Source organism: Neoarius graeffei, chromosome 4 (assembly GCF_027579695.1).
Source record: "Neoarius graeffei isolate fNeoGra1 chromosome 4, fNeoGra1.pri, whole genome shotgun sequence".
Lineage (NCBI taxonomy): Eukaryota > Metazoa > Chordata > Actinopteri > Siluriformes > Ariidae > Neoarius > Neoarius graeffei.
The window spans coordinates 78,741,010-79,024,844 of NC_083572.1; the positions used below are offsets into that span (position 1 = coordinate 78,741,010).

Sequence of the window (283,835 nt, forward strand, 5' to 3'; positions counted from 1 at the left end):
TCAAATCAAGTTTATTTGTACAGCGCTTTTAACAATAAACATTGTCGCAAAGCAGCTTTACAGAATTTGAACGACTTAAAACATGAGCTAATTTTATCCCTAATCTATCCCCAATGAGCAAGCCTGTGGCGACGGTGGCAAGGAAAAACTCCCTCAGACGACATGAGGAAGAAACCTCGAGAGGAACCAGACTCAAAAGGGAACCCATCCTCATTTGGGCAACAACAGACAGCCTGACTATAATATTAACAGTTTTAACAGGTATAACCCTCAACTGTCCTCATGGGGCCGTCCTTCACAGGAGTGGGGCGATAAAACTCCGACCAGACACAGGGCACCAGGATGGATCAAGCAGGTCCGAGGGGCAGAAGAGGCCAGCATCTCAATCCCAGGATCAATATGTAACTCAGAGGGACAGATGGGGGGGCAGGGGGGAGAGAAAGAAAACACGTTGTTAGGTATGCCCTAAAAATGACAAGTATTAAATCTGTGTGGTAGGCTCGCAGAGACGAGAGTCTTTACATCAGGCATGACGCACAATGGCATGTTAATATGGTAAAAAATATATCATGACCTGCTCTGGCTGGATGCTTGATTGGGTGATGGGAGCACACTCCTCAGCAATGATGAGATGCAGATGGGACTGTTAGGCCTGGCCAAGACAATTCAGTTACATTTAACCGGGTCTGGGACATGCGACAGAATGTCTGACGGCCGATTCCCTGCAGGCTACGATAGCCAGTCGAGGTCCCCACCGTCTCCACCAAAAGATTTCCTGTTGACTCCATGTAACTCAGAGGGACAGATTTGGGGGGGGGAGAGAAAGAAAACACAGGTGGTTAGGTATGCCCAATGTCACCTGAATAAGTAGGAACAGTATACATATTGCACCGAGTACAAGCAGGGACTCCGGCAACTAACTATGACAGCATAACTAAAAGGAGAGAGCCAGAAGGTAACACAGGCATGAGGGAGCCCCGGGACATAAAGCAGCCAGCCACTGCACCGTCAACAAACTCGAGTGAGCAAGCGAGTGGGGACTGACAGCATCCATACATCCCAGTTTACCAAAACACTCTATGTCTGAGGACCCTCCAGATCTACTCCTTTACCTCATAAACACCATTAACAAAAGGCTTGACTAAACAGATATGTTTTCAGCCTAGACTTAAATGCTGAGACTGTGTCTGATTCCCGAACATTACTTGGAAGGCTGTTCCATAACAGTGGGGCTTTGTAAGAAAAGGCTCTGCCCCCTGATGTAGCCTTCACTATACGAGGTACCAGCAGATAGCCTGCACCTTTTGATCTAAGTAGGCGTGGCGGGTCATAGAGGAGCAGAAGTTCACTCAGGTACTGTGGTGCGAGACCATTTAGTGCTTTAAAGGTCAATAGTAGTATTTTATAATCAATACGAAATTTGATTGGGAGCCAATGCAGTGTGGATAAGACAGGCGTGATGTGGTCATATTTTCTAGTTCTAGTAAGGACTCTTGCTGCGGCATTTTGAACTAACTGGAGCTTGTTTATGCACTTATTGGAACATCCAGACAGTAAGGCATTACAATAATCCAACCTGGAGGTAACGAAAGCATGGACTAGTTTTTCTGCATCATGCAATGACATTAAATTTCTTATCTTTGCAATATTTCTGAGATGAAAGAAAGCTATCCGGGTGATGTTATCAATGTGAGTTTCGAATGAAAGACTGGGGTCAATAATCACTCCGAGGTCTTTTACTGCTGCACGTGAAGAAACAGAAAGGCCATCCAGAGTTACTGTGTAATCAGAAAACTTACTTCTAGCTGTATGTGGTCCTAGTACAAGTACTTCAGTCTTGTCAGAGTTAAGCAGAAGGAAATTTATAAGCATCCAGTGTCTAATGTCCTTAACACATTCCTCAATTTTATTAAGCTGGTGTCTCTCATCAGGTTTTGCAGAAACATACAACTGTGTGTCATCAGCATAACAGTGGAAACTAATACAATGTTTACGAATAATATCGCCCAGAGGTAACATATATAGAGAAAAAAGCAGTGGACCCAAGACAGAACCTTGTGGAACACCAAACTTTACCTCGGTACGTCTAGAAATATCACCATTTATATCGACATACTGATAACGATCAGTTAGATAAGACCTGAGCCAGGAGAGGGCCATTCCCTTAACTCCCACAACATTTTCTAGTCTATCCAGAAGAATGGAATGATCAATGGTATCAAATGCTGCACTAAGGTCAAGCAACACAAGTAGCGAGACACAGCCCTGATCAGACGCCAACAGTAGGTCGTTTACTACTTTAACCAGTGCTGTCTCTGTGCTATGATGAGGTCTAAATCCTGACTGATACATTTCATGGATGTTATTCCTATGTAAATATGAGCATAACTGCTGTGCCACAGCTTTTTCAAGGATCTTGGAGATAAAGGGGAGGTTTGATATTGGCCGATAATTGGACAGCTGACAGGGATCAAGGTCAGGTTTTTTAATCAGGGGTTTGATAACTGCTAGTTTAAAGGATTTGGGTACATAGCCAATCGTAAGAGAAGAATTTATTATTTTTAGAAGCAGTTCAATTACTCCAGGCATTATCTGTTTGAATAGACGTGTCGGTAAGGGATCTAGTACACAAGTTGAGGCTTTTGATGTAGAGATTAATGAGAGTAATTCAGTTTCTTTTAGGGGAGTAAAACATTCTAACTGATGATCTGATACAGTTATATTGTTAACTACAAGGTCACTTTCATTGTCTAACCTTAAATTAGTAGTTTGAATTTTTTGTCGGATATTCTCAATTTTGTCATTAAAAAAATTAATGAAGTCGTTGCTACTACATACTGCAGGTGTGCATGTGTTGATAGTGGACTTATTCCTGGTTAATTCTGCTACAGTATTAAATAGGAATCTAGGATTATTTTTGTTATCTTCTATTAGGGAGGAGAGATATGTTGATCTCGCAGCACTAAGAGCTTTTTTATACTTCAGGAAGCTCTCCTTCCACGCCAATTTGAACACTACCAATTTTGTTTGACGCCATTTACGTTCCAATTTTCGAGTGGTCTGTTTTAATGTGCGAGTGTCATCATTATACCAGGGTGCTAATTTTTTGTCTCTGACCATTTTCCTTTTTAGAGGAGCTACATTATCTAAAGTATGGCGGAATGTTGACTCTAAGCATTCAGTTGCCTGATCGAGTTCTGCAGGGGCTGACAGTGACCCAATCAAAGTTGACAGCTCTGGGAGATCATTTATAAAGCTCTGTGCAGTAGTTGACGTGAAAGTACGTTTAATACAGTAGCGTGGTGAGGTGCATATATTATTACTCAGACATATTTTGAATGAGATGAGACAATGATCTGAGATAACTTCAGACTGTGGAAGTATGACTATATTGTCTACGTTTAATCTGAATGTTAGTATTAGATCAAGGGTGTGACCACCATTATGGGTCGGTCCTATGACATTCTGCTTAATCCCGACTGAATCTAAGATGGACACAAACGCTGTTTTTAAAGGGTCTTCTGGGTTATCAAAGTGAATATTAAAATCTCCGACAACTAAAGCTTTGTCTAAGGAAATAACCAGATCTGAGATAAAATCTGCAAATTCAGAAAGAAACTCAGAATATGGCCCCGGGGGCCTGTAAATAATAAGCAATGGAATTAACTGGGTAGACTTATTTTTCGAGGCTACATACATTATATGAGTATGAAGAACTTCAAATGTATTAAATTTATAACCAGATTTGTGTGTTACACCTAGATAATCGTTATAAATAACCGCGGCGCCTCCTCCTCTGCCAGTTAGACGAGGCTGGTGTATATAACTGTATCCAGGAGGACTCGCTTCATTTAATGCTATATATTCATTTGGCTTAATCCATGTTTCTGTTAAACACAGTACATTAAACTCCTGATCAGTAATGAGTTCATTAACCATTAGCGCTTTAGATGTAAGAGATCTAATATTTAATAGCCCCACCTTTAGATCAAAGGTGCTGGCAGCAGCTGTACAGTCAGTCTGATCTAATTTTATATTGATTAGGTTACTGGAACAAACTCTCTGAAAATTTCTACCTTTTTGTTGAGCTCGGGGAACAGACACAGTCTCGATGTAGTGGGCCCTGAGTGACGACTCTGTGCAGCTAGCAGACAGTCGGTTTAGCCTGTTCGTCTGCTCCCTGGCCTTGGCTCTGGATTGTCAGAAATTAACTAGGCCTGTTCTGAGACTATGACCTATGCTGCAGGAAATGAGAGCAGCACCTTCCCGAGTGGGATGGATACCGTCCCGCCCTAACAGGCCAGCAGTGCCCTCAAAATTAGCCCAATTATCTATAAAGCCCACACTGTTTTCAGAGCACCACCTGGACAGCCAGCAGTTCAGCGACCATAACCTGCTGTAAGCTACATCGCCACGCCGCATTGGGATGGGGCCAGAGCATACTACAGCATCGGACATCGCCTTCGCTAATTTAAACACCTCTACAAAGTTACTCTTAGTAACCTCAGACTGACGAAGGCGTATATCATTAGCTCCTGCATGGATAACTATCTTTGAGAACCTGTGCTTGCCTAGGACCCTAAGATTACCTGCTATGTCCGGCGCCCTGGCTCCCGGTATACACCTGACTAAAGCTGCTGGTGCCCCTAAAGGCTGAGCTAATTTCACGTGCCGTATGATAGAGTCCCCTATAACCAGAGCTCTTTCAGGTTTCTCAGTGGGTGCATCACTAAGGAGAGCAAACCTGTTCGATACGTGACGCGGAGAGGAGTGGTGCTCCCGTGGGCGAGCCTCAGCGGTAGCTTTGGCTCTACGCTTATGCCGCCGAGCCGTCACCCATTCGCCCCGCTGTAAGGGCTCTAATGCCGGAGTTGGGGGATTGCTAACTCCACCTAGGGCTCCTGGTTCAACCTTAGCCTGCAGCTGGGGAGAGTGCCCACCCTCTGGAAGACATCATGTATCGTTCCAGTTCCCAAAAAATCGGCCCAGCGAGCTGAACGACTTCCGACCGGTGGCACTCACTTCACATCTGATGAAGACGTTGGAGCAGCTCTTCCTCAGCCTCCTCAGACCCCAGGTACAACATGTCCAGGACTGTCTGCAGTTTGCGTACCGGGCAGGTGTCAGTGCGGAAGACGCCATCCTCTACCTGCTACACCGAGCCCACTCGCATCTGGATAAGGGAAATGGCACAGTAAGGATCCTCGTCTTGAACTTCTCAAGTGCCTTCATCACCATCCAGCCCCTTTTGCTTCAGGACAAACTGAACAGGATGCGAGTGGACCCCTGCCTGGTCACCTGGATCTCCAGCTACCTCACTGACAGGCCGCAGTACGTCAGGCTGAAGGACATCATGTCTGACACTGTGATTAGCAGCACCGGAGCACCCCAGCGCACGGTGCTGGCCCCTCTTCTCTTCACCCTGTACACCGCGGACTTCTGCTACAACTCAGAGCTGTGTCACATCCAGAAGTTTGCCGATGACACAGCCATCGTTGGGAGTATCAGTAACGACAGAGAGGAGGAGTATAGGAGCCTGGTGAGAGACTTTGCTGTGTGGTGCAACAGGAGCCATCTGCAGCTCAACACCTCGAAGACCAAGGAGCTGGTCATTGACTTTGGGAGGTCCAGACCAAGGTCACGACCAGTTCTGATCGAGGGAGTCGAGGTGGAGGTTGTGGATTCCTACAAGTACCTCGGGCTGTGGCTGGACAGCAAGCTGGACTGGACTTGCAACACCAAACACTTATACAGGAAGGGACAGAGCAGGCTATACTTCCTTAGGAGGCTGCGATCCTTTAACATCTGCAGGAAACTCCTGTGGATGTTCTATCAGTCTGTGGTCACCAGTGTCCTGTTTTACACTGTGGTGTGCTGGGGGGGCAGCACATCCAAGGAGGACACATCCAGGCTGGACAAACTGATCAGGCGGGCCGGCTCTGTGGTTGGCATGAAGCTGGACTCACTGGTGACGGTGGCAGAGAAGAGGTCTATGGACAAACTATTGAACATCATGGACGATGCCAGTCACCCTCTGCACACTGCCATCAGCAACCAGAGGAGCCTGTTCAGTGACAGAATGCTCCTTCCTGAGTGCAGGACGAACAGATTTAAAAATTCCTTTGTCCCTCATGCCATCGGACTGTACAAATCCTCTCTGGGGGGGAGGAGGGGTAACAGGAGGACAGAGGACGGGAAGGAACAGTAGCCTAGCCTAACAATAAGCAATACCGGACAATGTGCAATATAAAGTGCAATATTTCTCCTACCGCCACCCCCCTTCTCCCCACCTTTTTTTTCTTCCCCCTCCCGTTCCTCTCTTCCCCATATCTTATTCTTTTTATATATTTGTAAATGTAAATAGTTAATTTATTTTAATTTATCTAGAAGTTTTCTCTATTTCTTTTCTCTGTTTATCTGTAATGATGCTGCTGGAATCTTAATTTCCCTGAGGGAACCCACCCAAAGGGATCAATAAAGTTTTATCTAATCTAATCTAATCTAATCTAATCTAATCTAATCTAATCTAATCTTAATGAACAGTTTATTTTCTAGCAGGTGTTGGAGGACCTGCCGGACTTGACCCCGATGTTCCTCCAGGGAGCGAGAGAAAATCAAGATGTCATCTAGGTATATGAAGACAAAGGTGTTAAGGAAGTCCCTTAAGACATCGTTAACTAGCACCTGGAATACCGTGGGCACATTGGTCAGGCCAAAAGGGACTACAAGGTACTCATAGTGGCCTGTGGTGGTGTTGAAGGCTGTCTTCCACTCGTCCCCTTCCCTGATCCTAACTAGGTGATAGGCATTGTGTAAGTCCAGTTTAGTAAACACCTTAGCTCCCTGGAGTAGTTCGAAGGCTGTGGTCATGAGCGGTAGTGGGTAGCGGTTCTTGACCGTGATGGCATTGAGACCTCAATAGTCAATGCAGGGACGAAGTGACTTGTCCTTCTTTTCAACAAAGAAGAACCCTGCCCCTGATGGAGAGGAGGAAGGGCAGATGATCCCAGCTCCCAGTGACTCCATGATGTATTTCTCCATGGCCTGTCATTCGGCAGGTGAGAGAGAGTAGAGACGTCCCTTGGGTGGCACCGTCCCAGGCAGGAGGTCGATCCCGCAATCGTAAGGCCTGTGAGGAGGGAGGGACACTGCTTGGGTTTTACTGAAAACTGGCTTGAGGTCCAGATATTCCGGAGGCACGTGAGACAGGTCGGGAAACTCACTGGCTGAAGGCTGTGGTGGTTTGGTGGGAGGCAGAGCAGAGTTCAGGCAGGAGGCCAGGCAGGAAGGACTCCAGCCTAAGATGGTGTGATCAGTCCAGTTTAAGTGGGAGTTGTGCTGCATCAACCAGGGTAGTCCAAGAATAATGGGAATGTGAGGGTTGTTCATGACATGAAGTTGTATTGTTTCGGAGTGATTGCCTGAAATCCTTAGGGTGAGAGGGGTGGTGAGTTGAGTGATGGTAGTCAAGCCAGTGCCATTGAGTGTCAGGACGTTGAGAGGGACCTTGAGGACAAGTAACGGGATTCCGAGATCCTTGGCGGTGGCAGAGCAGATCAGGTTCCTGTCTGCCCCTGAGTCGATGAGTGCCTGAAGATGGTGATGCCGGTTGGTGTGCATGATAATGGGGAGCAACGGTTGGTCAGCAGGGGACTGGTTCCAAGCATTGCTCACCAGGGCCCCTTGATTCACTGGTGGGCTCATCCTTTTTAGCAGGCAGGCTAGGCAGACGTGTCCTTGCTGACCGCAGTAGAAGCAGGCCCCTGTGTTCTGCCGGCGCAGTCGTTCCTTCGCTGACACCCGTACCTGATCTACCTGCATGGGTTCGATGGACGAGGCAGGAGGTGGAGAGGAGTTGAAGCTGAGGCAGCTCTTCTCTCTCCTCCATTGTTGGACCTGAGCGTCGATACGATTGGCAAGGTCCATGAGAGTGGCGAGGTCCAACAGCAGTTCCTGAGATACCATTTCATCCTTGATGATGTCAGACAAGCCATGTAGGAATGCGTCGACCTGGGCACTCTCTTTCCAGTCACATGATGCTGCCAACATCTGGAACGCGATGGCATAGTCCAAGGTAGATCAGGGCCCCTGCTGCAGCTCCATGAGCTCCCTAGCCGCTTCCTGACCGGACAGAGAGCAGTCAAATGTTTGCCTCATTTCCTCAGAGAACTCCTTGAAGCTGGAACAAAAGGACACGTTGGCGTGCCAGACTGCTGTTCCCCATTCCCTGGCCTTGCCGGTAAGGAGCGTGATGACATAAGCTACCCGGGAGCATTCTGTGGAGAAAGCCATAGGTTGTAGCTCCAAAATCAGTAAACACTGAGACAGAAAAGATCTGCAGGTACCTGGTTCCCTGCTGTAGGGCTGAGGCAAAGGAAGTCTCGGTCCGTGGCGAGCGGCGGTGGTGGGAGGTGAAGAAGGAGGCAGCTGGGCAGGGGTAGGCATGGCTTAGGAGTGCTGGAGTTGTGTGGCTAGAAGGTTGAGTAAGTTGGACAGAGTGGCCAGGTTCTGGGTGATCTGCTTGAGTTCCTGTTGGTGGGTCCTGAGGAGGGCTCCTTGCTGCTGCACAGCCGTTCTCAGATGGTTCAGTTCCGCTGGATCCATGTTGGCCAGAACGTACTGTTAAGGGAGGTGAGATGTGGTGAGTAGGATCCAAGAGCAGAACACAGACCAGTAAATCCAATAAATAAAAAGATTTAATAGGAGTAAAAATAAACCAAAAATAATCCAGAAAAAACTTGGGACAAAAAATGAGGCAGGCAAGGACAAAAAACCTCAAGCATAAAAAATTGTCCAGACAAAAAACTTGAGACAAAAACGTAGCACAACAAACATGAAAAAAGACAAAAAGTTAGAGCAAAAACTGTGACAAGAAACAAGCAGGCTAGAGAGCAAAAAAACATGAAGGTATAAAGGGCACAGAAACAGCGAGAAAAACTGATGAGACATTCTGGCAAGGTCCCTTCTTCTTCTTCTTCTTCTTCTTCTTCTGTCGATTTATTGGCGGTTAACAATCAATGTGTATTACCGCCATCTACCGGGCTGAGGTGTGATCTCAAGGCATATTAATCGTTGAGATTAAAATGAATATACAGAATGTCCATATTTTATACGGATTTGATTCAATAAACGTAGTATACGGGCATACAAATAAGTTATACGGATTCTTTTTTTTTTTTTTTAAACTTCAATATTTATTTAGAGCTATATGTGTGTGTGTCTCTGTGTGGATATGCAGCTGTGGGTGTGTGTGGGTGTGAAACCTTGGATCAATCATGTCATAATGTTCTGTATACATTTCATATCAACAGATGTTCTAAAAGATATCAACATTTACGCACAGCCTTAGGTCAGAGATAGCACAGTTCTGATATAATATTCCAAAAGATATCAATATTACGTCTTGAGCAATGTGTCTAGCTTAGACAGAAGGTCACTTCTTGAATGCCAGAGACAGAAGAATGTCTTCTTGTTCATTTTAAACAAAACAGAGGGTCACATACTAAATCCTTTACAATTATTAAGAATAAATTCTTACAGTTATTTATCCTTACAAAGAAATAAAACCTTACAATCCCCTCTTTGATACTAGTATCACTAGGATCACACCCTGGTATTCTGATCATTATGCTTGAGTTAATCCTTGCTCTTCTTGACGTGTATTGGTGCTCAGAGGGTGGGCATGCCCTATCAGCCCTCGTCCCACCTCACCGGAGCTTAGAGAAACTCGAAACCTCTTAATTTGTCCCAAATTACAATCAATTCCCACGATGATAAAAGAGCGCATAACATTTACACTTTGTGTTTTTGTCAAACACTGGAGCTTTGTATTCATTCTGAAGGTTTGTTGTTATTAATATTGAATAAAAAGTAACTGGGATATATCATTGTTAAAGGTCCCATGGCATGAAATTTTCACTTTCTGAGGTTTTTTAACGTTAAAATGAGTTCCTCTGACCTTCTTAAGTCACCCCAGTGGCTAGAAATTTCATAATGTGTAAACCAAACTATGCCCAACATTTGAGAATGGCGCGTCAAAACGGCGCGTTGATAAACTCTTCCCTTGCCTATGTCAGCAAGGGAGATGATCCCCACGCCCCCCCCTCTGGATTCCCACCCACTGTATGGATTGCCCGCCCAGCTCAAAAGTTGCCACCAAACATGGAAGTTGCGCTGTACATGGATGTGACAACACAGAAAGGAGTCTGTTTTTACTGCCGACGGGAAAGCCCCTGAAGACGCAGTGGCTTAATTTTATTTACTCCAATAATACGCCGTCGAGTCTACCTAAGACGGTGTGTGTATGTCGGAAGCATTTTCCTGATGAATGTTTCCACAACTTGGGACAGTACAGGGCAAGTTTTGCACATCAACTGTCACTGAAGCCTGGGTCCGTACCAAGCATCCCTGCCGCATCAGCCACAAACACCGAACAAGTAAGTGTATAACTGTTAAGTCGTTTTGCCGTGTTTTAAAATCGGTGCCACGTTAGCCTTGCAATGGCTACATTAGCTGTGCAACTAACCGCTTCCTGCAGTTAGCCAGGTACTCTGCGCTACAAAACCAAAAAGCATGCAGCATGCTCTGTTAAACTGAGTTTAGTCTGGAAATTGACTGTAACTTATGAGCTTATGTTTTGCCGTGTTTTAAAATCGGTGCCACATTAGCCTTGCAATGGCTACATTAGCTGTGCAGCTAACCGCTTCCTGCAGTTAGCCAGGTACTCTGCGCTACAAAACCAAAAAGCATGCAGCATGCTCTGTTATAATAGCCAATCAAAACAGTTTTTACAAAGACACCCACATTCTTTTTTTTAAGTCACTCGTTCATTTTATTTGTTTGTTTGTTCAGTAAAAACCCAAACATTTGTTGAATTTATTTTATTTCCTCGCGTCGCACCTTAATGACGTCAGCGCGTGGTATTTTTCCCTTCGCGGTTTGTTCCTTCTCTCTCGCCATAGTAAGACACCCACATCCGCTTGCTCTGACCCACTGGAGGTAGCATCACAGTGCTGTTAGCCAATCAGAGGTAACACGTTTACATGTCATGAATATTAATGATAAGACCCGCCCCCACCCTCTACCCTTCCCCGCCTCCTGCTTCTCATTAGCAAAACGACGCACTGGGAAAAGCGCTGAAATGGGGCTTTCTCCCAGGAGGCTATATCTACGTGCCGAGGGTTCATTTCGAGAAAGGCTGCGGATATAACATCCGGAAACCTCCACGAGCCCGTTTAAAGCATCAACAAACCACCATGCCATGGGACCTTTAATTATCATTCAAATTTTAGGTAAATTATTTTAATTTGCATCTTATAAGGATTTTATAAGGGAAATAAGGATTTTGGAAGTTGGTTATACAGATAAATCAAAACTGAGCCGGCCATATTGTCTAGAATTTGTGTAGAATGCTAAACCACAGCAATTCATCCAATCCTGTGGGTTTTTCTCGGGGTCTGGGTACCTTAACTCAATTTCCCCTCCCATTGGTGACACGAAAGGACAGTCTCGAGATTAATTGTTAGGATAAACAAATCTTCCCGTGAAACCCTTCATGAGGATAAACAAATCTTCCCATGAAACCATTCACGAGGATGAACAAATCTTCCCATGGAACCATTCACGAGGATAAACAAATCTTCCCATGGAACCCTTCACGAGGATAAACAAATCTTCCCGTGAAACCCTTCACGAGGATAAACAAATCTTCCCGTGAAACCCTTCACGAGGATAAACAAATCTTCCCGTGAAACCCTTCACGAGGATAAACAAATCTTCCCGTGAAACCCTTCACGAGGATAAACAAATCTTCCCGTGAAACCCTTCACGAGGATAAACAAATCTTCCCGTGAAACCCTTCACGAGGATAAACAAATCTTCCTGTGAAACCCTTCACGAGGATAAACAAATCTTCCCGTGAAACCATTCATGAGGATAAACAAATCTTCCCGTGAAACCATTCACGAGGATAAACAAATCTTCCCGTGGAACCATTCACGAGGATAAACAAATCTTCCCATGGAACCATTCACGAGGATAAACAAATCTTCCCGTGAAACCATTCACGAGGATAAACAAATCTTCCCGTGAAACCATTCACGAGGATAAACAAATCTTCCCGTGAAATCATTCACGAGGATAAACAAATCTTTCCGTGAAACCATTCACGAGGATAAACAAATCTTCCCATGAAACCATTCACGAAGATAAACAAATCTTCCCATGAAACCATTCATGAGGATAAACAAATCTTCCCATAGAACCATTCATGAGGATAAACAAATCTTCCCATGAAACTATTCATGAGGATAAACAAATCTTCCTGTGAAACCCTTCACGAGGATAAACAAATAAACAAGTCATTGCAGACTGATTATTAAAAAAACTAAATTCTATTTGCTAGTTGAGTGTCCTTTAAATACTGTGTTAGAGCTGTTACTGCTGATTGTGTGAATGGCTGACTTAAGTTATCTATAGTTACAGATTTTCTTAATGTTCTCCCCATCTTCTCTCTTTCACTGGAATACTGTGTACAGTGTATAAGAACATGCTCAACCTTTTCTACTTCTCCACAGTATGCACAGGCCCCAGAATGATGTTTCCCTATTGTATGCAACCCACTATTTAGACTTGTGTGTCCTATCCTCAGCCTCGTCAACCAAACCTCCTCCTGTCGTTTCAGTTCACCACCCCTTCTAAACACCACCTCCTTTTGTAAATTATATAAATGCCTTCCTTTCTCCTCTGTATTCCATCTCTCCTGCCACATTTTGTTGATGTTGTCTTTAATTATTACTTTAATTTCTGCCTTGCTTAATGGGACTTCTAACTCAACCTCATTTGCCTTGATGGCCTCTTTGGCCATTTTATCCACTCTCTCATTACCCTCAACCCCCTTATGAGCTGGACTGCATGTGAACTGAATAGAAGTTTTATGTTGATTTTTTTTTAAAGATTTTTTTTGGGCTTTTTGCATCTTTATTGGATAGGACAGTGTAGAGACAGGAAATGAGCAGGAGAGAGAGAGACGGGGAGGGATCGGGAAATGACCTCGGGCCAGAATCGAACCCGGGTCCCTGGATTTATGGTATGGCGCCTTATCCACCTGAGCTACGACACCCCCAAGTTTTATGTTGATTTATCTTAAATACGAGATGGTTAATTTCATCTAAGAGATCTTGTCGGCAAGTAGATTTTCCACTCTGGATGCTATTTAAGGAAGACATAGAATCTGAGCAAATAACTGTTTTACTAGGCTTCACCTCCTCCACCCACTGCAGGGCCAGGCAAGGTCCCTGTCTGAGAATGGCCTTTTTATAGATAGTTTTCACTGATGTCATGGCATTCCGGGGAACGCCCCCCAGCTGCCATCTTGGAGGGCAAACAAAACGGACCATCGCCACTACCGGCTACGTTATCTCAGACGAATTTATGAAGTTGTATAGTCAGTTTTCTAAAATAAAGATCAATGTCGGCAAAATCAAGCAAACAGAAGTATATAGATACATTAGACGACATCTCACGACAATGGTATGCAGCCAGACTGGCCTTGATTGGGGGAATTGACCCCTACGAAGTGGACAAAGATGCATTTTCAAGTGACTCTGCAGGGCTGCCAAAGCCTGAAACTGCCAAAGCCTGCTCCAAAGCCTGAAACTGACTTCATCAAACTTTAAAGGCTGTCTGATATATACAACTTTATATATTCACAGCGTGCCTTTTGGCGGATGCCGCCTGAATCGCGCAGATCCGATTTTTTTTTAGGGGGTGCGTTGGGAGTGTCTGATTATAATTTCAAAGTAAATTCTGTATTAAAATGACTAAATAAGCAAATCCGTTACAGTCCATGAAACAGGAAGTATAAGGATGTGAAAAACACAGTTTAAATCAGGAAGCTGCACACATTTGCGCAGTCCTGCACACCGCTCGGGCTGCACAAATGTGCGCAGCTTCCCGATTTAAACTGTTTTATTCTCATCCTTATACTTCCTGTTTCATGGACTGTAATGGATTTGCTTATTTAGTAATTTTAATACAGAATTTACTTTGAAATTATAATCAGACACTCCAACACCCCCCCTAAAAAAAAACAAAACGGATCTGCGCGATTCAGGCGGCATCCGCCAAAAGGCGCGCTGTTTGCATCCCAAACACAAATCAAATCATACAGAATAAGACCTAAAATTAAGATATTTTTAAAAAATATTTTTCAAAAATGACCCTTGCGTGAGTGAAGTGACAAGTTTCAAATAGAAACGTGACAAACGAGCGATATTAAGTGTACATTACAATGTAAACGTATATTCAGAGGTTCCAGTTAGGCATTCTCCAGAGATTGTTTACACGATATTTTGGTTTCCAAAAACAAACTTAAACACAATTGATTGTTTATTTAAACAACTTACCACTTATAAAATGATCGGAAAAGACTTTGCTGTGTTTGGAAGGCTGATAATCCTTGCGGTTGATTCTCGCAAGCCATAGATTTCTCCTTTGTATGCTGAGTTTGTTTGTTTGCTCGCCTTCGTGCTCCCATACAGTGGGAATTCCATAAAATTTTTTCCTCGAAAGGAAGACTGGCAAATGGCTTCGCCAAAATTAAATCAACAATGCTTGGCATCCGTGCGCAGCTTTCTTGCTAGCTGACTAGCCCCCTCAAGTTCAAGTTCAGTCACTCAAATAAACGACATTTCTGGAACCAAGATAGCAAACTTGACAACACTATATTTACACTTTATTTACAATGAAAATATATGTACAAACTAAAAAAGCTGGTAGAAACCGTATGTAATGAAAGAAATCGAAATGTAAGCTGATCTCTTACAATACACCACAGCACTTGCAAATCCGCATGGGACTGAACTGAGATTCACCGCTGCCTGTTGAAACGAGCTGTCAATCAAAGAAAATATCCGGCCGCTTTCACCAATCACCAGTCTCCTCGCGGAAACTGCCATGTCCCTCCCACTGTGAGGCTGGGAGTCCGTGGGCGGGCATTTTCGCAGTATTTGTCCAATAACCGTCTTGCATTTTGATATTGAAAAGCGCAGAGCTCCCAAATGCCATTGAAGTCCACTGAGGCTGGGCTGCATCGCGCTGTCACGAGGGGGAAAAACTCACGCACACATTAAAGTTATAAGGGAATGATTTCGCACTGTAGTGGGTTGAGCACATATATTTCTATGATTCTGGATCTGAAATAGCAATGTTATAAGGTCGGCTATAACATAAGCCTAGCGCAATTCATCCTACACGATGTTCGTCATTTTTAGAGGAGGCTGAGCCTCCCTCGTTGTCTTAGAGCAATCGCCCGTGCTTTCTATTACTGTGGTGTTTCTCTTATTTTGACTTCATTTGTGCATTCTGGATTTTGCCTATTGATCTGACTTTGATAACCTGTTTGTGTGTTGCCTGACCTTTTGCTACACTTTGAAATTGAGCTTGATTTATGCTTTGGATCTGTTTGCCAATTTGCTGAATAAACTCTTTTAGGCATTTACATCAATCTGTCGCCTACATTTCTCACACATTATGTATGAATCATTGTTAAATCTTGAGAACACTTGAAGCTTGACTTCAGCTTGTCTGTTTTGCATCAGCTGTGATTTCTATATTGTTTTTAAGAGTGTAATGTCTTTAAAACACACTTAAATTAAGCGAGAACACAACTGACTGGCATTTCAGCTGAGTGAGAGAAATGTCTCATTGAAAGATTTTTGACAAGTATTTTGAAGGCCAAAATGAAAACATAAGGAGTTAAAAGTATATTTTCAGTCTTGAAAATGTCCTTGAGTAAAAGAACAAGTATTCGGTTTCAATAAAACTTGAGCAGAGCAAGAATTTCTGTCCCTGGTCACATGTATCCAAATTTATTCTATCCACATTCACTGGACGTGAACAATCGCGCGCTCTGATTGGCTACTCTACTTCTAAGTTATCAGCTCATATACCATGAGTAGAGAAAAAGAAAAAGGCAGAGCGTGTTGCTGAACCAACCGAGGATGAAATAAAAACACTACTCAAAAACAAAACCCCCAAAAATAAAAAAGCAACAAATTATGGAGTGAAAGTATTTGATGGTAAGAACATATCTTTTTTTATTTTTCAATAATTATATCATTTTTCACAAATTGCTACTGTCATTTCGCCAGTTTGTTTACATTCTAAGCGAAATTATTTTGTTGGACGTTTTGTATAAAGTTTTTATTTATCGAATTTGCAAAACATACAAATAAAAATACTCGGTTTCTCAAAATCCAGTGAATGTGGATAGAATAAAACAATTATTCCACTCAATCTCATCGTACATGGCTTATAGCCAACTCGGTGCTATGCGCCTCGTCAGCTATCAGCTCATGTACGACTCAATTTCGTGGAATAACTGTTAAATAGCCAAATCCTTTAAGTTGAGTTGAATGAAGCTGTTTGATTGTTCATAGCCATCACCAAGATTTCATGTTAAAAGTGTGGAAATTATCTTAATTCCACAGGGCTGTGAGGATCACACAAGAGCTGCATGGGTACAAATGATAGGCTCAATACCAAACCCCCCTTACCCCCTAAACCCCAGATAATAGGAGGTGTACCACAGGAGGTCCTGGACGCCCCTCCAAGCAGTACTAACAAGACAAGTGGTACACAATACAGGCCAACTCCTAAACCTCGCCTACGCAAACCTGGTTCCCTCAATAACACCCTGAACCAAGTTGGAGACAATGATCAAGCCTCTTTGTATAACACGGACAGTGCTGCCTCAAGTATGTCACATTTTTATTTGCCAATTTCATTATCAAAGATTGATCCATGTCCTTTCATTTTGCCGAAGTGTGTTTGCCTGACTGTCAGTAATATCAGCTGAAGTATGATTTTCTCATCTAAAGTTTGTTGACGGATGGGAATTGATATTGATTTTATTGTATTTAAAGTGCATAATTTTATATACATACAGTACCTGTCAACAGCTTGGACACAATTACTCAGTCATAGTAACATGTAGGTGAGTCCAAACCTTTGACTGGTCCTGTATATGATTTCTTCTCATAGATGGATCCAGTGAGAACCACTCTGTACCTTCAGCCTGCCCATCCTGCTGTCCTTGTGAATGTCATTATGCCAGCAAGAACGGACCAAAGAAAACCCAACAGCATGAGGACAGTTATATCATTAGCTCACAGATTAAAGGCGATGAGGAACCCAGAAGAGTCCCTCCAGATGTTCCTCTACTGGCAAGACCTCTTCCCAAAGAACCATGGCAGATGTTCATAATGAATGGTGAGGCTTCATACACACTTCAGTGTTAATCCATAAGAGGTCTGTATAATGAGCTGTGCTATGTTATGTTCAGAGTAAAGTGTCTTTTGTAAAATGCAGATACTTTCTGAAGGATCTATTGCATGATACATTTGAGCAGTTAATATCCACCTTTACTCCGTGGCATGTATAATAATGCTGAGCAGGCCTAGTTGACCTTGATTTTGGGTTAAGGTTCATTACTGTGGAGAAACTTCAGTCACAAAGATTGCTCACCTGGTTCTTGTTGACTATCTGCATAAAGATATCAGGAAAGGACATCAGTAAATAGGGCTGGAAGTTACGGTCAAAAGCACATATTCAGTCAGGCTGCAAATTCCAGTGATATTCTGTGTTTTTCACAGTAGATGGAACTACAGATGATGGTAATAATGAAGGCATTTATGTTGAACCTGACCTGCCAAACCATGATGACACAACACCTAAAAGTGAGTCATTGAATTAAGTAACTCATTATTTAATTATTTTTATTCAAATAATTTTATTGTAATTCTTAAATTAAAATGATATATTTAACAGTTATTCCACGAAATCAAGTCGTATGTGAGATGATAGCTGATGAGGCGCATAGCACTGAGTTAGCTATAAGCAATGTATGACGAGATTGAGTGGAATAACTGTTTTATTCTATCCACATTCACTGGATTTTGAGAAACAGAGCATTTTTATTTTTAGCAAATTCAATAAATAAAAACTTTGTGCAAAACGTCCCACAAAATCATTTCCTCTTAGAATGTAAATAACTGGCGAAATGACAGTAGCAATTTGTGAAAAATGCTATAATAATAGTTCTTGAAAAAAAAAAGATACATTCTTACCATGAAATACTTTCATTCCATATTTTGTTGGGGTTTTTTTGTATTTTGGGGGGTTTTGTTTTTGAGTAGAGTTTTTATTTTGTCCTCGTGTTGGTTCATCGACAAGCTTCGCCATTTTGATTTTCTTCTTCTTTAGGGTTTTTTTTTGGCGGTTGGCAAACCAACTTAAAGGTGCATTACTGCCACCGACTGGACTGGAGTGTGGAGCAGGAGATTTTTTTTGGGGGGGGGGGGGGGCATGACCAAAACTATGTTCTTTTAGCTGTTTCTGTTTCTTTTGAATACTTGATACAAAGTGATATATCTGACTTGATGTGCTCTGCCATTTTGTTTTCATCTATTCACCATATATGAGCTGATAGCTTAGTAGTAGAGTAGCCAATCAGAGCGCACAATTGCTCATATCCAGTGAATGTGGATAGAATAAATAATATTATATTATGATAATTGGACTTACAGTATTACTAAAATAATTGTTTTATGGTTTAATGTATAGATTCTTTACATAATATATCATATTTAAAATGAACAACAAACCTCCAACCAATCAACAAAAAAGTAGTATGAGCTTCAAGATATATATATATATATATATATATATATATATATATATATATATATATATATTGTGTGTGTATCTCCTCTAGCCACTTTATCCTGTTCTACAGGGTCGCAGGCAAGCTGGAGCCTATCCCAGCTGACTACGGGTGAAAGGCGGGGTACACCCTGGACAAGTCGCCAGGTCATCACAGGGCTGACACATAGACACAGACAACCATTCACACTCACATTCACACCTACGGTCAATTTAGAGTCACCAGTTAAACTAACCTGCATGTCTTTGGACTGTGGGGGAAACCGGAGCACCCGGAGGAAACCCACGCGGACACGGGGAGAACATGCAAACTCTACACAGAAAGGCCCTCGCCGGCCACGGGGCTCGAACCTGGACCTTCTTGCTGTGAGGCGACAGCGCTAACCACTACACCACCGTGCCACCCACACACACATACACACACTGGCCACTTTAATAGGACCTTGTTCTTGATTCTAAGATTCCTGTTCTTGGCTGCAGGAGTGGAACCCAATGTGGTCTTCTGCTGTTGCATGCTGCAGTGCTTTTCTGCTCACCACGGTTGTAAAGAGTAATTATACGAGTTAATATTTCCTTCCTGTCAGCTTGAACCAACCTGTCCATTTTCCTCTGACCTCTCTTATCAACAAGATGTTTCCAGATGTTTTGTTTTCTGCACCATTCTGTGTAAACTCTAGAGACTGCTGTGTGTGAAAACCCCAGGAGATCAGCAGTTTCTGAAATACTCAAACCAGTCCATCTGGCACCAACAGCCATGCCACAGTGAAAGTCACAGAGATCACAATTTTTCCCGTTCTGATGTTTGAAGTGAACATTAACTGAAGCTCTTGATTTGTATCTGCATGATTTTATGCATTGTGCTGCTGTCAAGGGTTGGCTAATTAGATAACTGATTACATGTATAGTGTAGGTTAGCTCCCTCTGCTGAGTCTTTGTTTTTCTCTATCCTCAGCATGCTCAGTGGTGGTTAAGGCACTAATGTCTGCAACTAAAACAGGCCCTATAAAATATTCTCTTCTATCTCTACTAACAGGGACTGGAACTGAGCCAAATGGTGTTGCACTGAAGGTCCCTTCCCAAAAGCCCATTCCTACAACAAGGATGTGCAGTAAAGAAATGATAGCCGCTCAGAAGCAGTCTAAACATCAGGACAACAAGCATTTTTTCTTGAGTTTCAGGAATAAGGTATGCCATATATTTTTGTGTGAAACCAAAGGAAAACCCAAAACAATGAAGAACATGTTGGTCCAAATGATGTTCTCTGAAGAGGTGAATGTCTCTCAACCCTAATGGTGTTTATTTCCATTTCAGAAGAAACACCAAGCAGATAAAACAAAACAAAAAGAATCACCAGTTTCAGTCAAACCTCCAGTTCCAGCTATCAGCTGTTTACGCAGTCAGTCCTTCCAGATCTCTGCAAAATGCCCTGAACAGTCAAGTGCTGCTAAGAGGACATCTTCAAACTTGAAGGTTAAGAGAACAAGAAGCTCTTCAAATAAAGTAACTAAAGAGAAGCATAACCATTCCTGGAAGATGCTGCAGGAGAGCTTATGGCAGGAACGCAATGTTGTGAAAACAAGTGGAATCGTGAGCAAATTGGCCAAGGACGAGATTATCCTTCAGGAGGTATTACAATCATGGCAGAAGAGTTGACAAAAATATAAATACTCTTAACATCATCATCATCATCCAGCTCTTCGTAATGTGATCTCTTTGTGTTTGTATCTCTCTCTTTCTGTGTGTGTGTGTGTGTGTGTGTGTGTGTGTGTGTGTGTGTGTGTGTGTGTGTGTGTGTGTCTTTCTCACTGTCCTCATGTTAGAGTATTTATGAAGTGGCAACTTCTGAACAGTCCTATCTTGAACGGCTTACTGTTGTTGTGAATCATTTCATGGACTCTCCAGAACTAAATTCAGCTATTGGTCCCAGAGACCAAAAATCACTCTTTTCCAGCATCCACAAAATGAGAGAGCTCAGCCAGAAGTGAGTCATCACTTCAGAAAACACACAGAGAGAAATAATAACCCAGTATTAATGACTAGGATGTTTATGACTATGTATATGATTGGATCTTATTGTAGGTTCCTGGAATCAATGGTTCAGAATTTGGGCTCCAGTTTGTTTTGTGAAGTTCTCTGTAATGTTGTCCATCATTACGCCAGTAGATCGTTCAGTGTTTATGTGGATTACATCCGCAACATGCCATCCCAGAAGCACACACTCATCAACCTGAGGTAGAAAAGATTATTTAATAATCATAAAATACACATGATCTGATAAGTTTGACTGCCATCTGTCCTGTGGAATCAGGATTGCAAGCAGGAAGTGCATTAGTGCAGCTGGAGGCTTGATGATACCAAATTAGCTGCTGGTTTTGCAAGAGTGACCTTGTGATTAAGGGTCTGTGCTCTCAGTCTCTCATAGACACACACATAGTGCTTGTGACTTAACCTCAAGTGACCCCACCCTGCCTAAATCAAAGGCTTATGATGAATACTCTACCGATACAAAAAAAGCACGAATTACAACTTACGCTACTTTCATGCTACTGTAGTTGTTAGTGTATTTTTGGGTTCTTCTTGTCAGGAAGGAGAGCCCTCGCTTTGTGGAGATCTTAAACAAGCTTGAGGAGGATCCATGTTGCAATCGGCTGCCTCTTGACTCGTTCCTCTCACTGCCTTTTCAGAGGATCTCCCACCTCAAGGTCTTAATGGAGGTGAGAGAGGAGAACCAAATGTGCAGAAATAAAACGGAACTCAATGAACATGATGTTGTATCATGCTTCTGTCTGAAAATGTTTCCCGTTGCAGACAGTCCTAAAGAGGACACCCTCAAAGTCAGATGTTCAAGCCTCTGCAGAAGCAGCCCTATCAGACATTTCTGAGGTAAATATAGTGGTGTCTTGTAAGTGATGTAATTCTTTCTGAAGAGTACAAAGCTTTGTGTAGCCTTGAAAATGTGCCACTGAGCATTTGAAGGGCTTAATAAGTTCATGTGAATGTATCCACATATGTTATATGGACACGAGTGTTTTACTGGGAAATACAAGACTTGTATTTTTCATACAAACTACATCCAGGACATTGAGTGATATATTTGTCTAGATGTCACTCGTGAGGATATCGATGAATTGTTTTGATAAATTTGGGTACTGTTTGTATGTGAATGTGTCAATATAATAAAAGAAAATCACATATTGGCTTGAAGATCTGAAGTTTATATTCTCGTGTTGAAAAACTCATATTTTTCATACAACATACATTGTGGATTTGAGTGACATATTTAAATAATATTGGCTGGCTTTTTTTCATGGTATATCATATTCTATTCAGCTAGCATGATATTGAATAAGTCAAAGATGGGTTCAATATCATGCTAACTGAATGGAATATATCTGCTCTACCATGAAAAAAAGCCATTATTATTATTATTATTATTAATTCCGGTGGCACGGTGGTGTAGTGGTTAGCGCTGTCACCTCACAGCAAGAAGGTCCGGGTTCAAGCCCCATGGCCGGCGAGGGCCTTTCTGTGCGGAGTTTGCATGTTCTCCCTGTGTCCGCGTGGGTTTCCTCCGGGTGCTCCGGTTTCTCCCACAGTCCAAAGACATGCAGGTTAGGTTAACTGGTGACTCTAAATTGACCGTAGGTGTGAATGTGAGTGTGAATGGTTGTCTGTGTCTATGTGTCAGCCCTGTGATGACCTGGCGACTTGTCCAGGGTGTACCCCGCCTTTCGCCCGTAGTCAGCTGGGATAGGCTCCAGCTTGCCTGCGACCCTGTCGAACAGGATAAAGCGGCTAGAGATAATGAGATGAGATGAGGTCAAGATCAAATAAGACATTTCCATTCAAATAAAACATTTGCACTCATGAAGCCTCGATACAATGGGATTTATCATGGACTTAAATACATTCAGAGATACCAGATTTTGGAGTTTGAGCTCTGACTGCAAATTATTCCATGTAGTTGGAGCAGAAAACCTAAAAGCTCTTCCCCATTTCTGTTCTAACCCTAGGAACAGTAAAATGTAAAAAGTCCAGAGAACGGAGACTGTAGGCTCTATTATTCAGGATTATAAGAGATGATAAATAAGATGGAATCATCTCAAGGATAGCCTTGTAGATAAAGACATACCAATGGCCAATTGGCGTGCATATAAAGATGGCCAATTTACTTTAGTGTATAAGACACAGTGATAGAGCTCCACAGTTTATGATAAACCTCAGAGCGCCATGATACACACTATCCAGCACGTGGAGGCATTGAGCGGAGGCATTCATATATAACACATATATAACTTCTACCTTGCTGATGCCACAATATGCTTAGATATGGTCAGATAAATGGTCGGTTATGGTCATTTTGAGCCCATGATACATTTGGCTCAATTCTTCAACTTATCAGTTTGGAACTGTGTGTGAGGGGGAAAAAACTTGGCAAAACAAAAGCAGAGGTGGGTAGAGGAGCCAAAAAACCTTAACCAAGCACAAGGAACAAAGGGAAACAAGACGTTTACACATGTTTTGTTTCTCCTTGCTCCTTGCAAAGCATTGTGTTGTGTTTTCTCATTTCTGCCTGCCTTGTTTTATGCATTTTATCCTGCCAACACTGACTTATTGTTTTGTTCTTATTTTTTGTCTTCTGGACTACCTCCATTGCCACATGTCCCTGTTTATAACAGCCACCTGTTTCCTTGTTTTCTCTTGGACAGTTAGTGATATGTAAAGAGTTTCATATGTCCTACTGCAACTTGAGTTGTAACTCCATGTTTATAACTGAAATTTGGTATGACGTATTATTTGTTTCTGTAGGTGCTGGAGGTATGCAATAGGGAACTGGGTAAGATGAAACAGATTGAGGAGCTTGTCAACATTGCCAACAAAGCAGAATTTGAGTGCAAGGTGACCCGAATGTTAAAATTTTCATTTCTGTCAAAGGAATCATTTTGTTTCCTTTCAATTTCAGTGAATTTGAAACAAATAAAGGTTTAATTTCCATTCCTACAGGTGAAAGTAGTTTCAACTCAGTCTCCCTCTCTGTTTCCCTCCCATTATCAAAAAGAAGTATACTTCAAGTTCATTTTGTTAAGTATACTTAAAGGAACAGTCCACCGTATTTCCATAATGAAATATGCTCTTATCTGAATTGAGACGAGCTGCTCCGTACCTATCCGAGCTTTGCGCGACCTCCCAGTCAGTCAGACGCAGTCAGACGCGCTGTCACTCCTGTTAGCAATGTAGCTAGGCTCAGTATGGCCAATGGTATTTTTGGGGGCTGTAGTTAGATGTGACCAAACTCTTCCGCGTTTTTCCTGTTTACATAGGTTTATATGACCAGTGATATGAAACAAGTTCAGTTACACAAATTGAAACGTAGTGATTTTCTATGTTATGGAAAGTCCGCACTATAATGACAGGCGTACTAACACCTTCTGCGCGCTTCGGCAGCGCATTGATACAGAGCTCAGATATCAATGCGCTGCCGAAGCGCGCAGAAGGTGTTAGTACGCCTGTCATTATAGTGCAGACTTTCCATAGCATAGAAAATCACTACGTTTCAATTTGTGTAACTGAACTTGTTTCATGTCACTGGTCATATAAACCTATGTAAACAGGAAAAACGCGGAAGAGTTTGGTCGCATCTAACTACAGCCCCAAAAAATACCGTTGGCCATACTGAGCCTAGCTACATTGCTAACAGGAGTGACAGCGCGTCTGACTGCGTCTGACTGACTGGGAGGTCGCGCAAAGCTCGGAGAGGTACGGAGCAGCTCGTCTCAATTCAGATAAGAGCATATTTCATTATGGAAATACGGTGGACTGTTCCTTTAAGTAAAGTATATTTCCTTAAGTATACTTTTGAATATTGATATCAATGTACTTACAGTATACTTGTAAGTAAACTAATCTAATACTTCTTGAGACTAAATTGGCCCACTTTTAGTTTATAAAAAGTATACTTTAAGTCTAAGAGAAGTAAACTCAGAGTATACAACTAGTATTTTTTTTATTTTGTACTGCAAGTGTACTGCAAGTAAACTTTTATACTAATAGTTTACTAGTTCTGTACTTGTAGTCCACTCTTTAGTTTACAAAAGCATACTTCATAGTATACTGGAGATATACTATGAGTTTACTTGTTTAATAATTCTAGTCCATTTTTTAGTTTACTTAAGTATACTTTGTAGTATACTGGAAATATACTATTGGTTTACTCGTTACACACTTCTAGTCCACTTTTTAGTTTATAAAAGTATACTTTATAGCATATTGTAAATATACTATTAGTTACTGGTTATATACATCTAGTCCACTTTTTAGTTTTGAAGTATACTGCAATTACCCTTCTAGGTATACGATTAGTTTTCTAGCCCTAACCCTTACCTCATGCACACTACCGGTAGACAACTTAAGTATTTTGTACCTTAAAGCAGATACGCAGAACCTTTATTTTAAAATAAATTTCTGAGTGGATAGTATTTCCATCCTTGGCTCTTGTATGCTGCATAAATGGGAATAAAAAATATATATTTTTGAGAGTTAAAATCGACTGCAAAGTTGGCATTCGAGCTGCCCCGCTGAGCCAGCCAGCCCTGAGTGCGTGACGTCACAGCGGGAACTGGTTTTAAGGCCGAGGCCTTTGACAGCTATAGACCAAAGTCATATAAATAAAAATTTATGGTGAAAGTAAGAAATACTGTTACCGACTTGCTCAACTAAGACTGATTTGATTTCATTGATTGTGGGTTGACTCTCATTAAAACAGGATAGGTGTTATAACTTATGCAGCATACATGTACATGCATGCATTTTCACTGATAAAACGTAAAAGGCTAATTAAATAATCAGATGAACTGAGACAATCTCATTCTGAAGCAAATTAAGTAATCTTATACCGGTAACTTAAACACACAATACAAGCTACATGTATTAATCTAAATGCAGGTAAACAATGTGTTTTTGTATCCAAATGAGAGTCGGCGCTTACCCGTCTGTGTTCTTGCTTCTTGAAGGCTGATCTTGTGGATGATTGTTTTTGAAACAATCTGATTTTCAGTTGTTTGTTCAGTTCTCCATTCATTCGCTTCTTCCACATAAGGGCGAGATGGCAGCGATATCCAGTTTAGAAATCAGACAGCTGGTCCACTCATTCACTTTTCTTTGTACTGTATATTCCGCCATTACTGCTCAGCTCAGACAGTTACTAAAACCTGGGACAGAATGGGATGTCACCGGTTTTAGCAACAACTGCGGGGAGGTCACTGCCTGAGTGATAGGTCCCGTCCCATCCCGTTCCGTCCCGAGTTTTACCAACAACCCTCGGCTCACGCTCCGGGAGGACTGGTGCAACTGAACTCACTTTCCTTTTAAAAAATAAATAAATAAATAAATAAATAAAATACTTTCCTTTTCTTGTAGTTTTATTTAATTGTTGATCCTGCACCCTCTTTCAGTACAGGTTTATGGCCAACGCTCCTCAACAGATCAGAGGTCTCATATGCCCCTTTTCCACCAAAGCAGTTCCAGGGCTGGTTCGGGGCCAGTGCTTAGTTTGGAACCGGGTTTTCTGTTTCCACTGACAAAGAACTGGCTCTGGGGCCAGAAAAACCGGTTCCAGGCTAGCACCAACTCTCTGCTGGGCCAGAGGAAAGAACCGCTTACGTCAGCGGGGGGGTGGAGTTGTTAAGACCAACAATAATAACAAGACCGCGAAAGATCAGCATTTTTAAGCAACGAGAAGCAGCAGCTGTACAAATGCGAAGTCATCCATTATTATTATTGTTGTTGTTGTTGTTGCTGCTGCTGCTGCTTCTTCTGTGTTGTTTTTGCTTCGATATTTGCGCCAAGGTTTATGCAAACGTAGCGACGTACAGTAACTGACGTATACAACGACGTAACTGACGTATACAGCGACGTAATGACGTGGCTTCCCTTAGCACTGCGAGCTATGGAAAAGCAAACTGGTTCTCAGCTGGCTCGCAAGTTGAACGAGTTGTGAACCAGCACCAGCACTGGCCCCGAACCAGCCCTGGAACTGATTTGGTGGAAAAGGGGTAATACGAGTCTTCAGTAAAATGTGCAGAGCAGAGGAGAGACCACTTCACAGGCGCCCAGTGTGTCCGTGAACTTCTCGCAAAACGCGTCCAAATCTTTGCAGTTTGAACATTTTTGGATTATGAATGCAATGTAAATCCACCTTCTGTCATGTTGCTGCACCGACCAAAAACACATCTACGTGGCATGGTGATAAATTAGCTCAGAATGGAGGATCGGAGTTGCAGTCAGCTCTGTGTTTTAGTATAGCGGAAATGGCGATGAGACCGATTAGACTTCCTGCTGTGACGTCATGGACATCAAGGTCATTCACTCAGACCGCTACCTATATGAATCACTTTAATCATAAAAATTACTATATTAGATTTATTGTTAACGCTTAAAACTATTCCTGTGCCATTCTTGAGGTCTCAAGGCATTTATAAACGAAAGTGAGGCCATGGCTCTGCGTATATGCTTTAAGGTACAATGAAATTATAAAAGGTAAGAATTCACAAAATAACAACAGATACTCAGGATTAAGAACATATTCATTTTCTTTAAAAATCAAAATTTAAAGCAACATTGTATTAAATGCCAAAGTATAAAAACATGACAGTGACAACTGAAATTGACATCCAAGTTCTAAAATAAATAAATAAAAAAATATTCCACTCAGGAGAAATTAAAAAAAAAAAAAAAACTTATATGGAATCACAGACATACCTAAGAGTCAACAATACTGAAGCACAACTACAGGGCAAGTATACTTAAATATAAAGTATTAAAATATTTGTGCCTTATTACACTTTTGTTAAGTATATCTTCATCAAAAGTTTAAGTATAAGCTTAATATACTTAGACTTTTCTATATATTTTCAGTATAAGCCAAGTATACTTATGTATAACTTTATTAAGTATATCTCTGATAAGTAAATAAAAAGTAAACTGAAAGCATACACTCTTATTTTTAGTTTAAAAGAAGTATACTAGAAGCACACTTGAATAAACTTCTTTCATGTCTGTATCTTTCTTTCTTTCTTTCTTTCTTTCTTTCTTTCTTTCTTTCTTTCAGGCTTTGCCTCTGGTGTCAGCCTCTCGCTGGTTAATCAGAGATGGTGAAATGACCCAGCTTGCTCTGAACGAGAACATTCTTGGCCAGAAGAAAAACTGCCCTGTCCATTTGATCCTCTTCAATGATTTGCTCCTGGTGACCTCAAAGAAAGGGTGAGAATGACCTCTAACGAAGACATAATCATGTAAACCATGTTCATGAGAGCCACACGTTGCAAAATAAAGAATCTTTTTAATTTAAAGTTGTGCTTGCAAATTTACAATTTTACTTACTATATTCGGTTTCTTCTGGGCTCTGCTAGTCACAGAATGCCTCCTTCATTTATTTCTGTGTCATTTGCATTTTAAAATGCCAATATGTAGGTCAGATAAGTATGCGGTGCATGATCATGTCCACCGGTCCCTCATTGAGGTCACAGAGGGTGCTGAAGTGGAGGAGGATCTGGAAGGGTATGATGTGAGCAGAGTATTTAAACTGGATATTTTGAAGAATCACAGAGGAATCCCATTCCGACTTTTACTACAGGCTTCCACAGTGTGAGTTGATGAGTATAAAATTACTGAAATCAATCAGTCACATTAACTATTTAGGAATTACAGCCATTTCTACATAGTCTCAACATTTTGACAGGCTCAAAACTAATCAGACATTTGACTGATACAGTTTCATGGGGAGGTGTGGCCTGTTTCCTCATTATTTTATGGCAAATTAAAGAGATAAATGGTAGCCAAGTCAAAAACACAATACAGGAGGTCGGCCTATAATTGTCAAACTCTACAACCCAGAGACAGCTTCATGAATTAACATAATTACAGTAATGGCATTGAGCAGACACTGTTATCCAGAGCGACATACAACATACCCAAAGCAGTCTGGGGAGTAGTTGGGGGTTAGGTGCCTTGCTTAGGGCACTTCAGCTATTCCTGCTGGTCCAGGGAATCGAACCAGCGACCTTTTGGTCCCAAAGCTGCTTCTTTAACCATTAGGTCATGATTTCCCACATACAGAATGTTTACCAGAAGAAGCAAACCACTGGCGACACTGAAGAACAGAAAGGCCAGATTAGATGTTGCTAGAAATCTTGCCAAGATTCTTTAACTTGTACCAGAATGATGGAAAGAGAAGAATATGGAGAAAGAAAAGGAAGAGCTCATGATTCAAAGCATGCTACACATCTGTCAAACATTGTAGACATGGGCATGTATGGATGCTAGTGGAACATGGTCACTGGTGTTTATTGATGATGTGACTGCTGAAAGAAGTAGCAGAATGAAATCTGAAGTGTGCGGAGCTATACTTTCTGCTCAGATTCAGTCAAGTGCTGAAAAACCTGATAAAATGACACTTTAGAGTCCAGATGAATAATGACACAAAACGTACCATGAAAGTAACCCAAGAGCTCCTTCAGGCAAGGAAATTAAATGTTCTTAAAGGGCCAAGTCAGTCAACCCATTTGAGCACGCCTTCACTTACTGAAGACAAAACTGAATGCAGAAATACCCACAAACAAGGAGCAACTGAAGACAACTACACTAAAGGCCTGGGAAAGCATCTAAAGGAAGGAAATAGCATTTGGTGATGTCCATGGGTTCCAGACTTCAGGCAGTCAATGGCTCAAAGTATTAAAAATAATGCTTACATTTAACAGTTATTCCACAAAATCGAGTCTTACATGAGCTGATAGCCGGCGATAAAGCACGTAGCGCTAAGTTGACCATCAGCCATGTACGACGAGATTGAGTGGAATAACTGGTTTATTCTATCCACATTCACTGGATTTTGAGAAACGGCATTTTTATTTTTTGCAAATTCGGTAAATAAAAACTTTATACAAAACGTCTGACAAAATCATTTCCACTTAGAATGTAAACAAACAGGCGAAATGACAGGAGCAATTTGTGGAAAATACAATAAGAATAATTCTTGAAAAATAAAGATACGTTCTTAGCATCAAATACTTTTATTCCATATTGTGTTGCTTTTTTGGGGTTTTGTTTTCAAGTAGTTTTTATTTCGTCCTTGGTTGGTTCAGCAACACGTGCCACCATTTTGTTTTTCTCTACTCACGGTATTGAGGTATTTCACCTGATGTCACAGGGTCACGTGACGCCCCGGTGTCCGCTATTTTGGACGGCAAGCTAGCTAATGTCAACAACAGTAGCTAGTATGTTACTGTAGCAATGTTTACGTTCAGTCATTTGGATGACTGTTAAAACCTTTCAGTCTCAAGTTTTTCCTTTACTGGATTTACTAGTTTACTGAGCCAGCGAGCCCCGGAGCGCTAGCTAGCCGGCCAGCCAGCCCCGGAGTGCTAGCTAGCCGGCCAGCCAGCCCCGGAGCACTAGCTAGCCGGCCAGCGAGCCCCGGAGCGCTAGCTAGCCGGCCAGCGAGCCCCGGAGCGCTAGCTAGCCGGCCAGCGAGCCCCGGAGCGCTAGCTAGCCGGCCAGCGAGCCCCGGAGCGCTAGCTAGCTGGCCAGCAAGCCCCGGAGCGCTAGCTAGCTAGCGCCAGCCAGCCCCGGAGCGCGCTCAGTAAACTAGTAAATACAGTAAAGGAAAAATTTATAACGGGCCATGTCTCAACAGACTAAGAAGTTATTTCAATGACATTTAATAACATTTTGTTTATCCTGAGGACCAAAAGTAAATGAAAATGTGAACAAATCTTAGCTGTCAGTGAACAATCCTGGTGGAAGCAGGTAAATGTCATTCTCTAAGGCTGCTAACCTCAATTTTTGCAAATGCTTCTCCCTCTGCTCACCCTGTAAATGCCCTACGTCGCTGGATAGCGAAGGTGTTTTCTGCATCTCGCTCCTTTTTCTTTTATGTTTTTCGTTTGTCGCCTTCCTCGCATTCAAACTGATTCGAGCCGTGCCGTCCAAAATGGCAGCATCACATGACTTGGTCACGTGAGTGAAATACCTCAATATGAGCCGATAGCCTAGTAGTAGAGTAGCCAATCAGAGCGCGCGATTGCTCATGTCCAGTGAATGTGGATAGAATAATTGTTTGTTTGTCCTGTTACTTTTGAGCCTGTGAAAATGGAGTGATGATGTAAAAAATGGCTGTAATTCCTAAATGGTTTGTGCAATATTTTTGTTAAACCCTTTGTTAACTGTGTGTACACTTACTGACCAGGTAATTAGACACACATACACACGCACGTGTGTGTGTGTGTGTGTACACAGTACACTACAGACTATAGCTCTTAGCTCTTCTTTTTTTTCCATGCACAGTTGTCCTCTAGCTATTCATCACTGTCAGTTTCTGTCAACAGCACTATAGTTTGCTTGATATTTTTGGCTGGCAGTGACATTGTGGTGTTAAAATGTCTAGCAAATCTGCTGTACCTAACACACACATGCCAACAAAACACACACCACCATGTCTGTATTAGTGTTGTGCTGGAATGGACCACCGCCCAAATGATATCTGGTTAGCAGTGGTCCTATGGTGGTTCCTTTTCATTCATGAACAGGGTAGAGGGGGCTGACAAATTGCACACAGCAACAAATGGTCTACAGTCAGTAAATGTGTCCCTCCAAATGGTAGGTTTAACACCCAATGAGTGTCCATTACAATGTGGAAAAAATGCTGTTGTGACAGAGCGAATACAGTAAAAGGCTACACTGTCATGAACAATATACTTCCCAGTATATATTTGTAGTACAGGTAGAAATTTAAAAGTCTGTTTGATATGTCAATTTGTTCATCTCCACACTGTTTCTGTTCTCAGAGAAGAGAGAGACAGCTGGATAAAGGTGCTGAGGAGTGAAGAAGGAGTGTATGAAGAGTGGGGTAAGTGTCTGAGGTTCAGAGGAAGGGGTCAGTTTGCAGAACACAAACTTGTGAGTATATCTTGGAGTGGGACAGATGGGTGTTTGTTTTAGTTCATGCTTGATCTCCAGGGGTGAAAAATATCGGAATACTTCATTACTATACTTAAGTATTATTTTGGTGTATTTATACTTTACTTATTGGGAGCAGCCATGGCCTGAAGGTTAGAGAAGCAGCCTTGGGCCCAAAGGGTCGTCCGTTTGATTCCTGGGACCGGTGGGAAAAACGTGAGGGGAGTTGAGTGAATGAACAGCACTTTCCCTTCCCTCTGTATCATGGCTGAAGTGCCCTTGAGCGAAGCACCGAACCCCCAACTGCTCCCCGGACGCTATAGCATAGCTGCCCACTGCTCTGGGTATGTGTGTGCTCATTGCTCACTTGTGTGTGTTCATTGCTTCAAAAGGGTTAAATCCAGAAGAGGAATTTCACTGTGCTTGAGGGTACATGTGACTAATAAAGGTTTCTTCTTCTTAAGCAGAAATACTTATTATACTTTTTACTCCTTAAATTTCTATTTAGACCTTCAAAACACTCATTACAAATCTCAAATATCAATTCAAGTCAGTGACTCTATGTTACACTGTATATAATGAATTACTGTGTCATTTTAGTTGAGCATCAAATCAGTGTAGACAAATCTCAAGAATCTCAATGCCATTGGCGATGACGTTCTCATGCACCAGTAAAAAATGGCCCTACCTCAGTACAATATTTCAAAATGCTTGAGTAAGCAAAGACTTGTATAAAATACATTGTCTTCTTTAACTCCCGAGAAGGCATAAATGTCTTGTGAATGTTGTATAGATAATGTGTCAAAATCTTATTCAAATAAACATGGAAGTATCCAGCAAAAATTGACTTAAAAGTAGACGGCCTTTCGATTTCATAAAATCGGTGAAATTTAGTTCCCTCTGACATTCGGTTGTTGTGATAGATGTTTATTTCTGTAATATCTCACAAAATATGAGGCCATTCTGTGGCTGGGAAGTTATTTAATTTGAGGGGATTCCCGAGCAAATAATGTGCATGAAATCACTTGCTTGTCAAGCAGACAGAGGAAGTCCGTGTGTGCATGCGCAGGTTTACCTTTGACCGTGCACTGACAGTTACATCATTCTGTCGCTAAACGAACAGCTGATCACACCGAGGTGCTCGCTGACCGCCGATATTTATTAGTTTGGTCCTGCGTTTCCTTTCCTTTGCAACATAACGTCTTTTCTTCTCTCTTTCCATTACTGTCGATCTTCCACGTTTCATTCTCACACTCACATCCTCCATTTTTCTCTCTTGTTTCAAATTTCTATCCCGCAATGCCTTGCGTGAACGGGGAAAGCCCACCACATGATGCATGATGTAGTATCTTGTATTGTGTCATAGTGAAGCAAGAAAATATAACAGAGAATTTAGGGCCACATGGCACTAAATTCATTAATTGTTCTATTTTAAAAAAAAAATAAATAAAATAATAATAATAATAAAATTGGAAGTCTATGATTCAAATTCAGTAGCTTTCGGTCCACTAAACAAAAAAATAATTGGGTGTCATGGAAAATTCTTTTTATGACCTACACTTGAAAAATCTGAAAGGCAGTCTACCTTTAAGTTAAAAAAAAGCTGCTATTTGTACTATCGAAAACTGTGAGAAATTACTTTTTTGTTTTAAAGAAACTCCACTGTTTTATTCTGAAAACACAAGTCAGTCTCTTCTTTGCAATATTTAATTTTACTTGAGTACATTTTGCTCAATACTTTGATGTTTATTTGAGTAAGATTTTGACACATTCAATGCAACATTCATTTAACTATAATTTCTCAGTACTTCAATGTTTGTTGAAAAAAAAACCCACATCTGCAAAAAACAGGCTGTGGGCTACAATTTTCAAGTTAACATGTTATCTTTTAATAATGTGCATATTGGATGCACATTTAAGTATTTATTAAGACTGTTTTTAAGGATATGGCAACCTGAGGTGGGGCAGCACGGTGGTGTAGTGGTTAGCGCTGTTGCCTCACAGCAAGAAGGTCCGGGTTCGAGCCCCGTGGCCGGCGAGGGCCTTTCTGTGTGGAGTTTGCATGTTCTCCCCGTGTCCGCGTGGGTTTCCTCCGGGTGCTCCGGTTTCCCCCACAGTCCAAAGACATGCAGGTTAGGTTAACTGGTGACTCTAAATTGACCGTAGGTGTGAATGTGAATGGTTGTCTGTGTCTATGTGTCAGCCCTGTGATGACCTGGCGACTTGTCCAGGGTGTACCATAGTCAGCTGGGATAGGCTCCAGCTTGCCTGCAACCCTGTAGGACAGGATAAGCGGCTATGGATAAATGGATGGGCAACCTGAGGTCATATAAAACACCCTAAACCATTTTTACCTGAAGTTCTGTGTTACTTGGGAAATGCCCACTAGAGGACAGAATTGTGCTTTTAATGCAAATCCAGCTTTTTCTTTTGACTCGCAGGGTTACTGAATTACATAAACAATATCATGTTTGTTTCTCAGATTGTCCTCAGGTGCGATGTATTCAGGCGTATGATGGACAACAACCTGGAGAGCTTAGTCTACAGCCGGAGGACATAGTCAGCATCATCCAGAAAACATCTGATGGTAATTAAGACAGAGTTACTGATAGACGTTATAAAATACAGGCGGCACGGTGGTGTAGTGGTTAGCGCTGTCGCCTCACAGCAAGAAGGTCCGGGTTCGAGCCCCGTGGCCGGCGAGGGCCTTTCTGTGTGGAGTTTGCATGTTCTCCCCGTGTCCGCGTGGGTTTCCTCCGGGTGCTCCGGTTTCCCCCACAGTCCAAAGACATGCAGGTTAGGTTAACTGGTGACTCTAAATTGACCGTAGGTGTGAATGTGAGTGTGAATGGTTGTCTGTGTCTATGTGTCAGCCCTGTGATGACCTGGCGACTTGTCCAGGGTGTACCCCACCTTTCGCCCGTAGTCAGCTGGGATAGGCTCCAGCTTGCCTGCGACCCTGTAGAACAGGATAAAGCAGCTAGAGATAATGAGATGAGATATCAGTGCATACTGTATACATATTGCTCATAATATGTCTTAAGGTAGTCATACACTTATTTTGGGATGATACACTAACACTGTGCGGAGTTTGCATGTTCTCCCCGTGTCCGCGTGGGTTTCCTCCGGGTGCTCCGGTTTCCCCCACAGTCCAAAGACATGCAGGTTAGGTTAACTGGTGACTCTAAATTGACCGTAGGTGTGAATGTGAGTGTGAATGGTTGTCTGTGTCTATGTGTCGGCCCTGTGATGACCTGGTGACTTGTCCAGGGTGTACCCCGCCTTTCGCCCGTAGTCAGCTGGGATAGGCTCCAGCTTGCCTGCGACCCTGTAGAAGGATAAAGCGGCTAGAGATGATGAGATGAGATGAGATGAGACACTATCACTGGGTTCGAACGTGCTGGTCAACCGGGACCATTCTGTGTAGAGTTTGCATGTTCTCCAGTACCTGTGTGGGTTTCCTCCAGGTGCTCTGGTCTCTTCCCACAGTCTAAAGGCGTGGATTAAGTCAACTGGCTACTCTAAATTGTGCAGGTGTGAATGTGAGTGTGAATGGCTGTCTGTCTCTCTGTGTTAACCCCTCGCTAGATTGGCGACCTCTCCAGGGTGTAGCTGCTTCTCACCCAGTGTTAACTGGGATTGGCTCCAGTTCACTCGTGACCCACAACGGATAAATGGTATAGAAAATGAATGAATGAATTTTCCCTAATTAGTGATTTGCCTGACCATGTGACTTATGTCCATTTCCACTGGTTACTTTCATACACAGCTTGCTTTAGAGATGTAAATGAATTACTGGTTGAGATTGGACTCTTTCAGTAAATACTGAGTCAGAGTTATGGTCATTGAAAGGTAGACTGCCTTTCAGATTTTTCAAGTTTAGGTCATAAAAAGAATTTGCCCTGACACCCAATTATTTTTGTTTAGTGGACCGAAAGCTACTGAATTCGAATCACAGACTTCCAATTTTGTTAGTTTTTTAAAATAGAACAATTAATGAATTTAGGGCCATGTGTCCCTAAATTCTCCGCTATTTTTTCCCGCTTCACCATGACCCAATTCAAGATACTACATCATGCATCACATGATGGGCTTTCCCTGTTCACGCAAGGCATTGTGGGATACAAATTTGAAACAGGAGAGAAAAATGGAGGATGTGGGTGTGCGAATGAAACGTGAAAGGCCGACTACAGTAACGGAAAGCGAGAAGAAAAGATGTTATGTTGTGAAGGAAAGGAAACGCAGGACCAAACTAATAAATATCGGCGGTCAGCGAGCACCTCGGTGTGATCAACTGTTCGTTTAGCGACAGAATGATGTAACTGTCAGTGCACAGTCAAAGGTAAACCTGTAGATGGCAGAAATGCAACACTGGATGCCAGCTGCCGTAAAACCCAAAAGAAGAAGAAAAAGAAGGTAAACCTCCGCATGCGCCCATGGACTTCCTCTGTCTGCTTGACTGCGCGAAGTGTGTGATTTCATTTGCTCGGGAATCCCCTCAAACTTCTCAGCCACAGAATGGCCTGGCTTTTTTTTTTTTGGTGAGATATTACAGAAATAAACATCACAATGACCAAATTTCAGAGGGAACTAAATTTCACCGATTTTATGAAATCGAAAGGCCGTCTAGCTTTAAGTTTGTTTATATTTTGAGGAAATTGCATCAATGAAATTTGTTAGAATATATCACAAATATTTCTGTGCATATCTATAACTGAGACAAATCACGAACTAGAGTGATGTAGTAGAGTCTGAGGAATACCCAAATCCAAATCTACACACCATGCTGACAGTGCTACCATTTCTACCTGTGTCTTTCTCCAGTGTTTCTCAGTGTTTTCCGGAGGTATAATGGAACGGTTCATATCTAGTAAATGTGCAAGTGTAAATACAGATAGGATATTTGGAGCAAAAACAAATACAGAGACTGATTAAAATAGTGTAATTGCATTACACTTCTCAGCTGTTTTAAATATCAAATACATCTCATCAGAAGTGCTGAGAAACCCAGTAACATACTCCACTTCTTCTCATGGCAGGTTTAATGGAGGGTCGGAGAGTTCCTAATGGGGAGAGGGGCTGGTTCCCTGCCAAGTGTGTGATTGAGATCCCTAATGAGCACGTGCAGAGACGCAACCTGTGTCAACGCCACCACGTCCTCCAGGCAGCTGCAAGCATGCTAAAACGCCGTAACGTTGGTCAGGATCAGCACACCACTATCTGTTTCAACAAACCTTAATTAGAATATGTATTATGTGCATATTTATTAACCTTATCGAGCCAAGGTCAATGTAGCAACACTTAAAAACTAAAAAGGCACTGGAAACTAACTGTAGGCATGTTTAATATGAGATTTTATATTTTGGCTGTTCAATAAATTAAAATGGAATTTTGAAATTTCTTATGTATATTGTGTAGTCTGTATGATTTCCTTCAAGTTGTGTACTGTGTATTGAGAAACTTGACCTCTGAACATTCATGCATTCATCTTTAGTAAGCACACTATCCTGATCAGAGTCAAGGTGGATTTGGAGCTAATCCCAGGAACACTGCATGACATGGCCTGTCCATCACAGGGCAACATGTACGTGCACACACGCACGCACGCACCCCCCACCCCCAAGGGACAATTTAGCAAAGCCAATTCACCACATGTTTTGGGAGGTGAGAAGAAACTGAAAAACCAGGAAGAAATCTACAGGGACATGGGGAGAATGTGAGATTCCACATAGGCAGTAATCTGAGGATCAAACTTGGAGATCCGGGAGCTGTGAGGCAGCAAAACTAGCTGCTGCAGTACCGTGCTACCCATCATCTGAACTACTTATTTGCAATGAAACAATGAAGCAGCATACTTTAAAGATCTCATCTCATCTCATTATCTCTAGCCGCTTTATCCTGTTCTACAGGGTCGCAGGCAAGCTGGAGCCTATCCCAGCTGACTACGGGCGAAAGGCGGGGTACACCCTGGACAAGTTGCCAGGTCATCACAGGGCTGACACATAGACACAGACAACCATTCACACTCACATTCACACCTACGGTCAATTTAGAGTCACCAGTTAACCTAACCTGCATGTCTTTGGACTGTGGGGGAAACCGGAGCACCCGGAGGAAACCCACGCGGACACGGGGAGAACATGCAAACTCCGCACAGAAAGGCCCTCACCGGCCACGCGGCTCGAACCCGGACCTTCTTGCTGTGAGGCGACAGCGCTAACCACTACACCACCGTGCCGCCTACTTTAAAGATAATAAACAAAAAACTAATGGGCCAGTTTACATACTTAGTGTGAAGATATCTTCTATTCCCTGCTGTCCCCCCATTCAATTGGCATCTAATCTAATAAGTGTGTCGATCTTTATGTGGTAACCTAAAGGCCAGAAAACCCCAAAGGCAAGACAGCTGTCTGTCTGTCTGTCTGTGTGGCAAATAAAAAAAAAAATCAATTAAAGCAGCGACAAAATAGATATTTTGTGTACAAAGTTTGTCTATTTGACAGAATATGAGTAATACAAATACTTCAAATAATGTATGATATCATGGCAAAATATGTGGCAAAATTGTCCTTCAGAAAAGCTGTACACACTGATTAATGAACAAATGGTCAACAAATGGAATCAGACTACAAATTAATCTCTGTAGTGTATTTAATTGATTGATTAATCTTCAGTACCTGCTTATCCTGGAACACTGGAGATAAGAATACATTTAAGATGGGGATGCTATGGCCTCAAGGTTAGCAATGCAGCTTTGGGACCAAAAGGTTGCTGGTTCAATTCCCTGGACCAGCAAGATGGCTGAAGTGGCCTTGAGCAAGGCACCAAATCCCCAACTGCTCTGGGTACGTTGTACGTCGCTCTGGACAAGAGCATCTGCTAAATGCCATTAATGGTACACCAGTTTATCGCAGGGTGACATGCACACACTCAGTCACAGTTAGGGGCCATTTAGCATAGCCAATCCAACTGGCATGTTTTTGTGAGGTGGGAAGAAACTGCAGAACCAACATGGACGCTGGGAAAGCATGCCAGGGTGAGATCTCCACACAGACAATAAGCCAAGCTCAGATCAACTTGCCAACCCTGTAGCTGTGAGGTGCCAATGCTGCCAACATGCTGCTGCCATTATTTGTTTTTGTTGTTTACAAATTTTTGACCCATCTATAAATATTTTAAACCAAACAAAAATGTTTATTACTTATTATATATTTCCTTGTTAGTTTTCCCTAAATCATCATCTTCCAGCTGTTAAATGTTTGTTCCATCCATTTTGGTAGATCACTACAGTGACATGGCCGCTCTGACAGCTTCAGCCATCAAAGGCTACATCCACACGACAACGGCAACGAGATTTTTTTTTTAGCGGGTAAAAAAAATATCGCGTCCACATGGGCAACGGATCAGTAAAATATCAGGTACATATGGCAACGCAACGCTTGCTGAAAATGATGCAATACACATGCCACACCTCTACGTGCGCTGTAAGACGGTCCCATCGGAGACACCAGAACAATAGAAGAAGTAGGACGCATGCACATAAACCCCTTCTTCTACCCGGCGTGAATGAGTGAGTGCTGCTTGTTCTAGTCATGTGGTTGTGACGTCATCGTAAACAAATCCATTCTACTCATCCAGACGACTTCGCAACGGCGCCGTTGCCAGATTTTTCCACTCTGGAAACCGTTCTCAAAAAATATAGTTTTGGGGCACCCAAAACGCCGGTGCCGTGTGGACACCAGGCCGAAACGATAAAAAATTTTATCGGATTCACCTGAATCCGTTGCCGTGTGGACAGGGCCAAAGTCTCTAGGGAACATTACAGTAATGGTTTCCCGTTGCCTTCTCCTGGATTATTATAGAGGTTTTCTCCTCTCAACCATTCACACCTATGGACAATTTTAGTGCCACCAATTAGCCTAACCTGCATGTCTTTGGGAGAAACCAGAGCACCCGGAGGAAACCCATGGGAAGAACATACAAACTCCACACAGAAAGGCCCCTGTCAACCATTGGGCTCGAACCCAGAACCTTCTTGCAGTGAAGCAACAGTGCTAACCACTATGCCACCTAAATGTTTGTTAGTTTTCCCTAAATATAGTCTTCCAACCTTTATACCTGTACTCTGCTGAGCAGTAAAAATTCTATCTAGGTACATTTTTCCATGCTGGTTGGATTTTCTGGTTTATTTGCCAGGGCTGCTCTTTCCCCGAGCTGGTTAATCAGCTCTTCTTGGGGTGTTTCCTGCATACCACCAGGGTGGCACGGTGGTGTAGTGGTTAGCACGGTCGCCTCACAGCAAGAAGGTTCTGGGTTCGAACCCAGCGGCCAGTGAGGGCCTTTCTGTGTGGAGTTTGCATGTTGTCTGCGTGGGTTTCCTCCGGGTGCTCCGGTTTCCCCCACAGTTCAAAGACATGCAGTTAGATTAATATGGGACGGCCTTGGGCTGAGGTGCCCTTGAGCGAGGCACCTAACTCCCAACTGCTCCCTGGGTGCTGTTAGCATGGCTGCCCACTGCTCTGGGTATGTGTGTGTGCTCATTGCTCACGTGTGTGTGTGCGCGCATGTGTGTTCACTGCTTCAGATGGGTTAAATGCAAAGAGGAAATTTCACAAGTGTAAGTATGATGAATAAAGTTGTGCTCTCTCTCTTTCTTCTGCTGGATTATTATAGAGGTTTTCTCCTCTCAACCATTCACACCTATGGACAATTTTAGCGCCACCAATTAGCCTAACCTGCATGTCTTTGGGAGAAACCAGAGCACCCGGAGGAAACCCATGGGAAGAACATGCAAACTCCACACAGAAAGGCCCCTGTCAACCCTTGGGCTCGAACCCAGAACCTTCTTGCTGTGAAGCAACAGTGCTAACCACTATGCCACCTATACGTTTGTTAGTTTTCCCTAAATATAGTCTTCCAACCTTCATACCTGTACTCTGCTGAGCAGTAAGAATTCTATCTAGGTACATTTTTCCATGCTGGTTGGATTTTCTGGTTTATTTGCCAGGGCTGCTCTTTCCCCGAGCTGGTTAATCAGCTCTTCTTGGTGTGTTTCCTGCCTACCACCAGGGTGGCACAGTCGCCTCACAGCAAGAAGGTTCTGGGTTCGAACCCAGCGGCTGGCAAGGGCCTTTCTGTGTGGATTTTGCATGTTCTCCGCATGTCTTCTTGGGTTTCTTCCGGGTGCTCTGGTTTCCCCCACAGTCCAAAGACATGCGGTTAGATTAATATGGGACGGCCTTGGGCTGAGGTGCCCTTGAACGAGGCACCTAACTCCCAACTGCTCCCCGGGCGCTGTTAGCATGGCTGCCCACTGCTCTGGGTATGTGTGTGTGCTCATTGCTCACGTGTGTTCACTGCTTCAGATGGGTTAAATGCAAAGAGGAAATTTCACAAGTGTAAGTGTGATGAATAAAGTTGTGCTCTCTTTCTTTCTTCTGCTGGATTATTATAGAGGTTTTCTCCTCTCAACCATTCACACCTATGGACAATTTTAGCGCCACCAATTTGCCTAACCTGCATGTCTTTGGGAGAAACCAGAGCACCCGGAGGAAACCCATGGGAAGAACATGCAAACTCCACACAGAAAGGCCCCTGTCAACCGTTGGGCTCGAACCCAGAACCTTCTTGCTGTGAAGCAACAGTGCTAACCACTATGCCACCTATACGTTTGTTAGTTTTCCCTAAATATAGTCTTCCAACCTTTATACCTGTACTCTGCTGAGCAGTAAGAATTCTATCTAGGTACATTTTTCCATGCTGGTTGGATTTTCTGGTTTATTTGCCAGGGCTGCTCTTTCCCTGAGCTGGTTAATCAGCTCTTCTTGGGGTGTTTCCTGCTTACCACCAGGGTGGCACGGTCGCCTCACAGCAAGAAGGTTCTGGGTTCGAACCCAGCGGCTGGCAAGGGCCTTTCTGTGCGGATTTTGCATGTTCTCCGCATGTCTTCTTGGGTTTCCTTCAGGTGCTCCGGTTTCCCCCACAGCCAAAGACATGCGGTTAGATTAATATGGGACGGCCTTGGGCTGAGGTGCCCTTGAGCGAGGCACCAAACTCCCAACTGCTCCCCGGGCGCTGTTAGCATGGCTGCCCACTGCTCTGGGTGTGTGTGTGTGTTCACTGCTTCAGATGGGTTAAATGCAGAGAGGAAATTTCACAAGTGATGAATAAAGTTGTGCTTTCTTTCTTTCTGGTGAATACAGAGCTATTTGGGTGTAAGCTGGTATTTTGTCAGCAGGGTGGGGTCATGTTGTCTGTTCCGACTCCAAACTGCGCAGAAATAAACACGTGTGTGTTTGATTAGAACAGCTCAGCGATGGCGCTGATTTACACGTCTCTAAACAAACTAAAAATCACTCAGTGATGGCGAAAAACTTTATGAAACGGCCAACCAATAGAAACCGAAGTATGCCTGACGTTCTCCAATCAGGTAACAGCTCGAGTCCTCCAATCAGGTAACAGCTCGAGTCCTCCAATCAGGACGGTTCAGGATTCGTCCAATCAGATGACGCCTTTGTTTGCGGCTCGCGCCTGGAGCTCTGCTCGCGAGTAATTCCAGTAAAAAAAGAGTTGAGGAAAATAAAACGGCGCACAAATACGAGGTATGAGAGACTTTTTTTAAAAAAAATATATATATACTTTTTAATGGATTATAGTGAATGAATAACCTTAATTTTGAAAAGTTTTCTTTAAAATAACTATCATTTGTTTAAGGTCTTCAGAGACACCTTTTTTCGTTCTTCGGCGCTTTAAAAAGCGTGTTAGTGGGAGCTCGGAGTTTGGTGTTTGTGCTGTAGGTTGCAAAATGTTCAAGACTTTCATAATGGAGGAGGTTTAAATCACTAGAGGTGTCAGAGAGTGTTTTACAGTGACGGCTTGTTTCACTGGTAAAATAATTAGCTTTAAAAAGTCTAGAGGAGGTAGCCATTTCTCTCTCTGTGTGTGTGTGAGTAAATCAGATTTGTGCTCTCAGTAGGTTACTTGGTTACTGAGGCTTTGCTGACTCGAGCTCACTCAACACTAAGTGTAGAAAACTGCAAAATTCAGGGGGAAAAAAGCATTAAAATTCTTTCCTGATCATATACAGCACTCTTGGGCACATAAAAAGAAATGCTGTCCAGCAAAAATGCCTTGAAAAATAATGAAATTTAAGGTTTTCTACATACAGAGCAGTAAACTAATACTGAGTCAATACTTGGGATGATGATCCTTTGCTTAAATAAATACTAAACCAGCGGCTGTAATTAAACACCTTTTCAGATTAACCAATAAAAAACAACTTTACAAAGGTGAGTTTGTTATAACAGTTATTATTGGTTAATTAATCAACCGGAAGTCCCGCCTCACCTTCTGAGCTTGTCGTCTGATGACGCAGCTAATTACCTGAGATGGATTAATTTTTTTTTTTTTTTAAAGCACAGTCAGTAATTTGAGGAAAAACCCGGACATTATCATCGCAGGTGAACATGGTGAAAAGATCATGTACATTTAAAAAAAAAAATCAAATTCACCGATATTTCCTGATCTTTTAAATTTGACAGCCGCCATTTTGTAGCGCGTTTGAGAAGTCACGTGAGGTGTCAATAATAGTGATCACTTTCACAGGTGTCCACCATTATCGACACCCTGTGGAATTGTGGAAACAACTGTTAGGCATCGATCTTTGTGTAATATTGTTGAAGTAGATCAAGTACTTAAAAAAATAATAAAAGTGCTGGTGATTTTTATAATTTTTTTCTGATTGGGCGGCACTGTCGCCTCACAGCAAGAAGGTTCCGGGTTCGAGCCCAGCGGCCGGCGAGGGCCTTTCTGTATGGAGTTTGTATGTTCTCGCGTGGGTTTCCTCCGGGTGCTCCAACAGTCCTAAGGCATGCGGTTAGGTTAATGTGGGGCGGCCTTGGGCTGAAGTGCCCTTGAGCGAGGCACCTAACCCCTGACTGCTCCCTGGGTGCTGTAGTGTGGCTGCCCACTGCTCTGGGTGTGCGCGCATGTGTGTTCACTGCTTCAGATGGGTTAAATGCAGAGGACGAATTTCACTGTGCTTGAAGTGTACATGTGACAAATAAAGGTTTCTTCTTCTAGAACAGAATGGGATGTTTATAGAGTATTTTGGAGATCCGATTGCGATAAATAGAATTAGACCAGAATTGTATTCCTAGCACAGTGTTCTCCATGGGCGCTTTTAAAGTGGCGCACCGCCACGTGATAATTCTGGCCCGCCACCCTTCCCTTGGCCAAAAAAAAAAACAAAACATCAGTATATACCAAATAAATCGTATTCACTTTATTATAATTTTGTAACTACTTAACACGCAGAAGACTATGAAACGAATGCATACGGGGCTACCTGGAGTGGCCACGCGATTGCAATAGAAAAACATCCGCCCAGCTGCATACAGATTGTGAGACAGAGTTGTGCAGATTGAGGTCTATCCCTGCGTTACACCACACCACATTACACTATACTGACATGTAGTAACGCTGGAAGCTACAAGCTGCAGCTAGCCAACAGCTAAATAACTTTTCATGCCTGTTGCGGGCACGTGCGCCAGCTCGTGCTTGGATTGGAGTGCTTTCACCCAATTAACATTGTGTATTGTAAAAAATGCATGCATTTATTGTAATTGGGTGTTTTATTTATGCATGGAAGTTCATTTATTTTGACACACATGGCATGATAATACACAGACAATTGAGCGCCAATGGTGCAAACCCCCCCCCCCGGAAAATTTTTTGAAAATGGATGCTCTCAGGTGCATTTTCAGGGTCTCTGAGAGGTTTTAGATACATGATTATAGGATAGAGTTTAACAGTGCTTCAATGATTTCTGACATAAATAGTATTAATGTATACACATTTGAAATTTCACCTTAAAGTTCAACATGCAAGTTAAACTGTTTTGTTATAGATTACTGAGGTATGAGAGATTGAAAATCTACGGGGATCCCTTAATTATCTATGATCAAGTAGTGTTGTAACAAAAGTGTGCATGAAAATATGAACAGTGGTTTGCTCCATCTTATGCAATCCAATGAAGAGAATCGATCATGACCTCCTGTTGATCACAAAGGGATCTGAACCTCAGAACTGCCACCTTAAAATAAGTTGCTGTATTACTATAACTGTAATGATTTAGAATGTTTCTGATGCAATTACCATAATATATGTATAACTAAGATACACTGAAAAGAAAAGTAAGGCAACTGCATATTATAAAGTTTAAATTTTGGCACTTTATTAAATGGACTAGATTAAAATTAAAACATATATTTAAAAGAAAAGAAAACTTGATTCATACATTTTAAGTTTGCAGAAAGATTGTTACTTATAAACACTCTCACAAAGTGAAGTTGACCAAATGTGTCAAATGCAGCATAATTTTGAATAATAATGATGAGCATATTTGGCAGTGTGATGTCACTGTGAGCCTTTAACAAAAGAATAATCCAGAGCCTTCTTTTGTTAAATGGATCCCAGTGACATCACACTGCCAAAAATGCTTATGATTATTATTTGAAATTATGCTGTATTTGACACATTTGGACAACTTCACTTTGTGAGAGTGTTTATAAGTACATAATCTTTCTGAAAACCCAAACTAATGAATTAAAGTTTTCTACTCCTTTAAAGCGGGTTAATTCTCCTTGGCTTTTGCTTGGCCCAATGTTGGGCAACGCTCTTGTAGTCCATCTCGCTGTCATCCATGCTGATGTGGATCAAATTGTTCAGCGAGTTTTCTCCTAGCTTATTAAAATCAGTCGGCTTTGCCCGTCTGGTGGGGGACAACATCGGCAGCCAATGAGATCGCTTATAATGAATCGGAAACTTCCGGGATGTCTGACGTTTTCTTTCGATATTTTTATTGGACGGTTTGAACACGTGATCTTGACACAGCCAACAGATTAGTTTGTTTACATCATGCCACGCGGACATAGGCCTATTACTTTTACAGAATCAACACAAACATTGGGGGGGAAAGAGCGCTTGTTTAACACAAATATCAATCAGTATGTAAATGGATCTGTTATTTGCTCTCCTATGTATCTCGTTACTTGTGGGTAGGAAATTTAACGTATTGGTATAAATCTAAGCATATCGGGTTTTAACTAAAGCGACTAAGCGTATCGGCAGGCAGAGCAAGCGTATTGGGCCCGACACGCTAAAACACTTTGGGGAAAACCATGATATATATAAATTACATACTTGAAATATTCAGTTTTTCTATTCCACTCAGAAAATATATGTGTATATGTATGTATGTGCAGTTTGTTGTAAATATCTACCACGTATTGCGAGTTCAGTAGACGTTTAATATTTTTAGATGTAAATTTTAAAATCTTAATTTAAAAAAAATCAACCTTTGACCTGGATTTTCATGTGGTTACAATGTCAACTGCCTGACATTTGTTAAACTACAAAACTAGAAATTAATACAAATAACCACCAATAATTAATAAAATGTAACTTATGAAGATATTTAAAGTAGAACAAAAAGATTTTCTTGACTATAGAGCGCACCTGTATATAAGCCGCATCCGCTCTATTTAAAAAAAAAAAATTAAAAAAAAGATATACAAGCCGCACCGGGCTATAAGCCGCAGATATCTATATTGAAAAATTAGATATTTACTGCATGTACAGAACGATTTTGTACTGTAAATGTACATGTATGTACCTGAACAGATTCTTTCCGAACAGTGCCTTTTAACACGGCAGCAACTTTGCTGATTAAAACGGAACAGAACCAAGAGAAAATAACCGGTATTTATTTACCTTCATTTCTCCTGTGTTTGAAACCACAAGTCACTTTAATCATCTTCGCTGGATTTGAAAATAATTACCAGTTATTAATTTGTCGTGCGTGTTCTATCTGCTAAAGATCTGCTAATTCTTCTTTGCATTGATTTTTCGTCTATCTTATTTTTGATTCTACTTCCGGTTAGAGCGCCCCTAGCGGTGGAAGAAAAATCCACAGAATAGCCGCACCTTTGTATAAGCCGCATGGTTCAAAACCCAGGAAAAAAGTAGCGGCTTATAGTCCAGAAAAACATTATCAGTTCATTTGTTTACAAGCATTAGAATTACTTCATTTACGTAAGCACTGACATTTGATATATAAAAGATATTTTGTATTAAATAGAAGTATGTAAAACAAATTGTAAATAACTTTTAACTTGACACCACATACTGATTTTATTATTATTTATTTTTTATTTTTATAAATAATCATCTGGATGTTGATAATTGTGGATCGGTGTCACTCATTTTTTCCCAGTGGAAGTTTGAGTAACTGTTCGTGCACAATTTACGTATTGAAGGTCTTTTCTACTTTTGCAATATCCATAATTGTAGCCGCCGCTCTAGTCTCGGATACAGTGAGTGCAGTTTTATAAGGAAATGCTCAGTAAAACCTACAGCTCATCTTCCAGAACCAGCCACAGTTCTTCTGGACACTTTGACTGTCACACTCGCTTCTTGTTTTTTGCAGGAAAACCCAGTAGCCTTCATTATGGGTTTTGTCTGAAGTGTGTTTTATGCTGCTTTCTTTCCTGAGATACAAACATTATTCTGTAACGTTTAATGTCATGCTGGAAAACTAATCTCCGGAAATCTAAAATGTATATATATATTTTTTTGTACTGACTTGAAGTAGAAGTCATAAAAATCTATAAGACAGTTTGTACTAATAAAACAAACGGGTGCCTAAGACTTTTGGACAGTACTGAATGTTTTTGAGCGTTTAAAAAAACAAACAAAAATAACTATTTGTACTTCTAACGACTTCCTTTTGTTAACTTGGGCGTTGCAGGGCACAGCATGACATCTTAAGTTCAGGTCACTTTCTTGGTTGTTTTTGTTTCCTTATTTGTTTAATTGTAATCGCATGTATGAGTGTTTGAGTTTCTGTGCTCTGAAACGCCCCATGCACTAAAGTGTTGCCGAGAGGCTGTTGGTTCTAATCTGCCTCTTCTAAAGAATACTTAAGATCGTTTCACGTCTGCTTTTTACTGGCATTTATTCAGCCCATGGGTTTCCACTTTTATCAGCTGGTAGCACATATATTGGATGACGTGACTAATGCAGGCTTCAACTACTGGTTATTGAAATGAATTTGCATATTTCCATGTTTACAATATCAGCGATCTTATTGATGCACATGAAACAACCCAAGGCTTAAATCAAATTGTATCCGAACACAATGACCAACCTGATGAAGTGAATGGCTGTATTGTTGGCTTTGGATAATGGATCAAAAACATGTAAGAAAACCAATCCCTTTAAACTTCTGGGTGTAAGGTCACATCAAGTAGAGGTTCGTTTGCCTGCAGGCCCAGTTTTATTGTTTTACTCTAGTCCATAGGGTGTAATGCAGAAGATGTTGTATGAGGTGCTAGAGTTGGATATCACATCAGTGGATACCACAAAAATGTTGTGATTGAAGGCGTTAGGATCAGGATGGATTAAGCTTACAATTCTGCAACGTGATTTTTATTTTTTTTTGCTTCCGTGTTTTGTTGAACTGTTAATGTCAGCAAGTAAGATCCACCCTGATGATTAGTTTATAAATCTTGTTTCTCAAAAAAAGCTGCTGTTCCGTCTGGGTTTCTTAAAGTGTTTGAGACGGGTAACCTACGTGTTTTATAGCTACTTTAATTCTTTCTGCTGGCACACAGGTGGAAATGACGTTTCAACACTCAAAAAATGAGCATGTCCTTGTTTTTTCAGATAAAGAGCTTGTGTATGTAAAGAAGTAATTTTTTGAGTGAATGGCAGGAAAAGCACAGGCTAATGGTACAGTCAGAGTTTGTTTAAGCGGTGGCGCCGTCTCTCTCTGGTGCGTCACTGTGCATGATGGATGACTTTTCAGCAGAGAGTGAGCTGTGTTTCCACGAGGCGATGTCAGGCCTTCTTGAACAGAACAGCTGCACTAATACATCAATCAGTAGGCTGCTATTATGGGATCGGAGTGTACAGCAAAGATGATGTCTAGATGAATGGAAATGTATGAATTCTTCAGGATTTATCGTTCATATCCGTTCTGTGTTTTTGTTCACAGGCAGGGCGTGTGAGTGAGGGAGAAGCCCGGCTGCGCCATCGGCAGCAATGGGTGAGATTGAGGGCACGTATCGGGCGCTGCAGACTCCAGGCACACGTCTGGGCTCTCAGCTCAACCCTGGCATCAGCACACTGGAACCCGGGCAGAGCCTGAACACATCTGGGGCAGGAGGCAAAGGCAAGTGTCTGCAGATCCGTGTTCAGGGTCTGGATGATGCTCAGGAGTTCTACGAGCTTGAGGTGAGTCTCGTTTTCAGATGAAATTTAAGCTGTGTTGATCTTCCTTATGTACAAACGATGCAAGTCAGCCTCCGGAGCACGAATTGCTTCTGGCAGTACTGAAAGTGAATTAAATTAAAAAAAAAAACTTTGAGTTGAGTCTCTGAAAAGTTTGTGCTGCTTAACTAACTGGAAAAACAGTGCAATGTGGTGACGCTGTTGATGGCTTCATCTCAAAATGGATACTGCTATACTAAATTGTACAACAAAATATCATATGTGGCCTACTGCTTTGGCATACCATTGAGTAAAGTAGGCACTTTGGAACATTACCGCAGAGACTACAGCATGCTGGGGCACAATTTACAGCTGTATTTTCCATCAAAAATGCATCTTCATACTAGTAAAATAAGTCTGGGTCTAAGAATGGTATGAAGCTGAAACCCTGTTCAGAGAGGAATTAGTACAGCAACAAAAGAGTGAAACTTTTTTTTTTCTTCCCCTTTTCTTGTTAAATGGTGCTCATTTAAAGGAGATCTGAAGTCATTTTTAAATTTCATTAAAATTAACATGTTATTCAATTATGTTTTCGGTTTTAATCACCTTATATATATCGTGACTCGTACTGGCAACTAATTGCAATTAAATATTTTACTTATTGGCCTATTCGGTTTTTAGCCATGTTGAATTTAGTTCGTTTGGTCCACGGCTGGCGTCGCTCACTCGCGCAATCTTCACGAGACTTGTGCAAGATTTCAAAACGTGACACGTCAGTGCCGCCATTTTGAAAACTGTTTTCCAAATGAAATATTGCACAAAAACGAGTTTAAATGACAATTGCAGTTTACTTTTTTCAAAAACTTTCCTGATTGCTATCAAAACAAACAAAACTTCCGGCTTGATTACGTCAACATTCGAAGGAGGGCGCGCGTCTTTTGACAACGTTGGTCACTTAGATTTCCGCTGTACGTTTTACTTCCGTACTACGATGTCTTGCACAGGTCTCAACGCATCTCGTTTACAGCCACTGCTTTGACATATGGACTGATGTATTACATAGCATATTTCAAACACTCATAACTTGCTATAGCGGTGACGAAATAGCTGTCAGAAATGCATTCCTATATTTAATAAAATGAGAGAGAGAATTTTGATGATAAAAAAAATTTGGGGGCGGCACAGTGCTGTAGTGGTTAGCGCTGTCGCCTCACAGCAAGAAGGTCCGGGTTCGAGCCCCGTGGCCGGCGAGTGCCTTTCTGTGTGGAGTTTGCATGTTCTCCCCGTGTCCGCGTGGGTTTCCTCCGGGTGCTCCGGTTTCCCCCACAGTCCAAAGACATGCAGGTTAGGTTAACTGGTGACTCTAAGGCCAAATCCCATTTCACCCCTTGGACCAACCCCTTGGCCCTTCCCCTCCATTTTGCGTGTTCACGTGAAGGGGTAGGGGTATCCCAATCCCAGTTAACGCGGAGGGGAAGGGGTAGGGCTTCTGTACCCCTCCAAATGGAGATTTTCCAGGAGCTGACTCCGAACGAAGGGGTTTGAGTGATTTCCCACAATGCCATGCGGATTTCAGAAAGATGGCGGTTCCCGCGGCGAAAGATTGTCATAAATGTATTTTCTCCATTATTTACGTGTTTTAAGTTGTTATCCAGAGGAAACACGCCGCTTGATTCGCTTTCGAGCTGAGAATGAGCAGCGATTTCTGAAATCCAAGCTGCTGCTAAAAAGCTTTGGGAGTGAGTATTGTTTTCGGTTGCTTGACTGCGTACGTTTTGTTCTGTTATTCTCGCTTTTATTGTTTACATGAGTGTTCTGACACCTCATTCTGTCGGATGTGGTGCACGAAGCGCCAAAGATATCCCATTCAGTGGTGTTAGTTAACAAATCACACCCTGCCAGCAGAGATCTCTGGCTCTGACTGTAGCGGCTGGTCACAGCCAATGACGCATTTGGTCGCGTTTTGCTAACGTAAACGCTGACGGAGGTACGCGATGACGTATGCGATCGTTGAAGGGCTATCCCAATACGTAAGGGTTGAATTTCAAGCCCTATCCCTTGTAGCTCAGTTTCAAGGGGAAGGGCCGAGGGGAAGGCGGAGGGGTAGGGGTAGAAATTAGAATTGGGATTGGGCCTAAATTGACCGTAGGTGTGAATGTGAGTGTGAATGGTTATCTGTGTCTATGTGTCAGCCCTGTGATGACCTGGCGACTTGTCCAGGGTGTACCCCGCCTTTCGCCCGTAGTCAGCTGGGATAGGCTCCAGCTTGCCTGCGACCCTGTAGAACAGGATAAAGCGGCTAGAGATAATGAGATGAGAAAAAAAATTGCCTTCAGTTCTCCTTTAAGTGCTTCGTAAAGAGGTAGGTGTTCTTGCTTTTTCAAAGACAGACTGTGACTCAGCTTTTAGGACAGTTAGGGGAATTTAATTCCACCACCTAGGTGCCAGGAAGGAGAAACGTCTTGTGGCATCACTTCCTTTTGGATTTATTTATTTAATCTGTTTTAGTAAGTCAGTTGGTCACTTTTTTTTTTTTTTTTCCCCTGCTTTTGTGTGTGCATACTCTTCTCTTGATCCATATGCCAACTTTTCTGGATAAACTTGTTTGCGGTTCATATAAAACACTGTTTCTCGAAGTGTGGTCTGCGAGTTGATGCCGTAAAAGATCACATTTTATCAGTGTTTTCTCAAATCACCTATGTGACTCCAGAAGCAAAGTTATGAGTAGCACAGATGGTTTTTCTATTTTGAATAAAGTCCTATATAAATTCAGATAGTAGCCTGTTATTTGCATTTGTCTGACATTAAGCAAGCCAACAGTTTTGTGACACTGCTGATAGCTCCGTCAGTTTAGGTTACGCTTTTGTTTCGACGTATGGAGGGAATGTGGAGAAACTATGAGTAACCAAAATTAGACTTGGCATTAAACTGTCAAAGATAATGGATGGGTGGCTGAAGACTGGTCAGTCAAAAGAAAAGCACAAGAAACATCCGACACGAGCCCAGACGTTATGATTTTTTGTTTGAGAAAACAAAGCAGTGCAACTGGATTAATGTGGCCCCCAGTATGAGATTAAAACTGTCCAGTTTGGAGCTAGACATTGCTTCACTGATGTATCGGAATAAGCAGCATCATTCTTCCCATTAAGAGGAGGACAGCAGTGAGTTAGCGATACTATTTGTAAAGCTGTCATTTCATTAGTGTGTAATTTGTAATATACTGTTGAAGTAGGCTCGTTGCTTTTTGTTTGGAGTTAGGTGGGCTGCAAATTTAATTTATTTATAATGGATAAAATGGTCCTCGGTCTGAAAAAGTTTGAGAAACACTGATGTAAAAGCAGTGAAATGAGTGCAAGACGGAGAGAATTCATCTTGAGGCAGCTGTGCTGTGTGTGACGTGACAGTTGCTAACTTGCTGCACTCCTCAGATCCCTTCTTTAAGACCACTTCAGTCACGTCCCACTCTGTCTCTGAGCCCTAGCGAGGCTGCTGGCCTGAAGTGACTTTCTGAGCCATGAATCTCTCCAGTGCAGCCTGCTTTAACCTTCCAACTGCGGGAGAACTCCGGAAAACAGCTCTTAAATGTTTCAACATCAGCTCGGGTCGCTCGCCATCATGATGGAGGAAGTTTAGGGCTTCAGGATCAGATTTTAGTTTTTGTGCAGTCTTGGATTTGGCTACATGGCATGAAACCACTAATTCTTTCCCCAAAGTTCAAGCCCCCCAAAAATTGCAGTGGAATAATAATTAGGGCCCGAGCCCTATGGGCGAAGGCCCTATTGTTCTTGTAAGAGTTCACTATTATTCTTCTTCTTCTTCCGTCTTCTTCTTCTTCCGTCTTCTTCTTCTTCTTTATTTTTCTCCGCTGTTGGGCCATTTTCGGGGCGCTTGCCATGGGCGAAAACGCACGAAATTTGGCACCAGTTCCGAGAATTGCCACCGCTACTCAGAACCAGAAGCCCAAACTTGGCCGGGGCTCAGGGCCTCTATAGCGCCCCCTAAGTTGTTGTGATTTTGGCCTCCCGCATTAAGGTGCCTGGGTGACTTGTAGTTTGTAGTAGTGGCATGCCATTTGGTACGCATATGTATCTCACTAAGCCGGACAAAAACGTAATGCCAATGCATTAGCCACGCCCAACAGGAAGTGAGGTAATTTCACTTTTGTGCGAAATGCATGGCCACGAAAACGGCGCAACTCCTCCTAGACCGTTCATAGGAATGTCACCAAAATTGATACACATCATCTACAGACATGGCTGACAAAAGTTACTAAATACGTTTCACGTAGGATGAACCGTTCAGAAGTTATACGTCAATCAATTTTCGATGCAAAATTTTACATGCTTAAAAATTCATAACAAATCTTCTGATTGCTCAAAACTGCTCATACTTCACACGCAAATCACTCATTGGGCTTCTGACATGTTACCCACTTTCTGTGATATTTCGCCACTGGGGGCGCTATTTTTGGGCAAAAATTCCAATCTTCTCTCAAATTTGGTCAAACTTCATGGCCACCCTCTTACTACCTCCCATGTCATGTATACAACGTTTTGGAAATTTTCGTCCATGGGGGGCGCTGTTTTTGGCCGACGCAATTGCTCCAAAACGGGTTTTTGGTAAATAATTCCATAATGCTTTTCCTTCACACCACTACCTTGTGATAGTTCGTTGCTGTTGTAGACACTTATTTTTCCAACTCATCATCGCTCATGTTCAGCATAGCGCCACCTACTGACATGGGAAAAACCAAAAAATTTATTCTTCAAAAATCTATATCTCATCTTCTGTTTACTCAATTGTCATCAAACTTCATACGCAAACTCTTCATAGCTCACCTGACATATACGCCAAATTTTGTGCACTTTCGCCACTGGGGGCGCTATTTTTGGGCAAAAAATCCAATCTTTCCTCAAATTTGGTCAAACTTCACGGCCACCCTCTTCCTGCCTCCCATGTCATTTATACCTCATTTTGGGAATTTTCGTCCATGGGGGGCGCTGTTTTTGGCCGACGCAATTGCTCCAAAACGGGTTTTTGGTAAATAATTCCGTAGTGCTTTTCCTTCACACCACTACCTTGTGAAAGTTCGTTGCTGTTGTTGACACTTATTTTTCCAACTCATAATCGCTCATGTACAGCACAGCGCCACCTACTGACATGGGAAAAAACAAAAAATTTATTCTTCAAAAATCTATATCTCATCTTCTATTTACTCAATTGTCATCAAACTTCATACGCAAACTCTTCATAGCTCACCTGACATATACGCCAAATTTTGTGCACTTTCGCCCCTGGGGGTGCTGGTTATGGCAAAAATGATATTGCAGCTTCTGATTTGTCAAACTTGGCAAGCAAACTCTTTACAAGACCCTTATTGGGGCGCTTGCCATGGTCGACAACGCACGAAATTTGGCTCCTTTTTCTTAGACTGCCACCGCTACTGAGACCCAGAAGCCCAGATCCAGGCCGGCCTCAGGGCCTCTATAGCGCCCCCCAAGCACCGTTCAGTGCGAGACCCTATTGTTGCCATGTGTCCATTTCTGTGGTTTGTCGCCATTGTGGGAGTAATGTCTCTTGCCGAAGAGGCTGTGGAAGGTATTTCGCGGGGACGCATGCCCCCGCCTCCCTTGGCCGCTGGCGCGAGGGCCCGTCGAGGCCGCTTGCGGCTTTAATTACAATTATTATGCTAATAATGGAGCAGCACGGTGGTGTAGTGGTTAGCGCTGTCGCCTTACAGCAAGAAGGTCCGGGTTCGAGCCCCAGGGCCGGCGAGGGCCTTTCTGTGCGGAATTTGCATGTTCTCCCCGTGTCCGCGTGGGTTTCCTCCGGGTGCTCCGGTTTCCCCCCACAGTCCAAAGACATGCAGGTTAGGTTAACTGATGACTCTAAATTGACCGTAGGTGTGAATGTGAGTGGTTGTCTGCGTCTATTGCCGCTTTTCCACTACCAACGCGGCTGAGTTGGGCTGAGCCGTGCGGTGCTGAGTCGGGCTGAGTCGAGCTGAGTGGGGCTGTTGGAGTTGCATTTCGACTACAACCGCGCTGAACCGTGCTGGCTGGAAGTGGGTGGACACATTGGGTGGACACATTGGGTGGAGTTAGCGAAAGTGGGTGGACGTCACGTGATGTCGTTAGGCGGCGCAAACAGTGACATCAGTGAGCTTTTAAGCGGTAGTCTCACAACCCGGATAGTAAACAATAAACATGGAGGACATGGAGTTGTTAGTGTTGCTGGTCTTGGTGCTGTGGCTTGTTGTCACCGACAACGCCAACAGATACTGGCAAGAGCGTATAGATGAGGCGAGGCGCATAAGGCTTCAGAAATTCTCGTAATTCGTAATAATTCTTCCGGGTTTACGGTGTTTACAGATCCCAGCGTGCTCGCGGGGCGTGTGTGGGCATGTGAGGACACTCCTCCTCACCAATCAGTGCACAGGGGAGTGTCTCCTCACGCCCCTAGCCCCACTCGGCTCGGTTTGGCTCGCTTCAGCCCCACTCCAAAACTGTGCGAGTTTTGGGAGCTGAGTAGGGCTGAAGCGAGCTGAGTCGCGCCGCTCTGAGGTAGTCGAAACGCGAGCCGTGTCGGGCTGAAGCGAGCTGAAAAAGGGTAGTGGAAAAGGGCCATATGTGTCAGCCCTGTGATGACCTGGCGACTTGTCCAGGGTGTACCCTGCCTTTCACACGTAGTCAGCTGGGATAGGCTCCAGCTTGCCTGCGACCCTGTAGAACAGGATAAAGCGGCTAGAGATAATGAGATGAGATTCTAATAATGATGGTAAATGTTTATATAGCACTTTCTCCACATGTCACGAAGTGCTTTAGGTTTAACATATAACATTTTTATTGGAAATATAATAAAGGCTATCTCATCTCGTTATCTTTAGCCGCTTTATCCTGTTCTACAGGGTCGCAGGCAAGCTGGAGCCCATTTGTACTTGTGGCCTGTTCCAAATGTTTGTCCCCACTTTGCTGCTGTAACAGCCACCACTCTTCTCGGAAGGTTTTCCTCTAGATTTTGGACTGTGGGGATTTGGACTCCTTCAGCCACAAGATGTTAGGAGAGAAGGACTGGCACAAAGTTTGTGTTCCAGTTCATCCCAAAGGTGTTCAGTGTGAGTGAGGCCAGGGCTTTGTGCATGCCACTTGAGTTCTTGCACGCCAACATTGGCAAACCATGTCTTCATTGACCTCACTTTTTGCACCGTAGCATTAGTCCTGTTCAGACTAAATTTGTTAATCAGGAGGATGTCGGTAATCATTTTGTCACGTCTCTTTCCTGATAAATCTCTTGCATCCAGGCAGCAATAAAATTACGACAGGAGGAATGAGTTTCTAGCTGGTTGCATTTTCTCTGAGCCTGGATGTTTCTCATGTGCTCATGCTTCATTCCCAGCCTGGCATCCAAGTGGTCGAAGAGGTACTGCAATAAAGAAAAGATTCTGGCTCTTTCACGTTGGGGTGAACCAAATTTCCACCAACAGTATGAAAATACAATAAAACAGTAATCACAAAATATATGAGGAAGCCTCCATTTTTGTTTCGTGACTTTGGGAGCGTCATATTTGGCGGAGGGTCATTGATACACATGCTGTGAGACAAAATATGTCACGTAACAGCATGATATCAGCTCCATCTGCATATAAAATTATAGATATGTTTAGGTCCCTTAGGTCCCGTGAAGGGAAATTGTAATGGTGCAGCGTACAGACATATTTGTGTGTTTCCAACTAGGGATCGACCGATATGTTTTTTTCAGGGCCGATACCGATTATTATGGAATTGGGATGCCGATAACCGATATGTGCAACCGATAAATGTAAACATTATAATTCACATGAAATTAAACATAGCACACACTGACAAAGACCTTCATATCCATGAAATGTATGTTTAATTGTAAAATTGAACATGAAATTTTGTGCAGGGAGATGCCAGCAGCATTTGTACAATAAAGTCAAACATTAGTTAGAATAAAATGAGAAATAAAATAAATATTCACCAATAAAAAAATAAAATCACTCCCTACTATATTACAGCTCACCATTTTCAGTGGAAAATAAATGAAAATACACTCTGGATTCTTTTACACTAAGAACTAAGTAAGACTTAACAACTTCAAGTAGTTTTTAAATAACAAACCAAGTGTAGGGAGCTGCCTGCAGCATTTTTAAAAAAAGTAAAATCAAACGTACAGTAAAGTAGGCTCTCACCCCCTATCAGGAGCGGCTGCTCCTTTAAGAGTATATCGCTTTCCGAATCAGAAGTGCTAGCGAGGAGAATCACTTGCGCAAGAATTATAAATACTAGTCACACCTGGCTTGTTTAAATGTTCAAACAGCGCTTTATAAAGTTGCCTTGACCGCCTCTCTGTATGGCTGTCATTCTACTGTTCGAGTAGAACTACTGACACATTCACAACGTTTCCAGACGGGGATTTAAAAATGACTGCAGCCTACGTTATGCTGTTTCAGCGAGACTAGTTGGTTGTAGGCTAATTCAAGTGCTTCCTTCCGTAAGCTAAGTTTGCCTGGCTACACAGATGCAAATGGAAAATTTTAATGAGTAGTAGATGAAGAATGTAAACATATAATGATGGTGTGCTTTTGCAACTTGTGTGTTTGTGACTTAGTGCAGCAAAAGCAGTGTGTCCTTACCTTGATACGGGCGCCTTGAAACAGTTCAGAGTGTTTAGCTGCGTGTGTCGATTGGCTATATCTCTTGTGCCAAACAAATCAGATGTTGTGGTGGGCGGGACCGTGTTCTTGAACTCAGAGAGGCGAGTGCAGGAAAGGACGTGCAGTGACAGTCGCGTTAGGAACGAAATGGCTGCAAAAAGGCATGTTATCGGCATATCGGTGGAAATTATGGCCGATACTGATAACCCTAAAAATGCAGAATATCGGCCCGATATATCGGCCAGGCCGATTATCGGTCAACCCCTATTTCCAACTTTGTGGCTACAGTTTGAGGAGGTCTTGCATATTGTTGAGACGGTCAGGTGTCCACATACTTTGGACTATATAGTGTATGTTTATCCGACCAAGAATTAACGCCGCACCCCCAGATTATTGGGTAACTCTCTGGAGGCCTGCACAAGTAATTTGTGTGTTGCAGTGCCAGTTTGTCACTTTTTCAACATCTGTTTCCAAGTTAGAAGTTGATTTTTAAAGCCTAACATCTGTGCTCTGCAATCCTATTATCCTCCACATGTTATTGACTGGGCTACCAGAAACGGTTCATGGGAGAAAACGTCTTTATTTTCGTTAAATGGCTGATCATTTTATATTCTTCAAATTGTGCTTCAACATAAGCTGCTTGAAATTTTGTCCTTTTAAACATGAATATTCAAGCTGCTTTGATGTCTAAGTGACCTCCTTTATGGATTTCCTGACCTTTTTTATGTCTTATAGTTTCTCCCATTACTTTTCACAGATTTTAAGTGAAGCTCAGGAAAATTAAAAGCCTTTTCCATCCACTTCTGTTATGTGAATTGTCTGTCTGAAGAGATGCATAAAGAGGATGTCCTAGAGTGGTTGGAAAGCACATTCACCACCAAGTTTTTTATATATATATATATATATATATATATATACACTGCCGTTCAAAAGTTTGGGGTCACTTTGAAATGTCCTTATTTTTGAAAGAAAAGCACTGTTCTTTTCAATGAAGATCACTTTAAACTAATCAGAAATCCACTCTATACATTGCTAATGTGGTAAATGACTATTCTAGCTGCAAATGTCTGGTTTTTGGTGCAATATCTCCATAGGTGTATAGAGGCCCATTTCCAGCAACTCTCACTCCAGTGTTCTAATGGTACAATGTGTTTGCTCATTGCCTCAGAAGGCTAATGGATGATTAGAAAACCCTTGTACAATCATGTTAGCACAGCTGAAAACAGTTGAGCTCTTTAGAGAAGCTATAAAACTGACCTTCCTTTGAGCAGATTGAGTTTCTGGAGCATCACATTTGTGGGGTCGATTAAATGCTCAAAATGGCCAGAAAAATGTCTTGACTATATTTTCTATTCCTTTTACAACTTATGGTGGGAAATAAAAGTGTGACTTTTCATGGAAAACACAAAATTGTCTAGGTGACCCCAAACTTTTGAACGGTAGTGTATTTTCTTTTTTCAGAAAACGTTTCCATCTTCACTTTGTCTTTGTAGTGATTAGTGATAGTTTTATCCCCCCTCAAACGAAGTTTGGCGCGGAATATAGAAACGGGTTCCGTCCGGTCACGTTTTCGTTTCTGGGCTATATCTTTAAAAGTACTGAAGATATCTTAATGAAACTTTGTATACATATCAAGCAACATGTGAACTGGTGCCTTTTGCTATTTTGGATTTTTTTGGAAATGAGTATTTTTCAAATTTTTACATTAAAAAACAGATTTTGACTTGGTTTCTCAGAGCAATGTTCGTTTCCAGAGAATATATCCAAAACTCTTCATGATACAGATTTGAAACTTGGTATGCATGTTAACAAGGTGATGTAGATGTGCTTTTTCATACCAAGAAATTTGAGATTTTTATTTATGTTTCCATGGAAACAATTTCAGACTTGGTCTCCTTAGGTTAGTCTTCGGGGTAGGTTTTGTTTCCGGAGCAGAACTTGAAAACTGAGTGGTGCGGTCTTGAAAGTTGGTCTATGTGTTGATTAAGTAATGTACATCTGCCTTTTGATACTAAGAAATGTGAGAAATTTTCATTTTTAGCTCACCTGGACCAAAGGTCTGGTGGGTTTATGCCATGGGCTGCTGAGGTCAGTGTAAAGAGATAGGGTTGGTTTCCTGCAGCAGAACTTGAAAAATGTGACACATAATATCTTGGAACTTGGTATATAGTTGGTCTATAGGGCGGGGGATATAGATAACTCTTACCCTGTCCACACTAGGGATTTTGTACCGATACGAAACTACTTTTGTACCGCAACACCTGTCTACACTAGGTACTGTAGCGGTATAACTGTATCGGTACGAAACCCACAAATGTATGGGTTTCGTACCGGTACTGTAGCGCTTCGCTGTAGTGTGGACAGATGAAGCGGCTCTGCATCGATACAAATATAATGCGCATGCGCAAAGTCACACACCTCAATCGATGTCTTCGCTGAATAAAATAGTGAAGAAGGGAGATTCGTTTTTCTTTCTCAACTGCCTCGTACGTTTTATACGATTCAACTGAATAAATGACCACCAGAAATACAGACTGTACATTGACAACAAAAAGCACACGCACGTTGTTTCATCCACCATATTCTCGGAAGGAAGTTACTCGGTAACCACGGAAATATTTCGCGCACACGCATTTCAACTACCGTGAAAGAAAACCGCAAACATTTCTCGCTAGTGTGGACAGATGCACTAAACTGTACCGGTATACTTTGTATCGATACAGTTATACTACTTTCGTACCAGTATAAGTGTGAACACAGCATCTCTTGTCTTGTTACTGTACATTGTTACCATGCACTTTCAGGTTTTTTGTAGATACAAAATTCTCATGAAGTCATATATGTATAGAAACCACGCAGTTGATACTTATTTCAAAAAGTTATTAGAAAGAAGTGTCGAGTGGAAGTGATGAATGTTTTAAAGGGGAACTGAAGGCAAATTTTTAATTATCGAAATTCTATTTATCTCCATTTTATTAAATATAGGAATGCATTTTTGATAGCTATTTTGGCACCGCTATAGCAAGTTACGAGTGTTTGAAATATGCTACGTAATATATCAGTCCATATGTCAAAACAATGGCTGTAAATGAGATTCGTTGAGACCTGTGCGAGACATCGTAGGACGGAAATAAAACGTACAGCAGAAATCAAAGTGACCAACATCTGCCAACGTTCCCTGTATCCAAAATCGCTCACTCATTCACTACTCCCTATATAAGGAATTACTGTATAGAGGAAAAAATGCTTTTGGACACTAGTCCATCGCGCTGGTATTTACATCATTACTGTTGCACGATTAAAACATGTCAGATCAATCAGCTGGTGGTTTTCCAAATAATAAATACATGCATATGTTTTAGTGATGAATGCATATTATACTGAGTGTATTTCCCACATTAATAAATACAAAGTACCTGCATCTTTCAGTTTTTAAAATTTTTTTTATATTTATTTTTTTAAATTAAGGCTGAATACTTTCTATTTTGCCGCTGCCTTTTTATTAAATCAAATTTGAGACTTTTTAATTTGATTTCTTTCAGCGCGAACAGCACTACAAAATGGTGTCCTCGCTATATAGTGAGTAGGGAGCGATTTCGGATACAGGGGTTGTCAAAAGACGCACGCGCCTAGCCTGGGCCCGCCCATCCTAAGTGTAACGCAACACGAGGGCCTGTTGCGAACTTAGTCTGGCAAGGCAAGCTATCTCCAGCTCTTCCAAGCTCCCGAAAAATCGGGAGCCAATCAACTTTGAGCATCTCCAACGGCCCTGGGTAGAGGCGTGTTCAAGGCAGTGACGTAGTAGAACTGCGACCGGAAGCCATAGATTGTTTACAGAATCTATGCCGGAAGCGCTTCATTCACTAGAAACATTATGAACATGGAGCAGCGGCAAGCCTTTGACACAGCGGTAGATGCTGTATTGAAAGCATTCAATGGGAAGTTCTCATTGAAAACGGAGCAAAGAGCAGCCCTGGAGGTATTTATCTTCTTCCTGTTACTCAAGCAGTTTCCGTCGCGTCACATACGTCAGAGGAAAGAGTGATGTGATTGGTTTAAGCTTCGTCACAGCCTTTTCTGGCTTCGACCAGTAGCAAACTGAGGCATTTCAGGGAGGCGGGTCAACCATGCGCTTTGGGAAACGGTTGGGCTGAATATCTTTGCCAGACCAAATGCTCGCAGAGCTTTGAAGTTGCGTTAGCCAGACTAGCGTGCGCCCTCTTTCGAATGCTGACTTAATCAAGCCGGAAGTTTTGTTTGTTTTGATAGCAATCAGGAAAGTTTGAAAAAAGTCGGCAGTAATTGTCATTTAAACTCGTTTTTGTGCAATATTTCATTTGGAAAACAGTTTTCAAAATGGCAGCACTGACACCTGGCTGACACTTCACATTTCGAAGTCTCGCGCAAGTCTCGTGAAGATCATGCGGATAAGCGACGCCTGCCGTGGACCAAACGAACCACGATAGGCTGATAAATCTCATCTCATTATCTCTAGCCGCTTTATCCTTCTACAGGGTCGCAGGCAAGCTGGAGCCTATCCCAGCTGACTACGGGCGAAAGGCGGGGTACACCCTGGACATGTCGCCAGGTCATCACAGGGCTGACACATAGACACAGACAACCATTCACACTCACATTCACACCTACGGTCAATTTAGAGTCACCAGTTAACCTAACCTGCATGTCTTTGGACTGTGGGGGAAACCGGAGCACCCGGAGGAAACCCACGCGGACACGGGGAGAACATGCAAACTCCACACAGAAAGGCCCTCGCCGGCCACGGGGCTCAAACCCGGACCTTCTTGCTGTGAGGCGACAGCGCTAACCACTACACCACCGTGCCGCCCAGGCTGATAAGTATAATATTTAATTGCAGTTAGTTGCCAATATGAATCACGATATAAGGTTACTAAAATCGGAAATGTAATTGAATAACACGTTAATTAGGAAATAAAGCAAGTTTAAAAATGACTTCAATGCCCCTTTAAAGGGTGGATGTGTTGTGTTGGGCAGGGCATGCCAATGCTCTAACTCTGGCAGTAGCCACTGCTGACCCGGAAAACCACGGCTCTGTTCCCTCCCTCTCTTGGTCAACTGGCTTGTAATTTGCCTCTCTGCCTAAACTTAGCATTTGTAGCTCAAGCCCTGTTTCAGATGTATACTTAGGCCTCAGGTCTGTTCCATGCTGTTTGTCTGGGCAGTAGTTTTCACCAGCTCAGTCATTTCTGTTTGTGGGCTGGAAACAATATCATTTGCTAATTATCAACAGTATTAGTTATTGCAGAAGTAGAATTGTAGAAGGCCGTTATGATGTGTGAATATTTTATGTGCCGAGATCATCCTGACCGATGTTTAGGGCTCTAGATTAAATTTCTGTATTTTGGATGAATTGCACTATTCCCGCAAAGTCCAACAAAGCAAATGATTTTGGTCCAAAAGGGCAGATAAATGTAATTATTATGCGTCTTGCTCTATATTTAAAACCTAATTCATTAACTGTCAAAGAGTCAGCAGTGAAGTGTAGCAGTGGCGTAGTAATACAGTATTTGGTCTGTACTGTATAGTGTATAGCTCAGGGTTCAAGGCCTTGTCCTGCATTGGATTTGAGGTTGCAAGTCGTGATTCCCAGCATTCAAACTGTAAAAGCAAAAGAAAATGCCCCCTCAATTTGAAAGTCATACTTGGCGTAGTCTTCTCAACTACGAGTCATCAAAACAGTGGCAATTCTTACCCTTCAATGAGTGATGTAGTATGCACATCTTGAGATTAATCAATATAAACACACCATTTGTAAAATCTAAAATGATGGCTAATTCAGTTTGAGAAGGAAAATATCCATCACGCATTAGAGTTGGCCAAACATTTAATGTGCTGAGGTGGAAAATGAAATAATTCCAACCACGAATTGCCACCTACAAGTCAAATGCAGCATTACTCTGTGGGCATGTGGGTTTATTCTTCTGGTTTCTCGGTCCTTCCTAGATGTCAAACCCACTTAGAGTGTGAGAATGAGAGTTCATGATATTTTGTTTGCTTTTACACCTGTTCGTGGTTCCTCTGCCGATTTTAAGCCTTTTCCTGAAATGAAACTTTCACGTGAATCCTGTTGCAAAAGTTCATATCAATTAACTTTACATTTGCCGTTAATACCACACGGTCATTTTCTCATTAAAGGGTACCCGCAGTGGAAAATGCACAGGCTCGAAATATTGCACATTTTGCACAAATGCATTTGACTACCCTGTATTGTCCCACTGTGTCACATAAAGCAGTGCTTTCAAATTTTGTTTTTCCACCCACTTAAGTTCCACTTCAGTGTGCAGCCATGTTGCTATTTTGTGGGCGGTGTTAAAGGTCGGCATGATGTAGTATCGTTGATGGGTTTCCTGCATCTTGATCGGCTTGCTGCTTCTGACGCCGCAATGTAGCCGGATGTACAAAAATGGCGGCGTGCAAAGCCTGTGGTTGCAAAAATAATGAATGTAGTGATGGGGGGAGCTTTTTTTTTTTTTTTTCCTGTGTTCCACTGCAGATAACCGAGCAACGTAAATGACTTGCTGAAGAATGGCTACACAACTTGGGAACAGGTTCTACTTTTAGAAACGCTCTGCTTTGGTAGAAATTCTGTTGGCAAGGACCATTTTTGAGCTCGATTTGCTTTGAAAGCAATCTACAGACCAAGCGCATGGGCTACGCTGAGTGCGTTTGATTCCAACCCAATGCTGTGCCGATGATATTCCAACACCGTCCACAGAAAAGGCGTCGAGTCCATACAAGCTGATTAACTACAATAATATAGACATTCAGTGCTATTATTTATATATATATATATATATATATATATATATATATATATATATATATATATATATATATATATATATATATATGCACTTCCTAAAAGCAGAGCTTCCAATGAGTGTAAAGTGTGTTCGCAAATAATCCCACGTTCTTTTTTTAAAAAACAAATTAAAAATAAGTGCTGGATAAAACCCATCTATCTTATGGAAATAAAGATACAAATTTCATTGTCCAGTGGTCAGGTGTTTGAGATGCATATGGTCACAAAAGCCATCAAAAATCAGGTCGATGCATTACCTTAAGTATCTGTTAAGTACGAGGCTGGGCTCTACTATAAATTTACATTCGGCTTCGAACTGTTGCTAGTCTATATTTAGACCATATAAACTATTGTGCCACATGGCATGTCTATACCTGTATTAACACAGGTATACAATATATTACAGGTATTGCTGATCTTGGGGTGTATGCGCGCACGGGTGTATATACACACACGCACATACTGAAATTCTACATTTTAATAGGCTGCTTACTGATTTGTGAATTTTATCCCCCGCTGGCCGAAAGGCCCGAAGGGGGATTAACACTACGTTCACACTGCAGGCTGAAGTGACTCAAATCCGATTTTTTTCGCCCATATGTGACCTGTATCCGATCTTTTATTGACAATATGAACGACACAGATCCGATTTTTTTCAAATCCGACCCAGGCCGTTTGGATATGTGGTCCTAATTCCGATTCCTATCCGCTCTTTTCATATGCGACTTCAGTCTGAAATGCCAGGTCGCATTCATCCGACTTACACGTCATCAACAAGCCACAAACGTCACTATTCTGCGCTGAAGTAGGCGGCGGGTCTCTCAAAAAAAGTTACAACAACATGGCACATGACATCAATGCGACTCCGCACCCACACGTTCCTTTGAACGGAGGTTGCAGTCACTACCCCGCAGAACGCCTGAGCCAAAACCCTTGCCCTCTTCCTTCTCAACCTCCTCCTTAACATCAGGCAATATATTGTGCATGTTCTGGCTCCGTCGCAGCAACAACTGCATCATCGCCAGGTACTCCATGCTGGCTACTGTCATACACAGGAAACTTTAGGTTACTTCCGTAAACACTGGCCATGCTCACTGCGTGTGACGTCGTCGTATCCTGCAATGCGCATGCGGAACACTTTTAGGTCGCTTTTCGTTCATACTGAGGATCACATACAAGTCCCATATATTTGTTAATGTGAACGACCTCACAAAAAAATCGGAGTTGAGCATTAAGCCTTGCAGTGTGAACGTAGTGAAAGTCACGGCGATTGTCTGTCCGTCCCGGGAAGGGTGCTCACCTTCTTCTGAAATCAACTCATCTCTCAATTTTTGGAGGAATTTCACAAAACTTGGCAGGGTTTGTTGTATGTCGGTAGTAGGCATATTGTAATTTTGTTCAATTTGCTCACGTTTTACTAGAGTTACAGCCCTTGATTAACAAAAATTATATTTTGACAATTTCACGAGGGTGTTTTCTGTCTGAAATCAACTCCTAATTTTTGGAGGAATTTCACGAAACTTGGCAAAAGGCATTGTTGTATGTCGGTAGTACGCATAGTTATTTTGTTCAGTTCGGTTGCATTTTACCAGAGTTGTGGCCCTTGGTTAACAACCTTGTATTTTCACAATTTCATGAAGGTGTGCTCGCCTTCTGACATCAACTCCTCTCACAATTATTTGGATGAATTTCTCGAAGCTTGACAGAAGGCCTCATTACATGATGGTAATACGCATATTGCAATTTTAATTTCCTTTGTGAAAATCTTACCAGAGTTTTGACCCTTGATTTAAATAACTTGCACTTTTGACAATTTCATGAGGGTGTACGTTCTTCTGAAATCAACTCCTCTCACATTTTATGGAGGAATTTCACCAAACTTGGCAAAAGGCTTTGTGACAGTTATACGCATATTGAATGTTTAATTTAGGCAAATTTTACCAGAGTTATGCCCTTGATTTATTAACAAACTTGTACTTTAGCAATTTCATCAAGGTGTGCTTGCTTTTTGAAATCAACTTCCTTCACAATTTTTATCCCCCACTGGCCAAAAGGCCCGAAGGGGGATTATGTCGTGGTGATGTCCGTCTGCCCGCCCGCCTGTCCGTCTGTCCGTCCCAGGAAGGGCACTCACCTTCTGAAATCAACTCCTCTCACAATTTTTGGAGGAATTTCACAAAACTTGACAGGACTCTTTGTTATATGTTGGTAATACGCATATTGTAATTTCGTTCAATCCGGTTGCATTTTACCAGAGTTCTGGCAGAGTTGCCAGCGGGGGATATTGTGCTCTCTGAGCACTCTTGTTCATCTGGTTCTGGTCCTCTCACATCAGGCTACCCTGCTACATACTACACACAGGCTATTATGGTCTATATACAGTAGGCCATTTCTAGAGCAGGCTTATGTGCAACGTAAGTTTCCAAACCGGGTTTATCCGTGAAACAGTTTAATGACTGCTTGTATTGTATCGCATAAAAGTTCATGCTCTTTACAATAGACACATTCAGTGTCCGTTTTGCACTTGGCACACTTTCCACGTCGACAGCAGATAGCTGCCAAACCCTTTTTCCTGCCTTTGCACTTGCAACCACTGATCTTCATCATTCGAATCATCTGGTGATTTACCAGATGCAGATGATTCTTTTTCCAAGTTTCAGACAGACATTCAGTTTCTCCGCTGTTTATGCTGACTTGAATTATTATTATTATTATTTTTTTAAATTTGACTGAATCCAGACGAGCGAGTATGTCTACATTGGCTACACTTAACTGGTATCTGGCCATCGATAACTTATCACATCCTGGGCACTGTATTGGTTGCTCATGTGCAAAAGGCTTGACATGCTTTTGGACTTTTCAGCACTTGAAAGCTACTTACTGTATGATAACTAATCAGGTGGCTGCACTTGTGTGCATTATTAAAGTTAGGGCTTGTACTATGGATATTGATCATGTTTAAATGCTGTACTGGTATCCTTCCCTTTAAGGTGCAGAAGTGTGCCCTGCTTGCTGTCCCTGCATGAGTCCTTGTTCACAAATGGCCCTTTTCCACTACCCTTTTTCAGCTCACTTCAGCCCGACACGGCTCGCGTTTCGACTACCTTAGAGCAGCACGACTCAGCTTGCTTCAGCCTTACTTAGCACCCAAAACTCGCACGGTTTTGGAGTGGGGCGGAAGCGAGCCAAAGCGAGCCGAGTGAGGCTGGGGGCGTGAGGAGACACTCCCCTGTGCACTGATTGGTGAGGAGGAGTGTCCTCACACGCCCACACACGCCCCGCGAGCACGCTGGGATCTGTAAACACCGTAAACCCGGAAGAAGAAGAATTACGAATTACGAGAATTTCTGAAGCCTTATGCACCTCGCCTCATCTATACGCTCTTGCCAGTATCTGTTGGCGTTGTCGGTGACAACAAGCCACAGCACCAAGACCAGCAACACTAACGACTCCATGTCCTCCATGTTTATTGTTTACTATCCGGGTTGTGAGACTACAGCTTAAAAGGTCACTGATGTCACTGTTTGCACCGCCTAACGACATCACGTGACGTCCACTCACTTTCGCTAACTCCACCCAATGTGTCCACCCACTTCCAGCCAGCACGGTTCAGCGCGGTTGTAGTCGAAATGCAACTCCAACAGCCCCACTCAGCTCGACTCAGCCCAACTCAGCACAGCATGGCTCAGCCCGGCTCAGCCGCGTTGGTAGTGGAAAAGCGGCAAAAGCTAATAGGAAGTGATGAGGAAGCAGCAAAAACATCGGCTTCTTGTCCTATCTGTGCGAAGGAAGAAACCTGTCAGTTTGTCCATCTAACCTGGATGTTAAAAAGTAGGGTTTTCACTATGATTGTGTTCTTTGTGGGAATCAGATCTGTTAAGGGCAGACAGTAAAGCCATGTTTATATAATTTCAGTTAAAATCCAGAGAACAGGTCTTCTTCATTCCATACTGTCAACACATCTTTGTGCTTGTCTAGCGGACACACTCCTCGATCCTACGTGTGCGTGCTCTGTGGAAATTTGGCCTTGTGAGATGTGTAGTTTTTAGAGATCGGGTAATGATCTACCAAGACCCGAAGAGAGGGAAGCTGAACAAAACAATGGGGATTTTTAAGTCTTTGTTTCTAGAGCGGTAGTGAAAGTCGTGATGGGCAACTGATTGATTTGTCTTCATACATAACTTCTTACAAAGCAACAGCACATGTGGCTGCAGTTTCCAAACTTTCTAAAGCTGTATTTAGTTTTTTGTTTTTTGTGGTTTTTTGTTTGTTTTTCCAGAATGCAGCACACAGAACCCAGAACTTCCTTCAAACAAATTTGTTCAGTGCCAAACGATGGAGGGGGAAAGAAAAGAAATGGAGTTGTAATCTTTAATTATTGTACTTATGACTCATTCATTCATTTGAGCCCAGAGCTTCATTTCTGATTGTTCTTAGTCTGAGTAAAGAGTAAATTTGAATATTATTATTATTATTATTATTATTATTATTATTAACATGCATTACCACTGTATACAATTGACTATAGTTTACTCGCTTAACAAAATGTACTTGGTGTGCAAAGCCACTTAGCACACATTGGATTTAAAATCAGCATTTATTAGAGGAGTGGTGATCATGACACTTCAGTAAGCTTTTAACTTCTTTTAAGAGCTCCTTCAGCTCACATTTTAAATACACGCAGAGCAAAAACAGACAGGAGAGGGACAACTCGCTATCGATCGGCTGTGTCCAGGGCATGAACGCAACACGATTTTATAAAATTATGATCGACATCTTTATGGAACTGTAGAATAAATACCATGGATTGTCTTTCTGTGGGTGACCTCCCCTCACCAGTGATTCGTCAAGGTGGCGCATGGCTGGTAACAGATGGTGTTTGAGTAGACTCAAGTGGCTCTTAAAGGGGAACTGAAGGCTGCTATTATTATTTATTTATTTATTTATTTAAAAGTAAAAATTCTATTTCTCATTTTATAAAATGTAGGAATGCATTTCTGACAGCTATTTTGTCACTGCTATAGCAAGTTGAGTGTTTGAAATATGCTATGTAATATCAGTTCATATGTCAAAGCGATGGCCATAAACAAGATTCGCTGAGACCTGTGCAATACTTTGTAGGACGGAAGTAAAACGTACAGCGGAAATCAAAGCGACCAGCATCTGCCAATGTTGTCAAAAGACGCGCGCGCCCTCTTTCGAATGCTGACGTAATCAAGCCCGGAAGTTTTCCTTGTGTCCGAAATCACTCCCTACTCACTATATAGGGCACTATATAGTGGGGATGCCATTTTGTAGTGCTGTCCAAAACCTTGGTGAGGATTTATGTGGGAAATGCGCTCAGTATATGTATTTATCACAAAAATACATGCATGTATTTATTATTTTGAAAACCCACCAGCCAACTGATGGGACGTGACGTGTTTTAATTGTGCGACAGTAATGACGTAAATACCAGCGTGACGGACTAGTCCTTATCCTGTCGTCTTTCCAACTCCATGTTGGTTTGAAGTCGTATGGAATAATCTCCATGTCACGTGCGTGATGGAGGCAGATGTATGTGTGGAAGTATACAGTTTAATAAAGTGCATAAAATGCATACATATATGGGCGGCACGATGGTGTAGTGGTTAGCGCTGTCGTCTCACAGCAAGAAGGTCCGGGTTCGAGCCCGTGGCCAACGAGGGCCTTTCTGTGCGGAGTTTGCATGTTCTCCCCGTGTCCGCGTGGGTTTCCTCCGGGTGCTCCGGTTTCCCCCACAGTCCAAAGACATGCAGGTTAGGTTAACTGGTGACTCTAAATTGACCGTAGGTGTGAATGTGAGTGTGAATGGTTGTCTGTGTCTATGTGTCAGCCCTGTGATGACCTGGCGACTTGTCCAGGGTGTACCCCGCCTTTCGCCCGTAGTCAGCTGGGATAGGCTCCAGCTTGCCTGCGACCCTGTAGAACAGGATAAAGCGGCTAGAGATAATGAGATGAGACACATACATACATACATACATACATACATACATACATACATACATACATACAGTGCCTTGAAAAAGTATTCATACCCCTTGAACTTTTTCACATTTTTCCACCTTACAACCACGAACTTAAAAGTTTTTTATTGAGATTTTATGTGATAGACCAACACAGAGTAGCACATAATTGTGAAGTGAAAAACGAAAATGATAAATGGTCTTCAAAATTTTAAACAAATAAAAATCTGAAAAATGTGGTGTGCATTAGTATTCAGCCCCCTGTACTCTGATACCTCTAAATACAATCCAGTGCAATCAACTGCCTTCAGAAGTCATCTAATTAGTTAATAGAGTCCTACTGTGTGTAATTTACTCTCAGCATAAATACACTTGTTCTGTGGAGGCCTCAGTGGTTTGTTAGAGAACACTGAAGAACAAACAGCATCATGAAGACCAAATAACTCACCAGACAGGTCAGGGATAAAGTTCTGGAGAAGTTTAAAGCAGGGTTAGGTTATAAAAAAATATCCCAAGCTCTGAACATCTCAAGAAGCACTGTTCAATCCATCATTCAAAAATGGAAAAAGTATGGCACAACTGCAAACCTACCAAGACATGGCCGTCCACCTAAACTGACAGCGAGCAAGGAGAGCGCTGGTCAGAGAAGCAGCCAAGAGGCCCATGATCACTCTGGAGGAGCTGCAGAAATCCACAGCTCAGGTGGGAGAATCTGTGCACAGGACAACTGTAAGTCGTACACTCCACAAATCTGGCCTTTTTGGAAGAATGGCAAGAAGAAAGCCGTTGTTGAAAGACAGGCATAAGAAGTCCCGTTTGCAGTTTGACAGAAGCCATGTAGGGGACACAGCAAACATGTGGAAGAAGGTGCTTTGGTCAGATGAGACCAAAGTTGAACTTTTTGGCCTAAATGCAAAGCGCTATGTGTGGCGGAAAACTAACACTGCTCATCACCCTGCACACACCATCCCCACTGTGAAACATGGTGGTGGCATCATGCTATGGGGATGCTTTTCTTCAGCAGGGACAGGGAAGCTGGTCAGAGTTGATGGGAAGATGGATGGAGCTAAATACAGGGCAATCCTGGAAGAAAACCTGTTGGAGGCTGCAAAAGACTTGAGACTGGGAAGGAGATTCACCTTCCAGCAAGACAATGACCCTAAACATACAGCCAGAGCTACAATGGAATGGTTTAGATCAAAGAATATTCATGTGTTAGAATGGCCCAGTCAAAGTCCAGACCTAAATTCCATTGAGCATCTGTGGCAAGACTTGAAAATTGCTGTTCACAGACGCTCTCCATCCAATCTGGCTGAGCTTGAGCTATTTTGCAAAGAAGAATGGGCAAAAATTTCATTGTCGATGTGCAAAGCTGGTAGAGACATACCACAAAAGACTTGCAGCTGTAATTGCAGCAAAAGGTGGCTTTACAAAGTATTGACGCAGGGCGGCTGAATACTAATGCACATCACATTTTTCAGATTTTTATTTGTTTAAAATTTTGAAGACCATTTATCATTTTCGTTTCACTTCACAATTATGTGCTACTCTGTGTTGGTCTATCACATAAAATCTCAATAAAAAAAACTTAAGTTCGTGGTTGTAAGGTGGAAAAATGTGAAAAAGTTCAAGGGGTATGAATACTTTTTCAAGGCACTGTACGTACATACATACATACATACATACAGGCAAACAATCCAAAACGGCAGGCTAGATCACAAACAAGAATACAGGCAAAAGGGTCAGTTGAGGCACAAACAGTACATCACAGGCTAAGCGAGGACAAGAACGAGAAACAGGCACAAGGATCGTGAAACAGGAAATCAAGGCAACGGGTAGAAAGGCTCGGTAATGCGTACATGCATATTGTAATGCTTCGCAATGCAAATGCATCAGCACAGTCCTTAAATAGACAAACACAGTTCCTTAATTGAGCTCAGGTGCGCCTTGTTCACGGCACGCGTGCTGGAGTCCACTCGGCGTGCCACAGTGCGCAGGACTGACACTTCGTTACTGATGAAGCTGGCAAATCTCGAAATTAATCCAAATTGGAGTGATGTGGTGATCTGGCCGCCGTGTAAACGGTTTTCAAAATGGCGGCGCTGCCACTTCACGTTTGAAGTCTCGCACAAGTCTCGTGAAGATCACGTGGATAAGCGACGCTTGCCGTGGACCATACGAACTACATTCAACATGGCTAAAAACCGAAAAGGCTGATAAGTGTAATATAATATGCCAGTACGAGTCACGATATAAGGTTCATAAAACCGAAAACGTAATTGAATAACATGTTAATTAGGAAATAAAGCAAGTTTAAAAATGACTTCAGTTCCCCTTTAAAATGTGGGTGGGGGGGAGGAATCTCCCTTTGGAGGATGCCCCCTCCCCCAAATATTTAGGGGCAACACTGGAAGGCAAGTCGTAACACCTGTTGCACGCAGAAGCTGTATATTATTAGTCTGGCTAACGCGACTTCAAAGCTCTGCGAGCATTTGGCCTGGCAAAGATATTAAGCCCAACCGTTTCCCAAAGCGCGTGGTTGACCCGCCTCCCTGAAATGCCTGTTTGCTACTGGTCGAAGCCAGAAAAGGCTGTGACGAAGCTTAAACCAATCACATCACTCTTTCCTCTGACGTATGTGACGCGACGGAAACTGCTTGAGTAACAGGGAGAAGATAAATACCTCCAGGGCTGCTCTTTGCTCCGTTTTCAATGAGAACTTCCCGCTGAATGCTTTCAATACAGCATCTACCGCTGTGTCAAAGGCTTGCCGCTGCTCCATGTTCGTAATGTTTCTAGTGAATGAAGCGCTTCCGGCATAGATTCTGTAAACAATCTATGGCTTCCGGTCGCAGTTCTACTACGTCACTGCCTTGAACACGCCTCTACCCAGGGCCGTTGGAGATGCCCAAAGTTGATTGGCTCCCGATTTTTCGGGAGCTTGGAAGAGCTGGAGATAGCTTGCCTGGCCAGACTAAGCTCGCAACAGGCCCTCGTGTTGCGTCACACTTAGGATGGGCGGGCCCAGGCTAGTATATTATAATCCAGCCCATACAGTATGTGTAAGTCTGTGACCTAAATCTCTTTAATTAGCCATAACAATAATGGTGATGGCAGCTTTGTCAGCAGAGTTGACCGGTATCCCTAATCTTCACTGCCATATGTTGTGTTTGAGCCTTACACAAAGGCACCCAGTTGAACTGAACCTTTTGAAATTTGCATGGAATGTTATGCATGCATGTGTCCAGCCGGCTGTGTGCTGTGCTAACCCTAGGGGGGGGGATTTGCGAGGCCAGTGCAGCTCACTCAGGAGGGGGTCAAATTCATGGCGGTGAGAAGAGCCATTACATTAGCGTGGAGAGTTTGTGTGTTTTGGCAGGGGGGCGGGAGCCTCTAATCAAATTAACAATGTGTAGCAGTCTTGCCAAAAAAACTGCAGCAAGTGTGTGTGGATGGAGGGATGGGAGAGAGGGGATGGAGGTAGGGAGAGTGAGGAAGAGAAAGAAAACAATACCTCTGTGTCTCACAAATGACACGACACAGTGGGTTATTAATACACTGCTACTGGTGTGAATGTCCTCCCTGTTTGCATCGGCATTTTTATGTGCAAAGCAGCTGGCAGGAGTTTCAGACAGACAGCTTGGAAGCCAAGCGTTAATCCGAGTCCCAGTTTTCCAACAGCGGGTTTTTTTTTTTTTTTTTATTATAAATGGGAAGATGATTTGCGAGAACACAGCAGATGTTGATTTGTAACGTGAACTGTCAGATGAATCTAATGTGTTTGCTTTGCACACTTGTAATTAAATCTCGGGTTTGGTTCTTTGTGGGTGTCAATGTGAAAATAGATACAAACTGCAGTGTCTGATGCTTGTTCTGGCACAAGAGTTGAAAGTGCTGCATTGTTTCTGTATATTGGGCTGGGGGACCTAATGCAATCTGTCAAGTAAGTAAAGAGCAAATCGGTTTGTTTGAAGCAGTCCCATTAAGAGGGATGGGCTGTGCAGATGATGTATGGCACATATTAGATGTCGGGAGGGGGGGAAAAAGGAAAGGGACCAGACAGCCTCTGTGTTTCAACATTAGTGACGGCTTTTCATCCATCTATTGGTGTTTTTATACGCGCGCGCGCACAAAATATATATATAATAATTTTTTTCGCGGTCCAAATACTGCGCTCTGATTGGCTGGCAAGCGGGTCCGTATCTTATGATACGGACCTCTGGCGACTCGCTCGTTCACAACAACAAACATGGTAGAATTTTTTGTCAACATTTATCTTTTTTAATAAGAGTTATTTATTAGATTATCAAAAATCTTATAAATTTTTGCCAGCATTTCTCAGGAGAATAGCTTTAACTTTACAGCATGGATAGCGATAACGACAGTGTTCACAGCAAAAGCGAGTTTTACTACCCTGAGGAAAAAGAAATAAAAATAAAACATTTCAGGAGAAAGCTAAAAACCTGTAACTTGCTAACACCGAGCAAAAACATGGCTGAATCCTGAATGACTCCTATTTGTATAAATAGGGGACTACATAGGTGGCAAAATGTAGTTTTTTTTCCTGCCATGGAAGTGCACTTGTATACCGAGGAGGAAGCAATTTGCATTACAGCCGTGAATGAGGATTCAAAATGGTGGCTCCGGTCAGTTTTCCCTTTCAGGCGCTCTCGTTTTCTGTTAGAATTTGGTAAAGAAAAATAAATATATTATTTACCAGCTTAAGGTCGCTCCATATCGTGAAATACCGTGACCTCGGCCTTAAATACTGACCTCGGCCCAGAGGGCCTCGGTCACAGGATTTCACAATACGGACCTCCCAGCTGGTAAATAACATTTATTACACACACACACACACACACACACACACACACACACACACACACACACACACAGGGTTAGTCAAAATTATGTTAACAGTAATGGATTATTTTTCTCCTGAATGCGTGGTGTGTTCGGGCTTTAAATGGTACTGTTGCTTGAACAGGTTGAGCTCGTCCTGTAAATCATCTTGCACATATGATGTATGTTTTGTGAATAAATGGTTTCTACCATTTAAGTATTAACATAATTTTGACTAACCCTGTATGTATAAAAACCCCATTTCCAAAAACATTGGAGTACTATGTAAATTAATAATGGTGCATGTTGTTTCATGATGCATTTTAATTTGTTTTTGTAATTCTTGGAAAATAATTAAAATTATGCTTCAATCCTGCATTGTGTTTGCTGTATTCGTGTAATGCCGTGTCCCCTAAACATAGTCCGCTGGTTATTGCGAAATCTGGTTACAACCAGCCTGTGCTTTTCTACTCGTGAATGTGGCTATGAGAAATCTTACAGTTAAAGGGGAGAGGAGTAATTCCTTAACTATATTGGCTGTTGTGAAAATAAGTTGAGGACCTTAATATGTCAAACCCTGACTTCATATTTGGCCACATTTAATGAAGCTGTTCATGTTTACAAATCCCCCTTCCTGTAAATCTGGGATGTTTTCCAAAATGCAATAAACCAGAAATGTTTGATTTTTGTTAATTCATGTTAACCTTTATTTAACTGGCGAAAGTACATAGAAAAGATTTTCAATATTTTTACTGACCAACTTCATTTATATTTACAAAGTTAGAATTACAATTAAGTTAGAATTTGATGCCTGCAAAACACTTCAAAAAACAAAAAAAGGTTGGGACAGAGGCATTATTACCATTTGTATTACATCACCTTTCCTTTTAATAACACTTTTTAATCATATGGGATCTGAGGATACTAACTGTTGCAATTTTTCAATTGGAATTTTTGTCCATTCTTGCTTGATACAAGACTTGAGTTGCTCAACAGTCTGTGGTCTCCGTTGTCTGATTCTCCTCTTCATGATGCACCATACATTCTCAATAAGAGACAGATCTGGACTGGCAGCAGGCCAGTCAAGCACATGCACTCTGTGTCTACAAAGCCACACTGTTGTAGCCTGTGCAGAATGAAGCCTGGCGTTGTCCTGCTGAAATAAGCATGGACTTCCTGGGTAGAGACGTTGCCTTGATGAATATGTGTCTCTAAAATCTCAGAACATCAATGGTTCCTTCACACACACCTCACCCATGCCATGGGCACTGATGCACCCCATACCATCACAGATGCTGGCTTTTGCACCTTTCTCTGATGATAAACTGGATGGCCGAGTTCACCTTTAGCACTGAGAACTCGAGGTCTGGTTTTCCTGGAAACGAGTGAAGTGTGGACTCATCTGACCATAACATACATTTCTACTGTCTTTCGTTCCATCTGAGATGAGTTTGGGCCCAGAGAAATTGGTGGCATTTCTGCATAGAATTGATGAATAGCTTCCTCCTTGCGTAATCCAGTTTTGGGTTGCATTTCTGGATGCAACGGTAGACTGCGTTAAGTGACGATAGTTTTCTGTAGCACTCCCGAGCACGTGTGGCTTTGTCACATTCGCATGATGGTTTCTCAGGCAGTGCTGCCTGAGGCCTCGACGGTCACGCGCATTTAAGTGGTTTCCGACCTTACTCTTTTACGCACTGAGATGTCTCTGAATCTTTTCACAGTATTATGTACTGTTAGCCTAGTAAACTAGACCCACCCGCCTAGCGGCCAAAAATATTTTTGCCTAGCGAATGGGTCTAGCCTCGCACCATATAAACAAACACCCCAGGCATCAAATTGTGCCCGCCAATCACAACGCAAGGTTTTTGTTTGGATTCTTTGGGCGGGCTTTTGCAGGAGTGACGACAAAGCTGCGCAACGCTGGAGAAAGCACAACAGGAAAGATGGCTACAGCTAGTGAACAGCGCGCGTTTGACTCCGCTTTGGAATCAGTTTTAGAAGAATTAGACTTGGAGTTTTCGTTGAAACATGAGCAGGAAGAGGCTCTCCGCTCATTCCTTTTCAAGAAGGACGTTTTCGCTGTTTTGCCGACCGGCTATGGCAAAAGTCTGATCTACCAGCTAGCTCCGCTGGTAGCCAAAAGGATGGGGCTAGTTTGTGCAGTACGAAGAATTAATAAACAGCTTTGAAACATTACTTTTTGATTGTTTCTTATTTTCCCGTTATTTTAAATTTAAGGGAAATTATTTCACCAAACACCACTAAATAAAAACTCTCAAAAACAGTTTAAGCAAACCCTTGAAAAACACTTGGGGAAAAAAAAAAAGTGTATGTGGTACAGACTCCAAACTTGTGGTCATTATCTCCAAACTTCTTAATATCTAGAACCTGTTTATTAATTAATACGCATTTTGAAAAATTATTTAATTTCAAGGTCTCCCCCACTGCTTTCTGTCGCTCTGACTACGTCACAGTCACTGTTGCGCTGATTGGTCAGAGCGTTGGCCTATACGCACAGAGACCATTTGAAAGACAGCGGGTTGTTCCTCCTACCCCCGTCGGAAATGTCTACGGATCGAGGCCAGACTAAATATTCACATTTAGTCTGGCTTGCCAGGTTAATGTACTGTAGATTTTGAAAGACTTAAATCTTGCATTGAGAAATGTCCTTTTTGAATTGACTGACAATTCTCTGGTGAATTTTGGCACGAAGGAGTGAGCCACGACCCATCCTTGCTTTCAAAGGCTGAGCCTTTTGGTGCTGCTCCTTTTATACCCAGTTATGATGCCAATTAACCTGATTATTGTGGAATCTTCCAAAATGGTGTTACTTGAATATCTTCAGTCTTATTTTGCCTCTGTCACAACTTTGTTGTAAGCATCAAATTCTAACTTCATTTATATTTTCAAAATACAATTAAGTTGGTCAATAAAAGTGTTAAATCTTTTCTTTATACTTTTGTCAGTTAAATAAAGGTTGCTGTGAATTAACAAATCATATAAACCTTTTTTTTTTAATTGCATTTTGGAAAATATCCCAACTTCTCTGGAAATGGGGTTTGTATATGAAGAAACAAATTGTAGATTGACTTGTTTCATGATGTACTTCTCAGTCTCCAGTATAATGTTTTCATGTTGGTTCATGCTGGATCGTTGGCGCACCCTGGCTTCAGCCCCCTCCCACGTCTCTCCACAACCGAGGGCATTGCATTATGGGACAGCAGAGAACACTAGGTCCTTTCATGCAGCACTTCATTACAACAGTGTGTTGCTTTCCCTGTCTGCAACTTATCCAGATGAAGAGTGGGCCTTTGGGAAGGGGTGTGTGTGTGTTTTTCAATTCTTTGAAGTTTTTGGATGTTTACTTGAAATTAGGTGATTCCTATAGGACAGTGTGTAAATATCAGGCTTATAGTGTGATGAAGTTGGTTTGATCCCTTGGCCGACCTGGGTAAACGTATTCGTTAATAGTATGGGCGACATGCCGCACACGGACAGGAGCAAGTCTTTGAAGGGGATGAGGCAGGATTGCACTAAATGCAATTCAGAATCGGTGTAGCTGAATAATAATAATAATAATAATAATAATAATAATCCTGATTTTTGGCCTGAACATGGAAGTCAGCTGAACAGCTCAACTTGAATTTTTTTAGTCTTGGAGCTAAAATTTTTAGCTTTAATGATGCAGGAATTCCCACAGACGACAGCAGCCGTGTTTTTAAGGGGTTTATATGTACAACATTACACACCACATCAGAGTAATCTTCACAACATTACACTTCTGTGCACTTTACGTATTTAACATACAACCCTGATTCCAAACAAGTTTGGATGTAACTTAAAAACGTATATAAATGATTTGCAAATCCTTTTTGACCTGTATTCAATTGAGTACAATACAAAGACAAGATGGCGGCACGGTGGCGTAGTGGTTAGCGCTGTCGCCTCACAGCAAGAAGGTCCGGGTTCGAGCCCCGTGGCCGGCGAGGGCCTTTCTGTGCGGAGTTTGCATGTTCTCCCAGTGTCTGCATGGGTTTCCTCCGGGTGCTCCGGTTTCCCCCACAGTCCAAAGACATGCAGGTTAGGTTAACTGGCGACTCTAAATTGACCGTAGGTGTGAATGTGAGTATGAATGGTTGTCTGTGTCTGTGTGTCAGCCCTGTGATGACCTGGCGACTTGTCCAGGGTGTACCCCGCCTTTCGCCCGTAGTCAGCTGGGATAGGCTCCAGCTTGCCTGCGACCCTGTAGAACAGGATAAAGCGGCTAGAGATAATGAGATGAGACAAAGACAAGATAGTTAATGTTCAGACTGAAACTTGTTTTTAGTGAATATACATTTGCAAAGTTGCAGACATCAGAATCAGAGCGAGTGTATATTTACCAAAAACAGTAAAGTTTCAGTTTGAACATTAAGGCCGAATCCCATTTCACCCCTTGGACCAACCCCTTGGCCCTTCCCCTCCATTTTGCGTGTTCACGTGAAGGGGTAGGGGTATCCCAATCCCAGTTAACGCGGAGGGGTAGGGGAAGGGGGAGGGCTTCTGTACCCCTCCAAACGGAGATTTTCCTGGAGCATACTCCGAACGAAGGGGTTTGAGTGATTTCCCACAATGCCATGCGGATTTCAGCGAGATTTAATGCGGATTTCATAAAGATGGCGGTTCCCGCGGCGAAAGATTGTCATAAATGTATTTTCTCCATTATTTACGTGTTTTAAGTTGTTATCCAGAGGAAACACGCCGCTTGATTCGCTTTCGAGCTGAGAATGAGCAGCGATTTCTGAAATCCAAGCTGCTGCTAAAAAGCTTTGGGAGTGAGTATTGTTTTCGGTTGCTTTACTGCGTACGTTTTGTTCTGTTATTCTCGCTTTTATTGTTTACATGAGTGTTCTGACACCTCATTCTGTCGGATGTGGTGCACGAAGCGCCAAAGATATCCCATTCAGTGGTGTTAGTTAACAAATCACACCCTGCTAGCAGAGATCACTGGCTCTGACTGTAGCGGCTGGTCGCAGCCAATGACGCATTTGGTTGCGTTTTGCTAACGTAAACGCTGACGGAGGTACGCGATGACGTATGCGATCGTTGAAGGGCTATCCCAATACGTAAGGGTTGAATTTCAAGCCCTATCCCTTGTAGCTCAGTTTCAAGGGGAAGGGCCAAGGGGGAGGGGGAGGGGTAGAAATTAGAATTGGGATTGGGCCTAAATATCTCGTTTTGGTATTCAATTGAATATAGGTTGAAAAGGATTTGCAAATCATTGTATTGTGATGGTTTTTTTTGTGTGTGTGTTTTACACAGCATCACAACTCTTTTTAGAATCAGGATTGTATTTAATTTCATATCTTTTGGATACCTACTGAACTCGTGGTGTTTTTGGAACACTAAATTATTGTCGGTCTGATCATGTCCGAATTTAAATTAGTGTGTGTATTTAGCCTAGATGTGACACAATGGGCTTTATAAAGTTGTTCCTAACCTGTGAAAATAACCCAGATGCACACTTTTATTTCTACTAGCAAGTAAATGCTAACTCCAGTGCTCCAGAGAGCCTCTTTCTCTGGTTGGCCCCTGCAGGTGTTTTTGATCCAGGGAAAGTGACAGCAGGAAATAAGGCAGATGGAGTTGCTCTGAAATGGTTTTCTGAACCGACACGAGCCTGGGACCTTCCCTGTGTCCAAAATCACTCGCTATGTAGTGGACTATATAGTGAGTTCACCATTTTGTAGTGTTGTCCGAATGTATAGTGAGAATTATTGCACCCTATATAGTGCACTCAAAGTATCTCGTCATGCATCATGAAAAGTAGCGTACAACCGATGGTCACTAACCAAGCAATATATACCGTCATGCATTGCAGTCACGCTAAAAAAAAAAAAAGAGGAAGAAACTCATTATAAACGGACATTTCAGGTACAATTAAAAATAGTAAAAGAATAGAAAAAAGCAAAAAAAAAAGAATAAAACACAAAATACAAGAGTACGTTAGAGTGCAGAGCGAGGAATTAATCAAAAGCCTCAAATTTGATTTAATAAAAGGCAGCGGCAAAGAAAGTATTCAGCCTTGATTTAAAAGAACTGAGAGGTGCAGCAGACACAGTACTTTTGTACTGATTAATGTGTGAAATGCGCTCAGTATAATGTGTATTTATCACAAAAACACATGCATGTATTTATTTTTGAAAACCCACCGGCCGACTGATCTGGCACGTTTTAATTGTGCGACGGTAATAACGGTGCAGCGGAGTAGCGTCAAAGTGTTTTTTCATCTTACTAATGAGCTCACTGTATAGTCCTTGATACAGTAATTCCTTAAGCCTCGGTCACAACCGGCCGTACGTGCTCCTACGGCCGGTCTACGTGCAAAAAACGCAAGAAACGCACGGAGGGGGCGCGCGTGACGTGCTGATTTTCGAGCCGTAGACTGGCCGCAGAGGTTCTTTGTCATGTCAAACAAACTACGGACGCTTGCGTTTTTTTTTTTTTCAGGTTGCAAGACAAACTTACAGCCAACGTGCGTCTTTCTCCATGAACAAAAAAAAAAAACGCAGCGATTTGGGAAACGCCAAAAATCGCACGGCCAAAAAATCGTACGTCCAGTTGTGACCTAGGCTTTAGATGGGGAGTAGTGAACGAGTGAGTGATTTTTGGACACAGGGCTTGTCAGTTGAAAATGAGAGCCACAGGGATTTCCTCATGCTACAGTAAACATTCATTTGTGAGACGTTAGCAAGGCAGGAATGGTAGCCAACTAGCTAAATTAGCTCCCTAGTACCTGGGTGGATTTAATACGGCATTCCACTTTACCTGGGAAGCCGTAACTGACCGCGTCCAAGGTGCATCTTTATTCATATAACCCGCATCACGTACCAACATTCAGCTGTGTGGAATGTCTTAGAACCTTTTCAAGAATTAGTAATAAAATCATGTTACAGTTAATTTATATAGTTCACCGAGGAGATTAATCATTGATTCAAAGCAAACCGATTGTGTATGTTAGGGTTGTGTCTCTCTTCATGCAAAACACAAAGGGGAAAACATTGACACAATGCTCCATCCTCACCACAGATTAATCTTTGTTCTCGGAATTCAGGATGTAATGGAGAAGGGACATCAGGTCCACCCAGTAACATGGCACCAAAATTGTTGTATCAAATTTTTCACTTGTCAACTATTGCTTAGTTGTGTGGGGTTTTTTTTTTTTTTTGGGTGATCAAGTGGCTTCTGAAGTGTGAGCGCAAATGATTGTGCTTCTCTCTCCTGGTTCTGTCTGCACTGTAAGACCTCGGCGCTGAGCTGGACTGAAACTGCAAGTTTATGGATAGCAGCATTTCATCAAGCCACTGAATTTCAACTAAACTTCAGAGCCTAATGTCTCCTCTCAGTAGGTCACATCATGGAGGCTGAGCTCCTCTCACCGTCATGCACTCATTTCTGTACTGGTGTGTGTGAGTTTCCTGGGGAACAGGCTGATTTTGTTTGTTTTTTACATTCTTTGCATGCAGAATGAGCTGAAGGCTGCATTTGTGCGCTGAAGTGTCGGAAGCATTTATAGTCACCGTGACAGCGTGAGAACACGGAGGGGATTTCACACATCACTGCGGGGTTTAACCCCCGCTTTCAACTTTGTTACCTTTTCTTCGTTAAAAAAAGACCTGTGTTTTGGCATCACTGTTTTGGGATGGTGCTAATAGGATCCGTATAATAACTTCTGCATTAGGGATGTGCGATTCAGTGTCTGTGTGGCTGACACAAAATCTTAAATGCTTTGAGCAAAGGTTAACTGATTTTTGTTTGTTTTCATCCAAATTGATGGATGTCAAGATTTTTGGATCCAAAGCATCATTGTTAATGTGTTGAGCTGCTCTGTGACTTGCAGTACTTTTGAAAAATGTGTCCTGCAGGAAACACCTTCACCCTTGTTCTCAAAGATTGGCAGCAGTACTGCACTAGGGGATTAACTAATTGGTAAAATATGGCATTAAAGGAAAACATTTGTTACTCGATTACAGAACTGAAAAAAGTTGATGGACTTTTTGGACCTCCATAAAGAATTGTTTTTGTTTGTGCTGAGGCCATTATTAAAAAATGTTCTGTTTCCGGTCCACCGGCCGGGTGAGTGCCGTTTGTGTGGTTGAATTTTTTTTTTTTAACGCCGGTTTTTTGACATTTTTTCCGGGTTCGTAAATCTAAAATCGAACTTGACATTTACGCATTCCGCGCAGAATATAGAATTGAATCAGCTCTGCGCATGCGCCGTGCGGCACAAAAAAATGGCAGCCACCATGAAGGAAGGAGAGCCGGAGTTTTCAAACATTTGCTGAAGTGTGAAATCACAAAATGGTATTCTAGCGAACAACAAAATAGTAAAGATTCAGAAAAACAAATCATTCAGTGATCATTTTAATAGTGTAATTTCATCCGAACTAGGCCTAACGGTCGATTTAGAACTACAAAAAGTCGGTGTGTCGGACCATCATAAACCTTTACTGGAAAATTCGTTTGATCTTGATCCAGCCGAGACGTTACAAACAGCTTTTGAGTTTTGTTATGCGAAATTCATTACCTACTTTGTTACTGACCCTGACAGATCTGTAGGAGAACCTAATAGATCTATTCAAAATGAGAACGGAACTGAACAAAAAAATGCGTTTACGGAACTAATGCAGGTTGGCTGGACAGAATTAAAAACTGTGTCTGTAGCAAATAAAAAGAACGAATTACACAACAAAATTATAAAAGACATCCAGAGAGAAGGACCTTGTCTATCTAGACATACTGGCCAAACAGAAGGAACAAATGTAGTAATGAACATTACAAACTGCTTGTGGTATTTAGACGGCCGCCAGGACATAATCAAAGAGGCAGTGAAATGCCGAGGACCGTCTGTGGTGACGCCTGTTCCTGCACGGTAGGTTTTATAATAACATTAAAGTTTTTGTACAAGTTTCAGTTGATTAAACTGTCATATTTTATTAAATGTCTGCTTTTGTAATAAAAAAAGAAAAAGCAAACACAGCATTGCGATTTCTTATCCATCCATATATATATTAGTGCTGTCAAAAATGTCGCGTTATTAACGCGTTAACTTGACTCAATTTTAACGGCGATAATTTTTTTTTTTTTTATCGCGAGATTAACGCTCTGTGGCATGATGTAGGTTTTTCATAAGCTTTTGAAACTGCCAGGAACTTGGAACAGAGACTTTGGTTAGAAAACCGATAGCAGCTAGACTGTAATGCCCCGTCCCGCACAGCCAGAGTCCTCTGCCCCCCCAAAGAACCAGTGCGGGCAGGGCGCGCTAGTAGAGATGGGATTTATGGCTCTTTGATGGGATCCGCATCTTTGTGATCCGTTCTTTGAAAAGAGCCGTTCAAAAGACTGGCTCATTTGGCTCTTTTTAAATATTTATTCAGTTTTAAGAAGACAGCGTCTAAAGAAGCCAGATCCCTCTGAACTGTAAACTCAATGCTATCCCAGAAATCCTTCCTGTAATATGCAAATTTGGCTGCCTCTGATTGGACAGCGCAACGCATCAACAGGCAGAAAGTGTAAAAGTACAAAATGTGTTAAGTGAGCTGAAACAGTAAAGATCAGATTCAATGCAATATTTATCAACGAGCAACTTAATAGTGTACTTTATATTATAATCAAGCATGTCAAGCCTACCGTCACTGTGTAACCTATCTCTCTTTAGTTGTAGACTAACTCAAACAGTAGATCATTTCACTCATGGTTCTCTTGCTAACCCCGTGCCGGTGCTCGGCTTAGGTTTCACTTTGCAGTGGCTGTGTCAAGACGTGTTATGCTTTGCAGTAAAAAAAAAAAAAACATTGGTACAAAGCAAGCCCATTCACTTTTTTATGCTGATAAGAGAATTACAATGTTTTTTTATGTGACAAAAATGTGTGATTAAATTGCGATTAATCGCGAGTTAACTATGACAGTCGCGACATTAATCGCGATTAAATATTTTAATCACTTGACAGCACTTTATATATATATATATATATATATATATATATATATATATATATATATATATAAAATCCCTCCCTCCTTACTGAATTTTTTTGCTCACCTGGTGGACAGGAAACGGATTTTTTTTTTTTTTTTTAAGGATGGCCTGATTTATTTATTTTTTTAATAATTATGGATTAGACGCAAACATAATGAGAAATAATTATTAGTTTTTATGAAGGATAAACATCTGGACTCTACTGAATGGTGATGCCATGGCTTTTCCATAATATTGGGCTTAAGCAGAAGTCTTAGTTTGTCTTGTAATTCCATCTTGGCATGACCTCTCTAACTCTAGGTGTGTGCGCATATACACATACATTTTCAAGTTGAGCTTCTGCCATACAGCACAATTACTGGAACAAATTAGGCACGTTTAGAAATAAAGTGAGGACTGCTGCTGGAAACTGACAGCTTGTTCTTGATTGCTCCCCATGAGTTGGATCATAACTTTGGGCAACTCTTGCTTTGGTGTTGTTCAAGCATGCCAAAGCATAACAGATCAGCTCTTTGACCAGGGCCCAGTATCAGCCCCCTGTTGGCTTCTGGCTTAGACCTCAAAGCAATTTGGGGGATGGATCTGGAGGTTGATTCTAAACTAGCCAGAAAGATCCATTTAATATTTCGGTTGAGTAATTATCTGAGATGCTTTCTGGCCTGCTTTAAAAACCGCTGTTCTAAAGGTCATGTACTGGTGCATCTCAAACAATTAGAATATCTTGGAATTTTTATTTATTTTTAAAATTTTTTTGTATTTTAATTTAAAAAGGTGAACTTTTCTGTATTCGTTACATAAGTGAAATTTTAAGCTTTTTTTTTTTTATTTTGATGATTGCTTATAGCTTATGAAAATCAGAAATCCAATATCTTAAATTAGTAGAATATTTCCTAAGCTCAATCAAAAAAGGATTTACAATACAGAAATATCCAACTTCTGTAAAGTATGTTCATTTCTACATTCGATAGTTGGTTGGGGCTCCTTTACTATGAATTACTGCATCAATGTGGTGTGGCATGGAGGCGATCAGCCTGTGAGCACTGCTTAGGTGTTATTGAGGACCAGGTCGCTTTGATAGCAGCCTTCAGCTTGTATTTTTGGGTTGGGTGTTTCTCATCTTCCTTCTGATAATACTCCTCAATTCTCTATGGGGTTCAGGTCAGGTGAGTTGGCTGGCCAATTAAGCACAGTAATTATGGTCAGCAAACCATTTGGTAGCAGTTTTGGCACTGTGGGAAGGTGCTAAGTCCTGCTGGAAAAGGAAAGTAGTGTCTCCATAAAGCCTGTCAGCGGATGGAAGCATGAAGTGCTCTAAAACAGTTCAGATTATCACAGACTGTGGAAACTTCACACTGGACTTCAAACCCCTTGGATTCTGTGCCTTTCCACTATTCCTCTAGACTCTCGAACCTTGATTTCCGAATGAAATACAAAATTTACTTTCATCTGAAAAGAGGACATTGGACCACTGAGCAACAGTCCAGTTCTTTCTCTCCTTAGTCCAGGTAAGGTGCTTCTGACGTTGTCTCTGGTTCAGGAGTGGCTTGATATCAGGAAGGCAACAGTTGTAGCCCCTTTCCTGAAGGCGTCTGTGCTTGGTGGTTCTTGATGTACTGACACCAGCCACAGTCCACGCCTTGTGAAGCTCTCCCAAGTTTTTGAATCATCTTTTCTTGACCGTCCTCTCAAGGCTGCAGTCATCCCTGTTGCTTGTGCACCTTTTCCAGCCAGCTTTTTCAGCAAGGACCTTCTATGGCTTACCCTCCTTGTGGAGGGTGTCGATGATTTGATTGATTTGATTTGATTTTTTTGTCTTCTGGCCCACTGTCAAGTCAGCAGTCTTCCTCATGATCGTGGTTGCGTGTACTGAACTAGACCGAGAGTTGCACAGTATTTTATACTGTTTTACTCCAAACTTGAAATTAAATATTCTAATATTTTGAGATGGGAAGGGTCTTATTTATTTATTTGGCACTGTAGGCCATAATTATCAAAATGAAAATAGAAAAATGCTTGAAACATTTTAGTATACATGTAATGAGTCTAGAATATATAAAATTTTCCCTTTCATAAATAAAGTGTTTATTTCCCATGATATTCTAATTGTTTGAGATTCACTCGTAAGCTTGGAACATTGTTTCAGTGTTAAAAAACTCTTCCTCCTGGCTGCAGCACATTTGAATATATTTGACTCCGTTCCTTTCTGTTTGTCCCTTCCGGAGAAGTGTTTTGCACTTTGATGCAGATAGCCAATTTTATGTGTGTTTGTACGCTGTGTATGTTGATGCTCACTCATTCCATCATCTGTGTTTCAGTAAGACCTAGTTCAAGTACACTTAATCTCCTCTCCATGGTTTCTGGTGACACCTCTTTTACTACGTCTTCTCTGTGTGATCATCTCGCTTCAGGCAACATGTTGGGACTGTTTTATCACTGGTGTACGTGCCAGAAAAGGTTTTACACAAAAGCTGTAAAATAATATTGCCAAATGGCAACATTTCTTGGTATTATGAGGACAAAAACAGTGCTTTGATGTAAAACATTTTGAAAAGTCAGCAAGCCAAGTCAGGATTAAAAAGGGACCGTCTGAGGAACATAGTAAATGTGATGCACCCTGATGTGAAAGTTACTGATACCATACTGAAGTGGCTCATTTGCAAATAATACTGTGTCCTAAAGTGTGGTGTTCCTTTTATACTACAGCAGTTTTCTAATCACATTTTTGAATTATTACTAGATGGCCTGTTGGGCTTTTTAACAGTTCATATTTAATGTTATGGAATGTCTACAAGTTAGTTCCCATTGTCACTTGGGTAATAGCAACTATAAACAGTTGTTACCTGACCATCAGGGTATTATCTTGCAATTGAGAGAAGGGTGTTAGCAGGAGCGCCTGCTCGGGGGGTCCGGGGGCATGTGCCGCTGGGAAGATTTTAAATATTGAAGCAAATTCGGGGCCCTCTGGTACAATCTTGGCATTAAAAAGCAGTTGGGAGAAGCTCTTAAAATAAGGCTTTTTAGGTAGTGAGTTTCTGAAAAAGGAATTGGTCAACTCGAATCATCTCATCTCATTATCTCTGTTTTATCCTGTTCTACAGGGTCGCAGGCAAGCTGGAGCCTATCCCAGCTGACTACGGGCGAAAGGCGGGGTACACCCTAGACAAGTCGCCAGGTCATCACAGGGCTGACACATAGACACAGACAACCATTCACACTCACATTCACACCTACGGTCAATTTAGAGTCACCAGTTAACCTAACCTGCATGTCTTTGGACTGTGGGGGAAACCGGAGCACCCGGAGGAAACCCACGCGGACACGGGGAGAACATGCAAACTCCGCACAGAAAGGCCCTCGCCGGCCACGGGGCTCAAACCCGGACCTTCTTCCTTCTTGCTGTGAGGCGACAGTGCTAACCACTACACCACCGTGCCGCCCCCAACTCAAATCATTTCAAGAAAATTCTTTATTTTATGGCATGTGTAGCCTTTGTGTCTAATTTTGCAATGCTCGGTCCTGATTAGCATGGTGTGGTAAATTGGTAATGACTGTCCCAGCCACAGAAACTAACCTTTACATGTACATTGCCATTGTGTCCTCAGCAACAATATGGTGGGCAGCCAGGACTGACAGCTGAACCTGGCTGTAGTATGAAACAAGGACTGTTTGGTTCCCATGTTGTGCGCTGGCCAATGGGAGCACGCTATCGGTTCTGAGCAGCAAATTGCGTCCCGCTTCAGAAATGAGTGAGGGCAAACATTGTCCTGGAGAAACGCGCACATGGGATGCAGATTTATTGTGGTGTTTGGGGTCCCCACTCGTTCACTGGCGTTTTTGATCTGCCAGTGCAACTAGCATTGCTCGTTTTTGTTTCTTCATATTTTCTCTAATAGAGGCTTTGCACCGTCACCTGACCCCATAGCAGCAGTAACCATGCCGCCATGACAGGGGGTCATGCTTGTAGTGCTTCATTCAGCCAAGTTAGTTATTATTGATCGGTATGTGAGGGTTTTGCTGCATTTTTGGATGTGCAAATCATTTTGAACAAAACAAAGACATCAGATTTTTTTTAATTTACCAAGAGTAATTCATTGGGGGGAAAAAACTAAAGATTTCTAAATGTAGAAGGGGAAAAATGGGGGGGGGGACATTTAAAAAAAAAAAAAGAATTAAAAAAAATAATTTCAGAACTGCAGCAAGGTGCTCATTCTTATCCAGTGAAGGGAACATGAGTAACGCAGCGGCTCGGCACGGCCTAATCTTCACCGAGACTTAGAAAGAGCGTTTACTTTCAGGAATCCTTCGGCGCACATTGTGCCGTGTACTTGGGAGCCAGTCATTGTGGGAAAGACCTGATGCTAGTCATGAAAGTGTTCTGGAATTTCCCGGAATTCCGGATTTTTAGATTTTCCACCGGATTTTTTTCTGCTAATGACCCAGAAATCCGGATATTTGACAATTCTTGAAAATCTCCGGTTTTCCGAATGGAGAAATTTATTTTTCGGATTTTTCGCGTTCCTAGATGCAGCGTAATACTTGGCATTGTCCTTGCATGGGTGCAGTCCTTAAACAGCCCAAACATAGTTCATCGATTAAAGACAGGTATTCTTTGTTAACGGCGCGCATGCCGGAGCTCGTTAGGCGCGCACGCCCAAGGCGCACCTTCAGGTGCACGTGCTAAGGCGCGCAGGACTGACACTGTTCTGCGCAAGCGCGACACAATCGCACTAGAAAGCATGTTCAAGCTGCCAGTGTAGCTGCAGTCTTTTTAGTTGCGAATTACGAGTATTTTCTTGTGTTAATAATTCGCCATGTCAAAACAAGCAAAACTTTCCTCCTTCTTTCGGCGTGAAGAGAGGTAAGCAATTTATTTTTAATATATATATATTTCCCCCCCCCATCAAAGTTGCATTTTGTGGTTTCGAAGCTAAGTTTTCGTGCCGTTTCTAGAACGCAACATCTAGAAAACATGGAAGAAACAGCAATAATGGAAGAGCCGGTTTCTAAGCTGCCTAAAACTAGCAGTGGTAATTATTTTTTGTTACATAATGTACTCAGGCTGCCAGTCAGTGTGTCTCTCTCTCTCACACACACACACACACACACACACACACACACACACACACATGCGCACACCCCTGATTTACATGAGAAATGTGGTATTCATTGGTGTTTAAATTTACAGACAATACAAACTAATGTCAACAATTGGCTTCAACTCGCATAAATCTGAATTGGAAATGTTTAGTTCACTTTAGCTTCTGCAAACGCACAACTCTACTAAAAGATTGATAAACGAGGCTCAACGTCCCCAACATTGAAACCTGAAAGCTTTAGAAACTCTTACAGACCTTTACTTTTTAACAGGACTGTTTTGGGATTTTGCTGAGTTTACCTTCAACTGTCTGATTTTTTTTTTTTTCAAAGTAATGAACTGTGTAGCAGGAAAATCACCGTGTTTTCTAAATGCACTCCTGAAAATTACTCATTAACTAGGGGAATTAAATTTGATATTTTTGACATGTTAATCATTAACGTACATGAAAGAAAAAGGCTTAAAAGTTATAACTTGTTTTAGTGAAAATAAGTACTAGAATGCAGGGTTTTGCGTGTTCGGTTATTAAAATATTTTCAGGGGATGCCCCCCCCATTGCTCCACTTTCATCTCTATGATGCTGATTTGAGAGAAATCGGCATATACATATAAGGACACGGAGGCTTTGTGAAGTATTTATCATGATCACTGTCCCATTTGTTTGTAGCCATGTTTATGACCTTTGCTTTCGGTTTCGTTTTTGTAAATCTCATGCCTGCTCATAAACACACCCCATCTCCCTGCACATAGATCCGTCTACAGCCGCATACCTGTCAGAATACTTCACAAAGTCTCTGTGAAAAGTGTCCTTACATGCACGTGCTGATTGTGCTCAAATCAGCATAAGGTGTTTTCCCCCTAATGTTTGGGTCCAAAGCGCGTGCACACAATGCGCTCCGAAGGATCCTTGGGTGGGAATTTTGAAGCCCATCATTGCAGAAAATTACCTGTCGACTTCTAGTATTGGTCGTCGAAAAGATGGGTCCACGGGTCTCTAGATAAAACAGAGCTGACCATCCTCCTTTGCGAGAAAACTTTGAGTATTACAAAGTACTGATACCCAGGAAATGGAGATTTGTGCCGCCTAATGCGCCATACGGTGCGGGAAGGACTTCAGACTTTTAGATATTCAAGGCTCTTTGCTAAAAAGTTAAATAAACCTGTCCTTAGAGAAAGCTTTTTACCATAGCATGGATTTATACAGCTTCCATTCTTTTAACATTTCCTTCTTAGATTAAATCCCTGTGAATGAGTTGTTACAAATGAAATTAGTCATTTGAATTGTCAGCGCCTTGCTCTTGAAGTAAAATTCATCAACACCTGAACAACCAGGTTTGAGAATTAAACCGCACTGTCGTATAAACAGTCCTGAGTGGTATGCCATTTCCCACTTGCATGACCGCTACCAATCTGGAAGGTTAAAAGGCAACACTAAGGCCTGAATGCTAAGACTGTTGCATCTCACTGGAGCTCTGGAGTTGACTTTTTACATAGCTTACGATACCACAGTTCTGTCTGCCATTTCTCTTCTTACTTAGTGTGGCAAGAGAATGGATTTATGGGATTGCCTTGTCCAAGAAGACTCCATTTGTCCAAGCAAGGTGTTGCAGAATAGCTTTTTCATGTGGGGCACTTTTCTGTGGAGCACAAGATGATGTAACCTGCTGAGGAACCATCTCTCAAAAACATCCAAAGTACTGTGATTCATGCTGAATATTGCAAAGTGTCCTATGGCAGATTCTACCGTAACTGGATCCATTAACCACTTGCCCACAAAATAAGAAATTTTTCTTGTCCTTTTTTCAGTGAGGTAATATTTTCAAGATTGAAAATATGGTATTTGGTCTTCTAAAACAGCACGCCATTTAAAAATATACTGAGTATAGAGGATTTCGGCCTACGTCATTGTTTCCATAGCGACAATATTTATGCCGCCATTTTGACGGTCACAAATATGGCGACTACCGGTAGCGATACACTGTTGATCATGACGAAGTCTCATTGTCGAGTATTTTATCCGGCCTAGATGACGCGAGTAAGAAGCGACATCACCAGAAAATCAATGATGCTGGTGTACGTGATCCGTACACGTTACCAGGCTATCTTTTTCTGGCTTTGCAGCGCGGGTGATCTTCCTGACCTGCAGTCAGGCGTGTGGGGAAATACCAGGGAAAAGACATAAAAGAAAAAGGAGCGAGATGCAGAAAACACCTTCACTATCCAGCGACGTAGGGCATTTACAGGGCGAGCAGAGGGAGAGGTATTTGCAAAAATTGAGGTTAGCAGGCTTAGAGAACGACGTTTACCTGCTTCCACCAGGATTGTTCACTGACGTACGGAAGTACACCAAGCCCTCGTCTTTACCTGACTTCGGCCCACATGATCTGTATACCTATGTCGTTAAACACCAGGCTGGGTAACATGCTTACATCAGCGGGTCGTCCCTGGAGCCGGTGGTCGCCATCTTATTACAGCTAAGGTTTGTTCACATTTTCATTTACTTTCGGTCCTCAGGATAAATAAAATGTTATTAAATGTCATTGAAATAACTTCTTAGTCTGTTGAGACATGGCCCGTTATAAATTTGCTGTTACCAGGCAATGACCAAGAACTGTATTATTAGGGTCGGTGTAGTTGTAGCAGTGCACTAGCAGCTAGCTGTTAGCACTAGCTAATGTCAACAACATAGTAGCTAGTATGTTACTGTAGCAATGTTTACGTTCAGTCATTTGGATGACTGTTAAAACCTTTCAGTCTCAAGTTTTTCCTTTACTGGATTTACTAGTTTACTGAGCTAGCGCGCTAGCTCCCAGCCTGCCCGAGCTAGCGCGCTAGCTCCCAGCCTGCCCGAGCTAGCGCGCTAGCTCCCAGCCTGCCCGAGCTAGCGCGCTAGCTCCCAGCCTGCCCGAGCTAGCGCGCTCGCTCCCAGCCTGCCCGAGCTAGCGCGCTCGCTCCCAGCCTGCCCGAGCGCGCTAGCTCAGTGAACTAGTAAATCCAGTAAAGGAAAAACTTGAGACTGAAAGGTTTTAACAGTCATCCAAATGACTGAACGTAAACATTGCTACAGTAACATACCAGCTACTATGTTGTTGACATTAGCTAGCTTGACCTTCAAAATGGCGGACACCAGGGCGTCACGTGACCCTGTGACGTCACGTCGAAATCCTCTATATCAATAAAAGATTTTTAAAGAATAAAGTTCTATTTCTTTGACTTACCTGACAGACATAACTCCCATTTTAAAAATCCCTTTCATTATCCCTGTTGCTATCGTCAGTGAATTTCTGTCAGATGACCTGACGATAGACTCAGCCATTATGGATCTTTGGTAGTTATCGTGTGGAAGCAGGCTTTATCATTTTTGGGTGTCAACAGATAGATTTGAAATAGATTAACAGCGAAAAAACTATTTCGTTCACGAGAGAAGCCCACAGTTATTTTTAAAAAATGCTATCGTCAGTCAAATGCACCTGACGATAGCAAAATTCGAGCCCTCACCACGCACATGTTGACTGACGCAAAGAGGAAATTCTACTGCGCATGATTTTTGTGACAGCAGACATTTACTTCCGGGCAAGACTTGGAGTTCTGACAGCTAGATTTCATCAAATAAATCAAGGTAAGATTTTCAGTCAGCTATCCTGACGATAGAAATTTTTGACGATAGAAACATTGAGAATATATTTGTGCATTCATATTTAAAATTTTCTGGAGGAAAACTATCGTAAGTTGAGATAAATCAGAGCCACTTGCGACCCTTTCAGCCGACAGGCCATTTCAATGTGTTCTTTCCCCGCGAAAGTGACAGTCGTGTCTGTCGTCACTGTTCTGACAATTATTGTTGATATTTCAATTTTGAAAATAAAATTTATCTTTATTTCAATATTTTATTTTATTATTTGGTTCTAGTGATGAGGTATTTAATATTATTACTAAATTTGTCAGATTAATAATGTAAAAAAAAGTTTTGTTGCTATTGTCATCTAGAGTGTCTGTCAGAATATGATGGGAGACGTTAGTTTGTCTGTCAGATTTTGATGATAGAAACCGATGTGTTTCTATTGTCATTTAGCATGTCTGTCATGTCAGGCTTTTATTAATTAGTTACCAGGACTACTGTCCTAAAATTTACTGTGAATGTCCAAGACCCCAAATGCTACTAGAAAAACTTAATAGAATGATCAAAATAATCAATTCAGCAATTTAAGGAGATGGGACTTAACTGGCCTCTGTTATGGTAGAATCTGCCCTATAACAGATTCAGCACATGGCAAAGTTCTTCTTCTGTGCATGTATGGCATTTAACATCCACGGATCAGCCATAAAATTAATTCATTTGATTGTTACAGTGGCACCTGGCTGGTGCGGGATATATTAAACAGCAAGAGAACGGTCAGTTCACGAAATTGATGTGTTGGAAGCAGGAAAAATGGGCCAGCGCAAGGATCTGAGTGACTTTGACAAAGGCCGAATTGTGATGGCTAGATGACCGGGTCTGAGCATCTCCAAAATGGCACATCTTGGGGGGGTTCCCGGTATGCCGTGGTTAATACCTACCAGAAGTGGTCCAAGGAAGGACGCCCGGTGAACCAGCGACAGGGTCATGGATGTCGAAGGCTCGCCCATATGGTCCAATCCCACAGAAGAGCTACAACAGCGCACACTGCTAAAAAAGTTAATGCTGACACCTTTCTGTTTAAGCTAGCATGGTCCATATGGGCTATTTCAAGGCCATATAATATCGGAGGGGTTTAATTTTTCAGTTGGAGAATTTACTGGAGTGTTTTGAAAACCAAGCATTTAGCAATTAATTTATTAAATAATGTAGAAATAGTTTTTCTGTGCAGTATGGTTTTTCCTTTCAATTTTTATCCCCCGCTGGCTGAAAGGCCCGAAGGGGAATTATGTCATGGCGATATTTGGTGATAATTATGGCGATAATTATGTCATGACGAGTTGATTTCACCTTCTGAAATCAACTCCTCTCACAATTTTTGGAGGAATTTCACAAAACTTGACAAGAGGCATTGTTGTATGTCGGTAGTACACACATTGTAGTTTCGTTAAATTGGGTCACATTTTAGCAGAGTTACAGCCCTTGATTAACAAAATTATCATTTGACAATTTAATGAGTATGTTTTCCTTCTGAAATCCTTTCACAGTTTTTGGAGGAATTTCACGAAACTTGGCAAAAGGCATTATGTCGGTAGTACGCTTATTTATTTATTTATTTATTTATTTTCCCCAATTCGGTTGCATTTTACCAGAGTTGTGGCCCTTGATTCACAACCTTGTACTTTCACAATTTCATGAAGGTGTGCTCGCCTTCTGACATCAACTCCTCTCATAATTTTTGGACGAATTTCTCGAAGCTTGGCAACAGGCCTTGTTATATGATGGTAATACGCATATTGTGATTTTCATTTCGTTTGCGAAAATTTTCCCAGAGTTTTGACCCTTGATTAAATAACTTGCACTTTTGACAATTTCATGAGGGTGTACGTTCATCTGAAATCAACTCCTCTCACAATTTATGGAGCAATTTCACCAAATTTGGCGAAAAGCTTTGTTATATGACAGTTATACACGTATTGAAATTTCGTTTAATTTGGGCAAATTTGACCAGAGTTATGCCCTTGATTATTAACAAACTTGTACTTTGGCAACGTCATCAAGGTGTGCTTGCTTTCTGAAATCAACTTCCCTCGATTTTTATCCCCCGCCGGCCGAAAGGCCGAAGAGGGATTATAGGGGTGTTCACACGGCAACTTTTACTCCGGTGTAGCACCGGGGCTGCCCCGGTAGAGCGTTCACACGGTACAAAGTTATACCGGTGCAGCCCCTGAAAGCTGCTTAAACCGGTGCAAATCTAACCCTGCTCGGGAGGTGGTTTAAGAAATTTACTCCGGAGTAAATGCTAGTTTGCGGGGCAGCACCGATATAAAATGGGACGTCTGAACGCTACAGGGGTAGACTCGCTACGCGTGAGGAGAGCTGATTACATACGGGTATTGCATAATTTGCATCCTGGTATTTTGCGCTTCCAAAATGGCGAATATCAACAACAACAGAACTGCGTGTCTTCCAGTGTTGCCAGATTTGGCAGTTTTAAGTGCATTTTGGCGGATTTGAACATATTTTGGGGTGGAAAACGTCAGCAATATCTGGCAACACTGGTGTCTTCATCCACGTTGTTTTCCCGGCGCTTGGTGATGCCATGACAACCGGGAAAAAAAGTACATTTTCACGCATGCGCATATTTCATTTCCGCATTATTACTATCGGAAATGATAGTAATAATGATAGGAAATGATATCAAAACTTTATTACTATCAAAGGAAATGATAGTAATAAAGTTTTTGCTACTATAACACGGTCGCAGAAACTGCCGTGTGACCGCAAGTGCGGCTGCACCGGTGCTAACACGCTTCTCTCTAGTAAGCAGGGTTGTGACGTGTGAACGCTGCGCAAAATTTACACCGGTGTAAGATATATCGCAACAAAATACATCGGTGCAGCATCGATGCAAATATGTGCCGTGTGAACACCCTATATGTCGTGGCGATGTCCATCCATCCCAGGAAGGGTACTCACCTTCTGAAATCGACTCCTCTCAAAATTTTTGGAGGAATTTCACGAAACTTGACAGGATTCTTTGTTATATGTCGGTAATACGCATATTGTAATTTTGTTCAATTCAGTCGCATTTTACCAGAGTTCTGGCAGAGTTGCCAGCAGGGGATATTGTGCTCTCGGAGCACTCTTGTTTTTATTTATATTTGCTGTAATTGGTATCCCATCATACCACTAACACAAGTATCTGGTGCTAAAGCAGTATTGTATTTTCTGACGAGAACTGTTTCATTGAAAGAATAAGGATGTATTTAAAGGTCCCATGGCATGGTGGTTTGTTGATCCTTTAAACGGGCTCGTGGAGGTTTCCGGATGTTATATCCGCAGCCTTTCTCGAAATGAACCCTCGGCACGTAGATATAGCCTCCTGGGAGAAAGCCCCATTTCAGCGCTTTTCCCAGTGCGTCGTTTTGCTAATGAGAAGCAGGAGGCGGGGAAGGGTAGAGGGTGGGGGCGGGTCTTATCATTAATATTCATGACACGTAAACTTGTTACCTCTGATTGGCTAACAGCACTGTGACGCTACCTCCAGTGGGTCAGAACAAGCGGATGTGGGTGTCTTACTATGGCGAGAGAGAAGGAACAAACTGCGAAGGGAAAAATACCGCGCGTGACGTCATTAAGGTGCAACGTGAAGAAATAAAATAAATTCAACAAATGTTTGGGTTTTTACTGAACAAACAAACAAATAAAATGAACGAGTGTCTTAAAAAAAAAAGAATGTGGGTGTCTTTGTAAAAACTGTTTTGATTGGCTATTATAACAGAGCATGCTGCATGCTTTTTGGTTTTGTAGCGCAGAGTACCTGGCTAACTGCAGGAAGCGGTTAGCTGCACAGCTAATGTAGCCATTGCAAGGCTAACGTGGCACCGATTTTAAAACATGGCAAAACGACTTAACAGTTATACACTTACTTGTTCGGTGTTTGTGGCTGATGCGGCAGGGATGCTTGGTACGGACCCAGGCTTCAGTGACAGTTGGTGTGCAAAACCTGCCCTGTACTGTCCCAAGTTGTGGAAACATTCATCAGGAAAATGCTTCTGACAAACATACACCGTCTTAGGTAGACTCGACGGCGTATTATTGAAGTAAATAAAATTAAGCCACTGCGTCTTCAGGGGCTCTCCCGTCGGCAGTAAAAACAGACTCCTTTCTGTGTCGTCACATCCATGTACAGCGCGACTTCCATGTTTGGTGGCAACTTTTGAGCTGGGCGGGCAATCCAGAGGGGGGGGGGCGTGGGGATCATCTCCCTTGCTGACGTAGGCAAGGGAAGAGCTTGTCAACGCGCCGTTTTGACGCGCCATTCTCAAATGTTGGGCATAGTTTGGTTTACACATTATGAAATTTCTAGCCACTGGGGTGACTTAAGAAGGTCAGAGGAACTCATTTTAACGTTAAAAAACCTCAGAAAATGAAAATTTCATGCCATGGGACCTTTAAAGTAGTGTAGTTTCAGGGCAGATTCCATGAAATGTTGAACTAAACACTTCAGATCATGTTCATGATTCTGTTTGTCTAAATTTATAGCTGAAATCTGATTTGAGCTCTCATCCATGACTCTTTCCATGTTCTTTGTATTAGAGAAATCACAGGGTCTGAATAACTATAATTATATTAAAGCCTTCCTATCTCTTGATTAACCATGTCTGTTAGGGCGTACAGACAGATTGCCTTGTACTGCCCCCCCCCCGTTCTGGCCCCGAGTGCACTTGCCATTACAGTGCAGGTTTACTCACTGCCTATAATTTGTGCTGATCAATAAGGTGAGAGCCAGACCTGTTTATTAATTGAAATGTGCACGCCGTAGCGTTCAAGTTCCCATGCGGTTTGCGAACACCCTGTGCACAAGCCCATCTGAACTGCGTCCGAGCACACCTCTTTTAAGCATTCCAAGTGAACCAGTATGCAACAGTCACACTAGTAAAACAAACCGGACTCTGGGGATCAATTGTGTTCTGGTGTGGTACGGCTCTCCTAGTGTGAGGACACCCTTAGATTTCATTGATCTTGTGAATAGGAATCTGGATCAGACTTGTTGGTGTGTGTTGTACAGTTTGGACATTGCTCAATAGGGGATGTTAGGAGTTACTCCACTGCTTTATCTTCATCAAACAAACTTGACAGGCAGGACGTTCTCTGAGTAAAGCATTTACTCATAACCTGTTTCCTGCAGTAGGTCAGATGTAAGGTGTGTAGAGCGTGAGGGAAGGTGGTAATCTCTCAGCCTGGCTCAGGTGACGTGAACCCATGACCTCTTGGATATTTCACTCGCCCCAAGACAACAGAGAAAACTAAAGTGTAAGCTATTCTTCCATTTTGTGAGAAGGAATCCGTATTCACGGACTGGAGTATGACTTAAAATGCTGTTAAATTTTTAATTGGGGTTTGTGTTTTGAACCACCCGTCGTGCACGTGCACTTTAAATAGTTAATGATCGACAAGCATGGCTTATCATTCACTGCATGAACATGTTCATTTTGGCTACATAGTATTTGGGTGCTGGCTAGTTCGAAGTTAAGATTTGAGGTTCAAATCCAAGCCTTGACTTCACCCTCAACTACTTCTCAGCTGTATGCTGACTAGTTTTAAAGCAGATACGCAGAGCCTTTATTTTTAAATACATTTCTGAGTGGATAATGTCTCCACCCTTGACTCTTGTATGCTGCATAAATGGGAATAAAAATATATATTTTTGAGAGTTAAAATCGACCGCAAAGTTGGCATTCGAGCTGCCCCGCTGAGCCAGCCAGCCCTGAGTGCGTGACGTCACAGCGGAAAGCGGTTTTAAGGCCGAGGCCTTTTACAGCTATAGACCAAAGTCATGTAGTAAGAAATACTGTTACCGACTTGCTCAACTAAGACTGATTTGACTTCACTGATTGTGGGTTGACTCTCATTAAAACAGGATAGGTGTTATAATTTATGCAACATACATTACATGTACATGCATGCATTTTCACTGATAAAGCATAAAAGGCTAATTAAATAATCAGATGAACTGAGACAATCACATTCTGAAGCAAATTAAATAATCTTATACCGGTAACTTAAACACACAATACAAGTTACACGTATTAATCTAAATGCAGGTAAACAACGTTGTTGTGTTTGTGTGTGTGTTTTGTTTGTTTGTTTTAATCCAAATGAGAGTCGGAGCTTACCCGTCTGTGTTCTCGCTTCTTGAAGGCCAATCTTATGGCCGATTTGTTTTGAAACAATCTGACTGAGTTGTTCATTCAGTTCTCCGTTCATTTGCTTCTTCCACGTAAGGGTGAGATGGCAGCGATATCCAGTGGAGAAAATCAGACGACTGCTCCACTCATTCTCCATACTGAGTACTCCGCCATTACTGCTCAGTTCAGGCAATCACTAAACCTGGGACAGAACGGGAGGTCACCGGTTTTAGCAACAACCGCGGGGAGGTCACTGCCCGAGCGATATGTTCTGTCCTGGGTTTTACCAACAACCCTCGGCTCATGCCGGGAGAACTGGTGCAACTAAAACTCACTTTCCTTTAAAAATAAATAAATACTTTTCTTGTAGTTTTATTTAATTGTTGGTACTGCACCCTCTTTCAGTTCAGGCTTCTAGCCAGCGATCCTCAACATAGTCATGAAAGTGTTCCAGAATTTCCCGGAATTCCGGGTTTTTAGATTTTCCACCCGATTTTTTCTGCTAATGACCCGGAAATCCAGATATTTGACAAAACTGTTGAAAATCTCCGGTTTCCCGAATGGAGAAATTTATTTTTCAGATTTTTCGTGTTCCTAGACGCGGCATAATACTTGGCATCGTCCTTGCATGGGCGCAGTCTTTAAACAGCCCAAACATAGTTCATTGATTAAAGACGGGTGTTCTTTGTTAACGGCGCACATGCCGGAGCTCGTTAGGCGCACCTTCAGGAGCATGTGCTAAGGCGCGCAGGACTGACACTGTTCTGTGCAAGCGCAACACAATCGCACTAGAAAGCATGTTCAAGCTACCAGTGTAGCTGCAGTCTTTTTAGTTGCGAATTATGAGTATTTTCTCGTGTTAATGATTCACCATGTCAAAACAAGCGAAACTTTCCTCCTTCTTTCGACGTGAAGAGAGGTTATATATATATAAAAAATATGGGCAGCACGGTGGTGTAGTGGTTAGCGCTGTTGCCTCACAGCAAGAAGGTCCAGGTTCGAGCCCCGTGTGGAGTTTGCATGTTCTCCCCGTGTCCGCGTGGGTTTCCTCCGGGTGCTCCGGTTTCCCTCACAGTCCAAAGACATGCAGGTTAGGTTAACTGGTGACTCTAAATTGAGCGTAGGTGTGAATGTGAGTGTGAATGGTTGTCTGTGTCTATGTGTCAGCCCTGTGATGATCTGGCGACTTGTCCAGGGTGTACCCCGCCTTTCGCCCGTAGTCAGCTGGGATAGGCTCCAGCTTGCCTGCGACCCTGTAGAACAGGATAAAGCGGCTAGAGATAATGAGATGAGATGATGTATAAAATTTTTTTTCCCCCATCAAAGTTGCATTAAACAAACAGCAATAATGGAAGAGCCGGTTTCTAAGCTTCCTAAAACTAGCAGTGGTAATTATTTTTTGTTACATAATGTACTCAGGCTGCCAGTCAGTGTGTCTCTCTCTCACACACACACACACACACACACACACACACACACACACACACACACACACACACACGCGCACACCCCTGATGTACATGAGAAATGTGGTATTCATTGGTGTTTAAATTTACAGACAATACAAACTAATGTAAACAATTGGCTTCAACTCGCATAAATCTGAATTGGAAATGTTTAGTTCACTTTAGCTTCTGCAAACGCACAACTCGACTAAAAGATTGATAAACGAGGCTCAACGTCCCCAACATTGAAACCTGAAAGCTTTAGAAACTCTTACAGACCTTTACTTTTTAACAGGAGTAGTACTGTTTTGGGATTTTGCTGAGTTTACCTTCAACTGTCTGATTTTTTTCAAAGTAATGAACTGTGTAGCAGGAAAATCACCGCGTTTTCTAAATGCACTCCTGAAAATTACTCACGAACTAGGGGAATTAAATTTGATATTTTTGATATGTTAATCATTAATGTACATGAAAGAAAAAGACTTAAGTTATAACTGTTTTAGTGAAAATAAGTACTAAAATGCACTAGAATGCAGGGTTTTGCGTGTTATGTTATTAAAATATTTTCGGGGGACGTTGCAGCACCCCTGCCCCATTTCAGGGTTTTTTCCTTTGCTCCACTTTCATCTCTATCAACAGATCAGAGGTTTCGTGCGAGTCTTCAGTAAAATGTGCAGAGCAGAGGAGAGACCACTTCATAAGCGCCCAATGTGCCCGTGAACTACTCGCAAACGCGTCCAAATCTTTGCAGTTTGAACATTCTTGGGCCATGAATGCAATGCAAATCCACCTTCTGTCGTGTTGTGTTGCACTGGCCAGCAACACATGTACGTGGCATGGCTATAAATTAGCTCAAAATGGAGGATCGAAGTTGCAGTCAGCTCTGTGTTTAGTATAGCGGAAATGGCGATGAGACAGATTAGACTTCCTGTTGTGACGTTACGGACGTCAAGGTCATTCACTCAGACCGCTACCTATATAAATCACTTTAATCATAAAAATGACTATTTTAGATTTACTGTTAACGCTTAAAACTATTCCTGTGCCATTCTTGAGGCCTCAAGGCATTTATAAATGAAAGTGAGGCCATGGCTCTGCGTATATGCTTTAAGTTAATACGCAACCACCAGGGAGCAAACATGAACAGGCTGGTATAGTAAATGTGAAGTCCTGTTTATGAATCGTTAACTTTCCAAGTGTCCAGTTTAGGGGGAATCAAAGACTGAAGAGACACAAACCTAAAACTGGACTAAACCATCTTCCAAATGAATACAGTAATGTTGAATTTTATCAATACACTCAGCTTTCCTAAATGTTGGTAAACACTGAATATTGTTAGTTATATTTCTAGGAAGCGATCTGAAGCTCGTGGCAATTAAGTGAGAATAAATGACATTGGCTTACTCATTCTTGAGTTTACTTTCAGAATAGAAATAATCAAGTGCTTATTCTTGAAATTGGGTTTTTGTTTCATCAAAGCAAAAGGTTACAAAAGTGTGGGCAGTGAAAAGTTTAGAATTTCTGCATTGGTTAGCTCATATCAGAATATCCATGAACGTGGTATTAAGGTGTTGAGTAGTTATCGTAATTTTTCCTTTGGCTTAAGGCAGACCTGGGCATTTTCTGGCCCGCGGGCCGCATCCGGCCCTTTGGTTCATTCTGACCGGCCCGCGTAAGGTTAATTAGAAATTACAAAATAAACGTATTTTCTAATTTTACCTCCTGCATGGACTGAATGTGCATTGCTTTTATTTTGAAGTTGTGTTCAACAAAAACGCAATGCGCGCGACATGAACATGACATGAAATCCCACGAACCCTAATCCCACGATAACTACTTCCGTAATTTGTCCAGACCAACCACAAACTTGTACGTCATCCTTCAAACGGTCCAGCCAATCACATAGTGTGACGTCACCAGCAGGCGCCGGAGCCCGAGCTGATCTGTAGATCTGTAGATTCCTACTTTTTAGTGAATAATCTCATTATTTTTACAAAATATTACATACACAAGTGTCGATATGCCAAATCCCCCCCTTCATGGCCTGCTCTTAAGAATGAACTGTCCTTTTTACAAAAATGTCTGAAATATATAAACAATCCCCATGCAAATATACTGTACACATTCATAGCACAAGTTAACCTTTCATAAACCCCTCGTTTTTTTTTCCATTTTACGTGTGTATATATGTATTTGATAAGTTTTCTTTTTAGATTATATTTTCAGAGGAGGTGTGATTTTTATGTCGTAATATAAAATAATTCTGTTTGTTTGAATTTAATAAAAAAAAAAAAGATCTGATTCCTACACCGAATGGACTGATGATCATCTGTCAGCTGTGCTTCGCATCTCCACCTCAGACATTCAACCTGACTCTGATGCACTCGTTAAAGACCAACAGAGACTAGATTTCTCTCACTGAACAAATAAAAAACTGAAAAACACCAAATGAGGTGATTAGACTACAAATGTGGGCATCATTATTATAATATGATGTATCTTGCTTGATATTTGGAGTAGAAAGACAATATTGTGATGTCTTTATTGTGTTTTGGGGTGAATGTGACTGAAGAAAAATGGTACAAATGTTCGCATTTTGTTAACCATTGTTTTGGGAAATTTGATTGTAGGGATCGACCGATATGTTTTTTTCAGGGCCGATACCGATTATTATGGAATTGGGATGCCGATAACCGATAAATGTAAACATTATAATTCACATGAAATTAAACATAGCACACACTGACACAGACCTTCATATCCATGAAATGTATGTTTAATTGTAAAATTGAACATGAAATTTTGTGCAGGGAGATGCCAGCAGCATTTGTACAATAAAGTCAAACATTAGTTAGAATAAAATGAGAAATAAAATAATGATAAAATAAATATTCACCAATAAAAAAATAAAATCACTCCCTACTATATTACAGCTCACCATTTTCAGTGGAAAATAAATGAAAATACACTCTGGATTCTTTTACACTAAGAACTAAGTAAGACTTACCAACTTCAAGTAGTTTTTAAATAACGAATCAAGTGTAGGGAGCGGCCTGCAGCATTTTTTAAAAAAGTAAAATCAAACAAAGTAGGCTATCACTCCCTATTCTGTAACAACTTAACAAGTAACCATCTACATTCTAATGCTTTTAATGCCCGAGCCTAATATTCCCAATTTAGGAGGATTATATTGTAGTGAAGGAAGCACAGTTGCTCTGCATGTTAAAAGCTCTGGTTAAAAGGAGCGGCTGCTCCTTTAAGAGTCTGTTCAGAGAACGGAAGTCGGAGTGAGGGGGCGGCTGCAGAGAATCACTTGCGCAAGAATTATAAATACTAGTGGAGTGCATTACAGCGCAATGTGAAGTAGCATAAGAACATTTAAGTCAAGAGTTTAATTGATGTATTTCATTCATTACCGTTTATCCAAGCAAGCGTGCATCCACGACACAATTAATTACTGAGCCCACAACAAGCGTCCTGACAAACTCCCTACAGTATTACACAGCCTACTAGCGCCATATCACACCTGGCTTGTTTAAGTGTTCAAATAGCGCTTTATAAAGTTACCTAACATATACAAGTGCAATGCGCTTTTTGAGCATGAGTCACGTCATGAAGTTTACTCATCACCATAACAAATAGCCAGTAGGCTTGCGCTAGCCTACAGAGCACAAACACTACATTTTATTCCGTCTTCCCTTGACCACCTCTCTGTATGGCTGTCATTCTACTGTTCGAGTAGAACTACTGACACATTCACAACGTTTCCGGACGGGGATTTAAAAATGACTGCAGCCTACGTTATGCTGGGGACTGCTTACTATGGACAACATTACATGTAGTTTCAGCGAGACTAGTTGGTTGTAGGCTAATTCAAGTGCTTCCTTCCGTAAGCTAAGTTTGCCTGGCTACACAGATGCAAATGGACAATTTTAACGAGTAGTAGATGAAGAATGTAAACATATAATGATGTGCTTTTGCAACTTGTGTGTTTGTGACTTATTGCGGCAAAAGCAGCGTGTCCTTATTGAAGTGGGATCTGCTTGTGCCCGAGTGCCCATACGGCCGCCTTGAAACAGTTCACAGCGTTTAGCTACGCGTGTTGATTGGCTGTATTCCTTGTGCCGCTTCTGCCCGAGTGCCCGTACGGCCGCCTTGAAACAGTTCACAGCGTTTAGCTACGCGTGTTGATTGGCTGTATCCCTTGTGCCAAACAAATCAGATGTTGTGGTGGGCAGGACCGTGTTCTTGAACTCAGAGAGGCGAGTGCAGGAAAGGATGTGCAGTGACAGTCGCGTTAGGAACGAAATGGCTGCAAAAAGGCATGTTATCGGCATATCGGTGGAAATTATGGCCATTACTGATAACCCTAAAAATGCAGAATATCGGCCCAATATATCGGCCAGGCCGATTATCGGTCAACCCCTATTTGATTGAATAAATAACATTTTTTTGTAAGGCAACCTCGTTTTTTCCATACTCTTACCAGTCTTAGCAGCTTGTAAAAACAATGTTATTTCTTGCTTTATATAAAGAAATACAATTAATATCATGCAGAATTTAGTTCAGCCTTTTGGTCCGGCCCTCCACAAAATTTTCTGTTTCTCATGTGGCCCCATGGAAAAAATAATTGCCCACCCCTGGCTTAAGGTGTTATGAGTGTGGCCAGGTGTGTTTGCACAGTGAGGGCCACTGGCTGTTCAAACGGGTTTTAAGAGTGTGAGAAAGGAAAGCAGTGCCCTAGTCGGAGTGTTAAGACGTGCCTCAACACGGCTTTCCCCTCTTACAGTGTGGAATTCTCCCACTGGCGTGCTCACTCAAACCCAGCTCACATTTCATTCCACACACATCGCTCTGTCGTTAAACTTAGACATACTGGCCCAACACACACTTCCCTTCCAAACCCCTCCCTATGTCAGGTTGGAGCTTGTCTCTACTATTCCCTCAGCTGTGCTTGTTTCATGAACAGCTTTCCTCCTGCATGTGTGTGTTCAAGGAGTTCCCCTGTATTTGCGCACGCACGTGCATACAGTCAGCCAACTTGGTAGTTGGAGTCATCGTCTTTTAATTAATTAATTCAACCGGCTACACTGCAGCAGTATTCTAAATGGAGAGATGCATGACAAATCTCTAGACTTTCAATTCAAGCATGATGGATCTGAAAATGCAAAACTAGTGATTTTATTAGAACAGGTAATGTGGGGGGTGTCCCCCTTCCATAAAGTAGCTGGTCTGAACATGGAGGCAGAGGAATTTGGACACAGTGTGTCATTAGTACACATCCAAAGTGCTTTCTGTATATTATGAAACATTTTAGATTCAGCAATAGATGAGCCATTCATTAACTCTGTTGGGTAGGCCCTGGTCACACTCCAGCTCGCGATGGGTTTGCGAATACTTAGCGATGGAAAATGGTGGCGCTGCTACCTATCGTACAATTCATGGCAATTGTTCTTCGAGCTTCATGAGTTGTTTTGTTGCGTCTCCGCCTCGTGAGTGGCCAAAAACATCGCGGAAAATTTCAGTGCATACATTTTTTTTTTTTTTCCGTTTCCGGTTGAGAGTACATCGTGCGCGTTCTGGCTACCGCTTCTCACCAGAACTTTTTTTTTTTTTCTATTTTCATTTATTTATTTTTTTTTTTTCTGTGTGTTTGTGTAGTTTCATGTTTGTTTGAAGGTTTTGTCCGCTGGTTGTGGTGTAGCTCCGGACCTAGTTTTGGGCGTCGGTTCCCTCCAGGCCTTGGTTCGCTGTGGGTGATGCCTGTGCTCCCAGCTATGGACTGCAGTGAGCTCGTTGCTCATTTTACATCGTGGTTGTCCAGCGCTCTGTGCTTTAATGCTTGGCGTGATGTTCTGAGCGATGTTGCTTGGTGGTGTCGCGGCGGCTGTGCAGGCGGTTTGTACATACCAGTGCTCTGCATGGCGGTGCTTCTGTGCTCGCTTTGTGGATCCATGGCGTGGTGTTTGAGCAGTGTTGCTGACGGCATCACGGCGGCAGTGCTGGAGATGTGGGACTCGTTTTCGTGCGCCTTTTGGTGGGACTGTGGCTGCTACACCATGGGAATTACATCCTGACCCCTACTTGGTGGACTTTTTTTACTTTTTCTATTTATTTATTTATTTATTTATTTATTTATTTTTTCCCCTTGTCTATATTGTAAAGTGTCCTTGGATTTCTTGAAAGGCGCTATATAAATTTTTTATTATTATTATTGAAATTTAGTGGCGATGTTTTTGTCGGCAGACTAAGCGGCAGATGCTCACAGATGGGTTTGGGAATATTTCCCGAAACTTGGGGAACCTTCTTCGAGCCTCTTGAGAGATTCGTCTCGAATCCATGTCCCCGATGCTCACGGGAGCCTCATCAACACAGCGGCTGGCATAGCCTAACCTTCCCCAAGACTTAAAGTGCATTTACTTTCAGGGATCCTTCGGCGCGTGTTGTGTGCGCTTGGGACCCACTCGTGATGGGGAAACACCTGATGCTGATTTGAACGCAATTGGCACACGCGTATAGGCACACTCACTACGTTTACATGCACATAGAGAGAATCGAATTGCTGCCGTTGCTCGACTGAAATCGAAGTTCAAAATGCCATGTATACACCTTAATTCGGCTGAAATTGAACTGAACTTGATTTCTCGGAATCGAGCTACACGACCTAGTTTATGCGATTTCTGCCGAGCTACTTTGTGCATGTATACCCTATCGAGCTAGTTGTCGAGCTACTTCCAGAAGTGACGAGTGACGAGACCACAAGCGGGAAACACAACAGCCTCGGTCGGCATGACAACAGTAGTAGCGAGCAGCAGAAGAGGTCAGGAGGAACAAACGAAGAAGAGAAAATGGCGATGTAGAGCTCTCTGAAGTGTGGGTGGAGCACAGAGGACGGCAGGACAAAGCTTCTGGTACTAATAGGCTTTTTATTGTCAGACTTTTCAGTTTAACAGCCTACTTTTATTCTTGAGAGAGAAACACACACACACACACGCGCGCACTGTGTTCTAGTCCCGGGATGAGCTGTCCCCTCTGCTCTCCCTCTGCCTCCTTAAATAGGGTGCGGTTACTGGGAAGACACACAAACAGGTTAATTACCGTCAGGTGAAGTGATTCTGCCACTCACCTTCCCTGGCTCCGCCCTCCTGTCACAGACCGGCGCTTGACCACGCCCCCACTGCCACAGGCAAGCAGAAACGTGCACTTCTGGAGCAATGAGGAGACAGAGTTCATGCTCATTCAGCTTAAGGAGTTGAATATATTAAAATTCATGGACGGGAGAAAAACGCGCAATGGAGAACACGGAACTGATAACTTTGTTTACACTCTTGAATAGCTCTTCTTCATGACGACAACCGGAAGTGTACCAACACGATGGGGCATGTTGCGCCACCTGTGGCTCGGGTGCACAATGCACCTCACACAATAGCCCGATTTCATTGTGTGCATGTAGGATTGGATTTCTTTGGCACCCTGCTGGGACCAGCAGCTCAATTTGGATGTGCATGTAAACGTAGTCACTGTTTTCAGACACTTTCAGTATTCTGTCAGGTATGCGGCAGTAGATGGATGTCAATGTAGGAAGTGTTTATAAGCAGGGGTGATGCTTACAAAAACACAAATGAAACTGAAAGAGTCATAAACATAATGAGAAACAAGTGACAGTGATGTTTTGCAAAGCCTCTGTCCTTATATGTGCGTGCTGATTGCGCTCAAATCAGCATCAGGTATTTCCCATAATGACTGGGTCCTGTGAGCGAGCGTGGCTGCTCAAGCGCGCAAAGGTGCGACAGTGAAGTGTTCGCCTGCTGTGTGACCATAACTTTTAGCTCGCCTGTGTATCACTGTGCATCGTCACCAAAACGCCTCATTTTCATTGATAACCCATCGCAAAGCATGGCGAGCTGTAGTGTGACGTGGCTGTAAACAGTAGTGGTGTGGTGATGGCCATGTGTGATTTTATATATTGGAAATCAGCGTTGTATTAAGTATGTAGCTAATGCAATACAATGTTTGCACACCAGAGTTGAAATGTAGAGAGCATACCGGTCATACGATGGCTTTCTTTTGTGGAAAGCCAGTACTATTGACTCGAGTCAACCTGATCGTTCCGGACAACAACTAACACACATTATAGGTTATACATTTTACACAATCATGTTATAACCTTTGGAAAGAAAGTAGCTTCCAAATGGTAAGTCTCATGCTGCTGTGATGTATGGTGTTCACGAGAGGCAGCAGAAAATGGGCATTTTAGCCAACTTTGGAGCTCCGTTTCTGGTTAAAGTGATGCCTCAGGCTCTGCTGCTGAGCTCATTATGTTTCAGTTGATTATTTTCAAAGTTGCTAGGTCAGAGACTTTGTTTATTCAGTCAGATTTTTTGGAAAATTCATAAATGTAGTATTTAAAAGATGCAGTGAGCCTGTACATTTTGTTTACAATATTTAAACCTCTGTTCATTCCGGTGTTTGTTTTATACAGACAAAAATGCATGTCTTGGATTGCTTATTATTCAGAAATAAAAATGGAGTCTTGTCATTTTTTCATTCCATTCCAACAATTCCATCTACCAGTGAGAAGCCAGTCAGAGGTTTGTGGGAAACCAGTTTTTTTTTTTTTCAAGTTACAGCCTCAAAGACATGGCAGCCATCCAGACATCGATCAAGAAGTTGGAGACCTGGTTGAGTAGATTGGACAAGTCAGGACTGCCTGGTAAACTCAAGTGCTGGATTTACCAACATGGCATCCTGCCTCAGATCTCATGGCTATTGCTGGTTTATGATGTACCCAACACATCAGTAGAGACAATGGAGAGGAAAGTCGACAGATACCTTTGTTAGGTGGCTAGGCTTACCACATAGGTTGAGTAGTGCAGCCCTATATGCAGGGCTCTACACTAACTTTTTTTTTTTCAGGAGCACACGTGCTCCCAAGTTAAAAATTTTAGGAGCACAGGGAAAAAAATGGGGGCACAAGCACAAGTAGGTTTTCATTTTAAAGATTTATTGCAGCGCAAACCTTAGACACACCAACACATAAAACGCAAAATTCAATTGAGAATGAATGAAATGAACGAATGAATGAACAAACAAATTAATAACGAACAACCGAATGAAATGAACAAACAGTAGCTAAACAGAGAGCAGAGCTCAGCAGAGCTAACAACATCATCAAGGACAGCTCCCACCCTGGCTCTGAGTTCTTTGACTTGCTGCCCTCAGGTGGGCGTTACAGGTGCATCAAAGCAAGGACCAACAGACTCAAAAACAGTTTTTTCCCACAGGCCATAACCACCTTGAACAATTAGCCTTTTTCACATTACGTCACTTGCAGGGGAACTCGTATCCGTTTTCAGCCTTTTGAATGGAAGAAGAGGTATACGGCGGCAACATATGTTAACAAAACTGTGTCATTCACAGATAAGACTGATAATAATATTGTGCATTGTTGTTTATCATTATGTATTGTTGGCGACCATTCCAGTCACCTATCTGCCTTGTTTTGGAAAGGAAGTTTACTGACTTTCTATGGTTGCTACTTGTTAGCCAGCAGATTAGCATGCCACCTCTTCTTCCATTCAAAAGGCTAAAAACGGATGTGAGGTTCTTCTGCAAGTGACGTAATGTGAAAAAGGCTAATTACGGTACATGCACTGACTGATGCCACTTCTGGCAGGTGCAACAGTGCACCAACAAGGACCTAAAAGGACAATATTCTCACACTTACCTGATACAGTGCAATACTTATTACAGTGCAACCTCACAGTGCAACTTTTTAGTTTTTATAGCTTTTGTATATTTTATATTTCTACACTTTTACATCCATACCCAATACAATGCAATAGCAAATACAGTGCAATATCCTGAGTTTTGTAGCTGAACTGAGTTTCTATAACTAATGTGCAATTAACATCTGCAACTCAACACGCCCAGTTGTGTGTATATTCTTTGTTTTTCTGCTGTGTTGTGACATGCACCATTTGTATATACTGTGTGTTATTTGTTTTTCTGCTGTGTTGTATGTTCCCATCTAAATGTTTGCACTGGGGTGTGTGCTTTCCATCTCATTTATATAATTTTCCCGCACCTTCTCCCGTCGTTCTAGCTTTCTTCACTACACTTTCTTCCTCGTCCGTTCTTTTATTCTTGTTTCCACCATCATTGCTTTTAAAAAACGCCGTTATTCTTTGCATAGCGAATATATTTCTCAGCTCGGTCCGAACCAGCTCTGTTATCTCTCAGTTGAATGATCTGATGAATCCCTAAAAAGCACTTTTCCCACCTAACGCCACACCCACAACATACAACCATGGGAAAGAGGGGCAATCACAGAAAGATGTGGCAGAACGGCAAAAAAAATGTTACTCCCCCCCCCGGCTACCATGGGAACCACCGCACGTGTAAGACGGGGCAATGCACGCAACTACAGACAGGGAGCAAGGCGCAGGCAGAACACACACAACACTGAACACACACACAACAAGACAGGCCGTTACTCGTTGCACTATATTAGGTAGGCTATCCAGCGCTGGATTTACATACTTTGCAGTTTAACGTTTGATACATTTTAGAATGTTAAACTCGTCACGTCTGTGCTCAGTACTTTCCTAAATTGTCGGCTGCAAGAAGCCCTCGCACGAATGCGCGTTTTTTTTTTCCGTCGTTCGCGTGCCGAAAAATTCGCTCGCAAATGCGAGTGAAACGTGTGCACTGTAGAGCCCTGCCTATATGGGAATAACGTTCTGCAGCTTCCCTTTAACGACCTTACGGAAGAGTTTGAGGTCTCCTGTACAAGAGGCAATGCAATACAGAGAGACTAATGACTCAAGTCTCAGCAACTGGCATTGAAGTCTGCACAGTCAGGAAATGGAATGCTGCAAAGGAGCTAGAGATGGCAGAAGCAAGGCTGAGGCACAAGGCAGTGGCTGGGGGAGTGGTGATGGGAAGGTCAGGCTTGGGCAGTTTTCCGATGCCTAAATATGATAAGGTCCAGGGCAAGGAGAGGAGAGTTCTGGTCCAGGGAGAAGTGAGGGCAGCTATGTACAAAGTAAGAACAAGCAGGATGGCAGGCATGAGGCAGCAGGGGTCTTGGACCAGATGGTAGAGTGCAATTGAATGAAGGCTCACCTTGGTCTGGCATCTGGTGAGCTGAGCTCCAATGCATAAAATTCTTAATCCAAGCCATATGAGACATCTTGCCTAGCCTGGCAAACCTCCGCTCTTTGGGCAGGACTGGCACACCTTCCTGCCATCTCTGCTCTAGGAGAGGGACACTCTAATATGTGCTGAGCAGCTACCCGAAGGCTCTGGGGAGGGGTGCTATTGCTGACTTCATGACCAGGAGCTGAAGGCAGTTGCCATGAGCAAAACTACAGGAGGCCCAGCTGCCTTCCCAGGAAGCAGATGAGATTCATCAAGGGAGGAGAGCAGCCCAAACCACAACCAAGAGCTTTGGCGGCTCTGCTTTCCACCGCACAGGACTGGTAACTAATGGTTGACCTAGGCAAGCAGCTGAAGTTTCTGGCACTCCATTGTATGCCATGGCTTAATGGTTAGAGAAGCAGCTTTGGGACCAAAAGGTTGCCGGTTTGATTCCCTGGACCAGCAGGAATGGCTGAAGTGCCCTTGAGCAAGGCACCTAACCCCCAACTGCCCCCCAGGCTCCTCTGGGTATGTTGTACTTCACTCTGGATAAGAGTGTCTGCTAAATGCCAGTAATGTAATGTAACGTGCTTCTCTTTGGCTTGCCTCGAATGTAATGTAGTGACCTCATTGTGACCAGATATTGTCATTTTCTCAGAGGCTTCAAAACGGTTAGCGCTGATAGAGCTGGCAGTGCTCTGGGAAGAACACACAAAGGAGGCATTTGAGAGGAAGCATGCCAAGTATCAGGAACTTCTGGAAGAGTGCCAGAAACGGGGTTAGCGAGCACACTGCCACCCAATGGAAGTAGGCTGCAGAGACTTCACTGGCTGCTGTCTTTATAGAATCTACACTCTACTGAGTATGAGTGGGCCATGAAGGAAGATGGCCATCAGGACTGCAACAGAGGCAGAAGAGAGCCTTCAGGTGGCTGTGGATTAAGGGGGGATCCGTGGGCTAATGCTGCTGGATCACAAGTCGGGGCTGGATCAGCCCTGACTGGGTGAGGGTGTATGATGTGAGACCCAAAACACCCAACCAAGTCAGGAAACATCACTGTGTCCCAGCTAGGGATGTTGACTGGTGGTTGACCGAATCACTGTCAACCGGTTAAATTTTTTTTTGGTTGTTGGTTAAAAAAAAAAAATCAATCGTTTTGAAGCTGCCGATTTTGGAGCGGAGAACCTGGAATTCTGTGTTGTAAACGCTTGGGCCATGCCATGCGGTGTAAGGACGACAGCTGACAAATCAGAAACACCCATTCAGTCATGTCCCGCCCTCCCGCCCCAGTTAAAGACAGCTGACAAATCAAACACCCATTCAGTCATGTCCCGCCCCAGTTGAACACAGCTGCCACTCGGCGAAAGAAGTGTATACACAGGCTTTTTAGCTTACAAATTACTATTGTTTTTTTTTTTTTTTTAATTATTATTAGAAGGCACATGGAGTTTAGTCCTGCCTTGGCCAGTGCATTCTGAAAGTATGTTTCGGTCTGTAGCCAATAATGCATGTTATTGCAGATCATATCTCTCCACACAAGCTAAAGGCGCAGACGCCGACTTTTTCACGGCTTTTTCATGGACTGTAACGGCATTTGCTTATGTAGTAATTTTAATACAGAATTTACTCTGATGAAATTATTCAGACACTCCAACGCCCCCCCCCCCCCCCCCCCCCCCCCAAAAAAAATCGGATCTGCACGAGCCGTGAAAAAGGCGCACCGTTTGCATCCCTATTTAAACTCATAGGTTAACCGACTTTAACCGGCTAATGAGGCTCGATGGTCGGCCAAGATTTTTTTATTTTTTTTTTAGTTTTCGCCATCCCTAGTCCCAGCGCATCTGTAGCATCTCTTACCTATCATTAAAACTTTGTTCAAAATAATTCCGTGAATCAAATTGAATTGAATCGAATCGTGAAGCCAATAAAGTGAACTGGAGTATATCGTTACTTTTAGTAAACAAGAACCAATTTTGGACGCCATTTCATTTTTGACTTGCAAAGAAGGAAAATAAATGCAATTTGCTTTTAAATTTTGTATTGGCAATTTTACGATTTAAAAACAGTAGCCCGTTAATTTCTGTTACTGACATGAAATTAGAATGCCCAAATGTGCTGCCAAGTTTATTTAAAAAAAAAAAGCACTATTACAAAGCTGAATACGCTGACTGGACCTGAGCGCTCCATGTCGTCATGGTAACCTTGACGATAACCTGTAACGGGCACACTGCTCAAGATTGTCTACAAATATTGTGAAAGCTCTCTGTTCATGTGGTCGGCTATTTGGCCAATCATTCCAGCACATCATAGATCTTATTATTGCTTATCTATCGCTTACAGAACATTTTTTTTTTTCTTTGTTCATACTTTTTACTAAAACGGGTCGGCAAATATACTTTGGTGGTTAATGTTCCTGAGTGTACTGGGTAAAGACTTGGGTAAAGTCTGTGTGAGGGGAAACACTGAAATTAGGGTGGTATTTCACTTTGATTACTTGGTTGCATAAGAAATACTTGAATAGACAATTCTCAGGCTCCTCACTCATATCAGTGCTGAGGTGGTCAAATTATAAATTCTCAAAACGTTGGCTAACGTTTGGTAAACTTTAATATTTTGGCAAGCTACAGCCCCAAATCAGAAAAATGTGGGACAGTATTGAAATTAAAACTGAAAACAAAGATTGTAAGTCTTTGGCCTATGTTGCACTCAGAACAATGCAACAGCATGTTATTTGATGTTTTACCTCATGGAGTTGTAGTTAATTCTATTAACATGGGAAAGAAAATGAGTATTCAGTGACTAGGGAGGGAATGAATAGTGATGGTCCTTGTGATGGCGACGGCCACCCTCTCCTGATAATTCTGGTATAAAACATCAGGGTCGAACCCATGGGTGCAGATCCCGGGGGGGGGGGGACATGACCCCCCCCCCCCCCCCCCCCAATTTCTGAAAAACATGAATTGTCCCCCCCCCCCCCCCCAACAAAAATCCCCTCAATTATGAAAAATTGTACAAACAAATGTATTTTCAGACAAATGATTCCCTGTGCAGTACTTTTTGAATGATGTGGCGAGCCTCTACGAAGTTGTGATTTATGGTTGCATGGTATGAGTTGCATACGGGCAAAAAAAAAAAATCACTTGTTCCCCCCCCCCAATCCTGACATCGGATCTGCACCCCTGGTCGAACCCTCAACAAGAAGGCAGCAAATTCTGGCAACGAGTCTTTCATTCTGACCTAGCACTGCATGTCATTTCAGTCTGTGGTTTTTTTTTTGCACTTGATGTTTTAACTCTTTACCCCTTAAACTGCATATCACAGGTAAATTCAGGAGCAAGATCAATGTAATTCTCCTATTTTATTTTAAACTTTGGTCAAATATCTGTCACATTTTGTGCAATTTTTTTACCTTGTGCAATACCAGAAAAATTCAGTTGAAATCAAGCCATTTGAGGTGAATTGGTCCACCTCTGAAAAAAACTTGGCATTTGGATTTCCTGGCAAACATTGATTTTCGTGACATCGCGTGCGGGACGCCTCCTTCTGAATCCTACGTCAGCGCTGGTTTGTTTATGAGAAAACGACCTGGTGGTTTTCTGCAAATTTCTTCAACGTTATCACGTAATTATTAAAATGGTTAACAGATGTATCGTAGGAGGGTGTAGCAACACCAATCTTGATGGGATTAGGACTCATCGTTTCCAAAAGACCGGACAATGAGAGAGAAATGGGAGCGCTTGGTCTACACAGGCTGTGCACTGAAACCGTGCAAAGCTCGCGCAGCCTGCTGGCGCTTCCGCAGGTAACGTCACGAATCCGGCTCCAGACTCCCTTGGGATTTTTCCAGACGCGTTTTATTTTTATTATTTTTTTCCTGCTGTAGATAGATGGTCTTGTGCAAAATTACCCTTCTGGGTGAGTGTGTAAAGGGACATACTTTCATATTTAAAAAACAAAAACAAATTGGTCCAGAATATGCACTTTAAAGCAGTTGCTACAGCCACCCTTGTATATGTATATACTGTTCACCCTTTGAACATATTTACAAGAAAAAAAGTCTAAAGACAAGGTTTTGTTCATATCAGTTTTCTCCTTCATTATGTTGAAAAAATCAGGACATAGTATCATACATTTTTGAAAAGAGGGCATGAGACAATACAAAAATCACTCAGTTATGTTTCAACATTCACCAACTCACAGGTAGTGTCTGAAAGGTGAGTAATACCTGTGTGAAAACCAATCTTCACATTTTACATGAATTCATGTCAAATGGTGTACAATAAATGATTACTGCAACTTTCAATCAGAAAGCTTGTTTCGCTCTACGTATGTAGAGGCAAATTCAGAGTCGTCATATGTTGCCATTATGGTGCATACATGCCGGCGTCATAGGTCGTCATTATGGGAATTACACGGGGTCGTCATATGTCGTCCTTAAGGGGTAAAGAGTTAAATGCAGTTCGACTGTGTGCTCTTCTAACAGTATAGTCATGATGCTTGCACTGTGTTGTATTTTGCTCAGCCTCGTCAGTGTTTCCACTTATCTACAAGGTTCCTGATTCAAAAAACATTTGTCATCTGTGAAGCTAATTAAGTTTAGTAAAAAATAGTTTCTACCAGTAGCCAGACTGGGGCTTGGCCAATGAGTGTAGCGCTGTAGGATTGGGAAATGAGTACTGTATTTACAGCATGGAGGTGTATCGCAGTACCACAGTGCACCTTATGTTTAAATAACATAGGGCTGCATAAAAGATTAAAACTTTTGCGAAAGTCAATAGGCCACAGGATGTGGTGGGTGTGTGGGGTTTTTATTTATTTTATTTTTATTTTTTTTAATAAATAAAGTGGACAAGAAAGAAAAAAACAGCCAGCAGTTGTAATGAAGCAGCCCATTAATCCCGCCTGTCCCTTGGGTACCTTTTAAAAAAAAAAAAAAAAGCTCAGACATGCAGTCTGCTTGTCTTGGAATACAAATTTGTCCACTCCAAAATCTTTGGCAACATGAAGTGTAAGCGCTTACACCACTTTTCTTCTCCCCCCACCCCCAAATATTTATGTAGCTATATTTCAGGTTATACACTTGGTAGTGTGAAACCAAGGAACTAGTGGAACTGCCAGTGAGATGGTCATCATGACCAAAAAAAAAAAGTAATGTAAGGACATCCTCTTGGAAATCATCATTTTTTTGGTTTTGCAACAGAAGGTTTATGAATCAGATCATTTCTAGTTGAGAGCGGTGTCTTTGGAGTAATAAACGGTTTGAGATTAGACACTTCCTCTAGCATTGTCACTACCAAAACACGAAGTCACAATGTGGAATTTATCAAGTGTTCAGACACGGCTAAGGTATGCACGTGTGTTTCTCTGAAAGCCAAGTCATAAGACGGTTTGGAATAAACAATTTCAAAGGTTAATTGCCTTCAGACGTGAAACTACAAATTAAATTACTTCTAGAAAATTGTCTGCATGTTAAAAAGTAAAGAATTGGCTACAGAGGCAGCCAGCTTCTTCTCAATAACGCACTCCAAGCCCAGGGTTATCTACAGAGGCTCCTTCAGAAGGAAAACCTCTCTCTTTAAAAATTGAGGTGTGGTCAGCATGGGTATTATTGAAGTTGCTATAGTGTGTCAAGTTATTTAGTCCACTAAATTTTATTTAAATTTTTTTTTTTTAAAAAGCTTGTGTGGTGTCTTCATGAGTATAACAGGCCCTTACCAGGCTTCTTAGATTTATGAAGAAAAGTGGAAGGGACACCTCTCTGGGTAGGTGGAGTGTGTTCGAGATGACAAATACAGGGACCAACTAGACTGCAAACGCAGATTTAACCTGCATGTTAATTACACATTAAAGGAGCTATGTCCAGACAGGAACTACAGTGTCGAAAGGAAGAGGATTAAAGTACAGAGTAGATCCTTATTCATGTGTACCAAACCATGCCTCTGAGGATAAGCAGTCCTGCGGTCCGGATCGTGTTCGACTGTGACCTGGTGTTCCCGTAATAATCTAGACATCCTTAATCATCGACAAGCACATGTTTTGTTTGTGTGTGTGGTTTTTTTTTTTTTTTTTTTTAATTTGCTAAAATTATCTATGAGCCATTCCACCGAATCGGTGCCATTTCTGTCCCTAGAAAATTATATGTATAAGTGCACATAAAATGTACTTTAAAATACATTTCCTTATTACGCAGAATGTCCTGCACATTGATCTGATTTCAAATTTAAGATATATAATTGTAAGGATTAATAAAAACTACCTAAAGCACTGAAAAATAGCATGTTACCTGTCCCCGCACTCTAACTTTAACTATGAAATATTATGATTAAAATCCTTCAGAAAAAGTATTTCTTTTGCACTGTTGTGTGACTCCATATCTAATCCTATTTAAATATATTTTTTTCATAAGAAATCCACAACATCTTCGTTAAAATACACATTTTAGTCGTGTCCCTGGGTTTTCACTCAGTCCTGTTACCCAAACATATTACCCCTTCTGACAAATTTGGAACATTCCATAAATCACATGCTCAACAGGAAGTTACATCAGTTGTGTCTTCTGAAGGCCATGGGAAGACCAAACGTTAGTTCTCTCATTTACTTTTCTGTATATTTGATGATTTTTTTAACTTTGATAAGGTCAATGTCAACATACTGTCCTGTTACTTAAATTATTTCTTAGATGATATTTGTTTATTTTAAAAATACAGATTTTTGGTAAATCGCTAGAATGTACTAAGTGTGGTCATGCTATTAGCGATGACGCCATGTGGCTTAATTCCATGTATTAGCTAATCCTAGGCTAAAAACTCAGTCCTGTTACTTTCAGTCCTGTTACTCATTTAAAGAGTATGCAACCATCTTTGATTTCCAAACCTTGTAAAAAAATAAATAACGTAGCCTGAGGTTGACCAATACACATTTTGAATAGTTAAATGTGTGTTGTTATAATCAGTGTTGAAAAGATATAACCAAGTTTAATTTGGGAGTGGTACAACAAGCAAATGGCACCCATTCAGTGGAATGTCCCCTATAGTTTTACATTTCTTACACAAAAAATATGAAGACTCGTGTTTTAATCCTTTAAAATCTCAGCCCCTCATTCCTCACTCTAAACTTTTTCACTGTAGTTGCTGAATAATTTATAGTAGCTACTCAATGTTTTAAGATGAATAAGTAAATAATACACCGTTAAGACCCTGAGAGGTTAAAGGGTTAAAATAATAAAAACAAACCCTGCCCATGCATTGGTTTTAAAAATACACTCAACATTGCAAACAGATGTCTTGCTGTGTAATTTTCTCAAAGTTGTCAACTGGCATCCAAAACCCAAACTGCAGTGTGTTCTCGCTACATAGCAATTAGTCTTTCATTTTGTGAAAGCAAAGCCTAGAGCATTTCAGAAGCAAATGTTCTGTATTTTTTTTTTCTTTTTCTCCCCCCCTTTTGTTGAAAAATGGAGCTGTTTTATACCCAGTTGCCTGGCTTTGCCTGCTGACTTTCCCAGAGTTTCAGCTCGGGGCAATTAATTTTCACCAGTAATCTGCGCAGCAAACGGTTCATGAAACCTATTCATATTTCTCACTGACCACTAACAACCTCAGACATTTATGCACTCTGTGCCACAGACCCTGTCACTTCCCATAATCCCCTACTCAAACATAGAGACCAGAGGTATTTTGAGTCTCAGGTGTCGACAAGAAGTGTTGATCTACTTGATTTGGGTTTTTTCAGGGTTGAAACTTGGCGGTTGCCAGTGGCAACTAAAAACTGACCAGGGCCACTAAAAGTTAAGGTTTGGTCATCCGAGGGGCGGCTATGATTTTGAGAAATACAAAAAAAATTGCAATAAAAATTTAAATAAAATGTGCCTTTCTTTTCTTTGCTCTCCTTTCCTCAACGCTAAGTTTGTGACCTTCGAGTAGAAGTTTAGTTCTGAAGTGCAAAATTCAAAGCCGTTGATGAGCAATTCCAGCGTTACGGACGTGACACTTGAACTCAAAATGGCAACAAATGACCCAGTGCATGTTTTATTGTCTCCCAGTATTTAAACAGGTGTTGCATATTTTAAAGCTGTACCATACTGGAGAAGTGACAGAACAAGAACAATTCCCATAGTACATCTAGGGCATGCCAGAAAACGCCAATAAAAGATGCGTTATGGATGTGACAGAAAAAGTATCACTTTTCTTGGGTGACTGTACATTTTTATCAAACTCTGTGAAATTGTAAACCTAATGTCGAAATGGAGATATCCATTTGATAGAGGGGTCCAAGGTGAATATTAAAAAATCTTTGTTTAAAATATTTTGTATTTCATGCAGAGTTTCGGAAGGAAAAGTCAGCGTTATGGATGTGACGAAATTCCGTTATGGATGTGACGCGTCTGAAATAGACATGGCATGTGTTTAGAAAATCAGCAATTTAACCACCATAACCCTTTGAAAAACTCTCTAAATATCAGCTAAAACTATCAAAGTTCTTAAATAATATTTAGGATGGCTATTGTTTTGCTGTTTTGTGGATTTTAGCATACATTTCTGTGGCTTGTGGCAATAATATAGAATTGTACATGATCAAAGTTGATTTTAGCTTGGGTTTTACATTATAAGAAAGAAAGACTGACATATTAAGGCGAAGGGAACAATTCTTGTGACAAATTGGTTCAGCTTATTCACATCTGTAAAATACAGGCCTAGGTGATATCTCTGGGAGTGGTTTTGATGTATTACATGTTGCTTTATTTTTGCATGGTGAGGTTGACATTTACATGGAATTGCCCTGATGAGGTTTCAGATCGCGCCACAATATCCACTGCTCTGTCCGAAATCACTCACGACTCACTATATAGCGAGTTCGCCATTTTGTAGTGCTGTCCGAATGTATAGTGAGAATTGTTACACCCTGGATAGTGGACTCGTAGTATCCCACAATGCATCGTGAAAAGTAGTGTATAACCGATGGTCACGAACCAAGCAATATATACAATCATGCATTGCAGTTGTGCATTTTCACAGCTGTAAAAGCTGTTTCATAAGGACCATTACGTATTTTAAATTGAGTATAGTAGTAGTTTTGTTTTTCCTTAACAACGGGCACGAGACAAATTTATAAGCTGTTATAAGTGAAAATGGCAGTAATATTGTAGTGTTGGGGGTGAAGGGACAGAGGAAGAAACACCTTATAAATGGATGTTAAAGGTACAATTATAAATGGTAAGAGAATAGAAAATAAGCCAAACTGGAATAAGAAAGATAAAATACAAGAATAAGTTATAGTGCAGAGCAAAGAATTAATCAAAAGCCTCAAATTTGATTTAATAAAAGGCAGCGGCAAAGAAGAAAGTATTCAGCCTTGATTTAAAAGACCTGAAAGATGCAGCAGACACAGAATACCTTGTATTTATTAATGTGGGAAATGCGCTCAGTATAAGATGGATTTATCACAAAATTACATGCATGTATTTATTATTTTGAAAACCCACCAGCTGACTGATGGGACACATTCTGTGCGACGGTAGTGATGTAAATAACGGCACAGCGGAATAATGTCGAAGTGTATTTTCATTTTATCAATGAGCTCACTATGTAGTCCTCTATATACAATTCCCTTGATAGTGAGAAGGGAGTAGTGAACGACTGAGTGATTTCGGACACAGCACACAACTTTCCCGAACTCCGACCTTTCCCACGATTCATTGTTGCGTCATAGCGGAAGCCAGGATCTTTCTTCCACTCCACTGTGTTGACGTTTGTAGCTAAAGCTAACTGCTAGGAAGGTAAGATCAAAGAAGACTAAGCGATGGTTACATGGTTCTGATTTTCTGACGTGCTCTGGGGATAATACGGTCAAAGTGCCCCATCCGTCGACCCTCACGGAATGGATGGACGACATGAAGTTGTGGCCCGATGTCAGCTGTGTTGACGCTAATTATTTTATTCTTAGTGAGGGTGTTGATGGTGAGGAGCTAAGGAGCTACAAAAGCACGGAGGCGTACAATTATCTACACCGTAATAAAATTGGCAAAATTATGTGTAAAAGAAAAGGTGTGTTTGTTTGCTTAAAGGCTGAGGTTGAGCCTAGCCAGAGCAAAAAAAGGGAAATAAATCCTGCAGTCATGCAGCAGCTATCATCTGGAAGGTAAGTTATGTCAGAGTAGAGCGATTTGTATTATTGTATTGGTTTACTAATAATGTAGCAGTTTATATATTGTAAGTTGCTTTGGACAAAAGCATCTGCCAAATACCATAACCATATTAATCATAAGCACCTAGCTCGAGTCAAATGCCCCTTTTCCACCAAAGCAGTTCCAGGGCTGGTTCGGGGCCAGTGTTTAGTTTGGAACCGGGTTTTCTGTTTCCACTGACAAAGAACTGGCTCTGGGGCCAGAAAAACCAGTTCCAGGCTAGCACCAACTCTCTGCTGGGCCAGAGGAAAGAACCGCTTACGTCAGCGGGGGGGTGGAGTTGTTAATAGGGGTGTGCAAAAATATCGATACGGCGATATATCGCGATACTTTGTCTTCCGATTCAATATCAATACTCAATTTGAATATTGATATTTTTTCAAATAATAAAATCATGTTTCAGACGGGTTGTAAATCCAGTATGACTTCCGCACCTCCGCTCTGCGAGGTGTCGCTGTGCCGCTACCTCACTGCAAGGTACTCTTCGTCTTCTCTTTTTTCCCCCGGCGGTTGCAGTGAGGAAAAAAAACAGGCAAGCATGGCCGTTAACATAAACCTAGAGACGCCACCGAACTTTAAGGCAGATGTTTGGAGGCACTTTGGATTCCAAAGGAAAGGAGAAAAAAAACAGTGAGCCGGACAAAGAGAATGCACTTTGCAAAACCTGTTTCGCTGCGATTAAATTAAGATGCTCCAATTAAGATGCCCACTGCACTTTTCAGTGTGTTTCAGACAGTGTGTTGTTCCTGCAAAATAAGCACAAGTTAAATGTTCTCCGGTATATGTTCTCAAGTTTACAAAGAACAAATTGATATTAGTGTTAGCACTGAAATGTATGTGCAGTCTGCAGTGCAAGTTTTAAGTTTTCATAAAACAATTTGATTCTGCTTGTTAAGCAGCACTGATGTGTCCATGCTGACAGAAAAGTTGAGAATACTAGCACAGAAATGGGAATTTTCTGTATGTTGTAGTGAAGCAACTCTTGGTTTTGCCAGCAGTGGAATAGAGACAAATATATGTTTGGCAGGGCGGCACGGTGGTGTAGTGGTTAGTGCTGTCGCCTCACAGCAAGAAGGTCCTGGGTTCGAGCCCCGGGGCCGGCGAGGGCCTTTCTGTGTGGAGTTTGCATGTTCTCCCCGTGTCCGCGTGGGTTTCCTCCGGGTGCTCCGGTTTCCCCCACAGTCCAAAGACATGCAGGTTAGGTTAACTGGTGACTCTAAATTGACCGTAGGTGTGAATGTGAGTGTGAATGGTTGTCTGTGTCTATGTGTCAGCCCTGTGATGACCTGGCGACTTGTCCAGGGTGTACCCCGCCTTTCGCCCGTAGTCAGCTGGGATAGGCTCCAGCTTGCCTGCGACCCTGTAGAAGGATAAAGCGGCTAGAGATAATGAGATGAGATGAGATATGTCTGGCAAGAGTGTGTAGTTATGTATGTGAAATGTAATTTTACAGTGGTCAATAAATTCTGATTTTCTTCAGTGACACAGATATCGTGATGTGGTTGAAATTTCTTGCAATATATCGATTATCGCAGAATCGCTGTACCGTGATCTTATCGTTATCGTGGGCAAAATATCGCCATCGTATCGTGAGGTATCTGGTGATACCCAGCCCTAGTTGTTAAGACCAACAACAATAACAAGACCGCGAAAGATCGCCATTTTTAAGCGACGAGAAGCAGCAGCTGTACAAACGCGAAGTCATCCATTGTTATTGTTGCTGCTGCTGCTTCTTCCGTGTTGTTTTTGCTTCGATATTCGCACCAAGGTTTATGCAAACGTAGCGACGTAACTGACGTATACAGCGATGTAATGACGTGGCACCGCGAGCTATGGAAAAGCAAACTGGTTCTCAGCTGGCTCGCAAGTTGAACAAGTTGTGAACCAGCACCAGCACTGGCCCCGAACCAGCCCTGGAACTGATTTGGTGGAAAAGGGGTATAATAGAACTCTAGCAGCCTGCTGTACCGTAATGTGTCTTGTATAAGTTCAAGAAGCAAAAGCTCTGTCAGAGAAGCATAGGCTAACCATTTTAATGCAGATGCTGTCAAACTTTGGAAACACTAAACATACCATACTTAAATAATTCCTCATCTATGTCTTTGTCTAAGCTTCTTCAACTTCTTAACTCCCCTGATCTCATCTCATTATCTGTAGCCGCTTTATCCTTCTACAGGGTCGCAGGCAAGCTGGAGCCTATCCCAGCTGACTACGGGCGAAAGGCGGGGTTCACCCTGGACAAGTCGCCAGGTCATCACAGGGCTGACACATAGACACAGACAACCATTCACACTCACATTCACACCTACGGTCAATTTAGAGTCACCAGTTAACCTAACCTGCATGTCTTTGGACTGTGGGGGAAACCGGAGCACCCGGAGGAAACCCACGCGGACACGGGGAGAACATGCAAACTCCACACAGAAAGGCCCTCGCCGGCCACGGGGCTCGAACCCGGACCTTCTTGCTGTGAGGCGACAGCGCTAACCACTACACCACCGTGCCACCCCACTCCCCTGATCACTCCAGATATTGGATGGTATTTGTAGGCGATTTGTTTACACTAGTACTTCAGCACTGGTCACTCTTGGATTCTCTTGGCCGTCGAGGCTCAATGCACTTATTGTTTGTTACTTTGAATAAAAACATCAGCTAAATGACTGTACTGTTTGAATAATGTACAATATCTAAACGACAATTACATAGAATTAATAATGTTGATCAGTCGGTTTCCGGGGGCATAAGTTAAACAGTGTTGGATGGTATTTGTAGGCGATTTGTTTAAACCGGCTCTGTGGTCAGCATGAAGCTGGACTCTCTGGTGACGGTGGCAGAGAAGAGGTCTATGGACAAACTATTGAACATCATGGACGATGCCAGTCACCCTCTGCACACCGTCATCAGCAACCAGAGGAGCCTGTTCAGTGACAGAATGCTCCTTCCCAAGTGCAGGACGAACAGACTCAAAAACTCCTTCGTCCCTCACGCCATCAGACTGTACAACTCCTCTCTGGGGGGAGGAGGGGTAACAGGAGGACAGAAGACGGGAAGGAGCAGTAGCCTAGCCTAACAATAAGCAATACCGGACAATGTACAATATAATGTGCAATATCTCTCCTACCGCCGCCCCCCCTTCTCCCCACTTTTTTTTTTCTCTTTCCCCCCTCCCCTTCCTCTCTTCCCCATATCTTATTCTTTTTATATATTTGTATATGTAAATACTTAATTTATTTTAATTTATCTAGAAGTTTTTTCTATTTCTTTTCTCTGTAATGATGCTGCTGGAATCTTAATTTCCCTGAGGGACCCTCCCAAAGGGATCAATAAAGTTTTATCTAATCTAAAAGTGTTATTCAAGTAAATTATTATTATTATTTTACATTTATTTATTTATTTTTTTCGTGTGTGTGTTCGACTAGAGGAAATTTAAGGGCCACTTTATTTTGGCCTGGGCCACTAAAAAATTCAGGAATACTAGTCCAAGTGGCGACCAAGCACTGAAGTTAATTTTTCGCCCTGTTTGTTTTAACGTCTAGTCTTTGTCTCAATAGGTGTACAGTTGCCACATTGATATGTCCTCTGTTTCGTACTGTAACTGTGGACACCATTGTCATAACCTCTAGATTTCTTTCAGAAAGTAGGCAAAGTACTACGTTAGGGTTAACATGTACATTTGTTGAAATACTACAATATATTACTGTTATAAAAGCCACTTTTACTATATTACACAATCTTAACTTTGAAATTGCCTTATTGTGAAGATCTAATAATGACACTTATTTACGTTTGGCATTATTCACAATGTTGTCTCTCTTTCTGTCGCCCCCTCTTGTTCTCTCTCTCTCTTTTTCTACAGTGTAAAGCAAACGGACAGACCCTTCTTAACGATGTGTATCGCAGGATCAATCTCATTGAGAGCGATTACTTTGGGCTGGAGTTCCAGAATGTGCAGATGAACTGGGTAGGTGGCAGCTTGCTGAACAATGCCCCAGTGTTCATGTTGACCGAGAATGAGTCTCCAAAGCCTTCATGGCTCCAGTTTTATAACACCATGTCTTCTGCCTTTGGGCTTCAGAAGTTTGGTGAGCTCCCTGTTATAAACCTGTCTGACTTTGAATAAAGCGAGTTGATGCATTTTTAAAATAAATCTAAATTCGACAGTGCCAGGAGGCTACAGGAGCTGGTGGGACAACTTGAAGCAAACGTATGAAGGAGTTTTGATCAAAGAAAATGAAAGAGGCAAAAAAAGGTTCCAGGTGGCTTATGATTCTGAAAAGATTGTCCATCATCTGTGAACCCTCATTCATCCACCTAGTAAAAACTGTTCTACGATTACCTAGGTCTAACCTCATCTGATGTATGTAGTGCAGCAGGTGGTGGGATTCAAGCAATTAGTACTAATTGCTTGAATGGGGTACACAAACCGACACCGCGAAGGGCCTCTGCATGCTCTTGCAACAAGGCTTTCGCAGATAGCTTTTCGCAGACAGTTGTAATTTATCGTTGAGCGGGGAGTAATAGGCGTGCGCGATGTTATTCACCGCCACAACGCAAGGGGGCACGAAATCGCTAGGAGTAGTTGGTGGGTGTGGTTAGTGGAGTGTTTATCCTCCGGTTACTTATAATGACTAGTAGGGCTGTAACGATATGCGTATCGTAATCGAAATCGCGATACGCAGAGCCACGATCCGTATCGCGATACAAGAAGGCAGAATCGCGGTACACCCTTTCAAACTTCTCCTCAGCCCAAAAACAGAGGCGCTTCCAAACTTCAATTTATGAATACTTTACTTTTTATTTAAATTACATTTTAAACTTACTTAAATTACTTTTATCTTTTTATATCTATTAGTAAGTCGTTTTGTCGCCGACCTGCGACAATCTTCTGCGAGTCACGCAACGTCCACACTCGCCACTGGCAGAGCATTCGTTTCTTTTAAGCGGTCGCCATTCTGGTTGCGACGCGGGGAGCGAATCTGTAAACAAGCAGCTCATTGGCTGGCTAGGTGTGCCACAAGCCAATCACAATCACTTGACCGGAAAGGCATGCAGTGTTGCCAGATTGGGCAGGTTTCGGTGCTTTTTGGCTGGTTTTGAACATATTTTGGGGTGGAAAACGTTAGCAATATCTGGCAACACTGAAGGCATGTCTGCTTGGGCGGAAGCCTTCTGCGGCAGTTACATTTTGACACGCGAGCAATGTTTCACCATAAAAATTCCGTAATTTCCATCTGTTTTCCGCGATCACAGAAAATCATTGGCCCTATGAGAGTGAGACAGTGAGAGAGCCACCCCTATACCCCCCCAAAAAAAAATCTTAACGGATTTACACGATTTGGAAAAATGACTTTTTCAGAACCGAAAAAAACCAGAGCTTCCGGCTCAACAGTATTATTTTGAGAAATAAAACAATCTTTGGATATACATTTGTTCATTTTTGCATACATATTACTCATTCTCTGCAGTGGTCTGAATTATTTATTAAATAGTTAATGTAAGTAAGTAAATGTTAAGTCAAATTTACTACTTTAAAAAAACATTAAAAAAAAAATCGTGGGCGTATCGAATCGTGGGTCAAAAATCGCGATACGAATCGAATCGTGAGTTGGGTGTATCGTTACAGCCCTAATGACTAGAACTGGAGTCGTATAGATGTACGTACTTGCTTGATCAACTGCTCTTCATGCTGCTCCATCTTCGCTCGTGTTTTTAAAAATGGCGGTCGTGAAAACAAACCAAACCGGGAAAGTAGGGAAGTGGAAGTGCGTGTACAGCGGATGTAGAGTGGACCAATCAGAGCCCTCTTGTCTGCGAGGCTTCTGCGGTGGTCACAATTTTTGGGAGGTGCGCGCAGAGCGTCTGCGAAGGTGGGGGGGCTACGCAGACACTGTCTGCGACGCTATCTGCGAGGACTGGGTTGTCAGCATAAATTGGCCTTAACTGCCAACCAATCAGCTTTCCCACCAAAGGCTGGTTTATACAAAGCCCCATAGACACAATGTGCAGTTAGCTCTTGGCGGGCTGTCTGAGATATGAGAAGGTAATGCATACAAAGTTTACCTATGAACTCCCTCTTTGCATTGTGACGTAAATATGCAGAAGTATAAACCGGGCCTTAATTAGGAGTGACCTTGAGGTGTTTAAAAAAAAAAAGTCTATACCATGTCATTGAGAGTGGTCAGTAACCTAAAGTTCTCATCAGTGGTGGTCCTTTTCCACTGATTCAGGAACAAACAGGCTACAGTCAGTAATTTAGTTGTCTACCTGTAGATTTAACTTTATGGAAGGTGTATGTAAAAATGGACAACTGTGTGTATTGTCGATGTACCACAACCGTTGTAGGTTTAGTAAAATATCATACATTGCAAAATACAGAAATTGGGGTTTATGGTGAAGGTATGAAGTGGTATCTGCTGTCTGGACAAGAACAGATCTCTGTGGAGGAAAGGTGTGGCAATGAGCAGTGCATTCCTGTTGCAATCAGTCCCAGATGTGTGTGATAAAGGAGGAATATCCTGTAGATCAACTAAGGATCTTGTACACCGCAGTACTGCAAACGCTTGAGCACTTTATTATAAAAAGCATGCTTTTGATCGTATAATAGGAGGTATTATCTCTGTAAATGCTTCATGAATATTTAAGATTTCAGTACAAGCACTGATTTTATTTTTTTCTAACGGTGTTCATCAGTCTGAAATGTTTATTTGACCTTGAGGTGGCCATGTGTCATTTCTCTGTCTCGACTTGCACATAAGAACAAACTGTTAAAGGAAGTTTCCGAAACCCCGAAAATTCGGGAGGAAAGAATCTCTAGGAGTGAGGTATGGCAATGCTGAGTGAACAATCCTTTAAAAGGGATGAATATTAAAGCTGTTGCTCTGCTTCTGGCTGTAGGTTTGGTTGGAGCCCACCAAGCTTGTCGTGAAACAAGTGCGACGTAAGTGCACACACCTGACTTTGGGGTTATTTGTAGTGTGTGTTGAGCAAATTTGTGACTTTTTTTTTTTGTCATTGTGTTGTACGTCAGGACCAATGAACACACTCTTTCGATTGTCGGTGAAGTTCTTCCCACCTGACCCTGGCCAGCTTCAGGAGGAATTCACCAGGTGTGTGACAGGTTAAGAGTTAACAGCTGGGTTTTGTTGTTGTAGATATTTGTCTAACCAGAGACTCGAGCTGGAATATCAAGGTTCAACCAAGTAAAAATATTATTTGATTTTATGAAAGTAACAATAATCAAACATTACTTTATTAAAGTAGTTCCTGTTGATTTTCTGGGCCAGTTATAAAGGCAGAAGAAGCTTTTGTACCCTCAGGTTTGTACATAGCGCGTGTGTGTGTGTGTGTGTGTTTCCTGGCACAGGTACCTGTTCTCCCTGCAGATGAAGCGAGATCTGATGGAAGGCCAACTGCACTGCACAGAAAACACAGCAGCCCTCCTGGCCTCTCACCTTGTCCAATGTAGGTCGAATGTTCTCTGTGCACAATGATTGATTTACTCCCATGTATTTCATAATGAGTGGCACGGTGGTGCAGTGCTTAGCACGGTCATCTCACAACAAGAAGATTCTGGGGTCGAACCTCATGGCAGACCTGGGGCCTTTCTGTGTGGAGTTTGCATGTTCTCCCCATGCCTGTGTGGGATTCCTATGGGTGCTCTAATGTCCTCCAACAGTCAAAAGACATGGATTAGGTCAGCTGGCAACTCTCTAAATTGTCCACAGGTGTGAACGCAAGCGGTTGGTGGTTTTTGTCTTAGCCTTGATGTACTCCACCTCTCATCCAGTGTCAGCTGGGATTCCATTCATTCTGGGCTCCATCCATCCATTATCTCTAGCCGCTTATCCTGTTCTACAGGGTCGCAGGCAAGCTGGAGCCTATCCCAGCAGGGTACACCCTGGACAAGTCGCCAGGTCATCACAGGGCTGACACATAGACACACACAACCATTCACACTCACACCTACGGTCAATTTAGAGTCACCAGTTAACCTAACCTGCATGTCTTTGGACTGTGGGGGAAACCGGAGCACCCGGAGGAAACCCACGCGGACACGGGGAGAACATGCAAACTCCACACAGAAAGGCCCTCGCCGGCCACGGGGCTCGAACCCAGGACCTTCTTGCTGTGAGGCGACAGTGCTAACCACTACACCACCGTGCCGCCCTGGATATTGAACAGTTGTTCAAAAAAATTGAGTCGTGCATGAGCTGATGAGGCATGTAGCACCGAGTTGGCTATAAGCCATGTATGATGGAGTAGAATAACTCTTGAATTCTATTCACATTCACTGGATTTTGAGAAATCTTTTTTTTTCCCCCCCATCCCCCAAAATACGATAAATAAAATTTTATACAAAACGTCAGACAAAATCATTTCTGCTTAGAATGTAAACAAGCCGACAAAATGACGGTGACAATTTGTGAAATGCTAATAATAATTCTTGAAAAATAGACATTTCTTACCATCGAATACTTTTCTTCCATATTTTGTTGCTTTTTTTTTTTGTGTATTTTTGGGTCCCCCCCAAGCGGTTGACAAACCAACTGGTGCATTACTGCCACTGACTGGGCTGGAGTGTGGAACAGGAGATAATTGGGAGGGCTGTATTCTTTTAGCTACTTCTGTTTCCTTTAAATACTTGAACAATGTTTGGGGTTTTGTTTTCGAGTTGAGTTATTATTTTGTCCTTGGTTGGTTCAGCAACATGCTTTGTCGTTTTGTTTTTCTCTCCTCACAGTATATGAGCTGATGGCCGAGTAGTAGAGTAGCCAATCAGAGCGTGTGATTGCTCATATCTAGTGAATGTGGATAGAATAATTCACAATATGTTCATGTATGTATAATACGTTTGTTCATTGCTCAGTTTATTTCTTAATACGAATGGCACTTTATTAATTTTGTCCATTTTACACGACCCCTGTTTTGTTTATTTTATTTACTTAATATGTCATGGCTCGACATTTAGGACTGCCCGATTGCCCGGGGCAAGTGAAACATGCGTTCAGGCAAGTGGGATATGTCCCCAGTATGCCAAACCGGGCAAGCTGGAATGAGCATATATTACGAACAAGCACCACAAAAATTAGGCTTTTTGATCTTTTATTTCCGTTCCTAAAAGCGTCCCTCACTACGTATCCGCCATTACGTCTTGGCTGTTTTTAGTCTCTTTCATTTACTGCTTTGCAAGTTATTTTATATACCCCCGCTGTTGTAGTATGGTACGTGTACTGTTTATAGACCCCTTGTGCATGACGTCACGCATCACGTGATAATTACAGCTGGGGTCAGACAGACACCGTCTTTGAGGCAATTAAGGCTTAATCTGTCTTCGATATGGTTAATTTTTGGGCTGTTTTTGCTTGTTCAAACGGAGAAATAGATAAAAGGCATTACCGTCTCCCCACTATGAAGAAAAATGTTAACAAATAGAAGCAAATGCTTCAAGAACAGCGAGGAAATGAGTGGTTAAAGAATACGACGAGAGGAGCTCAGCCTGAAAACTCCAGAGAAATTCACAATTGTATTTAAAATGTATTTTACAAAAACATAGTCGGAAGTGAGAATGGAAGAGTTTGCTTAAGAATCTCGTTTAATTTTTTTCTGCTCGTATTCGAGTCAGGACCTTCATGAAAGTGTGTGTTTGATTTTCTTAAAGGTGAAGCCGTTTCCTTATTCGACAGAGAAAACCCAGATTGGTTTCAAACAACTTGGGCATAAAAAAAACTCAACAAGGAGTGACGTGCAATAAATCCTGAAAGAACAGAGCAGAGAGAGCTGGAGCTTTTCTTTTGTTATCAGAGAAACACAGTCCTGTGCAAAATATTACATACAAACACACAGACAAGTTAGTTATTAATTTATTTTTTTGGTTACATCATCCACCTCCAGGTATATTTAAAAAATAAAAACCTGTGCTGCGTCATGATACTGGCGACACTGGCTGCACTGATTGTTACAGGTTGCCAGGTCTGTATAAAACACCCACAGCCTCCACACTAAATAATTTTAAACTCAACCATTATCCTGTCTGTCATGACGAAGCACGGGTTTGGTTTTTATTTATTTATCTATTTTTCAAGCTAGAGGTGGATGATATTTTTGAAAAAAATTATATATAATATAATATTTTCACAGAGCTGTTCAAAAGTCTTGACACCCTATTTTCTTCGTACAAACTTTTAAATCTCTGTTTTATGATTTCTACATTATTGAGAAATGAACCTACAGTCTGAGAGAGTTCTACACAAACACTGAACTTTACAACAGCTGCATGCATGTGAAATGCAAATAAATCGACTAAGGCAGGAAAAGCTATGATGGATAAAATTGTTATTGTCCGTTACAAGTAAAAAGTAACCAATAACCAAACTTCAACTCAGTGTGTTATCTTTGTTTTATGTTGCAGTTCTCATCTCATCTCATTATCTCTAGCCGCTTTATCCTGTTCTACAGGGTCGCAGGCAAGCTGGAGCCTATCCCAGCTGACTACGGGCGAAAGGCGGGGTACACCCTGGACAAGTCGCCAGGTCATCACAGGGCTGACACATAGACACAGACAACCATTCACACTCACATTCGCAACTACGGTCAATTTAGAGTCTCCAGTTAACCTAACCTGCATGTCTTTGGACTGTGGGGGAAACCGGAGCACCCGGAGGAAACCCACGCGGACACGGGGAGAACATGCAAACTCCACACAGAAAGGCCCTCGCCAGCCACGGGGCTCGAACCCGGACCTTCTTGCTGTGAGGCGACAGCGCTAACCACTACACCACCGTGCTGCCCCAATTCACAACTATTCTATGGTTTTCCTAAAAAAAAAAAGTACCCGCAAAATAGGGGGCAAGTGATAATATTGGGGGCAAGTGGAAATCAACCCCCACTTCCCCCCCAGGGCAAGTGGGTTTAAAAGTTAATGTTGAGCCCTGTATGTATCGATCCCTTAAGAGTAGGGCTGTAACGATCCAGCCAACTCACGATTCGATTCGTATCGCGATTTTTGACCCACGATTCGATACGCCCACGATTTTTTTTTTAAATGTTTTTTTAAAGTAGTAAATTTGACTTTTACTTACTTACATTAACTATTTAATAACAAATAATTCAGACCACTGCAGAGAATGAGTAATATGTATGCAAAAATGAACAAATGTATATCCAAAGATTGTTTTATTTCTCAAAATAATACTGTTGAGCCAGAAGCTCTGTTTTTTTCGGTTCTGAAAAAGTCATTTTTCCAAATCGTGTAAATCCGTTAAGATTTTTTTTGGGGGGGTGGCTCTCTCACTGTCTCACTCTCATAGGGCCAATGATTTTCTGTGATCGCGGAAAACAGATGGAAATTACGGAATTTTTATGGTGAAACATTGCTCGCGTGTCAAAATGTAACAGCCGCAGAAGGCTTCCGCCCAAGCAGACATGCCTTCAGATATTGCTAACGTTTTCCACCCCAAAATATGTTCAAAACCAGCCAAAAAGCACCTAAACCTGCCCAATCCTGGCAACACTGCATGCCTTTCCGGTCAAGTGATTGTGATTGGCTTGTGGCACACCTAGCCAGCCAATGAGCTGCTTGTTTACAGATTCGCTCCCCGCGTCGCAACCAGAATGGCGACCACTTAAAAGAAATGAATGCTCTGCCAGTGGCGAGTGTGGACGTTGCGTGACTCGCAGAAGATTGTCGCAGGTCGGCGAAAAAACGACTTACTAATAGATATAAAAAAATAAAAGTAATTTAAGTAAGTTTAAAATGTAATTTAAATAAAAAGTAAAGTATTCATAAATTGAAGTTTGGAAGCGCCTCTGTTTTTGGGCTGAGGAGAAGTTTGAAAGGGTTTACCGCGATTCTGCCTTCTTGTATCGCGATACGGATCGTGGCTCTGCGTATCGCGATTTCGATTTCAATATGCATATCGTTACAGCCCTACTTAAGAGTGTATTTTAAAACTTTGTTTGCTGTTTGGCTTGATTGTTTTCCACTTGACATAAAGAAATCCTAAACATTTCCTAAGAAGTATGTCAGGGTGGGTTTAGAAAACATTTTATTCATTGGTCAGAAATATGGAGAAAAGTAAGCATCCTTCACCAAGCCTTCATAGCAATGATGGAAACCAAGCATGGAGAACACAGAAATGGTGCTAACTAAATGATGAAATGTCTATATAAATTCTTTCAAACAATTTGTGACTTGTATCCATTTTTTTTCTTGCATCTTGTTTGTAAAACAGCATATTTCTTTGAAGTGTGTTCTCTCGGGCGAGTGTGATGGCTATTGAAACCCCACTGTGTATATAAAGAGGAAAGGTGCCTTGATCTGATTCTGCTAATGCCACTTATTTTATTGCAAAGCAGGAGAGATCTAGCCTGGGCCCGCCCATCCTAAGCGTGACGCAACACGAGGGCCTGTTGCGAACTTAGTCTGGCCAGGCAAGCTATCTACAGCTCTTCCAAGCTCCCGAAAAATCGGGAACCAATCAACTTTGAGCATCTCCAACGGCCCTGGGTAGAGGCATGTTCAAGGCACTGACGTAGTAGAACTGCGACCGGAAGCCATAGATTGTTTACAGAATCTATGCCGGAAGCGCTTCATTCACGAATGCTGTATTGAAAGCATTCAACGGGAAGTTCTCATTGAAAACGGAGCAAAGAGCAGCCCTGGAGGTATTTATTGAAAGGAAGGACGTTTTCGCCTTGCTTCCGACCTGCTTCGGTAAGAGTTTAATATTAGGATGTCTATGGTTTAATCTACCAGTTAGCCGCGTCGCATACGTCCGAGGAAAGAGTGATGTGATTGGTTTAAGCTTCGTCACAGCCTTTTCTGGCTTCGACCAGTAGCAAACTGAGGCATTTCAGGGAGGCGGGTCAACCACGGGCTCTGGGAAACGGTTGGGCTTAATATCTTGGCCAGACCAATAGCTCGTAGAGCTTTGCAGTCGCGTTAGCCAGACTAGGAGAGATCGGACTTTGCATTCGTGATCTTGCAGAAGGCTGCAGATATACAGAGATGTGCATTTTTTTTTTTTTTTTAAATGAAATTGCACTATTTTGTTGGTCAGAATACAGACCTCTAACATAATAGCCTTTAACCTCTTATGTCAGTGGTTTACCAGTAGGTTTATACAGTAAGTAAAGAATAAAACGCTCTGGCGTGTGCTGTTGTAAGAAAATAGTCAATGATTGAATGGTGTGATGCAGGCCATTGTGAAATTAATTTGATTTATTATTTTTTATAAGAGCTCTTCCCAAAGTGGTGTTTTTCTCCTTTTACTGTAGCAGTTTTTCCATCACTGCCAATTTTATATTTATTTTTATTTGTTGTATAAAGGTTTTTTATTTTTCAATTTAATTTTAGTTACATTTATATGTTGTGCAATGTCCGTGAAGTTAGTTAGTTCCCGTTATGGTCTAGTGGCTATAAACAGTCTCTGTTTATGTCTCTCAAAGTTGGGTTTTGTTACTCAGCTCTTCCCGAGAACACGAATTATCTCAATTCTCCAGAACGTCCATGTCAGTGCAGGAATCTGTCTGTCTGAGATATCATCATATCTAGCTTGCCCATTGTGGAACCTAGTTCTCCCCAGAGTTGAATCATTTTGCAGTGTTTAACTGATAACCCAGCTTGGGAATGTTCATTTCATAAACAAGCCTATGTACAAGTATCTGATGAGTGTAGAACTCAGTCATAAACAAGTGCAAGAAAATATGATGCAAGATTTTCTAATAAATCAAATTTTCCATCTGGCACATGTTTCGATCAGTCACTTTGCAAAGGAGATGTGGGCAAAATGCATTTCCTCCTCAGCTACTGCAAAATTTTTACAGAACTCTACTGCTCTAGCAAACCCTGTTGATATTTATATAATTCAGACTCAAAATAAATACCACTTTAAGAAAAAGAAAAAAAAAAAGTCCATGTCCTTCATGTGTGTTTTTTCTTTTGTGTGGCTTTTTTGCAGGACTGCTAGCTGAATGAAATTGACAACTTCAAAACAGCATCTTTCTTTACAGTTGAGGGAAATGTGGTTGCTTTATTTACAACAAACTGGTATTTTTAATGCGTCACTCTGTCGGGTGCTGAAAGAGTGAGAGTAGGAAACCTCAGGACATGGACCTTCGTCTTCTCTCTCTCTCTCGCCCCCCTTTTTTTTTTTTCTTTCCCATTGCAGCATTTTTGATATTTAGATTTGAATCCTGGTAGAATAGTCCCTGTACAAGTGGATGTGCTAATGGGAATATTGTTTGTCAGACAATTCTGTAGATTTTTTTCATCTGTCTTTTGTTCTCTCTCTCTCTCTCTCTCTCTCTCTCTCTCTCTCTCTCTCTCTCCCAGCTGAGATTGGAGACTATGACGATGTTGCAGACAGGGAGTATCTGAAGCTGACGAAGCTGCTGCCGCACCAGGAGGACTTGCAGGAGAAGATTATGGAGCTCCATCGCAAACATGTGTAAGACCATTACCATCCCTGTCCTCATTGTACATAAGTCACAGCTGAAACTGTGCAGAACATCATTCAAATAATACCAGTCCTGTGTATTGTACCTTTACTGCACACTGGTTTCAGGTTTTGTATTTCCTTGTACAAATCACACTCTGGCTTGTCCCACTATGGGGAATTTACATGCGTTTTGAACTATCGCTTCCTTGGGATAATTTTAAAGGATAAGGCAACTTTTGTACAAAATCACCACAAATAGATGGATAAATATATAAAGTAATCGATCATGGAATTTATAGAGAAAGAACAGACCGCATAACAGCATCTTTTAACCTTTAATAATATGGGCTTGCGCTGAGCTCAGCGAAGATGCGTTCCGCCATATTGATCTACTGCGTGACATCATGCGACCCACCACTGAAAAGAACTCTTCAGTGCTTCATGGTAATAAGGTAAAAAACCAGTACAATCGCTTCTTCAGAGTTTCACCAAATGGTTTTATTTATGCAACTTAAAGCTCATAATACTGTAGAACTTTGGTCGAGTAAAAACACGGAGCAAAAACATGGCGGAATTCTGAATGACTCCTATTTGGATTTGTCCTACCAAGCCTACTGCGCATGCGTGAAGTGGCTCGGCTCGGTTTTCCCTTTCGGACACTCTCGTTTTCTGTTAGAATTTGGTAAAGAAAAAAAATATATATTATTTACCGGCTTACCGGGTCCATGAACATAAATCTGACCGCTGACAAGGTCGGGATATAAACGACTCGAATACAAGCCACCCGCCGGGACTCCTACTGTCATCACAGTGATCCGTTTGTAAACACTGTTTTCATGGGCTCAGTGACGTCACAGATCAGAGGGAGGCGCATTAACGAAAGATTCTGATTGGTTTATAGTTGCCCACAATCTCAAAATGGCTGCTTCCTCCAACTTCGACTCCTCTGTGTCAATTCATGATTTCAAAGTTAAAAATATTTTTTCATGTTCGATATATAATGGAAATAATTAACGGAATTGATTACGTATATATGTGAGTGTGAATGGTTGTCTGTGTCTATGTGTCAGCCCTGTGATGACCTGGCGACTTGTCCAGGGTGTACCCCGCCTTTCGCCCGTAGTCAGCTGGGATAGGCTCCAGCTTGCCTGCGACCCTGTAGAAGGATAAAGCGGCTAGAGATAATGAGATGAGATGAGATTACGTATATATGTGAGTGTGAATGGTTGTCTGTGTCTATGTGTCAGCCCTGTGATGACCTGGCGACTTGTCCAGGGTGTACCCCGCCTTTCGCCCGTAGTCAGCTGGGATAGGCTCCAGCTTGCCTGCGACCCTGTAGAACAGGATAAAGCGGCTAGAGATAATGAGATGAGATTACGTATATGTTTTTCTCCTATTACACACCTGGTTTTGTGGAAAAACGGCGTTACCCTTTAATGGTTCATGCACATGGAGAATGCATGCAATAAACCCTCAAGCCCCTTTCACATATGAAATGTGTTATTGTGTGAAGTTAAAAACAACACAGGAAAAATAACATTTTCATTCCCATTCAGTGTTCCATAACACAAAAGTAACGGATATCGTTTATTCCCACTTGACTGTATTTAATGGAATGCTACGGAGCATGAGCTATGCGAGGCTGGATAGGACGCATCTTTCACGAGGCAGCACGTCTATTGTTGTGAACAGCCCGAGCTGAGACGCAACAGGTAGCAAGTTAGCAACGTGGCCTGAATCAAGCTGCATCACGTCTTTGTTGAGAGTGTTGTCTTCCTATTTCTGAACATTTTTGTTCAAGCAAAGGCCATTCACAACATGTTTTACTTGTACATTGGGACGTGGGCGGCACGGTGGTGTAGTGGTTAGCGCCGTCGCCTCACAGCAAGAAGGTCCGGGTTCGAGCCCCGTGGCCGGCGAGGGCCTTTCTGTGCGGAGTTTGCATGTTCTCCCCGTGTCCACGTGGGTTTCCCCCACAGTCCAAAGACATGCAGGTTAGGTTAACTGGTGACTCTAAATTGACCGTAGGTGTGAATGTGAGTGTGAATGGTTGTCTGTGTCTATGTGTCAGCCCTGTGATGACCTGGCGACTTGTCCAGGGTGTACAGGGTGTCCGCGGGGTTTTAAAAAGTATTAAAAAGTGATAAATCAAAAACGCAAAATTTAATGGCCTTAAAAAGTGATAAATTTGGTCAAAAGGTATTATTTTTAAAGAATAGGTATTATTTTTTTCTTTTGGACAATGACTGGTTTCATTTTGATGAAATAGGCAAAATAAAATAAATCCTTTCTTGCTTGCGCCGCTACTTCAAAAATGAATGTGTGATATGAACTTGATATTGACGTCATATCAATGCATTGTATTCATTGGTCGATAGAAATCTGAAATCGTCTGCGTGCGCATAGCTAAGTCCAAGTGGAGACGGAAAGCAGTGCTCAGTGAACCAGTATCTCTTCATCGAATTCTAGCGGGTGGCAAAAAGTTTAGAAATGGGGAAATGTAAGTTTTCCTGATCCTGGCTCCGGGATCCAAGCTTTCAAGCTTGGATAAGGCCTGTCGTCGGGAACGACAGGCAGGCATACTGTAAAGTATGCCTCAAAATCAAAAGTTTTTATTTTTATTTATTATTATTTATGTGGTGACATTCACAAAAATCCATTGGAATCAATTGGAAATATTTTACTCGCAAGCCATCAACGAAGCTAACGCCCGAGAACATGACGATGATTCCAACGTCGAATCAACGCCCTTTTGCTATCTGGGTCCGTATGCGGTTGAGGTCATATTAATAATTCACACTGGAAAAAGAGACCATTGTTCTTAAGAAAACAAAACGTTATAAGTATGAAAAAATAATTAACCACCAAACACAACAATAATTTCCACACATGGTATATATCAGTTACACACTTTTATAAAGGTAAAACGAAGGGTTTTATTTTTCAAATAAAGAAGTTTGGTGGCATTTTCTACTCCGTCCGCCATGTTTCTAAACGGTAAGTGTTGGATGACAAAATCTATGTGCATGTCACAAAATCTTTCTGATTGATACTTGGTGCAATTCGATGTCGTGGTGGTTGTAAAAAAAAAATCTGAAGGTAGTAAAAAAAGGTATTAAATGGTAGTAAATTGACTCAAAGATTGGTGTATATACCCTGGTGTACCCCGCCTTTTGCCCGTAGTCAGCTGGGATAGGCTCCAGCTTGCCTGCGACCCTGTAGAACAGGATAAAGCGGCTAGAGATAATGAGATGAGATGAGACATTGGGACGTGCTCAAGTGTACAAGCACAGCCCCTTGAACTACTCTTTCCACAAAACCACACACACCTTTCACTTATTACGTGCCTTATTTAAAACCCGGCTTCTGTCAGTTTGTCTTGCGTTTGTCTTTATTTTTCATGCTGATGCTCGTGTTCCTCATTTCTACTGTTTGTGTTTTTCATGCCTGGTATTCTTTGCTGTCCTGTATCAATAAGATTTCCATGCTTACCTCCGTCTCCACGTCTCAACCATGATTTTAAAAAAATAAAAATTGGACAAACTGGAAATGTCAGGAGAGAGCACGTTCCCACTTTTTTTTTTTTTTAATATATTACAGTACATTATCACCCATTTTATTTTTTCCTGTTATTGTGTGTGGTTTATAAATGAAACTTGTCATAAGTATGATGTACACACAAAACAGGCTTTGTATATTTGGTTTGCTCCTATCCACAGTTTCAACCATCAGTGCATGAGATTGGAAAGGATCCCACTCGGATACGGTGTTTCCCCCTGTAATATGCTGATGTTTTCTTTGCTTGTTGTGTTTAGTTTACCGCGGGATGCTTTACACTGAGGCAGTATGATTAGTGCCGTCACAATAGCACCACATGTACGTCACGACCGGTCACAACACATAAATCTGATGGTTCCAATTCCCATTGGAGCCTTAAAAGATTTCTGTAAATGTTACTAGGTCACCAGGGGGTAGATTGACACTTGGATTTTGCAGTTTTGCTCCCATTCCCACAGGACACTAGTACAGCATAATAACAGAAAATGTACAGTTTTCACTGTGACTGGGGCATCAGTAACATTCAGTTTGTCCTTTGTGTAACCAGAGAAAGTGGCTTCCTGAATTATTATTTTTTTCCTTCCGTGTGATTTTTTTTTTTTTTCTTTCTTGTTAAATATTGTTCCATGTGACAGCAAAAGTTTCGATGCACTTTTAACAAGCACCATAAGCAATGTCTCGAACTAGACTCCTCATTAATAAAACTGCTGGTGGTTTGTTAACAGGAATATGTCTGCAATGAGAGCATAATGGCCTAAAAATAACTGGTAGCATTTCAGTAGGTTAGGGATGAAACTGAAAACAAAAAGATGATCAGATAATGTGTTTGAAATAAATACAAATGCAGATTATGAATAGACGTCCTCATTTAAAAACTAAAAAAGCACTCGGAGAGCACAGACCTCCGCCAAGAATCCTTTAAAAAAATCCGGGATCCAGAAGGTGATCCGGATCACCGCCAAAATTTAATGGATTGTTACTTATGCCCAGTCACACCTCTGGAAAAAATTTCAGAGCAATCCATTCATTACATTTTCCGTAATGTTGCTAACAGACAAACCAACGCTACCGAAAACATAACCTCCTTGGCGGAGGTAAAAAACTCACCAGAAAGTTTCACACTAGGTGCATTTCATGGAGCATTTAAGGTACAAGTCTGAAGCTTGAGGCCTGCAAATGACAACTCGGGGGGGGCAAGACTTGAATCTAGCCTAAAATACGAATACATTGGAAAAGGTAGCCTTTTTTTTTTTTTTTTTTTTGTTCCCCCCCCCTCAGTATTTGCATGGAAAATTAAGGTAATATCACTAATTTGCGGTATCTGCAATTTGTGGGTAGTATATCCAGAACCTGGCAACCATACTCGCAGGACAAAGTCAAAGTTATTTAACATGATACTAATTTGGTGTGTGTGTGTCAGTCAGTGGTAAACTCCGGTAGTCTGATGTAAACGGTGCCTGACTGAGCCTCAAAATATTTCTACCGTAAAAAGTTATTTAAACTTGACATTTTATTGCAGGTCCTTAAATCATTACATTACATTATATTAGCGGCGTTTAGCAGACGCTCTTCCCCAGAGCAACATACCCAGAGCAGCCTGGGGAGCAGTTGGGTGTTAGTTGCCTTGCTCAAGGGCACTTCAGCTACACTGGCAGTCAATGAAAAAGTCCAGGTCAATAATTCAACATATTATGCAATACGGAGTTGGGGAAATGTTTGTTTTGAGATGTTTCTATTGAATAGCGTGCACAGAAGTCATTAATGAGTTCTCCTCAATTCAAACATTTTTCAATAGTCTTCAGGGAGTGGTCTTTAGGAATCAGCTCAAAGTGCTGTTTTGGAGAAAAACAAAAATTTGTACACGGTTGAAAGGATGGGTTGGATAGCCTTTATTAAGGCCATGAAAAAGCCGACTTTTGTATTCCTTATGTCCAAGATGCCACGGTTAAATCCAGATGACAGATGGCGGGCCCTCGGCATGGTGCAAGCCGGCCTAAGTTTTTCAGAAGTTGGGCGTCGATTGAATGTCCAAACCCTGCCATGGCCTGCGTATTCACCTGATCTCAATCCCATTAAGCATTTATGGGATCACCTTGGTGTTCAGATCCAGAACCGTGTTCCTCGTCCCATGAACAGAGGTCAACTGATCCAGGCTCTTCAAGAGGAGTGGCAGGCCATTCCACAAGACAGGATTCGCCGTTTGATACGCAGTATGCGTCGCAGACTGACGGCTTGTATTGCTGTTGGTGGGGACAATACTCGGTACTGAAGCTGCAACTTTCCAATTACAGGGTATCCATTTTGTTCAGACTGTACATTATCAAAGCTCACAACAATTGTGATTTTTTGTTTATTCATCTCGAGTTAAATGTCAGTATTTTGATCTGTAAGCTTCTAGTACATGATTTCATAGCTTATGAATAAAATTATTTTCATAAATGTCACCTGGACATTTTCATTGACGGTCAGTGTATTTCTGCTGGTCCAGGGAATCGAACCGGTGACCTTTTGGTCGCAGTACTCCTCCTCTAACCATTAGGCCATGGCTTCCCCATGATTCATAAATGAAAATCCTCCCTCATTATGAAAAAATCATTTCAGAATATCATACAAGCATTATAATGCAATGCAGCTTAAAGGACTGTAGTTTGATTCACAGCAGCACTTTATCCCAGCTTTGTAATAGATTCTGATGGTATTTCCAGTAAACATGTCTAGCTTTTTTGGAATGTAACAAGTCTTCTGTAAAACTGAAGAGATTCTGGTTAAATTATTTAATGTATTTAAGTAATATTGTCTGGCGTTGAGTGGTCTATCGGATATATTCTGTTCAGCTAGCATGATGTTGAACGAGTCGAAGATGAGTTTAATATCATGCTAGCTGAATAGAACATATCTAATATACCATAAAAAAAGATTATTATTATTATTCTGATACATTGTATGTATCTTACAAATGACAATTAATGGTTGCACGAATACTCACTCGTAAGGTCCTGTTGTAAAAGTGTCCGTCACTTTTCCTCACCTCCAAGTAGAACTTGTCTGCTATTGCTCTCTCTTCCAGTTTTTCGAGGACCGTTGGTATGTTTTTCTCTTGTAAATATGCATGAAAAAATATCTAATGAAGGTTTTGGTAGCCTTTCGGGTGTTCAACGCATCTTTATCAAAATTCGCTCAATATCTTTCGTATTTAACAAAGCAAAACTGGTGGCCATGTTTATTTACCAATTCACAGTCGCTCGCGAGCGCGGAAGTTTTACGTGTGATGTGTATCTTAGGGCATTTTCAATTCACTGTGACAGTTTACTGCAGGCGCTGCCAGCGAACAAAAACGCTTCTGCACATGCGCAGCAGAAAACTCTCGGTAAATATTCACATCAGCTCTGATGTGTAGTGTCGTCATGTTGTCTTGACAGCCATGCAATATGGTAAAGCATATTCAGTGCTGGTGTAGTGGTTAGCGCTGTCGCCTCACAGCAAGAAGGTCCTGGGTTCGAGCCCCGTGGCCGGCGAGGGCCTTTCTGTGTGGAGTTTGCATGTTCTCCCCGTGTCCGCGTGGGTTTCCTCCGGGTGCTCCGGTTTCCCCCACAGTCCAAAGACATGCAGGTTAGGTTAACTGGTGACTCTAAATTGACCGTAGGTGTGAATGTGAGTGTGAATGGTTGTCTGTGTCTATGTGTCAGCCCTGTGATGACCTGGCGACTTGTCCAGGGTGTACCCCGCCTTTCGCCCGTAGTCAGCTGGGATAGGCTCCAGCTTGCCTGAGACCCTGTAGAAGGATAAAGCGGCTAGAGATGATACGAGATGAGATATTCAGTGCTCATTCTCCAATGGGTAGAGTGGCATAATACACGTAGAATAAGCGATAGGCTAACAATATTGCATGCTGTGAAACCAAATAAATGAAACCTGTTAGAAGGGAATAGAATACATGTTGTTCCATCAAAAAAAGTGTCCTGTATGTGTAATATTAATTATAGCTATTGTCAACTAATAAACAATAGTTCCCTGATTTTGGAAAGTTATTGCTTACTCGGTCCCATTTGATAGAAGACGAAGTTCCACAGGGAATCTGGTTTGGGACTTTATTATTATTTTTTTTAAATAAAGGGTATGTTCTGCAAATTGCTGTCTGCTTTTATAATTTCAGAATGAAAAATGGTTTCTTTTTCCAGCAGCCCTAATTATTTCAATGTTTCTAGGGCATAGTAGTAGGGTTTACGCCAAAAAAAGCCTTCTGGTTAGACCATGCACACTTCGGGTTTAAATATCCATCCATCCATATCCGTAACCGTTTATCCTATACAGGGTCGCAGGCAAGCTGGAGCCTATCCCAGCTGACTACGGGCGAAAGGCGGGGTACACCCTGGACAAGTCGCCAGGTCATCACAGGGCTGACACATAGACACAGACAACCATTCACACTCACATTCGCACCTACGGTCAATTTAGAGCCACCAGTTAACCTAACCTGCATGTCTTTGGACTGTGGGGGAAACCGGAGCACCCGGAGGAAACCCACGCGGACACGGGGAGAACATGCAAACTCTACACAGAAAGGCCCTCGCCGGCCACTGGACTCGAACCCAGAACCTTCTTGCTGTGACACGACAGTGCTAACCACTACACCACCGTGCCACCGGGTTTAAATATGAATAAAGAAATGTATGAATATTTTGAGCACTAAATAAATACTGATCCACAGTGACATACCAGTACAGTTGGTACATTTTGTTGTAAGTCTTTTGAGGGAGTGTTCTGTCTTTCTGCCGGTTGCACCAAGAGACATGGTTTTAAAGTAGCCTTACATTATAACTTACAGCTACCTCACTAGTAGTGACCTCTGCTATAAATACAGGACAACTACTTTCAGAAAAGAATAGTGGTTTGTCTTTGCTATATAAAATGTCATATATGCACCAAGAACATTTTATTTATTTATTGCTAGAGACAAAAATATTAGTTTTGGTTTCCTGGTACTAGGGAGTAAAATTTATGTAGTGGGTATACATCACACACGCTGCCTTGCCAGCGTCTGTCAGAAATATAATAATTATGAGATGAGAGCCACCACAAGGTTATAATTACTATTGTAAAACTCAATTTTACAAAACTCATGGCTGCTGCCAATATGGATATTGTACGCATGAAGATTTAAAAAAAAAAAACAAGCTTAGCTATAGACAGTAAGCTTAGTTGTATTTCAGTTGCTCAACAGCAACACACATACTCTCAGACCAAAAATGTGTGGTTTTTTTTTTTTTTTTTTTAATTAAAAACAACGTTTGCCTACTCTCCCCTATACAGGAAAACCTGGAGCATATACTGTGTGGTCCAACACAGTTAACTGGATGAAAGCATTACACGACACACCCTCTGTTCATGTTCTTGCATTAATGCAAAACGTTCTCTCTCTGCATGTCCTGTCTTACTGATGACTAATACTCCTAAAGTAAGGACTTGGAGGCAGCATTAAAGGAACAGTCCACCGTACTTCCATAATGAAATATGTTGTTCTCTGAATTGAGACGAGCTGATCCGTACCTCTCCGAGCTTTGCGCGACCTCCCAGTCAGTCAGACGCAGTCAGACGCGCTGTCACTCCTGTTAGCAATGTAGCTAGGCTCAGTATGGCCAATGGTATTTTTTGGGGCTGTAGTTAGATGCGACCAAACTCTTCCACGTTTTTCCTGTTTACATAGGTTTATATGACCAGTGATATGAAACAAGTTCAGTTACACAAATTGAAATGTAGTGATTTTCTATGCTATGGAAAGTCTGCACTATAATGACAGGCGTACTAACACCTTCTGCGCGCTTCGACAGCGCATTGATACCTTCACTCCTGTTTTTTTTTTTTTTTTTTTTCTCTCCCCCGCCCCCCCCAGCTTCCGTCAATACAACCAACGTGACCACCAAGACAAGTAGCCTGCGCTCCTTGGAACACAGTCTAGTCAGGGGGGTGGGGGAGAGGGAGAAAACAGGAGTGAAGGTATCAATGCGCTGTCGAAGCGCGCAGAAGGTGTTAGTACGCCTGTCATTATAGTGCGGACTTTCCATAGCATAGAAAATTGCCACGTTTCAATTTGTGTAACTGAACTTGTTTCATATCACTGGTCATATAAACCTATGTAAACAGGAAAAACGTGGAAGAGTTTGGTCGCATCTAACTACAGCCCCAAAAAATACCATTGGCCATGCTGAGCCTAGCTACATTGCTAACAGGAGTGACAGCGCGTCTGACTGACTGGGAGGTCGCGCAAAGCTCGGAGAGGTACGGATCAGCTCGTCTCAATTCAGAGAAGAACATATTTCATTATGGAAGCATGGTGGACTGTTCCTTTAATTCCTCAATCGTTGTATATGGAGAAAATATTGTTGCATGTTTGATCCACACCTGATCTTCAGTGTATAAGAGCAGGAATCCATGATTCAGAGAAGAAGAAGAAGAAATCTTGTCACATGCACACTTCAAGCACAGTGAAATTCATCCTCTGCATTTAACCCATCTGAAGCAATGAACGTACGCGCACACTCCGAGTAGTGGGCAGCTACACCAGAGCACCCGGGGAGCAGTCAGGGGTTAGATGCCTCGCTCAAGGGCACCTCAGCCTAAGGCCGCTCCACGTCAACCTAACCTGCATGTCTTTGGACTGTTGGGGAAACCGGAGCACCCGGAGGAAACCCACGCAGACACAGCGAGAACATGCAAACTCCACACACAAAGGCCCCTGTCAGCCCCTGGGCTCGAACCCAGAACCTTCTTGCTGTGAGGTGACAGTGCTAACCACTACACCACCGTGTCACTCACTGACATTGTACCTCATTAAGTATGATGTTCATCAACACTGAAAACGGTTGAGTGAGAAAAGAAATTCATTTTTGGCCGTTAACAGTGAAATCTAACTGTTGCCGTTTATGCTCAAGTTCAGCCGGCTGCTGGGTTCGAACCCGGAACCACCTTCTTGTGAGGCAACCATGCTAACCACTTCACCACCATGCTGCCCAGGAGGAACCTCTATGTGGCGAGTAGTTAGAACTTTAGGCATTTACGAAACGTATAGCGTGGATTTACAAAATTTTTATAATATTTTTCTTAGTAACTACAAATCACAACTGCTTGATATTTGGTACTGAGCTTCAGCTTGGGGTTCTATACCGTGTATACCATTTTCAGGTCTGTCGCACATCGAGTTCCTGTTTACCAACTGAATGCATTTGCGAAATGTATAGGGTGGATTTACAAAATTTTCGTAACACTTTTCTCAGCAACTACAAATTACAACTCCTTATTTAGTACCGAGTTTCAGCTTGGGGTTCTATACCATGTACACCGTTTTCAGGTCTGTCCCACATCAACTTCCTGTTTACTGACTGAATGTATTTACGAAACATATAGGGTGGATTTTGATGCTATTTCAAAATGACAGTTTACCAGGATGCTATGTAAAATCCCTGGGGAGAACACTGCTCTTTACTTCCTGGTTTCAGGGTTAATTATTTGTTGAAGTCTGGGGGCATCGTGGCTGAGGTGGATAAGGCGCCATGCCATAAATCCGGGGACCCGGGTTCGATTCCGAGGTCCTTTCCCGATCCCTCCCCATCTCTCTCTCCCACTCATTTCCTGTCTCTACACTGTCCTATCCAATAAAAGGTGAAAAAGCACAAAAAAAATCTTAAAAAAAAAAAAATTATTTGTTGAAGTCAACATTCATAATAAGTGTCCTATTCCTTCGATTGCTTGCATTCTAATACAAGTGAGAGCGGGGGGGGGATACGTAAGTGAGCAGTAGCTCAAAGTTGATCTTGTTACACTTAAATTTTACTGGTTAAATTCAGAATTGCATTTTTTTTCCATACTAACTGCTTTTGAAGCAGAACACACTGTTGTTGCTCAGTAAAACACGACTTGAAACCGATGTGAGACACTTTTGCAGCAGAGCTTCACATGTGGTTGAAATGTGAGTCCGTCAAAAAGTGTCCTTTCCAGAAAACCACAAGGATCGTCTCTACTTCAGTTGTTATTAGTTACCACCGTGTACAAGCATCGCTGCACAGTACATGAAAATTTGTACTTAAAATCACATCCATTACAACAGTTTTTCGCTTTGTAGACCTTCCTCTTGTAGACTGTAAGAAAGTGGGTCAGTTTTAGAAATACACTACACACCGCCTTCTCACCACAAGTAACACACCCAGTATAGTAGAGCAGGTTAAGCAAACCATCGTGCACTTTGTGATATAAGCATGAAATTTGGCATGATTGTTGCTTATAGGTCACTTTTTCAGAAAAAAGTGCTAGCCACGAAAAAAATTCAATATGGCGGCCATTTTTCAAGATGGCTGCCAGACGCATCCTCCTTTCATGTTTTTGTTAAGAAAACACAGAGCAAATTGTTATATAAACATGAAATTTGGCAATAATGTTCTGTGTAGGTCATGTTATCAGTTAAAAGTGCTAGCCCTCCAGAAAATTCAATATGGCGGCCATTTTTCAAGATGGCCGCCAGACGCGTACCCATTTTGTGGCTTTGTTAAAAAGCCACAGTGCATATTGTCATATGAACCTGAAATTTGGCAATAATGTTCTGTGTAGGTCATGTTTTCAGTTGAAAGTGCTAACAGACCAAAACATTCAATATGGCAGCCATTTTTCAAGATGGCTGCCAGATGCACATCCCCGTTGTGTGGTTGTGCTCATGTGTGCCCCTAAAATGGACTGCTATTGCCGGGATGGCAATGAGCTCTCATTGCTTACAAAATATCCCAAATGGCTTGCGAACCACACAGCCTCTGGCAGTCAAGTGTCCACCCTAGCCTTCCAGAGCCGGCAGGGGTGATTTTGCCGATAGAGGTGGTGCGAAAGGCGGGTATCTGGCGCCTCAAAACCAGTTGCTCTTGGCAGAAGAAACTGAGTAATGGCACTAACTGGAAGGGGATGAGGAGGACGAGTAATGGCACTTATTGGAACAGGACTATGAGGATGCCGAGTAATGGCACATCTTCTGGCAGTTCATAGGGCGTAAGAAGAGAGTGTATGTCGCTCACTACCAGGGTACGAGGATATCAATGGAAGAATACTCCAGACAGAAATCTGCGCAAGACAGACGGCCAAGCACCATCCGAGCCAGCTGACTGGAGTTTTGAAATATCGAACCAACAACTCCGTGATATTACAGGAACACTACCCATCTGCAATTTTTGCGTCAAGCAACATCTACAATACTTAGCTCATGTATGCAGGATGAACAACGACTCCCTGCAGAAGCAAGTGTTATTTGCACAACCAAACGGTCACCTGTGGAGCAAAGTCGAGCGGGCCCTTGACATCGACAGGGCCCAAGTTAGACGTATGATGATGATGAAGAATGACTTCAAGCAATTCCTCGAACTACGTTTCAAGGAAGAGCGCCCTAAGGCTGCCAAACAGCAAAACGGGAAAACGTGATGACGACGACACTGGTGACAGACACTGCTGTGAAACTCAGCATGGGGTTCAATGTCAGCTAAACATTGAGTTAGTATCCCAAATGCAAGTGCTCGAAGGCTGGAATAGGGTGTACTCCACTGTGCAGTTGCCCTTGTGAGATTTTTAAGCAAGGAACAGTGACTGAACTTTGGGCCTAGCCATGCTGGCGATGGCAAAGTAATCCAAATTCAAATGGTCTACCAAACTTCACTTTGGACAGTGGTACATATCCATTCATAAATCAGAGCTGGCAAACCATTTTTATGGTAGGGGCATTGTCTACCTAAAACTGTGTGCTGGGGGGGGTAGCAGTTCAGGGATAAAAGAGAGATCTCAGCAATGGATATTTTTGTCGATGTCATAGATTTGACCAAGTTATTTTTCACTGTTGAGCATTAGCACCATTTTCGTTCACTTGTTTTTCTCTGAAAGGCCTATGAGCCTGCTGGAAAATCATGTGACCAGTTCATTTGGGACTATTTGATGGAAGGATCAGTCAGCAAGAAACAACTCTTGGAGCTTAGGAAAGATATGGGAATTTTCCCAAAAAAGCATTGGAATGTAAGGGTTTCACAAAATTATCCACTGTGAAAAATGGGCTTTTCATCATGCCAGATTGACTAATTGTGCAATCATTCTGTTTTTCTGCATGTAATTCAGTATTATAATGGCAATAAATCAAAAATGTTTCATTGAATTCATCTTTTGTACTTTGACACCAGAGCAAGACCACTAACGGGGGATTTTTTGGCGACCATCTTGAAAAAAATGGCCGCCATATTGAATTTTTTGGGGGGCTAGCACTTTTAGCTGATAACATGACCTACACAGAACATTATTGCCAAATTTCATGTTCATATCATAATTTGCACTTTTTTTTTTTTTTTTTTTTTAGCAAAACCACAAAACAGGGACACGTCTGGCAGCCATCTTGAAAAAATGGCCGCCATATTGAAATTTTTTTTTTTTTTGTGGCTAGCACTTTTTTCTGAAAAAGTGACCTATCAGCAACAATCGTGCCAAGTTTCATGCTTATATCACAAAGTGCACGATTTGGAGCAAAATCTGCCTTAACCTGCTCCACTAGTATCTGACCTGTAGCTCTGAAATCCTGCACAGTTCATTTCCGTCTCAAAGGTCGTTTTTGGCAGCAGAGAAACACAAACGTCTGAGGTTTGATTTTTGGACTACCGTGGACCCAAAAACTGTCCCCTGATTGTAAAGCAGCTCACATAACCACAGTGAATAAGAATAACAGGGACAACTTGGGCCAAAGCACAGTTTCAAGCACATTTTAATAGAGTGCACTTCTTAACAAAATGTGTGTGTGTGTGTGTGGGATTCTAAAATGAAATCAGTCAAGTGTGGAGAGCGGAATTATAAGTAAGATACAACACCTCTGTGTCTTCAGGGTTTAAAAGCTCAGTCTGTGGAAACGAGGCAGGCGAGTGAGTGTTAAAGTATGCTTAAATACTGAGTAGCAGAGTTGGCTTTACGTTTTGTATCACATTTATTTAAAAATAAGCGTAATATAAAATGTTATTTCCTGAAGTGGTGTCAAATTAAAAAAAAAAAGACAAAAGTTAGTTTTACATAGTGTGCTGTTGTGTTAACTGTAAGTTAAGGGTGATGGAGGCTGCAATTCCTCTCTGCCTGATGTTTGGAAATGCATCAAAGTTGTTTGAACAGCTTGCAGATATGGATTAGACGTAGTTGTAATGTCGGGCAGCTGCTCGGAGTTCACCTTCACTCTGAGGGTGTGTTTGTCTTTCTAATCAAGGCAAAAAAACCAACAACCTGGCGACACTAAAAGCTTAGTCAGAATGGCCTCTTTGTTTTCAATTAATCCTGTGATTATACGTTTCTTGAGGATGTAATTGTTTCACCGAGACAAAATATCAAACAGGAAGTTTTTGGGGTTTTTTAAATTAAATTGTTTAAAATAATTGCAGCTTTGGTTCTTTCAGTAGCTTTCTATGACATCTGTGTCTGTAACGTTGTCGCTCTGATCTTTGTGTATAGTCGGGCTTACAAGATGTGGCTAAGGTTCATGTCAGCTCTCTGTTGGGCTGTGTATCTAATCCTCGGGTTAAGACCCATTTATTAGCCATACTGTTGCTGGGAGGAGCTGCAGCAGATTTCACAGCTTAAAGGATGAGCAAAATTAGAACGTGCTGATAATCTGGCATGGGACCTGAGCCTGGCATACACATGCTCATACTGGGTAGTTTCATTTCTAGTTTTAGCCCTCCTCTATGTGGTTGTAATTGCATACTTAATCGTTTGCGCTGATGCTCTTCAAGTGGACCTGAATGGCTGGTATTGAGGTGAACCAAAGCTTGTTCCACTGTCTACACTTGTCTGTGCCTCGTGATTTTCTGTAACCATACAAAAACTGGTGAAATTTACACTTTTTTTTTAAGGGCCTCAAAACATGCACTGGCAATGACTTGGAGTACCAGTCAAAATCTTGGAGACACCTACTCATTGATAGGTTTTTCTGTATTTTGACGATTTTCTACATTGTAGAACAATACTGAAGATGACATCCATCCATTATCTGTAGCCGCTTTATCCTGTCCTACAGGGTCGCAGGCGAGCTGGAGCCTATCCCAGCTGACTACGGGTGAAAGGCGGGGTACACCCTGGACAAGTCGCCAGGTCATCACAGGGCTGACACACAGACACAGACAACCATTCACACTCACACCTACGGTCAATTTAGAGTCACCAGTTAACCTAACCTGCATGTCTTTGGACTGTGGGGGAAACCGGAGCACCCGGAGGAAACCCACGCGGACACGGGGAGAACATGCAAACTCCGCACAGAAAGGCCCTCGCCGGCCACGGGGCTTGCTGTGAGGCGACAGCGCTAACCACTACACCACCGTGCCGCCCTACACACTAACATTATTTGTTGTCATCTCTTAGTCATTAACACCCAATATGGATTTATTTTGCACAAACCTGTCGTGGTTTTCAGTCAAGAGGAACATTTTTAAAACTAAATATAGAATAATGTAATTATCTTTAGAAAATGTGCAACATCTTATCCAGTGTTACAGTTGAGAGGGTTTAAGGGTCCAACAGTCAAAACTCTGATGTTAGGAATTGTACGGTCAGTAGCTCAGGACCTTAACTCTTAAAGCTTTACTTTTGAACCCTACTGATTTTTTTTTTTTTTTAATGGGAAGTCACAGCTCGGATATCCTTTTTCTGTCATTATCAACCCGTTATTTAAAAAAAAAATCATTTTGTGGATTAAAACCACAATGCCGTCTCCCTTTTTGTACCCTTAAAGGAACAGTCCACCGTACTTCCATAATGAAATATGCTCTTATCTGAATTGAGACGAGCTGCTCCGTACCTATCCGAGCTTTGCGCGACCTCCCAGTCAGTCAGACGCAGTCAGACGCACTGTCACTCCTGTTAGCAATGTAGCTAGGCTCAGTATGGCCAGTGGTATTTTTTGGGGCTGTAGTTGATATCTGAGCTCCGTATCAATGCGCTGCCGAAGCGCGCAGAAGGTGTTAGTATGCCTGTCATTATAGTGCGGACTTTCCATAGCATAGAAAATCACCACGTTTCAATTTGTGTAACTGAACTTTTCATATCACTGGTCATATAAACCTATGTAAACAGGAAAAACGCGGAAGAGTTTGGTCGCATCTAACTACAGCCCCAAAAAATACCATTGGCCATACTGAGCCTAGCTACATTGCTAACAGGAGTGACAGCGCGTCTGACTGACTGGGAGGTCGCGCAAAGCTCGGAGAGGTACGGAGCAGCTCGTCTCAATTCAGATAAGAGCATATTTCATTATGGAAGTACGGTGGACTGTTCCTTTAAGACCGCTAAATTACTTTGCTCAGCACACCTGTAATGCCTCTTTTTGTCCTGGTGCAGGGGTCAGACGCCTGCCGAGTCTGATTTCCAAGTGCTTGAAATCGCCCGTAAGCTGGAGCTGTATGGTGTGCGTTTCCACCCTGCAGCGGACCGTGAAGGCACCAAGATCAACCTGTCAGTGGCCCACATGGGCCTGCTGGTCTTCCAGGTGAGCACAGCCTGTCTGGCAGACTTGTTTTAATCTGATTTTGGCCAGCAGAAACAGATCTGTCCTTTTAAATATATGAGAAACTTTAGCCTTTACTTAAAATCTTTCTCAGGGCAACACCAAGATCAACACGTTCAACTGGTCGAAGATTCGCAAACTGAGCTTCAAAAGGAAGAGATTTCTTATCAAGCTGCACCCTGAAGTCCATGTGTGTATTAAAGCCCAGGAGAGGCATCTTGCACCAAATGCAATTACTCATGTTTTGTTGCAAATATACGTTTCCTATACCCTGATTTTTTTTCATGTCGGCTAGAAAAAAACCGTGTGCTTCTCTCACCATCCATCATTCAGGGTCCTCATCAGGACACGCTGGAGTTCCTGATGGCCAGTCGTGATCAGTGCAAGATCTTCTGGAAGAGCTGTGTGGAGCACCACGCTTTCTTCCGTCTGTTTGATCAGCCGCAACCCAAAGCCAAAGCCGTTCTTTTTAGCAGGGGATCTTCATTCAGATACAGGTACTGCATGCGGATGCGTTTGTCTTGTATACGTAGCCATATACGTAGTATACACAGAAGTCCCTGCATTTTTACCTTCTTTAAGAAATCCAAATTCTATAAGCCTGCAAATGGGGAAACTCTTGCAGCAGCTTGGAACATGCCATTATCTGAAATTTCTCAATGAGATCTCCAGCTAAAAAAAAAAGCTGTGGGAGTGACCCATTTTTCATAGACTCCTCTCACTAAAAAATTTTTCCCGAAAAGGTTTAAGCAAAGTTTCATGTTTTCAAAGTTCAAGTGTTGGATGCCTTACACTGCAAAAAATTAAAATCTTAGGAAGTTTGTCTATTTTCAAGTCAAAACATCTAGCCACCCTTATTATAAGACATGATTGCCCAACAAGCAAAACCTCATTTAGCTAGAAAGGCTGGTTTTTAGACAGTCCATCTTGAAAATCTTGTATAGACAAAATGTCTTGAAAAAGTCTTATTTGGAGCACCTTTGAAAATAAAACAAGTTTTTTTTTTTTTTTTTTTTTTTAAAACAAGTAAGTAAATTTTGGACATTTGTCAAATGCGGTTCATCTTGTTTCAAGAAAAAAAAACAAAGTACTGTATGCTTGTTTTGGGAATAAATGAACTTTACTGAAATCTTTGAATCTAGTGCCCCCAAAATGCATCGACGTGCCTCAGGTGGATAAGGCGCCATGCCATAAATCCGGGGACCCGGGTTCGATTCCGACCTGAGGTCATTTCCCAATCTCTCTGTCTCTCTCCCGCTCATTTCCTGTCTCTACACTGTCCTATCCAATAAAGGTGGAAAAGGCCCAAAAAAAATCTTGAAAAAAAAAATGACTTGAATGGCTAAATGTAAGAAGTACGATCTTGTTATAAGAACTATTTTGATTATTTTGAGTTAATCAGATCTCGCATAATAAGTTCCCCAATTTTATTTTGGAATTATTTCATCTAAAAACAGGTTAGAATTTTCATCTTACTTTAAGAAATCTTACCAAGTCAAATTTGACTAGTTCCATTTGGCAGATTTTTTTTCACCTGATTCAAGCAAATATGCTTTGTTTTAATCTCATCTCATTATCTCTAGCCGCTTTATCCTGTTCTACAGGGTCGCAGGCAAGCTGGAGCCTATCCCAGCTGACTACGGGCGAAAGGCGGGGTACACCCTGGACAAGTCGCCAGGTCATCACAGGGCTGACACATAGACACAGACAACCATTCACACTCACATTCACACCTACGCTCAATTTAGAGTCACCAGTTAACCTAACCTGCATGTCTTTGGACTGTGGGGGAAACCAGAGCACCCGGAGGAAACCCACGCGGACACGGGGAGAACATGCAAACTCCACACAGAAAGGCCCTCGCCGGCCACGGGGCTCGAACCCAGGACCTTCTTGCTGTGAGGCGACAACGCTATAACCACTACACCACCGTGCCGCCCTGTTTTAATCTTTTATTTCTTATTTTTGAAAGGCCATTTTTTGCAGTGTAAGTGAGAATATCATGCAGTTTCATGCTTATGGTTGTGTACATGCTTGTGTGTGAGAACAGGTTTGATCTAGATTCTGTGTTTTATGACAGCGGGCGAACTCAGAAGCAGCTGGTACAGTATGTTAGGGACAGTGGTGTGAAAAGGACACCCTACCAAAGGTGAGACGCTGCTGGCCAAGCTCCTATTTTCTTTGAATACAGCAATCCTGAAACATGAAATAAATAATTCATTTTTGTTTGGGGGGGATTGTCTTTGACAGGAGGAATAGCAGTAAGATCCGTATGTCAACTCGCTCCTTAGCCACTGATTTTCCGAAGCAGGTCAGTGACAAAGGACATCCACGTTGTCTCCAAACCTTTGCTTTTTATGACTACATATGCAAATCTAATAATTTTTTTAAATAAATCTTTCTCTAATATCCCTACCTCCCTTTATTCCTCCTGTTTTGCCCATTTTCCTCTCTTACAGAGTCTGTCCTTCAATGACAGCCTTAAGATTTGCAGTTCTCCCCCATCTGCCACCGTTTCCTTCCACTCTCTGCACTCTTCCATATCTCCTGTACGGATGGATAACAATAGCAAACAGCAGCTCCAGCACATCCCATCCCTCCAGCAGCCTGTGAGACCACCTACCCCTGTGAAGGAGGAGCCTGCAAAGATCCACCCTCCATCTAACTCGGCCTTCCCAGGTGCCCCTTCCAACCCGGCAGCAGGAGACTGCAGCCCCTCGTTCGTGTGTGTAGAGAGTAGCTTCTCCCAAAATGGCAATGATTATGGCGATCACATGGCTTTTGGTGAGGGTGGGCGGGGTCAGATGCTTAGCCTCGGTTCAGGTGGCGGGAAGGCCTTCCTTACTCCTTTGGAGGCAGAGTTTATACGCACCGGGTCAATCCCTGCATTCCCGCTGCAGATCAGCGAGGAGTTCATAGACGACGACCCTGCTGAAATGTCATTTTATGCAGGCGGGACCGAAGCATACATGTTCGGCTTTAATGAAAATGGCGAGAGGTTCAAATATAGCGAATGTGAAATGAACGGAAACTTGAATGCTTTTTCAGAAGGTGCCTTTGGCCGCTCTGAGACCAGTTCACTGGTCAATAACCGCTCAGAGTGCAGTTCTCTAGACAACCTGGGACTATCGTCCTCGTCTTTGCGCTTGCCCGGCTCAGAAGACCTGTCTGAGGCCAGCTCCATGCTCAATTTCCCACCATGTTCTGCACGCTCCGAGGCCAGCTCGGCCATGCAGTTTAGTGAGCTGGTGGACCAGCTTGAGCAGCTTAGCTGTCCACCGACGGGCACAGAGGGCTCAGGCGATGGCAGCTCTGATTCAGACTCTGACTGGGGCTCTGATGGAGGCCTAATGTCAGATCAGAACCTGTTTTTCAGCAACCCCTTTACTGGTCCTGCAGACATGGAAGCTTTCCTCCTTGAGTGCCACAACCTTCGCGCATTAAGCCTCGGTGAACCCCCCAAATCCACCCAGCTGGATATGTAGTGTATTTAATCTTTTCTCTAAACTGGGCTCTGTTATCTTGTCCTAGAGAGAAATGACTGACTTGGGGACCACTAAAGCGCCATCCGGCATCCGATGTAGGGTCTATTTGTGTGCTTTTCTGGCTTTTTGTTCATAATATACTCAGTTTTATAATACTTTAGAACTGAAGACACGTTGGCTTGGTGTCAGGTGGAGCATGGTGGCGTTTTGATTTTAAACCTGATACAGCATGCCTTTTCCCACACTACGTAATTATTGAGAACATAATGGGCACTTTTTTTTTTTAGCATTTCATGCTGCCACTTTTTCCTTCATACTTTATCTTATAGTGCACCTAGCCACTCGTCTTTCTTGCTTTCTGGTGTGTCCAGGTTTTCTAAATGTTTGCTGTGTTGTTCAAGCTTGTCTTGTTATGACGTGCCTTTTGGGTCTATAATCACTCTTGTATGATTTGATGCTGATATTAGAGATTTTTCCTCCAAGTGCAGGTTCAGCTCTCGTGTTTGCTTCTCTGTACTCTTTTTTTTCTTTTTTTTTTTTTTTTCTGTGCCTTATATTTCGAATCAGTTTTATACTTTTATACTTGGGCTGGTCTGTAGTGCCAAATAGCACTGATTTGTTGAAAACTGTTGACCATCACAGTTATTTAAAGCCAGTGTTTGAAGGAGAATATTCAAATAGTCAATAGTTTAGAATAGTAGCTCTTAATGCCTCGGTCACAACCGGCCGTACGTGCTCCTACGGCCGGTCTACGTGCAAGAAACGCACGGGGGGGCGCGCGTGTGACGTGCTGATTTTCGAGCCGGAGACCGGCCGCAGAGGTTCTTTGTCATGTCAAACAAACTCTACGGACGCTTACGATTTTTTCAGGTTGCAAGACAAACTTACGGCCAACATGCGTCTTTCTCCACAAACAAAAAAAACCCGCAGCGATTTGGGAAACGCCAAAAATCGCACGGCCAAAAAATCGTACGTCCGGTTGTGACCTAGGCTTAAACCTGAGTCCTGGATTGAGGATCACTGCTTTAGACATTCTTCTATAATACTGAAGTCTTCCATACTATTGTTGCTGTATTCAGCACCAGAATGTGTTATTCCAGTTTATATTTTAGTAAACTGAAGTATGAACCCGTTTATTAATCTGGAGTTTAGTGATCTAAGCTCTTTAGTCAAATATATTAGAGTTATTTGAAAATAATAGTCTTAAAATGCTGGTATCAAGATTCCAGCTCAGGAACAAATCCATGCTACCAGTAAGGCATTTCATCTTTTTGTCAGACGCCACAAACTTTGTATGCTAAAAACGTCTGACCATTTACATGTCCACTCCAGTGTTTGGCGTGAATTTGACCGTTATGGTACTGTGCACAGGACTGTTGTGAACTTGATAGCAGTCCTCTTCAGAAGTTAAAATCCATCCACCCATCCATCAATTATCTGTAGCCGCTTATCCTGTACAGGGTCGCAGGCAAGCTGGAGAAGTTAAAATCCTTGACCCAAAGTTTGCTTGAGGCTTCATCACGTTGGTGTCGGTACTTTCCTGATTGATTTACTCCACAGTGTCCCCTGCTGTTCAATATTGTCCCGTGTCACAATTTTGACACACTTTTGCCTTATTGATGATTTCCTGTGGTGGTGATTTATTGCATTGTAGCTTGACTTTCTTTACTGCACATTTCATCATTTTCAGGCAATTTTTTTTTAATATCTTTTTTTTTTTGGTTACTGTGGAGAATGTAATGCAGCAGTGTGCTGCCAAAGAATGTAACCTGCTCCTTGAATGATATGCATAGTGTCAGAGATTCATAAATGTTCTTGGTATTAAAAAATGTAGTCTGAAAGCACATTCCTGCATTTTTCAGTGAAGGGAAGATTTGCATCCCCTTAGATGGGACTTGGTATTACCGTAACTCTCCCCGGTATACTTAGCTATTATCCGTACATGTATGTGATCTAGTTCAGTAATTTTAACACTACAGAGGTGTATTTAATGAAGAACTTGCTTCCTCCTTCTTGCTATATTAAGAAATGGCAATTAAGATTTTTCTGACTTTACCGATCGAAAGTGCATTAATTCCATGGTGCCGTGTATTCAGGTGCTGTTTACGGTAAAATTTAGGCTTTCCATTAAAAGTTTTTCATCTTTTTGACTAAATTATTTAGCAGATTATCCTATTTAGCTTTGCGTTCCTTACATGCATCCAAACGTTCAGCACTTACTTTTTGCACCATTTAGTTTCTTAAATAGTTGCATTGAGTTAATGAAATGGGTCTTGCTTTCGGCAGTCCGACCAGATTGATCAAAGTTGACGGTACAGTACTAGACATTACACAGGGCTATAACGGGAAACACCAGTTGGGTGCAGATGTGTTTTTGTGGGTTGACTAGACTGCTTACATGCCTTTTGTTTCTTGGCTGAGGTAAATTCCATAAGTGCATTGAGATCTAAACCACAAGATGGGGCATGGTCAGTGCAGTTTTCCCTTTGGGTGATGTCATTTCCTAATTCTGTCTCCTGTGCAATTCCATTTAATTTCCTGCTTCATCTCATCCTGCTTCACTTTGCCCAGGCTTTCTTTTTCTTTTCAGTCCACTTTCGACTAAATTCAGTTGTCAGATTTGCGGTTTGTGTTCCTGTGGCAATACTTTCGAGCAATTTTCAGCTACGGTTTCGTAAGCTAGCAATTACCTCAGTACAGAATACACTCAATGCCACAGAAATGAATTTCAAAGAACTATGAAAAGATTTGAACCTACAGATTAAGAAAACCTTTGCGTAGGGAATAAGCTGACGTGAAATCCCGTGTGACTGTGGATTATCGATCGTTGGGTTAATTTAAGGGCGAGTTCATTCTCATTGTCATTTTGAGAGCTGGCAAACCTGTGTTCAGCACCAATTGTGTGCAGTTGTTTTTCTCCGAAAGCCTCTCTACTCTCACAAGCGAGGACGAGCAGTGTAACTGGGCACAGAATAGCCATCCAGCTGCCTTACCTCCATCCTTGGACAAGCTTGGACCTTTGTCAGTGTGGCATTAGTTGAGTTTGAGGCATGCCGATTCTGTTTTTGGAAATGGAAAAAATGCACAATTGTTTTTGGACACGTCTGTAGACTCAAGGAAAAAAAAATTTTGTTTAATTGACCTTAAATTCTTAATGCACTAATGCAGTCTGATTTCATAACCCGATGTGCTCTGGCTAGCTTTTGTAACGATAAACATCTGTTTGGGTTTTAATGCTGCTTTGAAGCTGTAGCTGCAGCAGAAGATTTACCCAAGATGGTCAACAGTTTGTTTATGAAGGCTGAGCATCTGCTCTTCACATAGACACATTACTCATCCTGAGCTTTGCAGTAACCCTGCAGCTTTCTCTCACGCATTTTTGGATGGTAAGATCAAAGCAAGGTGATCCAGAAGTGCTGCTTTTTTTTTTTTTTTTTTTTTTAAATTGAGTCTTGCAGTAGCCCATTGAAGGTTTTAATTGTCAGAAATGAATTTATCAAGCACTTAAAACTGTGAATGTAAGTCCTGTCAGATGGTATAAATGAATATGGAACACAGTCATAACACGCACTCAAGCCATTTGCTTATTACTAGGTTGAGTCCTGATTACTATGAATAACCCACTGTGCTCTTTGACTCCAGATTGAAACTTTCCAAACTGTAATAATGTTTTGTGCAACATTTATTGTAATGTAGAAATTCACACTGCACAAATCTTTGCAGAGCTTAACTGTTCGTGAAGACACACGGACAAGATCTTCCTTGCTCTGAGTTTTACCTTCTTGTTCCCTTCCCCATTCCACCCCCTCTTAATTTTATTACGTTAATTATCATTTTAGGGGAAAAAAAAAAAATCACTTAAAGTGCCATTCCACCATTGGATGTATTCTTTGGCATAAAATACAATATATTTTGACAACATATATAAATGGTATCACTAGATAGAGAAATCTTTTAGCTTCAAAATGATATATCAAACACAATTTTTTGACAACGACAAGTATATTAATTTTACGACCAAAGTCACCTACCCTTTTAATTTCCGCACGTGATGTCATCGGCAGGTTCCCCTTCTTGTGTACCGTGTGACGTGGCACATATCAGCAATGGCGGATAGAACGCGATAAAAATAATACCAATAAATCTAGCTAATACCAATAAATCTAGCTAACTGAAAGATTAACTCAAAATTTTTCACAATTTTTTTGGCCCCCATATACGAGGAGAAATGACTCTCTCACTTTGGGGGTTTCCTGGTCTAAAAATAGACCGACACGTGGTACACAAGAAGGGGAACCTGCCGATGACATCACGTTTCACTACCACGCGAAAATTAAAAGGGTAGGTGACTTTGGTCGCAAAATTAATATACTTGTCGTTGTCAAAAAATTGTTTGATATATCATTTTGAAGCTAAAAGATTTCTCTGTCTAGTCATGTTGTCATAAAATATATTGTATTTTATGCCAAAGAAGACATCCAATGGTGGAATGGCACTTTAAGCTCTTAAATTCAGAATTGCTGCAGTGCCTAATCTATAACAATTAATGTGAAAGTGTACCTATGTGTTTTTTTTTTCTTTCTTTTTAAATAAACCATTTGCTTTTTGGTACATGAAATTTAAGACTTAACGTTCTGTCAGTTCCTTTTATTATCACTTGTATGACACAAATATGACTAATATATGCCCTATTAAAATATCTTTAAGAGGCGTTCAATGCTGGAACCTCTGCATATCAGCTAATACATTTATTCAAGCTCCATTTAATTCACATAGTGACTAAATTCGCTGCTTTGAAATCAGTTCAGTCGTATGTTGGTTAATCATGCTGGAATTCCTCTGTTTGTTTCCTTTATCTGTTTGACTGGGTTAGTTTCGGTAAGCATTTTGATGATGATTTTTAGTTTTGTTTGTTAGAGTAATCTTGGATCAGAGTTTTCCTTTCAGAAGATTACGGTCCAGTGACCATGGAAAATGTAAACAAATACTTTCAGTGCTCTTAAAAGGCTGGGGAATAATTGGCCATGATTCTGTAGCCAGGTGCTGTGGTTTAAGCGCTGCCCTGTGCAGCTGTGTGAAAGTGTGTAAAAAAAAAAAAAAACACCCACAGATTCCCAGCCAAGCAAAGGCTGCAAGTTGTATGTAGCATCAGACGCCAAGACGATGAGACAGCCAGCGTCCGTCTTTCCCGTGCCACGACGGCCACTAAAGAACGTGTGGAGGAAACGCACAACAACCGAGCCTGTTCCTGAAGATCCAGAAGTACCTCTGCATATCTTTACAGTGGTTCAGGCTTTGATTTGGAGTGTTTGATGGACCAGGTGTTTTTCACCACATATATAACCTTTCTGAAACCATTTTTGTTTCACTTTCAGGTCCTTTTTCAGACAAGTTCAGTTTGCCTGAACTGATAATCACATCAGTTTTTCTTTGGCTAATCAGACACAAGGTACGCCACCTCTCTTGCCAGAGCGGTTGAGGGTTAGGTGCCTTGCTCAAGGGCACTTAAGCCAATCCTGCTAGTCTAGGGAATCAAACCAGCAACGTTTTGGTCCCAAAGCTGTTTCTCTAACCATTAGGCCATGGCTTCCCCTGACCAAAGTAGTGCAGGGTTATTCCTTATGATCTTTGTCTCCCTATATTATGTCTAATAGAACTACTATGTAGGGTGTGTGCTTCCTCCAAGATGGGTGAAGCCAGCTGGCCTTTTTTAAAATGCCATAACATGCACTCCCAAACAAAAAAGGGGCTTCCAGTGATTTATGTAGCGTCCTTCTGATTTAGTTCTTTGTGTTTTGGCATCATTGTGATTGGAACTCGATCGTATGAAGTGCAGCTCAGGAGCCGAAGAAGTGCAGATTTTTCTTATTCTCTTAAGTATCTGCAACTAGCATTGCTTTTTCAATATAACTTGGAGCAGATCACTGAATATAAAGGAGAAACATCAGGGGAGACACCACACTGAAAGCAGGCAGAATAAACTCGGAAGCTTGAGGGATTAGAGGTGGTTACATGAGGCACTGTTTATCCACGTACAAAAAATGATTAAGTGGCATCAATTTGTGTGTTAATAACTCGGAAGTCACATTTTTTTTTTTCTGCTACTGACAATCGTATTATGGTTTCAGCTCCCGTTGTCGGGCCCATAAAGGCCTTGAATTCTCAGCTCTGTGCCTGGATTGTTCACTTTGGATTGAGAACGTGTGGAATGAAAACAGCACTATAGCACTGGACAATGAAGTACAGGATGACATGGTAACAAATCCACGAACTTGCATTTTGTCGTTTCGGATGCAAAGTGAGCAGAACTCCTTTTGGTTACCCTACCTACCAGAGTTTTACACAAACCAAATAGGGACTTGCGGGTGGAACTGGAAATCAGTAATCTGTCATTCGAATCAGACAGTCAGCATTTGTAGCGGGACGTTACTCAGTTCTTATTTCACTTTTTTTTTTTTTTCTCAGATTCCTGAGGAGGTAATATCACAATTTTATCATAAATCATATTGCTTCACATGTGATTTGATTTACCTCCAGTAATCTTGTCTTGCTGCTGAGATTTTCAGGTTAAACTGAATATCTTGCTGCTGCTATCCTCAAATAAGGCTGAATTTTAATTTTTCCTCTTTAACCATCCAAGCTGTACCATGGTGCCCTATAGACCCTTTTCAGTCACGTGACCTTCGTGAACGCGACCGCCATTTTGGACATGTAGTGGACTTCGGCTCGAATCGGTTTGAAGGCGACAAACATAAAAGAAAAAGGAGCGAGATGCAGAAAACTGTATTTACTAGTTTACTGTAATTATGATCTGGCAGCTATTTACACCGGATCCAGTGTAAATAGCTGCCGGAGCCAATGTCTGAGCTCCGGCCGGCCGCGAGCGAGCGCGCTCCGGAACCTCGGATGTTGGCTCCGGCAGCTATATACACTGGATCCGGTGTAAATAGCTGCCAGATCATAATTACAGTAAACTAGAATGGAATGTTAACAGCAATGTAATGCCTTTTCTGGCTAATTTTATTCGTCTTACCTCCAACAAAGTGGTCACTACACAAGCGTTGGTGTGCCGCTATCCATCTTCTCCGTCGGTCAGCATCTACCGGGATCCGATAAAATGATAACCCTTGCCTTGTTTGTTGATGGTTACTACATCCAGGTGCACAACAATATAGTGGCATGATGGAAGTCTTGCTGAAAATAAACACTTTCTTTGCTGCCGTTCCTCAATGTTGGCTGTGGTAAACTACTGGTAGTACACGTCCAAAATGGCGGCCGCGTTTGTCGTGACGTCACGTGAAAAGGGTCCCTGTACTCACAATGAAAGACTGTTCGATACAGTCACAGAAAACCCCTAACTATTTGTCAGATCTTGAAATATAACAAAAATGGAAAGTTTGCACTTAAGCTGCTACTCTATATCTCCATTTTCACTCATATGAAAGTATTGGCACACTTATGTTTTTAGGTTACCATTTCTGCTGGCTAGTAACCATGTCACATGGTCAGTATGACAGCGTCGCAGACTCAAAAGTAAATAAGCTTTTCAAATTTTGTATTAAAACATTAAGGTGCAGTTTATGATTTAGTAAAATGCCAGTCTCAATTTCTAGATTATCATGATGCAGTGGTAAACAGGTACAGGTTCTCAATTAGGGTAAAAATACTGTCGTTGAATTTGTATTAGTGCCACAGTGCACTGTCACAGTCTCTATGAATGTAAAGAAACGTGAATCGGTTCCTAATGCCAAGTTCTGCGACAAATCCGTTCGCACTATTCTGCACATTTAATTGTGAATGTTGTATGACTGCACATTTAATAACTGTGTTGGAATACCAACCTAATAGTCTGTGTATGATCCTCTGGTCTTTGCTGATAGTTTTGTGTCTGTTCTTTCATCAGAAAAGAGATTTTTATTTATTAAAATTTTTTTTTTTTTAACAGATAGCATATTGTGGGTGGGGCACATCAGAAGTCAAATGTCCACTTTTAAACAACTGCAGTTCTCTGGCACTGTGAAGTCAAGGGTGCTGAAACGGCAGCCATTTCCTCTGCTTTGCGGCACAAGTATCAAAGTCTGATTTACGATTGGAGAGATTGAGAGATGCACAGCTCCAGCTCTTCCTGTGTGGAGTTGCTTCTGTGTTTGTGCAAGATTTTGGCCAAGCCCCTTTAATGCTGTCTTATCCTCCTCCCCACCCGTCTCCTGTGTCATACCCAGTGGGACATTGCAGTTAAACTGTAAACCGTCTGGCTAGCCTGGCCGCATTCCCCATATTCCTCCTCTTCAGGAATTACTTCCGGGTCATACAGTCACACTTTTCCTTACCATTTTTTTTTTTTTTTTCCGTTGGTTCTGTTGCTCTTATCCCCCCCCCCCCCCCCCCCCCCCAAAAAAAAGACCTGTCGTCTGTTCTTTGAAAACTAAATAGCCTGCTGCTGTGTGTGTGTCAATCTTTCATAATTTTCTTTCCTTACGTTGAAATTTGACAGTTTTGGAGAGTCTTTGTTGGTAGGTGACAGTTCTGACTGTCAGCCATCTTTTTTATAATCCTACCATGGTTTGAGCTTGATGCTAAAAGTACCACAAAGCTGTATGGTGTCCCAATATTTAGGAATGTGATCCTCTTGGGTGTAAGCTATATGAAACAGCTGTTCTACATAGTCAAGAAAGAGTACTCCTAAAAATGTTCAGCATTCACCATGACATTTTGTTTTGTAAGCATATTGAAACGGTACTATTTTGCAACAGAGTGCTCAAAACAGAGTGTAAACTTTTAGGAATACAGACGTTGCGTTGCCGCCCCCCCTCCATCACATCCGTGTGTGCAAGTGTATGACCTGCTCTTTTAGACTGACTGACCAGTTGAACCTGTTCTCCTTCTGGTTTAGGTGTTTCTCAATTAATCAGTGCTCGGAATTCTTTCCCAAACTAATTTCCTAGACTGGGATTAAAAATGGGCGTTACCTGAACTGTAATGTGAAAGCGTGTATGACTGACTACTCATCCGCCACGGCATTATTTTTTCCTTCCATTTATTTATTTATTTATTTCTCCAAAGGGCTGGGTAATGTAATTGAGATCATCATATCACACTCTGCTTTTAAAATATCAAGAGTATTGTTATTGCTTTTACAACAGTGAAAAATGCCGATACATCGACGAGTAGTTGATAAAGGTACAAAATGAAGTTTTTATTTGTTTTTGCACTTGTTTTTTTTCTCCTGTCTTGTTCCTCCTTAAATAAAACCCGTTTGTGAGTTTTTTAAAAAAAATGTTCTTGCACTGTGGTCGCTCACCCTGGGGAGCCCCAAAAATTAATTCATTAGGCCCAATTCAGATCAGATTAAATAGTTTGGGTTGGAGTTGTTGCGTTTTTTCCAGTCTCGAACACGATGACGCACGGTCACAAATGGAGAACCGACCATAGCAAGTTTTTGAATACTATTTGAATGAGCATTGATGGATTCATCTGTGCAGCACAGGGATTCACAAAGCAACTCTTAGAACCCAGTGTTCTTGCAAGTTGCTTGCAGTAACATTTCTACAACATTTCCAAATCCCCAAAATTTATATATTGTTGCTTTCAATATTGTACTTTTTTTCTTATAATTATTTGGATATAAGCATACAGTATGTATATGTATTACAATAAATATTCTGTTTTATGATCTCAAGTTTCACCATCTTATTCACCTGTATTAAGTACTGGAGCAGTTTTCGCCTCCCATTTTGTTTTTCATTCATGTCTGCATTAACTTTCTCCTCTCTCAGGTCCCATAATGGACAGCCCCCAGCTGTCTCCCTTTGGGTCTAAATGTCCCCTGAGTGTGTCCACGTCCTTCCAGATGTCCACGCTCAGCTTGCCCAGCCAGCCACCTTCGAGTCCTGTTCTCAGTGATGGGAGCAGCACCAGGCTGGAGGAAGAGGAGGAGCTCAGGAGGAAGGTATCCTGTCCTAGATTGTCTAGAGAATGTTAATCACACCACTGGGTACTATGTTGAAACAGCCATCACATAGAACACCAGTTTGGACCAAACAAAGGGCAGGTATATAACCAAAAAGAGTCTGAAAAACGGAAGGTAATCTCGTGTTGAGGTTCTACTGGCATTTCATGCACCTACTTAAACCTGTAATTAAACACATGGCTACATTCCTGCGTACGCTGTTTGTATAATGTGAGGGGTATAATGATGCTACCTCAATATATTTGTGAAGAAGTCCTCACCAATTATAGTTATCCTTGCTAGCATGTTATACTACGACGTGAGACGGAGTGTTTCATGACATTTGTGTGCTTTGGTGTGCGTGTGTGTGTCCCTCTCCAGAGATATCCCACTGATAAAGCCTACTTTATTGCCAAAGAGATTCTGATGACCGAGAGGACGTATCTGAAGGACCTGGAGGTGATCACAGTGGTGAGCTAACAAATCTATTCCTGATGAAAAGGTTATGTTAAGTGTGTGAAGGGTAAGAGGTTTGGGAATGTCAAGGTCTTTACACATGATGAAACAATGCGAAAGTGTGAAAAGAAAAATCATTGATGGATTTACTGCAACATTAATATTCCCATTAAACTCAACAAGATGTGAGCATTCCACAAAAACAATTGCGTGACGATGGAGTTGACAAGTGATGCACTGGTGCTTATTCTTTTACCAAAAAAAGAGTGTGTGGGGGGGGCATCCTATCCTATCCTGAGAAGTAGGTGAGAACATGGAGTTTCATTGCTTGGTTCAGGAGTTGCCGAGACTGATGGCAAGCACATCACAAAGTAGGCTGTGTACTACGACTAATATATATATATATATATATATATATATATATATATATATATATATATATATATATAAGTGCTGTCAAAAATGTCGTGTTATTAACGCGTTAACTTGACTCAGTTTTAACGGCGGTCATTTTTTTATCGCGAGATTAACGCTCTGTGACATGATGTAGGTTTTTCATAAGCTTTTGAAACTGCCAGGAACTTGGAACAGAGACTTTGCTTAGAAAAACGATAGCAGCTAGACTGTAATGCCACGCCCCGCACAGCCAGAGTCCTCTGCCCTCCCCCGAAGAGCCACGGTGCTTGGCTTAGGTTTCGTTTTCCCATCGGCAGCTCCAGCCCGACTTTGCAGTGGTTGTGACAAGACGTGTTATGCTCTGCAATAAAAAAAAAAAAACATTGGTACAACCAGTGTTCGAACTATGCCGATATTTTCGGGGGGTCCCTTTTTTTCCTTGGGGGGGTGCTTGCGCTCGTCTCAGAGCGCGGATCTCCATCGTGCGCTCACTTCGGATATGCAAATGCTTCCTGTTACACACGATTGCTATGTCAATAAACATCATTTTGCCAATATTTTAGAGACCCCCCCCCAACATTTCCCAAATCATGTTTTCAAGGGATCTCATGTCTGTTTCAGGGGATCTCGGATCCCCCGAGTACCCCCGTAGTTCGAACGGTGAGCAAGCCCATTCACTTTTTTATGCTGATAAGAGAATTACAATGGTTTTTCATGTGACAAAAATGTGCGATTAATCGCGAGTTAACTATGACAGTCACGACATTAATCGCGATTAAATATTTTAATCGTTTGACAGCACTAATATGTATATATATTTTTTTTTTTATTGCCAAGCTTCTCTGCTATATTCCCCCCCCCCCCCCCCCCAAAAAAAAAAAATTGTCTTTAAAGTCATTATTTTTATCATTTTTATTTCCCTTGTCAAACTGTGCTGGGTTTTGAGACACAAAGGTACCATTTGATTATGATTTTAAATACCTACTGAGTATTCAGACACTGTACATACTGCTTTTTGTGTACTAATAGTATGGAAGTATGCATATTTGGATGCAGCCAAACTGAATAAGACTCCGTGCTTGCAGCAGCGTGATGACGTTTCCACAACCTGCGCCCCAATTGGATGACTGCGTTCTAGAGGTCTGCGCGGGACAGAATTTTCAGTCCCGCTCCCGCAAAGAATTATGATTTTCAGTCCCGCTCCTGCCCGCGCCTGCCATATTTCGTCCCGCTCCCGCCCGCAAATCCCGCATGATGCAGACGTTTGCATTATTTCTCACGAAAGTTCTTGTCATTGGCCTGGGGAATTAAACATGCTGAGCTCTCCACTGACCGATCCTTCACCTAGCGCACGTAGCGAGGCTGCGCGTTGCCAGGCGGCATGCGCAGCTGAGGCTTTACAGAGATACCCAACACACCTACCAAAATCTACAGTGGATATTAAGAATATTGTACATTGCACATAGCTTATATGTCACTCCTCACATTTACATTCTAGGAAATACAAGTAGGCCTATAAGAAATTAATATAATTTAAAGACACAGCGTGATGGTGCCCCGCCCCCTACTTTGAGTGGATTTGAGCATAAATATCTACAGCTCACGTTCAGGGGTGCATTTCCCAAGCAACCAACCAAGTTAGCATTAAACCAATATGGTACGATGCAAGTTTGAACTAACAAACATCAAAAAAAAACGACGGTTTCCCAAAGCTGTAGGACCAACTTGGTCTGAACCAACACAGTTCAAACCACGATGTTTTCAGATGTGTTCGGGTGGTCTCGTTTATTGTCGGAATTCAGAGAAACAACCCGAAGTTGGCTGACAGTGCGAACGTCATTTCACCATTAAATGACCGTTAAGCCAAACTTGGTGCGTCCATAATCTTCCCCTGATGCTTGCAACTTGGTGTAGATGTTCATTTAGACTAATATAAAATTGCAATACCCCTCATTTGGAAGTCACGTGTAAACAAAAGGCATCTCCATAAATTAAAGCATCATATACTAGTTTTGGCTATAAAGCTATTTGCCCTGATTAAAAATAGCTAAGCAAACTGCTGTGAGATGGCACAGATAACGTTATGTAGATCTACATGTTGTGTATTTATAGGTGGCATTGTTAGGTTTATTGCAAGTTTATTGTTTAGACTCTGACATTCTGCTGACACATTCCAAGTTGAGTGCTGCATGCGCTCATGATTGACAGCTCTCGCTTTGCGCACTCGCACTCCCACTTCCGAGTCTGTGGTGTTATGATTCCAACCGCGATTTCATTCTCCTCTCATATGAAGTGTTGCGCAACCACAACCAGCTCCTCAGATTATACACTGTCTATTTCTCGCTTTAGACCACATCTGCAAATTTAGGCATCTTAAAATGTTTTTATTAATGCCAAATAAAATATCCAGCACAAATTATATATGATGGACATAAAATTTTATAAATTATTAATTTAAACACATTTTTAGTTAGCGGGACTGCAGCTTATCACCTCTCCCGCCCGCTCCCGCATTGTGCACTCCCGCCCGTGCCCGCAATGAGCTTTCAAAATTTGTCCCGCGCCGCACTGCTTTGCGTCGGGTCCCGCGGGACTCCCGCGGGAGTGCAGGGCTCTACTGCGTTCCTTTCACGGACGAAATGAAAGAAAATTCAAACCTACTCTGGAAAAAAAAATGAACATTTTTCACATACGAAATTTCTCCTTTGTGAAAGTGGTCATTTAAAGGATGGTCACTTGAAAAAATATTTTTTCGAATGAAAAAATTATAACGATGAGTCATGTTGTATATGTAAAGACCTTTTGTGTGTATGTGTAAAGAGTGGCATATCTGTGTGAACATTTTCTGCACATGCAGAAACCGTATTGGGCCCAGTGTGTGACACACAGATATCATATCTGTGTCAGGGTCTAATATACGTGTGTGTGTGTGTGTGTGTGTCTCCTCAGTGGTTCCGCAGTGCAGTGATAAAAGAGAATGCGATGCCTGAAGGCCTGATGACCCTCCTTTTCTCCAATATTGACCCCATCTATGAGTTTCATCGAGGCTTTCTCAGAGAAATCGACCAGAGGCTGGCTCTCTGGTACCCATCTCCTTCCTCTTACTGCAGATAATCGATCATGGACCCAAGGCACACTTCATTTTGAATACTTGTGTGAAATTAACACCTGGCAAGAGTAAAGCAACACAGAAAACAGTGTACATTTGTTGCACAGTTACATTAGTATTAAAGTAATGATGCAATTTCACATTTTTATGCAAAATAATTTACACTATGGTGATCTTGTACCATATCTGATCTCGGAATTCTTGTATATTTGAAATGGTAGATGGGATATTCTGTGCATTCTGTCCAGTTTTCGATTGAGTGATCAGAGAGTTTATTCCTGGGTTTCTAGACCTGTATTTATTCTAAAACTAGAACTAAACAAGCAAAATCAACCCTGCTTCAAAACGTGGCAAAGGGCTTCTTGGAAAAAAATCTGTAGGTTTTTTTTTTTTTTTTTTTTTTTAAATAAATAAATCCCCCGCTTTCCGAAAGGCCCGAAGGGGAGGTTATGTCATGGCGATTTCCATCTGTCCGTCCCGGGAAGAGTTAGTCTGGTTAACACCAGACCATATCACAAGTGAAATATGGTCTGGAATCCGCCTATTGAATTTCTCGTAGGGGAGGTGTGGTTTACGATTGTCAACGGCCGTTTATTGGACGTTGCGAATGTCTATCATTTGGCGTATACGTAGCCCATGGCCAATCATGGCAGTTGTACCCGGTGACGTAGTTAGAGCGACGAAGAAGAGAAGGAAAGAGAAAGAGAAGGCAAAACAAAAATAGGAAAACAATGGCACCGAACGATTACTGCCTTTTGTGCAAGGCAAAGCTTGATCGAAAGTTTGGTTCGTATCGCTCGCCGCCATGTTAAACGTGATCCGTAAACAGTCCCAAATAAACTACAAGCTTCCGTTTGTCGAGTAGTACGCGTCACCGTCTTTCCACCCCTCCCCACTCTCTGATTGGCTCCCTAACTCAGGCGAGCCTTTAGACCATAGTTTCCATGCTGTCTTTTCAGATCGGAACGATTGTGCAAAGCAGCATGGGATTTCCCAGGCTAGGGAAGAGTACTCGCCTTCTGAAATCAACTCCTCTCACAATTTGTGGAGGAATTTCACCAAACTTGGTAAAAGGCATTATTATGTGTTGGTAGTACACAGATTGTAATTTCATTCAATTCAGTTGCGTTTTACCAGAGTTGTAGTGTAGTTGCCAGCGGAGGATATTGTGCTCTCAGAGCACTCATGTTTTTTTTTTTTTTTTTTTTTTTTTTTTAAGGTTGTCATGTCTGTCTTCAGTTTTTTCAACATGATTCCCAAGATATCAATTTCTGCGATTAATTAAAGCCTTGTTTTGTCCAGCACCAAATTATGTCCAGCCTGTAGTGCATTTTCTTTCTTTCTTTTTTTTTTTAAACTATGCAAGTGTAAAGATAGACCAGCATAAACATGACAAAGAAATTGAAACCAAAGTATTTGAAGAGGGATGTACCTGTGATCGGTTTACCCTGATATTTTGTTGCAGCTCAGTACGTCTCCTGTGGTAAGGACACTCCAGCTGAAGACGCTCCACAGATACGACACTTCAACAGTGATGACGGTGCGTTTATCTCTTGCTAATATTCTTTCCTCTTGTCACCAGGGAGGGGCGCTCAAATGCTCATGTGAAGGGAGATTACCAGAGGATTGGTGATGTTATGCTGAGGAACATGTGTGCCCTGAAGGTGAGGTCTTAGTTAAATAATGAATGGAACATTTCATGTCGGTTTTGAAATGTGTTCAAAATACTCAGATGTGCAATTTTAATCAAATGTATTAATTTTGCATATTTAAATTTTCAATGCAAACATGTATTCTTCCCCCACCCCCCTTCTTTCCTCAGGAGTTCACCAGCTACCTACAGAAGCATGACGAGGTACTGACAGAGCTGGAGAAGGCGACGAAGCGTGTAAAGAAGCTAGAGACGGTGTATAAAGAGTTTGAACTGCAGAAGGTGTGTTACCTGCCCCTCAATACTTTCCTGCTCAAGCCCATCCAGAGGCTCATGCACTACAAGCTGATCTTGGAGCGCCTATGCAAACACTACTCCCCTGAGCACAGGGACCACCACGACTGCAAAGGTGACTCCACTCACACACTCCTCCATCTGTAACTTCCAGTAGGTCAGAGCTTAGGCTGCATCCACGTTAATGTGTCTCGTCTCATCTCATCTCATCTCATTATCTCTAGCCGCTTTATCCTGTTCTACAGGGTTGCAGGCAAGCTGGAGCCTATCCCAGCTGACTACGGGCGAAAGGCGGGGTACACCCTGGACAAGTCGCCAGGTCATCACAGGGCTGACACACAGACACAGACAACCATTCACACTCACATTCACACCTACGGTCAATTTAGAGCCACCAGTTAACCTAACCTGCATGTCTTTGGACTGTGGGGGAAACCGGAGCACCCGGAGGAAACCCACGCGGACACGGGGAGAACATGCAAACTCCGCACAGAAAGGCCCTCGCCGGCCCCAGGGCTCGAACCCGGACCTTCTTGCTGTAAGGCGACAGCGCTAACCACTATAGCACCATGCCGCCCACATTAATACGTTTCATTTTAAAATGAAAGTCATCTCGGTCCGGACGAGCATTTTAGCTTTGTATCAGAAATTGCTGTCCACACTAACGCTCCTAAAAATGCATATTGCGTGACTATTTACTGGCCGATTTTACGACTTTACCAATTATGTCGAATTCGACAGTTATGTGCCAGCATACTGTAAAACACGCGGGTTTTTTCTTCTTATGGAAAAGGGTCTTATCTTAAAGGATAATATGACTTGTATGTATTTCTGTTTAAAGAGCAGTATGTACACTGCCTGGCCAAAAAAAAGTGTCATACACTCAGTATTTTGTTGGACCGCCTTTAACTTTGATTACAGCACACATTTGCCATGGCATTGTTTGAATAACCTTGTGCAACATCACAACACTTATTTCCATCCAGAGTTGCATTAATGTTTTTCTGAGATCTTTTCTTGACGACAGGAGACTCAAAGCACTTCTCCATCACATCCCAGTGAATTTCAGCGGGGTTAAGGTCAGGACTCTGTGGTGGCTAAATCATGTGTGAGAATGATTCCTCATGCTCCCTGAACCACTCTTTCACAATTTGAGCCCTAATTTTATGCCCATGCTATCAAGGAAGGGAAAAAAAAACATTGATGTGATAACTCGGTCATTCAGTACATTCAGGGAGTCAGCTGACCTCATTTTATTGCCACATAACGTTGCTGAGCCTCAACCGGACCAAAGGCTTGTACAGTGGCCACTATGCATGATTGGTACGTCACTTCATCTGCGTCCCGTCTTACCTCAACATGCCCGTCTCTCTGGAATAGAGCGACTCGGGACTCTAAAAGACCACATGACCTTTTTTCTTTGCTCTAGAGTTCAAGCTTTATGCTCCATAGCAAATTGAAGCCTCCCCCCCCAATTAGCCTCACTAACAAGTGGTTTTCTTATGGCCACACAGCTGTTTAGTCCCAATCCTATGAGGTTTTGAGACATTGTGTGTGGAAATGCTCTTACTCTCACTATTAAACTGAGTTCTATTGTAGGGCTTTTTATTTTTTCTTTCTTTTTAAACAAATGATTCAACTTCGGGGCGGCACGGTGGTGTAGTGGTTAGCGCTGTCGCCTCACAGCAAGAAGGTCCTGGGTTCGAGCCCCGGGGCCGGCGAGGGCCTTTCTGTGTGGAGTTTGCATGTTCTCCCCGTGTCCGCGTGGGTTTCCTCCGGGTGCTCCGGTTTCCCCCACAGTCCAAAGACATGCAGGTTAGGTTAACTGGTGACTCTAAATTGACCGTAGGTGTGAATGTGAGTGTGAATGGTTGTCTGTGTCTATGTGTCAGCCCTGTGATGACCTGGCGACTTGTCCAGGGTGTACCCTGCCTTTCGCCCGTAGTCAGCTGGGATAGGCTCCAGCTTGCCTGCGACCCTGTAGAACAGGATAAAGCGGCTAGAGATAATGAGATGAGATGAGATGATTCAACTTCAAACATTTGTCATCTCCAGTCATGGTCAGTCAAGATTATTTTTCCAACCACATTGCTTCCATGAAGTTGATTGTTCACAACTGTCCTTCCAGGTTTTATTAATGCATTTAACAGTCCTTAACCCTGCTCTGCTAATTTCAGCAGTGTCCTTAGTTGTTTTCTTTGCTTGATGCAGGCCAATAATATAATATGACCCTTCAGAAGCTCAGTAACATCTTTTCTGCAACTGCGTGATGCGTTTTCCGACATGTTTGTCAAAGAAATGAGAAGCTACTCACTGCATCAGTTAGGGTTAAAAGAATTGTTGCCGGCGGAAAAATATTAATCGCTGCAGTAATTATCCAGTCAAAGGCTCTTAAGTATTTTCTTATTTAAATCCAAATGGTTACTTTTTATTTTCTCCAGGCAGCATGTGTGGCGTATATATACAATTCATAAAGAGTGTGTGTGTGTTTCTGCAGAGGCTCTAAAGGAGGTGGCAGACATAACAGCTCAGCTACAGAGTAGCCTAATCCGACTGGAGAACTTCCAGAAACTGACAGAACTGCAGCGGGACCTGATTGGCATTGAGAACCTCACTGCTCCTGGAAGGGTGCGAGTCCTGTTTTATTGAATGTGTTCCCCAGATTTTGCAACATGCCTCTCTAATTTTTGCTTGCTGAGAGGAAAAAAAATTCTAGACATACATACTGTAAGGGTTTTTTATTGTTGTTGTTTTTTTAAATAGCAGTAGCACAACAGGGCTTTTATGAAGAAATATTACTGTTTGAAAACTATTTTGGTTGAATGTTTAAGATTCCATGTTCTACCAATAAGGTAAAAATCACTTGGTGCATCGCATGCCTGTGTGAGACTAAAATATTAGTGCAGTGGTTTCTGTGGTTTGTGATCCCTCTTTGATCATCAGGAGTTCATCAGGGAAGGCTGCCTTTACAAGCTTACAAAGAAAGGCCTGCAGCAAAGGATGTTCTTCCTGGTGAGTTTATACACCACTTGTTTTCTTACAGCAGGGTTGGAGAAATCACTGGCTTAAGTGTCCAGGACAAGCAAGTCATTTATATATAATGATTGGTTAGTAAGGATGAGGTGAGGGCAGCCATGAAAAGAATGAAGACTGGGAAAGCAGTCGGACCAGATGGTATCCCGATTGAGGCTTGGAGATGTTTGGGTGAGACGGCTGTGGAGTTCCTAACAAGTTTGTTTGTTTAATAAGATCCTAGAGAATGAGAAAATGCCAAATGAATGGAGAAAGTGTGCGCTGGTCCCAATATACAAGAATAAGGGAGATGTACAGAGCTGCAGTAATTACAGAGGAATAAACTTGATGAGCCACAGCATGAAGCTATGGGAAAGGAGGTGAGATTGAGAAGAGAGGTAGCAATCTGTGAACAGCAGTACGGGTTTATGCCAAGGAAGAGCATGTCAGATGCAATTTTTGCTTTAAGAATGTTAATGGAGAAGTACAGGGAAGGCCAGAGAAAGCTACGTTGTGTGTTTGTAGACCTGGAGAAGGCATACGATAGAGTGCCGAGAGATGAGTTATGGTATTGTATGAGAAAGAGTGGAGTGAATGAGAAGTATATTAGAGTGGTGCAAGACATGTATGAGAACAGTGAAACAGCAGTGAGGTGTGCAGTTGGAACGACTGAATGGTTCAAGGTGAAGGTGGGACTCCATCAAGGATCTGCTTTGAGTCCTTTCTTGTTTGCCATAGTGATGGATAGCTTGACGGACGAAGTAAGGCAAGAGTCACCATGGAGCATGATGTTTGCGGATGATGTTGTGATATGTGGTGAAAGTAGAAAGGAGGTTGAGTTGGGTTTGGAAAGATGGAGGGATGCATTGGAACGAAGAGGAATGAAGGTGAGCAGGAGCAAAACAGAATACATGTGCATCAGTGAGAATGGCGATGAGATTGTAGTGAAGATGCAAGGAGTAGATGTAAAGAAAGCTGGTGAATTCAAGTACCTGGGGTCAACTGTGCAGGAAAATGCGGGCTGCGATAGTGAGGTGAGAAAGCGAGTGCAGGCAGGGTGGAGCAGTTGGAGAAGGATTTCAGGAGTCATTTGTGATAGGAAAGTCCCAGCAAACATGAAAGGTAAGATGTATAAGACAGTAGTGAGACCAGCTGTGATGTACGGATTGGAGACCATACCCTTAACGAAGAGACAGGAGGCAAAGTCGGAGGTGGCGGAGTTGAGGATGTTAAGGTTTGTGATGGGAGGTTGGACAGGATGAGGAACGAGCACATCAGAGGGACAGCACATGTGGAGAGCTTGGGAATGAAGCTCAGAGAGATGAGACTGAGATGGTACGGGCACATCCTGAGAAGAGATGCAGAGCATGTTGGAAGGAGAATGTTGAGGATGGAGCTGCCGGGCACACGAAAACGAGGAAGGCCAAAGAGGAGATACATGGATGTGATGAGAGAGGACATGAAAGTGGCAGGTGTGGTAGAGAAGGATGCGGAAGACAGGGAGCAATGGAGACGAAAGAGCTGCTGTGGCGACCGCTAATCGGGAGCAGCCAAAAGAAGAAGAGATGTATATAAAATGGATAGGTTGTTGCCTTTCAACCAAGTAGTCATGACCAGATCAGAGGGGAAAACCTATTGACTGGCTAAACCAAAGTTTTTATTACACCCCTGCTCCGAAGGAGGGGCGTGTACTGGTTTACGCCTTCTGGTTTTCTGTCCGTCCGTATCTCCGTCTGTCCGAAGCACCCTTTTTCTCAGCAACCACAAATCATAGCCACTTGGTACCAAACTTCAGCTTGGTTCTATACCATGTATACCGTTTTCAGGTCTGTCCCACATCGACTTCGAAACATATAGGGTGGATTTCGACGCTATTTCAAAATGACAGTTTACCAGGATGCTATGTGAAATCCCTAGGGAGAACACTGCTCTTTACTTAGTTGTTTCAGGGTTAATTATTTGTTGAAGTCAACATTCATAATAAATGTCCTATTCCTTCGATTGCTTGCATTCTAATACAAGTAAGCGCGGGGGGGGATACGCAAGTGAGCAGTAGCTCACGGTTTATCTTGTTTGGTCTGGAAATTATTTTTTAAGCTACCGTATTTTCTGGACTATAAGCCGCTACTTTTTTCCTAGGTTTTGAACCATGCGGCTTATACAAAGGTGCGGCTATTCTGTGGATTTTTCTTCCACCGCTAGGGGCGCTCTAACCGGAAGTAGAATCAAAAATAAGATAGACGAAAAATCAATGCGAAGAAGAATTAGCAGATCTTTAGCAGATAGAACACGCACGACAAATTACTAACTGGTAATTATTTTCAAATCCAGCGAAGATGATTAAAGTGACTTGTGGTTTCAAACACAGGAGAAATGAAGGTAAATAAATACCGGTTATTTTCTCTTGGTTCTGTTCCGTTTTAATCAGCAAAGTTGCTGCCGTGTTAAAAGGCACTGTTCGGAAAGAATCTGTTCAGGTACATACATGTACATTTACAGTACAAAATCGTTCTGTACATGCAGTAAATATCTAATTTTTCAACATAGATATCTGCGGCTTATAGCCCGGTGCGGCTTGTATATCTTTTTTTTTTATTTTTTTTAAAAAATAGAGCGGATGCGGCTTATATACAGGTGCGCTCTATAGTCCAGAAAATACGGTAAATGCATTTCAGTGTTGTGATGCAGCCTGGTACATAAAGCTTGTTCCAAATCCCACTGCCTGCTGCACTACACACATCGGCGAGGCCTAATACAGTCAGTTGTAGAATTGCAATTTATGACACATTATTTTAAGAATCAGGAACACAATATATTGAAACGTAAAGAGAAAATTAAAGGGATGGCTATATCGTAATGTTTTCAAGAACAGAACACCCCAGCTTATAGCTGGAAGGTTGTTCAACTTGCTAAGTTTTGTTTTGTTTTTTTGTTGATGGCGCAAACATAATATTCAAAAAGTTGTCAGAAGAGGATAATTTGCAGATGGTCATTTGTATCCCTTAGTCTTTATCAGTGGAATTGCACTACCGTTCAAACGTTTGGGGTCACCCAGACAATTTTGTGTTTTCCATGAAAAGTCACACTTTTGTTTCCCACCATAAGTTGTAAAATGAATAGAAAATATAGTCGAGACATTTTTCTGGCCATTTCGAGCATTTAATCGACCCCACAAATGTGATGCTCCAGAAACTCAATCTGCTCAAAGGAAGGTCAGTTTTATAGCTTCTCTAAAGAGCTCAACTGTTTTCAGCTGTGCTAACATGATTGTACAAGGGTTTTCTAATCCTCCATTAGCCTTCTGAGGCAATGAGCAAACACATTGTACCATTAGAACACTGGAGTGAGAGTTGCTGGAAATGGGCCTCTATACACCTATGGAGATATTGCACCAAAAACCACACATTTGCAGCTAGAATAGTCATTTACCACATTAGCAATGTATTGAGGTTTTTCACCTGACATCACAGGGTCACGTGACGCCCCGGTGTCCGCCATTTTGAAGGTCAAGCTAGCTAATGTCAACAACATAGTAGCTGGTATGTTACTGTAGCAATGTTTACGTTCAGTCATTTGGATGACTGTTAAAACCTTTCAGTCTCAAGTTTTTCCTTTACTGGATTTACTAGTTTACTGTAATTATGATCCGGCAGCTATTTACACCGGATCCAGTGCTCCCCCTCAAATTAAGCAGCGCGCTCCGGCTTGCTCCCGGAGTGCTCTGGCCGAGGTTCCGGAGCGCGCTCCGGCTTGCTCCCCCTCAAATTAAGCAGTGCACTCCGGCTTGCTCCCGGAGTGCTCTGGCCGAGGTTCCGGAGCGCGCTCCGGCTTGCTCCCCCTCAAATTAAGCAGTGCACTCCGGCTTGCTCCCGGAGTGCTCCGGGTGTGCTCAAATTAAGCAGCGCGCTCCGGCTTGCTCCCCCTCAAATTAAGCAGCGCACTCCGGCTTGCTCCCGGAGTGCTCCGGGTGTGCTCAAATTAAGCAGTGCGCTCCGGCTTGCTCCCCCTCAAATTAAGCAGCGCACTCCGGCTTGCTCCCGGAGTGCTCCGGGAGCAAGCCGGAGCACGCTGCTTAATTTGAGGGGGAGCAAGCCGGAGCGCGCTCCGGCAGCTATTTACACTGGATCCGGTGTAAATAGCTGCCGGATCATAATTACAGTAAACTAGTAAATCCAGTAAAGGAAAAACTTGAGACTGAAAGGTTTTAACAGTCATCCAAATGACTGAACGTAAGCATTGCTACAGTAACATACCAGCTACTATGTTATTGACATTAGCTAGTGCTAACAGCTAGCTGCTAGTACACTGCTACAACACAGACACCGACCCTAATAATACAGTTCTTAGTCATTGCCTGGTAACAGCAAATTTATAACGGGCCATGTCTCAACAGACTAAGAAGTTATTTCAATGACATTTAGGCCCACTTTACACGGGGACGGTATAAAACAAAAACGCAAAAGTCCATTTTCGTTCTCACTTTTTTCCGCGTCTACACGACCGTTTTCAAGGAGGAAATCTGCGTCTATACGGTGACGCATAAATGTCTCCGCTATGTCTGCATGCATGCGCAACGTCTTCTGTCTTGTCTGATCTGCACATCTGTGCTGCTGTTCTGTCAAGTTATCCTACCAAGCCTACTACGCATGTGCGAAATCCAGGAGGGTAGGAAAATTCAACAGTAGTTTTGTCCCACCGATCAGCTGGGCTGATAGAAAATCGGTGAGAATTTCACGCATTTGCCGATTTTTATGTTTTGTGCGTATTGGTCGAGTCTTTGGCCGAGTCAAATAATTTGTAATGACTTGTTTTGAATAATAAAACGGTCTGTATGAGAACTTGCTAGGATAACTTTACAGAACACCGGTCCGGCTGAGGTACTGTAGTGCTCGAGGGAGGAGCAGGAGCAAACCGAAACTCTTTTAATCTGCCTTTATTAAGTAACACTCACTCTTGTTTCGGTGAAGAAGAGAAAAGGCAGTGTCCATCTCAGCAAAATAAACCCGTTCGGCTGCTGGTTTTGTTTTCAGTCTCGGGTTTATGGTTTCACGAGCGGCTTGAATAGGTGGCGCGCGCGCGCGTGCACGCACACGCGTGTGCGTGTGTGTGTAACTTGGCGACACCAAACTGAGGAGCTCCAGCTGGGCGGGTGAGCAGGAAAACACATCTACTGCATTAAAACACAGAGCAGCTTGAAGGTCCGTTAGATCGATCAGACATGCTCTTACTTTTTTACTTACTTTCTTACTTCCCGGGCTGGCATGTGCAGTATATGACATGTATGACCTAAACGCGTACCCGACGTGAGCAGATCCGAGCAGAGTTTTGCGTATTGGGTAGTTTAGACGGATATGCAACGGGGGCCGTTTTTAACTTATCCACTCTGGAAGGCGTTTTCAATTTTATCCGTTTTTCAGCCTCGGAAACGCCGTCCTCGTGTAAACGAAAGGCACTTCTGATAAAATATTTAGTCGTTTTTACCCGACAGCGTCCTCGTGTAAACGGGCCCTTAATAACATTTTGTTTATCCTGAGGACCGAAAGTAAATGAAAATGTGAACAAACCTTAGCTGTAATCAGATGGCGACCACCGGCTCCAGGGACGACCCGCTGATGTAGGCATGTTACCCAGCCTGACACAAAATATTTGTAGGCATCCAAACTCTTATACGCTTTCAGATCAATACCTGTGTATGGCGATGGGTTTTTAACGACATAGGTATACAGATCATGTGGGCCGAAGTCAGGTAAAGACGAGGGCTTCGTGTACTGCCGTACGTCAGTGAACAATCCTGGTGGAAGCAGGTAAACGTCGTTCTCTAAGCCTGCTAACCTCGATTTTTGCAAATACCTCTCCCTCTGCTCGCCCTGTAAATGCCCTACGTCGCTGGATAGTGAAGGTGTTTTCTGCATCTCGCTCCTTTTTCTTTTATGTTTTCGTTTGCTGCCTTCCTCGCATTCAAACTGATTCGAGCCGTGACGTCCAAAATGGCAGCCTAACGATGCATCACATGACTTGGTCATGTGGGTGAAAAACCTCAATAGAGTGTATTTCTGATTAGTTTAAAGTGATCTTCATTGAAAAGAACAGTGCTTTTCTTTCAAAAATAAGGAAATTTCAAAGTGACCCCAAACTTTTGAACGGTAGTGTAAGTTGCTGACTAGCTCACAATATTATTACATTAGATTAGCTACCATGAGCTAATGAATATCTTTTTTTTTTTTAATCATAACTTTAGAGTTTATCATAACTTTGTACAGGTTTTTCACCTTCATGTTTACCTTTTAGCTAATCAAAGTCTCCCAATCTCAGTTTTCAGACATGCTCCTTTACACAAGCAAAGGTGTCACAGCCACCAACCAATTTAAAGTTCATGGCCAGCTTCCCCTCCACGGCATGCTTGTGAGTATACGACACTGTTCCTTTTCCAGCACAACAAACTTTGCCTGTTTTTATATATTTTTCCCAGTTTGTTTGCTTGTTTTTTGCTCTGGCCTACAGTGACTTGTGAGAGCTCATCAGTAGGTCCATCATGTTCTGCTACTGAAAAACAGCAGTCTCTGAATAAACATAGCACACCATCTAATCCCAGAGAGGATTTACTCAAATGACCCAGGAGCGCTCTGTGGAATATGGCATTTTGAATCCTTGCTCTTTTTTGGTGTTTCTTGTCAGGGGTTTCAGTGTCTCGTGCATCAAAACCCATTTGCCTTTGTGTAAAAGATTTCCTTGCCATTTCAGCATCTCATCTCATCTCATTATCTCTCTAGCCGCTTTATCCTGTTCTACAGGGTCGCAGGCAAGCTGGAGCCTATCCCAGCTGACTACGGGCGAAAGGCGGGGTACACCCTGGACAAGTCGCCAGGTCATCACAGGGCTGACACAGAGACACAGACAACCATTCACACTCACATTCACACCTACGGTCAATTTAGAGTCACCAGTTAACCTAACCTGCATGTCTTTGGACTGTGGGGGAAACCGGAGCACCCGGAGGAAACCCACGCGGACACGGGGAGAACATGCAAACTCCACACAGAAAGGCCCTCGCCGGCCCCAGGGCTCAAACCCAGGACCTTCTTGCTGTGAGGTGACAGCGCTAACCACTACACCACCGTGCCGCCCCATTTCAGCATAATAAATAAAATTAGTCTAGTAGAGTGAAGTCTAAAGGACTAGACTGGTATAATTTTGAATACATTTCCACTCATGTGGGTTCATCGTCAGTTCTTCCATGTTTCCTTCATCGTGACGGTAGGGATGTTATGAAGCATCCAGAATTCCTGGTGGAATGTCTTCTAGACCATCGAATGATTTGAAGTCCTTCATAGGCGGTAAATGAAGTCTGATTGTAGAGATGGCTAATTAAATGTGCCGCATCTTAAGACTGATGCAAGTCTTGGTTTGAAGAATATTCTGTGGTTATTGGTATTTGGAGGTAAGGTTTTGAGGTATGGTGATTGTTATTGTGTCAAGCGTTGGGCATATTGGGTGTGCAGATATTTTGTAATGTTTTGGGGATTGGCGGCACGGTGGTGTAGTGGTTAGCGCTGTCGCCTCACAGCAAGAAGGTCCTGGGTTCGAGCCCCGGGGCCGGCGAGGGCCTTTCTGTGTGGAGTTTGCATGTTCTCCCCGTGTCCGCGTGGGTTTCCTCCGGGTGCTCCGGTTTCCCCCACAGTCCAAAGACATGCAGGTTAGGTTAACTGGTGACTCTAAATTGACCGTAGGTGTGAATGTGAGTGTGAATGGTTGTCTGTGTCTATGTGTCAGCCCTGTGATGACCTGGCGACTTGTCCAGGGTGTACCCCGCCTTTCGCCCATAGTCAGCTGGGATAGGCTCCAGCTTGCCTGCAACCCTGTAGAAGGATAAAGCGGCTAGAGATAATGAAATGAGAATGAGTTTTGGGGATTTAATTTATCATTGTGTTAAAGAAGATTGTGGATTTGGGGCATGTTGGGTTGAATTTTGGAAGTGTTTTAGGCCATTTTTGTGTATCCTCAAGGTTGTGTTGGCACAATGGAGGTGTGAGGATTTTGCACCATGTAGGAGAGGTTGTGAGGTAGGATGGTGATAACATGTATGTGGCTTGTTTGAGTGGATTTTGGAGATATTACTGGGTGTGTCAGGCAGTGGCTCTGCAATAATCCAGCCATGAAGGGAGCTACTGGTTTAAGAGACAGTGACAAGCCATCGCCTCTTCTCCTGTCAGTGCGAAACGGTTCTGCCGCAGGAAGGCCGGGAGTTGGACTCGGGTTGTCGGAGGCTGTATTTTACGCAAGCCATTGGGAGTATTTTATGAGACCAAGAGAGCTCATCTTCTCGGCCACTCCTATAGACCTAGCCAAGGTACTGGGTGTGTGCATTGGATGTGGTAGCAGTGTGACCCCTCTCACTTGACATGCATGTTTCTGCTTCACCCCTGCATGCAGCTCATTGTGCTGGATGCTCCAGTGAGTACACGCAAACCCAAACTCCTCCTACAAAGCTTTAGTCTCAGAGTCCCCAGTCTCCCAGTTTTCCCATCTCTCGCTACGTTAGGTTGTGTTCACCATTTTTAAGAAATGCTTCCACGTGAACAGTCTCCTCTTGTGGCCCTTTTCCACTACCCTTTTTCAGCTCACTTCAGCCCGACACGGCTCGCGTTTCGACTACCATAGAGCAGCACGACTCGGCTCGCTTCAGCCCTGCTTAGCACCCAAAACTCGCACGGTTTTGGAGTGGGGCTGAAGTGAGCCAAACCGAGCCGAGTGGGGCTAGGGGCGTGAGCAGACACTCCCCTGTGCACTGATTGGTGAGGAGGAGTGTCCTCACATGCCCACACGCCCCGCGAGCACGCTGGGATCTGTAAACACCGTAAACCCGGAAGAAGAATAATTACGAATTACGAGAGTTTCTGAAGCCTTATGCGCCTCGCCTCATCTATACGCTCTTGCCAGTATCTGTTGGCGTTGTCGGTGACAACAAGCCACAGCACCAAGACCAGCAACACTAACGACTCCATGTCCTCCATGTTTATTGTTTACTATCCGGGTCGTGAGACTACCGCTTAAAAGATCACTGATGTCACTGTTTGCGCCGCCTAACGACATCACGTGATGTCCACCCACTTTCGCTAACTCCACCCAATGTGTCCACCCACTTCCAGCCAGCACGGTTCAGTGCGATTGTAGTCGAAATGCAACTCCAACAGCCCCACTCAGCTCGACTCAGAACGGCACGGCTCAGCCCAACTCAGCCGCGTTTGTAGTGGAAAAGCGGCATTGGAGTACTCGTATCCTCAGCGGTGGCAATGTTTCAAGCTTTTTCCAAGTTGTGGTGCAGTCGATACGTTTATAGTACAGTACCCCTGAAAGCTGGGTTTGTGATCAAAGGTAATTTTAGTTGTACAGAATGTTTTTTTTTTTTTATTAATCTGAGAATTATAGTATGGTTAGATTTGTTTTCTTCACTGTCATTGTGTTGCTTACATGCACCCTAAACTCAGCATGCGATAAAACGGTTTGTTTATAGGTACAGTATATTACAAGTGCATTCAGCGTAAGTTTTACGATCACAACGAGGAATGTCTGAATTTTGTACTCGGACTACAAGAACGAGCGTTTGTCACTCTGCTTTAAAATGTTAGCTGGAGGCCCACCTTGGGTTCAATCTGTCATTTTTAATTCTTTTAAAAAAAAAAAGTCATGTTACTATTTTAGATCTGTCGTGTTGCTGAGAATGAGTAAGGAATCAAATATGTATGCACAGTTTGCAAGGAATGTATTCTGTTTTTAACAGATTATTAAAATGGCTTGTTCACGTTGTGATATTCATTTAGATGAGCCTTAATTGGTTAAAGTGCCATTCCACCATTGGATGTATTCTTTGGCATAAAATACAATATATTTTGACAACATATATAAATGGTATCACTAGATAGAGAAATCTTTTAGCTTCAAAATGATATATCAAGCATAATTTTTTGACAACGACAAGTATATTAATTTTGCGACCAAAGTCACCTACCCTTTTAATTTCCGCGCGGGATGTCATCGGCAGGTTCCCCTTCTTGTGTACCGTGTGACGTGGCACATATTATCAGCAATGGCGGATAGAACGCGATAAAAATAATACCAATAAATCTAGCTAATACCAATAAATCTAGCTAACTGAAAGATTAACTCAAAATTTTTCGCAATTTTTTTGGCCCCCATATACGAGGAGAAATGACTCTCTCACTTTGGGGGTTTCCTGGTCTAAAAATAGACCGACACGTGGTACACAAGAAGGGGAACCTGCCGATGACATCACGTTTCACTACCGCGCGGAAATTAAAAGGGTAGGTGACTTTGGTCGCAAAATTAATATACTTGTCGTTGTCAAAAAATGATGTTTGATATATCATTTTGAAGCTAAAAGATTTCTCTGTCTAGTCATGTTGTCATAAAATATATTGTATTTTATGCCAAAGAATACATCCAATGGTGGAATGGCACTTTAAGCTCATTTTGATTGAGATCCTGGTCAGATTATTCGTAGACTAGGACGTCTTGGCAGAAATATCGCCCTAGTGTGTCATAGTGTGTCAGCTCGGGCTTTCACACAGCACCTTCTGACGTCCTCCGTTAGTGCTGCACAGCTTCATTAGAGTCTAGAACTGTCCTTGGAGCTGCTGACCACACCTGTAATTCTCGGAAAGATGTAAAAGATTATTTGTGTAAGGCTTCATGCTCCTTTTGGACCTACCGGGCTGTGTGTATACGTGTGTGTGGGGTCATCTTGAATGACTGCTTGTGTTCCAGGTGGAGGAGAGTGAGAATGAGTGGTCAGTCCCTCACTGTTTCACCATCTACTCTGCCCAGAGGACCATCGTGGTGGCTGCCAGGTGACTCACCATCCGCATTCCATAATAAAACACATTCATCACTCGGCTCACGTTTACACATTCTGTCTAACTTTTTCAGCTCGAAAGTGGAGATGACGAAGTGGATCGAGGACCTGAACATGGCAATTGACATTGCGAAGAAGTCACAGGAGAAATCAGAAATATTTCTTGACCCAAGTCTGTGTGATCACTCCAACAGTGAGGATTCTTTTCTTTCTTTTTTTAAAATCCCTTCACTTCACCACTTTGCTCGAGTTAGATATAAAGCCCATCCCTCCCTGTTGTTCTCTCCATGTTATCACCTGTCCGTGTTCTTTTTCTCTCCACTCCTCCTCAACCTCCTTTTTCCTCTCTGCTTTGTATTTTTTTTCCTTTCCTCTAATTTCCAATGCACTTGCCTGTTCTGTTCCTTTCTCATCTCCACTCCTTTTCCCCTCCATTGCTCCTCCTGTCCTCTCCCTGCACACTGCGTTAGGGTCATCTGATGAGGTTTCATTGGAGCAGGAGTCTGAGGACGATGTGAACTCGTCCCGCTGCTCTCTGGACAAACAGAGCCACCATCGCGCCAACACCACCATGCACGTGTGCTGGCACCGCAACACCAGTGTCTCCATGTCTGACCACAGCCTAGCCGTGGAGGTAGCGCTCAGAAACGCACATTTTTCTCTCTCGCACTCACTCACTCACTCACTCACTCACTCACTCACTCGCGTACGCGCACAATCGTATACAGTCTGTGGTTTTTCAACGCACACATGCACAGCTCAGACAGGCCTGATCTCCTCATAGCTGACATGAGTGCGAAGTGAATGCTTGGCCCTGCCTGTGAGTCCCCCTTTACTCTTAACCCTTTCTCTTACCCACCCTCATCTTCCTGTTTCCCTGTTGCTCCCTTACAATAGTTGTGAGGTCATGCTCTTTTTACACCACCAGACTGTAAGACACACCCCTAAAATCTGCATAGATGAAGTGCCGTGTCTTTAATATAGACGTCTTTTTTTAAATTTGCTGGATAATTATTGAAGAACGAAGTGGGGGGGGTTCTTCACGTAGCAGTTGGTTTAAATCGACTGAACTTATTGTTGGTTATAACGAGGTATACTTTGAATTTTATATTGTTTTTATTAAACCCATAACTTAGGAAAAAACATGGTGAAACGATGAGGAGAGGAGATTTCAAAGATGGGCGTTGTGATGGTAATCTATTCATAGACAAGATTTGTTTAGATATTAAGTAATCCTTCCAGGTGCTTTTTGTTGATTTTAATTCGCACAGGATCAGTTATATAAATGTATACATGGCCTTCATGCCAAAAGTGCTTTATATCTTTAACTCTGTTTCCTGCGCATAAACAATATATACTAGTGCATCTCAAAAAATTAGAATACCATGAAAAAGTTCCTTTTTTTTTCATAATTTAATTCAAAAAGGTAAACTTTCATATATTCTGTATTCATTACATGTAAAGTGAAATATTTAAAGCCTTTTTTTTTGTTTTAATTTTGATGATTATGGCTTATAGCTCATGAAAATCAGAAATCCAATATCTCAAATTATTAGAATATTCCCTAAGATCAATCAAAAAAGGATTTGCAATACAGAAATGTCCAACTTCTGAAAAGTATATTCATTTATACACTCAATACTTGGTTGGGGCTCCTTTACCATGAATTACTGTATCAGTGCGGTGTGGCATGGAGGTGATCAGCCTGTGGCACTGCTGAGGTGTTATTGAAGCCCAGGTTGCTTTGATAGTGGCCTTCAGCGTATCTGTATTTTTGGGTCGGGTGTTTCTCATCTTCCTCTTGACAATACCCCATAGATTCTCTATGGGGTTCAGGTCAGGCAAGTTGGCTGGCCAAACAAACACGGTAATATCATGGTCAGCAAACCATTTGGTAGTAGTTTTGGCATTACTAAAGGTGCTAAGTCCTGCTGGAAAAGGAAATCAGCATCTCCAAAAAGCTCGTCAGCAGATGGAAGCATGAAGTGCTCTAAAATCTCCTGGTAGATGGCTGTGTTGACTTTGGACTTGAGCAGCAGATGACATGGCACCCCAAATCATCACAGACTGTGGAAACTTCACACTGGGCTTCAAACACCTTGGATTCTGTGCCTCTCCACTCTTCCTCCAGACTCTAGAACCGTGATTTCCAAATTAAATGCAAAATGTACTTTCATCTGAAAAGAGGACTTTGGACCACTGAGCAACAGTCCATTTCTTTCTCTCCTTAGCCCAGATAAGATACTTCTGACATTGTCTCTGGCTCAGGAGTAGCTTGATATTAGGGATGCGAAAGTTGTATCCCCTTTCTTGAAGATGTCTGTTCGTGATGGGTCTTGATACTCTGACACCAGCCTCAGTCCATTCCTTGTGAAGCTCTCCCAAGTTCTTGAATCAACTTTTCTTGACAATCCTCTCAAGACTGCAGCCATCCCTGTTGCTTGTGCACCTTTTCCAGCCACCCTTTTCAGCAATGACCTTTTGTGGCTTACCCTCCTTGTGGAGGGCATCAGTGATCATCTTCTGGACAACAGTCAAGTCAGCAGTCTTCCCCATGATTGTGGTTGCGTGTACTGAACTAGACCGAGATATACACTGTGTTCATACTGATTTACTCAAACTCGAAATGAAATATTCTAATATTTTGAGGGTTTTTTTTGTTTTTGTACTGTATGCCATACTGATTAAACTTAAAATAGAAAAATGCTCGAAACATTTTAGTTTGTGTAATGAGTCTATAATGTATAACATTTTCACTTTCTTAAATAACTGATGGAAAGTATTGAACTTTTTCACAATATTCTAATTTTTTGAGATGCACTAGGGTGTGTGTGTGTGTGTGTGTGTGTAAAATTAGTAAACAGCAGTTTTGAGTTAAGCTCGTTCCAAAATGTCACTATAAGACCCATTATTTGCTAACAAACAAGCAAGTGTCTTATAGTTTGGAATATTGTTGGTAACCTAAGATTTTGTTCTGTTCTTGTTCATCACATAGTCATCACAGATTTTCCTTTAAGTGAAATTGCTGACCTTTACCTTTTTCTTTTGAAAAGGAAAAAAAGAGAAATGACTAGGCTAATCTACTGATGCTGCTCTTCATTTAACAGCTTCATCTCTGCAGTGTTGGACTACTGCTTCAGTATTTTCTAGACCTCATTTCTTTCCTGTGGATTAAACACTACTAACTCACTAACACTGTTTCTGTGGTTGTTCTCTCCTCCCCTCCCCCCCCCCCCCCCCAAAAAAAAAAAAAAAAATCATGCCTGCCTTTTTCCTTCCGTCTCACTCTGCACTTTACTGTCTGTACCTCTCACTCTGCTGCATGTCCTGTTGCCTGTATGTGTGTTCAGTGTTTTGCTCTCCGGCTGCGTCTCCAGAACTGCCTCCTCGTTATCTGCTTGGTCAGGGACAGAGACCAAACACCATCACACACGTGTGCTGGTACCGCACACAGAACCTCTCTCTTACTGATTACCTTCGCATGAATCAGGTACACACCAGCAAATAGATCTCCAGCCGCAAAGTTATTTGTTTTTGTTTTTTTCCCCCCCAATCTTTCATTTTGGCTGACACTTTTATCCCAAGTGACTTGCAAAGTCGACAGGATGCATCTAATCAGATGAGTGCTAATGATTCATATTGTGTTTAAATTCATATTTCCTGATATTTATTAAGAATACATCAGTGCTATAGTAACGACTTGCAAAGAGAGATGTACGATGGACGAGACGCACAAATGGACTAAACGTTGAATCATGGTCACGGATGTTCCACAGTATTTGACGCAACATTATCAATCATTAAAAAATTTTAATTGTTCACGTATTGCTGTGGTATGAGAGGAATAAAAGACTTCATGACATGCTGTTATTGGAAGATACTGGGCATCCCAACACCTCATTATTGATCATTTTCCTGTAACAGCACATACCATTGTGTTTTTACTTCAATTTTAATAACTTGCATAATAAAAATGTTAATTTAGTGCTTTAATCTAAAACCTTATTCAACCAGTAAGTCAAACGGGTATGTAGAATAGAAACTGAGGGGCCCAGAAATGACCATTTACTGTACAATCAAACTGCATTTTTGGACTCGTCACATCTGCTTCCCTTTCTGGTCTACATAACAGCATGTCTGATTGGCCATGTGAAATTCCTCTGTGGGATGATGTAATGTTTTCCTCTGATCTGCGAGGAATTCATCACATTTTACCCTCTTGACTCAGGCACAGAAATGGAGCAGATTTGGCATTGAACACAGCTTGTGGGAGAGAGCGTGACGATAACTTGTGCCAATCCAAGCAAGACGTTTTCTAATGAAACGATCGCGTTTCCACAAATTAAGTTTTGGATGTTTTCTCAGACATTTTTGAAGCTGGATGTTTTTGCCAGTGCTCTGAATCTTTGAAATGTCAAGCCATGGTTGAAATGAGCAGGATGGTCCTGTTTGTGCAGTGGCGTCTCTAAGATGTTGACTTCTCAATCTCTACAGAACCAGCTGTCTGGCTACCTGCTGAGGAAGTTTAAGAACAGTAACGGCTGGCAGAAATTGTGGGTGGTCTTCACCAACTTCTGTTTGTTCTTCTACAAGACCCACCAGGTACCGACTAACACTCGGGCCAGATTTTTTTTTTACAACCGTTTGAAATTGTGGATGTATGAAAGCCTCAGTGAAGAATTTAAGCAGATAAACATTAGAACGATCACTGACATTCAAGTTTATTAAACAGTTTGGCCAACATTTCATAGAGATGATCTGAAAAGAGATGTTGCCATTGGAAACGATCTACAAGTTTCATGTAACGGACAGTTAAAGGAAAAGTCCATCTTGAAACATCATGTTGAAATATTTGCGATGTGATCCTGGTGCTAATTTGTTGGCTGGTGCTTTGTTTTCTTTATTTCTGTGATGCGTTAGCGGTTGTGTGCCGTGCTGACATCACAGGGCGACACCACTAACTCAATTTCATTGAAGTTTAATAAGAGAACATTTAATGAACTTAAGCATAAACGGTAACAGTTAGATTTCACTGTTAAGGGCTAAAAATGAATTTCTTTTCTCACTCAACCATTTTCAGTGTTGATGAACATCATACTTAATGAGGTACAATGTCAAAGTAGGCGGCACGGTGGTGTAGTGGTTAGCACTGTCGCCTCACAGCAAGAAGGTTCTGGGTTCGAGCCCCGGGGCCGGCGAGGGCCTTTCTGTGTGGAGTTTGCATGTTCTCCCCGTGTCCGCGTGGGTTTCCTCCGGGTGCTCCGGTTTCTCCCACAGTCCAAAGACATGCAGGTTAGGTTAACTGGTGACTCTAAATTGACCGTAGGTGTGAATGTGAGTGTGAATGGTTGTCTGTGTCTATGTGTCAGCCCTGTGATGACCTGGCGACTTGTCCAGGGTGTACCCCGCCTTTCGCCCATAGTCAGCTGGGATAGGCTCCAGCTTGGCCGCGACCCTGCATGGGATAAACGGTTACGGATGTGGATGGATGTCAAAGTATAGTGGAGGCATCAAACACTGGACTCAAAGATCCAAAATGCAGCGTCGCTATACGACACAGTTGCGAGTTTGCAGGCCTGCTTGAGATTACATAACAGTTCAACACGGGTTCCCTCATTTATTGAAGTCACTGGTTTTGTAGCTTCAGTGCAAAATTAAAGTAGCAAACATTGGGCACCAAACATGTTTGAACTACTTCAGTCATAGGAAAATTATGCAAATCACATTTTTGGTTGATGTGTTCTTTTAGCCCAGTGCATGCAAAATGCAGATATTGTCTTTTTTTTTTTTTATTGGAAATTCTTTGTTTTTGCAGCTCTAAACTGGTTAGCCAGTTGGTACAGTTCTTGAATGGAGTTTTAAAAAGGATTATAATGTTAAGTAAATCCTGAAGTCTGAGGTTTCTACAACTCTGAGTCCAAAACAATCCAATATTCATTCAAGAATAACGAGCAGGAGCGAGGACCACCAAATCGTCACATCTAAATGAAACCAGTTTAGCATGTCCATATTCAGACAATGTTATTTTTGCTTCTCCAAATGACTTCTATTTAATGTGCTGTGTTGATTATAACCTTGAGTTCAGTTGCAGCAACAGCTGTAACAACATCCATTTTGAGCCTTGGCCAGTTTTCTTCTGGGGTTTGGGAGTTCATGATGTTCTATTTTTCATCCAGGATGACTTCCCTCTAGCTAGCTTGCCTCTACTGGGTTACACGGTCAGCACACCTGGGGAATCGGACAGCATTCACAAAGAATACGTCTTCAAGCTGCAGTTCAAGTCCCATGTTTATTTCTTCAGGGCTGAAAGCGAGTATACCTTCGAAAGGTAACACTTTCTCCTTTTTAAACGTTTTTTTTTTTTTATCATCACCAGAATTTATTTAAACATTTAAATGTTCTCATTTCATTTATTTTCAGCGTTGGGAATTGACATTGCATTGGATTGTGAGATTGAGCTGATGTTAATTTCATTTAGGATGCCAAGTCCTTTCTAACTATCAAACAATAAGCGGACTGATGATCTGGAAAATGTGTGATTTGTTCCCAAATGTTTTCCGGTTTTATTCCTTAAAGTAATTCAAAAATGATGTGTCATCTGACATCTGGAATTCAGAAATGTACATGTACAGGACTGTACGTATTGGTACACTGCCAAGGGAAGTTAGTATTGTAAATTATATTTAGGTTGCTAGCTATGTGTTTCACAGGCCTTGAGTTGACCCACAGACAGACCTTTAAAGCAGAGCTTTTATTTTTAAATAAATTTCTGAGTGGATAGTATCTCTGTCCTTGACTCTTGTATGCTGCATAAATGGGAATAAAAAAATAAATATTTTTGAGAGTTAAAATCGACCGCAAAGTTGGTATTGGAGCTGCCCCGCTGAGCCAGCCAGCCCTGAGTGCGTGACGTCACAGCGGGAACCGGTTCAAAGGCCGAGGCCTTTGACAGCTATAGACCAAAGTCATATAAATAAAAATTTATGGTGAAAGTAAGAAATACCATTACCGACTTGCTCGACTGAGACTGATTTGACTTCACTGATTGTGGGTTGACTCTCATTAAAACAGGATAGGTGTTATAACTTCTGCAACATTAGATTGGGCGGGTTCCCTCAGGGAAATTAAGATTCCAGCAGCATCATTACAAATAAACAGAGAAAATGGATAGAGAAAACTTCTAGATAAACTAAAATGAATTATTTACATATACAAATATAAAAAGAATAAGATATGGGGAAGGGGGGAGAGAGATATTGCACATTGTCTGGTATTGCTTATTGTTAGGCTAGGCTACTGTACATGCATGCGTTTTCACTGATAAAACGTAAAAGGCTAATTAAATAATCAGATGAACTGAGACAATCACATTCTGAAGCAAATTAAATAATCTTATACCGGTAACTTAAACACACAATACAAGTTACATGTATTAATCTAAATGCAGATAAACAACGTGTGGTTTTTGTTTGTTTTAATCCAAACGAGAGTCGGAGCTTACCCGTCTGTGTTCTCGCTTCGTGAAAACCGAGACCACAGACGCATCCAAATCTTTGCAGTTTGAACATTCTTGGATTATGAATGCAATGTAAATCCACCTTCTGTTATGTTGCTGCACCCGCCAGCAGCACATCTACGTGGCATGGCGATAAATTAGCTCAAAATGGAGGATCGGAGTTGCAGTCAGCTCTGTGTTTTAGTATAGCGGAAATGGCGATGAGACCGATTAGACTTCCTGCTGTGACGTCACGGACATCAAGGTCATTCACTCAGACCACTACCTATATGAATCACTTTAATCATAAAAATTACTGTATTAGATTTATTGTTAACGCTTAAAACTATTCCTGTGCCATTCTTGAGGTCTCAAGGCATTTATAAACGAGAGTGAGGCCATGGTTCTGCGTATATGCTTTAAGAGAATTAATATTAAATGCAGTGCAGTAAGAGCCCTGTCCTGCTCCATCCAAATTGTCGAAAAATGAAAACAAAGCCAAAAACATCTCATCTCATTATCTCTAGCCGCTTTATCCTGTTCTACAGGGTCGCAGGCAAGCTGGAGCCTATCCCAGCTGACTACGGGCGAAAGGCGGGGTACACCCTGGACAAGTCGCCAGGTCATCACAGGGCTGACACATAGACACAGACAACCATTCACACTCACATTCACACCTACGCTCAATTTAGAGTCACCAGTTAACCTAACCTGCATGTCTTTGGACTGTGGGGGAAACCGGAGCACCCGGAGGAAACCCACGCGGACACGGGGAGAACATGCAAACTCCACACAGAAAGGCCCTCGCCGGCCATGGGGCTCGAACCCGGACCTTCTTGCTGTGAGGCAACAGCGCTAACCACTACACCACCGTGCCGCCAGCCAAAAACATGCTTAATAATAAATAAGTTACATTTATGTAGTGCCTTTCTCAAACTCAAGGTTGCTTTGCATAGATCAGAGAAAACACACACAAAAACGTTGCTAAAGAGTGTCGAGTTTATGCCCTGGGGAGAAATGTTCATGAAACAAAGGTTGAGATGAGATTTGAAGAAAGGAAGAGAAGAGCAGTGATGGAGGGGTTGAGGAAGGGAAATAATTCATTTATTCACATGGGGGAATGGAGCAGAATTAATTGGCAGCATTTCAACCTCAGCAAAATGGAAATACGTTCACAGATTCAAACTTGATGTCTTTTGTTTGTGGAGTTAGAAGATTATACAGAAATTTAAAGTTTTTACTGAAACCCAAGCCTTCTGGTGCCTCTGTTGCCCCTTTTCCACCAAAGCAGTTCCAGGGCTGGTTCGGGGCCAGTGCTTAGTTTGGAACCGGGTTTTCTGTTTCCACTGACAAAGAACTGGCTGTGGGGCCAGAAAAACCGGTTCCAGGCTAGCACCAACTCTCTGCTGGGCCAGAGGAAAGAACCGCTTACGTCAGCGGGGGGGGCGGAGTTGTTAAGACCAACAACAAGACCGCGAAAGATCGCCATTTTTAAGCGACGAGAAGCAGCAGCTGTACAAACGCGAAGTCATCCATTATTATTATTATTGTTGTTGCTGCTGCTGCTTCTTCCGTGTTGTTTTTGCTTCGATATTCACGTCAAGGTTTATGCAAACATAGCGACGTAACTGACGTATACAGTGACGTAATGACGCGTCTTCCCTTAGCACCGCGAGCGATGGAAAAGCAAACTGGTTCTCAGCTGGCTCGCAAGTTGAATGAGTTGTGAACCAGCACCAGCACTGGCCCCGAACCAGCCCTGGAACTGATTTGGTGGAAAAGGGGTATGTGTCACCTGAGACCCTGCGTTCCTTATTTTCTTAGTCCTAGATCAGTCGTATGATTGGATAGCTGCTATTCCTTCATGATTTGTGTGTATATAACAAAACAATATGCTGATTTCCTGTCATTCATTGCATTGTGACGTGGTATTCTGAGACCTTATTGGCCATTTTACAGATTTTTGGCCTTAACCATAATGGGGACTGGACAAAAAGTAAATTGTGGAAGACGTGTGTGTGTGTGTGTGTGTGTGTGTGTGTAGGTGGATGGAGGTGATCAAGAGTGCGGCGAGTGCTGCTGGCAGGGTGAGTCTGCTCATCCCTAAAGGCCCAGAGGAGATGAATGGGAACTGAAGATTGAAACTGAGGCTGGTTGTCCTCCTGGAGCTCGGGGCTGGGCCCTGCAGAATGCCATGAGTCTACGTTATTATTATTTTTTATTTAATCCTCTGTTTCATGGCTCCTAATGCCATAATCTTCAGTACTGACTCTGAAGTCTCGAACATTTCTGTTGAATGGAAATGGAAGAAGTCGGGGGCCGTCTAAGAACTCGACTCTCTTTCTGTTTCTTCATCTTTGACATGTGGGCTACGACCCCTTCATTTAAAAGTCATGCCAAGTTTTGCAGTTTTCCAGAAGAGTAATCTAACCATAAATGGCTATGATGTTTTATTTTGCTTCATGTGGTCCTGCTACAATTTTAGCAGTCACATTTTTGAAGTCGCCAGTTCTTCATCTCAAAACCGGGAGCTCGTCCAGAGCTGCCAAACGGTATTGTGTCAAACCAATTAGGCCTTCCTGAATGGGTTTCAATGTCATTAAAAGCTCATTTTGTGTAATCGCAATCTCTTATATTAACGGGAGCACAATAACGGAACGGAGTAATGGACTGAATCAGGTCTGGATGGTAGAGTAAGTGAAGAGTGAAGGAAGAAGGACGCAGAACCACAGTGGCGTGGGCCAGAGGGATACGGAGGCACTCGGAGATGAAGTGGTTTGGGCGAACGGCCATCGTCCTCCGTAAATAGTTGTAAAAGGACAAAGCGATGGGTATTGAATTAAGGGCACTAAAACTGAAATGAGCAGCAGATTAATCGGCGATCTGGTGTGGAGACACGGGAGTGAAATCTGAGAGGTGTTTGTGCTCCTGTTCAGTTCCACATTCGTAACAGTAAGAGTTTAGTGACATTTGTACTTTATTAAAATGCCTGGTTAATTAACAGCTATATATGGAACTGCTTTGAGTCGTGTAAATGTAAGAAATATTGAGATATTGAAAAGGTTCGTTCAGAGTATTTAACAGTTTTGTTACAGACAATGCATTTATGCACACTTCTCATCTCATTTCATCTGTCTAAGGGGTTTTTTTTTTCTCCCCTCCCCTTCTGGATAACCACGAGGGGGAGTCAGCATCTCGAGTATGCATACGGTCTTATCCTGGTGCTCACTGACGCAAAAGCTAACCACTCTTTCTGCCTCATGGTCAGGGTAGTTAACTTTGACTTTTTATGAAACATGCGGCTCTGCTGATTTCTCCACTTCTGCACACTAATTGTGAACAAGAGAACGTGGACCATGTGGCAAACTGGTCTCATTAAAGTTCAGATTTATGCTTAAACCAAAAAAAATAATAAAAAAAATCAGTGTAATTAAGTTGGGTTTTTTTTTTTTTAGTTTTTCTCTTTTAAATCTCATAGAGAAATGTTGAAGCACAGGTTATGCTGGTATCTGTAATATTATTAATCCTTTGTTCTGCTATAAAGGCCAGTTCTTTCATGTAAATATTCGGGTTGTCGAATGGGTGAAAGTTACTTTTAGAGGAATATTTCTGTGAAACAGTTTGATTTACACAACGTTTTTTTCCATATCACAAATACAGTTGATTTAACCAAGACTTGTTCGGTGATCGAACTTTGCTTCTGCATCAAATCAACAAGGATCAAGTCCTCACACACTCCTTTACATGAAAAAAAGGTTCCATTAACTCAAACAGGAAGTCTGTGAAGAAATTAATTTCATCCAAATCACTTGTATTGTACAACTCTGGGCCAGAACTCCTTTCACAAGTCTCATTCTTGTGTGGCGTGACGTCAGACTATGCTGCACAAAAGTGATTCTGGTCTCAGTATCGCTGCCTTTTTTTTTTTTTTTAAATATAAATACATTACAGTGTGCCATTTCGTAAGAAACCACAAATTAATAGCTATAAGCTTCCTACTTTTGTAGCTCCAGTGCAAAAATAAAGCAAATATCAGACACCAAACACGTCTTGGCTGATCAAGCGTATTGGTATAAGGAGAAAATTGTGTACATTTAATTTTCAACTGAAGTGTCTCTTTAAGATTTTGAAATAGCCATGTTACGTTACGTTATGTTTACTCATAAGGGCTGAGATTAACTGTAAATTAACTCGATCTTATTTGGGAGATTTGACCCACGATATTGACTGGATCATAGTCTTCACTAGGCTGTTACATTGGGACATGAATGCTGTACTGGGTCCAACCAAAGACCTAAAAAGTCTCGTATAAGACTGAAAACCTTGGCTGAGGTTTTTACAGCCACGCATTAACCGGTACTGGTGACTCTTGGGTTTTTGTTTTTTTTTCTTAAAATATAAAAGTAAGCAAGATATTATACACATCTCATGACTTGTGGACTATTAGCAGTTTAACCAAGCCTGTCTGGTTCTCATTACTTTTATACACTTCTTACAAAGACTGGAATTTGTAATATTTTTACACTTGTCTATCCCTCCATAATGTAAAGACATATTTTCATATGACCGTTACGTTGAGTTTAGAATGAGCTTCACCAGGTTGCTTCTGTCATTCAGAAGAAATTTGAACACGTTTACTCCCGTTTCTGTTGCACATTGCTCATATTTATTGTGTAGCATGTTGCTGTAGTCAGGTCCATGTCATTACATTTAAAAGAGATAACTAATAATAAAAACAAAACTGGTATTAATTGGGTTCTGAGCTTGAATTTTTTTTGGGGGGAATGGTCTTCATAACGCCTTGGTTTCTGTTCTACAAAACAAAACTGCTCCATATATCTGTGTCCTTGCGGTTTATTTAATATGGTGAAGTTTAACATGTCCTGCAATACACAGATCTTAACTTTTTAAAAGCAATCAGTATTTTACAAAGAAAAGAGTTGGAACACATCGTAATGTGCAATAATAATGAAATAAAAAGATGGGTGGCAATGATGAAAAGATCCAGGACTGTTGAACAGGAGGTCGATGGTCTGAATGAATCCAGATTGTTCTCTCGGAGAGCTCATCGCTTTGGAGGGGTTGTGTTCCCGTTCAGTGTAAACCTGCAGGAAGAGGAACAGAATGAGAGGTGAGACTCGCTGCAGATGACAGGGATGGCAATTTTCCGCCGAACGGCGGAAATCCGCCGTTTTGAATTTCAATTTTATCATTTTTGTGGAACGTCTAAATCCGTAGAGATAAGTTTTAGGGGGGGTTAGGTACCTAACTTTTATTGCTGCTACCGAGATTAGTGTCAAATCGTATCGAAACCACATGTCTCGCGAACAATGGAAGCTTCTATATCGAGTGTAACAATGAAAATAAGCAAACGAGTCTGTGATTGGTTGCGAAGTGAAGGATTCAACCAATGCGAAAGCATGTTTCATTTCACTGGCCGCCATTTTGCCTTTAGCTAAATGTCTTGCACGAGGTTTTGAGAGCGTTGTTTTCCGCGGAAATATGAAGTTTTTATCACGAGATCAAGAAGCATCGGTGGCTGAAATTGACAATGTCAAGAACAAATTTCGTTGGGATTGGCTACAGCGGACAGTTACTACGAAAGTGAAACTTGGAAAAAAGATCGAGGAGATCAGCGAGACGCTTGAACAGTTTATCAAGAAGTGCGATTTGCCTGGCAAAGCATTTTGCATTTATTGTAACGATGTGATCAACTACGGATCCCGTGGGCAACACATTGGGGAACTCTGGCTGGACCAGCTGTCAGTTCGACACAGTCAGATGGATCGAGGATACAGTCGCAGCCTATCACACCTTTGGCAGACAGACAAGCCCATTCAGAGGTACATAATTTTAAAATATTTTTAAAATATAATTTGTCAATAATGCATTGAATTTAACTTAGATTGACAAACTATATGCATTGCTATTTATTGGCCTTGCATTTATTTTTAATTTTATAACAAAATTTTAAATATAAATTTTTTTTTTTTTTTTTTAATTGATGATACTATCCCCATGTGTACTGAAAGGCAGTCAATTTAACTTTGTTTAATTTCTAGGCCCTTTTTATTTTGAATTTAGCTTGAGATTTATAATAGATTTGAAGTGTTAATGAACTTGGTGATTCACTGTAAGATATTTTTCTGGAAATTTCAGAATGTTTCATTGTGGTTAATATCATAAAACTTTTAAGTATTACATATTTATGTTTTTCTGCCTAAAAATATTTTATGAAAAGGAAATATCAATTATAAAGAATACAACACGTAAAAACCATGTACAACTAAAATACATACTCCCACAATAATATATTTACGGTAAATATTTTCAGGTGCAAGAAGTAAGTATTTGTTGTAAAATATATATGGATAATGGTGGTGGTTGTTGGCCTTTTTTGTTTTCTGGCTGGGTTTTCATTTTTCTATGTGCCTTATCAAATACATGCGTAGTATCTTTCTAACAGATAATTTGTATCATTCTAACAACAATATAAACATTAGATGATTTTTAAAATGATGATCTAACTTTTAATAATAGATACTTATTTTTATCATGTATTTTTCACACAATATACATGTAAAATGGCTAGAAAATAGGTAGAAGAGGCTAAAAAGGCTAAAGCTTCGGGGGGGCTCCGCCCCCCTGAACCCCCCATTCGGAGTTTCAGCTGAAATAAAATTTTCCTGTTGCCATCCCTGAGATGAAGATGTTCCAGCTCTGACTGGCAGGTAGACATGATAACTTGTATGTTGCGATCGCTTTTTATACGGCCCTTGTATTTGGAGCTTACAAATAGTTTAAGCCTTGATAATCTAAAAGCCCATGACAATGTTAAATGTCCTCTTAAATAAGTGTAACTTTTTGCATATTACTGATGGTCACATCATGGCAGTCTGAGAATCCTCTCTGTTCTGTAGAACTTAACAGTGCAAGACTGCAAACGAGAGAAACGCAAATTATTTGAAGATGGAAAAACAGGTTTACACATTTGTTAGTTTTTTCTTTTTTATCAGACATCTAATTTTTTAGGTTTGTTTACCTGACATGTTTCGACGTACGACTGTCGTCTTCCTCAGAGTGTCACCGGATGTTATTGGTGACGCATCTTTTATCAGCTGATGTTTCTGAAGGCGTGGCCTTCCTGTCTGGATTGACGGGTCGGTCACGCCTTCTACTGTCTGTTCGTCCCCTGCAAGATGGCACTCCAGGTGTGGGAGAGCATGTATGCTCCCTCATCCCTGGTGATGGTCCTCGGGCTTCGCTTATGGATCTCTATGGCCTCCCTGATCCAGCGCTGATGTTTATCTTCTGTGCGGATGACTCTGGCATTCCCCCAGTCCATAATATGATTTTCCCTTTTGCAGTGATCTGTTATGGCTGACTTATAATTTTCCTGTTGTGCCTTTTTCTTTTATTGTTCGGGTTTGTCTTGTAGCTGTCTCCTTTTCGCACTTTTTCTTGTGTTGAAACTCCTTCCTGTCTCCCCGATGTAAGTTTTATTGCATAATTGACATGGAATCTCATATATGGTGTTGCATCTGTTGTCCGGATGTATTCTGTCTTTGGGATGAACCAGGATCTGACGGAGTGTTGTGTGTGGTTTGACAGGTGTGTTAATGTTGTGTTTCCTCATTGCTCTTTGAATGCGTTCAGTTATTCCCCTAATGTATGGTAATGTAACTACTCCCCTGTGTTCTTGTTTGTTGGTTTGTTTTTTCTCTTTCTTCTGTGTTTTGAGGAAGACGGCAGTCGTATGTCAAAACATGTCAGGTAAACAAACCTAAAAAATTAGATGTCTGATAAAGAAAAAACTAACAATATTCAATATAAGACATAATGAACGTAATCGAAAGAACAGGTTTACACAGTTCACTACCAAAATTTTTTGTACTAACCACCAAAAGAAATGCAAGCTTTCTGTGTAGCCCAAGAAATGTATCAAAACTACAGGAAGGAAAATGCAGTGTGTTCACGTGCCACACCGGTTTTTTCATATGCGATGACCTCAGGTTGTCTGCATCAACCGAATATTTTAATTAGGTCAGTTGTGTACTGAGTGGAAATGTACTGGTAAATTCTCACAGCCATTGGCATGTTGTGTGCAAGGCAACATTTTGAACATGCCTTTTGACGATTTTCTTCAAATTATCTACATTTTAAAAGCTTGTTTCTTTTGTTGGTCAGTATGTTTTACAACGTTCTATCTTAAATCGAACAAGATGACAGTCTCCTCTATATCCCCTGCCTTATATACCAAGTTTCAAGATATTTGTCCCATTTTTCAAGTTCTGCTGCAGGAAACCAACCCTACCTCTTTACGCTGACCTCAGCAGCCCATGGCATAAACCCACCAGACCTTTGGTCCAGGTGAGCTAAAAATGAAAACTTCTCACATTTCTTAGTATCAAAAGGCACATGTACATTACTTAATCAACACATAGACCTGTTGGTTTGGCAATGCAACAGAGGCGCAAAAAGGTCGACTTGCAGTAGGAAACTGCTAACAACGTCTAGCAAGCTGATGGGCACAAATCAGAAAAGTCTGGAATTCATATACAGGGAACGATCATTTGGTAAAATTGATACAATTTTAACAGATGAAAGACATCCATTATTTTATACTTTTGAGCTGCTGCCATCAGGCAGCAGATTCCGATACCCCGCTATTTTTTAAAAACAGGACGAAGCAATCTTTTATCCCACAAGCCATTAGCCTTTTTAACAAACATGTGAAACAAAAATGTAGATCTTAATTTGCGTCCCCCTGTTCAGCTGGCCTGAGCAGGTATGCTATTTTTATAGCTTTACCATTTTTTATTTATTTTTTTTACCACCCTCGCAGCTTTGTACAGCTCTTATTCTATGGGAATGCTATAGATAAACTGGGATTGTTGACTGATTGGACAGATGTCAGCCATCAACAATGTCTTTTCATGTATTGGGATAAATGTGGCGTCTTGGGTATATGTGTAGCAACATAATGGGTTTTGAGTGTTTGCTTGTTTTGATTGGTTTTTCATGTCTAACGTTTCATTTTCTGAAGGAAATTTCCCCCATGGGGGACAATAAAGTTTTACTACTACTACTACCAACTTTCAAGACTGTACCACTCATAGTTTAAGTTCTGCTCCGGAAACAAAACCTACCTCGAAGACCAACCTGAAAGACCAAGTCTGAAATTGTTCCCATGGAAACATGAAAAATTTCAATTTCTCAAATTTTTTAGTATGAAAAGGCACATCTACATCACCTTGTTAACACGTATACCAAGTTTCAAATCCGTATTGTGAATAGTTTTGGATATACTCTCCGGAAACTAACATTGCTCTTAAATAGATTTTGACTTAGTTTCTATGTAAAAATTTGAAATATACTTTTTTTTTTTTCTTCAAACATCCAAAATAGCAAAAGGCACCAGTTCACATGTTGCTTGATATGTATACAAAGTTTCATGAAGATATGGCCTGGAAAAAAAAAAAAAAAAGAAAGGAAGGAAAGAACCCATTTCTACAGTGGTGCTTGAAAGTTTGTGAACCCTTTAGAATTTTCTATGTTTCTGCATAAATATGACCTAAAACATCATCAGATTTTCACACAAGTCCTAAAAGTAGATAAAGAGAACCCAGTTAAACAAATGAGACAAAAATATTATACCTGGTCATTTATTTATTGAGGAAAATGATCCAATATTACATATCAGTGAGTGGCAAAAGTATGTGAACCTCTAGGATTAGCAGTTAATTTGAAGGTGAAATTAGAGTCGGGTGTTTTCAATCAGCGAGATGACAATCAGGAGTGAGTGGGCACCCTGTTTTATTTAAAGAACAGGGATCTATCAAAGTCTGATCTTCACAACACATGTTTGTGGAAGTGTATCATGGCACGAGCAAAGGAGATTTCTGAGAACCTCAGAAAAAGCGTTGTTGATGCTCATCAGGCTGGAAAAGGTTACAAAACCATCTCTAAAGAGTTTGGACTCCACCAATCCACAGTCAGACAGATTGTGTACAAATGGAGGAAATTCAAGACCATTGTTACCCTCCCCAGGAGTGGTCGACCAACAAAGATCACTCCAAGAGCAAGGCGTGTAATAGTTGGCAAGGTCACAAAGGACCCCAGGGTAACTTTTAAGCAACTGAAGACCTCTCTCACATTGGCTAATGTTAATGTTCATGAGTCCACCATCAGGAGAACACTGAACAACAATGGTGTGCATGGCAGAGTTGCAAGGAGAAAGCCACTGCTCTCCAAAAAGAACATTGCTGCTCATCTGCAGTTTGCAAAAGATCACGTGGACAAGCCAGAAGGCTGTTGGAAAAATGTTTTGTGGACGGATGAGACCAAAATAGAACTTTTTGGTTTAAATGATAAGCGTTATGTTTGGAGAAAGGAAAACACTGCATTCCAGCATAAGAACCTTATCCCATCTGTGAAACATGGTGGTGGTAGTATTATGGTTTGGGCCTGTTTTACTGCATCTGGGCCAGGACGGCTTGCCATCATTGATGGAACAATGAATTCTGAATTATACCAGCAAATTCGAAAGGAAAATGTCAGGACATCTGTCCATGAACTGAATCTCAAGAGAAGGTGGGTCATGCAGCAAGACAACGACCCTAAGCACACAAGTCATTCTACCAAAGAATGGTTAAAGAAGAATAAAGTTAATGTTTTGGAATGGCCAAGTCAAAGTCCTGACCTTAATCCAATCGAAATGTTGTGGAAGGACCTGAAGCGAGCAGTTCATGTGAGGAAACCCACCAACATCCCAGAGTTGAAGCTGTTCTGTACGAAGGAACGGGCTAAAATTCCTCCAAGCCGGTGTGCAGGACTGATCAACAGTTACCGGAAACGTTTAGTTGCAGTTATTGCTGCACAAGGGGGTCACACCAGATACTGAAAGCAAAGGTTCACATACTTTTGCCACTCACAGATATGTAATATTGGATCATTTTCCTCAATAAATAAATGACCAAGTATAATATTTTTGTCTCATTTGTTTAACTGGGTTCTCTTTATCTACTTTTAGGACTTGTGTGAAAATCTGATGATGTTTTAGGTCATATTTATGCAGAAATATAGAAAATTCTAAAGGGTTCACAAACTTTCAAGCACCACTGTACATCCCCTGCCAAACTTCGTTTGGGTGGAGGATAATAAAGCCATCGAATTGTTTTCCCAAACATCATAATATTCAATAATTCATCTTTAATCAATGCTTTATCCTAGTTAGTGTCCTAGTGGATCCGGGGACTATCCTGGGAATACTGCGTGTGAGGAAGACCGCACCGTGTACGCATATTGACCTCCACCTAGTGGCATGTTTTTAGGAAAAGGGGGAGGAAACCCATGCGGACACAAGGAGAATGACAATGCCCACATGGACAGGAACCCAGTCTCCAGATTAAGCCGGAGACTTTTTTTTTTTTTTTAATTTAATAATGTATCTGCCGAAAAAGATAGTCCTGTTTCAGTAGCACTGCTGGTCTTGAATCATGACATTACAGGCATTTAGCAGATGCTCTAATCCAAAGCAACGTACAGTAAGACGTTAGGTATCTTGTTCAAGGGCATTTCAGCCATTCCTGCTGGTTCAGGGAATTGAACTGGTGACCTTTTGGTTCCAAAGCTGTTTCTCTTACCATTAGGCCAGGGTGTCCCCCTTGTGGTTAATAGTTTAATGGTTAATGTACCGTACAGGTTGCTAGTGACCATATGAACCATAGCAAAACACATCCACCCCTTTCACTATGTGAATAAGGTTTTATTTTATTTATTTGCTCTTGCTTTAAAAGTGACACTGAAATTAGGATTAAAAGTAGACAGCCTTTCGATTTTATAAAATCGGTGAAATTTAGTCATTTGTGATGCGTTTTGTTTATTTCTGTAAGATCTCAAAAAAAGGGCCATTCTGTGGCTGGGAAGTTATTTAATTTGAGGGGATTCCCGAGCAAATAATGTGCATGAAATCGCTTGCTTTGTGCAGTCAAGCAGACAGAGGAAGTCCATGTGCGCATGCGCAGGTTTACCTTCATCGTCATCTTAATCTTTTGGGTTATACAACAGTTGGCATCCACAGTGTTGCATTACTGCTAACTACAGGTTTACCTTGACCCTGCACTGACAGTTGCGTCATTCTGTCGCTAAACGAACAGTTGATCACACCGAGGTGCTCGCTGACCGCCGATATTTATTAGTTTGGTCCTGCGTTTTCTTTCCTTCGCAACATGTCTTTTCTTCTCGCTTTCCGTTACTGTAGTCGGTCTTTCACGTTTCATTCACACACTCACGTCCTCCATTTTTCTCTCCTGTTTCAAATTTGTATCCCACAATGCCTTGCGCGAATGGGGAAAGCCCACCACGTGATGCATGACGTAGTATCTTGTATTGGGTCATGGTGAAGCAGGAAAAAATAGCGGAGAATTTGGGTCACGTGGCCCTAAATTCATTAATTGCTCTATTTAAAAAAACTAATAAAATTGAAAGTCTGTGATTCCAAATTCAGTAGCTTTCGGTCCACTAAACAACAACAACTGGGTGTCGGGAAAATTCTTTTTATGACCTACACTTGGGGGCGGCACGGTGGTGTAGTGGTTAGCGCTGTCGCCTCACAGCAAGAAGGTCCGGGTTCGAGCCCCGTGGCCGGCGAGGGCCTTTCTGTGTGGAGTTTGCATGTTCTCCCCGTGTCCACGTGGGTTTCCTCCGGGTGCTCCGGTTTCCCCCACAGTCCAAAGACATGCAAGTTAGGTTAACTGGTGACTCTAAATTGACCGTAGGTGTGAATGTGAGAGTGTGAATGGTTGTCTGTGTCTATGGCCAAGTTTACATTAGACTGTATCTGTCTCGTTTTCTTCGTGGACGCACTGTCTGTTTACATTAAAACGCCTGGAAACGCCGGGAAACGGGAATCCGCCAGGGTCCACGTATTCAATCCAGATCGTGTCTGGTCCGGTGCTGTGTAAACATTGAGAATACGCGGATACGCTGTGCTGAGCTCTAGCTGGCGTCGTCATTGGACAACGTCACTGTGACATCCACCTTCCTGATTCGCTGGCGTTGGTCATGTGACATGACTGCTGAAAAACGGCGCGGACTTCCGCCTTGTATCACCTTTCATTAAAGAGTATAAAAGTATGAAAATACTGCAAATACTGATGCAAATACTGCCCATTGTGTAGTTATGATTGTCTTTAGGCTTGCCATCCTTCCACTTGCAAGTGGTAAGTGACTTGCGCACAGCGGCTCAGTCCTGAATCACTGCTCGTGTGCTTCACTCGTGCGCTCTGTGAGCTGCGCAGGGCCGGAGTGCGCACCCTCCAGAGGGCACTCGCTGTTCAGAGCGGAGTGATTTGGAGCGCAGCCGCTGAGGAGGAAGCGATGAGCCGCACTGACACATTTCAACTTGCGTGCCGTCATGTGATTAGCATATCCGTGTATTGGCGTTGCTGTGTGCACGCTAATCGTTTTTAAAAACGTTAATCTGATGATCCGCTGATACGGTCTAATGTAAACCCCACCTAAGTGTCAGCCCTGTGATGACCTGGCGACTTGTCCAGGGTGTACCCCGCCTTTCACCTGTAGGTCAGCTGGGATAGGCTCCAGCTTGCCTGCTACCCTGTAGAACAGGATAAAGCGGCTACAGATAATGAGATGAGATGAGACCTACACTTAAAATCTGAAAGGCAGTACAGCTTTAATGAAAACCAGAATGTGAATTAACACATTTCTTCTACACATATGCAAACTGAGGCGTGTGTGTGTGAGAGAGAGAGAGAGAGAGAGAGAGAGAGAACCCTACTGCATGCATACTTTTTTCATGTATGTTTAGTACTTGTTAGTGCTGAGTTGAGCTTGGTCAATGAATTATTTAAATGAACAAATCCAGTGATTTTGAAGATGAAAGAAAGAAAGAAAGAAAGAAAGAAAGAAAGAAAGAAAGAAAGAAAGGTGAATAAGCTTCCGTTGAATAATAACTTCCCAATAACTATAGTTAAAAAAAATGAATGAATGAGCGGGTCATGGGCTCACCACTTTACGCAGATACTGTATTTCAAGAGAACAGTGGCATTTCTTTACTCATGATCATGAGTAGCTTATGACTTGACAGTCAACTGAACTAACTAGTAATGTCCATACTGTATCAGCATATGTGCCAATGACTTTAGGATGATTTGAGATGAATAAACAGGATGAACGGAAAGGGTTTGGAACTTTTTCCTTAAATATCAAACCAAGCATTTTTACCTGCACACTCTCTCCATCACTTGTGTGAGTAAACGGTCTGAGATTCCCGGACTTGACTCCTCTGCCAGGTTAAAGGCGTTCTCCAGCTCCTCTAAAGCGCACACACTGCCTCCAGTCACACGTCGTTTTTCTTTTAACTACACACAGCCAGGAGAAATGAACATTACAGCTCGAGAGTTCTCGATTCCCTAATGCTGCTGCTGCTGCTTAAGTGAGCAAATTCACTTAAATGGTTTAGTCAACTGACTTGAGTGCTTTGTGCTGTGTTCGTTAAACTTATTTGTGATGTTAATTATATAAACCCCTATCAGTTAAGCAAAGCAATGAATTTGAGTGAATTTACAAAATTAGTGCACTCTGGTTATCACGCAATTATATTATGTAATATAATAACATACCTCTCGAAAGACGGGCATGAGGAGTGTCGTGAGCGAGGAGGATTTGGGTTGTCTCTTCATCACGTCTGTTGTCTGCAGTGGAAAGAAAAAAAAGTTGTGCCAATGCTTGATTTTCATAACAACTGCTTTACGTTTTATTATAGTCGGGAATATTAGCATACTGTATTCTGTGACTGAATATCTGTTTTGTCTTTCATATTCATTTATCCATTCATTATCTGTAGTCGTTTATCCTGTACAGGGTCGCAGGCAAGCTGGAGCCTATCCCAGCTGACTACGGGCGAAAGGCGGGGTACACCCTGGACAAGTCGCCAGGTCATCACAGGGCTGACACAGACAACCATTCACACTCACGGTCAATTTAGAGTCACCAGTTAACCTAACCTGCATGTCTTTGGACTGTGGGGGAAACCGGAGCACCCGGAGGAAACCCACGCGGACACGGGGAGAACATGCAAACTCCGCACAGAAAGGCCCTCACCGGCCACGGGGCTCGAACCCAGGACCTTCTTGCTGTGAGGCGACAGCGCTAACCACTACACCACCGTGCCGCCCTGTCTTTTATATATTTCTTTATTATTTTCATTTCTTGTTCATTTTTCCCCTCACCTTAAAATCCAAGTCCATATTGTTCTCCAGAGTTGGGATGGATGGAATAATTTTAAAAAATGGTACCTTGAATAACAACCAGTCGATGAACTGAACTAATAAAATAATATAAATGCCAGTTTTCAAGACACTTATAAATTGAAGTTAATTTGAAATTAAATACAAATTTATGCACTTGTATGAAGAAAAAGTGCTCATGGCAAGGCCAAAGACACTACTAACCCCATTTCAAGAAAAGTTGGGATATTTTCCAAAATACAATGAAAACAACTGGTGATTTGTTAAATCACATGAACCTTTATTTAAAAGTACAAAGAAAAGATTTTCCATAGTTTTACTGACCAACTTAATTGTATTTTGTAGATATAAACAAAGTTAGAATTTAATGCCTGCAACACACTCAAAAAAAAAAAAAAGTTGGGACAGAGGCATTATTACCAAAATACCATTATTACATCACGTTTCCTTTAATAACACTTTTTAATCATAGAGGAACAGAGGATACTAATTCTTGCAGTTTTGCAATTGCAGTTTTTGTCAATTCTTGCTTGATACAAGACTTCAGCTGCTCAATAGTGTGTGGTCGCTGTTGTCTGATTCTCCTCTTCATGATGCGCCATACATTCTCAATATGAGCGAGATCTGGACTGGCAGCAGGCCAGTCAAGCACATGCACTCTGTGTCTACGAAGCCACACTGTTGTAGCCTGTGCAGAATGAGGCCTGACATTGTCCTGCTGAAATAAGCATGGACTTCCTGGGAAGAGACGGTGCCTTGATGAATGTCTCTCTAAAATCCCAATATATCAATGGTCTCTTCACACACATGCAACTCACCCATGCCATCATGGATGCTGACTTTCATCTTTCTCTGAGGGTCGTGTTCACCTTTGGTACAGAGAACTTGACGTGTGGTTTTCCTGAAAACAAGCTGAAATGTGGACTCATTTGACCACAGCATGCATTTCCAGTCCTTCAGTCCATCTGAGATGAGTTTGGGCCCAGAGAAATTGGTGGCGTTTCTGCATAGAATTGATGAATAGCTTCCTCCTTGCGTAATCCAGTTTCAGGTTGCATTTCTGGATGCAGCAGCGGACTGCGTTAAGTGACTATGGTTTTCTGTAGCACTCCCGAGCACGTGTGGCTTTGTTTGTCACATTCGCATGATGGTTTCTCAGGCAGTGCTGCCTGAGGCCTCGACGGTCACGCGCATTTAAGTGGTTTCCGACCTTACTCTTTTACGCACTGAGATGTCTCTGAATCTTTTCACAGTATTATGTACTGTAGATTTTGAAAGACTTAAATCTTGCATTGAGAAATGTCCTTTTTGAATTGACTAACAATTCTCTGGTGAATTTTGGCACGAAGGAGTGAGCCACGACCCATCCTTGCTTTCAAAGGCTGAGCCTTTTGGTGCTGCTCCTTTTATACCCAGTTATGATGCCAATTAACCTGATTATTGTGGAATCTTCCAAAATGGTGTTACTTGAATATCTTCAGTCTTATTTTGCCTCTGTCACAACTTTGAGTGTGTTGCAAGCATCAAATTTTAACTTGATTTATATTTACAAAATCCAATTAAGCTGGTCAGTAAAGCTATTAAATCTTTTCTTTGTACTTTTGTCAGTTAAATAAAGGTTCATGTGAAAAAACAAATCACAGATTTTTGCTTTTATTGCATTTTGGAAAATATCCCAACTTTTCTGGAAATGGGGTTGATGGGGCTGGGCAATATTCTGATATAATATTGACATGATCATGTCCCAATTCAATTTTTTGACATAGGATATCTTATTACCGTATTTTTCGGACTATAAGTCGCACTTTTTTTCATGGTTCGGCTGGCCATGCGACTTGTACTCCGGTGCGACGTATATATGTTTTGTTTTTGTTTTTTTTCACCGCGGAATAACTGGAGCTGATGCTGAGTCTGACGACAGCCACGCAGAAGAAGAGGAAACGGCGCTTCATCTGCCGCTGGAGTTGGCAGAGTTGTTCAGAAGCGACACCGAGGATGAGGAATTCAATGGATTTGCTGATTTGGAGTGAAATCATCAGCTTGATAAACTTGATTGACCTGTGTTTTATTATTAATGATAGGCCTATAGTTATTTAAATAAGTTATGTAGTGATTTTAGGCAGTGCTTAATTTGTGAAGTGGGAGGTCCCGGAACGCGGGAGGTGGGTGGGTCCGGCGACTCAAAAAAAAAAAAAAAGGCAGGGGATGGTTTACTATAAAACTTTACGCACATGTGCTTATTGTGTGTGTAAAATAATAATAATATCAGACATTATGATCTTAGAAAACGCTTTAGTGACAAACAGTTACAGACAGTAATATGTCGTGATATTATATTATAAAATATTAATTTTTATTAGTCTATATATTAAATTATATATTACATTTATCTTCTAAAATAACAGACTGTACTCATCACAACCGGTTTATTTCACCATTGGAGATCAGATCACACAAGACATGAGTTAAATGACTCATTTTAAGGATTTAAGTAGGGGATTTAAAAGCGGTTTTTTTTTTTTTTTCCACTAGACGGTTGTTTTTACTACCGTACCTGTCTTTGGAGATGATATACCTATAGCCTACTTGACCTCTGATTTGATGAAATAAAATTCGACAAAAATGAAGAATGACACTCCTCGATGATGACTACAGCTTTAATAACACAGATGAAAGAGCCATGGGGCGATAATAAGCCCTACCGGTAAAAATATTCTAAAAGCAAACTGATTAATGCATCAGTAATAGGCTACTAATATTAGTTATAATAATAATAATATAGGCTATTAGTAATAACGATAGTGATAGTATTAAAGATAGTAGTAGATATTTAAAATAATCAGACTAGGCTACTTACAGGGCAAAGGGTGCGTTATCACTGCTCAGCTGTTCGTTTATTAAATAAACAATGCAGTCGCGCAGTAACCACGCGCCGCTTATCAGATACAATCACAGATTCTATGGATAGAATAACCCTTCAAAAAAGTGCGACTTATAGTCCGGTGCAACATATATATGTTTTTTTCGTCTTCATAATGCATTTTTTTGGCTGATGCGACTTAAACTCCGGAGCGACGTATAGTCCGGAAAATACGGTACATTTTATATGTATTTATTTTATCAAATACAAATTTTTACTACTTATAAAAACAGGTGATTTGATGCTAATAATTAGGTGTTAAACATGCAGAGTTTGCATTTATTTTTTCGAAATAGTGTTTTTAATTTCAAAAAATAAAAAGCAACTCATTTTTGTCAACATCATTAAATAAAGTATCATGGGACAGCATTTTCTTTTTTTTCCCCCAGTACTGTACTGCTGGGAAATTATCAAGTTTGTGTGTATGTATGGTAACCTGTATTGTACAAACTTATTTGAGAATCATAATGAGATTTCTGTCATATTACTCAACCCCAACTGAAGTACATCAAATTGAGAAAACGGTTTCCTAAGAGGAGTAAAAATAAACCAACTTTATTAACACAAGAACTCAAAAAGCAAATGGAGCACAAATAATGTACTACATCTTGTACATTTGTCATACTTAATATTATCTTAAAGCTAGACGGCCTTTCGATTTCATAAAATCGGTGAAATTTAGTTCTCTCTGAAATTTGGTCATTGTGATAGATGTTTATTTCTGTAATATCTCACACAATATCAGGCCATTCTGTGGCTGGGAAGTTATTTAATTTGAGGGGATTCCCGAGCAAATAATGTGCATGAAATCGCTCGCGTCGCGCAGTCACGCAGACAGAGGAAGTCCGTGTGCGCATGCGCAAGTTTACTTTGACTGTGCACTGACCGTTACATCATTTTGTTGTTAAACGAACAGCTGATCACACCGAGGTGCTCGCTGACCGCCAATATTTATTAGTTTGGTCCTGCGTTGCCTTTCCTTTGCAACAAAGTCTTTTCTTCTCGCTTTCCATTACTGTAGTCGGTCTTTCACATTTCATTCGCACACTCACGTCCTCCATTTTCTCTCCTGTTTCATATTTGTATCCCACAATGCCTTGCATGAACAGGGAAAGCCCACCACGCGATGCATGACGTAGTATCTTGAATTGGGTCATGGTGAAGCAGGAAAACATAGTGGAGAATTTAGGGCCACATGGCCCTTAATTCATTAATTGTTCTTTTTTTTAAGAAAACTGATAAAATTGGAAGTCTGATTCGAATTTAGTAGCTTTTGGTCCACGAACCAAAAATAATTGGCTGTCAGGGGAAATTCTTTTTATGACCTACACTTGAAAAATCTGAAAGGTAGTCTACCTTTAAATTTAACAAGCAATATATGAATAATAATGTCCAGGCTGAACACTGTCTCCACTCTGTGCCCCCTGCAACCACACAACATCCACCAATCCTGGGAAACAGTGGAAATGAATGTACACACACCTACCTTACTCTCTGCATTGTTATTCCCTCTCTGAAGTTTGTTCATGGAACTGGGTCTTACGGTGGGAGGGAACGTCCACCTCGGACTCAGATCTGCTACATAGTCCTCGCCCTCCCTGACACACGCATGCAGGTTACGTTAAGAACTACACACCAGTATAGCAATCAGTAAAATTATGTATTGTGTTCTCATACATGTCAGAGTCATCGGAGTTGGACTCCTGGTCCCCATGGCCCTCAGATTTCCAGCGGCGGTAACGGTCGATCAGCTCTGCTAAGTAGGATGTTTTCCTGGTGTAGCGAGTGATGAATTTATGCTTAAGCAGCTCTTTGGCTGTTGGTCTCTGAAGAGATGATCAGTGATACTCTTATCAAATGACAGCAACATGTAGTAAGTAGTGTTAGCACAAATAGATGAAAAGGTACGTAAAGATGGAAAATGAGCAAACACTGTTGAAATGAAATTAACATTCTGGTTAAGTCCAGAGTTTTATGACTTTTGTCATTGTGTGTCTGTTTGTACACTGGTACAGTCAAAAGTTTGGACACCTTCTTATTAAATGTTTTTTCTTTATTTTTATTCATTAAAAAAAAAAAACACTCCATGTCTTGAAGTATTGATGGATGCTGTTTCTCTTTACTTAGCGGTTCTTGACATAATATGGATTACTACAGTTGTGGAACAGGGCTATTTACTGTGTTTTTATTATTTACTGTTTGATCTCAAACACATTAAGAAGGCAAGAAATTGCACTAATTAACTTTTGACGAGGCACCTGTTAATTGAAAAGCATTCCAGGTGACGACCTCATGAAGCTGGTTAAGATAGTGTGCAAAGCATCATTAAAGTAAACAGTGGATATTTTGAAGACTAAAATATGAAGAATATGTTGTTTTTCAACACTTTTTTTTTTTAGCACATAATGCCATATGTTCCAGGTATTATTTCATAGTTTTGATGTCTTCACACAATGTAGAAAATAGTCCAAATACAGAAAAACCTATGGTAGGTGTGTACAAACTTTTTTTGGCTGGTACTGTCGTTTCCAATCTTTTTTTTTTTAAAGCAGGGACACTCACAAACCGTGGGTCTTTGTTAAGACACGCTTCCACAAACTCCTTAAAGGCCTTGCTGTGGTTGCCCTCTAGAGTGGGTGGGTTGTTCTTGGGTATGAGGAACAGAACTCTCATGGGATGCAGGTCTGAGTTTGGGGGTTCTCCTTTAGCCAGCTCGATGGCTGTGATACCCAATGACCAGATGTCAGCCTGGAAAGAAGAGAAAGTAAAAATACAAAGGAGAATGAGAGACAACATAACATTTTGTGTAACTGCCATCTGTTCCTTTCTAAATATTTCATCATCAGGATCATTTACACAAGTGAAGAGAAAGCATGTGGTACTTGACGTTGATTTGTAACATGAATTGTCGACCTAAACTTGACACCCAGTGGACCAAAGTGTGTGTATGTGTATATAAAAAACACTGTATATACAGTGGGGAAAACAAGTATTTGATCCCTTGCTGATTTTGTTGGTTTACCCACTAAGAAAGACTTGATCAGTCTGTAATTTTAATGGTAGGTGTATTCTAACATGTGGAGACAGAATATCAAAAAGAAAATCCAGAAAATAACTTTTAAATATCGATATTAATTTATTTGTATTTTATTGAGAAAAAGAAGTATTTGATCCCCTAGTAACCATCAAGAGTTCTTGTTAATACAGACAAGTTAGACTCTCCAAATTACCTTGTCACCTAAATTGAAGACACCTGATATTACTAATGACTTGTATAAAAGCCATCTGGCCACAGAATCAATCAGTTTGTCAGACTCCAAACTCTCCAACATGGGAAAGACTAAAGAGCTTTCTGTGGATTTAAGGGAGAAGATTGTAGACCTGCACAAGACCAGTATGGGCTACAAAGCCATTAGCAAGAAGCTGGGCGTTAAGGTGACAACTGTTGGTGCAATTGTGCGCAAGTACAAGACTCACAACATGATCATCAATCGACCTAGGTCTGGGGCTCCAAACAAGATCTCACCTCGTGGGGTTTCCAGGATCATGAGAACGGTGAGAAATAGACCTAATACAACACGGGCAGAGTTAGTGGATGATCTTAAAGCAGCTGGGATCACAGTCACCAAGCAAACAGTTGGTAACACTTTACACCGCAATGGTCTAACATCTTGCAGTGCTCGCAAAGTACCCCTGCTTAAGAAAGCACATGTGCAGGCCCGCCTGAACTTTGCCAGTGAACATCTGAATGACTTGGAGAGTGACTGGGAGAAGGTGTTATGGTCAGATGAGACCAAAATTGAGCTCTTTGGCATCAATTCAACCCGTCGTGTCTGGAGGGAGAGACATGCTGCTTATGACCCCAAGAACACCATCCCCACTGTCAAGCATGGAGGTGGTAACATTATGCTTTAGGGGTGTTTTTCTGCACAGGGCTACTTCACCGTATCAATGGGAGGATGGACGGAGCCATGTACCGTAAAATCCTAAGTGAAAACCTCCTTCCCTCTGCCAGGAAGCTTAAAATGGGTCGTGGATGGGTCTTCCAGCAGGATAATAACCCAAAGCATACAGCCAAGGCAACCAAGGAATGGCTGAAGAAGAAACATATCAAGGTCATGGAGTGGCCCAGCCAGTCTCCGGACCTGAATCCTATAGAAAATCTATGGAGAGAGCTGAAGCTCAGAGTTGCCAAGCGACAGCCACGGAATCTTGATGATTTAGAGGTAATTTGCAAAGAAGAGTGGACCAAAATTCCTCCTAATATGTGCAGAAACCTGGTCATCAACTACAAAAAACGTCTGACCTCTGTGCTTGCTAATAAGGGGTTTGCCACAAAGTACTAAGTCCTTTTGGCAAGAGGGTTCAAATACTTATTTTCCTCAATAAAATGCAAATAAATTAATACAAATTCTTTAAAGTCGATTTCTTGATTTTCTTTGTGATATTCTGTCTCAGCATGTTAGACTACACCTACCATTAATATTACAGACTGATCGAGTCTTTCTTAGTGGGTAAACCAACAAAATCAGCAAGGGCTCAAATACTTCTTTTCCCCACTGTACACACCGTGTCTTGCAAAAGCATTCATCCCCCTTGGTGTTTTGTCCTGTTTTGTCACATTACAAGCTGGAATTAAAATGTATTTTTGGAGTGTTAGCACCATTTGATTTACACAACATGCCTACCACTTTAAAGGTGCAAATTGTTTTATTGTGATACAAACAATAATTAAGATGGAGAAAAAAACGAAATCTGGACTGTGCTTAGGTATTCACACCCCCAAAGTCAATACTTTGTAGAGGCACCCTTTGCTGCAATTACAGCTGCAAGTCTCTTGGGGTATGTCTCTATTAGCTTAGCACATCTAGCCACTGGGATTTTTGCCCATTCCTCAAGGCAAAACTGCTCAAACTCCTTCAAGTTAGATGGGTTGCGTTGGTGTACAGCAATCTTCAAGTTATGCCACAGATTCTCAATTGGATTGAGGTCTGGGCTTTGATTAGGCCATTCAGAGACATTTAAATGCTTCCCTTTAAACCACTCCAGTGTAGCTTTAGCAGTATGTTTAGGGTCATTGTCCTGCTGGTATGTGAACCTTCATCCCAGTCTCAAACCTCTGGCCGACTCAAACAGGTTTTCCTCCAGAATTGCCCTGTATTTAGTGCCATCCATCTTTCCTTCAGTCCTGACCAGCTTTCCTGTCCCCGCAGATGAAAAACATCCCCACAGCATGATGCTGCCACCACCATGCTTCACTGTAGGAATGGTGTTCTCAGGGTGATGGATTTGTGCCACACATGGCATTTCCCATGATGGACAAAAATTTTAGTCTCATTTTACCAGAGAATCTTTTTCCATGTGTTTGGGGAGTCTGCCACATGCTGCTGGGCAAACTCCAAACGTGTTTTCTTAAGCAATGGCTTTTTTCTGGCCACTCTTCCATAAAGCCCTGCTCTGTGGAGTGTACGGCTTAAAGTGGTCCTATGGACAGATACTCCCATCTCTGCCGTGGATCTTTGAAGCTCCTTCAGTGTTATCTTTGGTATCTTTGTTGCATCTCTGATTAATCTCTGATGAAGGTTAAAATAGTTTTTAAAGCATTGAATGGTCTATTACCGAGATATGTGTCAGACAAATTTACCAAATTCAGCTCGATTCACTCCAGGGGTACTAGAAATGCAACCAGTAATTTAGTTCTGCCCAGGATAAATAAAACATTCGGAGAAAGAACTTTCATGTTCAGTGTGACCAAGTTATGGAACAAATCTCCCGAAAGAGATAGAGCTGTTCAAGTCTGGGTTTATTTAACACTATGATTAAGAATCATAAATGTGTATTGTAATTTTCATTTAGGCTTTGCTTTTAATTTATATTAATTGTTTTTTTGATTTGAGATTTTATTTTGAGAGCCACCTGTAAATTATCTACAGATATTTAGTGCTACCCTCAATAAAGAAAGAATAAAAAAAAAAATGCCCTCCTTTCTCGGTCTGTCAGTTTTGGTGGGTGGCCTTCTCTTGTCAGGTTTGTAGTGGTCCCACATTCTTTCCATTTTGCTATAATGGATTTAATGGTGCTCCCTGGGATATTCAAAGTTTGTGATATTTTTTTATAGCCCAACCCTAATCTATACTTCTCCACAACTTTGTCTCTGACCTGTTTACTTATGCACACACCAGATTTCTGTTTTTTCATCTGAATTATTGTTTGTGTCACAATAAAACAACAATGTGCACCTTTAAAGTGGTAGGCATGTTGTGTAAATCAAATGATGCTAACCCCCCAAAAGTCCATTTTAATTCCAGCTTGGAATGTGACAAAGCAGGACAAACACCAAGAGGGATGAATACTTTTGCAAGACACATATATCGCAGTATAAAATATCGCAGTATAAAAAAAAAAAAAAGCACAAAACATTCTCAGGGACCCATTTCACCCTGGACACGCTGTGTTTGAACTGCTGCCTTCAGGCAGACGTTACAGGTCATTTACAGCCAGGACAAAGAGGATTAGGAACAGTTTCTACGCCAGTGCCATAAGGGCATTAAATAAAGCAAATCTGTACATTCAATAATACGATATGGGATCGTGCAATGCCCTCCACACCATAGGATGTGAATGTTTGCGAGTGATGACTGTGGGTTTTAAATAACACTTTAAATTATTCATTTATTAGTTTATCTTTGTATTTTCGTAGTTCTTTTTAGATGCACTTTTTTTTTGCACCGAGGATTGCATTTAATTTCGTTGTATTTATTTACAATGACAAAGGATATTGTAATTCTAATATAAACGGTGTCCTGTTTTACACCGTGGTGTGCTGGGGGGGCAGCACATCCAAGAAGGACACATCCAGGCTGGACAAACTGATCAGGCGGGCTGGCTCTGTGGTCGGCATGAAGCTGGACTCTCTGGTGACGGTGGCAGAGAAGAGGTCTATGGACAAACTATTGAACATCATGGACGATGCCAGTCACCCTCTGCACACCGTCATCAGCAACCAGAGGAGCCTGTTCAGTGACGGAATGCTCCTTCCCAAGTGCAGGACGAACAGACTTAAAAACTCCTTCGTCCCTCACGCCATCAGACTGTACAACTCCCTTCTGGGGGGAGGAGGGGTAACAGGAGGACAGAGGACGGGAAGGAGCAGTAGCCTACCCTAACAATAAGCAATACCGGACAATGTGCAATATAAAGTGCAATATCTCTCCTGCCGCCGCCCCCCCCTTTCCCCCTATCTTATTCTTTTTATATTTGTATCTGTAAATACATCTAGATAAATTAAAATAAATTTTCTCTATTTCTTTTCTCTGTTTATCTGTAATGATGCTGCTGGAATCTTAATTTCCCTGAGGGAACCCTCCCAAAGGGATCAATAAAGTTTTATCTAATCTAATAACACAAGTACGTGTGTGTGTTTGTTTGTGTTTCCCCATAGGAAAGTGTACCTTAAAATCATATGCAGACTGCTTAATGACTTCAGGAGCCATCCAGAATGGTGTCCCCACAAAAGTGTTCCTCTTAATCTGTGTATCTGTTAGCTGACCTGCCACACCAAAGTCGGCCAGCTTCACCTCTCCGTGCTCTGATAGTAAAACGTTGGCAGCTGTTTGGATCAAAAAGTTTGTGGTGATCAGAACAAACACACAGCAAGTCTACAGTGGTGCTTGAAAGTTTGTGAACGCTTTAGAATTTTCTATATTTCTGCATAAATAATGACCTAAAACATCAGATTTTCACACAAGTCCTAAAAGTAAATAAAGAGAACCCAGTTAAACAAATGAGACAAAAATATTATGCTCGGTCATTTATTTATTAAGGAAAATGATCAAATATTACATATCTGTGAGTGGCAAAAGTATGTGAACCTCTAGGATTAGCAGTTAATTGGAAGGTGAAATTAGAGTCAGGTGTTTTCAATCAATGGGATGACAATCAGGTGTGAGTGGGCACCCTGTTTTATTTAAAGAACAGGGATCTATCAAAGTCTGATCTTCACAACACATGTTTGTGGAAGTGTATCATGGCATGAACAAAGGAGATTTCTGAGGACCTCAGAAAAAGCATTGTTGATGCTCATCAGGCTGGAAAAAGTTACAAAACCATCTCTAAAGAGTTTGGACTCCACCAATCCACAGTCAGACAGATTGTGTACAAATGGAGGAAATTCAAGACCATTGTTACCCTCCCCAGGAGTGGTTGACCAACAAGGATCACTCCAAGAGCAAGGCGTGTAATAGTCAGCGAGGTCACAAAGGACCCCAGGGTAACTTCTCAGCAACTGAAGGCCTCTCTCACATTGGCTAATGTTCATGAGTCCACCATCAGGAGAACACTGAACAACAATGGTGTGCATGGCAGGGTTGCAAGGAGAAAGCCACTGCTCTCCAAAAAGAACATTGCTGCTCGTCTGCAGTTTGCTAAAGATCACGTGGACAAGCCAGAAGGCTGTTGGAAAAATGTTTGACAAAACATTGGTGGCACGGTGGTGTAGTGGTTAGCACGGTCGTCTCGCAGCAAGAAGGTTCTGGGTTCGAGTCCAGCGGCCGGCAGACACCTTTCTGTGTGGAGTTTGCATGTTCTCCCCATGTCTGTGTGGGTTTCCTCCGGGTGCTCCGGTTTCCCCCACAGTCCAAAGACACATGGTTAGGTTAATATGGGATGGCCTTGGGCTGAGGTGCCCTTGAGCGAGGCACCTAACTCCCAACTGCTCCCCGGGCGCTGTTAGCATGGCTGCCCACTGCTCTGGGTACGTGTGTGTGCTCATTGCTCATGTGTGCGTGCATGTGTGTTCACTGCTTCAGATGGGTTAAATGCAGAGAGGAATTTCACAAGTGTTTCATGAATAAAGTTGTGCTTTCTTTCTTTTCTTTTCTTTCTTTTGGGGATGGATGAGACCAAAATAGAACTTTGTGGTTTAAATGAGAAGTGTTATGTTTGGAGAAAGGAAAACACTGCATTCCAGCATAAGAACCTTATTCCATCTGTGAAACATGGTGGTGGTAGTATCATGGTTTGGGCCAGGATGGCTTGCCACCATTGATGGAACAATGAATTCTGAATTATACCAGCGAATTCGAAAGGAAAATGTCAGGACATCTGTCCATGAACTGAATCTTTAGAGAGGGTGGGTCATGCAGCAAGACAACGACCCTAAGCACACAAGTCATTCTACCAAAGAATGGTTAAAGAAGAATTAAGTTAATGTTTTGGAATGGCCAAGTCAAAGTCCTGACCTTAATCCAATCGAAATGTTGTGGAAGGACCTGAAGCGAGCAGTTCATGTGAGGAAATTCACCAACATCCCAGAGTTGAAGCTGTTCTGTACGGAGGAATGGGGCCGGTGTGCAGGACTGATCAACAGTTACCGGAAACGTTTAGTTGCAGTTATTGCTGCACAAGGGGGTCACACCAGATACTGAAAGCAAAGGTTCATATACTTTTGCCACTCAGATATGTAATATTGGATCATTTTCCTCAATAAATAAATGACCAAGTATAATATTTTGTCTCATTTGTTTAATTGGGTTCTCTTTATCTACTTTTAGGACTTGTGTGAAAATCTGATGTTGTTTTAGGTCATATTTATGTAGAAACATAGAAAATTCTAAAGGGTTCACAAACTTTCAAGCACCACTGTATTTGTACTGCTGCCTTTACTTATACCACAGTACATCTGAATGCTTGATTCTGATTGGTCATTAGGTGTAATTCAAATCACAGGTTGATATCAGTGCACTTGTTTTAATATCATTACTGTTTCTATAGTAAAAGCTAATTCACAGGGACTTGTATGATGGATGGTCACATAATTTAAGACTACCAATAAAGGGCAAAACAAGTGTTACTTAACAAAGAAAACGTCTCTGTTTTCTGTAAGGAGATGTTCATTTTATTTGTTTATTTTTAGGAAGGAGTCTCGGGTGTCAGACCTTAACGGTAACAATAAGCTTTCCACAATAGTTGAGATTTCAGGACAGAACACTTTATGCTTTCTGGTTTCCCAGTAATATGAGAAGCTACTTTTTTTTATGTTCCACAGAATTAAATACAAGTATAAACTGATACTTTTGATCACGGAAGAGATTTTAATATAAATGTGTAAATGGAAATGCAACTTCCTGTGATGATCACAATTCAGGACATGCTGCTATAAGAAATAATATATTCAGGGTGATAATAGTAAATCTGCTTTGTGCTGGACCGCATCTCCCAATTGCTGTTGATATATTTTTGGCATCTTACGATAAATTTAAGCCCTGTGATGACCTGGCGACTTGTCCAGGGTGTACCCCGCCTTTCGCCCGTAGTCAGCTGGGATAGGCTCCAGCTTGCCTGCGACCCTGTCGAACAGGATAAAGCGGCTAGAGATAATGAGATGAGAAGAAAGGCACATGTTCCGTGGCTTTGACACAACTTCTGGGCTTTTGCATGTTTACCTTCATGCTCAGCAAAGTTTTTACAGAGTGAAACTGAGACCATTTCAGTCCTGACCTTTAATGTCCCTGTGAATCTTCCTCTCGGAGTGGAGGTAGTGCAGTCCTTTAAGGATCTCTCGGAGAATGGTGGCGATGTAGGCCTCCTCCAGAGGTCCTGGCTTTAGCTAACAACACAGAGAGAGCTCATACCATGATGCAAACTTTGGTCCTCAGGATACTCAAGAAATGTAAATGAATAGTTTGGTCGTTTTTATTTCCATGTTGTAAGCACAGTCAAAAATATCAGGATGCCATCGATACTCACCATGTCTAGAGCAGAGCCACCACCCAAATACTCCATGATGATCCACAGCTTGGTGTCCTGCAGTTGTACACAACTTGCTGTTATTATCACACTCAGCCATCCAATCTTTAATTTAGCGAGCTTCCTAAGACCAAGATTTTGTTTGTAGTAAAACTCTTAAAAGACACACAAAGATATACCATCTTTTCCAGACAATAAGCCAAACTTACTTTGTCATCTCGCAGGTACTAAGGCAAGAGCTGTTACAGTCTTTTCCACCAACATAGAACGGGTTCTGTTCTGGTTTGCAGACCAAATCTTGAACTGTTCAGAGCATTTTGGCCAAAAATAAATTGGTTTGGAACCTGAAAAATTGGTCCCAGCTGGAACCAAAATATAGCTGGTTTTTCCAGCGCAAACCATGACATCAGTGGGTGGGTTATTAGTTTGGAGAACAAAGCAGAGCGCAGCAATGGAGAACGCAACGGAAAAGGATACGTCTTCAGAAAAAAATGGATGAAAAACAAATACCTGTGGTCACAGAATAAAAGCTTACAGGTAATCAATGCACACCGCTATCTTGCTATTACGGTTTACTTCAGTTGTGAATTGTGCAACGACCTCCGTTACTGATGCAGCCTTAGTTACAATGGTTCCGTTCAAAACTGGTGAAAACTTGGGTTGGTTCACTAGCAGGCACCAAGGTTCAAAGAATCATGAACAGAACCAGTTCAAGAACCCGTTCCCTGTTGGTCAAAAGGTGAGCAGCAGAACTGACAACTCGGGGGCCCCTCGACTAATAGGGTCTGGACTAAAAAGCTACTATTTTTTTTGGAATATGAAGGGGACTGCCAACAGATTTTTGTACAGTTCTGCATGTGTCCAATAAATCTTTTCACCAGAATTTCAGAATGCCATGACCTCTCAGATGAGCTTGACTCAGTTGTGTCTCACCAATATGCTGATGATACCACTTTTTATGCACATGCGAAGCCAGGTGACATGGAAGATTGTGAGGAGCGATTACAACATGCTCTTGATCAGCCGTCATCTTAGTCTCACGACAACAACCTTGCCTTAAACCCACAGAAAATCAAGTATGTGGTGCTGTCTACTCAACAACTTGCATGTGCTCACCAGCTTGATGACTACCAAGCCAATCTCTCTGTTAATGGAAAAGTGCTTGAAAGGATTCTCACAACTCGTCTCCTTGGAACTGAGATCCGTCAAAATTTGAAGTGGAACAATGATATCAACTCAAAGCTCTCAAGCTGCTATGGAACATTAGCTGTTCCGAGAAAACTTCAAAACTTTGCTCCATTTCACATAAGGAAACAGTTAGTCGAATCTCTTATCTTGTCTAAAATGGATTTTAATGATTCCATATCTTATCCCATGCCTGATTATCTTGTTAAGCATTTACAGCACTTACAGCTGCCTGTGAGTTTTGTAACTAAGCATTATATTTTGCAGACATATCCTTAAACTACACTGCTCCCTATCGTGGAGCATAGAGAATTTCATTTGTGTAAGTTAATATTTAAGGGATTGCATTCTAAATCACTGGCCTTCTTATCTTAAAGTAGAACAACATGTACCAGCTCGGTCTCTCCACTCATCTAGTGAGCTTAAGATGCCATTACTATCAGGTACTTTTCAAGACAGCGCATCTAAGATATTTAATTCCCTTCCCAAATACATTAGAAACTGCACCAGTCTAAATGAACGATGTAATCGTAGTAAAAAATCATTTTTTTTCTCGAGCACATAACAGATGCTTATAGTTCTGTGCTGCATTACATGTTATTATAATTATCATTAGATTTTTCGTTGCTGCATGTTGTGTTTATTATTTATTTTCTTTTTTTCAGATTAGTATATGCGTGTATGTGTGTGTGTGTGTGTGTGTACCGTTGTGGTCAGAAGTTTACATACAGCGATATGAATGTCATGGTAATATTTGGGCTTTCAGTAATTTCTTTGAACTGTTCTTTTTCTGTGGCAGAATGATTGTACAGCATACATCTTTATTTTAAAAAAACACTAGAATTTGGTGCACAATTTTTAATTTTCTTTGGGTTTTCTGAAATCAACACAGGGTCAAAATTATACATTCAGGGTCAAAAATTTACATACGCTCACTTGGATTATTAATTCAGAGGTACAGAAACTTCCAAAATGTCTCTTATCTTGGCAAGGCCGAGGTCTCTTAACTTCCTGTTAGTGATCATGATTGACTACAGCTGGTAGCTTCTCTGTGCCTTCATAAAAAGGGTTTGTTTACAGCACTCATTGGATTGACCAAAACACAGTAAAATGGGAAAGTCCAAGGAGCTCAGTGCAGATCTGAGAAAGAGGATCGCAGATATACACAACTCTGGAATGTCTCTTGGAGCCATTTCTAAACAACTGCAAATTCCAAGATGAGTTCAAACAGTTGTATGCAAGTTATTGTGAGGTGTAGTCACTTTGCCAAGCCACTTTGCTTCAAGAAAACCCAAACTGTCACCCTCAGCTGAAAGGAAATTGGTTTGGATGGTCAGGAACAACCTGGGAACCACCATGGCACAGCCCTGCCATGAACTGGAAGCTGATGGATCACTGTCTACAGTTCAGATCATCATGGACTAAGAGGCTGCTATCCAAGAAATAACCCCCTGCTCCAAAATTGACACCTTCAAGCTTAACTAAAGTTTGAAGCTGACCACACGGGCAAAGAAAAAGCCTTCTGGAGGATAGCTGTATGGTTAGATGAGACAAAGATTGAGTTGTTTGGCCACAATGACCACCATGTACAGAGGGACACTGTACCAGCTGGTGGTAGTGGTAGGATCATCATGCTCTGGGGCTGTTTTGCTGCCATTGGAACTGGTTCACTGCACAAAGTGGATGGAATAATGAAGAAGGAGGACTATCTCAGAATTCTTCAGCATAAACCATCAGAAACTTGAACACGACTTGGGACTTTGGAGTTACAACAGGACAATGAACCCAAACACGCATCAGAGCTGGTTGTGGAGGATAAAGCAGGCTGAGATTAAGCTTAAAACAAGTCCTGACTTCAACCCTATTGAAAATATATGGACCATGCTTAGAAGTCGAGTCCATGCCAAGAAAAAAACAAATTTAATTGAATTCTACCAATTCTACCATGAAGAGTCATGAAATATCCAGCCAGAATTCTGCTTGTTCATGGTAAACAAAAATGTCTGGTCAGGGTGAATCTTGCGAAGAGACATTTTACCCAAATATTAGGTGTGCTCTATGTCTAATTTTGACCCTGTGTTGATTTCAGAAAACCCAAAGAAAATTAAAACTTGTGCATCAAATTCTAGTGTTTTTTTTTTAATTAAAGATGTATGCTGTACAATCATTCTGCAACAGAAAAAGAACAGTTCAAAGAAATTACTGAAAGCCTAAATATTGCCATGACGTTCATATCCAAAATGACATTCACGTCACTGTATGTAAACTTCTATATATAAAGAATAAATTGTGTATAATATATTTTTTTTCTTTAAAACTTATCATATCCTAGGCTATTTCTTCTGTAGTGTCTTGTCTTAGTTATCAATATTTCTAGCGTTGTAAAAGCCAAACTTTGTTTTGGATAATGCTAATAAACCATTTATTATTATTATTTATTATTATTATTAAAAGTAGAGGTGATGCAACACCGTGGTAAACATGCCCCGTCCCAACTTTTTTTTAAAACATGCTGCTGACATCAAATTCAAAACGAGCATATATTTTTCTCAAAAACAATTTCTCAGTTTCAACATTTGATTTGTTGTCTTTGTACTATTTTCAATGAAATATAGGGTTTCCATGATTTGCAAATTATCGCATTCTGCTTTTATTTACAGTTTACACAGCATCCCAACTTTTTTGGAATTGGGGTTGTAATAAAAATACAGTAAATAGCCCTATTCTACAACTGGAGAGAACCGCTCAACTAAGTAAAGAGAAACGACATCTATTACTGTAAGACATGAAGCATCTTTTAATTCATAAAAATAAACGAACACTGACTTAGAAGGTGTGTCTAAACTTTTGACTATTACTGTACATGGTGATGTGGCAGCAGGGCGTGGTCAAGTGTCAGCTGTGGGCAGCAAGGAGTCGGTAAAACCAGCAGGTAACATGATGAGTTTCACCTGTTTGATTCCAGGCAACTATCTATGCGTGTCTTCTGTGTTCATTCAGGGAAACCGGTAAATCGAGAGAGAGAGAGAGACAAGCACCATGTGGGCGCGTGTGTACGTGCGTGTACACGCGCGCTGAAAGTGCAGAGAGCAAAATAAAGTTGCAGAAGAGTGAACTTTAAATGGAAAAATAAAACACACCTTGAAGTTGTCAAGCCTGTCTCCCATTTCCACATTCCCTGAACTGGAAGAATGTTACAGGCGACTCTCATTTACCGCCAGCATTCCAGCAAAATCAGCGAGGCAAATGGAGTGAAGTACAGGGTTAGTCAAAATTATGTTAACACTTAAATGGTAGAAACCATTTATTCACAAAACGTACATCATATGTGCAAGATGATTTACAGGACGATCTCAACCTGTTCACCATCATGTTCAACACACAAAAACCTTTGAGCAACAGTATAATTTAATCTGTCACTCATGGCGTATGTCTACCTGCAGGAGAAAAATAATACATTAGGTGTTAACATAATTTTGACTAACCCTGTATATACACACAGAGGGGCAACCATGGCCTAATGGTTAGAGAAGCAGCTTTGGGGCCAAAAGGTCACTGGTTTAACTCCCTAGACCAGCAGGAATGGCTAAAGTGCCCTTGAGCAAGGCGCCTAACCCCCAACTACTCCCCAGCACATGTTGTACGTCGCTCTGGATAAGAGATCCATTCTATTAATAAATAGAAACTGTGTGTCAATGGTTATGTTACTCAGCAACATCTTTAATGTGATTGAACAATTAACGCCGACTGAAAAAAAATGGAGGAAGGAAGTTGTGGCAGCGGGGGCGTGGCCAAGCGTTGGTCTGTGAATGGAGGGCGGAGTCAGGGAAGGTAAGTGGTGGAATCATTGCACCTGATGGGGATTAACCTGTGTTTGTGTGTCTTCCCCAGTGACCACGCCCTTTAAAAGGAGAGGAGAGCACAGAAAGGGAGCTCTCCCCAACCAGAACACTTGTGTGTGTTAAATGGGTATTGTCAAAAATATCATGCAGTGTAAATAAAACTGGAATTCAACACACACATAATAAAATGAACTCATCTAAGCTTTCTGAATGTTTTTGCCAAAGCAGTTTTGCTGTATTAGACCACAAAAGGCTCTGATAACAGGAAGCAGCAAGTTGACTTTCGGAATGAACAAAGCAGGTTTCTGTCCACTTGTCTTAACTGACTCCACAGCTGTGTGTTTTATTCTATCCGCATTCACTGGATATGAGCAATTGCGTACTCTGACTGGCTACTCTACTACTAGGATATCAGCTCACATATCGTGAGTAGAGAAAAACAAAATGGTGTTGCTGAACCAACTGAGGACAAAATAAAAACTCTACTTGAAAACAAAACCTCAAAAAAAAAAAAAAAAAAAAATATATATATATATATATATATATATATATCGTGAGTTGGCCTAGTGGTTAGCATATCCCAGGGCCGGCTCTAGGTCTTTGGCTGCCCTAGGCGAGATTGAGTTTTGGCGGCGCCCCCCCCCAAGAAAAAATCCCTCTAATAACGTCTAAATAACACTTTAATCTAATCACTCTATTACTATTAAACCATGTACGGTGCATGGACAATAAACAAGAAGTCATTTTTATCTTTTTCATTATTGTTATTATTATCATTATTCACATAGTGTCACAAAGTAAAATGACCACACAAATTCAATACATATCTCCATATAATGGGCAAAAACTCTTCTGCACCCTGTTCAAAGTGTAGTGCATGGACAATAAACAAGAAATTATTTTTAGTTTCTTTTTTGGTATTAAAAGTTAAGTGATCTCTGAAGAATTAACAAATTAAATGAATAAAAAATTCTACAATTCTAAATTGTGCAAACTTAAGCACCCTGTTAGGACATCAATGGGCTGTATTTTCAAACAAAAGTGCTATTATGGGTACTTTGTTATTGAAGTAACATTACAATGGGACTCGTCTGGTCTTCCTAATGGCAAATTCCTTGATATTATCATCAAATGATATTTCTCTTGAGATCTCTTGGTTGATGCTCATCAGAGCAAGCCCATTCAGACGTTCTTGACTCATTGTTGACCTTAAGTATGTCTTCAGCAGTTTTAATTTTGAAAAGCTTCTTTCAGCAGAAGCTACTGTCACAGGTAGTGTAACAGCAGAGGTAAGGAGCGCGTATTTCTACATCCCCAGCCGCATCAGAGGTGTTGTAAAAAAGGTTTTCAACCTTTCATGAGCCAGGGCGCACTTTTTTCAATGAAAAAATCTCAAGGCACATCACCAATAGAAAATGTTGACTGAAACTAAAACGCTGTTGCCAATATTTACAATATACAGTCATTCTATAATTTTCCACGGTACACTTGGTGATCTCTCACGACACACTAGTGTTCCGCGGTACTAGAGTTCGGCAGCACAGTGGTTGAAAACACTGTACACCACTGATGCACTTGGTAACATCTCCATTCAATAACTCCATCCCTCCTTTTTGGTGGGGTTTTGGTCGCCCTTGGCACCCCTGGGCACACTTTGCGCTCTAGGCAATTGCCTAGGTCGCCTATAGCAATCCCCGGCGCTAGCGTATCCGCATCTTGATCAGGAGATCACAAGTTCTACTTGCGGTCGGGTCATACCAAAGACCGTCATAAAAATGGTACCTACTGCCGTCTGGCAAGGCACGCTGCAATACAGATTCAAGTGGGGAGTCAAACTATCGCAGTTAACAGAGGACTAGCCCCCCACTGTAACCCTAGCTATGTAATAGGCGAGAGGCCAAGGGCTACGGAAATGGAGATCGGCGCCGCCCTATGCGCCACATGGCGTGGGAAGGGACTTTTGACTTTTTTTTTATATATATAATATGGTATAAAAGTATTTGATGGTAAGAATGTATACTTTTTTTTTTCAAGAATGATTATTATAGTGAGCGGCACGGTGGTGTAGCGGTTAGCGCTGTCGCCTCACAGCAAGAAGGTCCTGGGTTCGAGCCCCATGGCCGGCGAGGGCCTTTCTGTGTGGAGTTTGCATGTTCTCCCCGTGTCCGCGTGAGTTTCCTCCGGGTGCTCCGGTTTCCCCCACAGTCCAAAGACATGCAGGTTAGGTTAACTGGTGACTCTAAATTGGCCGTAGGTGTGAATGTGAGTGTGAATGGTTGTCTGTGTCTATGTGTCAGCCCTGTGATGACCTGGCGACTTGTCCAGGGTGTACCCCGCCTTTCGCCCGTAGTCAGCTGGGATAGGCTCCAGCTTGCCTGCGACCCTGTAGAACAGGATAAAGCAGCTAGAGATGATGAGATGAGATGAGGTTTGTTTACATTCTAAGCAAAAATGATTTTGTTGGACGTTTTGTATAAAGTTTTTATTTATCAAATTTGCAAAAAATAACAATACAAATGCTCTGTTTCTCAAAATCCAGTGAATGTGGATGGAATAAAACAGTTATTCCACTCAATCTCATCATACATGGCTTATAGCCGACTCGGTGCTACGTGCCTCATTGGCTATCAGCTCATTTACGACTCAATTTCATGGAATAACTCTTAAATGTTCCTGAATAAAATAAAGTCAACATTAATGACATTTATACAACATGTATGGATTTTTGCTGCTATGGGTTACTCCTGAAATTCTTTTGGGAAAGTGCAAGCTGAATAAAAGCAATTTGAATAAAGAACGAACAGAATGTGCTCACTCCAGCAGAGCTGAATAAAGTTCTTATTGGTTTTATTCAAATATGCAGTTGAATATGAAAAACCTGTCCACTGACCTTCAGGTAGGAGCCAAAGTATTTGGTGACAAAGGGACTGTCGCACTGGCTGAGAACTGTGATTTCCTGCTGAATGTCTTCGATCTCATCCTCTGCCTCCTCTAGATCTATAATCTTAATGGCCACTACCTCCTTGGTGTGGTTGTTGATTCCTTTGTAAACTTCTCCAAAGGAGCCTTTGCCAATGCGCTCAAGTTTGCTGAAATACTGCTCAGGATCCACACGCGTGTTCTGGTCAATAAACAGACACACATGTTAAGCATGTTAATGTACTTCCAATTTTTAAAGAGAAAAGCAAACACACATCAAGTGATGCAAGCTAATAACATGTGACTTTTCCAGAAAACTAGGGAATAACCATCTTCGAGTCAAAAGTGGATGTCACAAATTAACCTGACAGTTACCAAGCAACAGGTTCACCAGGAAACATCACTGAGGATTTCAGTAAGCAGAGGTAATACAAGTTCATTTGGTCGACACCAAATGAACTTATTTTATCGTAACCAAGTTAATTACAAAAAGAGCAAAGCCAAATCAAATTACTATGTTAATGAAAATCAAAACAAGCCAAAAAAGTTATGGCAAGCTCTGAAAGCTTTAGGCTCTTCTTCAAAATGTAAAACTAAATCATGTAATATTGGTCTTAATATTAATGATGTATTGAATTTTGACAAGAAAGCAGTTGCTACACATTTCAATACATTCTTTACTACCATTGCCCCAAAACTTGTAGAAAAACTGCCCCTGGGCAGTGGTAGGTTTGGAATGGATTATGTTAAAGCCTGGGGCGGCACGGTGGTGTAGTGGTTAGCGCTATCGCCTCACAGCAAGAAGGTCCGGGTTCGAGCCCCGTGGCCGGCGAGGGCCTTTCTGTGTGGAGTTTGCATGTTCTCCCCGTGTCCGCGTGGGTTTCCTCCGGGTGCTCCGGTTTCCCCCACAGTCCAAAGACATGCAGGTTAGGTTAACTGGTGACTCTAAATTGACCGTAGGTGTGAATGTGAGTGTGAATGGTTGTCTGTGTCTATGTGTCAGCCCTGTGATGACCTGGCGACTTGTCCAGGGTGTACCCTGCCTTTCGCCCGTAGTCAGCTGGGATAGGCTCCAGCTTGCCTGCGACCCTGTAGAACAGGATAAAGCGGCTACAGATAACGAGATGAGATGAGATGTTAAAGCCTATTATGAAAGGCTAAATGTAACTGAAAATGTGTTTGTATTAAACAGAATCACATATGATGAGGTGCTCAAGGTACTAGTGGGTATGAGTCCTAGTAAGGCTACAGGAATGGATAATATTCCTGCACGGTTTGTCAAGGATGGTGCTAGTATCATTGCTCATCCAATAACTCGTATTGTGAACCTGTCACTAAGCACGGGAGAAATACCCGATGATTTCAAACTAGCCAGAGTGGTTCCATTGCATAAAAAGAATAGTAAGACAGATGTTGGTAATTACAGGCCAGTCTCTGTACTGTGTATCATGTCAAAGGTTTTTGAGCGCATTGTTTTTAACCAGTTAAATGAGTATCTTGTACAAAACAATTTATTGTATGAACTACAATCAGGTTTTCGCTCTACTTTTTCCACTGATACATGTCTTATATACCTTCATGATTATATCAGACAGCAGTGTGACAAGGGTTTTTATACAGGTATGGTGTTGTTAGACCTACGAAAGGCCTTCGACACGGTAAATCATGAAATACTGCTCAATAAGCTCAAAGCCCTTGGTATGAGTGAAGAATCTTTTATTTGGTTCAAATCATATTTATCTGGTAGAAAACAAGTTGTAGATGTAAATGGTATTATGTCTCAGGAATGTAATATAACGTGGTGTGCCGCAGGGTTCGATACTGGGGCCGTTGCTGTTTCTGATATATGTTAACGATATGCCTGCCGCAGTCAAGTGCAAACTTCTGCTTTACGCAGATGACTCGGCACTTCTCGTATCGGGAAAGGTTGTATCGGGAATAGAGACGAGCCTCAGTACCGAGCTTGCATCAGTGCAAGAGTGGTTAATTGATGATAAACTCTCGCTACACCTGGGCAAAACTGAATCAATTTTGTTTGCATCTAAGCGTCGGTTAAGTGTGCATGACTCCGTACAGGTCAGGTGTGGTGGAAATGAAATTGAATCAAAGCGTAGTGTAACATATTTAGGCATAACTTTAGACAAATCTCTTTCTGGCGATAGTATTGTAGATAAAATTGTTTCTAAATGTTCCAATAAAGTAAAGTTTCTGTATAGAAATGCCCAAAATTTTGACAAAGACATTAAAAAACTTTTAGTATCAGCTTTGATTCGGTGTCATTTCGACTACGCCTGTACCTCTTGGTACAGTGGACTGACAAAGAAATCCAAGTCCAGATTACAAGTGGTTCAAAATAAGGTCATCAGGTTCATGTTGAATCTCCCTCCTAGGTCTCATATTGGGGTGGAAGAGTTTAGAAATGTAGGATTGTTACCGGTGGATATGCGTGTAAATCAATCAGTTAAAGTTAGGACATGTGTATAATATTTTTCATAATAATGCTCCTGTGTATGTGAAAGAAAATTTCCAACATAGTACAAATTCACGCACCAGAAATAGTATTCATACTTTTAATATTACCCATGTTGGGCCTTTTAGTAAAAATAGTTTTTATTTCACTGGTGCTTCATTGTGGAATGATCTACCTCTGTCTGCCCGATCTGCTCAAAATAAATGTATTTTTAAGAAAATGGTTAAAGATAATTTTATGTCACAACTTCTAGTCAACAGTCAGTCTGCTTTTATATATTACTGATGTTAAAATTGTGTAATATATTGAAATTTTCAGTATTATTATTTTTCTCTTTTTGGATATATTACTCTTTATTTATTGTGATTTATTATTAGTATTATTATTGTATTTTATGTTATTTGGTGCTATTTTGTTTACCTATTCGAGGACCACAATGGAAATAAGTATTTTTACTTTTTGTGTTATCCTCCGCAATATTTATATGTTCACATGTTATATGTTTCTATTGCGAAATAAATCAATCAATCAAAAAAAGACACTGGAATATCAGGTACTGCAATCTACAGTACATCATCCGTGGATTACACATATTTGCCTGGTATATAAACTAATACAGTTCATGGAACAAGTTGCTTCTGCCTTTGGCATTTTCAAGAAAACTGAATCACCAGGACTTTGTCAACAGATGTAGCAATCTGAAACCTATTATTATTAATAAAAGCACCACGCCTCAAACTGGTCTCAAAGTTCAGAAAATAAGATCCTGCCAAAGGTGAAAACTTTGATTACGCTAGCAGAGCTTTTCCTTGTCCATTAAACTGTGACTGTCCTACAGTACATCTTATAAAAGTAAGAGAGCAAAGGTCTAGCCATAAATCTGGCCCTTGTCTCCAACAGCAGCCATTACACCTGCATTCAAAATGATGGACTGAAATGTCTCTTCTTCCTTGTAGAATGTCTAATATGTAATGGACGTAATGCCACTTCATCTTTATTCAAATAGCGACCCCAGACATAAATTAAAATTACCTGCATGAACATAATGCAAATGGCTGTCTCAGTTTCCAAATTTAAACCCTTATTTTGAATTGTTTTCCAAAAAATATTTCATAATTAAGAATGTAATATACACAAAATCCTAATTCGATACAATTTTGATAGTCAGTTTCAATACAGCAAAAATGAGCAATACCTGAATATGTGCCTTAGGTTTCTGTACTCAACTGACAAAAATATTCAACATTATAAATGACCATGTCAGCTGTGTTACTTCTGCCTCAGGTGAAGTCATGTGTATTCCTGCTATTATGAGTTATTCTCTGCTGTCTAAACAACACAATTACAGTGAGGAAAAACTAAGAGATTACACAGACTGATAATAATCGCAATTCATTTTTTTACTTCATCAATTTGAATCATGATAAATTCATCACTGCACGATGTATCATTGCATGCCCAATACAGAGACGTATCAAATCTGTGTGCAAGAAATATACTCGGTGAATAAATTGTCCACTGAACTGTACAAATGTCATCACTTCCTCAGCAGGATCCCATGGAAGTAATTAAGGAGATCTGCCATCAGAGATACAGTATAATAAAGACTGATAACAGAGTGGACAGGTTAATGGGGCAAAAGAAAATGGGTGGTGTGGCATGTTTATGGTCTAAAGGATAAATAGAAAATAACAGGCTTTATTGCCTTGTAGCAGATGAAATTATATGATATCATACTGTTACGTCAGTACTCGAGTCCGACTCATGCCCTAATTTTAAGAACTCGTGACTTGACTTGGACTTTAGCACTGATGACTTGGACTCAGACCCGTGCATTAACTGCATTCGGACTCAAATTGGAGATGAGGAGTCGGATTTTTTCTTTATTTTTTGTAACATGCCATAATAATTTGACATACTGTAAGATATTTATATCTACAATAATTTCTATACTAATTTCGTGCAAGAGAATGCACATTCGCCTGTTCATACGTCATGTTCAGGAACAAACTAACGTTAATGACACTAAAAGACCTGGAGAGAATGTCCCTAGGATTGTCCGCTTTGCTTATACAGACTTCTCATGCGGTGGGAAAAAATGCACTGCTGTGTGTTCCATATGCAGAAGAACTATCAAGGAGACGACGGGGACAACCTTGAACTTCAATCGTCATTTGGTAAGACTCCACCCAGAGAAGGAAGTGACACGTGATGTTCATTGCTCTGTTGATAGCGGGGCTTGCTGAGCGGTGAACTAGCTCGTGTTAACCCTCTCTCATGTTATTTGCCCTCTTGATAGTGGGCGGGGCTTCCTGAGCAATGAACAAGCTTTTTATCTGTAGCCTATTAACTAAAATGGGGCAGTCAAGCAGTAACATTAGTCCAGCACAGTAGCAGAGACGCTTTCACATAAAGGCAGCAACAGCCACCGTCAAATAGTGCAGTTGGAGTCTTATTCTCGGACTCAACTTGCAGCAATAGTGGACTCGACTCGAAATTTTCTTTAATGACTTGGACTTGACTCGGACGTGAACACTGGGGACTCGAGACTGGACTCGGACTCGAGGTTTCGTGACTTGACTACAACACTGTGTTATGGCCTTATTCACTACTTCATAAATTGTCTTCTAATTATAATTATCTCTCAGGCCAAACTATGGAATTGAAGGAATTTGGGGGGGGGTTATACATTCTTAAAAAAAAAAAAAAAAACCTTTTTCCAGGCCTTAAACATACTGAGTTCCTGGAAACATCCACAATTTAAAAAAAAAATCATCATTTCTTGATTTAGAAACATAATACTCGTGTCTTATGTCACACAGAGCATGCTGTAGCAGCACCCTGGCTTCTTGAGTAACCTCACTCAGGGAAACAGTCAGTAGTGAGCAGAATGGTATGCTTTCGCTCATATGTTCATGTTCTTTCGGACTTATTCACACTTGTCTCCACTGTTGTGTACGTGACTAGAGCAGTTTTCTTCTGGGCCAAAGGTTTCTGCCTTCTATGCTTTTATAACACTCACAGCACGTCACACAGGTTAGAATTACTTAATGCCCCAATGACAGATCCAGACTTTTATTCTTCACTCTCCCAACATATAATCTCATCTCATCTCATTATCTCTAGCCGCTTTATCCTTCTACAGGGTCGCAGGCAAGCTGGAGCCTATCCCAGCTGACTACGGGTGAAAGGCGGGGTACACCCTGGACAAGTCGCCAGGTCATCACAGGGCTGACACATAGACAACCATTCACACTCACATTCACACCTACGGTCAATTTAGAGTCACCATTTAGCCTAACCTGCATGTCTTTGGACTGTGGGGGAAACCGGAGCACCCGGAGGAAACCCATGCGGACACGGGGAGAACATGCAAACTCCACACAGAAAGGCCCTCGCCGGCCACGGGGCTCGAACCCAGGACCTTCTTGCTGTGAGGCGACAGCGCTAACCACTACACCACCGTGCCACCCCCAACATATAATATCAGTGGAATAAAATAATGTTTAAATGCCTTAAACTCAAACATGGGTTCAGACTTACTTTCTTCACTCTAACTACATACCTTTCCTAGGAGTTTCACTGATGTTGTATGCAAATAGTGTATGTTATTCACCCTAAAGTACATGTAATATTATCCCTTAATAAAAAATTCCAGTGCAGGGATTGGCCAAGGATGGCTCACGTGACTTAAAATAGTTCCACCACTGATTAAGCAATGTATCTTGTATCGTCAAAAATTGAAAAAAATGGATATGGTGCAAGTCAGTCATGGTATATCCAGGCTGCACCTCTCACAAAATAGTACTACTATACTGGTCACCTCATAGAATCCATAATTTCAACCCAAGCCTGTCAGTGCATGGTATACAGTGGTGCTTGAAAGTTTGTGAACCCTTTAGAATTTTCTATATTTCTGCATAAATATGATCAAAAACATCATCAGATTTTCACCCAAGTCCGAAAAGTAGATAAAGAGAACCCAGTTAAACAAATGAGACAAAAATATTATACTTGGTCATTTATTTATTGAGGAAAATGATCCAATATTACATATCTGTGAGTGGCAAAAGTATGTGAACCTCTAGGATTAGCAGTTAATTTGAAGGTGAAATTAGAGTCAGGTGTTTTCAGTCAATGGGATGACAATCAAGTGTGAATGGGCACCCTGTTTTATTTAAAGATCAAAGTCTAATCTTCACAACACAGGGACCCCAGGGTAACTTCTAAGCAACTGAAGGCCTCTCTCACATTGGCTAATGTTCATGAGTCCACCATCAGGAGAACACTGAACAACAATGGTGTGCATGGCAGGGTTGCAAGGAGAAAGCCACTGCTCTCCAAAAAGAACATTGCTGCTCGTCACATGGACAAGCCAGAAGGTTATTGGAAAAATGTTTTGTGGACGGATGAGACCAAAATGGAACTTTTTTGGTTTAAATGAGATGCGTTATGTTTGGAGAAAGGAAAACACTGCATTCCAGCATAAGAACCTTATCCCATCTGTGAAACATGGTGGTGGTAGTATCATGGTTTGGGTCTGTTTTGCTGCATCTGGGCCAGGACGGCTTGCCATCATTGATGGAACAATGAATTCTGAATTACACCAGCGAATTCTAAAGGAAAATGTCAGGACATCTGTCCATGAACTGAATCTCAAGAGAAGGTGGGTCATGCAGCAAGACAATGACCCTAAGCACACAAGTCGTTCTACCAAAGAATGGTTAAAGAAGAATAAAGTTAATGTTTTGGAATGGCAAAGTCAAAGTCCTGACCTTAATCCAATCAAAATGTTGTGGAAGGACCTGAAGCGAGCAGTTCATGTGAGGAAACCGACCAACATCCCAGAGTTGAAGCTGTTCTGTATGGAGGAACGGGCTAAAATTCCTCCAAGCCGGTGTGCAGGACTGCTCAACAGTTACCAGAAACGTTTAGTTGCAGTTATTGCTGCACAAGGGGGTCACACCAGATACTGAAAGCAAAGGTTCACATACTTTTGCCACTCACAGATAATTAATATTGGATCATTTTCCTCAATAAATAAATGACCAAGTATAATATTTTTGTCTCATTTGTTTAACTGGGTTCTCTTTATCTACTTTTAGGACTTGTGTGAAAATCTGATGATGTTTTAGGTCACATTTATGCAGAAATATAGAAAATTCTAAAGGGTTCACAAACTTTCAAGCACCACTGTATTTGATTTATACTTTAACATGAATATATGAATAATGGTCTCATGGTGGAATTATGATGCACTGGTTAGCACTGTCGCCCCACAGCAAGAAGGTTAAGGGTTCAAACTTTCCGGTTGATGGGGGCCTTTCTGTGTGGAGTCTGCATGTTCTCCCCATGTCTGTGTGGGTTTCCTCCCACAATTCAAAGTTAAAAAATACCCAGCCACTTTGGTTGGCCCAAGCCCGGATAGACTGGGGAGGGTTCCGTCAGGAAGTGCATCCGGTGTAAAAATCTATGCCAAATCAAATATGCAGATCATGATGATCTGTTGTGGCGACCCCTAACAGGAGCAGCCGGAAGAAGAAGAACTGAATAATGATCTGACGGGGTTGAGTATACAAAGGAAAACGACAAATCTCACGTTATTCCCGACTAACATGGGAATGTTTGTTTTATGCGTAACCAATTATCCCATGCAGGGTTGCAGGAGGCAAGCTGGAGCCTATCCCAGCTGACCATGGGCGAGAGGCAGGGTACACCCTGGATAAGTCGCCAGCTCATTGCAGGGCTGACACACACGGAGACACAACCAACCATTCACACTCACGGTCAATTTAGAGCCACCAATTAACCTAACCTGCATGTCTTTGGACTGTGGGGGAAACTCATGCAGACACAGGGAGAACATGCAAACTCCACACAGAAAGGCCCTCGTCGGCCACTGGGCTCGAACCCAGAACCTTCTTGCTGTGAGGCAACAGTGCTAACCCCTACACCACCGTGCCACCAACATGGAAATTACATGCATCCATTATCTGTAGCTGCTTATCCTGCTCTGTCGCAGGCAAGCTGGAGCCTATCCCAGCTGACTATGGGCGAGAGGCAGGGTACACCCTGGAAAAAATCACCAGATCATCGCATGGCTGACACATACCCCTTTTCCACCAAATCAGTTCCAGGGCTGGTTCACAACTCGTTCAACTTGCGAGCCAGCTGAGAACCAGTTTGCTTTTCCATAGCTCGCGGTGCTAAGCGGAGCCATGTCATTACATCGCTGTATACATCATTACGTCGCTGTATACGTCAGTTACGTCGCTACGTTTGCATAAACCTTGGCGCGAATATCGAAGCAAAAACAACAATAATAATAATGGATGACTTCGCGTTTGTACAGCTGCGGCTTCTCGTCGCTTAAAAATGGCGATCTTTCGCGGTCTTGTTATTTTTGTTGGTCTTAACAACTCCGCCCCCCCCCCGCTGACGTGAGCGGTTCTTTCCTCTGGCCCAGCAGAGAGTTGGTGCTAGCCTGGAACCGGTTTTTCTGGCCCCAGAGCCAGTTCTTTGTCAGTGGAAACAGAAAACCCGGTTCCAAACTAAGCACTGTCCCCAAACCAGCCCTGGAACTGCTTTGGTGGAAAAGGGGCAACAGAGACAAACAACCATTCACATTCACACCTACGGTCAATTTAGAGCCACCAATTAGCCTAACCTGCATGTCTTTGGACTGTGGGGGAAACCGGAGCACCCGGAGGAAACCCACACAGACACGGGGAGAACATGCAAACTCCACACAGAAAGGCCCTCGCCGGCCGCTGGGCTCGAACCCAGAACCTTCTTTGCTGTGAGGCGACAGCGCTAACCACTACACCACCATGGGAATTAAGTTAATTATTATTAAGTTAACATTTTGCTAAAACATAGCCGAACAACAAAAGCCTGTTATTTTCTATTTATCCTTTAGACCATAAACATGCCACACCACCCATTTTCTTTTGCCTCCATTAGTGTCCACTCTGTTATCAGTCTTTATTATACTGTATCTCTGATGGCAGATCTCCTTAACAATTACTTCCATGGGATCCTGATGGGGAGGTGATATTTGTACAGTTCAGTGGACAATTTATTCACCAAGTGTATTTCTTGCACACAAAAGGAAACTTCATAAACAGATACATACATACATACATACATACATGCATGCATATAACAAATACATACATGCATGCATAAATACATACATACAAATACACACACATACTGTACATACATACATGCATGCATGCATAAACACACATACATACATACACAAACACATATATATATACATATATATATATATATATATATATATATATATATATATACACACACACACACACGTATACATACATAAACACATACACACATGTACATACATAGACTTAGACAAAACTTTATTTATCCCTGAAGGGCAATTAGAAGGGCGAAGAGCGGTACATTAAAAGAGCAAGAAAATAAAATCACAAAACGAATAAAATCGCAAAAATGGGTGGGGGGAAAAAAGCGTATTATGTACAATATGGCAGGCCTGTTGCCAGTAACAAAGTAAAAGAAAAATAAATAAATAAATAAATAAATGCAGCAGATAAAATATGACAAATAAATAAAATGACGCGTGGATAAAATTAAAATGACAATATGATTAGAGTGGCATTGTAGTTAAAGTGACAAGGTAATATTGTAATATTGCACATTAGGACATGTAATATTGCACTAGAGTATTGTACAGAAGACTTAAGTTATTGTAACTGTCTTAGATTTCTTAGAGTTCAGGAGGAGAATAACATACACACACATACATGCATAAACACATACATACACACACATACATACACCTCATCTCATTATCTCTAGCCGCTTTATCCTTCTACAAGCTGGAGCCTATCCCAGCTGACTACGGGCGAAAGGCGGGGTACACCCTGGACAAGTCGCCAGGTCATCACAGGGCTGACACATAGACACAGACAACCATTCACACTCACATTCACACCTACGGTCAATTTAGAGTCACCAGTTAACCTAACCTGCATGTCTTTGGACTGTGGGGGAAACCGGAGCACCCGGAGGAAACCCACGCGGACACGGGGAGAACATGCAAACTCCGCACAGAAAGGCCCTCGCCGGCCACGGGGCTCGAACCCGGACCTTCTTGCTGTGAGGCGACAGCGCTAACCACTACACCACCGTGCCGCCCCACACACACATACATACACACACATATATACATACATAAACACATATACATACATGCATGCATGCATAAACATACATACCACACACACACACACACTCACACTGTGTGTGTGTGTGTGTGTGTGTAACATACATACACACACTCACACTGTGTGTGTGTGTGTGTGTGTGTAACATACATACATGCATGCATGCATGCATATACACATATATACATAGATACATACATGCATGCATGCATAAACACACACATACAAACATACATGCATGCATGCATATACACATATATACATAGATACATACATGCATGCATGCATAAACACACACATACATGCATAAACAGTCACGCCTCAGGCCAGGATCAGCGGGATTACCTGGTTGCCGAGGCCCCGCAGATGCGCCATGGCGGCGGTCACACCGTGCTGGAGCTCCGCTGTGTTTCTGGGGGTTTGGGGTGAAGGGTTCTGTTCCTCCTCTCCGCTTTTTACGCACCGTTGTCTGGACCGTTGTTTTTGTTGGCACACACACACAGACTCTCTCACACTGAAACCTGTGTGTGTGCTTCACTCAGTCACAGGGCTGTCTGTGCAGGCAGAGTGAAGAGTAATCTGGCTTCATCTCCTCTCCCCGTCCAGCGCACACAGCGGCCATAACACGCTCACTGAATGTTTACTAAATGTTTATTAATCTCTCTCTGACCGGAGGACACGCCCCTTTCCTGAACGACTGCTTTGTCAAAAAGGCTGAAGTAATGCGCATGCGCATGATGCTCTACACTTTTGGGTAGTGTATTTTGTGAGACCTCTCTGCCCAGAGGACACGCCCCTTTCCTCATCGACTGCTTTGTCAAAAAGGCAAAGCAGTCCTCCTAGAGCAAAACAAAGATAATGCGCATGCGCATGATGCTCTACACTTTTGGGTAGTGTAGTTTGTGTGAGGCGGTTTTCAATAATAATAATAATAATATTGATACTTGTGTTATTAGTATGTGTTATTTAGGCCTACAATGCTAGATACTATTATATAGTATAATACAATATATATACGGCCTGTATTATACTCATTATTGTCAGAGGGTGTTGATTAATGCTCTATAAGGACTCTAAGTAGTGCAAAACATATATTTTAATGCCCTCGTTCTAACACTTTTTATTGATTAAAAGTACTCAGTCAAGAAACAAATGCATCAATTCATGTAGCTTTTAATATACAACCCCGATTCCAAAAAAGTTGGGACAAAGTACAAATTGTAAATAAAAACGGAATGCAATGATGTGGAAGTTTCAAAATTCCATATTTTATTCAGAATAGAACATAGATGACATACCAAATGTTTAAACTGAGAAAATGTATCATTTAAAGAGAAAAATGAGGTGATTTTAAATTTCATGACAACAACACCTCAAAAAAGTTGGGACAAGGCCATGTTTCCCACTGTGAGGCATCCCCTTTTCTCTTTACAACAGTCTGTAAACGTCTGGGGACTGAGGAGACAAGTTGCTCAAGTTTAGGGATAGGAATGTTAACCCATTCTTGTCTAATGTAGGATTCTAGTTGCTCAACTGTCTTAGGTCTTTTTTGTCATACCGTATCTTTCATTTTATGATGCGCCAAATGTTTTGTATGGGTGAAAGATCTGGACTGCAGGCTGGCCAATTCAGTACCCGGACCCTTCTTCTATGCAGCCATGATGCTGTAATTGATGCAGTATGTGGTTTGGCATTGTCATGTTGGAAAATGCAAGGTCTTCCCTGAAAGAGACGTCGTCTGGATGGGAGCATATGTTGCTCTAGAACCTGGATATACCTTTCAGCATTAATGGTGTCTTTCCAGATGTGTAAGCTGCCCATGCGACATGCACTAATGCAGAGATTCTCAAACTGTGGTACGCGTACCACTAGTGGTACGCCAAAGAATCACTTAATTAAATATAAATTTTAAAAAAAGTGAAATACTATCCATAATATCCGAATGGATGAAAATATCTTATCAACCGATGACAAGAAAATGAAAGGAAATACAAATTAAGTTAATAATTTAAAAAAGTTTGAAAGTGCTTCTGGGTAGCCATACTTAGCGTACGTACGCATTCCCGCCGGTTCCGCTGACAGACGGTTATCCGCCATTGGTAGACTCGGCTGTGATGGGAAAAGGTAGAGGTGGCTTTGCTAATTATGACGAGTACGACAAAATTACTGTCGTGGCTTAAATCCGCGAATGGGATCGTGGATCAGGAGAGAGGGAGAACTGAAGAGGACGTGTGTGAGCCGAGCGCAGATGCTAACGACAGTGGCAAAACCAGCCCCAGAACTGCTAGCAAACGGCAGAAACCAGTGAGGAGGAAGTATGACGAAAAATACATAAAACTGGGATTCATTTGGAGCGGGACAGAGGCGCTGCCCAGGCCGCAGTGTGTTGTATGCGGGGACGTTCTGAGCAATGAGTCCATGAAACCATCGCATCTCAAACAGCATCTTACAACCAAACACACAGCACTAAAGGACAAACCAATGGATTTTTTTTTTTACGAAAACGTGATGAACTGAAGCAGTCCAAGTCCACCATTCTGTCCTATGGTACACCCGTAGCCAAAGCACAGGAAGCTTCATATCGTGCCAGCCTCCTGCTCGCCAGAGCCGGTAAGCCGCACACAATCGGGGAACTGCTGTGTTTACCATTAGCCAAAGAGATGACACGTATCATGTGTGGAGAGAAAGCTGCCAGAGAGTTAAACTTTTATGTGCAATTAATTTTATTTGATTCATTATTTAAGGACAGTGTTTTATTTTCCTATATTTAAACACAGTGTTACTGTTCAAAGTACTGTGTGTAATGTTACAGTGGCCAACAATATTAAATATACTTGTTAAATAAAACCTCCGCCTTGTTTTTAATGAATACTTAGACCGACTACGCTACTGTATTTTAATGTTGGTCATTATGGTGGTACTTGGAGAGCCAAGTATTTTCTGAGGTGGTACTTGGTGAAAAAAGTTTGAGAACCACTGCACTAATGCAACCCCATACCATCAGAGATGCAGGCTTCTGAACTGAGCGCTGATAACAACTTGGGTCGTCCTTCTCCTCTTTAGTCCGAATGACACGGCGTCCCTGATTTCCATAAAGAACTTCAAATTTTGATTCGTCTGACCACAGAACAGTTTTCCACTTTGCCACAGTCCATTTTAAATGAGCCTTGGCCCAGAGAAGACATCTGCGCTTCTGGATCATGTTTAGATACGGCTTCTTCTTTGAACTATAGAGTTTTAGCTGGCAACGGCGGATGGCATGGTGAATTGTGTTCACAGATAATGTTCTCTGGAAATATTCCTGAGCCCATTTTGTGATTTCCAATACAGAAGCATGCTTGTATGTGATGCAGTGCTGTCTAAGGGCCCGAAGATCACGGCCACCCAGTATGGTTTTCCGGCCTTGACCCTTATGCACAGAGATTCTTCCAGATTCTCTGAATCTTTTGCTGATATTATGCACTGTAGATGATGATATGTTCAAACTCTTTGCAATTTTACACTGTCGAACTCCTTTCTGATATTGCTCCACTATTTGTCGGCGCAGAATTAGGGGGATTGGTGATCCTCTTCCCATCTTTACTTCTGAGAGCCGCTGCCACTCCAAGATGCTCTTTTTATACCCAGTCATGTTAATGACCTATTGCCCATTGACCTAATGAGTTGCAATTTGGTCCTCCAGCTGTTCCTTTTTTGTACCTTTAACTTTTCCAGCCTCTTATTGCCCCTGTCCCAACTTTTTTGAGATGTGTTGCTGTCATGAAATTTCAAATGAGCCAATATTTGGCATGAAATTTCAAAATGTCTCACTTTCGACATTTGATATGTTGTCTATGTTCTATTGTGAATACAATATCAGTTTTTGAGATTAATAAATTATTGCATTCCATTTTTATGTACAATTTGTACTTTGTCCCAACTTTTTTGGAATCGGGGTTGTATAAAATTATATTTTAATATATAAAAATATAACACTTTTAATCAATAAAAAGTGCTAGAATGAGGGCATTAAAATATATGTTTTGCACTACTTAGAGTCCTTATAGAGCATTAATCAACACCCTCTGACAATAATGAGTATGATATAATATAGGCCGTATATATAGTATATTATACTATATAATAATATAATAGTATCTAGCATTGTAGGCCTAAATAACACATACTAATAACATTATTTATTAATAATAATAATAATAATAATAATAATAATTTATTATTATTATTATTATTATTATTATTAATGCCCTGGAAGTCAATAGTTCAAAATATTAAATGATCGGTTTATTAATTTAAGTTGTTGCTAGTGATAAACAGGGGGTTGGGGGATGGCGGGGTAAAGTTGGTGTTCCCACTAGAGGTATTGCTTCTGTTTGTATGACAGACCCATTGTCCTCTCTGTAGCAGAGATTTAATGATGTCTAAAGTTCAACCCGTTTTATTGTTGCATGTTCAATTACACTTTTCCCTCAAGAGGGCAGTATGGTGCCAGAAACGGAAGCAAAAAAAAGACAAATCTTTGAATCAAATTAAAAACTTGTTATGCTAGGTGTCACGGCCCCTCTATCATTGGTGCCTGTGCCATTGGCATTGCCCTATTAGACTGCAGGGCTCCACCGGGGCACTAGGGGTCCCTGTCCTTTGTCTTGCGTGTGTTAGAGGCATTGAGACTGATTGTTACACCTGGGCCCGGTGTACCTTTATAGTCCAGTTTGCTGGAGTGTCATGGTCTCTTCTTTCCCCGCTCACTCCACCTGTGAGAGCTGTCTGGGTGGCTTGTGCTGCAGCAGGCCAGAGTGATGGCTGAGGCGTTTTTTGTTTTTCTTTATTGTTATTTTACTTTGTAGATCTACCTTTTGTAAATAAATTATTTATTATTATTGTTACCCCTCGTGTTGTCTCCATTTTTGTCATGGTTCAGGGCCAAACCATGACATAGGACTTTAGCAGGAGTGCAGAAGGAGTGTGAGGAAATGAGTGAGTTATAGCACAGCATAGTTCATGCCCATTTGTGTTTTCTCTCTCTCTCGCTCTCTCTCTCTCATATGCACACACAAATGCAGTGTTACAACCTGGAACTGAAATGGATTTAATTGGATAATATTTGATAAATGTACACAAAATAGCTTATGATTATGGCCTGGGGCGGCACGGTGGTAGTCTGGCTAACGCGACTTCAAAGCTCTATGAGCTATTGGTCTGGCCAAGATATTCAGCCCAACCATTTCCCAGAGCCCATGGTTGACCCGCCTCCCTGAAATGCCTCAGTTTGCTACTGGTCGAAGCCAGAAAAGGCTGTGACGAAGCTTAAACCAATCACATCACTCTTTCCTCTGACGTATGTGTCGCGACAATAGGATTCTCGCTGAGCCCCATTGATTTGGCTACTAGCGGGGCTAACCGGTAGATTAAACTCTTATCGAAGCCGGTCGGGAGCAAGGCGAAAACGTCCTTCCTTTCAATAAATACCTCCAGGGCTGCTCTTTGCTCCGTTTTCAATGAGAACTTCCTGTTGAATGCTTTCAATACAGCATGATTCTGTAAACAATCTATGGCTTCCGGTCGCAGTTCTACTACGTCAGTGCCTTGAACACGCCTCTACCCAGGGCCGTTGGAGATGCTCAAAGTTGATTGGCTCCTGATTTTTCCGGAGCTTGGAAGAGCTGGAGATAGCTTGCCTGGCCAGACTAAGCTCGCAACAGGCCCTCGTGTTGCGTCACGCTTAGGATGGGCGGGCCCAGGCTAGCACGGTGGTGTAGTGGTTAGTGCTGTCGCCTCACAGCAAGAAGGTCTGGGTTCGAGCCCCGGGGCTGGCGAGGGCCTTTCTGTGTGGAGTTTGCATGTTCTCCCCGTGTCCGCGTGGGTTTCCTCCGGGTGCTCCGGTTTCCCCCACAGTCCAAAGACATGCAGGTTAGGTTAACTGGTGACTCTAAATTGACCGTAGGTGTGAATGTGAGTGTGAATGGTTGTCTGTGTCTATGTGTCAGCGCTGTGATGACCTGGCGACTTGTCCAGGGTGTACCCCGCCTTTCGCCCGTAGTCAGCTGGGATAGGCTCCAGCTTGCCTGCAACCCTGTAGAACAGGATAAAGCAGCTAGAGATGATGAGATGAGATGAGATCATGGCCTGTGTGTGTGTGTTTGGATCAAAGTGAGCTGCAAACACTGTCTTGTAGAGGGAATTTCACACACAACAGCCTCTAGAGTTTACACAGAATAGCAAGAAAAACAAAAAACACTGAGTGAGCAACAGTTCTGTGGGTGGAAACGCACTATTGATAAAAGAGGTCAGAGGAAAATGACTTGAATGGTTTACACTGCCAGGAAGGATACAGTAAATCAAATAATTACTCCTTACAGTTGTGGTGAGCTGAAAAGCATCTCTGCATCCACAAAACATTGAACCTTGAGGTGGATGAGATACAACACCAGAAGACCACAATGGGTTCCACTCCTGTCAGCTAATAACAAGAATCTGAGGCTGTCAGGGGCACAAACTCACCCAAATTGGACAGTTGAAATTTAGAAAATAAAATCACCTAGGGGGCGGCACGGTGGTGTAGTGGTTAGCGCTGTCGCCTCACAGCAAGAAGGTCCGGGTCTGAGCCCCATGGCCAGCGAGGGCCTTTCTGTGCGGAGTTTGCATGTTCTCCCCGTGTCCGCGTGGGTTTCCTCTGGGTGCTCCGGTTTCCCCCACAGTCCAAAGACATGCAGGTTAGGTTAACTGGTGACTCTAAATTGACCGTAGGTGTGAATGTGAGTGTGAATGGTTGTCTGTGTCTATGTGTCAGCCCTGTGATGACCTGGCGACTTGTCCAGGGTGTACCTCGCCTTTCGCCCGTAGTCAGCTGGGATAGGCTCCAGCTTGCCTGCGACCCTGTAGAACAGGATAAAGCGGCTAGAGATAATGAGATGAGATGAGAAATCACCTGGTCTTTTTCCAGACTTGAACTGTGTAGTTTTGGTGAGTTTGTGTCCCATTCACATCATGGTCTGATGTGGGTCCACAATCCATGATTGTCTTAGCAGTGTTGTGTTTATATACCGGTAGCATGCATATATAAGCATGCATGCTCCCAGGATGGGGAGGCATTTGATGACAGGCATTTGACAAAATAGCATAACATGCTCCAGGCTCGACTGCTTTTGCCTGCCCCTGAGGAGTCCCTAATGTTAGACTTGAATTTTTTTTTCATATTGAATTTTTCCATATTAAAAACTGAATTTTTGAATCTGAACTTGTTTAAAAAATAAATAAAAATACACTCACTGGCCACTTTAATAGGAACATGTTCTTGATTCTAAGATTCCTGTTCTTGGCTGGTGGGAGTGGAACCCTAATGTGGTCTTCTGCTGTTGCATGCTGAAATGCTTTTCTGCTCACTATAGTTGTAAAGAGTGATTATGAGTTACTCTATCTTTCCTGGTAGCGCGAACCAACCTGTCCATTTTCCTCTGACCTCTCTTATCAACAAGACGTTTCCACCCACAGAACTGTCACTCAATCAGTTTTTTTGTTTTCCGCACCATTCTGTGTAAACTCTAGAGACTGCTGTGTGTGAAAACCCCAGGAGAGCAGCAGGTTCTGAAAAACTCAAACTAGTCCATCTGGCACCAACACCCATGCCACAGTGAAAGTCACAGAGATCACAATTTTTCCCGTTCTGATGTTTGAAGTCAACATTAACTGAAACTCTTGATTTGTATCTGCATGATTTTATGCCTTGTGCTGCAGTCAAGGGGTTGGCTGATTGGAGAACTGCATAAAACAGCAGGTGTGTAGGTGTACCTAATAAAGTGAACAGTGAATGTATATTTAGAATTATTGATATGTCTGTGAAGATTCTCAGTCATCCAGGTCATAGTAAACTGTGGGTGGTAAAAGAGAGCAACTGGACTTGCTTTAAGATTCTTGAAGACGTTTCACCTCTCATCCGAAAGGCTTCTTCAGTTCTGTCTGACTAATAGGGAGTATCAGGTATTTATCCTCTCATGGATGAAAAGCAATCCTAAGGTGTTGTTGAGCCATCCTGTTGGTGTGGGTCACTGGGGGCTGGGTGTGAACGGCCTCGAGAGTCGTTAGGGTGATCAATGGACAGTCCAAAAGGGTCGCAGGCAAGCTGGAGCCCATCCCAGCTGACTACGGGCGAATCTTGACTGCTAAAAAGAAGAAAAAGAGCAACAACAACAACTTTATTTATCACACGTACACTTAAGCACGGCGGCATGGTGGTGTAGTGGTTAGCGCTGTCGCCTCACAGCAAGAAGGTCCGGGTTCGAGCCCCGTGGCCGGCGAAGGCCTTTCTGTGCAGAGTTTGCATGTTCTCCCCGTGTCCACGTGGGTTTTCTCCGGGTGCTCCAGTTTCCCCCACAGTCCAAAGACATGCAGGTTAGGTTAACTGGTGACTCTAAATTGACCGTAGGTGTGAATGTGAGTGTGAATGGTTGTCTATGGCCAAGTTTACATTAGACCGTATCTGTCTCGTTTTCTTCGCGGATGCACTGTCCGTTTACATTAAAACGCCTGGAAACACCGGGAAACGGGAATCCGCCAGGGTCCACGTATTCAATCCAGATCGTGTCTGGTCCGGTGCTGTGTAAACATTGAGAATACGTGGATACGCTGTGCTGAGCTCTAGCTGGCGTCGTCATTGGACAACGTCACTGTGACATCCACCTTCCTGATTCGCTGGCGTTGGTCATGTGACGCGACTGCTGAAAAACGGCGCGGACTTCCGCCTTGTATCACCTTTCATTAAAGAGTATAAAAGTATGAAAATACTGCAAATACTGATGCAAATACTGCCCATTGTGTAGTTATGATTGTCTTTAGGCTTGCCATCCTTCCACTTGCAAGTGGTAAGTGATATGCACTGGGATCACACACACAGCGGCTCAGTCCCGAATCACTGCTCGTGCGCTTCACTCGCGCGCTCTGTGAGCTGCGCAGGGCCGGAGTGCGCACCCTCCAGAGGGCACTCGCTGTTCAGGGCGGAGTGATTTGGAGCGCAGGATGCCTGCGGAGCCGAGCGTATCCGTGTATTGGCGTTGCTGTGTGCACGCTAATCGTTTTAAAAACGTTAATCTGATGATCCGCTGATACGGTCTAACGTAAACCCCACCTATGTGTCAGCCCTGTGATGACCTGGCGACTTGTCCAGGGTGTACCCCGCCTTTCGCCCGTAGTCAGCTGGGATAGGCTCCAGCTTGCCTGCGACCCTGTAAAACAGGATAAAGCGGCTAGAGATAATGAGATGAGACACTTAAGCACGGTGAAATTCCTCTCTGCATTTAATCCATCTGAAGCAGTGAACACACACACATGCGCGCACACACACGTGAGCAATGAGCACACACACATACCCAGAGCAAAAAATAATTTAAATTTCAAGGAGGCTAATTCAAAATAATTAAATACAGATATTTGGTTTTAATTTATTATTATTATTATTATTATTATTATTATTATTATTATTATTATTTCAGTTGTGTTTAATTTTCATTATTAAGAAATTCAAAAGGTTTTATAATTTATTTATTTATTTATTTATTTTTGCTTCCATACCAGCTGTGCTGCTTCTACTTCAGTGTTTGGTTCGAAAATTTACACCAGGACTGTGTAATATGACCAAAATATCAGGTCACGATTATTTTCACCCTCTTAGGTACTGCAGTGTTTGATCATATTTTATTTTCCAAATCTACTTACAAAAGTATGAATAAAGGACAGCAATGACTGTGGCTTTTGGCAAGGCACCAGTATGATCTGTTTTTTGTTTTTGTTTTTCAAATATTCTCTGGATTTGTTCACATCACAAGAGCTAAGTGAGCAAAATGTGTTTTTGATTGAATTTGCCAAGACCTCACAACATCACAAAGCATGATGTATCTGATATAAATTCCCTGGAACTTCTTGCTGAATTCAAACTGAGTCACTACATGCAAATTGAGCTATGTAGTTTGGGCAGTGCATTTATTCTTGTCATTTTTTGTGTTGAAGTGATCGCTATCAAAATGTTTTTTACAGATCCATTTGAGTTTACCATTCTTTGTGGGCTCATTTACAACTATTTTAAATGAAAGAAAAAATACTGTATTGCTGTACTATCTACAATACAACATTGTTTTTCATCTCATCTAACCACTACACCACCGTGCCGCCCTGAATCAGTATGTGTATACCTATAACGTATATCACCCAGCTCGAGCTGAGATTGGGGAATAAGCCAACACTGAACATGTTGCAGCTGGGATTGTAAATATGATGAACAGCCAAACAAGCCTGAAGGTATTCCTTGGGCAAGACATCTCATCTCATTATCTGTAGCCGCTTTATCCTGTTCTACAGGGTCGCAGGCAAGCTGGAGCCTATCCCAGCTGACTACGGGCGAAAGGCGGGGTACACCCTGGACAAGTCGCCAGGTCATCACAGGGCTGACACATAGACACAGACAACCATTCACACTCACATTCACACCTACGGTCAATTTAGAGTCACCAGTTAACCTAACCTGCATGTCTTTGGACTGTGGGGGAAACTGGAGCACCCGGAGGAAACCCACGCGGACACGGGGAGAACATGCAAACTCCACACAGAAAGGCCCTCGCCGGCCACGGGGCTCGAACCCGGACCTTCTTGCTGTGAGGCGACAGCGCTAACCACTACACCACCGTGCCGCCTGGGCAAGACATGACACAGTGAAATCATAAGAAAAGAAAACAAAAACAGGAAAGTTGGTGAGTAATGCTTCCAGGTAACTTTAATCTACACACCTTTAAATCTAAACAAATAGATGACCTATTGTTTTTTTATTGCCTTTATTACTTTTTATTTCATCTGAATTTATGGTTGAAGCTGTTTGTTTCCTAAAATTCACTGAAAACAAAAATGCCAGTGAAGTTCTGAAAAGGTCCCATTCTTGGTGTTGGATTTCCCCTACCTTTCAACATTTCATTGTTTTCCTTTGTCTGACACGTGATTTAAATCATTAGGTTAGAATGTGTATGTGTGTGTATTGGCTGTTCTTAAACACATTTTGCAATGGTCTGTGACACTGAAAGGAGGATATGATGAAACTGAACCACAAGCCACACGTGGACCATGAAGACTGGACCAGTATCTGAATGAAAGAAAGTGAATGTGAAGATGAACATGCTTAAAGGGTGACACAGTGGTGTAGTGATTAGCTCTGTCACCTCACAGCAAGAAGGTTCTGGGTTCAAGCCCAGTGACCCGGCGAGGGCCTTTCTGTTTGGCGTTTGCATGTTCTCCCCGTGTCCACGTGGGTTTCCTCCGGGTGCTCCGGTTTCCCCCACAGTTCAAAGACATGTAAGTTAGGTTAACATGGAGTGGCCTTGGGCTGAAGTGCCCTTGAGCAGGGCGCCTAACCCCTAACTGCTGCCTGTGCGCTCTGGATGTGTGTGTTCACTGCTTCAGATGGGTTCAATGCAGAGGATGAATTTCACTGTGCTTGAGTGTGCATGTGACAAATATAGGCTTCTTCTGAATAAAGATTCTATCAGTTTACTGTGGTCCACTTCACTGATTAACTGAATTTTTATTATCATTTAAAAAAAAAAGTTTGTCAGGTAAGACAAGATACAACTAGTGTTTTTTCCTTGATTAAAAAAAAGCATTTCAACAAAAGAAAAAGGTGTGGGTAAAGTTCTATAGTAGCCTATTATCCAGTTAACACACATCCCTTAACCACAATCAGTCTGGGAACATGATTTAATCAAACAGAATATTCAGGCTTGTAGCCAATGACGAAACAAAACACACAAATAATGATGTCATCTCATCTCCTCTAGCCACTTAATCCTGTTCTACAGGGTCGCAGGCAAGCTGGAGCCTATCCCAGCTGACTACGGGCGAAAGGCGGGGTACACCCTGGACAAGTCGCCAGGTCATCACAGGGCTGACACATATGGCCCTTTTCCACTACCCTTTTTCAGCTCACTTCAGCTCGCTTCAGCTCACTTCAGCCCGACACGGCTCGCGTTTCGACTACCAAAAACCAGCACGACTCAGCTCGTTTCAGCCCTGCTTAGCCCCTAAAACTCGCACCGTTTTGGAGTGGGGCTGAAGCGAGCCAAACCGTGCCGAGTGAGGTTGGGGGCGTGAGCAGACACTCCCCTGTGCACTGATTGGTGAGGAGGAGTGTCCTCACATGCCCACACACGCCCCGCGAGCGCGCTGGGATCTGTAAACACCGCAAACCCGGAAGGAGAAGAATTACGAATTACGAGAATTTCTGAAGCCTTATGCGCCTCGCCTCATCTATACGCTCTTGCCAGTATCTGTCCGCGTTGTCGGTGACAACAAGCCACAGCACCAAGACCAGCAACACTAACGACTCCATGTCCTCCATGTTTATTGTTTACTATTCGGGTCGTGAGACTACCGCTTAAAAGGTCACTGATGTCACTGTTTGCGCTGCTTAATGACATCACCTGACGTCCACCCACTTTCGCTAACTCCACCCAATGTGTCCACCCACTTCCAGCCAGCACGGTTCAGCGCGGTTGTAGTCGAAATGCAACTCCAACAGCCCCGCTCAGCCCGACTCAGCACGGCACGGCTCAGCCCGACTCAGCCGCGTTTGTAGTGGAAAAGCGGCAATAGACAACCATTCACACTCACATCTACAGTCAATTTAGAGTCACCAGTTAACCTAATCTGCATGTCTTTGGGGGAAACTGGAGCAAACCCTCCGAACACGGGGAGAACATGCAAACTCCTCACAGAAAGGCCCTCGTCGGCCACGGCGCTCGAACCCAGACCTTCTTGCTGTGAGGCGACAGCGCTAACCACTACACCACCGTGCCGCCCTATAATGATGTCATTTTCTATGTAATTCATCTGAAACATAACCCTTTGTTTGCCTTGTTTTCTCTATGGATTTGTCACCTCCATTACTAGGTCAAGATCAAGGCTTTTTTCCAAAGACATTTGTGTGGTTAGGTTAACATGGGGTAACCATGGCCTGAAGGTTGGGCTGAAGTGCCCTGGAGCGAGGCACCTAACCCCCAACTGCTCCCCGGGTGCTGTAGCATAGCTGCCCATTGCTCTGAGTGTGTGTGTGTGTGTGTGCTCATTGCTCACTTGTGTGTGCATGTGTGTGTTCAGTGCTTCAGATGGATTAAATACAGAGGAGGAATTTCTCTGTGCTTAAATCTATGCTTGAGTGTACATGTGATAAATTATTATTATTATTTCAACCATATACAGTTAGTACAGTACACAGTTAAAACAAAACAACGTTTCTCCAGGACCATGGTGCGACATAAAACATCAGGGGACTACAAATCTACATATAATGACGTAAAGTGCATGAGTGCAGCAAGTGCAAACATTGCAGACAATAAACTATGTACAACATAAAGTGCAGATATTAAGGACAGTGAAGAAAAAAAAGACAACTAACCCAAACAGACAATACAGGCCAACCAATGCCTGTCACTGATAATGTACGTAAAGTTTGAATGTGCAATGGTCTACTTGGTCTAAAACTTGGCCTAAAACCACCTCTGGCTCTATCTATTAGGGAAATAACCATAGGCCACAGGTGTGTTTCTGTATATCATCAATCATGAAAAATTTATCAGACCACAGTGAATACTTCCTCATAGACAGCCTTTTTTTTTTGAGTAGCCTGAATACGTGGTCAACAAAGAGGAACTGATGTATTCATCTGTTTAGCTTTTGCTATCACACTACCACTTGTGACCAACCCTCTTGAGCTCTTGCTGTTTTACTTTCTGTTCATTTTTGTTCCTTCTTTGGTGGGTAACTTGTCATTCTAAGCTGTAGCGTGATGTGTTTCGCTGTTGTTCCCCACTCTCACCATGTTTCAGTAAAGAGTTCATCTGGTAACTGGTTTTATCAGCAACATTGGTGTCTGTGTTAGAAATGAAAATATGAGTAGTTTCACGTGATTTTATAATGTGCCAGTGATTAGAAGGCATGTCAGAATGGATGCTCGGGAAGATTTCTGAAGAAGCGGACAGACAGGGATGTAATTCTTTTTCACAAGGTGAGGAGTGATAAATATTTCAAACCCTAATTTCTTGTGCAAAGGCAGACAATGAATATGACGGGGGGGTTAAGCGTTACCATGATGTAACTTTCTTTTATGCACAACTGAATTAGTATTTTCTAATTAGCATTTGCATTTGATAGTTAGACAATTTACCAGTCACTGTCTGCTTTAATTAGTAACATATATTAAAGTCATTATAATGTAGTTACTGAGCTTGAGGAAAAATAATTGACTGCACTGAAAAACTACTTTCAAAAATCAACGAACGTCTTTCAACACATTGTAAAGATCATTTACTTAAATGGACTTTAGAGAGCAAAAAATGGCTAACCAGCACTACAGTGTTTCGTATCATAACAACTCCGATTCCAGAAAAGCTGGGATGCTGCATAAATAAAAGCGTATAGAAGGACATTCGGTAGAGTGCATACCTCCACCAAGCCACATATCAACATCAAAATCAATTCACTTGATCCTAGAATAATACCAAAGCTGTACACTAAATTTCATCAAAATCCAATCACTATTTTTTGAGTTAAGTTGGGAAAAGACAAAAAAAAGATCCCCAGATCCACATACACATCCAGAGTTGCATCAAAATCTAATCAATGGTTCTTTGGCCCCTGGCCTACCTTTCCTCAAAATTCCATCAAAATCTGTTTGCTACTTTTTGAATTATGTTGGGAACAGCCAAACAAACAAACAAGCAAACAAACAAACAAAGGTGAAAACATAACCTTCTCCAACAAAGTTGACAGAGGTAATGATTTGCAAATCCTTTTTGATCTATATTCAATTGAATGCAATATGAAGACAAGCTATTTAATGTAAAAACTGATCAACTTTATTATTTGTTTGTTTTTTGTAAATATACACTCATTCTGAATTTGATGCCTTCAACACATTCCAAAAAAGTTGGGACAGGGGCAACAAAAGACTGGGGAAGTTGTGGAATACTCAAAAAATACCTGTTTGGAACATTCTACAGGTAAGCCAGGTTAACTGGTAACAGGGAAAGACTCAGTTGCTCCCAAGAATGGGTGGGGCGAGGTTTACCACTTTGTGAAAAACTGCGTGGGTGAAAAGGATTTGCAAAGCATTCCAACGTTTTTTCAAATCAGGGTTGTAAGTTCAGTTGGAAAAAAACAAAACAAAACCATGCATATTTTTGTTCCCCAAGATACAAACAATGTAAATTTGTATATTTGAGGATGTAGCAGCCACTATTTGTGTCCTAAACAGTTCAGTTTATTATACATTTCTGAGGAAGCTGAAAAGAGGAGCTTTTGCTTTTAGTTATGGGATACTAATGAGGGGGGAGGCATGGCGGTGTAGTGGTTAGCACTGTTGCCTCACAGCAAGAAGGTTCTGGGTTCGAGCCCAGCGGCCGGCGAGGGCCTTTCTGTGTGGAGTTTGCATGTTCTCCCCGTGTCTGTGTGGGTTTCCTCCGGGTGCTCCGGTTTCCCCCACAGTCCAAAGACATGCAGGTTAGGCTAACTGGTGGCTCTAAATTGACCAGCTTGCCTGCGACCCTGTAGAACAGGATAAGCGGATGGATGGATGCTAAGGAGGAAGTCAGGATTTAGGGCTTATTTTCTTTGAAGGGCAGCTGTATCAGGTTGTATGGACACATCCCAGTCACTACATTCAATACATTGTTTCAAGAAGTGAAATGTTGATGAGCAATGGTTCTCTACCTGAAGACTATTTAACTAACACTAAAGCAGGGGCATTGAAAACCATTCACACTGTTGGAGTTCTGACATGTAACAAAGCCCACCAGGGCACAACACCGACCTGTACAGTCCTCTCATAGTATAAGAATCAATTAAACACTGCATATGTTCAAATACATTGTCATAACCTCTGTCAGTTTCAACAGGACACAGAATTAGATGGCAAACATGATTTTAGAAATGTTAATTTCCATAATACTGCATCATAATATTTTTCAGCATTATTATACTCATTAGTGCTTCTGTTAACAGCAGTGAAAGCACAGTGGTTATGGTTCTGAGTTAGAGATCTGAAGATTGTATACTTAATTCCCAGGCCCCTGAACAAGCTTCTTCACCCTCAACTGGTCTACGCTCAGGCTGGATTTTTACCTCCTTGTAAGTTGCATTAGAGAGAAGAAACAAATTTCCATCTTAAGACCTAGGAATAGTAGATTCCATATAATTCCACAACTTAGATCTTATTTATACGACTTTTTTTCTTGGTTTAGTGAGTCAGATCATTCATTCATTTTCTGTACCACTTATCTACTGTGGGTCGTGGGTGAGCTAGAGCCAATCCCAGCTGACACTGGGCGAGAGGCAGGGTACACCTGGACAGTTCACCAGTCTATCAGCCTTTCACATTCACATCTTGGAGCAATTTTGAGTATCTAGTTGATCTAATCTGCATGTTTTCGTGGGAGGAAACCCACACAGGCACAATTAGAACATACAAACTCCAGCAGAAGTGGACAAAGTACCCAACTTCATTACTTTAGTCAAAGTACAGATCCCACTGGTCAAATGTTACTCCAGTACAAGTGAAAGTTGTACAGTCTGATTTTTACTTCAGGTAAAGTACTGAAGTACTTGCTTTTAAAACTACTTAAGTATTAAAAGTACATTTTCTGTCAACACATCGTTGTATTATTGCCACAACGCTTACAAAACCTAATGCCGTTACCAAAGACAGAAATGTGAATTCACAAAATGAACGCATGCTGTGCCATCATGGTTGTTTAACGTTAAGCTAGCTAGTTAGTGAAGTTCCACCTGACATGCTAGCAAACTTTTCAAACTCAAAATCATATTGGGTAGCTAACGCTACTAGAAAAGAAAGATTTCTACATTCTGTTTATTTGGCAAGATTATGCTAAAACTTATTTCTGAAAGGACTTCAGATAAGTTAACGTTATTCATGTTAGCGTAACTCTGTTTTTACATGCTAACTAATAGTGTCCAATTTAACTAGCTATGTGTTAATGTTAGCCGTGGACAAGGTGATGGCAACTTGACGGGAAAATCCATAGAAAGTCATTTGACTAACCAGACTGCATAGCTATTGCAACGTTATCGCTAGCTCTAAAAGCACAGACAACTTCATTACAAGCTTTTCTTGGAATAAAATGCTTATATACCCCAATATGCTTCCGCAGGTCAGACGGCAAGGTTTTGTAGGCCGTGATGTGGTTCGTTTTTGGCAAACAAACGAACGAAACGAATCTTTATTCCTTTCAGAAAACTGAAACATGGGTTCAAGGTATGGTCATGGGTGTGTGTGCGTTCCCCAGAAGAACCGCCTCCTTCCATTCTGCCATCAACTGATCGTGTTCAAATAATGCCGCAGAGAAATCAATGATCTTGATTTTATCCAGTCTATGGACGTGACGTGATCCTAGTGATTACTGATCGGCTGTCTCAGTGTCACCTGTGAAAAAACCAGTCAAGATTTAGAAAAGAAAAGAAAAAAACCCATCCACTTTCAAAGCTGCTTCATAGTTACAAGGACCTTGATAGAAATGTAGTGGAGTAAAAAGTACGATATTTACCTTTCAAATGTAGTGAAATTAAAGTCACAAGTTTCCAAAAAAAATACTCAAGTAAAGTACAGATACTCAAAAAGTGTACTTAAGTACAGTACTCAAGTAAATCTACTTCGTTACTCTCCACCTCTGAACTCCACACAGAAAGGCCCCAGGTCTGGCTGCTTGCTGCACCACTATGCTATCCTTGAGTCTGATTATTTAGTTCAGCTAACTAATTCAGCCGACTCTTTTTCCACCCAAACGATTCATTGCCATTTTATAATCTAGAGAGAAAAAATGTTTGCTATATGAGCAAACTTGTTCTTGATCCTGTAACTATGCTCGAAATTGTTTAATGAAGTCTTACTGTGCCATCTTCTAAACAAAACACCAAAATTAGCCTAAATCAACAAGGTACGAGCTACAAATGTACGTTGACAAAACCAGTAGGCCTAAGCATCCATGTTATTGTGCCCTGTTGTGTCTGCGCTTAAATGAACAGCTCAGATGCTGAAAACAGTTTTCAATGGAAGTGTTTAAGCAGATAATGAAAAGGAAAGAATGAGGAATAAATTAATTAACCTTCTCAATGCTTATTCAAAAGAGCCGGCTCAAAGAACCGACTCGTTCATGAAAGACACTTTTCACTTCTCACAGCTACATGCCTGAGGAAAAACCACAGCAACTGATTACTAGCAGGTCAGATAATATATAATCCATCTATCCATTATCTGTTGCCGCTTATCCTGTTCTGCAGGCAAGCTGGAGCCTATCCCAGCTGACTATGGGCGAGAGGCGGGGTACACCCTAGACAAGTTACACACAGAGACAAACAACCATTCACACTCACACCTACGGTCAATTTAGAGCCACCAATTAGCCTAACCTGCATGTCTTTGGACTGTGGGGGAAACCGGAGCACCCAGAGGAAACCCAAGCAGACACAGGGAGAACATGCAAACTCCACACAGAAAGGCCCTCGCTGGCCGCTGGGCTCAAACCCAGAACCTTCTTGCTGTGAGGTGACAGTGCTAACCACTACACCACTGTGCCACCAACATGGGAATTCCATCCATCCATTATCTGTAGCCGCTTATCCTGTTCTACAGGGTCGCAGGCAAGCTGGAGTCTATCCCAGCTGACTATGGGCGAGAGGCGGGGTACACCCTGGACAAGTCGCCAGGTTATCGCAGGGCTGACACAGAGACAAACAACCATTCACATTCACACTTATGGTCAATTTAGAGCCACCAATTAACCTAACTTGCATGTCTTTGGACTGTGGGGGAAACCGGAGCACCTGGAGGAAACCCACACAGACACGGAGAGAACATGCAAACTCCACACAGAAAAGCCCTCGCCGGCCACCAGGCTCGAACCCAGAACCTTCTTGCTGTGGCGTGACAGTGCTGCCCATAATATATAATGGATGATCCTGTAATCATTACTGAATGTGTTTAAATATGTTCATCATACTTCATTTCTCAGTTACATTTTTGGGACGGTTTGTTTGTCTCATCTCATCTCATCATCTCTAGCCGCTTTATCCTGTTCTACAGGGTCTCAGGCAAGCTGGAGCCTATCCCAGCTGACTACGGGCGAAAGGCGGGGTACACCCTGGACAAGTCGCCAGGTCATCACAGGGCTGACACATAGACACAGACAACCATTCACACTCACATTCACACCTACGGTCAATTTAGAGTCACCAGTTAACCTAACCTGCATGTCTTTGGACTGTGGGGGAAACCGGAGCACCCGGAGGAAACCCACGTGGACACGGGGAGAACATGCAAACTCCACACAGAAAGGCCCTCGCCGGCTGCTGGGCTCAAACGCAGAACCTTCTTGCTGTGAGGTGACAGTGCTAACCACTACACCACTGTGCCACCAACATGGGAATTCCATCCATCCATCCGTTATCTGTAGCCGCTTATCCTATCCTACAGGGTCGCGGACAAGCTGGAGCCTATCCCAGCTGACTATGGGTGAGAGGCGGGGTACACCCTGGACAAATCGCCAAGTCATCGCAGGGCTGACACATTCACACCTACAGTCAATTTAGAGTCACCAGTTAACCTAACCTGCATGTCTTTGGACTGTGGGGGAAACCGGAGCACCCGGAGGAAACCCACGCGGACACGGGGAGAACATGCAAACTCCACACAGAAAGGCCCTCGCCGGCCCCGGGGCTCGAACCCGGACCTTCTTGCTGTGGTGCTGCCCATAATATATAATGGATGATCCTGTAATCATTACTGAATGTGTTTAAATATGTTCATCATACTTCATTTCTCAGTTACATTTTGGGACGGTTTGTTTGTTTATTTATTTAAATAACAGTTCATACAAGTTTAAAGATACTAAACTGGAAGCAATTTTGTGGTGAATTTTCTTTTAAAAGCACGTAAAAACTGAGACAACATTTTTGCACTGAATATTTGAGCGTATTGTGGAAGCTGTGGCTTGGCTCATCAGGGACCAAGGGCAATTTAATATTTGTCCGTCTGAAAACGGGAACAAGCAAACATAGTTCCGCAAACAAACACGCAGCATTAGCGGCACAAGACAGTGCTTTCTAAATCAATACAAAAACACAACGTTATAACGCAAATCATAGCCCCAGACAATATAACAGCATAAGGTTATAGATAGAATACATAAATATAGCTGACTGCACTGCGGATATTACAGCAATGAATGAATAAACGGTGATATATCGGCTTTCTTTTAATAAATTAAGTAGGTATGTAGATTACAAAACGTATGAAATGTTATAATGTGATTGCGGGGGTTAGTTCGTATCCCGCCTTGCGCTGAGACCCTCCCCTTGGCGCTGGGGATTGGCCATAGAAGGAAAGTTCGCCTCGGATTCTCTCTCTGAGTTTCGCAGCCGCAGCAGCAGCAGGCGGGAGCACAGGAATGATATCCGCCTCTGACATTCGGTCCTCGGCGAAAATGGCTTAACATGACGGCCCCTGGGCGGTAATGAGTTTGGTTTTTATATATATATTTATTTATTTATCTATCATTTTTCAAGCAAATAGCTGTAACTTTCCGTTAAAAATCAGCGTGGCGGCTTCTCGGCGCTGCGCCTGAGCTCAGTGTCCGCAGCCTCAGCACAGCAGAGCTGGAACAGCCGGTGCCAAGGTGTCATTAAACCTCCACAGGTAAGCTGTTCCCAGCTTTCACAACACAAACTGCGTATCAGCTTGGAGCAGACTACTCATGGAACTGCACCGTGCTGAAATAATGTGATAGTAGTGGGATATCGGTGTGATATGTATCACACAGAACATGTATGTGGACCTGTGCAGCCGACACAAGATCTAAACTTACTGTGAACTGATCTAGAGACTAAAGGAGATCATTACTACCGTATAAACTGATCTGGAGAGAAAAAGAGACTCTTATTAAGAACGAGTGTAAAAACTAAAACGGATCCTTATTAATTTGAACTGATTTAGAGACCAAAAGAGGTCCTCGCTATGGACCAATCTAGAGACAATAAGATCCTCATTATGAACGGATCTAGAGACAAAGAGAGATCCCTGCCATGAACCGATCTGGAGATAAAAAGAGATCCTTGCCATGAACCGATCTGGAGACAAAAAGAGATCCTTGCCATGAACGGATATGGAGACAAAAAGAGATCCTTTCCATGAATCGATCTGGAGACAAAAAGAGATCCTTGCCATGAACCGATCTGGAGACAAAAAGAAATCCTTGGCATGAACTGATCTAGAGACAAAAAGAGATCCTTGCCATGACCCAATCTGGAGACAAAAAGAGATCCCCACCATGAACCGATCTAGACACAGAGATCCTTACTATGAACCAATCTAGAGACAAAAAGAGATCCTTACCATGAACTGATCTAGAGACAAAAGGTGATCCTTGCCATGACCCAGACTAGACACAAAGAAATATCCTTGCTATGAACCAATCTGGAGACAAAAAGAGATCCTTTCCATGAATCGATCTAGAGACAAAAAGAGATCCTTGCCATGAACCAATCTGGAGACAAAAAGAAATCCTTGGCATGAACCGATCTAAAGACAAAAAGAGATCCTTGGCATGAACCGATCTAGAGATGAAAAGAGATCCTTGCCATGAACCGATCTAAAGACAAAAAGAGATCCTTGGCATGAACCGATCTGGAGACAAAGAGAGATCCTTGCCATGAACGGATCTGGAGACAAAAAGAGATCCTTGCCATGAACTGATCTAGAGACAAAAAGAGATCCTCATTATGAACCAATCTAGACACAAAAAAAGAGCCTTGCCATGAACCAATCTGGAGACAAAAAGAGATCCTCGCCATGAACCAATCTAGACACAGATCCTTACCATGAACCGATCTAGAGACAAAAAGAGATTCTTGCCATGACCCAATCTGGAGACAAAAAGAGATCCTTGCCATGAACCGATCTAGAGACAGAAAGAGATCCTCATTATGAACTGATCTAGACACAAAAAGAGATCCTTGCCATGAACCAATTTAGACACAAAAAGAGATCCTTGCCATAAACCAATCTAGAGACAGAGATCCTTACTATGAACCGATCTAGAGACAGAAAGAGATCCTTGCCATGAACCAATCTAGACACAGAGATCCTTACTATTAACTGATCTAGAGACAAAAAGAGATCCTTACCATGAACTGATCTGGAGACAAAAAGAGATTCTTACCATGACCCAATCTAGACACAAAAAGAGATCCCCACCATGAACCCATCTAGACACAGAGATCCTTACTATGAACCAATCTAGAGACAAAAAGAGATCCTTACCATGAACTGATCTAGAGACAAAAAGTGATCCTTGCCATGACCCAGACTAGACACAAAGAAATATCCTTGCTATGAACCAATCTGGAGACAAAAAGAGATCCTTTCCATGAACCAATTTAGACACCAAAAGAGATCCTCATTATGAACCAATCTAGACACAGATCCTTACTATGAATCGATCTAGACAGAAAGAGATCCTTACCATGAACCGATCTAGAGACAAAAAGAGAGCCTTGCCATGAACCAATTTAGACACAAAAAGAGATCCTTGCCGTGGACCAGTTTAGACACAAAAATAAATCCTCATTATGAACCGATCTGGAGACAAAAAGAGATCCTTACCATGAACCGATCTAGAGACAAAAGGAGATCCTTACCATGAACCAATTTAGACACAAAAAGAGATCCTCGCCATGAACCGATCTAGACACAAAAAGAGATCCTTACTATGAACCGATCTAGAGACAAAAAAGATATCCTTTCCATGAACCGATCTAGACAAAAAGAGATCCTCATTATGAACTGATCTAGACACAAAAAGAGATACTTGCCATGATCCGATCTAGGCACCAAAAAAGAGATCCTTGCCATGAACCGATCTAGAGATAAAAAGAGATCCTTGCCATGAACCGATCTAGAGAGTAAAAAGTGATCCTTTCATGGTACATCATGAGATACGAAGGTATTGTTCTTAACAGCCCACCTCTTCTCTTAAAGCAGGTTTTCTTCTCCGCAACAGCAGAGGAGAAAAGTTGTTCCCTCACACAGGCCATTGATGAAGGGCATGGAGATGCTCCGTCGCTCCTCAGTGTTTGCAGCAGAAGTCATGGAAGTATTTGATCGTTCCCCTACAGACAAAGAACTCGTCTCCCAATCAAAAATGTTGTGTAGGGACTACATTCACTCAAGGCTCAACCGGGCTGGAATCGGTTGGACCAAATCTGATCTTGGATCTACAGGAGGAACCCTCGGAGAAGTGTCCACTGTTCTTCTTTGGTTAGGTAAAACTTGTTTGAGCTTTCCTTTGGACAAAATTCTGGAAATACCACACTCTTGTTTTGTTTGATAATGAGGTTAATTAATGACACTGAGTTGGATCAGAAACATTTAAACTGAGGATCTAGACGATCTGCATTAGTACTGCTTGTTTGATTTGTTAATGTATGTACGGCCAGTTGCACTGGCTGGTAGGCAACACAAAACCAGTGTATTGTTATTGTTGCAATGAAAAACACTTAGTAGGTTTGGCAGGTTGTGTGTGTTTAACCAGGCAGAGGACTGTGTGAACCTGCTCTTATTATCTCCAGTGGTATTATGAAAATCTATTTGAGATCCATGCTCAGATAGGATTGTGCAATAGCAATAACCACCCTGACATTCATCTTCTCCTTTGCCCTCTTAGTTTCCTTGATACTTGATTTCATAACCCCTTCCAGTACATTTTAAGAATGTCTCTTGGCCTCACCCCATCGAAGGGTATGAACTATTTTGAGACTTATTTAGGCGGCTGTGTTCAACGTTGTATATCCATCGGTATAGCAGACTTCCTCCCTCATGTTCACTATAACATTTATCTAAATCATTCTTTCACAGTCATGTCTGTGCACACTGCAAGCCCATGCATGTCACATGACTCACAAGTGACGATATGGACTTTGCTGTCTGTGCTCAGGACTGATGTGTAAATTTCACAAAAATGAATGACACAACTCTTTTTTTTAAATTGAGCTCACATTTGGACTTGAAACATTTGGCTGGCTTTCCTCTAAGTGCTGTGTCGGGAGAAAGCAAGTAAAATATGCCTTTATCGTAGAGCAGATCTGATTTGGCTGGGGAAGAGCTGGAGGTTCCCGCCCACGGGTTACCCTGCTTAACCCTTTCAGCTCGGGTTGAATTTACACACTTCTGTAAAATGGAAGATTGTTGCTGTATGGATGAACCTCAGTACTTGCAGTTATCAGATCAGATTGCCTTGAGGAAATATTAAAGTATTATTTAAGTAATCCTGATGCATTTGGAAACATGTTAACAGATAGTAGATTTACACTTACATTTATGAACCTGTCAGATGCTTTCATGTATAGTGATTTATAAGTGAGGCAGATCAGAGGAGCCTTACTTAAGAGACCAACAGCAGCTCTGTGTGTAGTCCTAGTATTTAAAATCTCAACTTTGTGATTATTCACATACAATCATTGATCTGCTCAGAAAGGATAGATATGACAGCAGTGTTGTGCATTTTTTTTTTGTCTCCATCTTGTTGAGTGTAAAAACACGCACACACACAGACATCTACACAGAATATCCACCTAGATTCATGGCATGACGCTACATTAATCCGTTGCTTCTCCGTTATTCTGTTTCCTAGGTGATGAGCTTGAATACTTGCGACCCAGTGTGTACCGCAATGTGGCAAAACAACTGAATATCACTGTGGCTTCAGAAAGTATTGTTTCTGATGCCTTTCTGGCTGTAGCTGCAGAAATCTTCTCCACAGGTTGGTCATATCACTACTTTGTGGGAATCTAATTCGGGCGTTGAATGGGATGATCAACAATCACAGTATTATAACAAGACAATACAACATCCTGTGGGGTTTTTTTTGTGTGTGTGTGTGTATTATGGTATGTTTGCAACTAATGTCAAAGAAAGCGTATAGATGACATGTAGCACCTCAGTCTCAGGCGATATCATCTCATCTCATTATCTCTAGCCGCTTTATCCTTCTACAGGGTCGCAGGCAAGCTGGAGCCTATCCCAGCTGACTACGGGCGAAAGGCGGGGTACACCCTGGACAAGTCGCCAGGTCATCACAGGGCTGACACATAGACACAGACAACCATTCACACTCACATTCACACCTACGGTCAATTTAGAGTCACCAGTTAACCTAACCTGCATGTCTTTGGACTGTGGGGGAAACCGGAGCACCCGGAGGAAACCCACGCGGACACGGGGAAAACATGCAAACTCCACACAGAAAGGCCCTCGCCGGCCCCGGGGCTCGAACCCAGGACCTTCTTGCTGTGAGGCGACAGCGCTAACCACTACACCACCGTGCCGCCCGTCTCAGGCGATATGTTAAATTATTTGTTCAGGAAGCTCTTAAAATTGAGTAAAAGCAAATTGTATAATTTATTTCTCAGTGGATTTCATTGTACCTCAAAATAACGTTTTTTTTTTTTTAATTGTCCTGACATTATTTGCACTGTTACAGGGTGACATTAAAATCATGCACCACATACCCCTAATTTGATTATTGAGTTCTTATTGATTGCTAAGGAAATATGTGTGTAGGTTTTTGTCCTTGGCCGAACACTATACAATAATATCGAAGAATCCCAGGGCTGTTGTGCTGTATTCAGCTTCTCCAGCCAAAGTAATGAAAATATTCAGAAGAAACCCAATATGCAGTCCACATTTAGACAGCAAAGACCACAAATTAATATGGAACACACATTTCCAATGTGCCTAAAGCTGTTTTTTTTCTGTGAAGTCAAGCTTTCCTCCTTTTAGAGCAGCTGAAAATCGAGTGTTTTTAACAATTATATACACAGTGCTGCACTTTTAGGGAATACAATCAGATCTTTCAGTGTAAACAATGTCTGTGTTCAGAGCGAGAAGAGAAAAGAAAGAAGTCCCATTTTCCTCTGCACTCTGTGAGTTTCCAGTCTGTGTAGAATTCGGAGAAGAATGTCTCCATGGCTTTTGCTCATTCTTTCAGGCTTAAACCATTTAGAGGATATGTAAACCTGAGATCCTATTTCCATCCTTTTGGAGTAGAGCGCCAGAGCGAGCTAAACCCTCGACTATTTTTGGAAGAATGGAGCCTTCGGGGTTTTTTTTCATAAATGATTTGGCAGTGTTCATAAAGCAGAACATCCATGTATGAGATTGGATAAAAATGACAGTTGTTATTACTATTTAAAGTATACTGTGTAAAGTATAGTAAGGAGTTTCTGTGCATGTTCTCCTCATGTCAAGATCCAATATTTGGTGTGACCATCCTTTTCCTTTTAAACGCACATCAATACTCTTGGGTACACCATCATGTGGCAGGCTTTCGTCTAAACGGGGGAACAGGGGCGCTGCGCACTCTTACTCTTGGCGTGCGCCCCCTTACCGACTCCGTGAAAACATCCCAGCAACACTACGTGACAATGTGTCTGATCATCAAATACGTTATAATTGCTCCAAAAATATTCCAATCATAGTAGATACACCGCCAGACGGTGCGAAAACAATCCGAATTGGCGTTTTCCAGACTGAGGCGCCATGTTGTTTACTTGTTGCGGCTGCTCTCGCGAGATTTGACATGGGTTACATACAAGGTCAGCTGACTTGTAGAGCGAGATTTCTCGAGACTGAATGACCTTTCACCCACCGGCGCGGGAGCTTTTGACAGAAGTAGTCCGTGAGTTGTTTTTGTTGACACTTGGGCATTTAAAGATGTCATCCTGCGGCACGAAACGGAAGAAAGCCAAAGACTGTCCGGGGCAGGAGAAGATTACTTCTTTCTTTTTCAATGTTGACAGACAATTTGTTACAATTTCCCTCTCAGATAGCCTCAATGTCCCATTGGAGCATTTTTCAAAGGCTTTGCACGGCGGGGGGGGGACAACCGGCACCCATCTCCCCACCCTGCTTCGCTCCCTCGCCATGGTGAGCGCCCTCATACTAAATTTTTCTAGAAAAAACCCTGATGTAGTGATATAAGGAAACCAGCTAGTAGGTTATTTCAGGAGTTTTATTTATTCGTTTGCGGATGTTGTCACATTTACTTCAGCTTCAGTGATGCTTTTGTCTGAAAAGTGGCTTACTGCTGAATATCGTTCTACATTGCTCTTATCCAGAGTGATGTACAACATACCCAGAGCAGTTGGAGGTTAGGTGCTTTGAAAAGTTCAATTCAACCAATCCTGCTGGTTTAGGGAATCAAACCGACAACCTTTTGGTCCCAAAGCTGCTTCTCTAACCAATAGGCCATAGCTTCCCCCTGTCAGCCTGTCTTTGATGACAATTGTTCTTTCTTGAACAGCAGTTTTTTTTTTTAATGAAATGAATTTGTTCTTTTGCACAATACTGTGCATGTATGTTTTAGATATTTCACAGTATATAACCAAACACAGAACAGAAGAACAACAACCTTATTCATCACATGTACAGTACACTTGTGAAATTCCTCTCTGCATTTCACCCATCTGAAGCAGTGAACACAATGAGCACACACACACACATACACATACCCAGAGCAGTGGGCAGCCATGCTAACAGTGCCCAGGGAGCAGTTGGGGGTTAGGTGCCTCGCTCAAGGGCACCTCAGCCTAAAGGCTTCTGCATGCTCTTGCGACAAGGCTTTCGCAGATAGCTTTTCGCAGACAGTTGTAATTTATCGTTGAGCGGGGAGTAATAGGCGTGCGCGATGTTATTCACCGCCACAACGCAAGGGGGCGCGAAGTCGCGAAATCGCTAGGAGTAGTTGGTGGGTGTGGTTAGTGGAGTGTTTATCCTCCGGTTACTTATAATGACTAGAACTGGAGTCGTATAGATGTACGTACTTCCTCACTTCCTCGATCAACCGCTCTTCGTGCTGCTCCATCTTCACTCGAGTTTTTAAAAATGGCGGTCGTGAAAACAAAACAAACCGAGAAAGTACGTGCGTGTACAGCGGAAGTGCGTGTACAGCGGATGTAGAGTGGACTAATCAGAGCCCTCTTGTCTGCGACGCTGTCTGCGAGGCTTCTGCGGTGGTCACAATTTTTGGGAGGTGCGCGCAGAGCGTCTGCGAAGGTGGGGGGGCTACGCAGACACTGTCTGCGACGCTATCTGCGAGGACTGGGTTGTCAGCATAAATTGGCCTTAAGGCCACCCCATGTTAACCTAACCTGCATGTCTTTGGAGGAAACCGGAGCAAACCCACACGGACACGGGGAGAACATGCAAACTCCACACAGAAAGGCCCTCGTCGGCCACTGGGCTCGAACCCAGAACCTTCTTGCTATGAGGCGACAGTGCTAACCACTACACCACCGTGCTGCCCAGAATAGGGAGCTATAAATGTCAATAAAAATTAGCAAACTCCTATTTTGGTAGTTATTTGTCTTTGTGAGCTGTAACAGTGAGTCAGACACTTGCTGGCTTTTTCTGTAGGTGTGACACACAATCCTAACCTCCTCAAAGTGTCTGTACTTTCACTGAGAACAAGTTTTCTTCTGTACTGCTTTTGGACAGAGGCATTGACAGGAAGTTTCAATAAAACAGGAGTCTTGTTTCATTGTTTGGGAGACATAAATGGATATTTCACCCTCTCAGTGCAGACTTCAGGAAAGAAGAAGTGATTTGTATGTTTAAGCGTGACCCATAGATGTAACTCGAGTAGGTCACAGATCACAGTGAGGGAGTAACAGGTGAAATAACTGTGTGTGGGTTGTGTGAGAACTTGGGTTTCTTCCATAATGGAAGTGGTTTCCCTGTTGTACATTCCTTATACAGGCAGCTAAGTCTATTTATTGACTTCCTTATCAGTTCCTAAGCCATTTTCATGCTCTCTTGAGAGGGAGGGAAATGTGGGTGTTTTCTGGTTGGCCAGAACTTCAAACCAGAATGTTTATCACTGAACCCAGGTCTGGATGTTAACACAGTGACGCTCTATCTGCCTGCTTCAGCTTCCTCTCTCTCTCTCTGGATGCATCAATTACATATTTAGTGGGGTTTTTTTTTCCCTCATATAAGCTGAAGAAATATACTGAAATTTCAAAATGTTTGGCTATTTATTATACTTGTGTTTTTTTTAAATTTAGACTTTCTAATAAATTTCCTAATTTAAATATTTTGTAAATGAGAAATATTTTAGGTGGCACGGTGGTGTAGTGGTTAGCGCTGTTGCCTCACAGCAAGAAGGTCCGGGTTCGAGCCCCGTGGCCGGCGAGGGCCTTTCTGTGTGGAGTTTGCATGTTCTCCCCGTGTCCGCGTGGGTTTCCTCCGGGTGCTCCGGTTTCCCCTACAGTCCAAAGACATGCAGGTTAGGTTAACTGGTGACTCTAAATTGACCGTAGGTGTGAATGTGAGTGTGAATGGTTGTCTGTGTCTATGTGTCAGCCCTGTGATGACCTGGCGACTTGTCCAGGGTGTACCCCGCCTTTCGCCCGTAGTCAGCTGGGATAGGCTCCAGCTTGCCTGCGACCCTGTAGGACAGGATAAAGCGGCTAGAGATAATGAGATGAGATGAGACAAATGTAAACATTAAAAGCAAAATATTGCCTAATTAGCAATGTCGGTACCAAATCACGTTAACTCTATTAGTCATCCCATGATCACTGTTATGATAAAGAAGAGTGTTTTATATACATGGTGAAAAATTCACATTTATACACTGTTAATATAGATTAATCCTGTATGGAATTTAAACCATAGTGAGTGCGTCAAGCTAAAAGCTTTGCCAAGTAAAAGCCGATTTGCTGTGATGCATTTGACTGTCAGTGTGTAATATGGAGCCATGTGTCATGGGGAGGCAGTGGATTCTGAGGATTTTTAGGAGGAAACGGCTGCTCTGTTCCTGACCATTCGACAGCTCCCCTGACTGTTATGTAACGCGCACACTCATACACACCTCCTCTTCACTTCCGCCATGTGGTGTTTTAGAAGATGAGTTGCTTGGCAGTAGCTTTTTCAGGCAGATCTTTGTGTCTATGCGTGCAACACACACGTGTGTGTGTGGTATCTGGTCATTTTTCTTACAGTGATTTTATTGAAATTGATAAGTCATTGGGGAAATGCTGTAATGTCTGTTATGAGTAATTAACATTGGATTTGATAATGAAATTATGTATGGTGTGTGTTAATTGTGTAACCAAAGACTTTCTCCCTCAGTCTTTCTCTCTCCTTTTCTTTGCAGGAGTGACGTGGGGTAAGGTGGTCTCTCTGTATGCAGTCGCTGGAGCATTGGCAGTGGACTGTGTTCGACATGGCTACCCAGCCATGGTCCACACCATTGTAGACTGCATGGGCGAGTTCGTCCGCAAGAGCCTGGTGTCCTGGTTAAAGAGGAGAGGAGGTTGGGTAAGGAACCGTCACACTCGCACTTGCTAGGACAACATGGCAAAATGTAAAATTATGACACTTGTATTAAGCTCTGTCATGATACATAAAACTTATATTTTTTTAAAAGGATTGCTTACATATTGGTATAGGCACTGAGCACAAGTTAAACTGCACCGTTATACCAAAATAATCACTAACAAGGAACAGAAGAACAGAAATATCTCATCTCATCTCATTATCTCTAGCTGCTTTATCCTTCTACAGGGTCGCAGGCAAGCTGGAGCCTATCCCAGCTGACTACGGGCGAAAGGCGGGGTACACCCTGGACAAGTCGCCAGGTCATCACAGGGCTGACACATAGACACAGACAACCATTCACACTCACATTCACACCTACGCTCAATTTAGAGTCACCAGTTAACCTAACCTGCATGTCTTTGGACTGTGGGGGAAACCGGAGCACCCGGAGGAAACCCACGCGGACACGGGGAGAACATGCAAACTCCACACAGAAAGGCCCTCGCTGGCCACGGGGCTCGAACCCGGACCTTCTTGCTGTGAGGCGACAGCGCTAACCACTACACCACCGTGCCGCCCGAACAGAAATATACAAGATAAAAAGTACCTAAGAATACAGAAATATATAAAGGCTTTATTGGTCAACATCTAATCAACTGTTTGTTACTATGAGGTTTTAATTTGACAGTGCGATTCCAAAAGCTGTTTTTAGTTGTATAATTTAAGTTATAACTGTTTTAGATCATCTAATAATTAACAGTTGTTCCACGAAATCGAGTCGTACATGAGCTGATAGCCAACGAGGCGCGTAGCACCGAGTCGGCTATAAGCCATGGATGACGAGATTGAGTGGAATACCTGTTTTATTATATCCACATTCACTGGATTTTGAGAAACGGAGCATTTTTATTGTTAATTTTTGCAAATTCGATAAATAAAAACTTTTATACAAAACATCCAACAAAATATTTTCCACTTAGAATGTGAACAAACCAGCAAGTTTGTGAAAAATGCTGTAATAATAGTTCTTGAAAATTTTTTTTAAAACGTTCTTACCGTCACATACATTTATTCCATTTTTTGTTGTATTTTTTGGGGTTTTGTTTTCGAGCAGTTTTTATTTCGTCGTCGGTTGGTTGATCAATACGCTCCACCATTTTGTTTTCACGGTATATGAGATGATAGCCTAGTAGTAGAGTAGCCAATCAGAGCATGTGATTGCTCATATCCACTGAATGTGGATAGAATAATATCTGTGATGCATTATATTCAGAAAATCTTACTTGCTTTTAGGGTATGTTTTATATAGCTTTGTATGAGCTCACTGTTGCATTCTTGATTCTGAAGGTATTGTTTAATTGTTAGTATCTGAAGTCAGAAAGTGTTGTTTCAGTTACTACAACAGCACAACTCTGATAGGAATCTCAGCTGCAAGGCAAATCACGGGTTTATACTAAGATGTTCATTTTTCTTCTTCTTCACAACTTTTCCCTACCTCTCTGTGTGGGGTCAATGTGGTTAGGTTGAGCTGACAGCCTTGCACAAGGGTAGCTTATTGGTGCTAGGGCTCGAAACCCCCAACCCTCCGACCAGTAACCCAGAGCCTTAACCAGTTGTTATATCAATGTACTCATTCTAATACATTATCAATCTGTAGTAACAACATATTGTTTTACTGCTTACATCTAATTAGTAAATTATTACATTTATTCATTTGGCCGACCCTTTTATCAAACGTAATCTACAGCTGAGTTAAGCAGAAGGTCTTTGCCCAGTTTGTCTACTGTGGCGCTTGGCAGTGCTGGTATTTGAACTTGCAACCCTCTGATCATAAGTGAGTTAGCCTCAGTATTCCTACATTCTTCAATTATATTCCTACCTTTTCTCTTTGGCATGAGTTGATGTGAAGAAAGAGGGAGGTAATTGATTACCTGCTACTAATGCTGATGGCTGCCACACGTACAGTGTCCCTGTGTCCAAAATCACTCCCTACTTACAATATAGGGCACTATATAGTGAGGATGCCATTTTGTAGTGCTGTCTGAAACCTTAGTGAGGATTATTTACACCCTATATAGTAGTGCACTCAAAGTATCCTACAATGCATCACAAAAAGTAGTGAACAACCAATGGTCACTAACCAAAGCAATATATCCCATCATATATTGCGGTCACACTGAAAGAAATCAAATTAAAAGTCTCAAATTTGATTTAATAAAAGGCAGCAGCAGCCCTGTGATGACCTGGCGACTTGTCCAGGGTGTACCCCGCCTTTCGCCCGTAGTCAGCTGGGATAGGCTCCAGCTTGCCTGCGACCCTGTAGAACAGGATAAAGCGGCTAGAGATGATGAGATGAGATGAAAAGGCAGCAGCAAAGAAGAAAATTTTCATTTTACCAATGAGCTCACTACAGTGGTGCTTGAAAGTTTATGAACCCTTTAGAATTTTCTATATTTCTGCATAAATATAACCTAAAACATTATGAGATTTTCACACAAGTCCTAAAAGTAGATAAAGAGAACCCAGTTAAACAAATGAGACAAAAATATTATGCTTGGTCATTTATTTATTGAGGAAAATGATCCAATATTACATATCTGTGAGTGGCAAAAGTATGTGAACCTCTAGGATTAGCAGTTAATTTGAAGGTGAAATTAGAGTCAGGTGTTTTCAATCAATGGGATGACAATCAGGTGTGAGTGGGCACCCTGTTTTATTTAAAGAACAGGGATCTATCAAAGTCTGATCTTCACAGCACACGTTTGTGGAAGTGTATCATGGCACGAACAAATGAGATTTCTGAGAACCTCAGAAAAAGCATTGTTGATGCTCATCAGGCTGGAAAAGGTTACAAAACCATCTCTAAAGAGTTTGGACTCCACCAATCCACAGTCAGACAGACTGTGTACAAATAGAGGAAATTCAAGACCATTGTTACCCTCCCCAGGAGTGGTCGACCAACAAAGATCACTCCAAGAGCAAGGTATGTAATAGTCGGCGAGGTCACAAAGGACCCCAGGGTAACTTCTCAGCAACTGAAGGCCTCTCTCACATTGGCTAATGTTAATGTTCATGAGTCCACCATCAGGAGAACACTGAACAACAATGGTGTGCATGGCAGGGTTGCAAGGAGAAAGCCACTGCTCTCCAAAAAGAACATTGCTGCTCGTCTGCAGTTTGCTAAAGATCACGTGGACAAGCCAGAAGGCTATTGGAAAAATGTTTTGTGGACAGATGAGATCAAAATAGAACTGTTTTGGTTTAAATGAGAAGTGTTATGTTTGGAGAAAGGAAAACACTGCATTCCAGCATAAGAACCTTATCCCATCTGTGAAACATGGTGGTGGTAGTATCATGGTTTGGGCCTGTTTTGCTGCATCTGGGCCAGGACGGCTTGCCATCATTGATGGAACAATGAATTCTGAATTATACCAGCGAATTCGAAAGGAAAATGTCAGGACATCTGTCCATGAACTGAATCTCAAGAGAAGGTGGGTCATGCAGCAAGACAACGACCCTAAGCACACAAGTCGTTCTACCAAAGAATGGTTAAAGAAGAATAAAGTTAATGTTTTGGAATGGCCAAGTCAAAGTCCTGACCTTAATCCAATCGAAATGTAGTGGAAGGACCTGAAGCAAGCAGTTCATGTGAGGAAACCCATCAACATGCCAGAGTTGAAGCTGTTCTGTACGGAGGAACGGGCTAAAATTCCTCCAAGCCGGTGTGCAGGACTGATCAACAGTTACTGGAAACGTTTAGTTGCAGTCATTGCTGCACAAGGGGGTCACACCAGATACTGAAAGCAAAGGTTCACATACTTTTGCCACTCACAGATATGTAATATTGGATCATTTTCCTCAATAAATAAATGACCAAGTATAATATTTTTGTCTCATTTGTTTAACTGGGTTCTCTTTATATACTTTTAGGACTTGTGTGAAAATCTGATGATGTTTTAGGTCATATTTATGCAGAAATATAGAAAATTCTAAAGGGTTCACAAACTTTCAAGCACCACTGTATATAGTCCTATGTATAGTAATTCCCTAGATAGGGAGTAGTGAACGAGTGAGCGATTTCGGACACAGGGTGTGTACCGTCAGAAAACACGCCGTGGGAGAGCTGGGGTAGTGAGGCCGTGAAGCCAACCAGTTAACAACATTGTTTAATGAGGGTGAAGAATGGGTGCAGAAACGTACAGCACAATTTCGTTACAGTAAATTGTCAGTGACTGCTACTGATAAATGTAATCTTACAATAATTTTATCTATTGTACCAAAATCGCTGCAGAAATTCTGGTTTAAAAAAAAAAAGTCTACCTCCTTTTTAGTTTTTATTTATTTATTTATTTCATCTCATCTCATTATCTCTAGCCGCTTTATCCTTCTACAGGGTCGCAGGCAAGCTGGAGCCTATCCCAGCTGACTACAGGCGAAAGGCGGGGTACACCCTGGACAAGTTGCCAGGTCATCACAGGGCTGACACATAGACACAGACAACCATTCACAGTCAATTTAGAGTCACCAGTTAACCTAACCTGCATGTCTTTGGACTGTGGGGGAAACCGGAGCACCCGGAGGAAACCCACGCGGACACGGGGAGAACATGCAAACTCCACACAGAAAGGCCCTCGCCGGCCCCGGGGCTCGAACCCAGGACCTTCTTGCTGTGAGGCGACAGCGCTAACCACTACACCACCGTGCCGCCTATTTATTTATCTCATCTCATCTCATTATCTCTAGCCGCTTTATCCTTCTACAGGGTTGCAGGCAAGCTGGAGCCTATCCCAGCTGACTACAGGCGAAAGGCGGGGTACACCCTGGACAAGTTGCCAGGTCATCACAGGGCTGACACATAGACACAGACAACCATTCACAGTCAATTTAGAGTCACCAGTTAACCTAACCTGCATGTCTTTGGACTGTGGGGGAAACCGGAGCACCCGGAGGAAACCCACGCGGACACGGGGAGAACATGCAAACTCCACACAGAAAGGCCCTCGCCGGCCACGGGGCTCGAACCCAGGACCTTCTTGCTGTGAGGCGACAGCGCTAACCACTACACCACCGTGCCGCCTATTTATTTATTTATTTATTTATAACCAGAATTTCTGCAGCAATTTTGGTACAAAAGCCTACCTCCTTTTTAGTTCTTCTTTATTCCGAGCCCTAATTGTATCTTCTACATCTTTATAGTAAATAGAGCAGGACACAAGGAATGAAGAAGGACATAAATGTATTTTATTAGAGTCTTCACCACAGTGGTCTCTTTATAGAGAGAGAGAGAGAGAGGCTGTAAAATGTAAGCTAAACAAATGAAATTAAACAAAGATGATGCCAGTGTTACAAGAAGTACTTACCACAAAAGTACTGGATGTCTGCCTTTTCTGGTTTTAATATCAATCACTGAGCCCTAATAACAATCTTCTTGTTGTGAAGCTGAGATTCTTCAGTTTTCTTAAGAACCTGACAGGATTGCATGTGACAGGATTAATTAGTGACAGCAGTGAAACATGATATTTAAACGGTCCTGGCCTGTGGAGAAAAAAAATTATACTGTATATCTAATGTCCTTTCTCATTCAAAGCCCTTTTTTGTCTTAACCGGTGTTTGAGTAGGTTAGGTCTGAGTTGGTTGTTAGGATGTTCTTTTGCTTTAATGAGGCAGTCTAACTCAACACTCTTAAGCCTTATTTATAATAAGGATAGCAATGCAAATTTACTACTGTTATGTCCAAATAGCTTGGTACAATCTGGTACAGTGCCTTGCAAAAGTATTCATCCCCCTTGGTGTTTGTCCTGTTTTGTCGCATTACAAGCTGGTATTCCCTGGTGAAAAATAAATGTGCTAAGTGTACTAAAATTTAGCATACTTTTGTGTACTTGAAGCCACACTAATCATCAATATACTTCAAGTGTGTTTATGATTAGTTAACTTGAGGCATGCTATTTTGGAACAACTAAGGTGGGGTTTACATTAGACCGTATCAGCGGATCATCAGATTAACGTTTTTAAAACGATTAGTGTGCACACAGCAACACCAATACACGATTCGCGTGCACACAGCAACACCAATACACGGATACGCTCGGCTCCGCAGGCATCCTGCGCTCCAAATCACTCCGCCCTGAACAGCGAGTGCCCCCTGGAGGGTGCGCACTCTGGCCCTGCGCAGCTCACAGAACGCGCGAGTGAATCGCACGAGCCACGATTCGGGACTGAGCCGCTGTGTGTGTGATCCCAGTGCATATCGGGCATGCGCGTCACTTACCACTTGCAAGTGGAAGGATGGCAAGCCTAAAGACAATCATAACTACACAATGGGCAGTATTTGCATCAGTATTTGCAGTATTTTCATACTTTTATACTCTTTAATGAAAGGTGATACAAGGCGGAAGTCCGCGCCGTTTTCAGCAGTCGCGTCACATGACCAACGCCAGCGAATCAGGAAGGTGGATGTCACAGTGACGTTGTCCAATGACGACGCCAACTAGAGCTCAGCACAGTGTATCCGCATATTCTCAATGTTTACACAGCACCGGAGCTGACACGATCTGGATTGAATACGTGGACCCTGGCGGATTCCTGTTTCCCGGCGTTTCCAGGCTGTTTAATGTAAACGGACAGTGCATCCGCGAAGAAAACGAGACAGATACGGTCTAATGTAAACTTGGCCTAATTTTGTACTAAATATATTTTAATTGTAATTAAATTGTAGAAAAGTGCAACTTGAAGTGTATTTAGTGTACTTTTATGTGCTAAATTACACATAACTTTCACTTAAAGTATATTTTAGTATAATGTATTTCTATAAAGTGTAATATAGTATAATTATTTTAAAGTGTGTTAAAAGTGTTAGCGTGAAAGCGTGATGTAAGTATACTTTTTATATATTTACAAAAAGTACAATTTGTGTAAGTACATTTTCAATATACTATTGAAAATATGAATATACTTTAAATACAATAAAGAACATTTATTTTTCACCAGGGTTAAAATGGATTTTTGGGGGGGTTAGCACCATTTGATTTACACAACATGCCTACCACTTTAAAGGTGCACATTTTATTAAATTTTTTTTTTTATTGTGACACAAACAATAATTAAGATGAAAAAAAAGAAATCTGGAGTGTCCATAGGTATTCCCCCCCCCAAGTCAATACTTTGTAGAGCCACCTTTTGCTACAGTTACAGCTGCAAGTCTCTTGGGGTATGTGTCTATTAGCTTAGCACATCTAGCCACTGGGATTTTTGCCCATTCCTCAAGGCAAAACTGCTCCAACTCCTTCAAGTTAGATGGGTTGCGTTGGTGTACAGCAATCTTCAAGTTATGCCACAGATTCTCAATTGGATTGAGGTCTGGGCTTTGATTAGGCTATTCCAAGACATTTAAATGTTTCCCTTTAAACCACTCCAGTGTAGCTTTGGCAGTATGTTTAGGGTCATTGTCCTGCTGGAACGTGAACCTTCATCCCAGTCTCAAACCTCTGGCCGACTCAAACAGGTTTTCCTCCAGAATTGCCCTGTATTTAGTGCCATCCATCTTTCCTTCAATCCTGACCAGCTTTCCTGTCCCTGCAGATGAAAAACATCCCCACAGCATGATGCTGCCACCACCATGCTTCACTGTAGAGATGGTGTTCTCAGGGTGTTGGGTTTGTGCCACACGTGGCATTTCCCATGATGGCCAAAAAGTTCAATTTTTGTCTCATTTGACCAGAGAATCTTCTTCCATGTGTTTGGGGAGTCTGCCACATGCTGTTGGGCAAACTCCAAACGTGATTTTTTTAAGCAATGACTTTTTTTCTGGTCACTCTTCCATAAAGCCCCACTCTGTGGAGTATACAGCTTAAAATGATCCTGTGGACAGATACTCCCATCTCTGCTGTGGATCTTTGCAGCTCCTTCAGTGTTATCTTTGGTGTCTTTGTTGCATCTCTGATTAATGCCCTTCTTGCCCGGTCTGTGAGTTTTGGTGGGCGGCCTTCTCTTGTCAGGTTTGTAGTGATGACATATTCTTTTCATTTTGCTATAATGGATTTAATGGTGCTCTCTGGGATAGTCAAAGTTTGAGATATTTTTTATAACCCAACCCTGATCTAGACTTCTCCACAACTTTGTCTCTGACCTGTTTGGAGGCTCCTTGGTTCTCATGTTGCTTGCTTAGTAGTGCTGCAGAGTCAGGGTCCTTCCAGAACAGGGTGATTTATACAGACATCATGTGACAGATCATGTGACACTTTGATTGCACACAGGTGGATCTTGATTAACTAATTATGTGACTTATGAAGTGAATTGGCTGGACCAGCTCTTATTTAGGGTTTTCAGATGAAAGGGGGTGAATACCTATGCACACTCCAGATTTCTGTTTTTTTCATCTTAATTATTGTTTGTGTCACAATAAAAAAAACAGTGTGCACCTTTAAAGTGGTAGGCATGTTGTGTAAATCAAATGGTGCTAAACCTCAAAATCCATTTTAATTCCAGCTTGTAATGCAACAAAACAGGACAAGCACCAAGGGGGATGAATACTTTTGCAAGGCACTGTATATTTACCCTTTACCCTTGTGCTTATCCAAGGGTCTGGAATCTACTAATTTTTCAAAGACAAATTAAACAAAGAATAATTTGAGCTTTTCTAAAAGAGATGAAAAAAAAGTTGATTTTAAAAAGTGGTGGGTTTCTTACATTATGTTAACATAATTTTCTATGTGATAACCCAAAAATCATACAGCTACCGTATGGATTAGCCTACACTTTAATGTTGTTAACTAAATAAAATGCCTACATTTTGTTAAACAAGTCATACTATTATATCCACATTCACTGGATAGGCGTACTCGGATTGGCTACTCTACTACTAGGATATCAGCTCATATACTGTGAGTAGAGAAATATAAAATGGCAGAGCGTGTTGCTGAACCAACCGAGGACAAAATAAAAACTCTACTTGAAAACAACCCCCCCCCAAAAAAAAGCAACAAAATATGGAATGAAAGTATTTGATGGTAAGAATGTATCTTTTTTTCTATTTTTCAAGCATTATTATGATAGCATTTTTCACAAATTGCTATTGTCATTTCGCCCGTTTGTTTACATTCTTCATCTTTAAGCATTAAAACGTTGAATTTTTTTAGAATGGTTCAAAAGCTCAAAGAAGTTTGAAAATTGCATAACTGAAATGTCCAAGGAAGAATTAAATAAATGTCTGAAGCTATTCTATACCTCGGCAAGATGGCACTTTCTACAAAAAAAACAAAACAACAGCACTAAAGTCAATTCTTGGAGCCATCGATAGGTTTTTAAGAAGTCTGCCTAAGCAGAAATTATTTTGTCGGACCTTTTTATTTATCGAATTTGCAAAAAATAAAAATGCTCTGTTTCTCAAAATCCAGTGAATGTGGATATAATAAAACAGTTATTCCACTCAATCTCGTCGTACATGGCTTATAGCCAACTCGGTGCTACACGCCTTGTCAGCTATCAGTTCGTACGACTTGATTTTATGGAATAACTCTTAATTATAGCACAAAGAAAATACAGTAAGTGAATTGGAGAGTAAATTGTATATACTGTGCTGCTAATTGACCTGAAGCTCTGCGCAGACATGCAGTCCCCTTTATGATAAGGTGTACTTTTCTAACAATGCAAAGCGTTCGTTGCAAATTGGCCGTATCACAAAACCCAATTTTTGACTTTGATCTTGAATATGTACAGTAGCTCTCTACTACTGTTAGGTTGTTTGGTCCACAGTACTTAAGTAATTGTAATTATTATAATTAATTACCATTGTAGATAATCTGTCCTTTAACTCAGGTATAATTAGCTGATATTTATATTCTTACTCATTTGCATTTCGATGAGAAAATGATTTGTATAAAATTATTTATATTATTATTTAGGCCATGTAATTATTTGTTACAGATTCTGTGACTCAAATATTCTTTTGCCTGGGTGCTAATTCAGTCAATTGTGATTTCTATTCTTGTGAACTTTATGTATTATCTATATTTAAAATATCTGTTCAGATCCATCAGACCAACTAGCATGAGTAGCAAAAGCCATCCTCTTTTTCTCAAGTAGTCTGTGTTCGTCTTACTTGCTTCTAGATATTTTAATGGGGAAAAAGAATCAGATGTCTTGGAAAAATATTCAAATGCCATTCATTCATTCAGTCTTCAGTAAGTACTTGGTCAGGGTCGAGGTGGATCTGGAGCCTGTCCCAGGAAAACTGGTTGCAAAACAGGAATACACCCCTGTTGGTATGCCAGTATAACACAGGGTATCATTCATACACATATTCAGACATTTGTTCACACCTAAGAACATTTCCGCATAACTAGTTTAGCTATAAACTTGGTTTTGGTAGGTGGGAGAAAAACTGGACCTGTATGCACAGGGGGAGAACATTTACCTCCTTTGACTGAGGCTTTTATCCAAAGCATCCTACAATTGAGACATAAAACTGAGTCGTTGAAGGATACAGGACTTGCTCAAAGACCCAACTGTGGCAGCTTGGTGATGCTGGGATTTGAAATTGCAACCTTCTACAGCAGTAGGCCAAACCACAACCCTGTAAAAACCTGAGCTCAGGTTTGAATCAACT

The 283,835-nt window shown here is 41.9% G+C and overlaps 4 protein-coding genes across 7 annotated transcripts in view; 3 read left to right on the forward strand and 1 right to left on the reverse strand.

Moving 5' to 3' along the window:
* The first annotated feature begins 20,632 nt into the window (after window positions 1–20,632).
* Window positions 20,633–36,986, forward strand: LOC132884477 (ephexin-1). The gene is made up of 10 exons (XM_060918330.1): window positions 20,633–20,704; window positions 20,803–20,955; window positions 21,308–21,437; window positions 21,532–21,606; window positions 23,533–23,622; window positions 27,830–27,981; window positions 28,192–28,365; window positions 31,563–31,624; window positions 34,157–34,261; window positions 36,714–36,986. Exons 1-10 carry the CDS (start codon window positions 20,685–20,687, stop codon window positions 36,911–36,913), a joined length of 1,161 nt encoding a protein of 386 aa, XP_060774313.1. The 5' UTR covers window positions 20,633–20,684; the 3' UTR covers window positions 36,914–36,986.
* Window positions 36,987–42,186: 5,200 nt separating this feature from the next.
* farp2 (FERM, RhoGEF and pleckstrin domain protein 2) lies at window positions 42,187–199,992 on the forward strand. 2 transcript variants are annotated; one of them, XM_060919763.1, is made up of 28 exons: window positions 42,187–42,275; window positions 48,731–48,969; window positions 126,842–126,946; window positions 129,880–129,922; window positions 130,013–130,091; window positions 130,349–130,446; window positions 137,318–137,432; window positions 154,359–154,506; window positions 154,619–154,714; window positions 154,858–155,021; window positions 156,605–156,673; window positions 156,775–156,835; window positions 156,984–157,203; window positions 167,786–167,958; window positions 168,340–168,429; window positions 171,760–171,893; window positions 173,385–173,402; window positions 173,502–173,583; window positions 173,742–173,979; window positions 176,362–176,492; window positions 176,808–176,876; window positions 183,189–183,278; window positions 187,659–187,741; window positions 187,821–187,939; window positions 188,217–188,380; window positions 192,241–192,348; window positions 193,923–194,074; window positions 197,286–199,992. In XM_060919763.1, exons 2-28 carry the CDS (start codon window positions 48,778–48,780, stop codon window positions 197,374–197,376), a joined length of 3,132 nt encoding a protein of 1,043 aa, XP_060775746.1. In that variant the 5' UTR covers window positions 42,187–42,275; window positions 48,731–48,777; the 3' UTR covers window positions 197,377–199,992. The 2 variants fall into 2 exon arrangements, with proteins under 2 accessions (XP_060775746.1, XP_060775747.1); XM_060919764.1 differs by lacking the exon at window positions 173,385–173,402.
* On the reverse strand, window positions 199,885–243,528 carry stk25a (serine/threonine kinase 25a). Its single transcript, XM_060919765.1, has 11 exons — window positions 243,160–243,528; window positions 232,097–232,327; window positions 224,180–224,236; window positions 223,931–224,039; window positions 220,885–221,042; window positions 215,996–216,181; window positions 215,111–215,259; window positions 214,920–215,031; window positions 209,887–209,958; window positions 209,489–209,625; window positions 199,885–200,346 (listed from the first exon to the last, which is right to left on the reverse strand). The coding sequence occupies exons 1-11, from the start codon at window positions 243,187–243,189 to the stop codon at window positions 200,307–200,309; spliced, it is 1,281 nt and encodes a 426-aa protein (XP_060775748.1). The 5' UTR covers window positions 243,190–243,528; the 3' UTR covers window positions 199,885–200,306.
* A 19,719-nt stretch (window positions 243,529–263,247) lies between these two features.
* The window catches only part of boka (BCL2 family apoptosis regulator BOK a), a 35,616-nt gene continuing 15,028 nt past the window's right edge, over window positions 263,248–283,835 (forward strand). Inside the window, exons 1-5 of one of the 3 annotated variants that reach the window (XM_060919767.1) lie at window positions 263,256–263,363; window positions 263,450–263,548; window positions 265,892–266,172; window positions 267,540–267,668; window positions 273,066–273,229. In XM_060919767.1, the coding sequence (XP_060775750.1) occupies window positions 265,947–266,172; window positions 267,540–267,668; window positions 273,066–273,229 (519 nt within the window). In that variant the 5' untranslated portion in view covers window positions 263,256–263,363; window positions 263,450–263,548; window positions 265,892–265,946. Of the gene's footprint in view, window positions 263,549–265,888; window positions 266,173–267,539; window positions 267,669–273,065; window positions 273,230–283,835 lie in introns of all 3 variants that reach the window. The other 2 variants (XR_009654574.1, XM_060919766.1) reach the window with 2 other exon arrangements.

Excerpts from the sequence above, each read along its gene's own strand:
- LOC132884477 (XM_060918330.1), top strand. The coding sequence starts at position 20,685 with ATGAGAGAGCTCAGCCAGAA. Across the intron at positions 31,625-34,156 it reads AGGAGTGTATGAAGAGTGGG|ATTGTCCTCAGGTGCGATGT; the intron begins GTAAGTGTCTGA and ends TTTGTTTCTCAG. Across the intron at positions 34,262-36,713 it reads CATCCAGAAAACATCTGATG|GTTTAATGGAGGGTCGGAGA; the intron begins GTAATTAAGACA and ends TTCTCATGGCAG.
- stk25a (XM_060919765.1), bottom strand. The coding sequence starts at position 243,189 with ATGGCGCATCTGCGGGGCCTCGGCAACCAG. Across the intron at positions 216,182-220,884 it reads AGTCTGCATATGATTTTAAG|GCTGACATCTGGTCATTGGG; the intron begins GTACACTTTCCT and ends TCTTCTTTCCAG. Across the intron at positions 200,347-209,488 it reads GTGATGGAGAGAGTGTGCAG|GTTTACACTGAACGGGAACA; the intron begins GTAAAAATGCTT and ends CTCTTCCTGCAG.
- farp2 (XM_060919763.1), top strand. The coding sequence starts at position 48,778 with ATGGGTGAGATTGAGGGCACGTATCGGGCGCTGCAGACTCCAGGCACA. Across the intron at positions 130,092-130,348 it reads CTTCAGGAGGAATTCACCAG|GTACCTGTTCTCCCTGCAGA; the intron begins GTGTGTGACAGG and ends TTCCTGGCACAG. Across the intron at positions 192,349-193,922 it reads TCTTCTACAAGACCCACCAG|GATGACTTCCCTCTAGCTAG; the intron begins GTACCGACTAAC and ends TTTTTCATCCAG.